The following is a 246446-nucleotide window of genomic DNA, read 5'->3' on the forward strand; positions in this document are numbered from 1 at the left end:
TTTCCCTCGCTGGCTGGTTGTGTCACTGCCTGGCTGGGCTGAGCCTCTGCAGGGACCACAGTCTGCGTCCTTTACTAAGCCTGCAGACTAAATGCTATGGTTGATCGGCTCTGGCCATGGAGGAGTATGGCTGTGTGCCTCTCAGCTGTTACTATGGCAGTGTGTCTCATTTCTGCCAGGCTTGCCCTTCCCATCAGATCAGTGTGCTGCTCTCTCCCATCTGTTATTCCGCACAGCCCTATGCTAAATAGAGGTCTGATGGGAAGTGTGCTTGACTACAATGTGATGCTTCCTCGAGATGACAAAAAACAGCTCAACTTGTTGCTGAATTATATATACTAAAAAAAAAAAAACTGTATGGAAAATATAGTATAGATGGCAGTGACAAAGTACAGGTCAATGCCTTTCATACAGGGCAGATAAATCAAGAGCCTGTGAACAAAAAATAGTGGTCTTCTTTTTCCACTCAGCACCATTTAATGTTCTTACCCTAAAAACTGATAAAATGTGTCAGGGAATTAATAGAGCTGAGAACACCAGGAACCCCAACCTAATCTCAGAGGAATATGTCATCACTGAGATCACTGCTTCCCTCATTTGCTCCTTTAAAAAAATAACACACACACACACACACACACACACACACACACACACACACACACACACACACACACAAGCAAAGCGGCTACTGATTGTAGATAGTCAGATGATCCATTGCTCTGCATATTAAATCTTTGGGCTGCTCACTAACACATGTCTTGTATCTCCGCTGAGGCTGTCAATAAGAGCTACAGGTGCACTTGTGCAAAGCCACAATGGGGAAGCAGTGTGTCAGTATGGCATTGATAATCCATCCAATGCAGACTCATTTGTCAATGCCTCTGGACCTGTGAGGTCGCTTTCAGAGAACCACGCTGTGCAATCAAACAGGATTTGGCTAAACTGAATAACGGCCAACCTATTCTATAGGTGCAGAGATAGGTTTCCAGGGATCCCCGCAGAACACACAGTTAGGTCTGCAATAACATCAGTCAAACACCAATTACAGAAGCGCATAATGCATACCACAAGGGCAATGAGCATCTGTTTCACACAGGCAGCCTGTTTTCACGGACTAAAATGGTCTGTAGTTTAATCCTTACTAAGCATGCACCAACCACTATGTGCTGCATCAAAGGCTTCAAGAAATGCAAATAGGCAGTTGGCTATGAATAAGTTTACATTCTTTCAGACGGAGTAACTAAAAGCTGCTGGCTTCTGTTCTTATTGGCTTGGTGTTAATGTAACCTGGATAATGTTGCTATAAGAATCGTGCTAGTGGGGAGGGGGACCAGCTGACCTCAATACATGTCATTATCATATCACAGTTTGCTGTCAACAGACGCTGTCATATCACTGGCTGTGTGCACCACCAACCCAGTCACACACAAAACTGTGAATCTAGCACCGATGCAACATATATTACACTGCACACACTCCCCGCCGCCACCATCCAGTCACTCAAGTCGTCAGAAAGGATACTCTCAGGATCTAATCCCTTGCTGATTACCTTCTTTAAACTTATAATCTGTGACATTTTAATGTGAACAAATGTCATGTTGGCTACTCTTTATCGCTGATTGATGTAACACAACAGTGATTCAACCCATAGCCAGTTCTTGAAACCTTTTACATTTACTCTTCTAAGCACTCTACATGTCGCAGGTAGCAGGTTTCTTGGCAAAAATGCTCGAGTGCACAGAGGAGCAGGCTAGTTGTCATGAACAGTGACAGCCACCAAGGCCGAACAGACAGAAGAAAGAAATTCAGACTTCATCAACAGAAAATCCAACAAAAACACATCACAGTATTGGCTACACAGTGTCTCTGAGAAGTGCAGAGCAGTAACACCACAGCAATGAGCACTTAGCACCCAATATGATGGGAAAAAGTAAAAAAAAAAAAAAAAAACAGGAGGGAAGCTCATGGATTGCCTCTATAAATTGGACTTTGCTTTACTTTGCTTTTAAAAGCCATAGAAGAATTTGTTAAATGCATTTTTTTTTTTAATTATCAGCTACAACCATAATCTCAAGATATGTAATGTTCCAGCATATGCCTTTTTCCTTTAAACACGTTTCCAAATAAGTCATCACTTTTTTTTGTTTTGTTTTGTTTTGTTTTAATTAGCCATTATCTGATTGCTTTCCCCCCTTAACCGTAATGGATTACAGTGGGCATTTTTTAATCAGACTGCAGTATTGCTGTCACATGTGACTAATTGCTCCCCAGCCCAGTCACTATGTTAGAAACCTTGTAGCATGTACTCTGTTAAAACGCAATAAACAGAGATATACATGGATGGATGTCCATGTCAAAGCAACAATTTATTGAACAGATATCCATTATTTCATTATGTCTGATTTTTTTTTTCCCAAGACATCCAGTATGCAGGTAATGCTGGATGAAATAAATTACTTTCAGTAGACATCCACCTACAAGTTTCTGGCCACCAACCAAGAAAACATATTTAGAGCAAATTGCTTGTCAAGAAGATAAATGCGGCGGCAGAGTATACGAGTACTGTTTCCACGGTTGTTTTTCAGTAACTTTTCTTGTGGCATGTATACACACACACACACACACACACACACACAGAAAGAGAGAGAGAGAGAAAGAGAGAGAGAGAGAGCCAAATATAGGAACAGTGTGATGAGGTTTCTCATAGTGAGCGCCATGCTACCTTTGCCTCTAATCCTTTGTTATTAATTATATCTTAAACAAGCCTGCACAGTTCTTGTGGTGTCAGCACTGAGTATCCATGGCAACAGCCAGTTAGTCCCAGCTTTCAGGGCTACAGACACTCTGTTGCCTGACAAAACCATGCCTCACTCCGAAGATCCTCTATTGACAAGATGAATCACTCAATTGAGGAAAAAGAAAACGGGCCCCGTCTTCTGGCCTGCCAAAGTGAGCGTTAACCTTCAAGAAGTGCTCTCTCCTCCCTCTCCTATCTGGCCTCAGGCAGAGACAGCATAACCGTTGCCGTCACCATAGCAACCGAACTGTTACAGGAGCCTGCTGCACCAGTCATACAAAAGTAAACGTAGCCCAGTCTGAATGCAGAATTTAGAAAAGTCTGAATTCACGCATTACGAAAATTGTAACACCAGTTATTTCCAACATACACATAACCTGCAGCAGGGTGTGCCTTGCACCTTTTCCATGAATACCAGCGCAGCGGCCCTCCCCACTCAGGTTTGCATTCGTTCCTTGCTGTGCTTGGCAATGATATTTGTTCCAGAGTCCTGCACAGGTCATGTTTTGGAAACCTGCATTAGCTCCAGTCCTACACAATGCAATACTATACCTGCTCAGCCAACCCGCTCATGTCCTGCAAACTACCCCAACCCACTGATTCTAGATCATGTGCACTCATAGGTGGCAAATGACGGCTGTCAACGTTATGACAAAAACAGCCCAAAAATACCCGCAGTGCTTCACTGCACAATTATTTTAATAGATGCACCGGTGAGGGTGATCAATCGTCTCTCTGCTCAGTGATGGTGGTTTTGTTGTGTCTTTGAAAAATATAAATAGACAAAGTGAGAAAGAGGAAAAAGAGAGTGAGAGAGAGAGAGAGAGAGAGAGAGAGAGAGAGAGAGAGGGAGAGAGCAAAGATGATTAAAATCAATGAAACTAAATATAAATCAATGAAAGTCATGCAGGCTACAGCTCAATATTATGAGCATAACTGCACCCGTCACCCATCATCTTTTTTTTTAAATCTTGGCCCACACCCAAACTCAGAAATAAAACCAATACCAAAATGTATCCAGCCACCTATCAAGCATCTGTGTTTTACCCAAAAGGAAGGGAAGAGTGGGAGCTCAGTTCTAACAAAAACAATAAAAACAAACTAACTTGGAGGAATGTGAATGTGCTTTGTGTTATAATGATAGGAATATGTTTTTGGCTTGTTTAATACTTGATTTTGATAAAGTTTTCAATTCAATTACTGCTGTTTAACTTTTCATGTTCTGTTCATTCAATTTGATCTAGATTTTAAGGAGGTTGCTCCTTATAACTTTTATTTGTATACTTTGCAATATGTTTACTTGAACATTTATTCTTACTGTTTGCAAAATCTTGATAAAAAGAACTAACTTAAGAGAAAAAAAAAAAAGAAATGTAGAAGCTTTTAACTGTTTCTCTGTTGAATCCCAATCTTCTTAACAACAGCGCCCCCTTGTGACTATTTGTGTTGTGTACATGTAACATGAGAGCCAGTCCGCCTCCTCAGTTTTGCTCCGAACAGAGAGGGAACCAGGAGGTTAAATGGCCAGAAAGGTAAACTGCTGCTGCCCCGTATCAGCTGATTTACTGACACCCAAACATGGAGTCATATTTCGAACAAGTGCATCCAGTCTGGACAATTACAGCTGACCAACCCCATCTAATGGTTCCATTTATAAAGACAAAAATCAATCATCTGCGTGGGTTGACATCTTTTTTATTGATCCAAAACCTGCGGTGCCTGGCACACCCAAAATAAGAAAACAGAGGTGATACAGACGAGATAACTAAAATGCAAAATACCATGTGGTGTGTTGCTAAAAAAAAAAAAAAGTTTATTAGCAACATGTCCTAGTTCTTAAGAACTGATATTCAGCAGTGCATACTTCCACTAGGACAAAACAAAACAACATGTAGCTAAAAATAAGTAAAAAATCAGTAACAGTTTACAGTGCATCTGATGTACAGGTTAAATGAAATATGGTAAACAACAGAGTTGTAACTGTTTCCAGAAAAACGATATAAAGTTTAAGCTACTGTTATTTGCAAGTCTTACCATAACAGCAACAGAGACAACAGCAGCGCTCCCAGTAAGCCATAAGCACTCTCCTTTTATAAAGGTCCCTTTTAAACATACAGTCCATGTGTTAATAGGTGCTCTTTAATGTGGGAAATGACTACAGAGGACAGTCCAAATGTTGGAAAAGTTTAGCTGCAGTGTGTCCACCTTCCACTTGGCAAGTGTTTTTGAAGTGGATGGAATGTAAACGATGTTTCAGCTGATAAACTTCAGTGTGTAGTGATATTTTTAGATTCACCTACCACAGTGACAAGTAGAGCACAAAGTAGTTCCCCACACTGTAACTTCCCACTATACCCTCACCCTGCATGTATAAAAGAATAAAGGAAACAGTGGATACCCAGAGAGAAAAAAAATTAAATGTAAATGAAAAAAAAAAGTTTTTTTTACAGAGAGACTTAGACAGCAATTGGGTTTGAAGTAAAGCTTGCACAATTACAGAAATATTGACTGACAAGATGCCTCCCGGCAAAACATAGGACAAAGCTTTTTGGAAGAGAATACCCAAAATATACTCTTGTATAAAAAGTCTAATGTAATTCAACTTTTGTAATGATAAAGAGGTACATAGATAACATAAGGCACAACCTTCTCTTTCAAACAGAATTAAGTGGAATAATGTCAGCATTTAGTGTAACTCTTATCAAAAATATATAGTTCCCTGCTCAATAGGTACATCCAATCATCATAAAGGCATACACACACACACACACACACACACATGACAACTCGGTAAATGACATGATATGAAGAGTCCATTTCCAAACTGCTATGTCCGTTTAGAGGATCCAGAATGTAATTGCATTATCAGTGTTAACAAAGGACAGAGGAGCTGAGTTACGAGCTATGCTATAAGAAATGCTGTGATTTGTATTAATTTTGTGCTGTCAATCATTTTGCAAAAATGGAATTTGTTACTCTGGAATGAAACTCCTCCTGTACTGGTGACAGGGTAGTGGATATGCAAACGTGTTCGGGGTAGGCGTTCACCTTCAGAGGATCACTTGTCTTTTGCGGGCTGCTCGATCAGTTTCCCCCTGTGGTACTTCTGTCCGATCCCATAGGGCACGTGTGCAGCGATGGTGCCCAGCTCTTTGGCGCCCTCGATGTGGAACATCTGGTCGTCGAAGAAGATGTGTGGTTTTATCTTTTCCAGGAGGGGTCCTTTAGGTGCCCCGGCCAGAAACAGAGCCTCATCAATCTCCAGACCCCAGCTCCTGAGGGTCTTGAGGACACGGGCTCCTGAGCTGGCAGCGCTGCGGGCCGTGACCAGGAAAGTCCGGATGGGACAGTTCATACGCTCGTTCTTGGCATAGAATTTCCTCTGGAGCTTCCCCAGAGCCTCCAGGAAACACTTCAAGGGACCCTGAAAGAGTAATGTCCATTCAAAGCATTAAGTCATTTCCTAAGGGTTCAGAAAAAGAAGAGAAAAAAGAGAAAACAAAATACAACAAAATTCACTATAAAAGAGCTTTCTGATGCTAACAGAGTGAAGCAAAGTGAGCAGTAATGCAGCTGAATATACCATTATACAGACGGTCTGATGAATGGGTGCTTATATAACTAATATATATTGAAGTAGAGCTATTGGATGAGTACATCAGAAATCAGTGATGCAGTGAATCCATTACCAGTGAAATTCCCTCGCCAATAATTTGCTGATTTAAATTACCTTTATCTTCAGCTGCAAGACTATCAACTGAAGAAGCGTATGCACAAACAAAAATGATGCTCAAAATGTGCTAACACAGAAGGTGCCGAAACACCAGCTGATATTTCCCCGAGCTGTCCTCTGGGTGTTCTGGTTTTTCCCCATTCGAGCACCTGGTGCTGCCGCTTTCATTTGTTAGTGCACTACCACCTGAGGACTTGTACAATAATTAAAGTGGCAAAGAAATGTTCGTTTCCTCACGTATTTAAAAGATACATCTTAATTCAGTCATCAAATCTGCAAAGTACAACAATATCTTTGACTATAAATAGCCCTATCATATTATAATCTGCATAACTCTACACTGATTATGTGCTAATGTTGTCGTGATGACTACGGGTGCTTTCGTGAGATATTTACACACAGGCAATTTTTAATGAACAATCACTGGTGATGTGGATAAGATGACCAAGCATTTAGAGGCAAATAACAGGACAGTTAAGGTGTGTTTAGAACAGCTGCAAAGCTTCGCGGATTCATGCGAATACAGCGGCAAAGTTTTTGCTCAAGTTGAAAAATTTGAACTGATACGAATACGCGAGTGACTCAAATTTTGCACCTTACAGAATTTCACATCTACGCCTTTGCATCGACTTTGCATGTAATCGCGGTTTGCCACTTCACGTTTTATCTGAGCACACCTTTAGAGCAGGCTAGTAAGTTCAAAAAATGACACCCCTTTTCTGTAATACAGCCTTTAAAACCAGGAAAAGACAACACTGTAGCCGTATCACAATATTACAACCTAGTATTTTGTCTCCTATCAATAACATCAACATATCATCCAGCCCTGAATCACAGTCTAGAGCTGCAATCCTGTTAAAAATGTCCCTGCCTACATGAACAAATACATTAGGGATCAACTATAAATGTGGTGTAAGTTATCTATTACAGCTTGACTGATATGGGGTTCAAGTGAAGTTGTCAACAGTCAATGTCTTGTGGCAATATTCAATATCTTCACTTCACATTTAACCATTTCCATGCCAAACTGTTGCAAGTGTCCTCCGTTTCCCCCACATTTTTATTTGTGTCAGGGTGGGAAAGCCTCTGAAACAGCATTCAGATAACCATGGGCTCCTAAAGCTCTCATCTGAAACCCAGACTAATAAAATTAATATCTGTTTGTGGCAGGCTGACCCAACACAACATCTTCTTTTTAATAAAAGGTGAATATCAAACCAGCTTACCCATTTAAGTCTTGTATCTGACAACGATTTTGAAAAAATGCAATGAGATAGAGGTCAGTCACTGTATGTGTACATATTTTTTTAAAAAATTGTTGTAGTCAATTACCTGAGCGAGAGGTTTGTTCTCAAACTCCCTCTCATGCTCAAAGAAAGTGTCCAGGCCGTGTTGTTTCACAATGATCTCCGACTCATCAGAGAAGAGGACAGCGTCACCGTCAAACGCCACTCTCAGCTGAGTGTCACTCAACTTGATTTCAGTCTCGGGCATAAACATTGTGGCTGCAGCAATGCCTGAGGGGATGGGAGGCGGGGCAGGTTAACAGGTTTGTCTTTTTCAAATAGCCGGAATTTACTTGTAAAAAGAGCTTGTGTCATTATGTGAGATGCAGACAAAAATTCAAGACACTTATCACAGCTGGAGACATCGTCAACCTTCTATTAGCAACTTTTTAAACTGTCAACTGGCTGGTACAATCATAGTAACTGAAATGATGTTTTCCCTGTTACCTCTCTGTCTTCCACAAACAGGAACATGTGGGGAGAGATATTTTAATGGTTTGTTGGTTGGCAAAACAGAGTGTCAAGCATGTCTCCGGTGATGACAGGCTGTCACCACAATGTTTGGAAAAATGCAGGCCATGTATTTCCTGCAAAGCCTCAAGATGTTGCTGTCATACATTTGCATTTACTCGAATCTTTGGGTTGATCCACGCATCAAGTCTGGTGTTTGTGCAGCAGGGTGAATGGTGGACTTGGACGTGGATATAGGATTTTCACATTTTTGAGGTGTCCCAAATGGATTTCACAAAAAAACAAACAAAAAAACAAACAAAAAAAAAACAAAAAACGTTTTGCTTGTTTTTTAATTATCTCTTTGAATAAGTTTGTACATATTTAGAAGGTAGAAAGCCATCTTCAGTTCTTGCCACAATAACTAATAACCCATAGCATTAATGTAACACTTTTAAATGCTTGTCCCAATGTTTTGATGTCACATATGCACAAAATCAAACAATGGAGAGAAATGCTCTTATGTTTTGGGTTATAATACAGTAAAAAGGCATTTTTATGTTATATTATTTTGAGAGCTGAGTGGCATTTATCATTCTTTACCACATCATGACAAGGTGGGGTGACCTCCCATTTGAAACTGCATAGTCTGCCTTAACAAAAACCGCATCCTCCAAACAAATAATGGACATGTCTGATCGATATCGGTGCGATGAGGTAACAGCGGTGCTATGTACCTTCTTCAATGGCCTCTGTGACTTTCTCGGAGTCCTTGGAGAGGTAAAGGTTGGTCATGTAGGCCTTAAGGTAGCCAATGGGACTTTGCCCTCCAGTCATACAGAATCTCTCGATGGTCAAATCTGTAGGAACAAAGACAAGTTTGAGATGAGTGACACAAGCAATCCCATACTGATTAAAAACTATAACTGCTCTTCTCCATCTCTAGTGTGTAATAAGTAGGTGTTGCATCAGTCTCGACTATACCTATTGTTGAAGGATTGCATGCAGTGAGTAAGCACACAACAAAAATGGAGTTATGTTTGGAAAGGCAGCATACCGTAGTGATTAATGCTGTTTATGAGGCGTACTCCAACTTGGGCATGGTTGTTAGTCATCAAGACGATGTCAAACAACTCCTCACTGTCCGGGTAGAGCTCCCTCAGTCGAGCGTTGACAGTCATTAGTGCCTGCGTGTGAGATCAGATTGCTTTACATTGGGATTATAATGAAACACAGCAGCCAGGATATTGTGTCAGACCGTTGAGCACGAGGTTGCAACACAAGCTCTAGCAGCACGGCACACCTTTTTTGTGAACACATTTCAGACATTCTATTCAAGAAAGGAGAAAAAAGCACTTCAACTGGCAGATAAAGCACTGAGGCAAACATGAGGGTATTGGTCTGTGCTTGTACACATCTGTATTGACGCAATGTGTTGAAGATAGACTACACTATAAACATTAGTACAAAGTAATACTGTGTTTCAAGCAGTAGTCTCAAGATACCCCCAGGTTCATGCTCTCTCTGTCCATGGTCAATATAATAAAAGACGAATACCAGTCTCATACATCAGCATAACAGAGGTATGTTCAATAGCCACTATGCATATGCATACACACAGGTGGAAAGTAACAGTGAACATATGTACTCAAGTACTGCATACTTCAGTGCAGTTTTGAGGTACTGGTACTTCAGTATTTCCGTACTGTCCTCCTCCTCTACATTTTAAAGTGAAAAATTGTACCGTTTGCATTCATCTCATGGCTGCAGTCACTAGTTACTCTGCAGAATGTGCAGTGCCCATTTTTCTGTATCAGTGTGATGAAATCAGCCTTCTCTCATGTGCTTTAATGTTGTACTGTGGTTTCTTTTTTTATTCTTTGTTTGCTGCCTTTTGTTAACATCAGCCTGTTTTTGTGTGCTCTGCTGTCATACTGTTTGTTGTTTGCCTCACCGCCTGCCAGGGACAGCAGAAGGAAGCTGGCTATTTGGTTAACCTCATCAACTCTGTCGGCCCCAAATGCATCCTCTGTGCTCGAGCACTGTTCAAACTAACAGAACTGTGTTTTAAATTCTAGTGAAGATCACAAGGTTTCCAAGGATACCAAACGTGTCCTGCTGAAGTAGACCCAGATCTTTTCTATTTGATGCGATGATGCTGCCATAAAACAACAGCCTCCCCAGTTTCAATATTTAACTGTGATGTAGCTTCAATGAAGCATTGCAACCAACAGATACAGAATATGCATGTGACAATGTCATTCGATATGGAAAAAATAACTCAACTCAACTCAAGGGTAAATGAATAGGAAAATCAGCATTTAAGGAATTAAAATACTTATTACAATCAATCAATTAACACTCTGAAAAGAACCATTCTTCAAAATGACAACTTGTACCTACGCCTTTTACTTGATAAACATTTCACTTTGAACGACTTTTTAATTTTAATGGAGCATTTTCCATTATGATATTGCTGCTTTTACTAAAATAAATGATTTCAGTACTTTTTTTCCCCCACCACCAACTACCAATAAGATGCCAAAGAGTCAATCTTCATTAAAATCTCGATAAATCGCAAATATGTTCCTGTCTGCTAGACCAGACTGCTCTGCCAAATATCTAATGCACACAGGCAGGTTACAAGTTGACAAGTTTTCCCCTGGTGCTGACCTCATTTGGAAACTCTTTACCTGTTTGGGAGATTTTATGGTATGCGTTGCAGACTAACCACGCCCTGCAAAGCCCAGCCAGGCAGAGGCTTGTAGGGTGAATGCTCAGGCATCAGGCCTACCTTGACGAACGGGAAGGCGGCTCCTGGCTTCAGGGGCTCGTTCTCGTGTTCAACCTGATAAGCCACATACTTCTCCATCCCATCTTCCTCATAGATCTTCCTCTCGGCCACCATGTTGAACAAGGTGCGAGAGGACACGGCGATGGTCACAGCGTACCGGGGCTTGGGCTGTGAGAGGAAAAGTGCACAATAATAGTGATAATACCACGAATAATAATAAGAATAAGGAGAGCTGGTGTAGCGTGCGTGGAAAAGTGGCTGAGTTTTGCACCTGTGAGGCTTGTAAAGTTATCAGTTTTCACGAAAATACTTACAGGTCTCGGTTTGTTTGTTTTCAGGTTTTCAAAGAAGGCTTTGGCCGCAGCCCAGTCTTTCTCCTCTCCGTTCTCATCACCTTCGGGCGCTTCGTTCGGCTTCATGTCGCTCATTGTGAGAAAGTCTGGTCCGACACACCTCTGCGGTCCGAGCTGAAGATTGATAATTCAGCAACTCAAGGAAAACTTAGCGGAAATGTGACAGAGGAGATGTGTGTGGGCGTGGTCTCTCGGCTGTGACGTGGAGAGGGCCGAGTGTCTTGATGGAGCTTCTGATGCCTAGTGGGAAATAAATCTGTCTTTTGCTTGTTTATTATAATAAAGCAAACAATCAGAGATATATATTTAAAAAATGGTGTATTCTCGTATCATTACGGACCACAGCGGAAATAGGTTTTTATACTTTACGGTGTCATCCTTTTGCATGTACAAGTGCAACTCCATTTCTTACAAAGTTGCTGAACTGAGCTGGGTAGAGATGCGGTGATGCGGTGATGTTCAGATGGTGAATGTGAGCACTGAGACGAGCCAAGTCAAGTTTCATGTTTTTTAAAATCCATACCTAGCTGTCACTTGCTGAGCCAGTATTTATGGCCAGAGCATGACCGGCACACCAGTTAGGCTGGTCCAAGAATTTTTTATTTTTTTTCCATTTTAAGAAAAACCGGTTTAGTCCCGTTTACCTTCAGCTGTATCCCCATGTGAGATGCTATTAATTACTGTCGGCATCAAAAAAGAAATCATTTTATGATTCCTGCGGCATAACATAAAAGTCTATCGTATATTGAACGTCCTAACCAGTTTTAACATTACTCATGTGCTATAGAAATGTAAGACGTAGAGGTTGCGTTTTGTCTCCCCCTGCAGTCTTCTTTTGGAATAACACCTTTTGGAATCCATACATAGCTATTACCCCCATAACACCAATTCACTTCTTCTGAGACTGCCCCAGTAAGTGGTTTACAGTGCTATATTAATATCCAAGTTCATAACAACAACAACAACAACAACAACAACAACAACAACAACAACAACAAACATCATCATTATCATTATCATGATCATTATATCAATAATATATTACTATTACTAAAATAGAGCATGTTTAATTATTAAAGGTATTCATTGACATTCAGGCGATAATTAATTATTTTCAACCTGATTTCTCTTTCATTTGGGAAGAAACGACAAATAGCCTATTTGTCTTTCCTTTGAGGTCCTTTAAGGTCATCTGGGGGCGTGTGTGTGCGTGCGTGTAGGCTACAGTAAACTGGACGTCTGCCTTATTTTGTTCTTATTTAAAAAAAAAACAAAAAAAAAACTTACTATATTTTCCTTGAATAGCCTATTCCAAATACTTTACCATTTGCACAAAGACCTATAATCTTGCAAGATTCCCACAATACTGCCTGTTATAACATTTAGAATATTTTCTAATAATCTAAAAAAAAAAAAAAAAAAAAAAAAAAATGGATTTTATGGTGAGATGTGTTTTATTTTACGTCACCATCACGCCTGTATTGGTGGAGCTGTTCAGTGAGATTGCTGACGACAAATGAAAACACTGTGATTAAGACGACATGCACACTCAAGGTCAAACAACAAATACATACAGCGCACAGGGTATCGGAGAAGACACACACACACACACACGCACACACACACCTTCCACTGGCACGTGAATGACCTCCCTCTTCCACCAGCCCCCCTCGACTTGGTCTCGTCCGGGACAGAGCATCATGGCGATTGACGGTGAGTACTTGGTCTCAGGTGTTCTGCTGTAACTTCGTACGGGTCGGAATGAAAATGTTTGGTAACAGTAACATCTTATTTAGATCCTTTCGCTTTACGTTGAGCTGTGAATACCGCAGTGTTGAGGAAGCGGGACAGCAGCTTGGTCTGACTCTCAAGTACAGCCGCACTGATGCGGGACTGTTGTGGTCCCTTCACGAGATGCGTGCGTGCTCCACCACGCGAGAGGTGCCGCTGAGGTGGACGAAGGCGGACGGGACGGGCCGGAGGACGCAGCCGATAGACAGTTCCACTCCTCGACTCTCATTGGCTGTGTCCCGCTGATAAAACAGTCGATAAACGCGCACGTTTGACCACTTGACAGTTTATTTTAGACGTGGCTGCGCTAACCAAAACCACACACACCTGGACTGATGTGTCGCTTAGCAACCACTTTGTTTTGCTCGTGTTGGAGAACTATATGGCTTGGCGGAAGAATGAAGTGTGACTATTGGATACATTTATTCTCTCATGTTGAAACGGCAACTCTAATTTTATCTTTACCGCATTAAGCCCACTAACCTACATGCATTTATTATCAGCTTACACGTACCGGGTGTCAGTGAAAGTGATGGGGACGTTTTGTCACGGTGCTGAGCAGCTATAAAGGATGCGGCGAAGGAGCGCGCGCGTTGTCTCGTCGCATTGATCAGACTCCTGTTTGGAGTGTGTCACGTGCGGCCATGCGTGCGCGCTGTTTGTTGTTACGCCGTCATCGGTTCACACCTTCAGCATCAGTCAAGGCGCATCATCAGTGGCAACTAACGCACTCAAAGTCTGATGTTTTCATCATTGTGGAGGAAAATAAAATCTCTCAGAAATCTATTTGCGGTGCACATCTAAATTAAGTCAGATTATTCTGCTAAGCTTGATGACCTCTAATAGGCCTAATTATTGCCCTAACCTGTATATTCTCCGTTTTTATTCCTAGAAATGCACTCAAGGAAGAGTAGGTGGCCTTTTATTGGTTTGTAAAGCAACGCTTGTGCTTGATTAATGCTCTGCTCCAACAAGAAGGTGGAGGCTGTGTGACTTAGAATTATTTTAGTGCTATATGTTTTCCCACTTGCATTCTTTGACTTGAAAAATAAGAAGGAAAAAAAAATACAAAAACAAAAAGATGCTCCACTCCCCACTTCTCATGTTATTGTGAAAGTAGTCTGCCACCTGTATTTTTAGCTGTCAGTGTATTGCCTATTGCAACGTTTTGGCAAAGCCTTTCATCTGCAAGATTTGTCAACAGGCAGTTTCTCTACCATTAAGTGTATTGGCTCACGGAGGGTCTGTCTGCTGTGTGACAGAAGACGGGCTGCCTGAGTGCTTTCTCTGCTCTGACATTGAGTCATTGCTTCCTCCTACTTACAGCATTCAGTGTTTGAGGTGGAATCCGTGGTACAGTGCAAGCAAGCTCAAATTTTATAAGGGGAGAAGTTGTGTGGAAGTGAAGTTCTCTGTATTGTTTTATGTTTGCCAAGCACAAAGACACAATGAAAACGTGCTTGTAACCCAAGTGTGTTTGATTCCATCTCAAATCCGTAAATAAATGGAACAAAACTGTACTCAAAGTGGTTGTCAGATTATGTATTAACATCACATTAGCCCCCCGGTGATCATTATTTTCTAAAAGGTTTTGCATATTTTTAACTGATTATGTAACATCCATGAATTTATCACAGTAACAGGTTTTAGTATATGGTGAAGGACACTGACATTCAGTGCACCATCTGATGGTTATTACATAATCAGTGGCATTAGTGATGGAAAGGGAGGGTGACTTTGTATTCCCTCAGTGCTACTGTACTTTACCCCTATGAGAGTGTATGATGGTTTATGCCACTCTCCTGTCTTTCAAATTGTTACATAACATTATGCTGTCTGAATGGTTATAATTAAACATTTGATTGTCTGTGTGCTCAGTTGGTTACAGCTAATTAGTTTCACGTATACTGACATGGGCATCTGTCATCTCTCCTAACCTGAGGTCAGAGCATATGGTGGCACAGCACAAAGAACAATATTTTAACCTCTGAGCCCTACAATTTCGTTTCTTTCTCCCAGGAGGGGGGCGGAACTGTGGTGTTCATGAGCTCATCTGTGCCAGACGAGGTAAACTCATGATGCATGCGACTGGACCTGTTTGTGCATTTTTATGTTTGCATATGCACGCATGTGTATACAGTATGTGTTATCAGTGCATGATGATCTGGTTGGCTGCATGACTGCTCACTGGGCTGGACTCTTCTGTGTCTGTTTTAATGCAAAAAGATGGCTACTTCCAAACACAGAGCCCAAACACTTCAGCTCTGAGGTTCCTGCTGATGTTTCCACTCACGTTTGGTGTGTAGATAGGCTCTCTATATGGATTTCAGAAAACATAATGTCTGCGTGTCAATTATGCATGGCATATCAAGTTTTCGTACACTTCACCAAAAGGAAGGCAGCTGTGCGGTCATGATTTATTCAGTGTGGAGGTTTTGTTTCTTATCAGGGGTCCATGTGTAAACATTCCCAGATTGTCTACCTCCGTTTTAAATAAGCGTGCCCTAGATACTTGAGTGGAGATCCACAAATTTTGGTCTAGGAATGCAGAAATGCGATGACACACCAAAAGGTTTGTGGATAAATATTAATATTCATTATGGGAAAAATTTGAGAAAGCACTTTCCCCCCATTAAAAGCTATCTCTGTCTCTGTCCCAGTGTGACAGAATCATGTATTAAGAAGCATCAATTTGTTTCAGTTCACTTGTTATGATTTTACAAAATTGTTTAGTGAAAACCAGGTCACATTTTTCTGTTGTCGTTAATTTGCTTGTGTGGCTCAGTAGCTGAGTTTTTGTGTTTATTAGTCAGCTTGCTGCCTTCATTACCTGGAAATAACAGATTGAATCATGGGTTCAGCCTCAGTTCACTTGCTGTTAAAAAAACAGAACTGTTTATTCTGTCATGACACACACACACAAGCACATAGCACAGAGTGAGAGATGGGAGATAGAAAGAGAAAAACAAGGAGGGAGAGAGGGGGTGGAAGGAGAACACTGTTATTTGGAAAAAAAAAAATCATAGACGCTTTCCCTATGAGTGATGGCTATTATGAATCCATAACTTCACTGACATCCCTTTTGCCTCATGTCCAGTAATCCTCAGTGAAATGATAATGGGACAAGGGCTCTGAAAGGCTAGCTACCGCTCCACTGGCCGGTGTACATTGACGAAGGGATCAGGTTATCTTGGGTGTCTGAATTATTCAGACGCCGTTGACATCTAAAGAGCAAGGCCGTGTATGAAGTGTCACACACACTGGGGCACGGGGCCATAAGCCGTTTATTCCGACAGAAGGCTGCTGTGCTTGTGGCATCGCGGGCCATTTTGGCTCAATCAACAGAAATGTCACCAGTGAGAGTTGATAGGTAACCTCGACAAGTGCTGAACTGGGTTAAGTATATAAGGGATTCATTACAAGCTGGATGACTGGATGACAGGAGGGCAACTGTGTTTTCTCTTTCTAGAGAGAACTTGCTATCTGCAGAAGTAGCACACTAATATCCTATGCATACTTGTTTGAGGGATAATAATTGTTTTCTGGCTATTAAGAGGATTTTCATTTAGAGAAGGTAAGCCTTGACTGTCTTGTTACTCTGTTGTCTCATCCTTTGTCGTACCTGCCTTGCCATTCTTGGGAATTATTTCTGCGAGATCAGGTTGATTTTGACAGTATGCAGCAGGCAGCACTTTTTGTCAGGCTTCAGCGGTCTCTGCCTGTTGCCATGGTGAAATCAGCCTGTTCATAAGGATGAGTTCAGTCTATAGTGAGGAGGTCAGAGAAAGTATGCCTCTGTATTTCTGCTGAGTCCATGCTGAATGTGTCAGACTCTCAGGGTCGCACCAGTTTCCACCGTGTTCACCAACCTCACCAGGGTTTAATTTTTTCTGTGGCTAGTTAACTGTTTGCGTCACCTGCCACTTTTGCAGATAACAACTGTCATTTTGAGGTTGCTCTTTCCACTGTTGAGATTTATTTGACCAGTAAAAATACTGGGGGATGAATTTTGGGAAATGCCAGCCTTTGTGGCTGGTGGGTCAAAAAGTTTCCGCTATGACTTTTCATATATGCGCCTCAAGTGCTTACCTTTGAAATTCACATTTACCTCATATGGCAGACCCTTCCCTGCAGTGTGCTTTGTCTCACAAGTTGCCCTTTCCAGTGAGACAGTTGATCTTTAAAAATGGCATTAATGGTTCATTGTCCAGCAAGTTCCCCTTTTTCCTCAGTAATTACGCTATGGTGTGACTGTGTTCTACCCCATTAAATGTAGTCTCTGTGCAGTTCTGCTGGTTTTACCAAGTCTAACATTTCAGTGAGATAAGTTCCTCTGAGGCTCCAATAAAAATAGCACATCAGCAGCGCAGAGCTGTATGGCTACATGAAGTATGGTTGACCTACATACAGTTCTGTAGATTGTATCTGCTGTGTCTTTGAAGTGGAAAAAAAACACACTGACTGTTTTAATGGGCAACAGCCAACTATGTCTTTACCAAGCAACATTTTTAGAGTTTTATGCCAACTATAAAGCAATGCTGCACTAGTTACATCAATGAAGTGCAAATTAAATGGATTGTCCGCCATCTTAAGAGAATAACTTGCAAAATATTTGCATTTTTGGTATGGAATCATGTGTGTTTTTGAAGTGGTAATTTCTAACCTTGGGTTGTATTTTTAAAATTTTTTAAAGTTTTTATTAAAGTTGGATCATGTTGTTTTGAAATTGAAAAGTGATATTTGCCACCATATTCATTATCATTTGTCTGTTTTTGTCTCTCACTCTTTTTCCTCTTTTTTCTTCTCTTTATATATATGTTTGCCTGTCCATCTTCTTCCTTTCCCTATCTCCCCTCTTCCCTCTCTTTCTCTCTCTTCTTCTCCTCAGTCTCTCCTGAGCTGCTAGGCGTCCTGTCCTCCATTGCAGTCTTCATGGCGCTGATGGCTCTGTTTTTTCTTTACCTCAGTAACAAGCTATCAGTGGAGACTCCCAGCAATCTGTCACCTCTCGATGGCTATAAGAAGCACCAGCCAGGTACTAAAAACACTTACCGGTTTATATCAGTGACTGTATTTACAGGCACATTGAAATTATTATTGCTGCCAGTGGAGTTTTGAAATAACTTCACTGGGACACTTGAAATTCTTAAATTCACTCTGCTGTTTTTTTTTTTTTTTTTTTTAATCAGTCACCATTCCCCATGAGAAAAAGTTTATACTGTCAGTATGTTGTTGCATGTCTTGGGTCGTGTTTCAACTCGTGAAAATTGATTCAAACATCATATGTGCAAACAAACCTCTGATTCTATTTTATTTCTGCTGTCTACATCTCTTAGGTACACGATGAGTCCAAAGTGACATAATATTAAGGTGTACATATGACTCATGTTTTGATCTGAGCATCTTCACCAAGTGAAATGTTGAATAGCATTTAAACATGGTCACCATGTAAACCTGCTGTATAATGTTTGAGCTCGTAGATTTACATAGACGGTGTGTGTCATTATTGGCATCGGCTTACACAGTGATGCTGGCACCACACATTCATAACATGCTCATGTCCGTGTCAGTGCCTCTGATGAGGTAATCTAGGAGTCAGGTGGCGACAGGATCTCCGGCTGAGACATGGCCTTCTTCAAGAGCTTCCAGCAGAACCTCCCATCTGTCAACATTTCCTCCATCTTGGACTCAGTCAGCAGTCGTGTGGATGACTTGGCCAGTGCTGTAAGTGATGTCACTTACTCTGTCAGTGACCAGTTGACTGAGCAGGTCACCACTATCATCAACAAGGTCCAGGAGGAGGAGGAGGATAACGAAAACACAAGTGGCCAAGAGGCCAGTCAGGGCTCTGCAGCCCAGGAAGCCAAGGCCAACCTTAAAAGCAAGTGGCAGGATTTAGTGTCTAGAGATCCAGACACCACTAATGCAGATCAGGGTTCGAAAAATAGCCAATCCAATGACACCACGGAGGGGGAACACACCACGAGCCAGCTGGAGTGGGAATGGAGGGATGGATGCTGGCGAGTCAAAAAGACAGAGGCAGAGTTAGCAGAGGAGGAGAGGAGGAAGAATGAAGAAAGAGAATGGGAGGAGAAGAGAGAACAGAAGAGAAAAGAGAGAAGACAGAGGAAGCTGGAAAAAGAAGCCAGTAGCCAGTCTCAGATAAACCAAGAGCAATCCCAAGAAAGCCAGCAGGAGCCCAAAGAGGAGAAAGCTGAGGCTTTAGAGGAAACTTGCTCCTCTCCTAAAGACAACAGCAGGGGACAAAACAAAAAGGCCAGCGACAGTGGAGGGAAATCCGATGCACAGCATAATAGCAATGACCTAAATGAATGTTCTCAATCACCCAGCCCTGAAACAGAAAGCATGCTTTCCAAACAGAAATACAAGAATGCTGAGGGAGAAGAAGAGGATGAGAATGAGGGAAGCCGGGAGGCAGAGGGAGGAGATAAGGAAGACTCTGAGCCTCCCACAACTCCCTCACCAATCAAGAAGAAAAAGTCAGACAAGAAGAAGGGTAAAGGCACAAAAGAAGGTTCGAAGAAATCGGACAAGGCCTCGAATAAAGAGAAAAAGAAGGAGAAAGGCAAGAAAATCAAGAAGAAAAAGAAAGCCAGCAAAGGTTAGAGGATGTGCTGCTTCTCTTTCACTGCCAGTCTCTCTGGAGCTCTTTTCCTTGGCTTGCTCTTCCTCTAACTCCTCTTCATTTCCACTCATTTTTTTTCAAACCATGACTTAAAAACCTTGTTGATGCTCGACCTAGTTTTGAGTCTCTGAAATCATAGCTTTCAGTTTTCAGCTTGTCAAAATTCACCTTGTTGGCGTGTTTCCTGCGAGCTGCTGTGGCTTCTAGTTCCTCTCATTAGTGTCTTTCAACACTGCCAATTTGGTAGTTTCTGAGGTAAATCTAACGTTTGAACCGGAGTGTCCATGTGTCCCGTCCAGAGGGGGGCTCATCAGACAGTGAGGAGGAGAGAGGCACAGAGGCTGTGGCCCAGCAGAAAACAGTGTCTTCATGGGACAACAAATGCAAGCAGTCCGCTGAGCAGGGGGGCTACAGCAGCGAGGCCTCGAGTGAACGGGGTGAGATTATGCACATGTACAGTACTATATTTTTTCTCCCTCTTTATTTTTTCAGCATATCTACTTTATTTGATAGTGATAATAGAGAAAGACAGAAAAGGCAGGGGAGAGAGAGGGGATGACATGCAGCAAAGGACCCGAGCCAGATTTAAGGGGAGTTCCATTCCCTGGATTGCCATTTTGAAAAAGTCATTACCGCAATTGTTGTAATTTTGTCAATCAAGGACTTTAATTGCATATTGTTTACAAAGTACATTTTATCTTAATTTTGTGCTAGCCACCATTCGGCAAGTGTACGTGTACCCATGGTAGGTAACTGTTGCAAGCCTCATTTAACATACCCAATTAGTCACTTCATGTGCTATATGGCATCTCTGATAACAAAATATTGAGCTACACATCCATTAATCCATCTTTCACTGCTTTGAAAACAGCCAACAGCATCCAGAGGATAAAACAAGGCTCTCCCCTCAACGAGCTCCAGCCTCCTCCCTACGAGGACGAGGACAAGGTGGCGCGCGTGTCCTCGCGTTCCCGTTCAGGACGGGGGGTCAGGAGAGGCTCGTCTCCAGAGGGCTGCGATAGCCCTCGCTGCTCCAGTGAGGCCAGTGAGGACCAGGACACAGAGAGCTACCTCAACAAAGGCTATGAGGAGGACGTACCCAGCGACAGCACTGCTGTGCTGGGAACAGAGGTGAGATCAAGGTGTTGTTCTCCTTCTGGCTCATCGCCCTTTCACATCTCAAAAAGTTGCTGCCTTTGTAAAACAGTCCTGGAAACTGCGTTTTATTTTTTGGTTAGAAAGTAAAGTAAGCTTTTTGTTGTCCTTTAGTCCAAAATGACAGCAATATACAGTATATCTGTAGATAGTTCATAAGGTTTTTAATCAATGTCAATGATTCAACAATATCTTCCTAATCCAAGGTGCTGAGATTTCTGGCTTTCAAAACTTCCTTTCCCATTTACTTGCTTGTACATTGGAACAAAAAGTCCCACTGGCTCTTCAAGATCACCACACTCACTTAAACTGAAAAAGCAAAAGAGCAGTATTACAATAACACCATTTTTCATCTTGATATTACCTCTTCACTAGATCCTTCTGCTGGCTCTGTACTCTAATTAGCTAGGTGACTTGTCTCTATTGTCAAAATATGAGACCTAGGTGTTTGTGTCAATCACAGGACACCATAGCTCATGGGGTGTATACTCTTCTGAGTATATTTGGCATAATTTACTGTGATTGACTGTGATTGATTGTTTGGATTATGTTCACTTTGTCTTTATTTCTCAAACTCTGTCCATTTCTCTCCCCTGCAGGATGGCTCTGGTCCTCAGCTCCCTACGGCGTATGAGCCAGAGCCATTAGCTAAATATGGCACGCTAGATGTCGCCTTTGAGTATGACTCCGGTGAGCAGTGGTTGGCCGTCACCGTCACCGCTGCCACAGACATTCCTGCTCTCAAACAGACGGGCAACATCTCATGGCAGGTCCACTTGGTCCTGCTGCCCACCAAGAAGCAACGGGCCAAGACGGGCGTACAGAAGGGTCCATGTCCTGTCTTCACGGAAACATTCAAGTTCTCAAGGGTGGAACAGGAGGCCCTGGGGGATTATGCTGTGCGCTTCCGCCTGTACAGCGTCAGACGGATGAAAAAAGAAAAGATCCTCGGGGAGAAGGTGTTCTACCTGACTAAACTCAACCTGCAGGGCAAGATGGCTCTGCCTGTTACCCTGGAGCCGGGCTCTGAACTCACAGTGAGAACTTGTTTGCACTTTGAAAATGTGTATCTTGGACCATGGAAATGCATTCTTGGAAGTGTTTTGTTGGAATGAATGGCGATGTGATGAATGAATGGTGATATGATGATATAACATAAAAAATGAGGACATATTACTATCTAGTCTTTGATTCTGCTCCCAACCCTTTTAAGTTGCAAATCATCTTTGCCCAAACAAGTTTGTTGATTTCTCACCAAACTTGTCTACTGACAGTAACTCCTGTTGTGAAAAGGAAAGGAGTTCCAAGGCATTTTGGCCATGCACACCAAACTGCACCAAGAACCTCAGAAACTTAAGCAATTTAATGAAGTTCTGCATGCCTGGCCAAAATGCTTACAACTACTTTCTTTTTCATTATATAGCAACTATAAACCAAAGGGCACCTTCAACAAATCCCTTTCCACATGAAAACCCAGTTGAAGGACTCTCCACTCTCTGTTCTTTGATTAACACCTCTTGTTGTCTTGGCAGGGCTGTGGCTCTCTGGTGAGTGTGTCTCGCAGTGCTGGAGCTCTGTCCTACCGCTCTGCTGGAGACTCGTCCATGCCAGAGATCCTCCTGGGTCTCATCTACAACTCCGCTACAGGAAGATTATCTGCAGAGGTCATACAGGGAAGCCACTTCAAAAACACAGCCTCTGATAAACCCACCAGTGAGTACAAAGCTCCCATGTTAACTTGCATCAACTTCTTGTTTTTTTTTTTTTTTTTTCCTGCTTCTTGTTTTTATTGCTAAAATCTTGCCTTTTCCCATTCAGTAAAAAATTCTCTTGTAATGTCTCTACTCCAAAGGGTGGTGACACACAAGGACATTGTTTTGGCAAAGCGGATGGGTGATGCTTCCAGCGGCATACAAAGACAAACGAAGAGCAAATACCAGACAAACAAACAGCAAATGTTTCCTGGCAACTCCACAAACATCATTTTTCCTATGTGCTTAAAGCAATGCAACTGAAGTAATTGCTGAACATCCAGGTTGCCATAAAAATTGCCTTATGTGTCACTGGCTCCAAACTGTTGATTCTGACTTTATTTCATCTCTGGCTTTCTTCTCTCCAACCTTGTCTGTGCCGGGGTGTGTGTCACAGATGGTCTGTTTTGTTGTATTAAACACTTCATAGGGGGACAGCTTTATGTCATGAGAGGTGAGTCAGCTGTCAGTTACTTGTGTTCACCTCTGTCTTAATGCTTGTTTATATAATTACTCATGACATGATGAACAAGGACATGCACAGATGCACGCAGTGATGTAAATCTCTGTCTTAATATGAAGACAGGATTGTGGGAGTTTTGTGAAATATCATCGCTAAAGTGCAACGTTTACTTGCTTTCATCAATTAGATACTACTGAAAAATACAGACATGATTTGTAGAAAATGGTTGTAAACTGCTCTGAATTTTGAGCGTTCAGGTATAGAGGATTGTGTCCACCATAAGTGCATGTTCTGACTCTGCTGCTTGCTGACAATTGCATCATGTGCATGTATGAACTGAAATCTCTCCATGTTATTTTCACAAATGATGCCTGTTCATCACTGCAGTGGTTTCAGATGTTCATTCTCCTCCTGACAGAATACAGTACAAAACGCAAAGTTGCATAACTCAGCTTTGTTGTCGCTCTCAGTGCTGAGATTCATTTTTGAAGACTCTGTGTTTGCTGGTTTAGACTGCTCCACTTGTGTAATAGTTCCAGTCAACACAGAAAACCTTATACAAATACAGATGGTGCAAATGTGCAGATGGGAAAGAAAGAGAGAAAGAAAGAAGCTGAAGTCAATAGGAAATGTGCATCAATGTGATATTAAGGAAAACAAAGCAAAATTCTAGCAATTACTTCAGGATTGTAAGATTATGAGTTACATATTGATGGGGTATTTTAAAGTTTAGTTTAGGTGTAGTCCAAGAATGATTTCCAGATTTTATATTTTTCTGAGTAACCACAGATAATTAGTCAATTCTTGCAATTTTGTGAGTTTTTGCAATTTTTGTAGAATCAGCCTGCATCCATTTACAGCTACAAATGTGTATCTACCTTTATTTGAGTCTTCACCCCAAATTCCTGCAATAGCTGGCTATACCAGTGCTACCCCTCAATTTAAAACCACTCTTTGCACACACACAATCCTCAGAGCAAACTTCTCTAGATTAGGCTGAAAACAACATACACTCCCCTGCAGTACTGACATCGAGCCACTTGATGGCACCCTCTCACAGCTCTACCATCTTTTCTGCCAGACACCTATGTGAAGCTGACCATGCTGGACTCCAAGGGGAAGGAGATGTCCAAGTGTAAGACGGCCGTATGCCGCGGCCAGCCCAACCCCACCTACAAGGAGACCTTTGTGTTCCAGGTGGCGCTGTTCCAGCTGTCTGAGGTTTCCCTGGTGGTGTCTGTCTTCTGCCGCCGGAGCAGCATGAAGCCCAGGGAGAGGCTGGGCTGGGTCTCCCTGGGGCTCAACAGCACTGGCGAGGAGCAGCAGGCCCACTGGACCCAGATGAAAGAGGCGGAGGGACAGCAGGTCTGCCACTGGCACACGCTCACTGACACATAGGAGGAGCAGGAGGAGGAGGAGGAAGAACTGCAGTAAGATGTAAGCTGCAGGAACAGCAGCGGACTGGAATTCCCTGAATCCTCAGAGCGTCGGGGCAGGGAGCATTGTGCACCTGGTTGGATGTGTGTGTGTGTGAGGTGTGTGCGTGCTGCTGCGTAAGGTAGGTGTGAGGACTGACGTGGGTTCCCGGTCCTCACTCCCAGAGACTGCATGAACGCCCTTTAATCTGTCAGCTGGTCACTTTTCTCTGAGGTAGACAGACTGAAAACAAAGAGAGGACGCACGAGGAACAGAACAAACTGTTATTGTGTTTTCTAGTGACTTTTTTTCCCACAACAATATTTGCATGTGACTGTTTACAGAACAATATTAATGAGACGTTCATATTGAAGATAATGAAACATTTCCTCTGTGAATCATGGACCAAAGAGCTCGGTCCAGGACAAGCAGACTCCTCCCCATTTCTTGTGGGCTTTTCTGGACTTAAGCTGCCACCAGCATACCAGACATTTCTCTATCAGTCATAGCCATTGGCAAAGAGGATGCAATGAAAGACTGTTACAAAGGGCCTATAACATGCTGCAAAATGCGAACAAGCTTTGTACAATTTGTTTACATGCATGTGACATTATGCAATATCCATTCATTATTTTTCCCTTACTTTTATGTTTTTGGATAATCAGTCAAGTGGTTTACCAGTCTTATGGATGTCTTTGTGGGGCATGTGCTACACAAATACAAAACCAGTTTTTTATAACTTTCCTGCATAACCCACCACACTATGCATCTGATATCACTTTTAATGAGAGGAATGACCTTCTGTTTTGTGCTCACTGAGTTTCTCGGGATTTTTACAGAATTTGACACAATACTGCATGTCTCTGTTATCAAAGAGCAGCTTATTTTACTGTGTATTACAGATTGAGCCTGTTTCACCACTCAGCCTTCTGACAACTCAGCCATGTTTATTCATGTAGAAACACGGTGCTTCCCGCTGAAGAGGAATATGCAAAAGCATGCACAGTCCAATCAAGCTGGTTGTTTCTCTAAGGCAGTGTCCTTGACAGCTTTGGCTTAAGTTTACCCTGAAGTAAGCTGGACGTTTGCAGAGCAAAAATTTAGAGAAAAAAGGTTGGAAAATAGGATTCCCTCATTTTGAGTAAATGGAAATACCTAAGTAAAAAAACAAACAAACAAACAAACAAAAAAAAAACATAAAAATAAGCTGTCCATAGATGTGAGCAGTGTGCTTCTGTTGTATGCTGTCTGGAACAGCGCCAGGTTCAAACTTAGAGCAGTTGTATGTCCGAAAATCCCTAAACCTTGAAAAAAATAAAAAAAGAAAAAAGAAAAACCCCATCCCTGAAGACTGCACCACCACACCCATGTTTCAGTCACGAGAAAGAAACTCTCTCCCCTCTCCTGGCTGGAGCCGACGGGTGTGGGACGCATTTTTTTCCCTCCCCTTGTCCCAGTGATGTCAGAGCTGACCCCCTCCCTCTGGGTCAGGGGTGCTGCAATCACAACTTACCGTTTCAGAGTTCTGCAGCATGAGATTGTGGGGCCTCATTTCATCAAAGCTTATGAGTTTACTCTAGATTCACCGATTGAAAGATCACTTCAAAGAATGTGATTGAAAACAGATGTCTAATCATCTATGACATGGAAAACAACTGATGGTTAGCTTCTGATTGCTAACAGAAAAAGGGATTAATTATTGCAACTCTTTCATTCCAACAATGGTATGCAATGGGTGGTGCGTCCAATTTATGCGAAACATTTATAAATGTGTTTAATGGTTACTGCAACTGTGGACAGACTACAACTATGCTCAGTGAAGATATGATTCAGGGCTCGATTTCAAGTTGTTATTTTAAGTTTGATGTCAGGCCAATACATGACACAAAGAAGCTGATCAACTTTAATCACAGCATAGGAACATATTTTGGCAACAACCTGAGTAAAATAATCAGGACATGAGTCAGAGAAAATGTTTTACCAACGTTGAGTTTTTATTTCCATTCATCCTGCCTTCAACTGTATCCTTGATGCTCTCATCAGTCATCAGTCAGGTACAGCGCAGACAGCTTTGCAGGGGGCTGCAGCCTCACCCACAGCTGTGGATCAGGCGCAGCCGAGCACACATTGTTTCACAACTCCAAACACCTAGCAGAATGACTGTGGCCTTCCAGGCCCTTCTCGTGCTCCAAGCCACAGAAAACCAGCTGTGCCACAGCTCCTAGAGGGAAAAACCAGGGAGGATATGTATTAGGGGTATTCTAAAATACCGCCTGTGACACCAGCTGACCCAAACCCTGCCCCGAGGACTGGTTTAGAGTCAGTCAGGTAATAATGAGGCCCCTGGAGCTCCAATAAAAGTGCTGAAATGTGAGCAGCGGGGTGGGTAGGGGGTATTGCATGTCAACAGTGTCTGGCTCATCCAAAAAAGGCTAGAATGATTTGTATTTTTTTCACTCTAGTTAAACAAAAAAGGTCCAAGACAGTGTTTTTGCAGCCTTCTATTGCCATTGCAGACCAATGTAATTTAAAAAAAAAAAAAAAAAAAAAAAAAAAAATTGTCCCTTCAAGTAGTCCTTTGAGACAAACGGATATACACTAATGTACAGAGATGGGTGGCAAATTAAAGGAAACCTCTGGATGATCGAGGGATACATGGCAGGTTAAAGGCAGGGCTCTAGGGGCTCTTTAATTGACTTTGGTGAGTTACCATTTTCATTCATCTTTACGGTATGGTTTCTATGCAAATGAGTGTAGCCTCTGCTAGGTGTACAATGCCACCATACACATGGCTTCAGTGATCCCGTGGTTTGATACGAGTATAATAATGCACATTTTTATTCTCCAATTCCATTTCAGTCATCGAACAGTCAATCACATTTAACACCGATAGGTAATTCTGAAATCCATCCAGAATGACATTTTCTACCCCGTAAACTTACCTATTGTGGAGTAACAACTTTACATTAATCAGCGATGTTCAGGACACTTTTACAATGTCTGCCAAGATCCATTAAAGCTGTTTCGGTAGCTTTTGGTGAACACCTACTCTGATGATTTTGATGTTTTGGAGGTGATGGTGGAATATTTCTGAATTTTGAGACTGATCTGATTTAGATCTGGTGATCTGGTGTTGTAACCCTAGAAGAGACCACTCATTTGCATTGTCATAGGAACCACAGATCAATTCAAATGGTTGTGTGTTCAGGTTTGTGTACAGACAATTCACACCAGTTCATTATACAGCCCTCAGGGCCCTTTTTCCCAACATGCCAATGGTCAATCAATCACTTAAGAGTTTTTCCTTTAATTTGTCACCTGTTTGTAAATCATTGGAAGGGGTCAGAGTGCAGGAGCAGCCACCTGGGTTAGGCAGGCATTCGACCTCAAAGATGCTTCACTCGATGTCCACTGGCTGCTGCAGGGCTCGAACCAGTGACATTCTGGTTACAGGATGGTCTCTCTAATAACTAAGGCTATCCTGTAATCTACCTCCCTAAGTGCTGCTCCAAGGTCAGCATGGGGGTTTCACCTCAAGCATGCAGTGGCATGTGCTGGTTTTCCTTTGCATTTCAATGAGATGCACAGAGGGCTCAATCAAGTTAGGGCATCTTTGCTATTGGGAGATAATGAGCCACAACGTCCACTTCATTTTATTGCATGTGTCATTATCTATTTTAAAATTACTCCCCTTGAGGAGAGAGCCTCTGCTGTGGAAATTATTTTTTTTAATAATATATTCAATAAATATACAGAAACCATGGGCTTATGGGAGTTTTTGTTTCATAAAAGCAGCCTCACAGTTAGAACCTCACAGAGAAATAGTCCTAGACTTATCTCTGTCTCTTTAATGTTTTTTTTTTTTTTATTATTTTTTATTTTTAATTAAAAAATGTATCATTTTTAGGTTAATCCTATGGTCAAATTAAGGGAACAGAGTTCAACAAGGTCAAATAAGGGACACTGGAACTATAGTACATGACGATGTGGGTTCCAAAGGAGTGACTCCTGGTAGTACCATGCAGAGTGGGTGCACCAGACTGCATCCTCTCAACAAGCTGTGCACCCAGCTAATTATGCTGTGAATCAGCAGATATCGTACCTATTTGGCAAAGAAAACATTCATCAAGCAATGGTAAAACCAGTATGGCGACGCTGTGAAAGTGACGTTTCTGTTTGTAGTGGGAAAGTTCTACACAGATGTTGGCATGGGTAATATGAACACGGCAGTACATGTCTATGTTTACTCATCTGCCATCACAATGATATCTTGATGTTCACTGGTTGTTACTTTCTGGCCCTGCTCCAAAGCCAGAACTGTTTTTACCTAAAATTTCAACCATAATCCTAATTCTGCACTTTATTGGAGACAATGTGTGTAGTCCTAACCTTGATTTGTATGAAAACTAACTGTTGTTGATTGATTTTGGCAGATGTAGTGTTTCCTGACCTTGTGGCTTTGCCAGAAAGTGAAAACCAATTTTGCTGCACTTTAGTAAAGCACACTGTATCTAGTTATCAGTTGACTGAACAATAAAATCGGTTAAGCATAAGCAACTATTTCAATCTCTGAACGGTAAAGAAACATTACCAAGCAACGTCCAGCATAAAAAACAATTTGTAACACTCATCAAGAATGTAGTGCCTATGAGCTTAACAATGTCAGAATGGTGGCTGGTTTCCATGACTAATTTGAGGCATTATGGTGACCACTGAAGTGAAGTTCTTCATAACTGCTTAACAAAAACACATGACTAGGCCAACCTGTTTTACTCTTGAGTCTAGGTGTCCTGTCTTGTTTTCAGACTAACATGTCTGATCTCCCACAGGCAGAGGTTCTGAAAATGTTCAATCCACATAGAGATTTACACATTAAAACAACACAGTTTAAAAAAAAGAGATTGTTCAATAAAATACTTCTGACCATCAGTGCTTCTCTCATGTTTCATATACAAGATTAATGTACAGTTTGAAATTGTAAAATGGAAAAAAAAGAGTGCAATGGCAAACATATGCCCTTGCCACTTTTGTTCTCCCAATTGAAATATCTGTCAGTCGGGTCAACTGTAGGCCAGGCCTGACACAATTTGACATTAGTCTGTCAGTCATTAAGTAACCTTTCGCTCCATTGTCAAGTAGAGTTTAGCCTGAAGAGTTTCTGTACACCGTGTACAATCAGCCTCTTTCCGCTGCGGGCTGTTAAGTGGTGCAAATGACATCTGTAGTGGTTGATGATTAAGCATGATTGAAGAACATGAAAGAAGGGCTAGTAACATCCACTGAAAAGGCAAATTTTGTTGGCAGCAGTCTCTCTCCGCTTCCACTCCATTGGCATTTCCAGTAAAGTTGTGGTTTTGAGCACCAGCCAACAGCTTTTAAGGGTAATGTGTCCGCTCCTTGGGCAAACGCTCACCCCAAACCTCTAACTCTCCTCATGTGCGTTCATCCAGCGTCCCTCCATCCATCAGTCCTTATCAGCACTAGCAGTCAGAACTCCTGCCATCTGTACATGCTGCCAGTCCTTCCTTCCACTCTGCTTCTGGCTCTTCACTGAGCCACACAGCCCAATACTAGATGAACTTGAAGCACTTGGTCTTGTCATGAGGCAGCCGAGTCTTAAACAACACAGAGTCCACACGGAATTGTGTGTACAACAGCGGCATGTAGCCGTACACCTTGACGAAGAAGTTGATGCACTTGTGGCGCTCGTGGAAGTGCGAGTCATCATGTGAAAGGGCCTGAGGGCAGCCGGGACAGCGGAAAGTCCAACGAGATGTTACCTAAGATGGAGACGGAGAGGGAAAGACTTTTGTGAGTTTGTGAATCTGAGATATTTACTTTGAAAGTTATTTTTCAACACCTTATATGCATGTGGACATTGTTTTCTACAAGCTGACAATTTACTTGTGACAGCTGCTGTTGTCTTTGTGTGTGTGTGTGGGGGGGCTAATTTCAGTACTATTTATTTCACAATAAATCAAACATAATATTCCTGTCTTTGTACAGCCCACTTGTTAACTGTTGAGCAGTTGTTTTCTTATGTATAAAAATGATAGTAGCACACGGCAGTCTGGAGTTAACTGTGCCATTTCATTAATTGAGTCATACTTAAAATTAAACTTTTAAAAAGAGTGCTTTTCTCATAGGCTTTTTATTGATACAATGTATTGTTAAGATACTTTATGAATCCCATTTAACAGTATACATGTAATGATATAAAATGAAAGAAAAGCAATTGTTCCCACACTGCAGGGAAGTTTAAACAGTGATGACACATGTACAGTTTCAGCCTTCTGCCTCTTATTAGAAGTGCCCCACTGGTTAAGACTCAACACTCAAAACTCAAAACTTACCCCATATTCATTATTCACAAGGCTTATTCCTACCAGGGAATTGCTGTCATGCAGCACACTCCATCAAAGCCATCTTTAATTCCCCTCTGAAACACCCCTGAATATTAACATGCCACTAAATCAAAAAGAACTTAAACTGAGGTCTGCAGTGGCATTTCTGTTCCAACAGCTTCCCCAGCTTGATTGCTATAATTATTTGTGTAGACATAAATATGCACTCTCTGTAATAAATGTCCCACCAATAAAAATCCAGGAGGAAAAATTCAGGCATGGCGTCCCGATTCGATCTTGTGTCTTGATTTATAATTTGTATGGAATATTGGACATGTCAGTTTGAGTAATGGCGAGGCTAAGTGGGCAGAAATATAAATACATAAGGCCTAGGGGAGATACAAAGCTTACCAGTGCTGCGGTAAGCACAGCCAGACAGCAAGCTCTGTTAAGAGTTCTACACTGACCTTGATAGGTGGTTTGCGGGTGATGTGGGAGACCAGGAAGTTCATAGCAATGTCCTCACAGTTGATGTACTCGTCCACCATGTCCCTGATAGCCTGGGGCATCACGTAAGAGTACAGGTATGCGTAGTACTGCAGGAATACAAACAGAAACAGGAGTGTGTTATCAACAGGGACAGGGAGGTGAGGGAGGGTGGCACAAATGTGAAGTGTGAGGAAGCAAGCAGAAAGATTCATTTGGTTGGTTAGGGTCATTATGCAACCTGCTGAATAGTTTTTTAACTCCAACACGGGGTTGTACAGGCTTTCAGGGACTTGGGGTGGGGGGTGGTAGGCGCAGTGGGGCTGTGCCAGGGTCTGACCTTGTGAAAGAAGGCGGCTCCTGTCAGGACCATGGAGAGCTCACAGGAGTAGTTGGAATTGTACAGCCAGGACTGGTGGTTGACATCCCAGGCATGAAATCTCCCCGGGAAACCCACAATGCGATCTCTGGCCTCACGCCACACTCTGCGAGACACAGCCAGAAAGAGTAAACAGAATTCCTCATTTTCAGTCAATAACTTAAGACTTATTTAGTAATGGATTCATTTAATGATTGTTTTATAGCTAATCTTTCAACATAATTATTTATGACTTTTTTTATTGAAGCCATTTGTTTTGATTAGAAGTGTGTTAAGACATATGGCACGCTATTTACAGCTTGCACATCCACCTGTTTCAGCTTGTCATCTCCACTAGCTCTATGACAACTATTTCCCTCTAGGGACCAATTAAGTATCTATTCTGCTGTGCTCTGTTCAGTGTATGACAAATGCAGATATCTTGGACCAAAACCTTGGTCTTGGCACACAGGAGATATTCACATTGACACATAGCCAGAATCACAACAGGAAAAGAAAAGAGAAAGAAAGGTAAGCCTCTCAATTTATCAGATGAGATTCTTGGAATTCCTCACCCTTAGTGTGAAGAAACATGGAGTCTTAAAGAGCACTCAAATGTCTCAAGTGAGCTCATATCAAGCCACTGTGAGAGCTAACACTTTCTCAGATGCTACATAATTTTACTCTGGAGTGAATGGAAGTGAGAGAACATTCCTTGGTAATTCCAGGGGAGCAGGAGATAATTTATGACAAATGACCCTGTAAGCACACAGACGATTTCTGCCTGTCCAGACATGCTGCAACAGCAGAAAATCTCAGACGACTCAGAGGGGAGCAGGGCACACAAAAACCTAACAGCGTACCTGATAATTTAATTGGTTTAAGTACGGTCTTCATGTTCAACTTACTAAAGTGTAAGCAGATGACTCATTAATACAAGATTTCTTCAGTAAGTGTCCTTTTTTATTTTCCCTGGGTGATTAAGTGCAGCTTTTGTTTTCACGGACATGATCTTTTCAAGGGTGTTGGATACACTTACATCTAATGGAAGATTATATTTCCCCTTCTGCCAACTGTCTACCTCTCCACACAGTAAACTTTAATAAACTGTCATGGGAATGGCCTAAGAGAAGCAGCAATCATACCCCCAATAAGACTGTGTTTAATTAAACTGTAAATACTTAGGAAAGGAATTTGCCCATCTTATTTTGGCTATTTATTTTGCTGTCTAACTGACAGCAAAATATATATAACAATATATATATAATATAAACTCAAATTATTATAGCAAATATTATACCAATATTAATATTATACCAAATTAAGATTAGTATATATACATATATGACCGGGGATAACAATAAATATTATATTTCAGTGCAGCCCTCAATTTCTGCAATCAAGATGAACTTATGAATCACAACTTGTAAGACCAAGATTTGTTTCTAGGAACCTTTTCCTGTACTAATGAGGCCCTAGAATCCAATGCCGTCACCATCACTGACCTGAACCCAAACATGATCTCATCATGGCGAAGATGGGCATCATCGTCAATGGACAGGATGGCCTCGGTTTCCACGGCGTCCCAGGGTAGGAAGCGGTTGTTAAGGCTGTTCTTTTCTGTGCGCACAACCTGCAGAGGTGATACAAGACATTTCTGACAACAGGAAGATTTCAGAAGTGGAAAATAACTAGGTGAGGCTACTTCAGTTGAAGTACTTGAGTATTTTTAGAACAAACTTTTAAAATAATACACTTCTGATGATGCCCCTTTGAAAGTAATTAAACAGATGTGTATTTTTATTAGTTAACTATTGGTTTATTTTCTTATATTAGGTCATTTTCCAGGCAAGCATTCACTGCACTGTTAAATTTAGCTGAAGTAGCAGCACTAGCAGCAAGTGAACCAGTGCTTTTTAAGTTGTTTATTAGGTCTTTATATGCATTATTAAAGTGGCATAGAGCAATGGTAAATTTATACATGCTTGCAGGTTAATGTGGCTTGAAATTAACAACATATGTAAGTATCAAAAAAGCTTATTAAAACAAACCTCATAAATATTCAGTTCTCGTCTCACAGCTTACCACTAGCCTACCATATTTCTTTTAGAGGCTCAGGGTGTGAATTTGATGCTTAATTTATAAGCAGATGTTTTATATTTCAAGAACATCATAGTTTTTCATGTTCTTTTATTTAAGTTGGTGTAATTTGTCTGGCTGCCTGCAGAGTTGTAAGGAGAACTTCAAAGAGAAAAGAGAGCTGATCCGATCAGCTGAATGCACTGCACTTAAGCAGGCTTCATACTGCCTCTGAGAAGGCAGAAAATAACAGGTTTCTCTATTTGCATGCTAGACAGAGAGAGATGGAGATTAAAACTTGCATTTCTGAAGAAACCAGCGAGCCATTTTTGTGAACATTTATTGGGTTGGAGGATTGAGTCTATTATGATTCTCACGCTTGGTTCTTGGATAGACTTTCTGCAGTAACACTCACCACAATTGGCAGACCAATGTCCGGCCATAGCAGGTCATCTGAGGGAGGCTTGGGGGAGTTCCACACCACCACTACCTTGTTGAGGTATGGCAGCCCATTGAGCCTTTCCAGGGAGTTCATCAGCACCTCCTCCCTCTCATATGTCAGCATGACCACAGTGAACTGCTCCCGGGGTACATTTCCTCCCAGAGCAGCCTGGAACTCTTTCCCCGAACCACCCGTACCTCCACCAATGGGTCTAAAGCCTGTACCTGAGCCAAGGAACTTGGCCTCAGAGGGCAACACAGGGTCCAGAGGAGTGTGGGGAAACAAGTGGAAAGGTCCTGGGGCACGGTTCCACGTTCTGTACGTGTCTGCAGCAGTGTATGTGAAGTTGCGGAGGAAGCGTGGAGAGGCATAGGGAGGCTCTGTCTCAACAGGACCTAAGTCCAGATCACCGTTGTCAGCCAGGTTGGCATCAGTTCCTGCCAACTTCCCAGCTTTGTGAGGAATCTCCTGGGCAGGCTCCTCTCTGATGGGTGCAGCAGGAACCTGGATGCTGGTTCTGATGCTGGCGAGGATTGTGTTAAGAACATTCTCTGAGGTGGAAAAGTAGGTTTCCCACAGAAAGCGGCCCTGCCGTCTCATGGCCAAAAGGTCATTGTCTGATAGGCTACGCAGCAGGAAGTGTAGCTCTGTGATGCGAGCCTTAGGAACTAAAATGGCAGCTTCACTCCAGCGGATATGCTGGTGGTAGGGAAGCCTGGAGTGGTCCCCCAGAACTACTGGGATGGCCCCTACCTCTAGGGCCTCAAACAGCCTCATTCCACAGCCCGCTGAGGCCACTAGCTGTCCATCCCCTGGAGAAATAACCAAGGCAAAAGTAGAAGCTTTGAGGACCTCCAACCTGTCCTCTCTCTCCCCACATAGTGCCCACTCTGTGGCCAAGCTTGGCTGAGGGTTCTTGCAAGTGAATTCTACCAGCACCTGATCCAGGTGGCTGTCCTGCACCGCCTTTAGGGTACCAATAATACGGTCATCATAGTCGGCTGGTGGGTCTCCTTCCATCTCCTCCTCAAATGACTGAGGAGGGCTCTCCTGCAAGCTGCTTCTCAGTGATTCCACCCTCTCCCCCTGGAAGGTGAATAAGTATTTCCTCTTTACAGGAACCTGGGGGGGCACTTCCAGGAAGTTAGGTTCTGAGAGGGCATGAACCAGCGGGGAAACAACTAAGTCAAAGCCCTCACGGTACTGCTGTTCAAGGAAGGTGGACTGGGCCATGGCTGCCCGTCCTGTGCTCACATTGTACAAGAAGTTCTGTGTCAGGGACTTCCTAGAGAGGTGCACCAGTAAATGGTTGTGTCCATCAGACCTCCAGTAAGGAAGGGCCTTCAATTGCTTCTCCAGCTCTGCAGGAGATGGCAGTGGGGAGGAGGGGAACTCCTGCAGCTCTCCTACTAGTACCACATATAGACAGGCAATGCTGGGGTTATCAGTTATGTAAATGTTGCTCTTCACTGATGCTACAAAAGCCTGCTTAACCAGCGGGTCAATATACTCTCCCCAGGAATAGGATCCTGTATCATAGACATACACTGGAAACCCAGAGGTAAGAGGGCAGCGGGCATAGTCGAAGCAGGAACGCAGGCGGCAGGCACGGGCAGACTTGGGTGGGGGCAGGCCCGGGTCATCTTTGTCTGGCAGCAGCCTGACAGGCAGGGACAATTTAGGCTGGTTCTGGGCCATTAGCTCCTTATATGAGTGCTCCGTCTGGCTGATGACATTCTTCAGCTGCAGGAGATCTTGCTTGGCACTGTCTATGCTGCGCTTGCAGGCCTCGATGCGCAGGTTGAGCCGGGCGATCTCTCCATTCAGCTCCTGCCTCTTGGCCTCCAGCTGAAGCAGCTCCTCACTGACTGACTCTCGGATGCGGCACAGGTCCTGCACGTGTTTCGCTTCGCACAGCTCTCCACCAGGCCGTGGACCAAAGATCCGCTTATCTGGACCCCCAGCCTCATCGATGGTAGTGAGGTAGTAGTGGGCGATCAGTGGGAAGAAGACCAAGATGAAGAAGAGCATGAAACTGAGCCAGGTGAGGCGCACACGACGCAGCACCCATGGCTGGCCGCTGGCACCCACCCCGCCACCGTTACGCTGCATCGTTTACTCTCTCAGTCTGTTCCTCGCCAACCCAAGGAACCGTTGCTATGTGGATCAGCAGCAGCCATGGTACGACCTTGTCAGCAAGGTAAAGGGATACTAAATCATCAGAGCTGGTGTCTAGCTTTGTCCTTCAGTAAAGGTCATCTGAGGCGGTTTGTTTCCTCTCAAGGGTCTTTTGGGTGTTAAATAGAGGGTAAGCCTCACCTGTATTCTGAGATTTCATAGTCTAAACAAGCTAAAGCCATTGCTATGGTGATTTTTTGTTATATGCCAGATCTATGTCAGAACACAGTCCCGTATGTGAGGAGGGGTGCCCCTCGATGGGTGATACATGGCGGGCATGGCTGCTCACAGGTCAGTGGGATTGCTTGGCGGGCCAGTGGCGTCTATCTGGAATGTGATCATATTCTGGACACTGATCTGGGACTCTTCCAGAGGTACGGTCTCTTCATTCTCCTCCTCCTTTCAATTTAGGAACCTGGTAGAGAGATTAACAGAAACAATACACAGATAAGAGCGAGTGATTAAATAACCATCCATAGAGAGATTTCAGCATGCCAGATGGATGTTTTACCTAAGGTTACCTTTTATTACATCTTATTTAAGCTGGTGTCCCACAAAAAAAAAAAAAAAAATTCTCCAAGCTTTCCATAGTAAATATCTCACAATCTGTCAGGTACTTCTCAAAACTGATGACTGAGAGTAAGGTTCCTGCTGTAAAAGTCTGTGGCCATGAAATTAAAATGTCTATTCATGAGTCAAAAGTGCATTAAGCACAGCAAACCCATTAGCTACAACCCTCTCTGCAGCCTACATGTTGAGTTATTTTACTTGCATTGATTAGGACAGACCAGTTTGTCATTACAGAAGTATAGGAGGTGAAAGGCTGCAGGCTGCCAAGCGTGAGCTGGCAAGGCATTCAGGAGAAGTTTACATTAGCATATATTATAGTCTGACCCTTCACAATCAACCACTGTAAATGTTTCTTTATAGAGTAAGATTCTGCAGCTTATTCTATTTTTTTACACTGAGGAACCTACATTTTGTGGGTGATTGCCAACTCCAGCAAAAAACTGATCAGTGTACTGCAGAACACATTTTTCCCTATTGCTTTCAATTCTCTCTCTTTCCAAGCCTGCTGAAAAGAGCAAAACAAAAAGGAGAGAAAGTCCTTACTTAAAAACTGCTGACACATGCTAGGCAAGCCAACATGAACATCTCCCACAATCCTCATTAAATGGCCCTCCTCCCACAGCCTGACCTCATCACTGACTCAAATTACTGAGCTTCACTGATAACAGTCCATCTCAAAAAGTGATGTTGGATTATCTCCCCTAGTCCAGATCAACGTAAAGCTCAGGTGTACTGTGTACATACGAGGAAACCAGCTGCTCTTTCCCTGAATACCAGAAATTATTTGCTATGCCTCCTTTGCATTGTGAACTGTTTTTCTTGCAAGACTTGTCTGAGACTTGTCAAAATGCTTATCATATCACCAGCAAGGACTTGTGTTTATTACTGCCTATCAGTGTATAAATAATTTAAAAGATATCTCCTTCTTGAGCCCATCTGCACTGTATATTAACAACGACTAGGTTAGCAAATATTGGGAATGCAAGACAAATGCAACAAAAACTCAGCTGCATTCCCGGTGTGCAGTTTTTGTGAAAATTGGCTTCAGGCTTCACTGACATTTGGAGAGATACAGTCTACAAAGCACAAAACTAAAAACAATTTTGGAAGCTAGCTACTCTCATCAAAGAGGGGCAAACTTCTCAGACACATTCTTAAATCTGGAGCATAATGTAAATTTCATCGCCGATTCTTATTTCCTACCAGCAGACAACACTGACAAATACACAGCCTGTTCTCGGAGCACAAGTTATCACACCCTGAGGATGTCAACTGATAAGCTAAGTGCCAAACAGCCCTTATCAAATACATTACTAAACCCACAACACTGAGGGCCTTAATACAGCAGTGCAGTTCAGAGTGACATAGCTGCAGAGACCAGAGGCAAAGAGCGGTGGAGCTGGTGTTTACCTTGGCAACAGAACAGCTTTCTTGATGAGCCAGAAATTCTGTATCCTAACGTAAGTATTATTCATTGGGCTACTAGTGTATCTAGTCCTCGGCTGTAGTAACACTTTCACTGCTGACTGGTTAGATCATAGCCTTGCAAGATGTCATCTCCAGCACACACGATAGGGAAAAAAGCCATTTTTCACTCATTCTGTGCCAGCACAAACAGGATTCTCCTCCCCTGACTCCATCTGACTGGCACTGCCGATATGAAGAGATTAACAAAAGTCTTGCGGCCATTTAGTGATTTAGTGTCAAAGGGATATGTGGGCAGAGAATACAGCTCAACCCCCCATTAAACAATCTTGCAATATGGCCCTCATGTGAATATGCCTTTCTTCTGAGCACTGAGAAAAAAGGCATTGGCCATAGCATTAGCTTATCAGTCTGCATATGGCAACCCCCACCAATGAAAGTCACATGATGAGTGCATGATCTCATCTTTCTTCAGTGTTACATCCTATCAGGCTGCGTGATACTGACCGCTCTGCCAAAAAAAAGAAACCATATTGCTCTTTTCTGCTGACTACTGCAATTTCTATGACGTGAGATATATTTAGACAAAGCTTTCTCTACAAGTCTTCCTTTTATGGTTTTAAAAAAAGCTGAAGTATATGTAAATGGAGAAGTGAACACTGAATACCTAAGATTTGTTCATTCTCAGCAAACCTGTTTTCTAATTTCTTATCAAGTTGACATTATTAGAGCTGTACTAATTCCTGCCTCATGTCTGATTTTGTTCTTACAGCAGTGAACATATCATTCCTAATGGTATATTTGCGCCATTTCCATTAGGTCATAGAATGTGACGCTGGCAACACATAGGCTATGTCTAGGCGCAGAAATCAATATGCGTCGAACAGCAGTAGTGGTACATTGTCTATATGCCACAGGCCTGAAATAGGTTGCTCTCATAACATGGTCACTACATTTTTCTACACATCATGAGACATCCTCATCATAATCTTTGTCTCTTTAAAATTTATGTATTTTCATCTCAAAATAGTCAGTTTCTAACAGATAATTCTTAAATAGGCTTACATAGGCTCATACAGGCTTGTAAATAAGATTTTTTAAAACTTATTTAACATTATGACTTAACCATGATATCAGTGCAACCTGTGGTTGAGCTCAGCGCACAACTGTGGTGGGGAAAATCCAAACTGTGACAGTCCTAAGAAAAATACTTAATTTAGAGCACCTGAAACACATTTAGCTCTGATTCCCATCCTGAATCATATAAGCCTTGTCAAACAGAGTTGTGTTATCCAACTGCACAGAGTGTGGGGCCAGCTGGCATGCTGATATCCCTACATTTACAACAATAACATCACTTTGCTGAGCTACTCTCCCAATGCCTGATTCAAGCCTGCTGACTGCCTGTTGTAGCACCAATCACAGACAGTGCAGCAACAGGCGGTACATATAGCACTGCATGTACGTGATTGGCTACTGCTGGGCAGTGCTACCCATGAGTTCAGCTGCAGACAATTTTTTCACACTGACAAATGTGTAAACAAGGCGATCCAGTTTAACATTTGCCAACATTTCTTTGGTGTTGGAAAATGACATTTGGTGACTGGTTCCTGCAGTTGCTGATGTGGTATATATGCACAGTAAAAACTCCCAGGGCAACCCACCCTGTGAACCTTGACCCCTACCCTGCTGCTCAGTAGTGTGCCTGAGGTGCTGAGTGACAGAAAGGCAACCATCACAACAGTCAGATTAATTGCTGCAGGGCTGCCAGTGTCCCAAGGATAATGGTAGACAGATGCTGGCAAACACTGCTGCTAGGCCTAATCTGGGGGCCATAAACATACTGATTTCAAGCTCTGGCCGTGTCTGCTTCTGAGAAACAGAGCAACACACACATACACACACACACACAGAGGCAGAAAAACAATCTTGATCTCTCCGACCCGTGGCTGGAGTTCTCTAATCTGCAGAAAGTCTCTTCTTCACTAAACTCTATTTAACCTGGATACTGTCTGTATGGAAGCCCCACAGGAAAGCATTGATCGCACTGAACTCACTTTGCGAGGATCAATGATAATGCCATCATTACCAACCAATATGCTGCAAGGTGGTTTGGTGGTAAGCACCTAAAAGGCTTCGGAGGTGGCCATTTGCACTTGTTTGCTTTGGAGGAAGGCATCAACGAGCATAAAAGAGAAGGCTTTAAAATAAATAAATAATAAAAAGCAGATAGAAGCACTGCATTACACTCACAGAGAGGTGCTGAGATGCCCGTCCTTGTCCTCACCTTAAACTGCATGCATCAACAATTTTATATGAAGCCATGGGTGATGGCATGAGGAAACTTGAGCCCACTCTATTCCGCAAAATGCCTACATATAAAGGACCAAGTATCATATTGTAATTATTTTGACGAATACTGCAATTGCAATATGAGTTGCAGTGTACTTTTTATAGTCTACATTACATTTAGATGTGATGTACTCAGTGGGAATATCTGCCTACTGATGATAACCCTGTATTATGTAGTATTTCATAGCTTGAAAGTTCTATGTCTACTAGGCCCTACTTATTGTTGCTACTGTTCTCACTGACTGCATATTTCAAAAATGAATTCAAAAAATGTGTGTATTACATGTTGCATGATACAAACATTCCCTTACACATACAGAAAAATCTACTTAAATTTGGATATTTTATCTAGCCCTATTTCAGAAGCCAAAATCCTTTTAAACATTTTCTAAATCAGGTCTGTGGTTTTCTCAGGGGAAAGGAGAAGCTGAAGCACAGCCTAGTTGATGACCCAGATAAAAACCTTTTGCTCTACATGGTGAGCAAGCAATGACTTAGTCAGCAGATTACTGGTCATGAACAAAGCAGACAGCGTAAGGCCTAGTCTAGTACTTAATTTGATTTGGAGCTATATAAACTGCCACACAGACTGCATTAATGGGGATTTTAAACACAATAGGCTTGAAGATTGTCTGGCCATACTAATCAGGATCCAGGTCGCCATACATGTTCAAGCCAAGATCAGAGAGCAAAAAGTGTGAAAAGAAAGGCGTATTTGTACCCGTGTCATTAGGGCTGCACGGTATATCGTTTGAGCATCAATAATGTGCACGATGCGAGCAATAGTCACATTGCAGAACGTGCGATGTCAAATAAGGCAAATCAACTCAAAAAGGTCATGCTACAACTTTTTTGCTGCTTGATACAGCCTATTTGTCTTCTCTTAGATTAAGCATGCAATCATCTCTCCACCTGGCTGCTCTGTCCACTTGTTGATGCCAGTGTCAGAGTCACCTACATGAAACCAAAGTCCAGGCTGATTTTTGGAGGGGTGGCAGAGAGCTAAACCAAGTGTGATAGGAGCGGGTTTTTTATTACAAGAAGATAGACTTTTAAAGTACCCAAATGATGAAAATTACAATCTGTACACTCAACTGCATGTTTCTGGTGAAATTTCCTATAGATCACAGAAAAAAAATATTGCATAGTCAGATTTTTCCAACATCTGCAGCCAAAGGTATCACTGTCATCCAACGGTAAGAAGGTCTGGCCTTCACGTCAAGTCAAAAGGACAACGGCAGCGGGTGTCAAGCTTTGAGCCTGACTGTGGCGCTGCTTCTCAGTTCCCACACACTGCAGAACAAGTTCTATAAATGTTTGAACAGCCTATGTACACACTTCCAGGGCTTTTTGAGGCAGTGCTCAGATGCTCACAGAAAGGAGCAGGAAATACAAACAGAGAAGTGACATCCAAATACAAGGAGTTTGCACTTGACTGAAATCAACCAGACTCAAGGGTACCTTCTCATCAACAAACTGGGCAGACGGGGAAAGCCGAGGGGAGCTAGTCTTTTAGTCAAAGCAGGAGATACCGAGCAACGAGGTATCCTGCTACAAAGTTCAGAGTGAGGCAGTTTGGCACTCTTCCGCCTGCCTATGAGGCGTCTGACAGGGCTTTTGACAGATAGTAAGACGGACTGAGGGATTTGAGGGTAGACCGAAAGATCACACAGCTTGTATTTTTAATAAGGCCCAGAGTAGCAAGGCTCCAAGAGGTAGCTACTGAAACGACTTGAAATATTCAGAGGATGGCCCTTTGATTTTTCTTTTAATGTCTCAAAGAAAAAAAAAAAAAAAAAAAAAAAAAACTCCTCACGGTAAGTATGACAGTAAGTTTCTAGACCGCTGCAAGGACTCTCGCTCAGAGCTTCCAGGTATGTTTGCCTAATTACGCAGATAAATAAATCATGTTAATCAAAAATTCTGATGCTGTGCAAAATTTATGGTCGACAATTCAAACAAACTGAAAAAAAAAAAATCCAAAAACCCAAAACAAACCAACAAAAAATTACATTCTTAATTTGTTCATGTTGCAATGATTCAAATATCTTTTAAAACACAAAGACATAAATAAAACCTCATGCATCACAATTTAGATCCCAATTACACTGGAAAAAAAACTCTTCCAGGGTTACCCTACTTCACAATCACAATTACACACATTCACACCCAGGTAGCTACTGAGCAGCTTCACCGCTGTGGCTGAAAATTGAAAAGCCTTGCTCAAGGGAAGACATTTCAATATTGAGGGAAGAAAGAGTTCCATGTTCATCTTCCCCAACTTGGATTTTCTCAACCAATCTAGTGACGTGATCCAAACATCTTGCAGTCATAACAGATGCACACTGCTGATTTGTCTGTCAGCAGCACGCAGCCCTATTCTCATGATGAAAAATGGTGAAAAATGCAGCATGTGAGCAGTGAACATCTTAAGTGCACTGCAGTGACTAGCACAAGCCTCTGGAGGTGGTGCTGTTCAGCAACTGAACCTCTGCTGCATTTCAGAAAACCATCGCGCCTGCTGGGACTCCAAGCTACCTCATACCCCCCCGCCCCATCCAAAGAGAATTCAGTGGCTCAGTGTGCTTGCAGACTACCCTTCCCGTAATTAATTGTGATTTCATGGATGAGTTCGAGGTACGGTATTCCCTGTGGAGGCGATAGGAGGAGAAAAAAAAAAAGATGGAGGCAGCTGCAGGGGAAAGCACAGTCATACGACTCTGTGAAGAGAGCAGCTGTTGCAGCCATGGATCATAGCTCATGTGCAGCCGGCTGACTGAGCCGCCCCAAGGACCCCCTCTCCCTGCTATATTATGGAGGTGACTGTAGGGCTGAGCACAGGCATGGGAAAGAAAAAGCCTACTGATGCTGTAACTATGCTTGTTATCAATATCACAGGGCTTCCATTTAGCAGTGGTGCACCACCACTGCAAAAGAAAAATTTAAGTAAAACTAAAATAAGCATTGTAATTTAGCCTTACTATTAGCCAATATAAAACTAAAATAGGTGTAATCTAAATGTTTATGATCATCATTAGTCATTATCATGCAATCATTATGTTCAAAAACACTTGTAGCACTAGAAACTCTCAACCTGAAATATGACTTTGATCCAAACAGTGACTGGTGGGATAAAACTATAATTAACCCAAAAAGCACCACAGCGGCATAAAAGTACACAGGAAACACTAAATATCAGTTTTCAAGTATCAAAAAGAAGACAATGTATTACTGTAGTTTATAGATGACATCAGTAAGCAAATTAACCATGTGTAGTTCAAGTCTACTGTACTTCAACTTAATATGACCTCCTCATCACGTACAGGAATTGGAACATAGTTGGCAAGGAGGAGTTGGCCATGTGAGGACTTGAAACCTGGACCTCGTACAAATCCATGCAGCTGATTCAACGTATTTGTGGCTCACTCTAATGTGCTTTCATATATGAGCTTAGCGAATACTCCTGAACGAATGTCTTCAATAACGAATAATGAATTATTACTAATTTTTTAAAGTTAGCTATTTTTATAAAAACTGATAGGCGTGTATTATTGAAACTGACTGACATTTCTTTAACAATTCACAATTAATGAAGTCCCTAAATTATTTTGTTTTGGGAACATTTGGGAATTACAAGATATCGAAAATAATATTTTAAGGAAATCAAGAAAAAGTTGCAAAATGTCATTTTAACAGCAGAAGACCAGTGGAGCAAAGATGCAAATAACTTCAGACACTAAAATCAGGAATGCACGACACCGGATTTTAGGCCGATATTCGATATGCTGATATTTTCCAACTCTTCACTGTCTGCCAATGCCAATACCGTTATATGCCCATATTTTTTTTTTGCACATAATTGTAGAGAACATCAAGCCTCTCCTATGGTGGAATTAAGAAGTTATTATGCTGATTATACAGGCTGGCTGATGCTCCCTGAGACAATCATACAAACAGCCACAACCAGGGAAAATCTGACCTATTTCACATTTCGCTGATATTATCATGCATCCCTAATTAAAATTATGAAAGAATTTTGATGCTAGGCCAAACCATTGCAAAAATATAACCTTGGTTATTATAGTGCCAGTTTGAGGTCAACACGTGTCATCTTTTGTGACTGAGTAGTGGGTGGATTTTGCTAACCACCATCCCATTTTTGTTTTTTTTTGGTCTTGCAGTTTTTGCTGCAAGAGCACACTTTGGCAGAGAAAAATAATAAATAAGAAAAATAAAGAAAGAATGAGAATAAAAACAACAGTGGTCCAGCCGCTTTGCTACTTGGACGACTAAAAAGCACACTTTTAAAAGTGGTATCAAATTTCAAGTGCTGCAGCCCGAATGTATCTGCAATGAAAAAAAAAAGCCTTTGAGGTGGATTTTGCTTTCTGCTGTTCCTCATTATTGTCAAATAACACTGCAGTGATGAAATGACGCTGTTATGATCATCAATAGTTTCTGTGTGGTGACAACCCAGCGCAGGAGCAATTAGATGTTTCTCCATGCAGACCACCTCCGATTCAGCATAAAATGTGTGTGTTTATTAACCTATGTATTTGTGTGCATACATAATGAGTGAGAGACACAGACGGAGACAAAGGCAGACAGATGGAGAAAACCCACCCTAAGCAGCTCTGCTGTTTGGAAACAAACATCACACAAGAAAGCTCTATGAGTAATGGGTATTGTTAAGTCCATTTAACTTTACTAAACACCCTTCTGCAGAGGCAGACAGGCAAAGAGAGACACGGCAAAAACAGAGAGAGAGAGAAAAAGGAAAAGGGAGAGCAAATGCGTTCATAATGACAGATGGGCCTGGGTGCCTTCCAACCTCCAAAGCTCCCGCAATATGACAAGCTTACACAGGAGAGTAATTCAAAAAAGGTACATGCCCTTGTGGGATTGCACATGTTCACCTTTTAAAAAGGAGGCAATCCGAGGTAAAATCAAATCTAAAATGTAGGCAAACAAATGTGAGTTGAAATGACTGTTTAATATTTTATTTAGAGATATGGCCCGGCAACCTGACTGGATCTGCTCACCACCATAATGGCAGTGGACAGGCCATATGTTTATAGGGGCCAAGAGGATGATGCACAAAATGCATCATACTGGCAATGCAACTTGTGTTAATCTGTCGCTGAATCTTCTGCCGTGGCACAAGCTGCCATGCAGGAGTGAGGCATTGGAGAGTTTCAATGTGTTGGTGGGTACTGAGAAAGTGACAGCCAATTAGAGTCAGGCCAGACATACACTCACCCATTTTTCAGCACAGCTCAGCTCGCACATTTTTCTAATGAGCTTGAACTGACAAGGGAAAAAACTGCTGAGGGATACTTTGACATTCTGAGTTATAGTTGGCTATTTTTGTCCATCAGAAACTAATCCAGACAGCATTAAATTTATATATACACCTCAGCGTCCCATAAAATGGTTAGCTAGCATTGTTAGTTCATTCCTGCCTAAAACAGAGGTTACCAGCTGGTTGAAAGCCTACAGCTGGTTGTGCCCCGTTTTCACTTAGGACCTATGGATATATTTGGACTGGAGCTGCCAGCTTTATTTTATCTAAATATTCTGTATATTTGAATGTGACCATCTCCAATCCAGAAATATAATGTGATTCAGTGTTTCCTCCAGAAACCTTTTATTCTTCTCAGGATGAAAAAACTCTACCAAGACCATCAGAGACCACTTAAACTCTCCTCTGAAACCCAGACTAATGAAGCTCTTAGTGCTGCCATATTGCTCTGCATCCAAGTGTAGCTGTAGTTACACCATCAGTCAGCTCAAGACCACTGAAACACTAGACGGCAGTGTCAAGTTTCTATTACTTCTGTGCCAATTGATGAATAAAAATAGAGGCAATTGTGTCCTTTGAAATTAAGATTATCTACTAGGGAAGAAAACTGCTGCTGCCCAAACCAATTCTGGGGGATATATCTGGCTTTGAACTTGGTGACATCTGGCAAACTGTGTAGTTTCTGGATGAGGTGTCCAACAAATTAACATATCTGTGAACCTCCTCAGCTTGTCTCTCTTTGGCCCATGTTGTCTTCATTTCAGTGTTGCAACAATGCCTCCACACAAGCACATCTGCTGTTTCTCACTTTGATCAGGAAGTCTGAACTGGCAGAGACAGGCTACATTTGATATATATCTATTTTTTTTTTTCTTTTTTATAGCATCTTGGGTCATGAACTTCCCACGTAGAACATACTGTTTATTAGGGGAATCACTGCACTGAGTGGAAATGGTTAAAGCCCCCATCCTCAAATTAATCAAGATTAGTCCTTAGATTAACTAACTAATTCAAAAAAAAAAAAAAACGGGTAGATTAATCAATTTAAAAAATGTTCATTAGCTGCACTCATTCTTCACCGAGTGTGTAAATCAACCTGAAACACATGGGAGGAAGTACAAAGCAGCCAAGGGGACCAATAATAGTTTGTGGTTTTGTGTTGCCTTATACTCAGTTAACATTTCTGCAGGGCTGCACATAAATGATGGTGGCAGCGTCTGTGAAGTATGGTGGCACCGCAAACACCTATGGTGCAGCTGCCGTAAATTTTCAAAGGGTTTGCAGCTATTTTGAGCAGGATGATGAGGATTCATTACAGCTTTTACAAACTGCTGCCTCTGAAGCTGGTGCACTCCATATTGGTGGCAGCACTAACTGGCTGTTGGCCAGTATTTTTTGATAGCTAAATTCTGGACTGACCTAAGCCCCTTGAGACAAATTTGTAATTTGTGATCCTAAGCTACACAACTAAAATTGACTTGATGTACCACAGTGGATTGCTGGTTATTTGGAAAGTGCACAACACCACCACCAAGAAGAGCACCAAGGCAAACTCCACTCGCTAATTTCACTAGTTTAGTGAGCCTTTCAATCTCCATGTGGCATCTTTGATTTTTGGTAGGGGTGGGTCATAATTTCTGAATTTTCAAATAGTAACAAAATTGTAAAAATCAAATAGCTCATGTATAAATATATATATATATATATATATATATATATATATATATATATATATATATATATAATAGAAATAAAAAAATATAAAAATTACCCCCCCCTCCTTTTTTCTTTTCTTTTCTTTTTTTTTGAAACCAGCCTGGTAGTAACATGACAGCTTGTGTTGTCGTGTGTGTTTGGCTCACTCAGTTTGGCTCACTTCCCTGCGACAGCAGACAAGGGTTGTAATCAAAAAAATAGGTCACCATGAATACTGAATAGCATCTTTGCCTGAAATAGTCATCCCCATCCCTATTTTTTGATATAGCATATTTCAGTTTAACATGACTTACAGATTGTGTTTGTTTTCTTTTGCTGGTAAAACAGATAACAGAGGTGACAAACTTCTACTTTCTTAAACAGAGTTTTTTTGAGGAGATTTCTCAATTGCTGATCTGCCTGCTGAATACCATCGCATGAGTGTGGGCTCTTCTCAGGCATGCACGCTAGTTCCACACTGAAATTACCCTCTGATACTATTTTGGAAGGGTATTGTTGTGGGTTTAGCACCACCCACCATGACAGTAATTGGTTTCCTGGTTATCAAACAATCTCAACTGGGTTTTTTGCAATTACCAGGCTCAAAAATGGGTTCTACCAAACCACTGGTCTTCACTGATATAGCAAAAACAAACTCCAGAGTATGGTGCCTAAGCAAGAGTAATGCTGTCCTATCTGAAAACTAATATATCAATCTTTTCAACGTGGCATGTTAAAATCAAAGTTTGAATGAACCTTTGATCCACAAAATGAGAAAAAAACTTTATGTACACCACTATCCCGTGACAATTTCTGATGTAAAAGTGTCCTTTTGAAATGCTTTTCTGGTGCATCTTTATTCCATGCGGTGCACTAACTGTGTTGTCAAGCAGGGTGTCTTCACAGGGAATTTCTGAGCTTGGATGATTGCAACTGGCATTTGACCCTTTCATTACCAAAAATCAAATTACAGGCTGCCACACGGTACTCATCTAACCATCTGAGTCTGCATAATTAGGTTAGACAGACAAGAAATGTGAAGGCGAGTCAAAGAGGGAATTTAGGGTACAAACATCCACACTGAACACTGTCCATCCTAAGAGATTTGACAAAAAATTTATTAAAAAAAAAAAAAAAAAAAAAAAAAAAAACAGGCCAAATTAACCTAAAAACAACATTCAGTGTAAAACTGGCAGTGGCTGCCATGCACTATGTGCAGCTACTTCTCCAACAAGAGGTGAAAAACCACAGCAAATGACTCAGTCTGGAGAGATGAAAGGATGTTCCACAGTACATGGGGGGAAATCTGAGCCTAAAAAAAGCTCTATGCCATCTATCCAGACAGATTTTTGAAAACCATTATAATAACGAGAAAAAATTACTTCAAAATAAGGCTGTCATACTCTGCACTGTGTGGGAGAACATCTTAAAAAGATGGCTGTTTCAAGATGGTTGACTAGAGGTGAGAAATGACAGCAAATGAGCTGCCACAGATATTAAAAAAAAAAAAGAACTATTCCAGACCATTTCTGTAAAATATTTACATAAGACAGATGGCAAAGGCCTCACTTTAAGAAGAACCTCTTTTAAAGCCCAGCTAACTTGTACATTAAAACCTTTCTAAATGGCCGAGGACAACTACTACCTCAGTATGGGCCATTCCAGATAGTTGCTATATATCTCAGCATGGGAGTCGAGGCCAGTAGGGCTCCAGGGAGATGACACGAGTTCAAACTAAAATGCTCTGCTCTTCCTTTGCAGTTCTGCCTTCTTTGAACAAAATCTCTCACCATAACGGATTTAAAACTTAGCAGTCATCGCCTCTCATTTAGACATGTTCTCAGTCAAAATAAGCCAAGCTATATGACTTCATGGTACACTGGACCGATGCAGTATTGATTACATACGGTATTGCCCTTTCAGCTCAAAGCATATTTCTGCACTCATGTCACCAGGAAGCATTCACCGCACTTTATGGTTAAAGCAATTCTGTTTTTCTCTTACCTGCCACTCTCTCCTGAAATAGAAACGCAACCACATTTTCCCACCCAGGTTGATGCTGTTACGCAGTGCTGTGTGAAAATAAATTCTTCTCATTAATCAAGAGCAAGGGACATTTCAAAAGTCTCCATGTCGCAGTTTTGAAGGGCAGGGACAACCTTAATTAGTCAGCTGGGCTATAATCACGCTGAATCTGGAGCAAAGTGAATCCAACTGTCACAGCTCCACGCGCTTCAACAGCTTAGTGCAACAACAGTTTGTCCGAGGCAGGAAGAAGAATGAAGGCAGAAGAAAAAAAACACCAAGACTCTTTTTGTATTCCAGAGTGGAGGTTTGCTTCAGTGATTGAATACATGTCAAGCCTCCTGCAGCAGAGGCTCTCATGTGTCAAAAGAAATCTCGCGCTCTCTCTCACTGTAGAAATATCCAAGGTGAAGTTGAGTGATGTGCCCCAGGGCAGAGGGTCCACCAGATCCTAGCTGTCTATACGAATGTGTAGAGGAGACGCTAAGTAGCCTGCATGGGGAAGCAGAAAATCAGGGATGTACCAACTGGACCTGCACATCTCCTGATTTTGAACAGATTCTTTAACTCTTAAAGACAATCCAATAATCATCCAGCATCACTGGAAAAATGGTAGATATAATCCTTTTCAAATGAACACAGGAGCTAGTGGAAAGCTTTAATGCAGGGCTTTTCCAATGTTTTCTCATTATGGACCCCCCAGATGCACACACATATTAGGCCCACAGGCACTCATGTAACCTAATTTAGTCCTGGAGATCGCATATGGGAACAAATTTTGTTTTTGTTGATTATGAAATCATACAACTACTTACACCAGGGGTGGTGAACTTGCGGTCCCCTGGGCCACATATCCAGGCCAGGAAGCAATTCGTAAATACAAAAAAAAAAAACAACTAAAAATGCTCGAGACAGCAATTACTTTTTTCTGAGATCATATGAAATAACATAAAATAGAAGACTAACATGTCCTTCCAAGTGGTCCCTTCCAGCTGGATGTCTATCACAGGGAAAACAGACTAGATGTTGAATCAGTCTGAACAGCCCAACTGGTTAACATAGGCACTGCAAAGAAGTTGGCTGTGCATCCGGGTCAAGGTCATCGCCATCGCTCATATGCATCATACCGACTGTCAAGAAAAGAAAAGTGGAGGAGAAACATACTAAACGATCATTTTTTTTATTGAAGTAAAAGACAAGCTGGTGTGCCTATCCTTGCGAGGATGCGCTTGCAGTGGCCAATCTCAAGCACCATTACTGCTCAAAACACGCTAAACTGTTTGTGTTGCAAGGACAAATGTGTTTGGATAAAGTTAACTCTCTTCAGCAGAGTTTTGGTGCCCAACAAGCAGCTTTCACAAGACTGCATGCTGAGAGCGACGATGTTACGCAAGCAAGTGTTGTGGTAAGTGAGCTAACAGCTAAGAAGCTGATTCAGAAGGAGAATTTGTGAAGGACTGCCTTGCTGCTACTCTGGAGTTGCCAGCGCCAGACAAAGTAAAAATGGTCCCAAAGTGACAGTTTGTCTCCAAAAACCGTCAAAAAGCAGATTACTCATATGACACAAGATAGAGATTTGCAAGAAATTTCCAGTTCTTCTCTCTGGCCTGTGATGAAACAACATCCTGAGGATTTTCCCATTCCAAGGAGACGTACGCTGCAGTTTGCATCTCTGTTTGGGAGAACCTACTGCAGTAAGGATGTTTTTTTCCAAAACTGACTTTTGCAAAGACTCAGCTCTGCTCAAGACTGACTGATCCATACCTGGAAAAACAGCTGCAAATAGCATCATCGCTACCATCTGACACCAGATGCCTCACAAACAGAGTTCCAGACATCACATTATGGTTAGTGTGAAGTTTGAACAATAAAAATAATTTAACCATTCACTTCTTATTATCAATATAATAGCAAAAATATTAATAAAATTATTGAGATACATTTTCATTCAGTAATGTTATATGGGCCTCAAAGGATGTTCTAAAAATTGAAATGGCCTCTGATAGGAGAAAGGTTTCCCACTGCTGGTCTACACTCTACATGGAAGATGAGAATGACAACGCTGAAACCTCCTGGTCATTCTCATGCACTCTCAAACTGGGTGCTTTCTTCCTAATTAAACCATGGTGATATTACTATTCCAAATTTTGACAGAAACTCCCAGAATGCCCTAAAAGGACCCGTGCAACTCCCCCAATCCAACACCTGATTTTACCCAACTCCCATGTCCCACCTTAAGTAACATTTTCTCAGCTTACTATGACTTCTAGGAATGTCACAGGCCAAAGACCCCAAAAGATGATTTATTGTGCTCTTTTCCAACCATCCACCCTCGAATAAACTGTAAATAGCGACGCTCTGAGAATAGTCAGCAAATGGAACCACGACCCCAAATATTTGCACGCCTGAATCTCTGAGATCCCTGCCAATTCCCACTCCCAGCGTCAACACCGTCCTGTGCCAGCCGTGCAACATCAACATTTTGGCTAAATCCATAAATAGGACTAGTCCGTGTGCCACGATAATCACACACACACACACACAAAAAGCATAAGACTGGATAAAACTGAAAAAGTGTTTTAAATCCACAAAATATTGTCCACGGTCTCCAAATAAGACCAATTTAAACACATCCTTGTTTGCAGCTGGTAACAGCATCAACATCTTCACTGTCACTTGCATGTCTCCTTTGTAGATGTGAAACTGTCTGTCTTGTCTCTACGGCTTTGAGTTTTCAGCGTGTTACAGGAATAACTGTCACTTCATAAAGCATGCAGCCAGCGCATCCACAATGGTGCCCACAGACTCAAGTCAGTTTAGAACACTCTTACTCTGACACAGATTTTATTTCCATGCGCTTATTGTTAATTAAATTGCAGTTAGTCCAGATTCACTCCAGCATGTCAACAGAATGCCTGAGCACAGACAGCCAATGAGCTAGGGACCGGAAAAGTCGCTGCATTGCACTTAAAGCAACATTAGTTCCACTTCTTTGGCATATTGTGGTTAATAGTTTTTTTTTTTTCTTATTCTTGAATTAGGGTCCATCCGTCTTTTCATCATGCATGGCTGAACCTGGCTTTAACCTGCAAACATCAGGGCAAACAGTTAGTGAGGAACACAGTGAAATAAACACACAGGCCCTCAAAGCCAGTCGTCCTAACAAATAAATCCTCTTGTTATCTCACCACAGCAGTGGCAGCAGCCCTGCTTGCTTGTGGCCTCCTGAGAGCTCTTCCTCTCCCCTGCCAAGCCTGTGCAGGCCGGCATAGACCATAACAGATTGACTCAGCCCCTGACAACAGCTGCCAGTACCCTGCGAGCCTCGTCCTCCAGACACTGATGGATTGTGGGAGAGGAGCCAGGGTGATTAGCCCCTGCCATGGGAGAATTATTGTGGTATACCACCCCAAAAGAAGCTTTCACCTGAGTATTAACATAGCCATTTGCACTACGTTAACTTGTGCCGTTTAGCCTCTTCAACCTTACTAATGAAATGGCATGGCAATAACAACTAGCAGCATGACATGGGGGCATTGTCACGCGATCTTGGGCTAGAAAAAGAAACAAGCAAATATCAGAGGGCGAAAAAGTGACAGCTTCATTGTGAAGAGAGAGAGTGCACTTTTCCTACAGCAAGCCAAGTTCTATTCTGCGATTTCTTTAACAGAATGGGCTGGCAATCAAATATTTACTCCTGCCTTCCAACAAGGGGGTTATTTTTAACTTCTTTGGTCATATATGCTTACCTTGTGCGTGACAGCGACATAACTAAAGTCTGCTGGAGGAGGGCAAACGGGGACTCTATTTGAGGGAAAAGTGATGCTTGGAAAACGAATTAACTGAGAAATCGTGATGCTATGACTAGCAGGCTGCAATCTCCATTTTTTCCCCCTAGTATTCTCCCTCAAACAGCTTTGAGTTCACTCTGCTACATCTGTTCATGTCGGAAATGTTATTCATGCCATCTATCTTTCTCTTGCCTCTTACACACAAAAAATTATCCTTCTGTTACTCAATAGCAGAAAACGAGCCGTCCTAGGTTACTGTGGGCCTAGCTTGGCTCTACTCGCTGTCTCACACAGCAGATGCTGAGCATAGAAGAGCAACATTCAGCCAGTCATGCAAAACCAAAACACTCTCAAGAGGCAGAACCTCAGCTTGGTGATTCCTCCAGGCCAACATCACGAGGTCACTTGATGTCCAAACCTCAGTGTGCAACACCACAGACACATTCATCCTCTAATATTAGTTGAGATTTTAACATGGAAACACACCCATCTTATCAGCCTAAATCTTAAAATGAGGCTGAAATAGAGAAGAGATTCTCATCATCACTAGCTGAGACTCACCCTATTTGCCCCAAATGAAATTCTGGTGTCAGGTATGTACACTTCCTCCACCCACATGAAGAGGTACATTGAAATACGTCTCCTACACAGCAGCTAAAGCCCACCGTCCAGGGAAAGCAGGACTCGCCAATATTACATTTTTTTTTTTTTACCTCTGTCTTCACTCTAAGTACCACTCGGTATAAAGTGATCACAGACCAGCTGGGTTGCTGAATATGAGAGGGCTGTGTGTTTACTGATATCGCATTAAGCCCAGGTCAGACTACAAGACTTGCCAGACATGAGCAGTACAAACTTAACAGCCGGTCTGATTGCTGTCCCGTCGGGAGAGGATTCACACTAGGCAAGAGGGTAAAGATGCTGTGTCACACACACAAATATGAGCTATCACACACACTACCCAGTCTTGCTGACTCATAGGCTGCTGCTTAAAGTTACATGATTAACAATGGCAAATTTGAACACAGAAAGAAAAACTTTAAGTATCAAACTTGACTATATTTAACCTTCAACAACAAAATTTTGAGGTTTACTTTCCAAGTACTCTTCTTTTAAAGAAAAATGCAACGTATCTGGCAACCATGCATAGGGTTTCTTTATTTTCTCCCCTCATCATTGACATCTGTGACAGGCCAAAATATTCTGTACTGATTAAACCTTAGGTTGCTCAAGGGGCCTTTAAACATGTGATCATTTTAAAATATTGCAGCATCAGGCCGGTGTCCAAGTGTTTAATGAGGGCAGAACATTTACAAGCACCTTATCACATAATGAAACACTGATTTCGCCATTATCCTGAATTGCAGTATGGGGCTCATTACTGTGTGTCTACAGGAAAAAAAAAAAAAAAAAAAAAATCATTCCAAGACCTCCAGCAATCACGTTCCTATGAACAAGATCAATATCCTTGTCCACAGTTAAAGACATGTTGTCCCATGGGCGCCATATTAATACATGCTGTGGTCCAGTCTAACCATAAGAGGGGGAAAAACAAATATCACTGACTCATTAAATTAACTAGATGATTAAAGACAGAATCCATAATTCATATAACAATCTTATTTGGGGCAGGCTGGTAATCTCCTTTGTTATGACAGTCAACTTTGCCTTCCAACAGAACTCAAAACACAAGTCTCTGTTGCTCCACTGTTTACAGTCTTTACATTCACACTGTCACAGTGTATATGCTTGTACCTCAGCTCCAGTGATACATTTTGGGGTAGGATGGAGTTCCTCCAAATAAAGTGACTTTACTGGGTAAACAAAATTAGTAGTAGGTGTCATGGGGTGAGAGCCAGCTGATGCCTCTGGTTTTAGTGCTCAGAGGTGATAAACGATGGATTAAAATATGCACCTGTATTGTAAATAGATATGCACTGGTCAAGATGTGAAACAGACCTACGTTTATCAGATGATGTGAAACCTGCATTCTGTCATTTTTGCATGTTAGCTGCCTCTATAAAGTATTTCAAATTTCACCCCCCCAACACCTAGAGGCATCCTCTTCATTGCCTGAGGTGCTGTGCTCCATACTCAGGTTACTTTTTCTGTCACAAGTGTTGTTTGAGAGATAACAGACATCAAATCAAAATGCAAGGAACCAACTGAAACTGATTTGTGTCTGCAAAATTGTCAAGCCAAATGATAAAATGACCCAGTCTAGTTTAAAAAAAAAAAAAAAAAAAAAAAAAAAAAAAATCAGAGAAGAAATTCATAAATGATTCAAAATGCACAGAGGCATGTTCCGATTATGCAATGGTTCAATTCCCTGACTGATGTAAATAAGCAGACAAGGATCATTCTATTCCCTGGCCAACTGCTATTTGGTTCTGGCTCCGGCTCAGAAACCAGAGAGTAGCAACTGATTTATTGGTCACCCTGAAAAATCTTTTATTAACAAAACTGCTTCTGTTCCCACAGATGTGCTAGGCTTGCTCTAAAGGTCGCACTACAGTGTATCACAGATGACAAGTTGTAGGATTTCAGATTTGTGGATGCTTGGAGGAGATCTGGGTTTGCATGACATTTTGAATCACCATCTGGTATTATCTCAACCACTGGTTGATTTCTGCTAAAATTATGATGGACAAGACAGCAAGGGCAAGTTCTCCAAAATGTTTTAAAAACCTTGGTGGTTAATTATAAATTGAGGTAGGCTATTATCACACCAACACAAAAACATTAGAAAGCATGGTAGCAACCAGAGTACAGGGGGGAAAGGTTTACACATCACTGTTGGATCAATAGATAATGATTTTCGTTTTATCACAATGACATTTATAGCCAATGCCAATTTGAAATGCTCTACCCTATCACTGTTATTACCAAATCACACGGGGAAGATGGAGTGTGAGCAGAGGTTGACAACACCAACACATGCCGTTCACTGGGAATACATGGCACACGATTTAAAACACCATCGAAAAATATGAAAAAAAATGAATGCAACCTTGATTAAAACGCACGTGCCTGATTGAAGACTACATTTTTCCCCTCAGAAATAACCAGGGAGTCACTCGTCAATTCGGCATACATCCAATACACCAAACAACACTTCGTTCAACAAAATCTTGACTTTTTGAACTGGCACGTCATGTCTTAGCACAATTTTCTTCCAACAAAATACGGCGTGAGACAGACGGGATGCATTTACAAGTGCCGAGATTTAACTGAACTTAAAGCCACCTTTTTGCATTACACCTATGCCGACTTAAACGGGGGACTCTTATAATATGCATGAGGCCTAAAAATACGGCTTTGTCGGTCATAAGCGCCCGCTGGCATGCAAGGCAATGTTAAAATGACAGTTTTTAAAGTGGAGTTTGGCGTACCGTTCTTCCAACACATCAGAGAACGACATGTACCGGGACAAGGGGGTTGACAAGCGAATGAGGGCCCCGGTTGATGAATTTTGTTTAGGATACAAACATTTCCAAGAGCATTTCCAGCAATCTAGCACCGACTACAGCACGGCTATGTGCCGTCTACATCCAAACCGGCTAAGTTGACGTGTGCCTCTTTCAGACATCAAAGCAAAACAGACTCACGACGTTCAGCAGCTACAGAGAGCAGTAAAACTGCCCCAAAGTCTCTCATCAAACTACACAGCGTTGACATTTGGCACAAGGTAGAATTGCCTCATCGAAAAGACGCATAACGCATGAACGATAACGCATGAAGGAATAGAAGTGAGCGACATGGATAACCTGAGGAGGGAGAAGGGGATTGAGCGGGGGAAGGCACAAGGGGCCATATGTCTCATCTGGCCAATTAGCTAGCCTGCTAGCCAGCAGTGGTCACAACAAGCTGCATTTGCTCTCTCCTAGCACATCTACGCTAGCTTCGGTAGCTACTCACCCAGTATCAAACTCCATGACGTGCCCAAACGCAGCAAAAGACGTCCGCTCGGATTGTCAAATCGTGGGCGTTGTGGAATATTGCATTAATTTTTCGCAACTGCACTGTCCGGGACCAGCCTGCGGTGTTACGCGTTTTCGGTTCCCACTCACAGCACCATTAAAAGCTGCATTGTTGGAGCGACGGCTCAGCAAACAGCACACACCGAGGCATTGTGGGAGACGGTGTTGATTAACTGTGCTATCCCGTGTAAAAGATGGGAAAAGTGCGCCATCTGATGGTGGTGATGGAGATATTGTATAACCTCTGTGTGTGTGTGTGTGTGTGTGTGTGTGTGTGTGTGTGTGTGTGTGTGTGTGTGTGTGTGTGTGTGTGTGTGCGCATATGAGTATGAAATATGTGCAGTAGCCAATAAAATTAAAGGTTGTTGATTATTGAACCTTCCGATATAACAAGCAATGCTGAATAATGGCCTACAACCGAGGCTAATGAGAATATGGATAAAGTCAAATGACAGCGCAGAGGATGTTCAAAATGAGCTGGTATGAACACTAAAATACATAATTACGTAGCTCACAGAAAGTGTCAAGGTGTGGAAACGCTTGTTGTCAAAAGCGCCATACAGAAATAAACATAACTCTATAAATGTTAATGCGTTTAGATGCTGAACAGCGAGTATCTAAAATGTATTCAATTCTGACACACTGCGAGCATCGAAGAACAGGATAATGCATATATATATATATATTACTAATATTAATTCGGTATAATATTTGTTATTTGGTCTGATAATTTGGTATGATGATGTTTAGAAGAAGGGCGGCGGTAGAGAGTCCAGCAAGGAGCAAAATCCACAGACAGAAGAAAATCCAGCAGGCGCGAAGTGATGACGTGTGCACTCAAACATGGAGAGGAAACACATGTCGGCTTATTCCTTGTACCAAACCTTGTCACAAGAATCACCTCCTCCTGCGAAGAAGCCTTCTCTGCAGGTAGACATTATAGGACAAGTGGTAGTTTGTGCCCGTTTCTTCTGTAAAGTGGTAAACATGCGCCTCATGCTGCAAGGAGGAGGGAATTGAAGTTCAGCACTGAAAACAGCACAGCCCTCATAACGAGCTTTGCTACATTAATATTGAAATTATAGCATTACAAACAAAGATGCGCACATATTTCTGCGTCTTCACTGTCACTTGGCTGTGTTTCAGGTGCCAGTAAAGAAGAAGAAGAAGCAAAGGGAGAATGGTGTCGCAGCCACTAAGCCCAGCTCAAAATCCCCTACAAAGGTTGAGAGGAAGAAGAAGCGAAAGCAGCTCATAAAATCTGCACAAAGGGAGGAAAACCTGAAGAGAGATAACGAGGTGAGTTTGCATCGGCTTTCAGGCGTGATGAGAGTGATGGCGAGTTGAATATCAAAGCCAAGAAGTTGTGGTGTCTTTCCACCCATTGCTCTTGGAAGTAATCAGTCATGGATTGAAAAACATAATTAAAGGAAGGTCCATTTAGGCTGGGTTTTCCAAAGCAGGAGGATCCGTGTGTGAATGGAGACGGCGAGGTGCTCGACACTCTGTTGGCAGATCTGGCGAGAGTCAACAACAGCAGGGAGAGAGCGAGCAAGCTGTTCCAGTGGCTCATCCACCCCATCCCTGCCAAAACCTTCTTCAGGTACTGATGTGGCCCTCAGCAGTGTTGACTCATATTTCCCATCAGATCATTCACTTGCTAATACTTGTTTCCCCTTTCCTAAGGGACACATGGGAAAAGAAACCCATTCTTGTCAAACGCCAGAATCCAGATTATTATAAGGGTCTGTTCTCCACAGCAGAGTTTGATCGCATATTGAGACAAGTAAGAATCTCCATACACTAATCTGTATCGAGTCTTTTTATATTTTCTCCAACCTGATTTGTAATTTGTTTTTCTGCAAAATGAGTGTGGTATCATCTGCACAAATATATTACCGCCCCGTATCTAAAATGCATGCTTGTGTTGGCAATGAAAGGATGATGTTCAGTATGGAGTGAACCTGGATGTCACCAGCTACACTAACGGCAAGAGAGAGACGCACAATCCTCCAGGGAGAGCTCTGCCGTTCACTGTGTGGGACTTCTATGAGGTGAGGAAGCACCGACAGGATCACAGGTGCAGAAGGCTGCAGCCACAACCACACTGCATCTAAAAATGCATGTATATATTTAGTAATTTCTAATGGGAGATTGCAGCTATGGTTAGTGGTCCCAAATACATTCCTAATATCCGGGCCTGGTGCAGAAAATTAACTTAGACCTAATTTCTTTGCAGGGATCGTGAGCGTTTCATTTTATCTTAAATTATTCAAGGATCCACTTCATTAAAAAGCAGATAGTTAAATACATGCTTATCAGGAATTAATTTAATATTGACCGTTTCAGTTCTCAATGTGATTTGGATCCAGACACTAGCCCATATTAGCCTGTCGTGACTGACTTCTGACAGATACCAGAACAATGCTTGTTATTGTTGGGCAGTGTGGCAGTCCGTTTATGTTTTGCATATTTGCTAATTGATTTAGTCAGCTCGAAAGCAGAGGATGAGAAGAAGTAGTTTTTAATAATTTTTTAAATATTTTCTGCAGTGGTTGGTGCGTTAACCACATTAGATATCTATGTATCTATCATCTGCTGACTTATTTATTTTGTTTTGTTTTTATTTTTCCCAGTTGTGGGCTTTTCCACCATTCCCTCATGCTCCCTCCCACTTGTGCAGTGTTGAGCCTATACTTTACTGTATGTCACTCTGTATAGATGTAATGAACTTGAATGGTTTGTACCTGTGTTGATGATTATATTGTATAGGGATAGAAGATAGTTAGCTGTGTGTTTCTTTACCCTGGCTGCAACCAAATTTATAATAATAAATACTTCACTTTATTATATTATTACATTATTGACAGTGTCTGTTTATTTGCAGTCTTTCTGATGAAGGCCTCAGACCAAAATCTCATGTTTTTATAAATAGAGCACCATATTTTTTTTATAGAGCCAGTGTCATGTCTAGTTTTTCTCTCAGATAGACAACCACAGACGTGTCCAGTGCTCAGTTTTTCCTTTCTCCTTCCCAGAGCGGCTGCTCCCTCCGCTTGCTGAATCCCCAGGCTTTCTCCTCCACCGTGTGGAGTGTGCTGTCCATCCTGCAGGAGCAGTTCGGCAGTATGGCAGGAGCCAACGTGTGAGTACTGGGGATAAAATCCTCACTGGAGCCCTCTTGATAAAGAATGAAACTTAATTTTTTTTTGCCCCGAATATGTATGAATATGCATTTTCCTTACCCAGCTATCTGACACCGCCTGGGACACAAGGATTTGCTCCACATTACGATGACATTGAGGCATTTGTGGTTCAGCTGGAGGGGAAGAAACACTGGAGAGTGTACAACCCAAGGTGAGCTAAGCCTTTCCAAAGACCAGCACCGAGTTTAACTCACATTCCTCCTGTTACCACATAAGTGGCACAGAAAAACAGAAGACCAATATATCATTCAGCCCTTTTTGAATGATGGAAATAGAAATAATGATTACATTTTGATCTTGTGGATTTTTCCCCCCGGTGATATAGTGGGAAATTTATGGATGTGGAAAATACTCCATCTATATACTCCTAACTGCTTGAATTCAGTGCTTATGTATAATGCCTGAGCTATGATGCACCTTTCAGTGTTTTGTAATAACTTTTAAGCTTCAGTGATTTATATTGTTATTTTCCTTGTTTTTCTTTGATTTCACATTCCTAATAAAGATAAATGTGAATGGGCTTTAATGGAATTAGTAAGGCAATGAGACAGAGAAACACACTCTAAAGAAATATGTTGTTTTCCTAACTTTTTCAGGACAGAAGACGAGGTCTTGCCTGTGTTTTCAAGTCGTGAGTAAAAACAAACAAATTACACCGGCCTACAGTTTGCTCTCAGTGAGAGCCATTAATCTCACTTAGTAAGTCTAGTTGTAAAAACAAGTTGCAAATAATTATTAGTGTTTGCTTTGCATTTGCTTGTTGCACCAGATAGTGTGGTGCTGCGTCAGGGGAATTTGCTCTCACATAAGAGGTCAGTCATTGGAAAGTAATGCAATATTGATTTTCAAATACTATACTATTATTGCATAAACATTTGGCACTCACTCTGTTGAATTCAGGGTGGATAACTCTGCCAATCTGGCACCTGAGCAGGATAATATAAACTAAAATATGAATTAGGGGAGAAGTAATGAGTGTAAGAACATCAAATCCAAAGAAGCACTCAAAGGCAAAGAGGTAGCACAATGCACAGTAGGAGTGAAAATTCAAATAATTGTGGCATGTGATATTATTCTCTCTTTGAAGCCCATAAAAGCATGGAAGCCAGCAGTCTTTTTTTCTCACGGGCTACGTTGCATTTCCCCTCCAGCAAACTTCAGTGAGGCGGACATCGGGAAAGCCATCCTGGATGTGGTGCTAGAGGCCGGGGACCTTCTCTACTTCCCCCGAGGATTCATCCACCAGGGCGACTGCTTCCCAGACGCACACTCCCTTCACATCACCATCTCCTCTTACCAGAAGAACAGCTGGGGAGACTTGCTGCTCAAGGTAAGAGCCTGATTTCCACTGTGCAGAAAGATATGGTTTGGCAACCTGGTGGAAATCAATGAATCTACACACACAGTTAGCAAGTGGTTGCTACAGTTGCTGCTGAACAGACAAAGACAGGGAACTCAAACTTCATCAACAAAAAAGTAAATCAGTGACTGTCATCTGTCAACAAGGGGCTTGTACCATGCAAAATGGTTTGTGCAATTAGCAAGTATGGATTCCTTAGTTTTAAATGTTAGATATTCATTAAGATAGGCTTGGAGTTTTCTTAAAATATCTACAAATACTAGGTAAGTAGGTAGGTAGATACTATATTCATCCCGTAGGAAATTCACATTTTTTCAGCAGTATCCACAGATTACAGATTAAGTAAATAAAAAGAAATAAAAATAAAGAATAAGATCTAAGTACAACAGAATAAGATCTGAGTAGAACAGAATAACCTAAGTACAACCCAGTGTGCAAAAAGCAATGTGCAACAAAAAAAAAAAAAATGGAAATACTAATATGACAGTAGAGCAGTAGTAGGTAGAAGTAGTAATAAGTGCAGGAAGGCAATATGAAAGTATGAATTAAGACACCATAAAGGATAAGAGTAGTGCAATAAACCAATTAAAACAAAAGCAGCAAAACAGTACATCACCTTTTAAGGAGTGTTTCATATATATATATATATATATATATATATATTTATTTTTTCTTTTTTTTTTTTTAGGTGGTGCCAGCAGCATTAGAAGTAGCCATGGAGGAGGATGTGGACTACAGACAAGGCCTGCCTCTGGACTACCTGACATACATGGGTGTACAAAACTCTGACAAGGTAAAATAATCTCTTCACATCACTTTTGTTTCTCTGCACCAGTTACACAGAAATGACAGTAACGGTTGCTGTGCAGGATGACCCGCGCAGGGCAAAATTCCTATCTCGGGTAGAGAACCTGATGAAGAAGCTGACGAGTTACGCGCCAGTAGATGCTGCTGTGGATCAGAAAGCCAGGGACTTCCTTCACGACTGCCTGCCTCCTGTTCTCACACCAGGTAGATCCCAGAGACATCAGTTGACCAACTTCTAGTTCACCCAGTTCAAACTGTAAAACTCAAACAGCAACAGTAGAGCTGACCATTTTTTTAGTTTTTGGACCATGTTGGAAATCCACTTCTCTAAAGTGTGAATTGAGTTTGAACTGACCCCAGCCATGAAATTAATGATTCATCTAATGCTGGTAAAATATCCACACCTTTTTTGGGGTCAGTAGTTCTGACTGTGTAATTTATTTATGCTTCCACAGAGGAACTGGCCAGTAGTGTGCAGGGAGCCCCTGCCAGGTGGGAAAATGGAGAAGTTTTGAATGCAGGTGCACGCATCAGTAGCCAGACCCGAGTCCGACTGCTTCGTGCTGGGTGTGCCAGGTAATACAGCTCTCGATTGCATGTAAGGCTGCTTTTACACCAGGTGGATTATTTGACCTGTGGATCACCTATTGCTTTAGTTTGGTTTGTGTAGGCAGGTGAGAACAAAACCAATCAAACTCCGATGACACCAAACAACCACACTTAGACTCCTGCAAATGCAAGTCATGGTTCTCTTCTCAGTGAACTATGGTTCAGTTTGTGAGAATAAGTTCTTAAACCAGAGATGGTAAAACTACAGTGCAGTGCAGACAAGTTTATCATGATTTGTTTAAGTTACAGGGACTGGAATCATATTTAACAAAATACAAAAATTCACAAAAATTAACAATTCTACTCCAGCTCAGACCAAAAAACCACCAACAAAAAAAAGGACAAATTGGTGATTTTTTTTTTTTTTTTTTTTTTGGACGCCATCCCCTCATTCTCCCATCTTTCTTTTCTGGCAACTTTCCACCCTTATTTGTGCTACCTGCTGTCTGGCTGGACAATGCATCCTTTGACAGCTGGCCCAGCCTCAGCCAGCTTGGAGTGTACTGAGGCCCGGTCACACTGCACTGTCTCTGTAAAACTGCCTCGGACTGTGGCTCTGTGTTTGTGGATGTGCTCTGGACTGGGCCTGGGCAATATGGACAAAATCAAATATTGTGATATCTTTGGATGAATGCCTCGATATTGATATTGTGCCGAAGACCCTTTTTGACATGAAATAGCGGGGTAAACACAGGTGTTGCTAATGATGTTAATTAAGGTTCTGTTTCATTAGGTGGGACAGAGCCAGGGTCCTGGTGTTGTTCATGCTGCCTCGCTGGAAAGGCTCTGCTGCACTAACATGGAACAGAAGCTTAATTAATATCATTAGCTGCACCTCTGTTTGCCTGCTATTTCATGTCAAAACAACTGCTGTGAAAAAGGTTTATTTTAGGGATGACTGTTTGTGCTTTCATAACATTTACACACAAAATTTTTGATGAACAATCACTATTAAGGAGGATATGATGACCAAGGAGGTAGAGACAAATAACAGAACTGCTAGGACAGTCAGAAAATTGCATCGCTTTACTGTAATGCCTTTTAAAACTAGGAAAAGACTATATTTATGCATTATTACAATATGCAAAATCCCAGATGACATGATTTCTGAGCCCTATGTATCTGCTGACTGACACAATCTGCTCCGCATTTAATGAAAATACCTGTACATATATCTTTATATATTTTTACTCACATTATACTAGTGATGTGAACAGCCAACAAAGCTCATTTGCACACGCTGCATTCATGCTGTTCACTGGAATGTAAATTTGTAGATCTGTAAACTGCAGGCATCTGGTAACCTGTGTATCTGTCATCAGTCACCCAGCAAGATGCCTTTCAAGCCAACGGGAACTCTGTATTAACATGGCAAAGATTCATCTTTGATCTTCACTACATTCTATTTGTTATATATTATCCATAACGTGCTCCTTTCTGCTTCAGCACGCCATCTAAAATTAAAGCTGACGGTGTTTTAAAATTTAAAGTGACCACGTTTAGCTGAAGAGTTGATATGAGCTTCCTCTCGGTGTTGTCAGGTTATGCAGTGATGGAGAGATGGTTCATCTGTACTATACCACAGACAACTCCAGAGTTTACCACAAAGAGGAGCTCAAGAGTTTTGAAATAAAAACAGAGGTAAGGATTAGGAGAGCCATGTGAACTGTTATTTTTTGCTTGCTGTCCTAAGGATGATGGTCACCTAACAACTTTTGTTCTTTCAGCACACAGATGCCATTGAGTCTCTGATCCATTCATATCCCAAGTTTGTCACAGTGGGAAGTTTGCCATGCGATTCAGCAGAGGATAGGGTATGTTTTTAAAATATAAACTGCACTAGAGCAAGATGCCTTAATTTACTGTTGAGTCTCGGAGAAAATCCTGAATGCTCACTTCCTAATTCCAGTGACATAACTTGCTTTCATCTTTTTTCTATTGTCCAAGCCATGTTTCTACATAGGTGCTCTAAATAGCACAAGGGATAATCATATCAGATCCCATGTGCTGGTAAATTTAATGGTTGAATTGTTCCTCATAGATATCTCTCTCTTTTTTCCAGATTGGCTTGGCTGAGCTGCTTTTCGAGAGGGGGATTATCCACACTGCAGAGCCTCTGTAGTGGTTAGACACATATTTCATAGTTCTGGTGACCATGCGACTGGATTCAAATTGCCTTTATACCGAGCGAGCTGCAAAATACCAAAATGTTTCTAGTTTCAAATGGTTTTCAGAAGCTCTGCTGGACTAGTGATGCTGAACAACTCATGCATTTCTTCTGTGTTCGGCAACAAATAAACCAATTTTTTTTTTCCAATAACTTTGATTAGGTTATTTGTTATGCAAACAAAAACACCAGATCACTGGGCGATTCTTTTGGTGAGAAAGGGACATGTTTATTACTGGTTGATACAACTCAAAAACAGAAGTAACGGAGTCTTCTTAAATACACCCCTGCAGTCATTCACACAACAGATGAATCTTGACAACGCTATGCCTTCCAGGGCTGGTTAGTCTACTTCCAGGTCACCTCCTCGCCAGGCTTCAGTTCTCTGCAGAAAACAGAGGTTAAGTGGGGTTAGGAAACTGCTGGATACAGTGTTTAGACTAAAGCTGGTGTTTGGATTTTCTTAAAATCAAGCATGGTCAGAACTAACTAGTTAAATAATAAGAACGAATGCTGCATCATGATAGAATAAATAGCAAATTCTATTCACACTTCAGATTCAATCTCGCCTCAGACACATTAAGGTTAAACGCAAACATGGTATTGTAACAGTTGTCTTCATTCTCCTCTGTGAAATAGGTGTCATTTAGTAAAACTGTGTTTGGTTGGGTTATACGGAAGTGTAATGACTATATGCTTTGCAAAAAAAAAAAAAAAAAAAAAAAATCGTAAGTGCTCGACTTGCAACACTATGTACTGTCTGATTAATAATGATTGGCTGACCTGTGAAGCTTCTACAATAATGCCATAATTAATGCATACGGTAAATGGCTATGATTTCATGATTTCAAATGGCAATGACTGAATTTCTTTGCAAAAAACAAAACACCTTATCAGTGATGTTCACTTACTCTAGGTGGTAATGTGTAGGTAGACTATTTCCTCTTATCCTTACCTGCCGTATAACGCGCTTTTGTTTCTGAAAGCTGTCAGCTTCTGGTCCTGTTGTTTGTCAAGGTACCATCCTATCACAAAGCCAATGGGCACCAGTATGTTCACCCAGTGATCACGCGCAAACGTTGCAAAGTTGACCATGGTTCCTAGAGAGGGAAGCACATAATACATTAATCTCTGTTGTATAAATACTGGACAGTGAATATGATCCCTGCCAATAACTAACACATTGGATATTTCTGAAATAATGTGTTGATAATGTCACAGTCAAGTTTTCTTTTTTTCCCAGAGTGATGAGAATATTATGTAAATGTTTGCTAAACATAGCTGACATAAAAATTGGATTGAGTGTTTTCCACAGTAGAAAAGTTTTTGGTGCTCTTGCAGAAGTTTAATTATTTAGTCCTGTATAATCACTAACCAAGGGACTTAATTCTGCACCATCCTCCAGGTTTTAAACACAAATCTAGGCTACTGCTCATAAAATATGCAATAAACTCTGGTCACTTGATTACCCCATCCTGCAACTGATCTTTAACATCAAGGAGCACGAAGGAAATAAGTCATTGTGCTATGCTTCAATTTTCCATATGACCTTAATATTTTTATTTTTTTTTATTTATTTTTTTTTTTAAAAACTACATTAAGTTGACTTTCTGGGTTAAGAGACTGTTTTTGAGTGGGACTGCAATACAAATACAAATAACACATGGCAATACATAACTATGAAGCTTCTATATTCATGGCAGACAAACCTAATATGAGGTCAAATGTACGGCCAACACCTGCCACTACAGATGATACTCTGGTTTCTAGCTTTAGGGTAGACTCTAAGCACATTTAGCTGATATGCAGTTACTTAAGTAAATAAATGAGCGTTAATCTTGAGTCGAGAGCAGGTTGTCATTGCGAATGAACCTGGCCAAGCTGAGATATTTGGGTTTCAGACATAAATTCATCTTTCCAACTGTTGAGTTACTGTGAACTGACGTCTAATGAGCACGCCACTGGCTCCAGGATACATGTTAATGCGTGAAAAGCCCACTTCGTAACCAAAACTGTAGCCGTATACCGCGCAGATTCGCCAAATAATGCAAAATGTGAAGTTAGCTGTAGACCAACGTAACATTAGCAGCACATAGCATCCGGCAGTTACTAGCTATGCTAACTGCCAGGAGTCAACGAGAATTATCAGGATTTTGTGCACATAATTACAGAGTAAACACTGATATCGGTAAATCTGTGGCAGCCGTAAAGATATCATATGCAAAAAATACACAAACATTACGTAGGTATCACTTTAGGACACGTAAAATATTACCTTCGCTTTGCACCTAGCCGTGGCCTTCAGTTCCTCATTTACCATGTAGAGGACATTGGACTCTACCAACTGAGCAAAAGCGGCCGCTGTCACTTTAATAATAATCACACAAACTTTGTCGTTTTAGCGGCCGTTCTGATGTGTTACTACATAAAACGTAATCTAAATTTTATTTCACTCGAATTTTCTTACTTATATGAGAGATACCGAACTAAGCAGTTGCTGATTTGAATGAGTACAGTTTGTATCTCCACCGCCATATTTGGTACGTTCCGCTGACCTTTCACACCTGATGCAGCGGCAAACATGTCTGGTTGTAGAGAGTGTATTCACAAACGCTGGTGAAAATGTCGTAGTATTGGAATTACAGAGTATCCACCTTATTGTGTTTCTATTTCAATAGGCACAAACTTATACTATCTCACAGTTAATGGTACGTTGTCTATGTTTCTTGTAGGCTAAAGCCACTTAGCTGAATCCACATTGCTAACATGCTAAATAACGCAAGACAATGGTAACTGCTATACAAGCTAGCTTTGGCTAGTAAGCTAACTCTAAATCAAATATCGGTTGATTTGCCTTTTCTCCAAAATTATCAAGCATGTTACCGTTACATGATATCGTTGGGCCACACTATTGTTTGTCTTTAGTTGTTTAGGTTTTGGTGAAATTAAGCTAATTCCAGTGCAACCACATTTATGCAGCTGAAAGTTGTTTTCGTCGATCATATAGTTCAACTTGACTTATGATTAAATTTGTAACCTGCAGCGTGACACCTGGACAGAATGACGTCCATTATCAAGCTGACAGCCGTGTCGGGGGTTCAGGAGGAGTCGGCTCTCTGCTACCTGCTGCAGGTGGATGAATTCCGCTTCCTGCTGGACTGTGGCTGGGATGAGAACTTCTCCATGGACATCATCGATGCTATGAAACGGTATCTACCATGCCCATCATCTGCTGAGATATCCAGTGCTGGCCGAGGACTCTGTTAATTGAAGCAGCAAGTGTGTAATGTCCCTTTTCCCCCTGCAGATATGTTCATCAAGTTGATGCCGTGCTTCTCTCCCACCCCGATCCCATTCATTTGGGAGCCCTGCCATATGCTGTTGGGAAACTGGGTCTAAACTGCACCATCTATGCCACGATACCTGTCTACAAAATGGGTCAGATGTTCATGTATGATCTATACCAGGTGAGAAGTGGCAGTGGGAAATGTTATGCATCCAAGTCATTTTTAATAAGGTTTGAATACATGATTTCAGTTGCTTTTTCAACTGTTGTCTCCTTTCCTCGTAGTCTCGAAACAACAGTGAGGACTTCACCCTGTTCACACTTGATGACGTGGACTGCGCATTTGACAAAATCCAGCAGCTGAAATACTCCCAGATTGTCAATTTGAAGGGTTAGTGAGTGACAGACCACAATGAGTCAAGAGTCAGCATTATTATGTATCACATTACAGATAATTAAACTGATTTTTCTCTTTTTCCCTGATAGGAAAAGGGCACGGTCTTTCCATCACGCCGCTTCCAGCTGGTCACATGATTGGAGGAACTATTTGGAAAATTGTGAAGGATGGGGAGGAGGAAATTGTTTACGCTGTGGACTTTAACCACAAAAGAGAGATGTGAGTAGAGAGAAAATACATGTGAAACGGAATTTTAATGTTTTTAATTCAGCCAGATTTGTTCTCTTTTGTCCTATAGTTAACGGTGTTTTTTTGGTTTCTTCGTTTTTGTGCTGCAGCCACCTGAATGGCTGCACGTTGGAAAGTGTTGGTCGTCCCTCTCTTCTTATTACAGACTCATTCAATGCTGCATACAAACAGCCTCGTCGCAAACAAAGGGATGAGCAGCTCCTTAGTAAGTAATCTCCACAGGATTATATAGTAATACCACTTCAGGAGCGTCATCACTTAAACAAAATGTTCTTACTTAAAGCACCACATGTGCAAGTAGAGATTTTATTGTAGTGGTGTATTATGAGTTATCTCAGTCCTCTGAGACAATGTTTATCTTGTTTGATATTGTGTGAAAATTTTCAGGACATGATATGGTGTTGTGGGTTTTTGCATCATAAACTGTTTGCACATTTGTTGTACAAAGACTTAAATTTTTTCCTCTTGTGTCTCCTTTCGTATTCCTCTCAGTCCCTCCCTACTTCAATAAAATTACCAAATTTTCAACATTATGTGAAGTACATCAATGATTATTATTTTTTACTCACAGCTAATGTAATGGAGACTCTCCGTGGGGATGGGAATGTCCTTATTGCTGTGGATACAGCTGGGCGGGTGTTGGAGCTGGCTCAGCTCCTGGACCAGATTTGGAGGACAAAGGATGCTGGGCTGGGAGTTTACTCACTAGCCCTGCTCAACAATGTCAGCTACAATGTGGTGGAGTTCTCCAAATCCCAGGTATGGACCACACCACAGATTTTGTTCTGCAGCTGAAAATTTTATGCTTTGTTTATTCACCACGAGAATTGTTCAGATTTTAAAATCAAAATCTGTAGTACAATAAATGTACAAAAAAGTACAATAAATGTACAGGAAGACATGAACAGTATCTGCAGTTCATAGTTGCCTCTTTTCACTGTTCATCATAATTTAATGTCTTAGTATATATACCAGTGTGGCATTATTGTTAATCGTCTCTTGCCTTGCAGGTAGAGTGGATGAGTGACAAGCTCATGAGGTGCTTTGAGGACAAAAGAAACAACCCCTTCCAGTTCCGCCACCTGTCTCTGTGCCACAGCTTGGCAGACCTGGCTCGGGTGCCCAGCCCCAAGGTGGTGCTGTGCAGCCAGCCAGACCTTGAGTCTGGTTTTTCCCGAGAACTCTTTATCCAGTGGTGCCAGGACTCCAAAAACTCTGTCATCCTGACTTACCGCACCACACCTGGAACCCTGGCCCGCTACCTCATTGACAACCCTGGGGAGAAGATGCTGGATCTTGAGGTGAGACCAGAGGGAGAGCAGTCACGATGCTGGTTTTCAGTGGCAGAGGGTTTGGATTTATTTTTATCTCCCTGTGCAGTATTTGCCCTGTGGGAAGCTCCTGTCGCACGCAGTCAGCCCTAGCTGAGGAAACATCACAATATGTCACTCTAGGATTTACACTATTTCCATCTTTCATTCTTTGCATTGTGACAGGTGAGGAAACGAGTGAAACTCGAAGGCAAGGAGTTGGAGGAGTATCTTGAAAAAGAGAAAATGAAGAAAGAAGCAGCTAAAAAGCTTGAACAAGAAAAAGAGTAAGTCCCAGTATATATACAATATACTAAATGCCTGTTAGCATTACAAGGCAATTCATTCTTAGAAAACAGCAGAACCAGCCATTTATGTAAAAATCAATATGTCTAAGATTACAGCAGGCTAACCAAAATGCAAAACACATCTACATTTGGTTGACTGCCGGTTTAAAACTATGCAGGTTGGACAGGAATCAGTGAGTGGGAGATTAATGATTACCCTGCTCGTGTGTTATCTCATGTTTTTCTGCCATTAAACTACATCACTGTTTAGATGAGATTCCACTAGATGGCAGTGACTCTTAATTTCTATTCCACGACTGAGCTGAAATTTGTTGAATAAAATGAAACAAAAGTGTACATGATTTATATTTATTTATCTTACTTAAATCGATGCACTTGTGCATAGAGTGGATGTGGACTCCAGTGACGAGAGTGACATGGAGAATGACCTCGATCAGCCAGCCATGGTGAAAACCAAGCACCATGACCTGATGATGAAGAGCGAGGGGAGCCGTAAGGGCAGTTTCTTCAAACAGGCCAAGAAGTCTTACCCAATGTTCCCTACACATGAGGAAAGGATCAAGTGGGATGAATATGGGGAAATCATCAGGTACTGCAATATTGCTACTTTACTCAACAGGTAGATAGGTGTAGATGGATAGACAACTTATACCCATATTAATTTACTGCCATTAACAACCATTATTTTGTATTGATAGGCCAGAGGAGTTTCTGGTTCCTGAACTACAAGCCACAGAGGAAGAGAAAAGCAAGCTGGAAGCTGGGCTAGCCAACGGCGATGAGCCCATGGACCAGGACCTCTCTGTGGTCCCCACTAAATGCACATGCAGCATAGAAAGTATAGAAATCAGGTTAGTGGTCCTTTGAAGCTGGCTGCCTCAGAGAAATTGCTGCTGATGTAAAGAGACCTGCTATTCATGAGTCATATTCATATTCCCGAAAAGAACGGAGTGTGAAACAAAGTGTTGTTGAAAAAGAATATGGCCGCTCAGCCAACCTTGTCTAGAGAGATTAAAGGTAAATGTAATATTAAGCCCAAAGTTTTGAAATAGCCTAATCATTTTTCTGTCCCTATGTCTTATCAGCAGCATTAAAAGTCATTACCCTTTCTTCATTCCCATGCAGAGCCAGGGTTACATACATAGACTACGAGGGTCGCTCTGATGGCGACTCCATAAAGAAGATCATTAATCAGATGAAGCCCAGACAGCTGGTCATCGTTCACGGCCCACCAGAGGCCAGCCTGGACCTGGCTGAGTCCTGCAAAGCTTTCACAAAGGACATCAAGGTCTACACCCCCAAGCTACAGGAGACTGTAGACGCCACCAGCGAGACACACATCTACCAGGTCAGCCATCCAGCAACGGCACAGCTGGTTCTTTGTTCATTTTATTTTTTAATTAGATTGAAATCAGTAGGCTGATATATAAATTTTATATATTCCTCTTCCTGTAAGATGAACTTTCCCCATAGGGATATTAATGCCCTGTTTCACCACAAGGTTAGGTGTGAAATTACCACCTGTCCAGAGCCAAATGCAGGTAAAATGTGTTTTTGCGAGATAAATCAATAAGGGGCACCCTTCAAAGTGCTTGGTAACTTTTTCAAATCCTGACAGTTTGAAAGCCTCAGTTAAACATAGTCTTTAGACTTGGCCTAGTTTCATACTTTGTCCCTGCATTCCATAAAACACTCTGACTGTGAGCCAATCAAATCAAAGCAGAGCAGTGGCTCTGGTTGACTTCTTCCCATGGTTGCTCTGCACAAATTGGCAGTGCCTAAACTGTCTCTCCCCTGCCTGGATTCATAACTGCCTGCTATTAGTCAAACCTAAATACTATTCTTATGTGTAAAAGTGTAGAATTATTCTCATCTGCAAAAATGTCTCATTATTTTCATGTGATGAACAATTACCTGAAACACCTTATACTGCACTACAAGCAGGTTGGGTGACTGCATCTATGAAAAGCACATTAAAATTTTGACTGACAAAAATTATTATTTCAAGGAAATATGTTTTAGGTTAATTTCAGACAGTGCAGCAAAGCTGATTCCCTTTGCCTGCAATAGATTGCTGCACTTCAGTTAACAGTTGCTGTCCTTTCCATCCTATCTTGCCATCTTGTGTCACAGGTGCGGTTGAAGGACTCCCTTGTGAGCTCCCTGCAGTTCTGTAAGGCCAAAGACACGGAGCTGGCATGGATAGACGGCGTGCTGGACATGCGGGTGGTGAAAGTGGACACGGGTGTGCTGCTGGAGGAGGGCATGAAGGAGGACGCAGAGGAGGGTGAGCTGGCCATGGACGTGGCTCCTGATCCAAGCACGGAGCACAGCGCCACGGCGGCGGCGGCACAGCATGCCATGAAGAACCTGTTTGGAGAGGATGAGAGGGAGCTGTCTGAAGAGAGCGACATCATTCCCACCCTGGAGCCGCTGCCCCCGCAGGAGGTGAGTGGAAATAAATAACAGATTTCATACAGCTTGCTTTTGACAGTGACATTCAATTCTCTCTGAATAAGAGGATTGTGGGAATTGTGTCAAAATGAAACATTTAAAACCTCCTTTACACTTGGTATTATGTGTAATGGGTGATCGGCTAGTGCTGATTGCATAAAAATATAGGTGTAGCACCCAAGATGCATTGAATACGGACTGTGATCCAATCACCAACCACCTCAGGAGGTAGTCAGGGACGCATTGTGATTAGGGTTGGGCAATTAATCGAGTTTTATTTTTGATACAATTTTTGCTTCCAGCATTTATGAAAACAAGACAATCAAGATATAACGATTATTGTGCCGCATTCCGTTTTGCAGTGATACTCTTGTTTTGTTTTTTGTGTCATAAATCCAACGTACCCCTTTCCTTTGCAGTGGTGTGCTTTCGCTTCTCACTAAAAGCCCAAACTCACTCTCAGCCAGGCTGTGATGTGTTTATATTTAGAGTTCAAGGAAGTCCATTGTTAAAGACGATTGCTTTTCAAAGTTCAATTAATGCCTGTTTCAAAATTCATTGAGTAATCATGTTAGATAATCATGATATCAGTGTTGATTAAATTAACTGTGATCATAATTTTTGCCATAATTGAGCAGCCCTAATTGTGAAAATGTAAATGCACATGCAGTGATGTTGAACAGTTTGCAATGTACTGAGTTCCCGGGACCCACCGGTGGCCACAGTTCAGCTGCTTTCTCCAGAGTGAGATTTGTCTTTTATTTGAGCGACTCAATTAATTTTGGTCCATTCACCAAAATTATTTGGTGACTAGTTTGTTCAATGGTCCTGCATGAGAGCTACGTTTCTTCTGAGCACCAAGTCACTCAGTGAGTGAGTAACCGAACTGTAACCGGAGGCGGTGCTCTTTAGTTCATTGGTAGGTGTGGCCTCGCCGCCTGGGTCCACTCTGTTTTGAATTGGCCTCCTTCACAGAATCATCCAATCTCATTCAGTGAAGCAGAGATAAGGCGCTACTTTCGCATTAGCAGGGTAAAAATACGGTGTGTTCCCCAGACGCATCAATGGTGAGTTTACTGCGTCCTTTTGGATTTGAATGCATCAGAGACACAGGACGCGTACTGTTCAACATCACTGCACATATCTCCAATCCACATTCAAGGTTTCCCATTAATGTGGTTAACTGTGGTAGGATGCTACATTTTAATTTACACCGCCACTGAGAAAACAATGTATCCCCTCTACTGTCACCATCAAATGAAGCAGAAATGCCAAAAAATAATCTTACGAATTTCTCCAAACTGGCAGGTGTTAATCATGTTTATAGACAGTAACTAAACACTTTCATATTTACAGGAGATGTTTAAAACTACCCAATGTTCAGATAGACATTAATTCACAAGACCTTGACCAGAGGATGTGTAGATGCAGTGTAGTGTGATTGAATCTCAATCGGATCTCAATGTGGACACTGGGGATGCATATTAATACCAGATGTAAATGTAATCCATCTCAAAAAGGGTGTCTAAATGTGAACAGTTGGTGCTGAAGTCAAGTTAAATCTTGACAATAAGAATAATGCAGCCATTCCTTTCCTTTTATTGATCAGATACTCAATAACGAAAATGCATTAATTTGTGGAAAAGTATTTTCTTAGGTGCTGTAAAGTGTGACAGAGATGAGTAGTGTCTCTTATGGGAATGAAATGTCTCACCCATGACTGACTGACTGACTCGAAAAAAATGTGGGAAGACAGCTGGAGAGGGTACTTTGTGTTAATTCAAGTTTGAGAGGGAGAGATGAGATTGGAAAATTACCACCAACCAGCAGCCAAATTTGTTCCAGTTTGGCTAAGGCTGGGAAGTTGATCTCTTCTGTCAGTCAAGTTGGCAACTAACATCATTTCAAGAGTCTTTACTGTCATGCAAATTACTTTGGCCGGTGAAATTGTCCAAGTAGCAGGCGATTTGTAGGACCCACCAGCTGCTGCAGCCAGTGGACCAAAACATTATTTTCCCATGCTGAGAAAGATCCATTGTTTTCAGTAGAGAGGTGAATTGGCCCCAGGTGAACTGCAGACAAGAGAGTTTATCCCAGGACAGTTGACCTTTGGATTCACAGGTCGTGCTGATGCGAGAATGACAACAGCTTGAATCAGAATAGACAATAAGCGGGAAGAGCCTTTGACCTTATTGACAGAGCAGGGCGGAGAGAGTGGGCGAAAGCAGAGATTCCTGAAGTCAGTTCATCTATAACATTGCGCCGTGAGAAAAGCTGTGGTACTCACTACAGTTTTTCATAATTTCACATTTCAGTCACGACAAGGTTACTCACCTACAACAATACAAGGACAGTGTGACAGTACATTAGTTTGCAATACAGTGTGACATTACAGGAAGGGGTCAAAGTGAAACGGATTGGTCCACAGGGTGCACAGGAGTCTTTTGAAAAACTGTGTCTTACCGTCGCTCTCTCCCACGACGCTTCCAGATTCCAGGCCATCAGTCGGTGTTCATCAATGAGCCTCGCCTGTCTGACTTCAAGCAGGTCCTGCTGAGAGAGGGCATCCAGGCCGAGTTTGTGGGAGGAGTGCTGGTATGCAACAACATGGTGGCCGTCCGCAGGGTGAGTGTCCTTCCCCCTGGCACTGTGAGCCTGCTATCCATCAGCTCTCCACAACACCAGTCACCACCAGCCCTCAACAGAGGAACTGAGAAATGACCAGCCCAGAAGGCACTGGCTTGTTTTTGCGCCAGAACGATGCAATCAAAATGTTCAGCCACTGGTCTTATTCCAGTATCCATTCATATTTATCATTCAGTGGTCATTCATTCATTTTCCAAGTTGTGTATTGTAATTAGGGTTGCGGGGTGTTGGAGTCTATCCCAGTATTCACTGGGAAGAAGGCGGGGAAACACTTCAGACAGGTTGCCAGTCCATCGGAGGGCAGACACACTAACAGACACATTGACACCTAAGGGCACCTGACTTACATGTCTTTGGACTGTGGGAGGAAACTGGAGCTCATGCAAACTTTCCAGTAGTTAATTCTGATTAACTTGCGATATGGCCGTTTAGTATACAGAAATAAACATACAGCTGTGGAGATATAAAGACGTCTATAGATGCAGCTCCTGTATAAAAAACATAATAAAACATCTTTTTTTGCCTTTGGCTCATCACCAGCATTAGTTCACACCAGTGGGGAAACAAAACAATACATACTCTCACATATCTGTGTTGTGCCATACTTCATTGTCTCCCATTCTATTCTTAAAGGTATCAAAAACAACTTTCACAATTTTCTCAAGAGGTGTAATTCATCTTTGCAACAAAGAGGCAGGGAATGAATACATCAAAAATGAGTAATTGTTGCCTTAAGTTCTTCTTTGCCAACTCTCAGCTGTCATAAAAAGTAGCATTGCTTAGTTGAAAATCATCCACCTGCTAATATTGGTGATACAAAGCACTGTGTCACACATTACCCCCTGCATTTTCATAATGATGGATTGTTCCTCTTGAGCAAGGAGTGTGTTTGTGCAAGTGCTTTGTAATACCAGTAGAAATACCTTGGGATGGAGTCTGGGTCAGGCAGGAGCCAAAGACTGGATAATGTGCATGTGTCTGAATGTTGCTAGTGCTTTTCTGCATTTGTGAACAGATGGCAGGAGACTAAAAGCAAAATTAGACCATTGTCGTGATTCAAGTTTAGGAGTATTGTTTTCAATGCAACACATTTAAAGTCTTCCAATTTATTTGGCTTGTAGGTGTTTTTAGTATGATCAGTAGTAGGAATATGATCAATAGGCAACTGCCAACAATGTTGGAGTCAGTCTAACCTAACAAGATAAGCTAAATGCTGGAGATTTCTTAGGATTTGATAAAACAAATATCTCAGGTAATTAGTTTCTGTTTTGCTTTGATTAACTGAAAAAAAAAACATGAAATGTGGTTGGTAGCCGAGGAGTAGCAGAAAGACGGAAAAAAGTACAGACGGTTTATTAAAAAAATGGCCTCTGAATACATTTCACTACAAAAACAAAGAATTAGTAGCACGAGCTTAACAGCAAAAGTCAACAACGAGGAAGCCAGTATAACAACAAAATGCACAACTGACTATTTCTTAAAATAGATGCAGCACAGAAAATGAAATCAAAGAGATGTGAAACTGATACAGACACAGGAGTCTGTGTGTATGCATGTGTTTATGCACGCTGTGTCACTCTGGGAAAACTTAAAGCCGTTTGCTACATCAGAAACAAGTTCTGTAAGCATCTATAGAAACGGATGGGGGAACAAATGCATGATAGAGGTCAAGAACATACGGTATACAAGCCCAGTACATCTGTCTGCGAAGGTGATGCCGTGTTGTGCAAGGTGTTAATGAGAGTTACCTGAGGACCCTGGTCACATGTGCATTTCTGTCCTCTCTCTGTGCAGACGGAGGCTGGGCGCATCGGCTTGGAAGGCTGCCTGTGCGACGACTACTATAAGATCCGGGAGCTGCTGTATCAGCAGTACGCCGTGGTATAGCAGCAGCAGCAGCAGCAGCAGCAGGACACACCACAGCATAGAAGGCACCACGGCAATACAGAGACAATGCTTTATGAGGACTTCACCCAGAGGAGAAGAGCGTACTCTGCTCAGGCTACCTCTGCCCCTTGGGCGGTTCCATCTGTTTCAGTTCAAATATTATTGTACATTTTTCCATCTGTTAGTTTTTTTTTTTCTGTTAACTGATTTTTTATTGTTAGTTTACCTCCCTTAAATGCAAGACAGATGCTTTCCCCTGACTGACTTTTCTATGTGAACAGACTTTGCAACCCTCAGGGTCTCGTCCTTCATCTCCTCACTGTCTAGTGTCATCCTTGTACATGGGACAGACAGAAGGATGGGTTTGTTTCCCCCCATTCTGTAATTAAAATGGTCTTTTCAGATATGCCATTACTGTGAAAGGTTTGTTTTGTGTGTTCTCTCACGTGGTTGGCTGAAAACAGGAGTAATGTTGTGCATGTGCTGTTCATAGTAGTGTCGTGCTAGTTATACTGCCCACTAGATCAACTAGTTAGTGCAATAACACCAGATGGAGACATTTTTCAGCTGTATGTGCCATCATCTGAATGCCCATATCAAATCCGTCCATGCAGCAGGGCCATCTGTAACAGGGAGCTGGGATGAAATTGTCCTTGGATTGATAACCGGGATTGAATATAATTCAGCCTGCCTTGTAAATAGTGAGCCAGGATTAACGTTCGCTTTATATTTCAGGTAACTGTCTCTTACAGCAAAAACTGTTTAGGTCCCTGGCTGTTTTGAGAGGGTAAAAAATAATATGGTTCAGCGATTTCTTTTCTTATCTATTCTGGACACATGGATTTTTGGCATCACCACTGCAGCGCCCCCAGTGAGGTATAACCAGTGTATCAGGAGCTTGGGTGATAAGAGGGAGTGTGAATGGCGTGAGGATGGGACGGAGATTGAGGGTGTCATCGCCGGAGTGATGTGTCCGCTGCAGCAGTGGTGGCACAATGACTCGGTTGATTACGTTTCCAGTGTTGTGTGAATCCCCAGGGTAGATCCTCCACATAGGCAGCTGTGGAATGCCACTTTCATGGCTATACCCAAAACAAACCTCCCCTCCCTTTCATCACCCCCAACTCTCCAGCCTCACACACGCTGAGTGTGACATCATAGGACATGGTGGAGACTCCTCCCTCACCAATAGCCTTTTAGGCAATCAGAGAGTGGGATATACACAATTACAGCAGAGAGAGTAAGCTGGGAAGTGTGTGTGTGGGTGTGAGTGCGTGTGTGAGATGATCATGCACATGGCACGAGGAGTGAGGCTTGAGCACGGATGGCTAGCTGACGTGCAGGCCCATTTTTATACAGTTGCGTAACATACAGTTTTGCACTTTAGAAACATTAAAATTTAAATGCTCTTTTTTAATCCGTGGCTCACACAGACAAAAAGGAACTTTCATGTCAGGCCTGCACGAATGATGCCTTTTATTTATTTATTTAGTTCTCAGTGCACTTCAGTAACCTGTGATAGAAAGACAGAGGTTGAGTGAGAGAGAGCTGGGGTGGAGATGAGGAGGAGGAGGAGGAGGAGAGTGGCTCTTCTGTGCCACAGAGCATGCCAGCCCTGCCCAGTCACTGCTTTTCATTTTGATAATTGACCGGGAATGCCAGAAATGTCCATCAGCTAATCCTCTTAGCTTTCATAATGCTGACTCTGTCACAGAAGCCCCTGTTTTAATGTAACGAGCAGCTAAGCCTGCAGCATGGGGCAGAGTCGCCCTGGGCCACTGAGGGTGCGCTGCCCCCTGGAGGCCAGCGAGAGATCTGCTCTCAGCTCAACAAGTGTCCTGACAATCTGTCGGGCCTCGTCAAATGTTAAATCCATAAACTGGCCCCACAGTTTCTACCCGCATGGTTTTCACACAGCACTCACTGGCAAGGGCTGACAACAGCTGCATTGCGCAGGAGCATCTTGGTCATGTATATCCATTCATTTCAGTGGAGTGGAGGATGAATGAATTTAATCCCTTTTGAATTCCTGGCCACCTCACTAAGCAGACCACTTAATGCCAATGCCATCAATATAATAATTTGAAAGGGGACAGATTTCTGTGAAATATTAGAATATTCAAATGTAGCATAAGGCACAGAAATCCTATCATATCCAGCTCTCGAACAGGAATTTTAGCCTGTCATTCTGCCAAAATGGACATCTCCCTGAAATGTCTCGAGCTTTTTTTTTTTAACTATTGCTTTATTTGTTTGAGCTGTCAAGATCGAGGCAAATGCAGTACAACATAATGCAACTCTTTAATGTCACTAATTGCATCGCTTGAGACGGTTCAAATTTTGTGGATAATCTTTTACCCCAATTTTGATTATACTACTTTTTTCCCATTCTACATGGATGCAAATATTACCTTCTATACTGTCCTGTCTCAACTGCCTTAAGCAGTACAAATGGATGTAATCGTAAGATTGTATTTTTTAACATCTTGCAAACTCCTAACATTTAAATTAACTGGGGAAAAAGTAGTGATTCGGTAGACTAATTTTGTGGAATGACAACTGAAAAATCCAGTTGTGTGAAATTGCCCTCCAAGTTATCTTGAGAAGCTATGAGTAATTTTTCATGGTGGTGTGTAAAAACAGAGATGAGTCTTCCTCTTCTCCGTTTTCACACTCTTTTCTCCCCTCTCACTCACTCGCCTCCCCCTCCCTGTTCACTCCCCCTGGGCTCTTGCTCAGTTTTTTTCCCTCCACCTCTTCCTGATTCCGCCCTCTTTGGGTAATCCCCTTGTGCCAGCATCTTCCTGCAGTAATGGTCCTGCCCAAAGGGAACCAGTCATGCCCACCCACACTTAAGATACACATAGAAAGGGCTGGGTTGAGCCAGAAGCCTGAATTACACCATTAACTGGGGTGATCCTCTTATGCAACCTGCTCTTCACACCCATCCACAAAGCAGGAATACTCACGAGCACAAATCCACAAAGGCACTTGCTGCCAGATTATCCACGGTCCACAATACTGCAGCTGCCATGTTGCCTTTGTGATAAAACAATGCTTTTTGTTCGGTGCATTCATGGCTTGGGCTGAGCTTGGCTGGCTCCCCGAACGAGACATGTGGATGACTTGTGATCATGTGTATGTGACTGGATATCCAGGAGAGATCACACAAGATGGTCATGCTTAGCTTGAATACAAACGGCTCATTCTCCTCCAGTCAGAGCGAGACAAACCTGAGCAGTTGTTCTTCTTCTGCCCAACGCAGTGGTAGCAGTGGGACAGGAAACACGTTCTTGGACGAGGGCATTATTAGCCCTTAGCAAAGTGCATGCAGGGTGGTGTGTGGTTCCAGCCAGTCAGCAGAATGGAACCTGGCTGGCCTGCTCTTTCTGCTCAGCACATCAGAGGGAAACAGGCTCATATGATGTGACATGGCTGACACCACCTTGAGAGCTGCGAGGAGACCCTGTTGATGATAAATTCAAGCTTTAGTGACATGATGAGGATTAGTTTTCTGTGTTTACCCCTCCAGAAGTCTCTCAGACACTCGGGACAAGCTCACTGTTAACAACAGGAGGCCACACACGCAAGCTGAATCATCATCTGTGAATGATGGCGATGTGAAAATGAGCAAAGAACAGTGTGAGGAGCATGACTCAGCACCACAACCATTTGTCTTTGTGCAGCTCCATTAAGAGGCCCACACTCCTAGAAGTGGCCTGCACCCTGGGGTCAGATTGTTTTTTTTTCCCAATTGATTCTGTTAGCTTTAATTAATTTGGTGCACAATATAAGTGAGGTTTGCCGCCTCAGGAAAATTCAGATAGTGTCAGCTAAGTCACCAATCAGAGAATAGAATACTAAACTTTCTGGCACTGGTATTCTTCTGTCTCATGCTGTTGGCCAGATAAAACAAATACAGCAATCATGTGCAAATACCATTTAAGATCTTATATCCTTGTAAATCTCAGCCAGTACATTGCTGAGAGAAACTGGCCAGACTAGACAGTAAATGGAATGCAATCCAATTGGAGCTTGGTTTTTTACTGTCCCTCTCTTACTGTCTAAAGGCAGAAATATTCAAAGTAAATGTTTTAGGATACTGTTATGGGCAACCAATGCCTCACCATTTTTTTTGTTAACAGAAAGGAAAAGCCACCATGAACATATTGTAAGAGTCAGACAGACACAGCAGAGAACATAATGAAATCTATTGTACAGAGACAGAGAACATAATTAAAGAAATAAATGAGAGCAGAGAGAATAAAGGTGGGTTAAATAAAGGGGTTCTTTATTTTTATGTATGTATATATGCATATCTATCTATCTGTAATGTCAAATACTAAGGTGTATTCAAGAGTCTATATACTACCAAAATGTCTCAACAAATTGTAAAGTTCCACATTTAAGATGTTTGCCATACAGTCAAATGTTGTTTATTAGATAGATAGAGTATAAAAGTAATAACTTCTGTTTCCTTCCAAATAATTCCTTCCAAACTACCTCCCCACAACACTCTTTGCCAACCTCTCTGAAAAGCATTGCCTAGAAACAACATGCAGTATGTAGGTGTTGAGGATGATGAAATCACACTGCAGGAAAATCTACCGGCTCATTGATTTCACTGCATACCAGCCCCCCTGCAGGGTGAACCACACTTCAGTGGAACTCATCCTCATTTGTCCTTTCTGTTTCAAAGTACTGGTGGCCGCATTATATTTTTGGGCCCAGTCTCTGCAGCTCTGATACTATCTTCCCACAATGAATGGGCTGTGGAGTTCTGCTGGCATAACCTCTGTGATCTGTCTCAGTGGTACTCTACTGCACTCTGCAAGGAGAAAAGGTTGCTCTCTGCCTGCCTGCCTGCCTGCCCTTCTTTTCTACTCGGTGGACAAAAGAGTGATATAAAGCAAATTTGGTCCCTATTTTGGTCAATTTGTAACAGGTGATTCAGTCATTCCATGTGGCACCTTTAGAATTCCAAGCAGCAGCCTGCTTCCATTGTTGCATCACAATGGCAAACACTGGTGGGCCTTCAGTAGGTTGCTGCTGCCAAACTCAAGTCATATCATTTTGAGCTAATCAGACATGAAGATGCAGTAGTTTTTGGCAAACTGAAAAAAAAAAAAAAAAACATAAGAGAGGATGACAATGGCTTTTTCAATTCAGCGTTGAGACACAGTGACAGCGTGGCAAGTGGATTGACCTCTGTGCTGAGCAGAGTTAAGCAATTGTCCAGTGGGCCTAACAGAACTGGTAATGACAAGAGTCCAGAAAGTGCAGGAAATCCCTCTCTTGCTGAGACAAAACTGTCTTTGTGGGACATGTCTACTGGAAGTGGGCAGGGTGCTGCAAGTGGTGGCAATGTCTTCAGGTCAGTTGCTGCAGGTTTGGGACTTGTGAACCACAGAAAGCTGAAGTACAGGAACTCTTTGTTCTACGGCTCAACTGTTGAAAAGTTTCTGAAATCAGCCCAGATTGTCTCTCCGACACTTGTCAGCTTCCAGTACACAGGAAACTCCATTGCACATGTTGTGCAGAGATGCACTCCTGCTGTTGTGCAGATTGAAACCTTCACCATGAAAGGCTTTACAAAAATCATCCCTGTGGGCAGTGGCTCTGGCTTCATAATCAGCAGCAATCGCATCATTGTGACTGCTGCTCATGTTTTGAAAAAAATATTCCATGTGAGGCTGGCAAGTGGAGAGGTGTGTCGTGGTACTGTGCTCCATATTGATGAAGAGGCAGACATTGCCATCATCAGAATCAAAGCAAAGCATCCACTGCCTTTCCTGCCCCTGAAGGGACTCTCTGAAGTTCTTCAAGGACATGTCGTGCTTGCCATGGGTAGCCCATTTGTGCTGCAGAACTGGATGGCATTTGGCATTGTCAGTGCAGTGAGGAGGAGCTGTGCAGCTCACCAGATGGAAATGAATGAGATGAGCTACGTCCAGCATCATGTTACCCTTGAATATGGATATTCTGGTGGACCTCTGCTTAATTTGGAAGGGGAAGTCATTGGCATGCACGTTTCACAAGGAGGTGAGGGCATCGCCATTTCTGTTGACAAGTTGAGACAATTCTTATGAAATTCTCTGAAAGAAGTGAAAAAAACACTGCTCCGTCTTCTTACACTTGGTGACTTGAATGCTACATGCTGACTTCTCTGATGTGACATATGGAATTGGCGTGAAGGGCTTGGCTCCCAGTCGCGTCGTCATTGTGCCAAGTAACATTGTGGTGGCAGTCAGTCATGCCAAATTTTGGCACCTCTCACAACACCAGTCACATGATCTACATAACCATGCTGATGTTCAGAGAACACAGATGCATTCAGTTGCCTGTGAAAATGGACCAGACTACAACAATCACATGGACAACTTATTTTGAAGCCCCAAAATGCAACTAGTTTCCTGCTCAGGACCGGATCATCATGGGTTGCTCCTATTGATTTTGAGTAGACTCATGATGGTCTACAGTTTTTGCTACAACCTGCCACCAGCCCCTCCATACCAAGAAGCCAAAATCCAAGACATCTGCATGTCAGCCACCATTATCACCTGCCATAGACGTGCACTGAGGTCCATTGCTGTCTCACCGATTCTGATTAAGTGTCAGGAAGGTGAAGTTAGAGCTTTTAGAAACAGACATTCAGTGCATGCAATCTGCAGGAAAGAATTATTGCACCACTCCCATGAGGAAAGGGCTGGATGTAAGAGATCCAGCACAACAAAGTGTCACAATGGACTCAAGTCATCACAGCACAAAGTCACTTCCACCATCCCAATGTCTACCTGTAGGTGAGCATTGACAGTCTGCTAAAGATGTACCAGTGGAGACAAAATATCGAAATATCAGTATATTTTTAATACACTTGTACCAAGTATTGATATTTGATTTCTCAACTCAATTTGCATAAATGCACATTTGAGTTCTCATATTTGTTCACTGCTTGTTGCAGTCACTGTGAAGAGTAAAACTCTGAAAAACAGGACTGATTCCTACTAACTGGAAAATGATTTTGTCTTTTCCAGGGTATATTTTCTTCTTCAGTTACAGATACTGTGATGTAGCATAGCTGATTAGCTTCCAATATATCCCATTTCGTAGAATCACTTGTGTTTGTTTTTTACCTTACCATTCTGTTTTTTTTTTTTTTTTTTTTTTTTTTTCCTTTTTTCCTTTTTTCTAGCAAGGGACTTCAGAGGAATACTACTGTAGCTGTGATGGAATCTACTTCACTTCAACTCACTTTCCATTCAGGAAATTATTTTCATGGTGAATAAGATTGGAATGTTTGAAACACATAAAAAAGAAAGAATTAAATTATTTATTTATATGTAATGTTCATTAAAAAATGCCCAGGTCTCCTCCAGCCTTCACTGAGCCCCCAACACTAAGACCTGCATCCAATTTCATGCAGTCCTGAAGATTTGCTCAAATGAATAAAATCATTGCATATAGTCAAATGGGGTGTCTTGGGCCTGAGGGATGATGGTGATATTTTGATAGGTAAAAAATGCTGAGGTTGGCACAAAGGAAGTAAGGAAACTGTGCTTTCAGAGGAGAGATGAGGCCTGGCAGACTAATTTGAATGTGTGAGTGGATTTCATTACCAGAATTTTTGTAACATAAGTAAGTGACAGTTTGGGCAATAATTAACCTAAATGTAGCATGAATTCTATTTTAGGTTATCAAATCAAAGGAATCGATGAGATATTTCTTGTAGTAAAAGCACATTACCACTATCCGCAAATTAACAGCAACAATTCATCAAAAATTTAAGATGGTGTATTTTGCCTCCCTATTAAACCTGTAATCACTGAAATTACAAAATTGAGGCCTGACTAGACTCAGCCAGCAAAAAATGAATAAACAGTAATTTATCAAGAAGGTCTTGGCTGCAATCTTGAGAATAGAGTGGAATTACACCTCACCCTAACCTTATGGTGCATTTGTATGCTGGGTTTTCCATGGTAAATGTGAATATGAAATGATAAATATGAGTGGTAGAGTAAATTTCATCATACCCATGTTTACAAGTTGTGTGGTGTATCGCTTTGACACATGGAAAATACGTCAATGTGACATATTAATGGGAAGCCATATAACTTTCTGGATCAATATGTGTAAATTATTGTAACAATCACTGGTCAGATCAATAAGCAAGCAACAGTGATCTAAAAAATATGCTCCTGTTTCCTGGCATTCATTGTTTAGATCTTTCAGTGAACAATGTCACCGGTCCAACTTCTTGACATCACAGCAGACAGGATAACCACCTGAACACAAATACCTGATGAATGTGAATTGGTCACATGACATTTTTGCCAACTTTACAACTTGATAAAGACCACCTGAACGCAACATTTAACCCTAACCTTAACCAGAGATGGTCTAAATAATCCTCTCTCTTGAACTCACCCTCTGCAATTTTGGTTATTGCATCTTTAAAGTTTGTCAGAGAGCAACTACAGAATGAAATCCTTATCATATGTTAAAGATTCTGTAGGTAACTATTTTTCTGGTGTTCTTGGCTGCTCCTGGGGCAATTTTTCCATTTGTTAAAATCTATTCTGTGTTAGTCAAATAACCAATCACCTCAAGGATGCGTTGCTACCTCAGTGTTAGTCACATCTTGTGCGCATGCGCATGTACACTTGCTTCTCCTCCCTAAACAAACTTAGTTTAGATTATAGAATGGCAGAAAAGGCTGGCGAAATTTCTGTTTTACATTAAATTTTCCACAAAATTTTACCCACTCACCCAAGTTACCTACTTCAGCTTTACCTGTATGTTGGAGAGAGAGCTAAAAATAAAGCCAAATCACCAGAAATTATCCTTGGCTGATCAATATACTGTTTTCTCAAGAGGCCTTTTAATGTAGAGTTCATACAAGTAGCATTACCCAGCAGTACGCGTTGTAATCCTTTGTACTGATGGATGCAGTGTAGTTGACTGAGCTCTGCTGTGTTGCAAGCAGCTGATAGTGTATGGCTGAGTGTGTTTCCTTGTCCTGGCAATGAAGACAGCAGTAGAAGAGATGATTGCTGCCTCCAGAATTCACAGATTAGACTCTCTGTTGCTCCTCTCTGCCCTGTTTACTCTTCACACCCGAGCAGGTATACAAATAAACCTGCGGTGCTGCTACAGAAGGCCCAGTGCTGATGATGAATATTTTATTTTTTCCTGCAGCTGACTGAGGAGCTTTCGCAAGGAGTAAAATCAGCAAGTCTCCAGAGATGTTTCCTATGTGTATGTGCACCAAGCTGAAGTGTGCTGTTAGTGGCAGCCGCTGGGTAAAGTGGGCTTGACAATGGTAAGACACTGAATTATTGGCAGGTTGAAATAATAAAGGGCAGTTGTGCAATAAACACTGAACTTGAGATAACTCTCCATCCCCGTCCGCTGGCTTCAAACAATTAGTGAAATATTAGTTGAAATGCCAGCAGTGCATTAATGTGAGGTGTCAGACTTCTTTCTTTAGCTCAGTGTCACCCAGTCATCCCTCCCCACCAAACATGAACACACAAACCTCAGCAGAATCAGCTGCTCTTATGCATGTGATGTGCAGACTCATTGCAGCTATTGCAATTGTGCAACAATTCAAAAGGGCATCCTGTATTCCAGCCAACCGTTTCCTCCTCTTGAATCACATAAACAGAGAGCCACACAAACTTCAACCTCAAATTTTTGATTTTATCAACAAAATGTCTTTGTATATTATCTCTGCTAGGCAGCAGCCCAGAGGTGGTAGGCAGTTTGAGGGGGAATGCCAACCCTCCTCACCCCCCGTTAGCAAAATGACAAAAAAGCCCCTTGTTAACCATGCTGCCTATAGTATTCCTCTAATATTCTTTTATTATTTTCATGATCATTCAGTAGCATCTGTGCTGCTGAAAATACATCCAAGCCTAAGTCAGCTCTATGACAAAATATTTTAGGGGAGACATGACTACAGACAGTTTTACTAGAGATGTTTGCGGTGGAGCAGGTAATGTGACCGAGGAAATTATTATTAATGATGAATTCTAATGATGAATTATTTTGAGAAACATGAGAAAACCCTGCCTGCCTGCACTGCATAAAATTAGGTGTATTTACTCATTACTTTGATACAGAAAACTTAAGGAAAAAAGGAAGATGACTGGATAAACTGGAATTGTAGAATTAGAAATGTCACAGTTGTGGCTAAGTTGTCCTGCAACAATGTCATTTGGGAGGTGTTGGTGGTGTGGGAGCAGGGCGTTGCTCCCATTGGGCCACCCTCACCTCCTGATAAAAGATAATATATCACCTACTGCCTGGAGGAGATCATGCACTTGGTAGTATGTTTCTGTCCCTGTGTGTATCTATCTGCCCACAGCTAATCTTACATACCACTGGGCCTATCTGCCTAATATTTTTTGTGCACAGTTATGACTTCATGTTCAAGGACCTCTCCTGGTTGCGGTGATTCAAAACATTTGAAAAAACTGTTTTATACCACAATTCAGTGCTAACTCCTCAGCTATTTTTTCACCTTAGCCAGAGCTCTGGAGAAGGGGAAATATGCAGGCAGTGCCTCTGTATTTTCTCTTCTCCATGTAGGCAGAAAAAAAAGGTATTGCTCCTGTCCAGATTTACATGCCTAGGTAAGACAACGCGCCTGGCAGAGATCTGCATTCTACTTAGCTCAAGCTTTTATTCTATTTTTTTTTTTCTGAAATGTATTTGTTTGTGACAGGTGGCAACACCATGAAACAAACTGTTTCATCTACAAGTCAACTACTTAAAAATAATAATAATAATAATAATAATAATAATAATAATAATAAACAGGTCCATTTTACTGCAGTGATTGTGTAATGGTGAGGTACAATGATGCTTTTTGGTGATTTTATGACTTAACAGAGAACGTGGCTACATCCTACAGCAGTCATTTTGTTACATTCACTTCTGATTTCAGGTTTACCAACACATAATCTCTTTGTAAGGTAGTTACATGTTCTAAATGTGCACATTTAATTACAATATGGTGATCAAGTCGCTATCTGCTGACAAAGACGTGCATGCAATCCTCCTACAGCCTCAAATTACACAGACAGAGCATGGTTAACTGTCACATGCTGTCAGTTCCTGTTTCAAAGGCTCAGACAGTACATTTCAAAAAAGTTTTAAAGGTCTTGAAAACAGTATGTAAATCAGTCCATGGTTCTGCCATACCATACTTAAACACAATGAATTACACCCAGTGAACAAAGTCACGAGTTACACCAGAAATAATGGAGATGAGGCTGGATATAGAGCCACTGAGTCAAGCAGCAATTGTTGGTTGACACAGTTCATTGTTAACAACTTTGACATTAAGTCATCAGTGATGTGCAGTGCAATGACGTGACACATGCTTGGCATTTATGTCAAAGGACAGAGTTACATAGACTGACTGTTCTTTTTGACATCTGCCCCTATTAAAACACTCCAATGAGAGAAATCTCTTACTCTCTGTCTCTCCCCCAGCTAAACACCACATTTCACACACAGTGCTGTCTTTGCTGCAGATTGGTGGCCATGCACTGGGTCCTGCAGAAGGCAAAGGAGGCCATGTGTGTATGTTTGACTGAGCCAGGGAGTGTAAAGCAGTGGCTAAATCTCTGTAAGCAGCCCCTGGCACTGGTCCCCGATTGCCTGCCTGTTGTGTGGGCAGAGGCCTGGGGGGACTAATCCCTTGGCACAGGCATGGGTCACACATGTTGATGTGTGCATGAGCGTGTGCATGTGTACACAGCGAAGACCCAAGCCGCTGGATAAAGACACAACCTGGCCACACACTCAGAAAGCCCCCAGTAATAACCTTTGACACCTTCCATGTTTGACTAGTGGCCTTTGCAAAACATCTCAGTAGCTTCTTGAAGTTTGACAGGAAGTGTTTTTGGAGGGCTGCCCCGCCCTGTATCAACACGGACTGTGCCGATCTTATATAACTGCAGGTCTGCAGGAGATTGTGGCCTAAACACGCTGACCTCACGACCACCAACATGCTGCTCGTTTTTTGCTTAAGTGGGCAGCCATGGTGGTGTAGCTGACAAGCTGTTTTAGCCTTGTCAAACTGCTTCGGCACAAGGTTGCCACAGCTCACCGTTCGGTTATCTTGGCAACTAAGGTGACCAGAAACAGTGTCGAAGGAATAAAGCAGCTTCTACGGCTCACAAATCCACTGCCACACTCGTGCGTGTGCTGCTGGTAATTGTGAGTCACACTGGTTGCGAAAAAGTTTTCATAAGTGGGAACAATGTTGGCTTTTAATTGCATGGGGCAAGCTATTAAAAGTTCAACAATGGGAACTCAGTTCATTATTACACGGGCAGTCTATAAATACAGCTGGTTAATAAGGGTGGCTGCTGCACACTGCAGTGGAGATGTGTGTTCAGGACCCATAGATGGAGTAAGCAGCAAAACTGCAGGGCCTTTTTTCACCTATATGCCTGCAAAATTCCAGATATCACTGATCAGTGAGCATTTCAAGGAGAAAGGAGTTATCCTTGATGTTGATTAAGGGGAAACAGTACAGGAATTTATGTGGAAATTGGATAAAAAAAGGACACAATTTATGAATGGCACTGTAGTATTCAAGTAAACTGTCCCATATGTAACATGTTTCATCTTTGATACCATTTGCAAAGGGTGTATTTTGGATGTGTACAGACACACACACACACACACACACACACACACAGCATATATCCAAGAGTAACATTCTACGTATCAATTCCATTCCATACAATTTACATTTTGAAGCACAAGGGCAACGACAACAGATGATGACAGATGTCCAATGACATGTGACCTTGCCAGTCACAAGCCTACCCAGGATGCTACCCAGTCTTCACTTGAAGCTGAACTGCTGACAGATCTGCAGCACTGCACAACCATTTAACATCACTCACGGATGTAGTGGAGGAGAAATCAACTTTAATTTGGTGTGCCCACTGTTTTGTCAGTGGGATGGTTTAACAAGCAATTTTAGGCTTATGTAAACTTTAATTCATATGACACTTAGGAGTACCAAGGGTGTCACACTGCTGAAAGTTATATGAGGATGGGGTTATAATTTGGAGGTTATAATTTACCCACCTTTAAAATTACCACTGTAACACTAAGGCTGCGGTTCCCATTTAATTGTCATTATTATGTACAGGAGGTGCGTTTATGTAAAGCAATTTTCTCAAAAGCAGAAGCATGGAGCGATGCTTAAGCCATTATAATCTTGGGGGGAAAACCTTTGGGTTGAGAGAAAATATTTCATGGTTGTGAATTTGGGAAACAGCGGGTATTGATGCCCCTGAGCTGGAAGATCTATCACCTCAATTATTCAGCACCATATCAAAATGATCATAGCAGGTGACTTGTAGGCCAGTTATTAAAGGGGCTGTGCTCAGGACCCAGAAAGATATTGGATTTGGTTTCATAACACCAGCAGTGGGTGTATTGGGTGTTTTCGTTGGGCTTGCTTTGAGTAGCATGATAGGGCTTGCCACGGCGCACCAACCCAGCCTATATTTGGTCTCAATGGCGACGTGTAAATAATGTGAAAGATTGCCAGGCTCCAGGGATCGATCAACTGCTGTCTGGTGAGATTTTCAAGGTGGACCTTCCAGAGAGGGGCAGAGGGGGCGAGAGGGAAAGAGAGGCATGATCTTTTCCCTGCAAATCCATGCTGTTTGCACATGACATCCTCGGGAAAAGTTGAGCCCAGTCATGTGCTTTATTCCAGGGTATGTGAGGGGTATGTGTAAGCAGAGTAGAGCGGCAGCTGGAAGCGGGGAGTTGATGGTCCTCTCTCATCAGCACAGCTTTTCTGCACTGAGGAATTCATGTGGAGGGGGAGGCGCCCGACCGAGGCGAGAGGCATGACTTTGCTGCCCGAATTCAACAATTAACCTTGATGAACACAGATTGGTTTCACCTAATAGGCTTGGAGCGTGCGACCCGGTTCAGCTGAACGATTCCGCGTTTACGACTCGTAAACTGACGCATTTTATGCCTCATACAAAAACTAGAATATAGGAGGCGTGCTGCATGTAGGCTTTTTTTTTTTTTCCTCGGGACAAACCTGGATTCATTTCCCCCGCATGTTGCCATGGGAGCCCGTCAGTTGACATTCAGCCGGAAGAATCCGAGATTGGGCAAATTGCTGAATTGATTTGGGGAACATATATCGGAATTTGACCGCCTTGTCATTGCCTGGTCCATCAGTCCCAGCAGCTGAGCGGCATCGTCTCGGCGGCGGAGACAAATAAAAAAAAAACTGTCCGCTTCACTACTCTCCATCTGCGCCCTGGACGGCTTGAAATGAGGACCGCGTCCCGGCTCTGTTTCGTTTGAAGAGGCGGCGGCAGGGCAGTTTCTCCGGTCTCAAGGACGCCAAAAAGTGTCCGCCGGGCCAAGCTGCGAAGCATGGAACGGGACGGCAACATGAGCTCGTCCAAAAAGACAATCATCGCGAAGATCTTTAAAGTTCGGAAGAGGAGGGAGATGCTTTTTGTACAAGTGTGCTTTATCTGCAGTATCCTCTCCGTGGCATGGGGCATGTCGGCGCTGCTGACCAAGACAGGTGAGTCGGGGAACCAAACAGGGGGGAGAAACTGCTGAGAAGCGCCGGGGCATGGAGGACAGAGGATGGAGCGCAACGGCGCAGAAATCTGCAGTGTAATCGTGCACCCTCCAAACCTCATTCATTCATTGTAATTAAGGAATCGCCTCCCATCGGTCAGAAAAAGTAACCGATATAATGTCAAGGGCATGGGATCACAAGGTTTGAGCCGTATATTTTTCTAATTAATCTGCATTATGTGGAATATGGGGACATTTGAGTAGAGTAGGTGCGCGTCATTAGATGCCTCTGATTAATGCTTTTCTGCCCATTTAGAGGAAAGTCTGTAGTTTGCATTAAAATGCAGCAAATACAGCGTTTGTCTTGGCTTTCAGGCCCATCACACCCGGGACAAAAAATCAGCTGCACCTGTTATTGTCAGGCGGTGATATAGGTCACAGGATAATTATTTTTTTCCTCAGCACGTTGGAGTATGCGTCTGTTTGTCCGTATGCCGCAGTGTGCGCGCTGTGGCAGGCGGCACGTTTTTAATTTAAGAGCCACACACACGCACACCTCAACCTCAGCAGGCACACCAGGAGCCGACCCTAGAAAGGCATTTTTGTTTAGCACCCATTTGGTTCGAGCCTAGTCGTTTTTCTCCATACCGATTACGCAGATGCCACGGCCATTCATTTGGGGGGTGGTGGTAGTGTGTGGGGGGGGGATTAAACACGAGGAAGCCTGTGCACGCGAGCTGATGCATTATTCACAGCTGCTGTCCGAGGTGTACACTGTGCAAACCCCTCGGATTCAGATGACTGATCATGCATGGTGTGCTGCGTGTGTGACAAGCCCCATGCATCTACGCGCGCGCGCGCGCGCACAACACACGCACACACACACACACACACACACACACACACACACACACACACACACACACACACACACACGCACATCAAAACAACATGCACTCCCATCCACATGTGTCAAAACTCTTACCTCAGGCCGTGCAAACACTTTCACACGCAGAGCATCCCACTGGCCTCACACTGTTATGTAATCTAACGACCAAGACAATTAACCTTGGCATTTTGCTACTGAGGAATGATATCTGACAGGCCGCTGGGATCAGAGGTTATCCAGCCAAAATACAGCCCCAGGACAGCACCTTGTTTGTAGGCTGGGTTCAATTAGCTTGGAGGCGCATGAGACAGTGTTAATTTCCGGTGTGACTATTGCAAACATTTTTGGCTCTGCCGCAACACAGATTTTAACTGCTTTATTGCAACCTAGAATTTCTCTGTATATGGCGACAAAAAAGCGCTCAATCTGTTTCGTCCTCTAAGCGCTTTTAACCCTGACCCTCAACCCCAAGCCCTGTTGTGGGATCTGTCCATCTGCATACACTTAGGTTCCATGGCCAAAATCAGTTGTAAATTCACCACACTATGTATGTGTCCAATGGATATATTGGGAGTTTTATTAATTACATTAAAAACAACAAGAGGCTTAAAAGATTATTCTGAAATGATATCATACAGGCAAGTGCAAATCTCTTATCTCCAAAGGCAGGCTCTGGGAGCCAAAGTAAGCCCCCCGGTCACTAATGGCTCGCTTTTTCATTTAATTAAGTTTGCCTGACCCGCACGGTGATGGTTGCCATGTAGGGCTATTTGACAGAGGGCGTGCCTTGTACATTTCAGCCATGATCGACTGTTTGACCAGCAGAGATGGCAGCGATGTCAAGGTGAGGCAGATGAGAAGTGTTTGATGAGAGAGAAATGGAATCCCCTCTGGACCCACTGCTCACCATAATCAGATCTGTCTTGCTGAATAGCCATGACGCTCTCAACCCTCAGCTATCACAATACAGGAACACAGATTCTTCATCTCACAGCAAGACCTGTGTCCCCTCTTTGCCACCCGTTTGATTGATCAAATACTGCTGGGAGTGGTGCTGCGCTGAATGGGCCAGATGGATAGCATTTGATGTGCTACTCGTGGGTTACATCTCCATAAAGAGGGGTGGAGCATGGCCTTTTATTATGTGTGGTGACTGGGGTGCACGTGTGCGTGAGTGATGGAGATACACGCAGGGACTAGAACAGGTGTTTGTGGAAGCAGGGCAGGGCCCTGCTATGACAGGCATGTGCAGCAGACTGATGGTGATGATGGGATGGGAGGCGGCAGGCTGTGCTGGGGATGTTTTTGGCAGCGGGAGAGCAGAGTGGAGGTGTACTCACATAAGAGAGCACGTTGATGACACGGGAGGTAAAGGGGAGATTGATTGTTGTCCTTGGTCCATCTCCCTCCTGAGCTGATTGGTCAGAGCTGGAGGACGACATTACCCTCTCTGGCTCCCTCAGCTCCTCAGTACAATCGGCTGGAAGTAGCTGCCTGTTTTTTCCTCCCACCTAATTTCTTTGTTACTGCTCCAAGGCACCAAAACAGGTTTAGTATCTGTTGCAATCTCTGTAACCTACCATGTTCTGCACTGCCGGTCTTAGAATTGCAGCTTGGCCTTACACCATGTGCATACCAAACAGTGTAGCACACCTTGAAAGATGTGCCTGTCCAAAAAGCCACTAGAAGGCACGTGGACAGTGTACAGTTCCCCTAACCTTGAACAATTTTCCAACATGTTTTTACAGTCAAGGCTGATGTGGACAAAATAAAATTTCACAATATCTTTGAATAGCTTTTTTTGTTATTGTCACAGTATTGTAGGAATGACAATTGGTGCAGTCATTAGATATTTATACACCAGAGATTTTTGATAAACCCATTAATTGAGTTGATCATAAAATCATTAATGTGGATATGATGACCAAGCGATACCAGTAAATAATAGGACAGCTAAAACAGCCTTAATCAATTCAGAAAATTGCATCCTTTATGGTAATGCAGCCTTTAAATATTTAAAACCATGAGAAAAGAGTTGTGCCATATCACAATATCCCAAATCCCAGATGAAATCCAGTCTCATAGTAGTATTGATATAATATCAATTGTAGTGTCTGACCCTATAATCAAGGAGATCATTTTATTTTTAAGCTCAATTAATTTCTTGAGCTTGTAAACATACCCATAAGGAGTGGAATCAAAACTCTGTCCTGGTTAGCTAAGGCTATAAAACAATAACTTAGTTGGTCCTGTGGTATAGTGGTGACCACCATAAACAAATCAGTTATTTCTTGGCTCAGTGCCTGTCTGTCTACCAAACTGCCTGTCTGTCTGCGAAACACCAAAACCCGCTCATCCGTTAGTGAGATCTCCTGCTGAGAGACAGACAAATTAAATTAACTGGGGTGAAAACATAACCGCCTTGGCTGAAGTAATTAACTATCACTGACAAAAATTATGCAGAACTTAATGAACTGATTTTTAATATTTTTATGTTTATTGTTGGTTGCTAAATTAGGCAACATGTCTGTTTATAATCAAGACCTTAAATTCCCTCACTACACCAGACTGCTGTTGGCCAGGAGGAAGAACAAGACGACAACTGTCAAAGTGAGTCATAACTTTGGGAGCGAAACAGGCGTGGCGTGAGCCAGCAGCATCTTGCCCGCCACACACTGCATGAATGCACCCCGTATTTTCCCCGGAATTGAGGGGATTGAATCTTCCTCCTTTGCTTTTTCTTTTAGGTGCTACAAGGGGAAAGCACAGGTATATGTGCATATGGAGCACAGTGGCTCTTCCCTAACTGCATTTCTATGCACTGCTCTAAATAATCGGCAAGAAAGCAGATGTCAGATTTGCTTAAAGTGATTCCACACCTTCAGTCTGTCTGAAAACTTAAACTGATATCACTCAAGTTTAAAATAAAATAAAATAAAATAAAATAATACATCTATCGTACCATTTTTTTTCTGACATGTACACATTATACACTGCAGTCAGTTGTGGACCAGCTGAGGCCAGTCAGTATGAGCTGACTTGGTATGGATGTGAGAACTTGACTTCTATGCCCTGTATCTTTTTTATTTTTCAAATAACTGATCCCTTTTGTGGTACCCATTTTTTTGGTACAGTTCACAGCATCCCCATGCTGGGGGATGGTATTGGCATTCAGAGCCCAGCTCTGACATCCGATTAAGTAGTGTGTTTATTTTGAGCGATGCCAGGATGAAAAAGGAGTGAAGGGGAAGACCTGAGGCACAAGAGGAGTGAAACAGAGCCTGGTTAGTGAGGAGGAACAGGTTGGAGTGATGGCTGGGGTGTTTAGTCATGGGATTTGAGAGCAGTGGGAAGCTGCTGCGGTCTGCCTGTGTGGAATCTGTTTGTCCAGTGCCTGCTGATCACCAGGCTGTTTCACTATGCTGGATTTAAGATGCTTTAATGCTCAAATGTATACATTTGGACACAGAATATACCAGAATTTTTTTTTTTTTTTTTTTTAGAATGAGGCAGAGTCACTGTACATGAAAAATGAACAATTCTGTGCAATTTTGAATACAGTATTTTAAAATCATGTTTATGTTTCACATACTGCATGCTATAATGTACATCTTGGTTAGGCTAGTATTTTTAAGTTTGATTGTACTAAACAGCGTTTAGACAAATGACTCCCAGACCCAAGTTTGCTCTCTTAAAATGGTGGATCGGGATAAGTGTGTTACATTATGAAAACTGTGGTCAATGTTGAAGGTCACAAACATGTTTTCTTTTTGGTCTAATGAGCCTCTATGGAAATTGTTTCATTACACATTCAAGCACAAAAGATATTCTCAGATTCAAACAACCAAATTGTCCACAGATATGTTAAAAATGTATTCTTTGGGGTTTTCGCTTTTCTCCCGGATTTCTTGCAGTAGCTCTGAGTTGCAAGAGTCTTTTCTGTACTTAACCATCACTGCCTCTAAAAGTCAATGGTGGAAGTTAAATAGGCCTGCTGAGACTCTAATCATCTTGCTCATGAGCAGAATCGGGGATACGTGAATAAACAATGAAGACTTGCAGTTCTAGGATCTCTGCGAAATAAAATCTCCTTCAGAGGCTTAGCCAATGTAGAATTTGAAAACAAAAGCCAGACAATTTGTAAGTAAGCTATTGATGACCTGGTAGAGATGAATCAAACTCACAGACTCTTAATTCCTCTACACAATTCTTTTAGAAATTTACCTTCCAGTGATTTCTAAGTCAGTTTTCTCTGCATGCAGCAGGACACTAAGTATAGGATACAATAAGCATTGTAAACACCATTATATGTTTTTGAACAGTTTAAAACACTGCCCTACTTGTCAGTGACATTTTACATAATAGATTTGGGACAGCATTTTTTTTAATATCCTTATTACTGAGGCTTAAGAGCAGTTTAATGAAAAATGAAACTTCTCTGCCCCTCACCCCCACCTAACATAATGGCACAACAGAGCAATTTGATGTTATTTATTGCTGTTGCTGGATGAAAATGGCATGTCTCCATGAACGGAACTTTTAAGGGATTAAGGAAAGCAACCTTATTATTTGGATTAAAGACCATGCTTTTTCAAAATTATATTATGGGTTTTGAACAGGTTTCACAGACCTTTTGGGTGATGAAACGTACTCGGCACATAAACGACCGTGTCAATTTTGATCGCTATTTAAAAAATGAAAAATAGCGAAGTTGGGCGTCATGGGGTTTCCATGATTTCAAAGAGTTTCAGAAATGCTCCTGGAATGCGTTCAGTGTTGTCACCCTTCCAACATGTGACATGCTTTAATGTTTTGCTTAAAACTTGGCTTGTCATTGAATTGTACGGATGACGTTTGATGTGACGAGCAAAGCTGTGTGTTTTCTGTTGCAGGTCATGGGATGGTAGTGGAGGGCCAGCCGGACCATGAATTCTGGGGAAGGAAGCTCATGGCCACAACGCCAGACAACGAAACTGAGGGGAAGAACTGCACAGAGCCAGGTATGCTGGTCGAGACCAGGGCAAATGAAGTGCAATTCAATAAATAAACTTAGTAAATTGTGCATTTGTCTTTCAGAATCTGAAATAATTCCCTCCTCAGAATGAATATAGGTCTACATCCACCTGTCAATATTCAATAAATCAGCGCATAGAAATGGACTAATTAATGCATTAAAGTTTGCGGACCATTGTAGGCTTCTGCAGGTGAAATCCCTTATTAAATCATCTGTAGTGCTGGGAAGAAAATAAACCAAACATCGATGAAAATGCCTGGTTTTGATATTTTTTTTTGCCAGGCAGGGAAACATCAAGGTGACACCCACAAGTGGCAGAGTCCAGCCGACCTGTTTCGCTCCACATCCTGATATTGACCTTATGTTGCTCTTAATCAATTTAGATCACTTGCACTGTAACAGACACTGAAAGGACTTATTTTAAAGCACCCTTAATATACTTCAGGGAAGCAGCCAAAGAAATAATTAGTTAAATTGAGTTATATGTTGACAAATCCATTGACATCACTGACATCCACATTAGACAGCAAGACATTAGTTCCTATTTTGCATGAATAAATAAATAAAGAAAAGATCAAATTATGGCAGCTATTTAAGTTCATTTGGATCAGATATTGAAGGGAGGAAAACGGAAAATTACACATACATATTTTGTAGATGTTACTGAATTGTGTTGGATTTTTTTATTTATTTATTTTTTTACTGGTTTAGTATTTAAGTCAAGCTTTGCGTCATGGTACCTTGGAGGTTCAATAACCCAAATAACAAATTTACTTATTATGTAAGTGTCACTTGCGGATAGCCAAAATAAAACATAAGAATATTCAGCTTTCCAACAGAAAAGCAGCACTGCATTACATGAAAGTATTAGAATACTGGGAAATATTGATCTTGAGAATTGTGCTGTATGTCTTGAAATTGGTTGAACAAGCTAGGAGAGTGTTTAAGGATGTCAGTGAAATGGAAGTTGTATTTTTAGATTTCCCCCACTGCCGTGAGTGCTTTAGTGCAGCATCATGATGTACACCAGCTTTATGTTTTTCTGCACCGCTCAGTGGGAACATCATCGCACTGACACGGCTACTGTTAGGGGTTTGACTGCCATTTTGGCCCGCCATTGTCCTGTAAATGCCATATTAGCTAACTGCACAGCACATTAGGACAGCTTGCTCTTTCCATTATAAAGCCTCACGAGTTTCAACCTATTAAATTAGCTCCAGGCATAAAGCGTTGAAGGAAGATGGGAGAGACAGGTTTTAAGCCCTGAGATGAGTGACGTGAATTTTGCAAAATGGAGTGCAACTTAATATTAGGAAGATAGTCGTAATATTTAGTACGTTATTTGAACAGCACACAGAGGGTGACACCGGGGGACAGACAATTTGGCAGGTAATTTGAGGCGTTATTTTTAGCTCTTTTTTTGTAGCACCACAGTTGCACTATTGAAGACTAACGGTCTGTTTCTTCATTACTGGTCACAGCAGGTGGAATCCTGTAGGGTTTAGTGAAATCACTGATGCTATAGCCTATTGTGTGTGTGTGTATGTGTGTGTGACATTTATTAAACACTCGAAATAAAAATAAAAAATTTCACCCCACACTCCCTTCATCTAAATGCCATATTTCCTACATTCAAATTAAAATGTGATTAGGATATGTATTTTGCTGCCCTTTGTACACTTCATGACTTTGAACCGCTCAGTATTTTGACCACTTTAAATGCTAACTTTTCTCCGAGTCACATTGGGGTCCTCTTGAAACGAGTGCCAGTTGACAAGATTATGTGCTGGAAGTCTTACTTCTAATCTCAGGGATTACCTTTTTTTCCCTTTCAAATGTCTTCCTCACTAGAGGCACCAAACTGCACTGCGTGGTGCTCATTTTATCCTGCGCTGTAGTCTCTCCCCCCTGCCATCCCACTGCTGTTCTGCCTTCACAGAGTTAACTGATGATGTCCGTTGGATTCTTGCATCCTGGCCTCATAATTGGCCCCGCTGTAGACTCACCAGTTCGTAGGCGTTACTGGTTGTTCACACTGTAAGCAATTTGGTAGATGGATCTCTACGTGGGCCAACTGTTAGCAGTGTGAGAAGCTCTGATTGCATCTATGTAGCAGCCCAGTGCAGAAAGTTTCCGATGTCATCAGTCATGTGTTTTTTTTTGCGGTTTTGGTGTTTCCAAGGAGAGTTCAGCTGAGGGAAACTGCACTTGTTTGTAGATTTCACTTCCCATTAGGGGTGGGACAATAAATCGATAATGCAATAATATTGCAATACTTTCTCTTGTGATACATTATCAGTACGCTTGTGTCAAGTATTGTTATTTGAGTCTTCAATTTCATTTGCACAGATTTGAATTCCTATGAGGTGTATTTGCTCCCTGCCTTTAGGTATTTGAACTGGAACTGTTCTGCCACTGAAAAGCACGACTGATTTCTGCTTATTTAAAAATTATTTTGCCTTTTCCAGGGTATTGTTTTCTTTTTCGGTTACAGATATCATGATGTATCATAGCTGGTTATCTTTCAATTAATCGCTATCGCAGAAACTCGTGTAGTCCATCATTAACGTGGGTAAAACATTGATAGTAATGGACTGCCAGTTAACCCAGTGATTCCTACCCCCATCCAAAAAGCTTCCTCAGTTCTGAACTGGAGAAGAAGTGAAACATCTTCCAAATCTAAAGTCCAGTTGCCCTTGATTCAACTCTCCTTGGATAACCATGACTTGGAAGACTGAGAATCTTGAGATGCTTTCTCTCGTTACGCTACATGCCACGAGTTAACATAGTATATAAACAGAGAAAGCTCAGAATCACTTCAGAGTTTACCAGCAGCCCCAACAATGGATGCAATCCCTCACCAAGCATCACTTTTAAGATGTTTATTCCTGTAGTTTTCCAGAGAATTCAGAGGCTTTGGACGCCTGTAATCAACTTATTGTTCATTTTGTCCTTGTAAGGCGGAACTATTGTTTGGGCGATGAAATCCCATCAGCGGTGAAACAAGGAAGCACCAAAATCTGACTCATAGTTATGAAAAGGAATTTTTCTCCGCCAATAAGCTTGTTAACTGCGCACATGACAGCTGAGGTTCCCAGGTAGCTCAGCGCTAAAGGAAAAGATTGGGCTTACGGTGACTTGATGAGCACGTAGCTCATAGCACAGAAGCTCAGAACATATAGTACCTGTGAATATATACATATTTGAAATGATGAACAGCGGAATTACATACTTAAAGGATTTGGGGCTTAATCTTTTGGGAGAGGTTCAGACTACTTGCAACGCCACACTTAGAAATAAAATAAAGAGTGCATGTTTTCCTCATGGATTCGCACATTTATTGTGATTGGCCCCGTTCTCTGTGTATCCAGAGATGTCTGTCCAGCAATCCCCAGCATTGGCACTGGCCTGGACCCCCTGGGAAGAGCAGGGCCCATGGAGGGGACAAGACTAGATGGATGAGAATTATTATCAGAGGCTTTTCGTTTTATGCTGAGTTTGTACCACATCTAAAGCTCCGCTTAATTAGGCTGCTGTTTGTTGGATGCATAGATTATCCTCAGCCAGCTTTGGTTTCTCCTTTTTCCTCATTATTTCTGCACAGTGAAGGAGCCTTTTTCTGGGTTCATGAGGTGCTAATATTGTTTTGCTTGTCCTGAGACTTGCGCTGCCAAGATGGCCATTCATCATAACTACATATTTTATTGGTCATTCAGCAATAACTCCTGCAAAACACAATATGCTGTCCAAACCCTCATTTGCCTTAAGGGTTCATTATACTACACAGCTGTAATCAGTGAAGGAGTAAATCATACTGCAAGATGCTGATAGCACCACTAGTTGTCTTTCGCCGTCACGTGCAGAGCTTGAGCCATTCTAGCCCTGCTCTTAACTAATTAAAATATGTGCTAAGAGATATGTTTCCCCTGCAGCCGTCCCACAATGAATGTACAAATGCACTTGCTGTCTTTTCTCCAAAATTCGACAAGTCCCACAATAACTGCAACAAAAGGAATGATGGTTTGATTTCAAAACCCTTTTTTTTTCTGAGCTGCTCCTGAGGAATGTGATCTGACTTTACACAGAAGGCTTGCGGTTTACTTGGGGACACAGAATATTAAACGATACTCACTCTTCTGTATTCCTTCTTATTCCTCCTGTTTTTTTTTTCTTTCTCTCTCCTGTGCCAACTCAGAAGCATACAAAATTGGGGTTCAAGCAGAATGGTGTGGTTAATGTCCTGTAAGAGGAATAATTTGCCTCTAACAAGAACCCTGCTAATATCGTATATTGAAAACTCCCACTTGAGCGGCGTAATTGCCATTCTTAACCTTCACTAGAACTGGGCAGCACAGCAAAGTAGAGCAGAACAACAAAGCAAAGGTTTTAGTACTGTGTAGTAATCTGTGAGGATTTGATTATAGTGGTTTTAGATATGGCATCTCACTAATCTGCTCATGGGAAGGGGGTGCACATGTTTGCGTGTTGTTTGGTGTGGTGAGTCGTGTGGGCAAGACATGACTGTGAGTCACTCCGGCCCAAAGCTGTAATGTCATCGTCCTACAGGTGCTGAAAACACAGTGTTGGGTTGCTAATGTTTGTGTTGGAGTGAGAGGGCGGCAAGTAAGTAAGATAACACATCAGCAGGACTTGAGGTGCAGATAAAGAGGGGGGCGTTGGGGGTGCAGGAAAGTTGGTGGCGAGATGAGGGGGAAGCAGCCGGCCCACAGTGGAATGCAGGTTTGTCAACTCCAGGGAAACACCAGAAGGAGGCTTTTTAAAAGGGAATTACACAAGCAGGGATTACGCTGCTGAGCATAATGGAAACTGACCTTGCTTTTGCTTTCGCGCTTGCATGCCAGCGCCAGAACAATACAGTAGAGAAAGGGAGTGAAAGCCCGAGCACCTGCACTCTGAGAGCAGATCAGCATGCCTGACCCCCTTCATGTATTTGTTCATTTACATTCTGTCCTGCCTTTTTGTGACTTATGAATTTTCGTTCTGCCCAGCTGTTTGCGCACATGTATCAGAATTGGGGCTAAAAAACAAGCTGAACTACATTTTTTTAAAGGCATATAATCACACCGGTGACGACTTGCCTACAGTATGGAAAGTGTTTATTTCCTGCCTTTGTTGTTGCAAACCTCTGTCTTACCCAAGGGGAGTTGTTTTTACCTATTGCTCCTTTACACAGCTGAATGCATACATTTCACAGCGGTGTCCCCTTTAGGTTATTGAACCAGGAGTCTTCTGGTCCAGCAAGTTTACCTCTTTCAGCAGCCTAACTAGCTCCGCTCCACCTCTACACGCTCACACGAGTCTCACGGGACACTCATACTGAAAGTATGAGTGTAAGGTATGCATGTCCGTTCATGCACATGTAATTGTGTGCATTAACGCGCTCGCATCACCATGTGAGTGTGCTTATATGCATGGTGTTAAGAGTATGTGACAATATACTTAGGGCTAATGGTGTTTGCATTGTGTGGGGTTAACCGAGTCATGTGACTGTAGATGGAGGTCATTTGAAATAGCTTAGTGGGGGGTGGTCAGGCGACAGCATCACAACCTAACACAACAATCCTCGTTTAAGAGGACGCCAAAGTTGTGTGCTGATTTTTGTCCTGTCATCCCCGTGTTTACATGAAGGGCCGGCAGCAACAGGCCAGTCATGCTGCTCACTGATATCTACTGGAGCAAGCTAATTATCTAATGGGCTAATGACCTGGAGGAATCACTCCTCAGTCTCTTGACTAATGTACTGAAGTGACAATTGTATCCTGTTAATGACCTGGCTGGTCTCTGGGTCTCACTGTGTGGGCTGTGACAGAAATTGGCACCAGGCAATATGCCAAAACAAAAAGAGCATATCACAGGATTATGGCATTTGTGTTTTCTACAGTTATGCGAGAATCGATACAGCTGAGTATCGCAATGTTTTTTTTTTGTTTTGTTTTTTTTTATTACCATATTGATTCTCCAGCCCCCAATGTATTTGTCCTGTTTATACACTTCATTTTTAAATGATGTTATGTTGTCTATACTTTATGTGTCTACCAAGGTGTCTGTATTTTAAAGGACCATACCAGTGATTTTGCATGTTTGGCCTGTTGACTACAGTTTACCCACATTTTACATTGCAACAAACCATGTTGCAAATCATGAAGGGCTAACAAATCATTCATCGTTGCCATTCATAAACCGCGGAACTGATAATTCACTGTGTAAAGCAAACTTTTCCCTGGAGGCCGATTTTCTGGCAGAGACACCGTTTCACTCAGTCATCAAAACACAACAGTGCTTTGCTTTTAGGAAAACTAATGTGTACAGCATCATTACGGTGATGCAGAACTGGTGTGAAGAAAGTCTGAAGTGTAAAAGTTCATTTTCATATCATGGTGGAATGAATGGAAACCAGTGGCTGGGTAAAAGGTAGGAAAATTATACTGGAGTTCTGAAATACAACTGCTTGCTTTGGGACAAGATGAAACATGAAGTGTATATACGTTTTCTAGACATGCAAAATCACTGGTATGATTGTTTTTAAGCTCTTTTAATACATTCATCAATTATGTAGACTTGCAGTGTATTATGATACAAATCATAACGCATTTACCACAATTTGTATTGTATTGTAAGGCCTTTGCCAATACGTAGTGCTAGTGTTTTTCCCAATCAAAATGACCAATCAAAATGACCTATCATGTTTCATCTGTCTCAAATCTATCCATCATTGACTGCTGCAGATATTGATAGGCTCCAAACCAGTGTATCTTTCTGGGCATTTTGCTCAGGCCCGAACAGAAGGAGTGTTGCGTTAAGTCGGGCCTGCTGTGTCCTGCCACTCTCTTTGGGACAACAGACGGCACCCTATACTGAGCCCCATTATGTAACACCAGGGCATACATCTGAAAGATTAACAGATTATGGAATAATAATTGCACATATTTACAGAACAGCCAGGATGCTCTGGTTTTAATACACTGACAAATTAAGGGTATCTGAGAGGCTTTTTGCGATGAGACTTTGAACATGCAACGGCGTTAAGTGGCCTCTGTAGAGCCAGTGTGGGTGAGATGTGTTGAAAGAGCCGAACTCCCAATTAAGTGAAATTTCAATGCTGCTGTCCGTGTGTCTGTGTGTGCCGGTGCCTCGCCAAACCGCAGCCGCTGGGCCTTGTCTCAGACACATGTAAGCAAAGCAGGTTTCAAGAGAAAAGAGTCTTACTGACCACAAGTTAGGCGCTGACAGGCTGCAAAGCATTAATGCGGATTGCAGGGCAGAGCCGGTTCTAATAAAATTCTCCCAACACATTTTGCGAGGATTCTGTGACGTAGTGCTTACTCCTGGATCTGATAAAATGGGTGCAGGGAGGGACAGATGAACAAAAGTGTTGCCGCTAATTTCTTGTATAAGCAGTGCAGTCAGGTGTCCAAACAGAGAAGCCAGGATTTATTTATAGATTTGTAGCTTAGCTTCTGGAGAGGACTGTTTTTTTTTTTTTTTTGTTTGTTTGTTTGTTTGTTTGTTTTTGCCTCCTGCCTGCAATTGCAGTCCAAGACACCCCTCCCTTCCATCCATCCCTCTACCTCCCTCCCTCCAAAAAAGAAAGCAGTCCCATGCAACAAGAACAGCAGGATAAATAAAAGTTTTCACAATCCAGAGAGGCTGTGCTCGGCGGAATATGTTTACTCTCAAAGCAGATTGTGCGACACTGCTCATCTTAAGCTTATATAAACCTGAAGATATAGAAGATTCCTTGCCGCCTTGTGAATCGGTCCATGGCATTTTGGTCCCGCTGATGTAAAGCTACCTGACACAGAAGATGGCTTAAATCTGACACATCTTTTTTTTTTTTTTTTCAAATGTCTGATTATGGACCAATGTTCTCAAGATGGCACAATTTTGAATCCCTACAGCAGTTTGTCCCATGACTGTCATGAATGGTAATAATGTGTGACTACCCTAATTAATTTCTTCCCTTTTGTCTGAAACTGAGCGTCACCTTGACCCATTTGAGCTGTGTATTTGTGATATTTTTGGTACCCTTTCTGTATCTATCGACCTTTGCTGGCGTTCCTGCTTGTTCCTGTCCGAGCTGACCTCTGCAGCGAGGAGACACAGGCAAACCTTGCAGATTGTGTCTAGTTGACTGTTAACAGGGTCAGGAGGCGACCCCTGCATGCCAGAAGCACCTTGGTGATCACCTATTTTTAACACACTCGCAGCCAGACCTGATTGTATACAAAGGCAAAGGGCTGAACAAGTAATGGCAGGACCTAGAAAGTGTAGATGAATAAGCAGGGGAGGGAACAGCAGGCAATCCATAGAAATATATATATATTTCGTGATCCTGAAATATTTTTTTTCATCAAAAGCTTTCAAAAAAGTGTCTGTAGCTGTAGTAATGTAAGGACATGGGGCTCTGCTTTCAGTGACTGAGGTCTCCGTATGTCTTTAGCCTTCAGTATTGGCATCACTTTTTTTCCCCTGTCACCTCTGAGGGCGTAGTTGACAAAGCCCATAATTGATTATGCCTTTGGTTGAGGCAGCCGGCTGGCTGACAGCGTTTCCTTCAGCACATAAACCTGTCAGAAATGAAATGAGCTAAAGCTTTATAGGTGTAGGCTGTTTAAACTTGATGTTGCTATAGCACTCCAATGTCAGCCAGGCATTATACATTTTCTCATTATAAATTAAGGTCATAATCTGCCTGATTGGTATACACAGCTCATTATTTCATCAACTAATCTAATAATCTGTTTTTATATTTCATGCGTCACCGAGGCACAGGACAGCAGTGTCACACGTAGGACACCAAAACCTTTCTACGGCAAGGTCATAGATTAATTTGTGTCCCACAGCTACAAATAGCATCCTCATTTTTTGTGTCATGGCTCTTTCTTGAATAGTTGCACGGATTATTTTGGTATCTGGAGACACGGAGTAATACAGAGACACAACAAATGCGCCAGATATCCACATATGTGATGTAATTGAGTGAAATCCAGGAGGCATGCAGGTGATTAAGTGGGCTTGGACTACATCCTGTGAAATAAGTATTGTAAATTGCCTTTGCCTGTGCAGTGTTCCAAGTGGCACGCTGATTCACTCATGCATACATGCCGTCGAATGCCATAAGAACAGAGCACGCTGAGGTTGGGACAGGTGCAGTGACGAGTCTCAGGTGAACACTGTTCCAATTCATGGGTCCATATGTGCCGAGGCTCCAAATTTTGCTTTATTTTGTGTTGTAAACAGCGTTGTTCTGTCAGCTAAGACTGTTGAATTTTGCTCTCTCGTGATTTCTGTGGCTGTTTTTTTTTTTTCTTACATTGCAGTGCATAAGTAGGGCAACAGCAAAACAGTGCCTACTCTCCATTGATTTGAATAATTTTTCCCAGCTTGATGGTTTCTCCTGCACGAATGATCAGATTCCCTGTAGTTTATGAAGCTGCAGCTTGTGTGAGGGATGTGCCAATAACCTTGTAAGCACGGTACAAGGCGAGGCAGGATGTGACCTGGCCCCGTGGGTCCAGCAGGCGCAGGTCAGACGCAGGCCATTGCTCCAGACGCTGGGTCCCATCAGGGAGACGGCCAGCTTCTGTCTCCAGCCAGGTGCTCTGTGGTGTGGCTGTGGTCCCAGAGATCTGAAGCCGTATGGTGGTACCATGATCACACTGTGCTCCAGCTGGGGCTCTGGATGATGGATGATGAATCCTCAGCATGGGAGATTTTTCTGCCTGCTTGCTTTAATTCTGTATGACTTCAGGCTCTTAATATAGCCCCAAGTTTTTACATCAGATTTTGAGGAAATGTTGATGGGTGACTTGTTTTGTGTGTGTGTGTGTGTGTGTGTGTGTGTGTGTGTGTTTATCTCTCAACTTGGCCATGAATAGGTATGAAGTCACTGGTCACCGGGTGGTGTGACTGTGACACACTGCAGCCTGAAGATGATTTACCCTAGGGATTTTTTTTTTTTTTTTTTTTTGCAAACAGCAGACATGTGAGCAACTGTTTGCCATTTCAAAATCCTTGAATACGGCGGTCTCAAGCTTTTTTGGATGATGATCTCATACCACAGTCTTTTTAGATTTGCTTTGGCCGTGTCCCCACTAGTAAACTAGTTTTGAATTGTCATTGTGGCTCCACTGCCCTTTTTAGGTATACAAGGAGTTTTATCAGAAAGTCCAGTGGGAAAAGGCATGGCCTGCCGCATAGGTCATGGACTGGATTTAAAGCCAAAACATTGCGAGTTCAAAGTGTATGCCTTAGCCTGCTGAGCCAACAGAGCACCGCAGGCCTGTTCTTTTGGGACTGACACCCATCACAAAGTCATACAATACTGTCAGGGTGGGACGGGGACATGTACCTCGCTGTCATGCTGCTGATGTGTCGTGACTGCGACATTTTCTCTCTCCTCAGCAATACACGAGTTCCCCGATGACCTTTTCTCCAACCATGAGAGAAAGAGTGGGGCCATTCTGCTGCACATCATGGCGGTAAGAGAGCATTTCTTTATTTTGCTTAGAGCTTACTCATGTGTCTCCCATCACCCCTGTGCAGGTAGATTCAGATCAATGCAAATAGCCTAAGTGGTGATCCAGCTTGTGGCGGGGATGTAATGGCAGTTTTTGCGCAGTGAGATTTTCAAACCTTAAAGATGCCACAAGAGACATTTTCCTCAAGCGAGTGTACATCCATGTTATTGAGATGAGCATGGACACACTCTCCCATGAATGTCAACTCTGGTTCGGTTGTACAAGAAGAAAAGTCTTGGCAGTTGGACTTCATAAATCCTAGAATATATCATCACTTAATGAGATCTTGTGTCATCTCAGTGCCAGCTAATGGGGTACTAAGTAAATGCTTAAAAATAAAACCCATCACTTCAGCAAATGGTACAATTCCATCAGGTCAGGGATTAGGACTGACAAATGTCTCTCTTTGATATTTATTTATTTGGGCCGAGCTGTTTTCATCACAATAGAAACCATTACTCCCTCCACTCGGGCATGTTCAGCTCCACCGATTTCTGTGAAAGACTTGAGCCACCTGTGGATTTCCTGGGAAAACTCCATCAAAAGCAGATATTGTTGTTCACACAGGCGCTCTTGTGAATGCTGTCTCTACGCTGGGTTTAATTGGCTTTGAATTTTTTCACAAATCCAGCAGAACTTGTGTCTTTTCGCCAGTTTGAAGTGATAAGTGAGTTTGTTCAGGGGTGGAGCTCCGGGGAACACCTTGTCTTCACTACATGGTCGTTGCATTTGCAACTATAAGGCCAAAAGCAGGGGAGTGACCTCTTTTCCCATCTCAGTGAGTACATTTGCATGCACATGAATATTCTTATTTATCCAGGACACTTGAATATGAAGAGTCGCCGTGTGTAAATGCCATAACCTTTTTAAGTAGCTGGAACAGGCTCATATCTCAATTGTTCTACACCAGATGAGAGCCGGGATACTTTGGCATTAGCCGGGATAAATAGCGTGTAAACACCTTATCCTAATCACCACTGGGTTTCCACCCAAGCTTTTATTTTTTTTTGTCAAATTTAAATTTGTCAGATTGTCAAAGAATGCACACAGGTATTCATGACTCCTGTCTCGAATATGACCTTAACAGATACAATACTGAACACAACACTCCGCTGACCTTTCCTGGCCTGCCGCTCCACACTGAAATGACTTATTATTGTGATGTGGCTGCAATACTGAGAGCAGGATTTTGTGTCCCGGCCTGAATCGTACCACAGTCCTGCACTGCCCCCTGTGGACAGCATAGAGAAGAGCACTGCTTCCCGAGTTGCCAGGCCATGATGTCACACCTGATCTATAATTTATAGATCTCGCGTCAGCTACTGAAATAGGCTCCTTCTCCTCCTCACCCCCCACACCCTCCCTCCACCAGCCTTCCTCATCTCACAGCCGTGGCAGTGTGTAGAGCCCCTAGATTTTTCACAGTGTACAGAACATGGCTTGTCACTGAATTGACGTTTGGAATTGAATGCAAGTCGAATTTTAATTGGGTGCTGTGCTTTCAGGTTTCCCCTTCACCTGTCCTTTAGCCAGAGAATATCCTTGCCCTGCCAGGTTTCTATTAACTCAGCTAATTTTTGCTGATTAGGAATCTATGAATTTGGGCATGCACTTGCACACATTATCTCTCTCTCTCTCTCTCTCTCTCTCTCTCTCTCTCGTCTCTTTCTTGATATGCACACACCAAAGTTAATCGTCCTCCTCTCCTGTCTCTAGGCACTCTACATGTTTCTGGCCCTTGCCATAATATGCGATGACTACTTTGTGACATCGCTGGAGAAGATCTGTGAGGTACCAACGCGACCTTGTCTCTCCACTTTCACGGTTATTGTCTCTCCGCCCTGGTTTGTCTGCCTTAACCAATCAGCTCTTCTTGATTTCTCCAGAAACTAGACCTGAGCGAAGATGTTGCTGGAGCCACCTTCATGGCAGCTGGCAGTTCCGCACCAGAGCTTTTTGCTTCCGTCATTGGTAGACACACACACACACAAACACACACGCACACACACAAGCAGGCATTCCCAGATGGCTGGTGTCAGGACTGTTTCTGATTGGGCCCCCTCTTTGTGTGCAGGTGTCTTCATCACCCACGGTGATGTGGGGGTGGGGACCATCGTCGGCTCAGCGGTCTTCAACATCCTCTGCATCATTGGCGTCTGTGGAATCTTTGCTGGACAGGTGTGTGTGTGTGTGTGTGTGTGTGTGTGTGTGTGTGTGTGTAAAAGAGAGAGAGAAACTTTAAGTGCTGTGGCTGCATTCTGTTTGTTCATGGACGGTAGAACAACACATGTGTGGCAGAAGTTTTTTGCTTAAGGGAAAAAAAGCCATCTGCTCCAGTTAGTTTTTCTCAGGACTGGTTTTAGTGGAAATGGAGAAGTAAACTCAGGAGGCATGAACACATCTCACCGCTGTGGTTCCTCTTTAGGCTCCGACTGTCATGTCAGATGTATGCATTAAGTGCTCTCAATAATGTATATGCCCCACATGTTGCTGTATAGAGACATAAATGCAGGTAAAAACAAGACATCTCAACAAAGTGTCCCTCCTCCTGCTGTAGGTGGTGGTGCTGACCTGGTGGTCTGTTTTCAGGGACTCATTCTACTACATCATGTCTGTGGTGGCTCTGATTGCAGTAAGTTGGACACGTAATAGATTCAGTATGTGCATTTCACAGATGCACTCAAGAGTTGCTTTCTTCTTTTCAGTGTAAGACAAATATATTTCTTTTATTTTTCAGTTCATCTATGATGAGAAGATAGTGTGGTGAGTCTAGTACATTTCTTGGAAGTGTATCTTTCCTTCATTTATTCATTCCATTTCTGAAGAAGTGGTGCAGGTGGAACATTTGGATTTTAAAGTTACAGAATTGGAAAAAATTAAAGAATTATACTTACTGTGCACACAATATGTTGGGAATTTCTTAATCATCTGTCTTAATATTGAGTTTGGGGAGCTACAGATTGATTCAAATGACATTTTTCACATTATGTCCCGAGTAGTGGTTGTAGTGGGCAGTAAGAAGACCCAGAGACAATCAAATAAAATTTTCATTTGAACTTAGATGCTGACAAACACCGGTCATGGATTTTGTTCTTTGTCAGTGAATGTGTAGGAGTGTGTGGTTTTGTTGTGGTTTTAGCTCTCATCTTGTATCTTCCTGTGCTTCAGGTGGGAGAGTTTGGTGCTGGTGGTCATGTATGCGGGATACATCATCATCATGAAGTGAGTTCGATACTTTTCCAAAAATTTTTCTGGTTTTCCCTACATTTATGTAACCAAGCTAAATGACCAAGATCACATTTGTACTCATAACACTACCAAGGGTGTTTCAAACATAGTTGTGGATGCCGCTGAACATTTCTGTCACTTCCCCTTCATATGTAATATTACAAGTGATTACAGAGGTAAAGGTAATCTTGAAAAAGGTTAATTTTGAGACAGCAATGTAATTACTGTAAACGAATGAGATAAATTAAAAGATTGGCATCATCTATCTGCCATTTAATTCATTTATTTACTTTATGTGCCACTTGATTGTATTAAGCAGGTAATCTGCTGGATCGCTATGTAGCACAAAACAGGAAGAGGGCGCTGGTCTTCCAGTGCAAGATGGCCGAGTTTCTGATGATGGCAGATGGCCGATATGTGGCCATAAAAACAACAACAACAACAAAAAAACCCACTTCAACATGTTTATCCTCTTCAGTACAGCCAAAGAGATTTTTATTTATTTATTTTTTGTAGTAGGAAAGCAAAGTCCTCGTGACAGTTTATGGGAAACGTGGTTAAAGAACGGAAGCACTAACAGAGTATCAAAACTGATTTGACGCTGGTGTAATATTTAAAATAGCTAGCATGTCAAAGGTGATCATTTTGGTAAGGTGATCATTTTTTATAGTTTTGTTTTTGCAGGTATTTAAATTAAAATCCTTTCACCGATACAGTACAACAAAACAGCAATTTTGTCTGTTTTAATCACTAAAGCGTCTTAGCTTTTTTTTTTTTTTTTTTTTTTTTAAACTTTAGAAAGATTAATACATTCATTGCCAAGTGACCATGGTGTCCTCAGCTCACATTTGACCTGACAACTTTGTTGCATGTCGTCATCTTCCTTCTCTGCCTTTCCTCGCTGCATCTATCAAATTTTAGACCGAAAAAAGGCCCCACAAATTTGAAAAACAGTAGAGAAGCTAGTGTGAGCAAGCTGTTGGCATAAAATACTGAGCCCATTCAATATGCTAGTGCACTGTCTGTATAGATAAAGTAGAAACTGCAGGATGCCAACCACATCTGCCTGTGCTGCTGTCTGTGTTGTGGTTCAGCGGGGTCGCCCAGCTGGTAATCTGTGTTATACTCAGCAGCAGCCTGCTCTCTCCCTGCCATAAGAGTTTAATCTTTCTCCCTCTGCAGTGGCTAAGAGCATAGGCTTAACCGGATCACTCCTCTCCTGTCTCATTTTGAGAGAAGAAGTGCTTACTGTAGGCTATTCTGTCATATGTCTCCCTCTCCCAAAATATCCACTGACCATTTTGGCCTGTTCCAGTCAAAATGGAGAGGAGGAGGTTTTATATAGGTCCTATCAGCTGTGTGAGGTGACATTGCACAACCCGACAGTGATGATTTTCTCGCCTAGGAGCACATACACTCTGCATTTTTAAAGGTTAAGAGCATGGGAGAGAAACGTAGGCGCATACATGTAAGATGTGAAAATGATTGCTCATGCTGATGCCGTGTTTATAAGCAGCATCGGTTAATGCGAGGGGTGAACCATGTAAATTGGAAGGGCTCACAGGGCATCGTTAATGGCCCAAGTTGTTGATATAAGCCCTGAGATTGGTTCTTGGAATTATTAAATGAAGGAAGTCATTTTCTCCATCACCCCAACTGCATATATTCACCAGCAATGAATGCAGTTTTACCCACTGGCTCCCAGCATCCTGTCCTTTTTCCCATCTGGACCCTGGGGTGAATTACGAGCATCCCAGATTAAGTGGTTATGTTCCCTGTATCTCCCAGATTCAACTCCAGCATGCAAAATTTCTTCACTGGGAAGGAGAAGAAGAATGTGGCCAATGGTAATGCGGCAGCCAGCAGTGAGATGGAGGATGGTAATACTAGTTACTACTATGTTTGGGATGACGACCCGTCATCGCCTTTACTCTCTGAAGGTAAGGTTAACCAGACAGGCTTGATACCCAGCTATGTTGACGTGAGATCAGAGTTGCTGGGTGGTGGAAAATGGAAATGGCTTTGGATGATTGACTTTGGCTCTTTTGAAGATCATAGTTGTTTCCTCCTATTAGCGGGTTAGGAAAGATCTTTGGCTTTAACCCTTTCTCTTTCTGCTTAACAGACTTGATGTGATTAAAATTATTAGAATGGGGATTCCACTGGAGACATACAAATTTCTAAAATGTAACTTTTTTTTTTTTGATGTCCAAAAATCAATACAGAGGATTTTTAACAGACAGTTGTATTTAACAGCACCTTTATATTTTTAGGAGTTAAAGATGTTTATTAATTCATTAATCTTAGAGCTTAATCCCTCTTTAAATTGATAGGCAACAGGAGCCTATGCCAACATACACTGGTCAGAAGGCAATTAAATACGATCTTGTTTAATAAGCACACAGGAAAATTTGAGATTTTCCTTAATCCTCTTTTGGAAATGCAATTTGATGCCATACAATTCTGTTATCATGGATGCTGACATTTCAAAACTCATTAAAACAAATCTGGAAAAAAAAAATCTACCATTGCAGAATATGTCTCTTTTGGGTGGAATTTCCCTTTAAGCCCTTTCTAGCTTTTGACCTATCAGAATCTTCTTGTGAGTGAGATTTAACCCTTCTCTGTGACTGACCGTCACATCTTCCCACTTTGACTGCATTAATGTTTCATGTGCCTGTCTGTTTAGCCTTACTAAACCCACTCTTGCTTACTGTCAACAGTGTTCTGCTGTGTGTCGATGCTCTCTGCATTGCAGACTATTTATCTTCAGCTGGTCTCTGGGGCGTAGACCCACTCACTCCTGGAGTGGTAATGAATTTCACAAGAGGAAATGTTTGTGCTGGCTCTGTTTACAAAGTTAATTTATGTGCATTCTTGCATGTATAATAAGTCAAATTAAGGCTGAGTTAAACTAATAAGAACTTTTTTTATTCCACACAGCATTTTGCAGCTAATTGTAAGGATATAGCAACTGAAAAGTTTTGAGAAAACAACAAACAGTTGGAGATGTCTTAATGTCAGGGTTTGCCATGAACTCTCTAAAGCGAACTGACCATGTGTGTAATGTGTGTCAGCCTGCTGGATTATGACACCTTCAGATTGTCACTTCAAAGATGCTACGGGTTCACAACTTCAAATCATGGATTTTGAAATCAAGCGTCTTGGCTGCTCATAAATATTCACAACTGTAAGGCATACTTTAAAGCTGCACCAGGCAACTCTGAATGTTGGCAGCTTCAAATGACACTGTTTGAAACCTTCAATACCATCATGTAATATGATGTACGTAAACTGCATAAAGCACGATCATGTTTACCAACCCAGCCGGTCTGCGAAGCTTTATACCAAACATACCAAAGGGATGAGACAGGAAAAAGATCTCATGTTGTTGAATCCTGTTGGTACTTCACTTTGTAAGTTCCTGTGGGCGATGAAATGTCCATAACTGACACCATAACGAGGTTTGGGCAAATAGAGTTGAAATTACAGCGTGAGATGGGATGCACTTTTTTGTTGCAGCCCCATTTTGTGATTCAGGCTGACAAAAAAATCTTGCCTGGTGCAGCTTTAATGTAGAGACCACATGATCGGGGCTCATTAATATTCCTTAGCAATTTTACATAAATGGAGTTGGACCCTCAATACTGTAGCACTTACAAACTAGAACATGACACTACAGATCTCAACACTACCTTTGATGCCTATTCTCCATCTTCCTGATGAACTCTCTTTGGTCTTGGTTAAACACTTAATGCTGGCCCCACGTTGCACTGTGTGATGTGCTGGGGAAACATAAAGTATAAATAATAGACTTTATCTGTGCATCACTTTTCAAAGCAAAGCAACAAAGCGCCTCAGTCAGTAAGGGTCTGCACCAAGTAAACACATTAAAAATGATGACTAGAATGGCAAATTGAGTTGTCTCAAAGTAAGGATACATCTCTGTTCTTATGTGTGATGATTTGTTACACTGACATCCTGTGTCCACACACCCCATTGAGATTAGCTTTCACCTTTGAACATTTCCCTCCACCCCCTCAGTCAAGCCTAGCAAGGCTTACAGCCGAGGTTCAGTGGTGATGGTCGATGAGATCATGAACGCCAGCCCTCCCAAGTTCCGGTTTCCAGAGGCCGGCCTCCGCGTCATGGTCACCAGCCATTTTGGACCCAAGACTCGTCTCCGCATGGCTAGTCGCCTTATAATCACAGAGGTACAGAAGGGAGTTGTTGCTCCAAGTAGTAGAGTTGATTGCTGTTTCTGTAAAGTGCTATCCTATTTTTTCAAACGGCCATTGAAGTTTCCTTATCTCCCTTGCACAGTTTATATAGTTTTTCCTCTGACTTCACCCGCATTTTTCATTTTTATCTGCAAATGCATAAGATATAGCAGTCTGCTGTTGTGCTCTGTGGCTTAGTTTCTCTTTTCTGAAAGCGCCAGAAGTTGGTCCAAGCTGCCAACGGTGTGGAGACACAAGTGATTGACGGGAAGGTCGACATCGAGAATGGAAATGTGCCAGAGGATAAACCCAGCGAACAGGAGGAAAACATCACCATCTCACCCTTTCATATTCCAAGTATGCAATTGCATGGGTGTAATTTTGGCATAGATGCGTAGCCTGTTTATTTTCTGGTGAGGAAATAGGGATGTTGTCAGCAGAACAGATAGCATTATAAATACATAGAGGCAGTAAAGAGACATTTAGGATTGTGGAAATTTGATTAGTTCACATTTTGACATAATCTGACATTTTGAAATTATCTAATTCACATTTTGACATCTTTAACATTTTAATGATATTTAAAAAACATTTTTTTATATTCCTCTATATGCACTTGTTTTATAAGACCTTGAGTGCTTCATTAGTTGAAAGGAGTTTTTAGCTGGTAGGCTCTGCTTGATCTGCTTCAAAATCTCCTTCCACTTCAATAGCATTGATGTCGTTCATCAAATTAGTCAGTGACTTCATACACTGACTAATGATCATTCCCTTTGACAGCTCTGAACATAGCTGCCCTTTTATCCATCAACGGCTGTTGATGTGGAAAAAAAAAAAATTGAGTCTGATTTGCTATGAACAAACCAATCTATCCAAGTGGGTGGAAGTGTTGTGTGGCATTAGGCCAAAGGACATCTGAAGAAAAAGATGGTGAGGAGTGGAGGGCAAACCTTCCTTGATTTATTTCACCAGCCATCTAATTTTTAAGATGATACAGATATTTGGATAGACATAAAGATACATTATAGTGAAAACTGTCAGACCAGTGTAATTATGTAGATATGATCTTAAAATGTGCTACAAATGGCATTTTAAAATTTAATGAAAAGGTAGCACATCCCAAGCTGTCAAGTCAAGGAGGACAAAACACTCACATTTCACCTGCGTGTTGGCTCATATTACATTGGAAAAGGTTTGTGTGTTTCGATATAGAGCATGAAAAAATGAAATGAATGCAATGAAATGGAACACTAACTTCCTTGATTTTTTTTTTATGGCAAATCAGTTAAGCAGAGAAACAGTGTTTTATTTGATGGGATAAGTACAAATGTGTGATTGTTTAAACATTTGCTATGTTTGCTTTACTGTTTGAAAATGTTTTATTTACACCCGCCAGGGCAGCATGAGGCCACCATTATGTTCTGTTTTTCAGGAAGCACAAGTAATCGGAGTTCATTTCCTGGTGTTTTTAATTTTGTGGCATTGGTGTAATTACCATCAGCAAACAAGACTATCACAGAAGATCGGCAGCCTCCACCGACACGCTGCATTTCAAATGTTTTGGCATCAGATTTGCCTGAAAAAGGAGGGCACAGGTCTTCCAGTATGAATGGAGCCAAAGCTTTTCACAGGTCTTCTTGATCGCAGATGATAGGAGCGAACGACCGATGGAAAAATTATTTCTGACATTTTTCTCTTTTGTGTAATAAAAATGAGAAAATACACAGATCACAAGTAATTTTCAGAGACAGCACAGTACATCAGTCCAGCTAGTGTGAGAGAGGAGTCACATATAGCCACATATATGGTAATGCCCATCTCATAAAAAGTGAATTTAGAGGCCATTCACCTTACCTCTACTACATACTCCTACACTTCTGACTAAGAGTGTACACCAGCTTGAATTATGTTTTCTTGGGTATCTGCAGCTCTGAGCTTTGGCACAAAAACGAAGCAGCTGATCCTTTCTGTTGTGTTCGTCTGCTGCAGCGGGCATCGGCAACAAGTTTAAGTGGCTGATCTCCTGGCCTCTGCTCCTGATACTGTACTTCACCATCCCCAACTGCGGCAAGCCTCGCTGGGAGAAATACTTCATGCTCTCGTTCATCCTGTCCACCGTCTGGATCGCTGTCTTCTCTTACCTGATGGTCTGGATGGTGAGTGTGTTTTCAGCATGCCGAATATGTGTGCACCTGCTTCGGGGAACAATATGTGTGCCAAATTTAAAAGTGCACCATAAAGATTTATAAAAAGGCATTAAGCGTTGCTCTGAGGTGTATGCGTATTTGCCAAAAAGTGAGCCAAACATTAAATTGAGAGGTTGAAGTGACACTCGTATTGAAAGCAAACTGTTTGTGCCATGGTTAGCGAGCAGTTCAGATGTAGTGGAAGCTCTGATGGCTCTCTGTATACTTTCAGGTGACTATAATCGGCTATACTCTTGGCATCCCTGATGTCATCATGGGCATCACTTTCTTGGCAGCCGGCACCAGCGTTCCAGACTGCATTGCCAGTCTCATCGTCGCTCGACAAGGTATACCTTTTTACTTCTGTTGTTTGTTTTGTGAAATGTGAGGTTATATTACATTTTAAGGATCCAGGTGGGGAAATTGTCAGGGGAGTCGTTGCAGGATATAGATTAGAATCTCACCAAGTACTGAGGACAATTATCACAATAATCGACCAAACGAACAAAGATGCAGTGTGTTCCTTGATAGTTTTATAGGTTGTGTGGCCAGAAAGCCTTAAATCCTGGGGAAAAACAACACCATCACCCAAAATATCCCCTTAAATCCCACTCGTGCTTCATGTTACACACCTTTTTAGATAACCATCACTTGTCTCTGTTCCAGGGCTGGGTGACATGGCAGTGTCCAACACTATTGGCAGTAATGTGTTTGATATTCTCGTGGGACTGGGGGTTCCCTGGGCTCTACAGACCATGTGTGTCAGCTATGGATCAGAGGTGGGAGAGTGTTACAGCTCATAACCTTGTTATTCCTGTATGACCATGCTTTTTTTGTGCATGTAATACTGAGGTACATCCTCATCTCTGATGGGAAATCAGATTCAAAAAGGCACAGATCAATTTCTGACCTCATTATCTCGTCTGTTATAGGTAATGATTAACAGTCGGGGGCTGGTGTACTCAGTTGTGCTGCTGCTGGGCTCTGTGGCTCTCACGGTAAGCCATTTCCAATGATACTTATTTAAGCAAAGTTGGTACAATGATAATGCACCGGGATGTTGACCACTATCCCAGATGTAGGGTTCTCATCTCAGGTCTGTGGCCGGTACAATACGTTTATCAATACACCACCAACAATACATTAAAGATACACAATCTGCAACTACTGATACAGTACGATTCAACCCCCAATCGCGATGCAGTGCGATTTAACAATTTGATTCAACACAAGGCGAGTCCTGCCAGGCAGCAGATGTGCTCAACACTCTTTCAGCAGCGGCTATGCTAACTCACCACTTTTAGGGCTATTAGCCCGAGATGAATCCGAACACGAGGCGGGGGGAGTCCGGGGCCTTGGCAGACGCTTCCACGTTCACACCATGTCGCCACATCAAGTGTGTAATAAAGTTGGTTGTGCTGCTTGTGAACAGCAGCAAGCCACATTTTGCAAATTGCATTTGATTTGTCAAGTTGTCCATCTCTCTTGTAAAAGCCATAGTGTTTCCGAGCGTGTTTCCAAACTTTCTCTTTGTAGTTTGCTGGTGTGTGTATTTGATGGGTCATGCTCTTGAATATAGAGCATCTAATGATTAAATGGATTGGATTATATTGATGTAAAGACGCAAAAACAGATGCATCTCAATTTCATCCCAAAATTGTATTTATTCATAGCTGCTCTACCGATGCCCACGCATGTCTGTGTATCAATATGAATGGTTAATCTTCCCATCCCTAACTTACAGTAATAATTAATTACATATTCATATTCTATTACATTTGCTGTTAAAAACTCTTGGTGTCTGGCACATATCTCCTGGTGCAGGGGACTGATGTGTTTTTAAGTTTATGGTTTCTTTGTAATAAACAGCTGGCATGAGCAGTGATAGTTAACATGAATAAGCAGCTGCTTCAGAACTTAATTTTGACTGTAATTGTGGCTGGAGATCATCATACATCTCCTCTTGAAAAGGAATGTTTTCAGGAAAGCTTTAATCGGAGGCAGGGTGTGTACTGAAGCAGGCCTTAAGCATTTCACTCCTTCTTGACCAAGCTGATGTGTTGCCATTCTGTATGCGTGCAGGTGTTGGGGATCCACCTGAACAAGTGGAAGCTCGATGTGAAGCTGGGCGTGTACGTCCTGGTCCTGTACGCCGTCTTCCTCTGCTTCTCCATCATGATCGAGTACAACGTCTTCACTTTCGTCAATCTGCCCATGTGCATGGAGGATTAGAGCACAGCAGCATGCCTCGGAAACCAAAACGTCAACTTTCCACTAAAGCAACCCCACCCACCCTCTGCCCAACCCTTTTTCAGTGATACTGGACCTCACTCTGTCTGCATACTTGTCTCCCTTAACTGAGTTTCCTAATTGAAACTCTTTTCACCTCCCTTAGTCTTTCTCCCTTATGCCCCTTTTTGTCCCTAATGTTAAAGCATTTTCCTAAGAGGCATTGTGCTCTAAGAGTGGACTCCACTCCATGTCTCTTGTCACACAGCAGCGGACCTTAGTGTCCATATTTGGGCTTGACCCATTCCCACAGTCCAGTCTTTACTCCCTCTGTGATCCTGCTACCTTTCCCCACCTAGCATGGCTTTAGATGTAGGGCACCTCTGGAAACATCAGGGCCCCTGTTGACTGTTAGTGTCTGTTTTCTCTATTTGCCATTGTAGATTTCCACACACCATCCCAGAGCCTCTTCCACAAACTAAACGGAAATCTGTGTAGAAAAAAATTAAAACTGGACTTGAAGTATTTCATACCACAAGTCCTGATCTGAACCAGAGAAGTCTCCATGAAGTCATTCCTAAAAGATTACTGACTTAACCCTGCACCCAAAGAGAAAAGTACACCCCCACTTCCCTTTCTCCTGTCCTTCCGTCCCCTGGAGGAGGACCTTGTCCTTGGCAGCTTCCCCCCTCCACCTTGGACCTGACCCCCACCTCCACCCTGGCATGGCCTTTGGCATCAGGGACCAGGTACTGTTAGTGCACCGCTACAATCACTCTCTGCAACTCGTTTCCACCCTCATCTGCTCGGTCATATCTGCTCTTTGTTTTCTTCTCTTCTCACTTAAAGAATGACATTTTTGTCAGGAAGCTTTGTGTCAAAATGTGTCACAGTCCAAATCGAAGCCGACTGTGAGGGTGTTATGTATATGCAGCACTGCACAATGTAAACTTGTAAACACATTTTTTTGGGTTGTTTTTTGTATTTATTTATTTTTTCAGAACCAAGTTTGGACTAGTACAAAATAACGGACGAGAGCTTGTTGCAATCATAGGACATTGCCTGTTTTTCACTGAAACAAAAATTGCACATGGAAATGCTTTTTTTTTTTTTTTTTTTGCTTTGTGCTGTAAGGAGATTTGGCCCCTCACAGGGGTAACTGGCTGTGGGTGGCAACTCCATAACCTGTTGTGCTCAAGCTCAGAATTCTTTTCATTCAGAGACTGATTGTTTCACTTTTACCCCTCCAAATGCACAATGCAAGAGAAGACCTGCTCGCTCCAGGTCTTGGGGACGCATCTGATTTTTGTCATCATCATCGAGGTGACGTATGTTCACAACTTGAGACAGCAGCACGGAGGCAGTTGTAAGAAAAAAAAATGCAAAGGAGCAGGACAATTCCCAACATTGACCATCTGCTGTAACGTCCTCTGACCAGTAGGGGGCAGCATACCCCACCCTCCTCCCATCCCCCACCCTACACCTGATGTGTGCATGGCAGGGGTGTCAACCACAGCCGTCGGTTATCAGGGAAACTCAGAGCTCGACAACTCCAGGAGGTGGCGATGGCGACATTCTCTTGATTTGAATTACATGTAGATATTGCACTTTAACAGCCGTCCTCTCATTCTGAATCAACTAGTGCTTCCTTCTGTGAGTGTGTATTTTCAGTATATACATGTCTGAATGACTGACAGTGTGTGTGTGCGTGATAGAACTGTGAGTGTGTGTGTGTGTGTGTGTGTGTGTGTATGTGTGCTCAGTGCAGGCCCATGCTAGGTTTGTCACATTTGGGCCCTCAACTCTTTTGAAAAGACCGGAACTTCCCAATGACACCATGAGCACACCCGCCTCTATCTGCAGTGCATGCTGGGACTTTAAACGCAGCTCCTCCACGGCACAGCAAAGGCTGAGGGCTTTGGGCATCTCTGTGGAGAAGAAAAAAACAAAACAAAACAAAACAAACAAACAAAAAAAAAAAGCCCAAACCCACTTTTACAAAGTCGGCAGCTACAAGCTACACTGCAACCCAGACGTTTTGACATCATGCAAAAATGCCTGTGAGGAGTCCAAAAACTGAGGTGCAGAGACTAAAACCTTAACCGAGGGGGAGGGGAGGGCGGGGGTGAGGGATGTTAAATGTTGGAAATATGTCTATTCCTCTGCCACTGCTGGCAGCAGGTTCTTGTATATGCAATCTCAATGTAAAGAATTCTATATGACAAGAGGAGCCCCCTGCAAGGTTGCCATAACATTCGGGGATCCCGTGGAAATGTGATGTCGGTTCGTCTAGTATTTGTTGATGTGCGAGCTCACAGGTGTGTGTGCGCGTGTGTGTGCATGCGACAGCCAAGGAACTGAGCCAGAGGGCGGAGGTTTCTGGAACAGGGACTGCAGCTGTGCAGGAAGTCTGACCCTCCTCACCCGAAACAGTTTTACCCCACCCATCCCTTCTCTCTCTCCCCTCTTGCACAAGGGCATTAACTCTCCACCAACTCAAGCTTAAGGAGCAGAGGGGCAGAAGTCAAGCAGGGGCCGCACAGATTTTTTTGTTTCTTCCTCTGCTGTCCTCTGGATTTTTGTCACTAAAGGAGCCCGAGTCAGTTCCTCCAGGGGAAACAGCTTGTGGACATCTCTCTACTTGAGGGACTTGCATGAGAGCAGACTTCAAAAAACCCCAAAAAGCGGGGCCCTTCGGCTCCGACTCCTGTCATGGTTTGAGATGCTGCGTTTCCTGGAAGGAGGTGACCACACAGAACCCACCACACACACCTGCTGACCCCATGCCAGCGCTCATGCTAGCGCTTGTTGCACCACGGCCCCTCCCACGCCTCCCTATAGATGTGTCCTTTATTGGACCCTTTTTTTCCTTCTTAGAACTGTGAAAGTATATTCTCTACTAGTGCCATTCTCAGCATTGGTTGTTTGCATATCTGCTGTGGTTTCAACCTTGTCAGCAGGTCGTCTGTACATACTTAATTTTTATTTATGTATTTATTTTGAGCTATAATTATACATAATGTTTTTTTTTGTTTGTTTTGTTTTTGGTCGGGAGTGGATGTAAGCCTGTAAGGTACCTAAGTTGATTCAGAATGTGCAGTGTTCAAGGTTTTTTTTTTTGTTTTTTTTTGTGCAGTTATTTGTGAATGCAGGTGAGGGGGAGGGAGGGAGGTGGGGCTTGGCTTGGGACCAGTGTTTGCCTGTGTGGTCATGTCCCGGTTGCCAGATTTGAGTGGTAACAGCACAGCAGGGTAACACTGCTCCCTGTAATTTGTCCTCCAACTCATTTAACACACAGTGTGCGACCTCACTGGTTCTCTTACGTCTTTATTGTCAAATCATATTTTTTTTTTAGGTGGGTGGGGGGTGGCGAATTCAGATGCCATAAATGTGGTAGTTTTGCATAAATCCAGATTGTATGGAAGTCCTGTGTACAAAACGAGCGCACACTAGAACACACACGTTAGATGGCAACTGAACATGGAGAGGAACGGTATATATTTTCTCTTGAATGAATGCGACCTGATGCACTGTGAGCTCAATGTGATGTGGGAGTTGTTTGTCAAGAATAATAAATGATAAAAAATATAATTATAATTAATGTAAAGTTAGTTACTATGAAACATTACTGAGGACATCTGTATAACTTATATGAATGTATTGTCTTGCTATACTGGACATATCCAACCGATGCATTTTACTGTAAAGCAATAATGTGGAAAAAAAAAAAATAAAATGGCAAAATAATTCCTGTACATTTGTCTCAGAAGTTCTTGGACCGTTTAATGTGAAATACATAAATTAAATGAAGCCATTTGTACATGTATCTGGTGCTTGTTCTGTGTTTTTTGCTTTTCACTGCATGCACTGAAGGTCACACCCTCATCTTGAAGGAAATTGATTCCTCCTCATTTCCCACTTGGATGGATGTTTGACTGTAATGCTTTAAATATGAGTTTCTTAATGTATATACAACTTCTCAATGCAGCTGCTGTGTTATCCCAATAGCATCCTGCACTGAAAGTGGGTCATTATTCTCAAATTCATTTTAATTCATTACACTGAGCTGTAATTAATGCACAATGACAACTCCAAAGGGCAAATTCAGACTAGCTGACTAATATTTTTTTCTTAATAAATCTGAGGCCAAATGAAAAAGTTCAACTTTTATAGTTGGAGATGTAAGATTTAAGATCTGCAATAAATCATCTTTGTTGGTGACACCACCCTTAAGGTAAAGTTTAATGAGTTTTATGTAGCCCTTGTGCCTTCACTGCTGGAAGAATAGAGGAGTCAAAACACTTCAGTAAGAGTTCCTCTCGCCACCCAAATGTTGGACTGCATCCATTCTTAGGTTTTGGCACCGATGTCGCTCATTGAAACTGCCAGCCATGCTTTCCTTCAATCTAAATTTCCCTGAGTTTTAATTAAAGATTCAGCATCCTATAGTGACATCACTGGAGGGCAAATTCAAACTCCCTCACCGTGCACTCTGCAATCACATAATATCATGTAACAATACACTTTATTTTGAGATATGTGTAAGATTATGCCAAATCAATTACCTCTACTGTTTCACTGCAGCATGCATGAGAATATGCAGATGGACAAGTTCTAGTTATTATTTGAACATTGCTGCAATAGCATTTTTTTCTCCTTGAGTGAGTGATGAATCATGAGGTATTGGTCTTTACTTTAACCTTGTTTAGTCCAATAATAAACATTGCTAATTTAGTACATAGTCACACAGGGCAGCTGTGGACAAATTGTTAAATAGAAGCCTGGCAGCATGTGATGAGGTGCAGGTGATGGAGAATTTTGAGTCTGATGGCATTCTATGTGGCACAGCACCATTCCACCATTATCACCAGTAGGGGGCACTACAGCAACAGGATTTTTCTCCCAGTGTTAAAGCTCAGCATGAAAAGAAAATGGAGCTGCTTTGCCCGTGTGAATAAAGCATCAGGTTGGCATTCCATGATATAAAGGTTCAAATGTTGTGACAAGCACAAATGTGTTTCTTGATGCATTTCCTCCATCAAGGTTGACAACAACATCAAAGCATGACTGTGATAAACACTCCACTTCCCTATCTTGTTTCCGGGGAAAAAAAAAAAAAAAAAGCACTAGTATTTTTTAATGATAGATGTCCATCTCCCTGCTCCGCCACATAGGCAGCCATCTGGTTAGACCAGCATGGCTCATGCTAGTGGTGCTTTTCCCTAATGAGCCAGCCTCTTGGCTACCATGCTGCAGTTAACAAGCTTCTCTGTCAGCCGTGATCTTGTGCACTGATGAGTTCCCTCTCTGCCCCCTAACAAGCCCTCCGTTTGTCCAGCTCTCACTCATGAACACCGGCTTAGCCCCCCCCACCCACCTTCACCATTTATTTTGTCACATTTGCAGCAAAGGCCTACGCGTTCTGGCCTTAACATACAGTACGGTAATCCTGCTATGAAAAGTTGTTTATCTGTTCACCCACCACCCCCACAATAACAGTTTGAGGACATTTTGTTCCTTGTTTGTTCCTTGCTGGTATTTTTGACACCACCCCACTGTTTGGGTAAATTGCTCTGCTGCAGTGATGGATGGTATAAGCAAACTGGGTTGCCGCTGTTGCAGTCCCTCTCGAGGCCATCCTGTTCAGCATGCACAGCGTGTGTGGTGGGTTGCCCCGTGTCCATAACTACACATTTGCTTTGGCCTTCACTGTAACATACTGACATGATATGGTGACTCCTTTCCATATATTTTTTCAAAAATACACTTTTTAAAGTAGTGTGGAGGGTATTCAGACCAAAGCCATTTGAATATCTAAACAATGACATCAGATAAAGAAATTTCAAAGGGCATTTTGTGATTTATATTCTAGGCACTGGATCCTTTTTAATATGGAATAAATGCTGATGTGTGAAGGCCGTCAAATATCTTACAGCTGCAGAGGAGCACCTGGGGACTTGGGGAATAATCTTTTTGCTGGTGCCTGATAAAGTGTTTCTTTTCATTGGTTTTCTACTGTGAAAACGAAAATGTAGCATTGTCATCCTGGGACTCAGCTTGAACCTGTGTCTCAACTCTCCTCCTGTTCAGCAGCCAGAATACTAAGGATCCTCTGTCTGGGTCCATCCAAGGTCACTAAGCTAAGTGTGCACAACTCTTAAATACCTATTGTACTCCATCATTACCGTTTGACCTTTCCCTGGTATTTAAATTGTCTGAAAACTTCATGCCTAGACAATATGAAAATAAACTAATTAATGATAAAATCAGTTACATCATCAGTACTGTAACCTGGGGTCGCTGGATCTTTAAACATGAGGCACCCTCATCTACGCTGCCCAGAGGATATTGAAAGACCCATTTAAGATAACATTGAAATAAGCAATTAACATGAAGAACAGTCAGTCATTTCATAAGACTTTCTACCAAATTTGAGTTCATGTATCTCTCCCGACATGCACCAAAGGCTTGCTGTGGTTCAGCGATTCAGCCATTCTGTGCCAGTGGTGCATCGTGTGTGAAGTGAACACAAATGACTTTTTGTCTAGGTGTGTAGGATTATCAACTAGTTGGCCCTGGCGCAGCTAGAAATGTGTAAATGTAGATTGATAGGAGTTTCCTGGTTATTCAATAAACACAGACCAGTATGAAGGTCAGGGAAAAATCAGTTAATGGTGAGTGATGAATGGAGCGTTTAAATCAAGGTTAGACTTGGGATGTCTGGCATGCAATAAGATCAAGGAGTGCTGTGTACTTTTCCTAAGATAGGCCAGGCAAATCCATCATCTGAGATTTACCTTTTCTGTATCTCTGATTGCTGCAATATGTGTGTGTGTGTGTATGTGTGTCTATCTATATCTATATCTATATATATATATATATATGTATATGTATATCTATCTATATGTATATCTCTCTCTGTCTCTCTCTCTCTCTCTCTCTCTCTCTCTCTCTCTCTCTCTCTCTCTCTCTCTCTCTCTCTCTCTCTCTCTCTCTCTCTCTCTCTCTCTATATATATATATATATATATCTGTTGCAGTACTAATAATATACAGTTTGGATTTTGCCAATTGGTGTCCATGAAGGAAGAAAAATTAGTAAATTAATATTGTTAGGTCACCATAAAAATGTGGCAGAAAAAAGGACATCTAACCAGGCCGAAAAACATATAAATTATATAACCAGGAAGCTTATGCAAAATTGTGATATTTATGCAAGATATGTACAGTGCATCGTGAAAAAAAACCCCAACATGAACGCTGTAATACGTGCATGCATGTATATGCTATAACCTGAGTTCCCATAGTTTTTCATTGCAATTTAGTGTGGTGCATTTGAGTAAATAAATAAATATATTGTTGAAAATAGTCTTGAATGTGTGAATTAATATTTTTACACAAAGGCTATGTGAATATAATCTTTGTGTGCAGGCTAGACTGGGGCACCACTAATTGCTGTGGAGGAGCAGTGAATATGCAAATATTTGACTGAGTGCTGCAGAAATGCCATCATCTAAAACACACTCTGTCTAACTAACTTTTACCATCTTTACACAGGACTGAAGGTCATTCTTTGTCGATCAAGCCTCCAGTGGACAATAAATGCATTGCAGTTTTATGATGGAGGCACAGAGAGCTATTTCCATATAGATTACTGTGCGCAGTGGGTAGTGCAGTCCAGGGGTTGTGTAGCCAGCTAAGTGATTAGGGTGTGTGCATGGAGACATGTATTAACAAGTTTGAAGCGGAGAGCAACCGGTGGAGGAAACAAATGCAAAAAAAAAAATCCTACACATCAGCAAATCTGAAACTGGGCAACATTCAAGAGAAGCCAAAACACTGGTTTGACCACCTTCGTCCAATTGGCACTGAATTAATTTTGTTGAAATTGGATGTTCCAGATAGCCATAGATGCAGAATAAATCACAGATGGAGAGACAAGTGCTTTCACTGACTTATTACATATGGCGAGAGCACAATTAAATTCCTGATGCAGTGGCCTGGTGATTTATGAATGCATCTCTCAGTGAGAGGGTCTCGCAAAGGTGATCTGTTGCAGAGGCCGCCACAGGTAATTTATTCTATTCCCAAGTTTGCCATTTACTTTTTCCCCTTTAACCACTTGCGCTGACAAGATTTATTCAAACAATAGTAGCATTATGCTGTAGGCCTAGCAATGAGCTCTGATCCACACCACACCAGAGTTTCACCTCAGCTGTGCACTCTCATACATGAAATTATTCTAAATAGGACCGAGTGGTGGTTCTGGCACTTATCCATGAAGCAAACATTTCTAATTAAAATTTGGGCATGATTCTTGATTCCTCTTCTTTGGAAAAAAAAAACATTTAGCTGAGCCTACTCTTTAAACAGTATAAAAGAGCTGCATTAATGTGAGTTCCAACCAAGACCATGAGCTGCCAACTTGGACTCCAGATTCTCAGGTCATTTTGATTCCACACAATAAAACATCTTTGGGTCTGTTGGAGTTAAAGGAGAATACCAGTGTCATTTGAGGTTAAAGCCTATTTTGATTCTGACCACATTTACATGTGCCCCCATCATTTTGTACTGTATACCATTTGTAATTAGTATTTTTAACCATTCACCTGCTTTTCATCATTTTAAAAATACACTTTAAGGTATCAAACTGCTTGAGCTTAACAGCTGTCCAGCCAACAAAGATGCCATAAATAAGAGGATATGGATGTGACAATAATGTTTGTAAGGCAATTTGCTTCTGAGGGATTATTTCCTGGCGGAGACTTCCATTTCGTCCTGTGGGCGTCAGATGATTGACAGGAAGCACAGCGTAACTTAATGCAAGCACTGATATGAAAACACTCGACTCAGGCACAATAAAGTAACGATAAAACAGACACTATGACATAACCAAATCATGGCTTTGTTTATGCTGTGATGGATGGATCTGGCTTGGGTAGCTGTCGAGTCTGTGGAATTTGCTTTATTTTATTCTGAATAAGAGTGAATTGCAGCAAATGCCTATTTCTGATGGTTGGAAAACAAGGCAGCAGCAGGCAGCAGCAGGAAGAATGCAAAAGAAAAAGGGGAACCCAGACTATTGCCTCACCCAAACCGAAAAAAAATTACTAGTGTGATGACAAACCACAGCAGAGACATATTGTATGGTTCTACACTATATTGTATTATCGAACCTGTGAAGATGATTGCCCATGCCATTTTGCACTAGTCATTTTCAATTGTAGGAAAACCCATAGAGTTAGAAGTGTGTCAAAGTTACGTAATACATTTTATATTGTATTGTCCTTATTAGATAGCCTGTAGTGAAAAGTGACTGGAAAGATGGGCAGTAGACTTGAACCAGACAGCTGGAGTGAATATGTTCGTGGAGAGGGATACCCCAGAAGTGTTTAATACTTTAACAATGCGCACAATCAATATTTCTTATAGAGAGATTCAAGAAGAAAACACTGGCAGTTTGTAACCGATAAGCCCAAAACTATGTCCTGCTAACACAGTCAAAAGACTGATTGTTTGACAGGCTTGCAGCAATAATATTTCAGGTGTGGGGGGTAAAAAGCAGAATTTACTCTCATATTTCTGTCTATTTAGTTTCTCGCAGTGCCATCATTTCCTGAACAAAGTTTTATGAAATAACCCTTCTGTGTATTTTGCATATTTTGCAGAAAAAAGTATTTCTAGTTAGTGAATAGCTGCAATAATGCAGTTTGGGTCTCCATACAATTTGCCAGCGATGCATAATTTTACCTGATAATAAATAAATACATAAATAAGCAAAGCGAAGGATTGTTGCATTGGCTCTTTTTGCTTGGATAAGGATCTGTTGCAATATAGGGAGCAAGCAGAGTTGTAACCACATCTCTCTCTCCCTGTTGCTATGTACTTTCCCCTGCAGTTAATGCCAATTAAAGAAGCACTTTAAGTGGGTTTACAGCTTACTGTGTGCAATATTTTGACATTTCTACAAAGTTAAAATATCATGTGGTATCATGAGCTGATGTTGGGCCCTAGGCGCCTGCACTGGAAAACCAGTGCCACTGCAGCCAGTCTGTTGCTATTCCAACCTATTTTCTCTGTGTTTACAAAGTCCCTGAGGCCCCACCCATCTCTACAACATCTCGCCCATAGTTCAGAATTCAGGGCCAAACTTGTGACTCCAGCGCAAAACTCTCTGCTGAAACCCAGATTCTGTTAGTTACGAAACCAAAAAAAGCCTCGTTCTCTGTCTCAAAAGTTCTCAGACAAAACAGCAAAGAGAAACTTAAGGCCTCGATTTGGATTCCAGGGAAGTTTTCTTGAGTAAATTAGGACCTTGTCATCTCAACATACATTATAGCGTTGTTTGAACATATGATGTTATTCAGTTATGTTCTGTGTAATGTTGTGTTACATGCATTTGATATGTACTAGATATGTACTGGGTGTTTTATGTACTCATAATATTAGCAGACACAGCTTATTCCAGCTGTTTATATAAGTGGGTGTGACAAAAATAATTAAGGTCCCAGTCTGCAGAGACTCATTGTTAGCCGGATCAGTGAAGTTAGCTGAGAAGGTGCTACAGACATTTAGGTCGTTCAGCTTTTTGTGGCAGAGAGCAGTAAACTCACTAGAAATACAAAGCAAAATTAATTTCCATAGCTCTAAAAGCCAATGTGCAGTCAATCTTGCTCGTTATGTTGCTTAGTATAGGCTGCTACCGGGTCACGTGACACAACCGCTTTAACCAGTGTGAGCTACTGCAGTTGGCAAGTGGAGCAGATAATGCTGCATTTATGTCAAACCAGATTTTCTGCAAATACAATGGGCTGGGTGGGAAATCCAATTCTTGCCAACTTCCTACATGTATTTACCATAAAGTGTTGAGTTTTTACAGGCTCTGTTATATCCCACCTAACATTACTATTTCAAGAACTGTTTCAACACAACCAGTAAACATAACAGCACATCCACTGGTGTTGCCCCCCACCCACCCACGAGGTATTAAAAATCAAAATCATCACTTATATCTACACTAATCCAATCAACCGTAACAAAAAGTGAGAAATAGCTGCTTTCATTTATTTATGCTTGATTTTAAATTAATAAACACAAATTATTTTGGATGTCGGCACTCAGATATGTAAAACACCTAAATCATGCTTTCATCCTGAAGCTGTAAAATCCCATTTACATTTCTTCCAATATGACCTGAATGCAGCAGATGACTAGCAGCAAGCAAAACAGGAAGCGTGTGAGCAATGCTAAAAAAACTAGCATATTAAAACCGTTGTGATAATTATTCAACCATGCTTATTTAAAGGCATGTAGCATCAGTGTGTGTGTTACTGTGACACGTTTTGAGGCATGTTTCTTGGGTTTAACAGTTGAAGTTCACTTCATATTGGACACCGCTCTTTGCAAAGTGAAGCAACACACAGTGGAAACTCTACAGTGAAATAAGTAACAAACTTTTGAGCACAATCACACAATCTATCACAGTTTACAACAGAAGCGGTGTTTGTTCTGATCCCGGCAGGCCAGTCGGTAAGCAATCTGATTTAAAGGTTGATGTGATTCAAATAGGAGCTCTAATGCAAAGCACCATCTTACTCACAAAACACCATCTGTATTTTTAATGTGAGGCATTCTAAAGATAAGTCAGGGTGATTTATTACAAAAAGACTTGATTTGCACATTAAATGTCCTCCATTATACTTGTGCATTCACTGAAAGCAACAGGAACCTTCACTCATTTTATAATCGCCGCAATCTCTTTGTTGCCTCGTCGCTGACAGTTGTGGTTAATGGAGTCGGGGCGTTCAAGGTACCTGAGTATGGCTCTGCGTGCTGAGACTAGCAGTTAACCTTTAATGTTTCTGACCAGAGAGAAGCATCTTTTTCCCATGTGGTTGACCTCTCTATCTCCCACCATAATGCTGGTGTCGGTTAATAAATGTCTCCATGGAAACCTGAAGGCAGTTCATCGGCTGTAGAAGTTATGTTTGATGAATGATATGGGGTCAGTGCAGACAAGATCGGTGTTAACAGAACAAAGAACGAAAGGGATGGTGATAATGAGAGCCAGGGAACGAAGAAGAGCCATTTGCGAAGGGTTCATGCATTTTTAGCACATTTTAGAGATCAAGTAATTGCTAGCTTTCACAAAAAGTGGTTGCCTGAGGGGTAGAAAATTAAAGTTGGAGTCTGGACGGAGGCTGCTCAGACTAAATATTTATGCGCTCTGTGGCTCTTTCCATGCAAAACAGAGCAGTGTTGGGATGAAGTTTTCTTTGCTTTCAAGTACAACACACACTCAGAGGACCAAATACGTCTCAAAATCATTTTACTGAACATAAAAGCTGATTTTCTTCCAACAGCAACAATATGGAAACAAGACTGCTCTCATTATTTTTTACTTATACTTTTATTAAAACTTCACTACATAATAATAATAATAATAATAATAATAATAATAATAATGAACTGAATAACATCAGAACAATTAGAAACTATTTTGTTTTCGAATGTTTTCATCTTTATTTTTTTGTCAATTTTTCAGTGAGGCGATCTCTGGACTCTGATCTCTGCATTCTCTGACTTCAAGGCTTAAACTAGTTGTAGAGGAATGTACAGTACAGTAAATTAAAAAAAGGATCTTTCCCACATCTTGTTTTTTTTTTTTCCCTTTCTGACATCAGTACACGTTTTGTCTCGTTTGCAATTTATCACACACATCTGCCATTCACATCTGTTCAGAAACAATTAGACTTAACAACCACCTCTTTTGCTGCACACACGCACACACGCGCGCGCACACACACACACACACACACTCACACACACAGTAAAACCCACGCTTGGATGCCTGGAGTGGTATAGTGCTGATCTCTGGTGCTTTTATCAGACATTTGGTCGTAAAGCGTCACACCAACCGAGGCAGCAGATTCCAGATAGCTCCTTTCTCAGCAGAACCATACACAGGCTGAAATGCATTCTTCTGCTACAACCCTTTCTCTAGCACTGCACAGATAGCCCCTCTTGACTGACCCTTATCACACTCTCCTCCTCCTCTCTACCTGAAGTGCTTCACACTGACTGGTGTGTCCTTTGGTGATGGACTTCAAAGGAAATGCCACACATGCACTGTCAAAATGTGACCTTTTAAAAAATACAAGATATTCAAGGGACGAACCAGTTGTCCATTTTACATGACAAAATGTCACCCCGCTGCAGAGTATGGAGATTGTCTCTTAATAAAGTTGGAACATTTAAAACATTTTAAACATTTAAAAACACAATAGCACGATAAAAACCTTTTTTTTTTCCCCTTTTTGATGTCCATTCCCTGCTGTCAGAATCGAGGGTAGGTTTATGATCTGACAGGCAGGCGAGGCAGAAAATCCCTTTTATAGTTTCACAGCAGTTCAGGTGGGCTTGACAAGAGTAGAATATCATCCTGTCATGCAGCTGATTTCTCTATTTACCACCACTCCTGAAGCCTTTGCAGAAGCAGTCTGGAGAGAGAGAGTCTAAGGTTCACTTTGTTATCACCATTTCTGGTGCTGGAGAGTCCACTGCTGGCAGTCATGTGTCGATGACGTCCTGCGCTGGCGAGGGTTCGTGCGGCAAACTGGTGGCGTTGGGCAGTGGCTGCGTGTGGCTGACGGAGTTCTGCTGCAGCTCCAGCGCCATGGCGTTCTGCGGGTGGGGGAACTCCTTCACTTGTCTCCGGTACTCCAGGAATGTGGAGGCCTTGGTGGCGATGGCCACCACATTCTTGCCCACAAAGATGGTGGAAACGCGGCTGTCCTGGAACAGCACCATGTTGACGCCGCGAATGAGGATGGTGACCACATTGATGGTGACCAGGCTCAGCACCGGGTACAACATCATCTTCTGGGGCGACACGTGCTCTCCCTGCATGCTGATTTCACTGAGCGATACACAGGGTAGGATGAGCAGCAGGATGTAGCAGTAGAAGAACATAAGACCCTCAGCCCAGATCGGCAGGCCTGTCCGCTGCGGCTCCCACAGGTTAGCCTGGATATCCAGCAGGTCCAACAAGTCCAGAGCCACCCAGAACAGACGGCCACGCATGTCCTCCTTCTTCCGGAATGTTCTCACATACTCCATACTATCCAGGGCCACCAGGACCAAGTATAAACCCGGCACACACACCGATAAGAGTAATGTCAAAGCTTTACGGGCCACTGTCTCCAGACTTTTTCTGTCAGCCTTGCAATTCTGGAAGACAAAATAGAGCTTGATCTCCAGGACAAAGATGTACAGAAACCAGAGGATCATGGCGTATCCTCGTCGGGCCGTGCGCACCTCTGCGCCGACCCACACTGCCACGTAGCGCAGCACGATGAGGAAACACACATCCCCTACCAGCACTATGATACATACACCGATCTTCCTGGGGCCCTGGTTCTGCTCCACCAGGTAGGCGTCCATGAAGGCCATGCTGGTCATGATGACAATGGTGGTCAGGCACACATGGCGTTTGTCCGGGGGCGGCAACACCATGGCGAGGGCGCCTGCTGGCTCTCACTTTCAGTCCACGGCTTTCAAAAGTGAGAAAAATAGCTCAGAACTGGATCACACACTTGTGCCCAGCACTGACTTTCAAGGCGGAGTGGCAAAAGTCTTTTAAGGTGCTCCAACACCTCTTGTAAGTGAAGGAGCAAATGTCTAACTACAGTGTGTTTAATATTTCTCTAATAATATAATATATATATATATATGAATGCCGTCCTTTACTGAAATGAGTCGCTATTACAGTCCATTAAGATGGACACGATGCAAGGTAAAAACAGAGCAGTGTGTGGGGAGATGTGGGCTGTTGTTTGCTCTCAGATCAGGGAAAAAGAAGCACATCACCTCATTACTCAGCGCACTTCCATTGATCCAGTTCGCCATTGAGCAGCAACTTCACCGAGGGCTCTACAGCTGACACACCATGACTGATAGAACGGTAATCCACATACAGTCAAATGGAGGCTAGTCAGAGAGCAGGCTTGGTCTAATGGACACGTGGTGATGACAGGATAGTGGGATACTCTAATGCAATGTATTTATGAATGTTTATGAAGATGTTTGTATTTATATAAGCAGTGATGCAGCTTGTGTCTGTGTTTGTGTACTAGAGTCCTGCATGCACGAGGAATCCCTCTTCGGATACTCCTGTAGACAGTGGTGCAGTGTGTGTGGCTCCTTGCAATCCTGCAGAGTGTGTGAATGGAAATAGAGGAGAGAGAGAGGAGTCTGCAGTGGCCAGAGGCCCCAGCCGCCATAAATCACAGAGACAGCGGGGTCAACGGCCCATGAGGCCTTGTGTCCGACGTTGGCTTCCCCGGGGAGAGGCTCTCACACTGGCCTGAAGATCCATCCTCTCCCCCCTCCTGCCACGTGCCAGCCACTGCACAGCCTAGGGGAGAGAGAAATAAAGAGGAGAGGGGGAGGGAGGCAAAGAAGGAGAAAGAGACCTGTCAGCACTACTGGGCTATATAACAGTTTTCATTGCCAATGGCCCTCCACCTATGAGGAGCCAACTAATGTGTCAGCATGGCTCAAATGTAGCCCGCTCACTGTTTCACTATTGATGGGATGGAACATATTGCACATGTTAAGACAGTTTCAGGATGTCATTACCTCACTATTGTATGTAATGAGTAGTGTCACAAGACATATGGCCACTGGGTTTAATATGCACTGATGGAAATGTTATTATTCAGTAGAATTTGGACCATAACACCCAGTAGTTTAATTTTGAAAGTGAAATTAATAGAGGCTTTGTAACAGGAACAGAAACCAATTTTAAAGTCTCATATAGTAGCTAACTGCTTTTCTCTCTCTCTTTTTTTCTGCATTATTCTCCTCTACATTTTCTTCTTGGGCAATCATAAATGGGAAAAACGATGGCAGAGAATCCATTTCCCGGACATACTGTCAGGCAGGGGGAGAAGTCCTGTGCAGTAGCCAGATTGAAACAAAGAAATCATGATTGTAATATGCAATAGGATATGTACTGTTAGACACAATTGAAAAAAAAAAATGCAAGTGCGGAAAAATCTTCAAGGAATCACAAAACACATTTAAACCACCATGGGTCTTCATGCTGTTAACAACATCTAAAATCAGACTGACACATCCATTTATAAAGTGAGGGTTTAAAACAGTGTACACATTATTAGTTTCCCGCAAAACATCAAATCGAAGTACAATTTTCTATTTTTGTTGAGCAATGTTTCAAGGTGTTTTGGTTTTGACATGTTTAGTATTCTGGCTCGTGTGTGTGTGTTGATGCGTGCGACAGGAGGGGTCAGGGGGGCTCTCATCAACAGTCTGCTAGGACATTTACAGCACTTTATAAAAAAAATATAATGGATGCCTGGTGCTTAACTTTGCCAGCAGGAGCCCACCTTGTGCACTGGCCTCATCCATAAATAACACAGCATGTTTAAATATTTGCATGGAGAGGAAACAGTGCTGAACAAAAAAAGTGAAATGCGTTAATTGAGCAGAAACGTCTCCTTCAGTTCAAGTTCAGTGAGCTTCATGTTCAGCAGAAACGAGAGTTTATCTGTCGTTCTGTTCTCTTCATTTCTCTCGGCCCTCCTGTCATTGGGGTCCTTCAGGCAGAACGCAAATAAATCACATTAGTGTTTCTGTCAACTCAGTTTCGTTCCAAATCAAGATATGAATGCATCACTCACTGCACACTGGCAGTACTTCTTTGCAAAGTTGTTTGGTTGAGGCATAAGTTCCCATCAAACTTCTATTTAGCCCTCTAAAAATAATTCACTCCCACCACCCCTGCAAAAACCTGCAATACAAATATTTCGAATGGGTGTGCAGACAGAAACTAATTGAGTCTGATCTAAGACTGAACAAAACAAAGACCATATTAAAGCTTAAAAATGCCATTCATCATCATTACGTCCTGTTGGTTTAGTCACTACACCACAAACCCCTCTACCGAAAAAGTGTATATATATATATATATATATATATATATATATATATATATATATATTTTTTTTTTTTTTTTTTTTTTTTTTTTTTTTTTTTTTCTGCATTAAACATTTGGTTGGTACTGACGTAAAACAATTGCAAAGCCTAGCCTGGCTAGCACCAGGCATCCAATGCTGGTTGGATATCACCAACTTGAAACTAGTGAATCATGATCATCATTGTAGCTAATGGTGTAGCAGATTGAGGGGCAATGTGCCTTCATTTGATTGGCAGGCAAGGAGTGCTGTGAATTCAAACATGAGAAACAATCAGAACCAAAATTTGTTCCAAATTTGAGTGAATTCTGCCAAATGTGTACAGCCTGCCCAGACTAAGCAGTGACAGCTCCTTGCTGTCCCATACAGTCAGCGTCAGCCAGCTTTTACAAAGCCCTGAAAGTGACATTGACTATTTTCATCACAAAGACATACTCCAGAAGTGGACTCCAGATTGTTCCACTGCTGCCTCTTTATGTTTATTTCATTACACTGACGACAGCTCCTTGCTCTTATTTTGACTGACTGCACTCTTATTACAAGAATTGTACGTATGTGATAACTGAACATGACTGTGTCAAGTTACTGGAGCAAAATGGACACCTGTGCTCTCTGAATGGGTTTGAAAGGTTATGAAAAGATTCTTTTCAACAAGAAAATCCTGCACTTGGAAATACATGTAACATACACCTATCCTATCAATGACATATTCAAAAAAAAAAAAAAAAAAAAAAAAAAAAAAACTACTCAGACCTTCAAGAGCTCCTTGCATGAATTTCAGTGAATTCATTGTGCTCTGTCATTGCAGCTGACATATCCTTGTGCATGGATGAAAGAAAAGAGTCAGGTTACTTTGAATGACATCTTAACTCAAAGCCTGTCATAGGGAACCCAATTTTAGAAGTGTGCCATCAGTATGAGCCTCATTTGTAATCCTAGCAAGGATTTGAATGTTTAAAACCCATTATGTAGAACAGGGCCTAAGTAAGAGATTAAATTCATAAGATGGTGATTAATTGACTGATTAGTAGAATGCTGTGGATCATTAACATGCTATAAGGAAGAGTGCTCCCACATATACATAACATCATCATTTAAATGCCATTAATTATCAGAAAGACTCTTCAGATTGTTTCCCTAATGAACGGATTACAGCCGGCGTGATAATATGAGAGTGCTAAATTGGATGGTTTGAACCTCCTAGGAGTTATGACTTCAGCTGTGAAACATAGATCCTGAGATGTCATCAGGATGATGTTGCACTACATGGGCACTCTGCGAAATAGGAAGCTGATGAACTTTGACAGTAATAGATGATTATTAATCTTTTCTGTCACATAGTGTAGAAAAGTGCCTTTGTCTGTAAGAAATGATGACAGAAGTGCATCGCTCTGTTTTGCATATTACTTCGGTTAAACATTTATAATGTATAACTCAGGGCTCCGGATTAGCGTCGGGTGTCACCGCAGAATTAGAAAAAAGGAGGAAAGAAATGTCGCTTGATATGTGATTTGACAGCTGTGGAGACTATCATTTCACATCTTTGCTTAATTTTTTTTCTCTCCTGTTCGCGCTGGAATCCCCCCGTGTATCGGCTTAAGTTTCAGTTTTCTTTCAAAAAACGGAATTACAGCTTTACAGTGGTATTAATTATGGCGTCCTAGATGTAGACAACACAAAGAGCCAAGAACTGGAAAGGCAGTACAACAATTCTTCGCAGAGGGAGGCTATTATTGTGTCTGTGGTCTAGGCCATTATCTCTCTAAACAGCCAGACCTTCCTTGTCAGGCAGTTGTATCTACAGTTAGTCAGCCTGACTGGCCTCAGGCTTCTCCATGTATCACAACAAGGACAAAGGCTAAGGCAGCAAGTAGCATTAATGCTATAATTTGTTGTTTTGCCAACTGTCATAAAATACCACAGAGGAAGGCCATTATGGACCGAAAAACAAGAGGGCAGTTGATGAAATTGGAAAAACAGCATTTTGCGGAGCTTTCTGCCTCCTTTTAACATGTGGCAGGGAAAAAAAAATCTATGAATCGAAAGCTTATGGGTTGTTGAAACAGGTCCGGTTGCCAGGTGTAGCCTTTGAAGCTGCACAAAAACAGCCTTCATTCTCTTTCAAGCATTTACTTAACTTAATTACCTGTGTTGTTGCAAGACTGATGTTTGTCTTGTTTGACACAGGCTCAGAGCTTAAGCAAAGCCTTTGGAGCTCTGAGGAGCTTTTAATTTAACAGACTGAGGTATTTTGACACTTCATACAGCAAAAAGAGCTGTGAGGTAGCACTTGTTTACAGCAGCAGCATCCATTTGAACCCGAAACTGTGGATGGTACGCTCTGTTACCTATGGGCTTCAAAGAGGACTGAGATGTTTATGCTTTTGGGGAGACGCATTGTTACACTTTAAATGCATCACATTACCTTCCCCAGTTCCTCTTCCTCCTCTCTTCCTTTCTCCCTTTTCCTGCCTTGACACCCCAAGGATGATCAAATGTTTACGTCAATGTCAGCATCACTGCAGTGGGGCTGCTCTGGTCTCCAGAGCGGTCCGTTTTGTCCGATATTTATGTCAGGTTGTCTTCATTAGGGCCAGAATGAGACCCATATGTTGTCTTGGCTGCATGCCATCTCCATCATCTCAGCAGGTGTTCTCTGCTGTCCTTTGTGTTACAGTCAGCGCTCAGCTAGTTTTAGGAGAGGTGGCAGATTGCTTGGACTTTGCCTGGAACACAAAGTACAGCTCCCTGGCATGTATGACTAGTTGTGCACGTGCGTTCACACCCGCATTTGCATGCATTATGTGCGAATGCATACACACAGTACACACACATGTATTGCATGCAAACATTTGTATGTGCACACAGCATGCTCACATGTACAAGTACAAATGAACATGCACACTGTCAGCTTTCCTTCCTTGCAAGGTTTCTGACAGGATTGCAATCGGTGGGTCACGTCTTTATCCCATCAATCACAGCTTGATAACGTGCTACAACCACATGCTGATTGCCTACATCCCGTGCTGACTCTAACACAGCGAGGTATTATATCCTCAAATCCCTGAATTCATGTTAAAACATGTCTCATGTTCCCCACTGGGACCAATAACCGTCCTGACTGTATTCAAAGATGACTGCTTGATTGCGCCTATGGCAGTGACATATGTTTGACATCTTAGGAGCCCTTTTTATATCAGTACATTTCCTTGGTGTATTAAAAACCCAAAGACTTGGGGCTTAGCCTTGTCTGAAAGGCATAATAATTCACATTGTAAATTAATCTAATGGCTTGGGCTGGCGTGTTGAGATTCTAGACTCCCTATTTTGCATTTTGTTGTCATTATTTTTGGCAGGTTTAGTCCTCTTCAGCTCGTTCTCCCTACCTCATGCAATTCAGAGGATCACACCTCAATTACACAAAACACAATGCACTGTGTTTGGATGTTACTTGGTGCTCTTACATTTCCATTGTCCTGTTGTGGTGTTATCCCTGCATAATTTGCTTGTAATTGCTTATGAGGTTGCACCGAGTTAGAATACTGAGGAGGATCTGAGACTAAGGAGGGGACTGTGTAGCACTGGCTAAGCTCATTTTATCTTCCATTATGGTTGATTAAGGCTGATCCTCACTCTACTTTGCCCTGTCACATTGTGTGCGTGATGAGCACCAAGAGTTCATTTCAGCACACAACTGTAACTAACCCAATCTGTATTCAGGCTGTCTGTGCTTTTAAAGAGCTGTGGGAGTTGATCAAACACAGTGGAAATCAAATACACTACACATGACAAAGAACTGGTAGCTGCTGTGCAGGAGAGGCTCCCATTATAGGCATTGTATAGGGTTAGATGTTGAAAGCTGCTCAAATGCGCTTTCCTCCAACTTGGCCCTCAGCAGCAGAGACAGGGGGCTTTTCAACATGACAGACACGTCTTTTTCTCCCCTGCCAACTCTCAAACGGCCATAATGTGCGCAACGTCAATCAAAGTGCATTCTTTATTCACAAAGCTGGGGAAAAGAATCAAAGGCGCCATGCCACAGTGAGTCATCATCAAAGTGAAGAGCGGCCCTCTGACATCCCACCCAGCAGTTAGTCACTCTGACACATGGGGTGAAGATGACTAGTTGCCCGACCTATACACATGAGATTAGGGTTCTCTGCATGGGGAATACAACATCGAAATAATGTTTGAAAAGAATGCTGATGAAGTGGCCATAATTGTGAGGGGGAAAAAAGTCCAAAATGAATCCTTCTCTTTAAATATGTTTAAGTTGGAATTTGGAGGAAACTTTTAAGTATGTCACAATACCAGAGTATATTCAGTCTTTGCAGAAGTAGATCTATTGATAATCAAATGCTGATGCCAAGGTCTACCCATTGAGAATAACCAGTGTATTCAATAGGAGATGGCATCACACAAGGCTATTTTTATTCCACACAAAGAGAATGAGGAGATAATGCTTATACTGATTCCAAGCAGAGGGAGCAGAAAAGGGCGTTTCAGTAAGCTGCTCCCTCTGCTTGTAATCAGTTGCAAAATGATCCGAATCTGCGGGAGCTGGTCTCTCTAGATACATTTAAAGTAATCCGTAATGATTTGGAGGCAGGCACATGCGGCTGATGTTTCGACAAACTCATATTGCCTCTCCATGATCCATGATGCTGATTACTTGTGATGGCTGATGGATATTTTTGATATTTTATGATTCTGTAATTTCTGTCCTATTTTTTACTGTAACTTGTTAAATGTTCGTCTAAGTCTGCAACCCTGTTAGTTGTGCTGCTGCCTGTCGTGGCCAGGACAAAACAGAAAAATAGATTTTTAACCTTTACTGGTTAAATAAAGGTTAAAAATATAGCAAATTGTGATTACCAGAAGCTTAGTAGAAAACTGGCTTTTTCACTCAGGTGGGGGAAAAAAGAGCATTCCTGTTGTGGAGAGCATGGGTGGAATATGAGCAGAATTCAAAAGTCCTATGCAATCCTATGCAACTAAGGCCCCTTTGGCCATGGATTATGAGAAAACAAAACAAAATGAGTTCACTCTGCTCACAGGGTATCTGTGCCTTTAAAAAACCCTCTCCATTTAAGAATTTTTACATTTTATTCTTGGGGTCTGAGTATATTCCAGTGGAATTGCATGCAAATAAGTGCTGATCTATAATGGTGCTGTCAGTTTTGACACTCAAAAAATACAATTCCCCCAAAAGAAATAATCCTTTGCACTCTCCCAGTCAAATTACCAATTTTCCCAGTTTGTTGTCAGTGAAACAGGTTGACACTTTGCACCTAATGACACTGCACGTTTAAAGCTCAGTTGCTTTACAAATATTGCTCCTAAACCAGAGGAATAACAATTACGGATTCTTGAATGACTGAGTCGAGTTCCTCTTAAAACTCTCACGTTGAAAAAACACCCACATTTAAGCACATAAGCACCCTCCAGACTGATAATTGATTGTTGGACCTTTAAATGATTGCTGGATGCCTCTTTAATTTTTTAAATTGAGGACCACAAAAGAGCATGAAGTGTAGCAGTGATTACCAGTACTCCCCCCAACACACACACACATGCCCTCCCCCACCCACCCACCCACACACACACACACACACACACAAATATCTGTAGCATCGTTTTCAGCTGTACCATGGTAACACGCTATTACACACTCCTCTAGCTTTTAATTCTCCTGTGCGCCGATGCACAAGTTTAACAAGCATATTGATTTGCCCTTGCCATACCAGCGCTCATATTCATTTCTCTAATGATAATTTGGGCCTGTGATCACCCAGGGACAGAAGTGATTTTTATCCAATGGTTTTACAGGGGAAATCCATTTAATCTTTGTGTCAATAGCCTCCCCTTCCCCCTCTGAAACTTGTTCGTTTGCCATGCCTTGCAATTCCCCCGTCTCTTTTGAGACTGTCGCCATTTCTAATCTGGCCACCCTAAGGGAGGTGGCATCCATACCTCATTCTAGTCACGCTGCTTTTCTGCTTGCTTCCCATTCCACTTGAGGGTAAAATGACTTCCCAAAGACATCAAAACCTCCCAGGTCCTTTTTTCTATTTGCTGTTGCTGTATTTCAATAATGGTGCACATGGATGAATACTCAGCAATTAAGATCTGCTTTTGAAAATCCTCAGGGTTATGATTTGTCACAAGGTTTGTTTAACCACATGATTCTGATTTGTTTTCTATACCAGTGAAACACACAACTCATTCTGCTGTTCCCAATTACATGCAAAAGACAGATGTGCACTGGCAGGTAAAAGAGGAGACCAGTCACCTTCATGCAGTGTCCACAGAGTAAAAGTAGAGGCAGAGGAGGGCAAGGAGATGAAGAGCAAAAAGGGACTGACGCAGAGAGGAAGGGAGGCTGTTCCATGTGATTGAATGAAAGGCAAGAGCGATCCGATACAGGGAGGATTTGAAGTGCTGCTAATGAGCTGGGTGTTAAAACGGATAGCTTTGCAGAGGAAACAGAATTAAGTATTACCAGCCAGGGATTTATGAGGAGTGTGAAAAACAGGCAGAACCGTTGCAAAAACTGCAATGTTTCAACAAATCATTTAATCTCAAATTCAGTCTTAAAAACTTATTTTCCATGAAACGAGTGGGAAAAAAAATGTCAATGGGATGAAAAATGCTCGCTCGTTTGGGATGATACGTTTTTAAGGCTGAATACAAGATCAAATGACTTGTTAAGATGGAGATGTTTTGCAGTGAACAAGCCGGGGTCTCATAGCCTCTGCATGCGTTTACTATTACATCTGTGATGTGAAACAGGCTATTTGACAAAAGATTGCAAACCTTTAAATGTCTCTCAAGCGCAGGGTGTTTGCTCAAGGCGACACCTGCTCTGTATGATAATGAAGGAGGAAACAATATTTCACTCAGGATTAGACGGGTGTTTGCTTTGCAACTTGCTCAGAACTGTCAACTTCAATTGCAACTGCTCCCACTCATGTGGTGGCCACCAGAGTTATTATAGCTTTGTGTTTTTTATTAGTTTGTTTTTTAAATTTATTTTGTTTTTAATTTTTGCTCGCAATTAGTTTAGTTTCTGTTACGTTGCTTTTTTTCAGTTTAGTTTTTATTGTTTAAAAATGTTTTAGTTTAGTATAGTTTCTTCTAATTTGAGTATTTTATTATTATTGTTATTACTATCATATGGGAGTATTTTTCAGGGGCAAGATGTAAGAAGTTCTGAATAGGTATTACAATCCAAACCCAACATGTCCCAATGAACATCAGCACCAACACCTCCTCATGCTTGGTGTGTTGACAAATTTCACCACATTCACAAAGACTGAAACTAACTACATTTTCTGTATATATTTATTTTATTTCCGTTCGTTTTGTCAAGTCTATTTTTTATTTTTATTTCAGCTTACTAAGATGTTTTTTTCACACCAAGTTCTAGTTTTTAGTTTAGTTTTAGTAAACTATAATAAATTTGGTGCGCACGACCCTGAAAGTTTTACAGCTTCACAGAAGGAGTCATCCACTTCATGTTTACTCATTCGAACAGCACTGGAGAATAGAACGCTTAAAGAAGAGAAATAAACAGCTGGATGTGACACATATTCTGAAAGAGACTAATCAATCTCTTTCAGTCCTGACACAAGTGGAAAAATCGGTTACAAACAACTCTGAGGCCCGGAATATGTTGTGATTAGTCAGTTAAAAACATTTTCCTCAGACACAATATATTCCATTAACCCTGAACATCTCCAGCCTCTAAACAATATATACATAGTTTATATATTTCTTATATATTTCTCTTCTTGACAAGCACAACATGTAGGAGCCAGTAGAGCTGACTGCATTGAATTTGCAGGGGGAATCATTAAAGGTGGAAAAATCAGTATTGCAGATTTTTTTGATTGACTGGACTAATCAGTTAGTCAATGACCACATATGTATGCACACAAGAAATTACTAATTAAGGCAACAGTATGCCCATGTTACTGGAATTAGAGATCAGTAAGAGCATGGAAATATGATTAAGTTACATGTGTAGTTGGTGACACGTTATATCAACATCGCCTAGCTCAACTATAGCAACAACTGCAAATTAGCACAATATACCTGGAAATATATGGTGAACCTTTATGATAATACTGAAACACATTCATCTTAAAACAGTAATAACAACCTGAATTCAGAAAACACAGCTGGCAGGCATAAACATTGCCTCATACTGTCCATGATAACTCACTGTTACTCGTTCATATTGAACAATACACAGACTATAGCAATATTGTGATTCATAATGCAAGCCATCCTGGCATTGATGTTGCAAGATTGTGATCCATAGTGGTAACTATTGAGCCAGATAGTGATCCATTACCCCAAAACATCATGCAGCCAGGATCGGTAGCTTCAGGTATTTCCAGTTTTGCAGGGAATAGTTTTTTTTTCCTCTAAAAAAACCAAAAAAAAAACATTATGCTGCATTTGAGTTGAGCTGGAGGTGGGAAATCGGGGGTAGGAATGATGCCATTTATGACTCACAAATTCGAGCTAGACCAAGTCAGAAAAACATGGATGCCACCAAAATGCCACGCTTACTCTGTCTGAGCACTGAAAAATTAAAAATATGATACAGTGATACAGATTTACACAACTACTGTTGCTACATCTTTATTATCCCAAAGCATGTCTTGCAAAAAATGTACTTTAAACATGGCTAAAAAGTATAAAAGTACGTGTTTTCTTACTAAGCACAATGTAAGCTGCTATGTTGATGTGACAGGTTTTTTTTTTTTTTTTTCAAGTGGGACATTGGGAATGTTCACTGAATGCAGCGTAAGTCACAGATGTCATCTTTATTATTAGGTAGCGATAACATAGTGGCTTAACTGTTGCATTGCTGCATATGTTATGTGCTTTAAATAGAGCAATAGAAATCCTTGGACTAGTTTCCCACAAAAGCCTTTCTAGAAGTAATGGCTGTCAGTGAGATCAAACATTGATTTCTGCTGAAACCAAACAACAGAGTCTGTTGGTCTAAGATCTGGGCCTCCATCTTCTTATTGGTTAGAAAGATCTAAAGCCAAGCATAAAAAATGACATGAACATCAGGCCGTGTGATGTAAACAGGCCCGCAGACGCTCCCCAGCAGACAGTGCTCCGCCCCTAATATGTACTCATAAACTTAATTTATGTTGTGCCTTTCAAATCATCGCACAGCGCCTTACAAACAATAAACCAATAATAAATAGTGCCAGTAAGTTAAGCAATTCAAATTTGAGGCATGAATTAAATCTGAATTTAATATGTGACTGTGCATAACAATAAAACAATTCAATACAAAGAGAAGGCAATTAGCTGAAACAAATTTAATAAATGCCTGATGGAATCAGAAATGTTTCGAGTAGAGATTTGTAAGATGGCAGGGATTTGCAATCCTGGGGCTGCAGAAGGCAAAGACCTGGTCACATTTTGTCTCATGATTTCAGGATGGCCTCAGGGTCTCAGGCTCCGGCTGATAAGGGGTTAAATGCTCTCAGATGCAGCATGGGGGAAAAAAGGGTTTTACTGTGAGCTGAAACCCGATGCGATCAGTCACGTGCGGTCAGGTGATCAAGATGACAGCAGCTTCCGCAACAACATAACGCATGCTGATGTACACCTCCCCAACCTCCCCAACACCCCCATGCCTCCAAAACCTTCCTACACACACACACACACAAACAAAGACACACACACACACAACACACCACATTCACTTCCTTCTGGCCTCCACCTCTGGCTTCACAGACAACAAAGTAGATAAAAGAAGAATTAGAAAACAGCAATTTGGTGTCCTTTCAGTGCTCGGTCCTCCCAAATGTAATTCTGCCTGTGGGCTGTGCCTTCGTCTTTATTAACAGATTAAAAGCCAAAAAGTAATTGAGAATTAGCAATTCATCAAAAAGTTATTGGCGGTTTGGTCTCGCCAAAGTGGGTCTAAAATCATTCAAGCCGTGGGCTCCCATTTTAGCAGTCTTATTTTGTTAGCTCAAAGAGGGAGTCAGTGGAGATACACTGTCGCTTGCTAGTTCTTTTTGAGGTTTGTAATGTCCTTTGACAGAAGCGGGGCCCTATTTAACTGCCTCCTACATTGACACGCAATTTAGTTTTTGCTAATTATAGGGTGCAGCGGTCATAAATTATTCCCTGCTCCTTAGCTCTCCCTCACCCCCTCTCTCCCCACTCTCCCTTGTTCACACACACACAGACAGAAACACACACACACACACGCGCACACGCTCGGCATACAAACAAAATTACCCATCCGCTGATTTTCACACTGAGGCTGAATGTCACGTACAATGAGCTGCCGCACACAGACTCGGGATGGGGGCTGAGAGGCAGAGAGAGAGGGAGATAGAGAGAGGGAAAAGAAAAGAGAGTGTGGAAAAGCCAGCAGTTCATCTCTCCCCTGCTGCTAAAAAGGCCATTCATAAATACTGAGCCTCCACAGTGCTGCACACACAAACTCACATTCTATCAGACTCCTGTGCCTCTGTGTGTCACAAGAAACACTTTAAATTATCACGACACCAAACTTGAGCTGGAAATGTAAAATGGACCTTCACAAGAATAGAAGGCAGAACAAAAGTAGCCCGCTGACAAGGGAGAGTGCTAAAGCCTCCCAATTAGAAGAGAGAAGCTCACGGCTCTGCGATGGCATGTTCTGTTTGGAGGCAATGGGGGAATTTTTTCAGAGTGTCTAAGGTGACATCAACTGAGATTAGCCAAAGTAAAGCTGGTGGTAAAGCTGCTATTAATTGGGCTTTTGCTGTGCATATGCTATGTGTGTCACCATGCCACCGAGGTAACTGGGCCTTGACAGATATACACAGAGGCTAAATGAATGAGGAAAAAAACCCAACAAAATAATAGGGTGCACACATATACACAGCTTAGGTAGATTCCTATCCAAACTGTCTGTTTTTTTTAGATAATCACATCTAAATACATATATTTTCAGTTTTTTGTAGATTGCTGTGATGTTGATGTTGATGCATTAATGGAATTCACTAAGTTTTGGGTGCATTTCTGTGTAAATAAGCTGACCTGCTCAGTGATGATAACATAAATCCAAAAATCATCCATCTGTCCATATTAGACTGTTGACTCTTGAGCATTCACCATGGTGTGTGGTTGTATGCAAATAGCATTGTCTCAAAAGTGAGCCAGAGTGAACTCGTGAGTGAACTGCCAAGCTTAGCTGCATATCATTTAAGACTTCTGAAATAAAAATATATATGTTCATAAAAAAATAAAAAAAAATACTGCCCTGTTGATTAATATGTGGTTGCACACCTGAAGCAGTTAAAAAATAAATTTGGCAATATCCGCTTTATTGAGTTTCTCATTTTTTTCTTAAATGTATGAAGCTACAGACCAAATACTGAAATCTGCAATCGACTTTTTTGGGGGCAAAAAGCTCAGTCTTTTCACCTTGTAAAATGCTGGTAGCCTATTATCTTGCTAAAGTATCAGTGTGGAGAATTGGAGCCAATATTGTACCAGGGACACATGGATGATTCTGGTGTCTATGTTCTCATTAGTTACCAGTCAGAGCAAAATTGAACTTGTTAGAGTGCTGGGATGTACAGTTACCTGGGTGTGATGTGAGTCCACACAGTGGTGAAATATCCTCATTAGTTGCTCTGTGCTCCCCTGGGCTGTTAATCCACAGTACTGAATTTGTACCTCTCCATTCACTTCCATAGTCCATAAACAGATTCCAAAATAACACTTTTAGCAAATAAGAAAACGCAAACCAAGCAGATTATACCAATATAAAAAATAGCAAGTCCCAGGTACCCATTGTTTGAGGAAAATTAAACGACTCTTTTCTTGTTATTTTCTTATATGAACACTAAAGTGGATCCTGCAGGTGTCATCTGCAGCAAACTTCTGCATAGCAGCCTTGTGCCAAGAAGAAACAACCTTATAGTGCCTTCACACATGATTATGATAATCATTTGGTACTCATTTATGTGGTAAAAGTGCCATTTTGGGAGCTGTTTTGCTGCACTATGGAAGTGCATGGACAGACACAAAAACAGTATTCTGGATTATCAGCCTGATAATCAACAGGAACTAATGATGACATTTCACCACATGTTGGACTCATGTTGGACTCATGCCCAGGTAACGATACAACTCATAATCACAATCACAATCAGAAATATTTCATTGATCCCTGAGGGGAAATTGTGTCAGTTGCAGTTACTCAAATTCTCAAGGGAAGAATATTTATATGCATAAGTGAAATGATAAGAAATAGAAAAAGAAGTAAGAAATATAAAAATCAGTATGTGCATTATAATTTAGAATATGTGCATCATGTAGAGTAATGATCAACACCAATGTTCAGTTTTGGTTTAAAAACTTGATGTATTCCTTCAAGAAATCTTGACTAATGCAAACACCCATAAAAAGAGACTGGTGGCATTGCTGGTGAGTTAGCTGTTCCCTTGCAAGCTCCCAGATGGCCTATGTAGTCCTGTGTTGGTGTTTGTGAGTTGTGCCAGACTTTACCTCTCCTGGGCTATGATGACTCTTACTGAGTCAGGGTGTGTTTGAACAGATCAGGAGCAGAAACTGAACTGTGTAAGCGGTAAAATGCCAAAGAGAAAAAACTGCAAACCCATCCCGGGCAAAAGGAGTCGATACACATGAGTGGCAGGCACGTACACGTATGTGGTGGCACATGTACACACACACGCACGCACGCGCGAACACACACACACACACACACACACACACACACACACACACACAGGCATACTCTCCCTTTCTTTCTGTCTGTCTGTCCCTTTTTTCCTCTCTCTAACTCTGGTCATAAATGTTGAGTATCCACGAGGGGGAAATGCTCCAGTTCTCCCATTTCTTTCCTTGAGTGAGCTCACAGATTCCTGCCTCTCTCTCCCTCTCTGCCTCTACATCTTTGGTGTCCTGATTTCTTCCTTATTTCACAGAGTCTGTTTGACCTACGCTAAGGGGGGTTGCCTCTGCCCTCTTCACCCCTCGCAGAGCAAAGATAACGTTCTGTTCCCTCTTCCTATTATGCTGAGCATTCACAGCGCATACCTTGCTCAAGGTCATTTATTCAAGGCTAAGCTCACATTGTCCGTGTTTACACAGCGGGAAGGAAGTAGAAGCGCTTTGAATTGGAATTGAAACTAGGCAACATGCTACGTTTCTAAGACTGACAGACAGCAGCTATGCTTGGAGGCTGGGGAATGAACCAACATGGCATGTTTAACAGAGCATGCTAAAACCAAATTCCTTAGTTGCTGAGGCAACCAGTCTCCTGGCAGAAGCTGGGGTGTGATATTGAAGAGCACGGCTATAATGAAGACCTGGCTCCCCAGAGAGAAAACACTCGTGGCCAGTTTCACAGACATGGATTACGCCTGGTCCTAGACTAATTTGCCTTTTCAACGGATGTCTCTGTTGAGAAATCTCTTTAGTCTGAGACTGTGCAGAGCTGGCCCCCTGTGTGCCACTCCGGAAGTCTGTGTGTTTCCGCAGTTAAACCATTTGGCCTTTTTGTGCCTTTCCCAAAAGCCTCAGGACCGGCATGATTCGGAGCTTGAATCTGCTCCATCCCCGCTCGCACCCCTCTTCCCCTGGCGTGGATGCTAGATTTAAGACTTGAGGAGATAACACAAGTTATACGGCTCTCGCTTATTCATCATGTTGAATATCCCTTAGCCTTCTGCTGCCTCAGTGTAGATTATTCAAATGACAGCTCCCTCATATTTGGAATTAGGCTGTAGACATATCAGCTCATAAATTGATCCGACAACGCACTCTAGTCGCGCCGATCTCACATGATGTATGCTCTTGTGTGTCATAATGCTCTATTACTCCATTTTGAACATGCTAGTGGGTGCTGCTTGTGTCAGCCGCCCAGATTAGAGTCATAAAACTTGTACAGGGACTATGTGACATTTTGCCCAGGCAGTAAAAAATCTCTGCAGCCTGATCAGACTGTACTTGCACACTGTGAATGTAAAACTTGCACCAAGAGCACTGAGTCAAGTAGGTATTTTCATGGGCTTGCCCATGTTAATGACAGGTTAAATATGTGTGCATACCATGTATGTGTCTGTCTATGTGTGTGTGTGTGTGTGTGTGTGTGTGTGTGTGTGTATTCATATTTGTATATGTATTTATTCAATTTTTTTAAAGGAACAGTTCACCCAAAATACAAAAGACATCTTTTCCCACTATATCTCTAATGCAATCTATCAATCCTGATGGTTTGTGTAATTTGGAGACATCTCCAGTCTGCCACAATCTTCTCTGTCTCTCACATACCAATACAAGGGGGCTGTATGGTTACAGTCAACTGTCAAAAATGTCCATCTCAAACTCTATCTATGTACCCCCAAGGAGTGTGAATTTAGGGTTGATAGCTCCAGCTTGGAGGCATACTTAGGCAGGGAATACTTAGGCCCCGAGGCCTATGTCGGGTTATGTTGGGCATCTCATTGCATTTGCAAAGATCTGTTGCTGTTGAGTTTGTAAAATTTTGACAGTTTGAGCTCTACAAACGAATACCCATCCCGCCATATTGTATTGTGGTGAAGAGAGACAAGGTATATTGTTGAAAAATGGAAATCTCGCCAAACCACAAAGAAGCTGTCTGGATAGTTTCCACGAGGGGAAAATGGGAAAATATCGTTTTTTCTGTATTCTGGGTGAACCGTTCTTTTAACCTATATTTCCTGTGGATTTGTGTGTGTATCTGTTTGTGTGGGTGTGCACCACTTATTTTCTGCAATATAACATGAACAGACATGAGTCATCAGGTTTGTACTCATGTATTTGTACATTTCAGTGCTCTGCATGTGTGTATACAGCCATGACTGTGGACAAATGTGCAGGCTCTGTATATACAGTCTATGCACGGATGTGTGTGTGTGTGTGTGTGTGTGTGTGTGTGTAGCTGTATGTGTGTGTTTGTCTCTCTGTCTGCAACTGTGTATGCACTATACATGAGCATGACTGTGTATATATACTGTTACACTGTGCAAGTCTGAATGTGTGAATATGTGCATGGCCGTATGAATATTAATTTATACCCCTGTGTGGTATGTGTGTGTGTGTATTGGTGTGGCAGCATCAGTATCTTCCCAATCCATCAGGGAAGGGGAAGGGGGAGGTAAAAGGGAAGAGAAGGGACAATGAATGACATTGACAGGCGGCGTGCTTCACAACGTCTCCCTCTCCCAGGGACACTGAGCTGATCGCTGATAGCAGATGTGTGTCTAATTGCGGAGGGGTTGGACGCCCTGGATACGTCTCTGTCTCCTCTGCCTCTGCCTGCCAGGAAACTAAGCCCCCTCCAGAGCCCCCAATCACTGCTTCTAATTAGAGGCCTTATCTCTGTCAATCACCATGCCTTTCGCTCTCCTCTGCGGCCTGCCACACGGCTAGCAGGCTGGCCAGGCCTGGCCAGAGTGGCATGTTGGTCACAGAGGACAGGGGAGGAGACGGCGAGAGAGAACAGTGAGAGCTGGGTGTTGAAAATGTGCAGAGGAATGCTAGTGAGCGCTGACAGAGGGAATGGGAGATTTGAAAAGGGAGAGATCAAAGAGGGTGTGCGTGTGTATGACTGTCTGTATGCACACTCGTGCATGAATGCGTGCGTTAAGCTGTGCTTGTAGAGGTGGTACATACAGCAGCGGTAGAGTGGTAAAAAAATAACAAAGACAGATATAAAGATTTCTTTTAATCCTTGTTCCTTCAAGGTAAGTCGACTCAGTATGCGGGCTCTATTTCAGCAGCATTCTGCTTCACATTCATGCAGCTCGTTCACACTGGGAGCTGCCGATGCAACAACAGTCTTCTACTGCTGGCCGCTGAGCAGCTCCATTGCTGCAGTTGGGGGTTAAGTGCCTTGCTTAAGGGCAACTCCGCAATAGCTGTTGTTGAGGGAGCGGAAAGCACTACTGATTCACTTTCCATCTCCACATTTTCCCAGCCCAAGGCAGCCAGATTTTTTTGGAGCAAATACAGGGACATTTGTGGTTCAGCTGTTTTTTTTTTTTTTTTTCTTAGGTAGCTGAGAAAAAACACTGGCCCTGACCAGATAGCACCGGCAACTCTGAAAGAGGTATGGCAATGCAGTTTTTATTGAAGTGATCCAGAAATTTTAATCTCAAATGTATCCCTGCAGGAGAAGTATTTGCCAAGTATATACAGTTTTTCAGCAAACTCCTATGTCATCTGTCACTTCTACTGCGGTCTGTATCCATGCATGTGATTCATAAATTACAGATACTCCGCATGATAGATCTATTCTGAAATGTAATCAGAATGATATGCCCTGACAGCAATATATCTAAGCCAAGAGGAAATGCATACATGCCATCCAGATCCTTCATTAAAGCATGACAGTTCCACTTCACTTACCCCACTAGTTTGAAATCCACAATCCACCAGGCAAAAAGAGCAGCAGTGGAGAGGGAGGCAGAAGAGTGGCTGTTAAGGCAATCTGATTACTTTTGATGGTTGCACAACCTAAGAACATATATGTATTGCCTAGTATTGTCTTCTATTTAAGACTTAGATAGACAGATACCTCAAAAATTATGTTTTATTATTCATGATCCCTTTAAAATCACCAACACGCTAAAGGAGCTGTGAACCGAGCGGAGTGCAGGTTTCGGCTGGCTGTATTTCCCCTTGTTTTTCCTCATGCAGTATTTGACTTTTAACGATCACCATATTGCTCAACACGGGATCATGGTCATCTCCTGGATCAACAAGCAATACTATAAGGTTATGCTATGGCCATTGCTTCTAAATGTATCATCTTTGTTTCTCAGAAACTGAATGAATTTCATGCCCATCCAAGTGTTGGAAATGCTGAGTCACCTAACACTGAATATGGGAAAATGAGTATGGGATTTTCACTTTTGGAACCCTGGCTGCCCAATATAATCTCACCCACATATTGCAGCAACTCTACACTAACCCCATCTGGACTATGCTGGTTCTATCCATGCATGCTCCTAATCAAGGTCATGACGGTACTGGAGGCTAGCCCACCATGCACTGGGAAACACTCTGGACAGGTTTATCACAGAGCTAACTCTCAGACAAACACAGCAACACAGATATCTAAACCTAGTGGCAATTTAAAGTGTCCATTTCACCTGACCTGCATGTCGTTAGCTTGTGTGAGGAAATTGCAGCCCCCACACACAGTCATGGGGAGAACATATTAACTCCACACAGAGGACCGGGGCTGGCTGGGGTCCGAACTCAGGACAATGCTTATGCTGATTCCAGACAGAACAAAATTCTCTGTTCTTGAGGTAGAAATGACTAACCACCACACCTCCCCTGCTAACTTAAATGCTGTCTTGCCTGGTTATGTGAACCCAGCTGTTTTGGGGGTTCAACCAATATTTTGCTGGTCACAAGCCTGCTTCTCCAACCAGTAAGCTACTGCCACATCCCAGTCAACAGGAAGAAATGTTGGCATTTTACATTTCTGCAAAACACGGATATGTTGAAATGTCATGTTTTCAAGTTTCATGATGTAGTAATTAAGTGAGCTAAAAACACTGCATTAGGAGGTGGTTGGGTTGGCAGATGGCACAGTCAACAGGACTCTGTCCTGTAGACCGGGGGTTCTGAGTCCTCTGTAATGTAAAAGTCATGTTCATTTTTAGCATTAATATTAACATTAATTAACATTCACTAACTAATATTAGTGGATGTTAGATGATGTTTCGCAATGCCAACCATGGTGTCTTCCTAAACTTAACAAAATAGTTTTGGTAGCTAAATGCTGACATGCAACATATTTTTTTAAATTTCTGAACACTGACATTTCAACATTTGTTGGTTTGCAGAAACATAAAATGGCAACATTTATTCTGGCAGGTTGGTTAATTGCTGCTGCCAGCCTCAAATATAAAATGGTAATAGTGGCACAGGACAGATTTAAAGATAGTATCATATTGATGAACATGGGCAATTGAGGCACTGCAAATGATGCAAATGATGCAATGATGCAATCACTGTCTGTGTATGCCTGTTAGCATGACAAATTAGTCAAACCTCACTGTGACACAGTCTACTGACAGCAGTTTGTAAAAAGCCGACATGGCAAACATCATGACAGGTTGAGAGAAATACAAAATAGATATTGGACTCAGATCTACATTTTGCTTTCTTGTGTCCAAACCACAGTGGTAGTGTTGACTTTGTTCCATACTTGTGTTCATTTCATTCAGGTTGTCCAATTACAATTGAAGACATGGCGTGTAAACAAAAGTCACGTGGACTAACAAGCAGCTCATTTATTTATATTTTTAGTGCATTATTCATAGCTTTGGTAACCTGTCATCTTGTTAGTTTAGAGGTTTAGAGCAACCAAAGGCTATCCGATTCTTGTCCTTGTAACTTTAACTCATCACAATGGACGGTCAGCTCTCTTTGCTTTAATTTACCTTCTCTGATCTTCGTTCTAGTTAAGAACACATAAAGAAACACCTGAATACAAGCATCAGACTGCAGCATGCCCTCAGTTCATTTTATTATGCTAAGCTTTCCAAGCATGACTAACTGCTGGCTATCAGATGTCAACATCCACCTCCTTATAAACATAATACCTTGCAAACTGCACCGCAGTTTGCTGTGAAGAGCACAGAGACTTGCAGTGTTAAGTGCGTATGCAAATGAACATGGAGTAAAATGAGATAATAGTTAGATAATAGCATTGCGAGGGCATATGAACAGGAAAGGGCGGGTGGAGGAGGTGAGAAGTTGAGGTTAAGTAGAAGAGATTGAAACAAAAGGACAGGCGTGTGGGGATGAAGCTTGTGCGGAATAGAAAGGGACCTTAGACCAAGGGTGAAGAGGGCGGGAACATGTGGGGAGACAGAAAGGGAGCAAGAAAGAGATGGAGAAAGAAAGAGATGCAGAATGAAAGAGGGAGGGATTCTCTCCCTCTCCCTCCAACCCTCTCACTGTCTCCCCCACATGCCAGTGCTGTCTGGGCACCTCTTCAAAATCAATTTAAGAAATTACCATTCAGCCAGAGTTCCATCATTAGGATTTTATAATTTCATCTTCCTCCTCCAGTGCTTTTATCCCAGAGCCCCTCAGTTCATCTCTGCAGCACAGCCCTGGTGAATAATTAACCGTGGCCGTGAGCAGAGAGACGATGAGCGACACAACCATTCTATCGTTCACACACGCGGGCACACCTTCAGCAGTGGTGTGCCTCCGAATCTCTCTCTCTTTCTCTCCCTCTCTCTCACTCTCACTCTCTCTGTGTTTTTACTTAAAATCTGACATACTCCTTTTTGCTTGCACGCACTAACATGCTGTCGCTTGGAGACACAAACAGAAGTTGTTCTCAGGCACAGGCTCAGAAAACAGAGGCAGCTAACACATGCACGGACACCCAAGCATGCCCACGCACACGTGTGTGCATGCACACATACACACACGAAGGAGACACAAAAACACAGACATGCACTCACACACAAACATCCTATCATTCACACACATTCTGTCTCCTCCACCATTGCTGTATTCCCTCTTGGCGTTTAAGCTGAGAAAACAGTTGGGGTGGGTGCGATGGGAGCAGAGGGTAGTAAAAGCAGTGCCTCGTCCTCCATGGCTGTTGATCTCTACGTGACACAGCAAGTTGACAAGCCTGTCTGGTCAGTGGGAGGAGAGGGAGCCATGCTGAGCCCTTTCTCTATCCTGCAGTGTGGAGCCTCCATGAGAAAGCAGCTGGGAAGGTCAGGGGGTCGGCGGTGGGCGAGCGGGTGGGTGAGTGGCTCCTTAGTGCGGGCTTTAGCCAGGGCTTAGCCTTAAGACCAGATGTGGGCGAACGTATTTCCAGGCAATCAATAGGAAGTCTCCATCAGATCTTCCAGCCGCTGCAGTTTGGCCATTTTCAGACCTCAGAGGCCAACTGAATCTCTGTGAAGCGTAATAGTGAGGGCATTTATTCCACCACCATTTGGCTAATGGGACTGTGGTGAATAATATCTGTAACTCCCAGATGCTATTATCCTTGCAATTTTTGCTGGTATGGGTTAGGGGTGTAATCTAAAAGTACAGCATGTCTCGGAGAGGTGTGTTCATGTTTGCCATACAATGTCTAAGAAAAGAATGTCTGAATTGGACATTCTTGCAGTGGCATGCACTCAGGAGCTAGGAGATATTCATTTTATACTTAACATGCTTTTGAGTGAATAAAAAAAAAAGTGAGAGTGAGTTTTAATTTATTCTACTTCTTTAAGTCGCCATTTATGCATAATGAATTCTGTTGTTTTTGTCCTTGTTGTGTTTTGTTGTCATTTAGCTTATACTATCCAGTTTACTAATGTCTCTGATTGTCATAATTTGATTTTTGTCTCTCTTTGCTTTGCAAGGGTTTGTTTTTATTAGCACTTTTGTTTTATATATATGTGTGTGTGTGTGTGTGTGTGTGTGTGTGTGTGTGTATCTCACATGTACAAATTTGTAATGGTTTCTCTTTTCTTTCTCTTACTTCAAACTAAACTGAAGTAAGTTATATATGACATTTCATCAGTGTGATCTGCTGCGATGCTTGCAGTTGGAAATACTAAATGTTTTCTGAGCAATCTACATGTTGTTTTCGTCTATACAATGATGGAAAAATTCAAAGAGACAGCTCTGGCTGGAACCATGGCTTTGGAAAAGCCTACCAAGGACAACTGATTGGTTACTGTGTCTGTTTGGAATCAAACCCTTGCAGAGGAGGGAGTGTGTGCCAGCAGAATAACGTTCCAAAGGATGTAATCTGGGAACGAATCAGTCAGGAGCTCCTGGCAGATGTGCATCCAAATCCAAACTCTCTCAGTTGTGATAGTGAGCTAGCAGAAACCAAAAGTAATAAAAAGTTGAAGGGCACAGAATTTAACTATCCACTTGGCTTGGTTTCTGTGAGTTGGCTTACTAATGGGCAGCACTTGAAAGGAAAGAACAAACTTGCAGACAGAGCGGAGAAAATATGTTTGCCTGGAAATATATTTGTCTGGAGTTTTAGCTTGCTATTCTGGTTGGCATGAAAAGAGGATAAGCTTGGGTGATGGTGGTGGTGTGTATGTGTGTGTGAGTATTTGAGGTCGATGGGTGGCAGTTTAAATTAATCTCTGAATACTCTGCTCTCGTGTACATCATGTATACTTAATCAACGCTAGTAACAGTAACATCAGGCCTGTAGGCTACTGTGAGACAAGTGCAAAAACTGTCACATATATTCATTTTGATAACTGTGAACTGGTTGGAATTTACAGATTGAAAGTGGCACGCAATCGTTCTTAATAATGCACATTCCCCAAAGTGTTGACTAATTGGAACCATTAAAATCCTGACACCGGTGGTTAATTTGTTTCCTTGTGTATTTATAGCGATAATTTGTCCCTTCGGAAAGCTCTGATGAAACATGAGGTGATTACGCTGGTAAGTGAGTTTGATGCAGTTGGAGCGAGTTGAGTGAGGCACTGGCCAACATCTCACAATTCCCGTGTCCCCCGTGTCATCGGTTGCCGACAGCCCCGTCACATGGAAATACAAGACTGGGGTCGCTGTCGTCCTGACGAATGAGACCTTTTGAACACGCCGGGACATAAATGGGAGAATAGTCAGCTTGACCTTTTTGTGAAATCCACGAGGAGAGCACGCTGAAATATCTTAATTAGAATGAGATGGAGTTGCTAAGAACACACATTGATCAGCTGCTAACCACAGCTGTGGAGACAGGACTGGAGGGAGGGAGGATAACGTAATGCAGGGCTGTTGTTGGACAAACACTATGAATCATGTAAGTTATTTCTGCAGTGACGAATAGAATGGTTATCTTTTCCCCCGATTGCAAAATGGTTTTGAATACTGATGCGGAGGCTTGCAGGACTGGAGGGTAAGACATTTCACTTTATTCATGAAAAGTATGTTAAAAAAAAATATCAACTGAAGCATGGTGCAGCAATATTTTTTTGGTGCAGAACACATGCACACATATTATCCATACATTTTTAGCATGCTTTTAATTTCTTGGTTGGTTGGAGATACTTTTCAAGGCCCAAAGATTATTTTTTTAATTCCAGCAGCATACATTTTGGAAAAATCCCTCCTCTGTCTGTACTCTATTGGTGTGTTTTATTACTCCTGCATTTTATCACTGTGCAAATAAACAGACGACTGTGTGGCCCCGGTGGGAGATGTTAGTATCATGTTCTGCCCATTGATCTACAGTATACAGAACCACAGGATGTTTCAGTGCAGTTGAGAGCACAGAGATCTCACTTGTAACTCCTCACCAGTATTGACAGAAACCTTGTGAGAGTCACTGGGTTCAGTGAAGCAAGGCACTAATCAACCTCTGATTCACCTACTTGACTCCCACTGACCTGCTTTGGTGTAAACAGAGGGCCGAGACAGCACTTGTTGGACCAATACCGTATGCTGTCTTTCCGCTGATATGATGCAACGTGGTCCCTCTGTTTACAAACTTTTCTTTGGATTTCCATCAACTTGCATCATTATGGCAGAGAGACGGGAATGGGAATGGGAATATTTCATTACTGTTACACTTCAGTTATTGGCAAGAGGCTGATACCATATTATCTGGCCTGGCAGTGTTCAGAACAAAAGGCTACTGGAGAACCCAGATGCTGCTAGTTTCATCAGACAAGTACAGAGAGTCTGGAGGTTCCAGAAAAAAAAATTCATTACTACAAAGTTTCAGTGATTGCCAACAGACGGACAGGGAGTGTAGTTGATATTGATCTGCTGAGGCTAAGAATAATGTTCAAAGGCATCAGGCTTCAGGGAGGAGACTGGTCTGGTCTCATTAAGTGTAAATATTTTCAAGACAGAAATAGACTGAAATGAGAGAAATCTAGGGAATGAAAGATGAGGGAGAGATAGAAAGCAAAAGAGAGGGAAGGGAAAAAAGACACACAGAAAAAGAGAACAAATCCTTTTATTTTTATTTTTTTCATTCCTCAAGCCATCTCTTTTGCTCTGCAGCCAACTCAGGATAGATGAACGCATTTGCTGGATGATGAAGCTTTTCAACCATGGTGGCTGCTGTCCCTCTCCCTGGCTCTGACATGAAACTATGGGCAGCAGCTCCGGGCCAACTCTGCCAACACTGTGTGGACAAGGATGAAGCACCCACAACCTCTTAAGCTTTGGTTCCAGCAACAACACCCACATAAATGGCCTATATGGGCTTTTAATAAGTGTTTGAACCAACAGCCACTTGCATCTGCTTTTGTTTGATGTGTTTCAAGGACATACTGTAGTAGTGTCAGTTGGACACACTGAGATTCCACCTGACGAAATGCATTGCATGGATGATAATAGCATTTGACTTCGATTGAGGGCTTTGTGACGGCTAAGGCGTGAATTGTTTCATCTTTGTTTATCGATGTTTTTCCCATGGTTCTCAGCTAATTGCAGAGCAGAGCGGCTCGCAGAATGCCTATTAGTGCCGTGCTGAGTTGAGAGACAGGCCATGGAAAAAATCGCTCATCTCTGAACAAGAAAAATCCACAGGCCCTCGCACATATTTGCATGCACACACTCTTGCCTTGATGCACACACACACATGCACGACGGGCACACACATGCATGCATTTGATCACACGTAGACGCACAAAGACAACAGGCCAAGATAAGGTGCATTTGCCTTCTGCATTTGCGCCCACACACAGAAAACCAAGTGGTACACGTGAGAGTACATCACCGGCGGGTGTGTGTGTGTGTGTGTGTGTGTGTGCGTGTGTGTGTGTGTCTGTGTGTCCTTGCATTATCTTATGCCTTTTGGGTGGTAGTGTCTATGTGTTACTAAGGAAGACAGAGAGGAGAAAAGAGAGAGAAAAGGAAGTGAGGAGAAAGAGACTAGGTAGCTTGGCATGGAGAGAGAGGGGGGAGAGGGAGGGAAGGGGGTAGGTCCAGTAGAGGGAGAGAAAGGCAACAAGGGATGGCAGGGGAGGAAGGGGAGAGGGGCCCTGCATCTCCAGAGTCCCGTCCACAGCCCAGGGGCAGTGACACAGCAGCAGCTGCTTCTGCCTCTCCGAGCCACGTCCACAGTCATATGAGGCAAGGTTTCTCCCCCCAGCAACAACTACCAGCAGCCACTGTGGACTAATCAGTTCACCAGCCCTGGCTGCAGTCCTACTGCGTGGCCTGGCCTGGGTCCCCCCACCTCCAAGTACACTGGACCCAGTCACGCTTGATCTGTATTGATGCCACTATACGCAATTGTTACCGTGCTTGCTGGGCTGAAACGCACAACACACAGGCAATAATGCTCTACAGACGGGTCAGTTGGCCCCATACAACAGGGTTAATTCCCAGCCACTGTGGCCACCACACCCCGCACCTCACAAAGCCACTGAATTTGTGGAGGACTGGCAAAGGCCGACAAGTGACAAACGAGAGGGGCACAGAGAGGGCTGCACAAGAGAGTGTGAGACATAGCCTGTTGGCTCAGTGTTCTGTGTGTGTGTGTGTGTGTGTGTTTGTGTGTTTGTGTGTATTGGTGCTGTAATTAAATCATGAGGGCCTCTGTTTTGGAGTAGTGCACATGGAGCCCACACTAGCCTGGGTGCTGACACTGTGGGCCTGACTTAATTACAACCAAACATACACTGTAATTATAAACAACCACACCTGCACAGCACTGCCAGCGCCAGTGTCTCAATCTGCCACAAGCTGACAAAGACTGTCCAAACAATGTTTGCTATTGGAGCTTTTTCAGCCGTGCTTGGAGGACAGTCCAATGACATTCAATCATTATCGACTGTATGCGTACAGCGTGGACTGTTCTGTGGCTTGATATCACCTTCACTCCTTTGTTTTATCCTTTAGCGGATAGATAAACAGTGCAGCAGCATACTGTCAACACAACATGCTATTATAGTTATTCTCAAAATATGCTTGTGTCTTCTAGCTGATTTGACATCTGTCAGAGTTAATGATACGAGTTCAAACAGAACTCAAGCACACATGAATACATGCAGTCTGTCATTCAACCTAGCACATGTAGGCAATTTGACTGGCATGTGCAAACACACATACACAGGCAGATCCTAATGTAGACTAAATTACTTAGCTGTGTCTCAAATCATTGTGAGATTATTTCATTTTGTCTTGCACATTTGCCAAGTGCATTTATAATTAAACATAATGTAAATGTAATGTAAAGCTTGAATCTTCACAACAAGGTGGTGCTACATTATAAAGTGCATATCCATATGTAGACTTGACATTATATTGAGATTCTTGGGCAGGTATGCAATGCCTACACAGAGACCCTTTTCAATCCCAGACATGCGTCAAATTTCAAATGTGTCAGTTTACATACAGAGCTGCTATTTTCATTTAACTATAAAATGTACTCAGCATGGTGACATACAGTAGTGGCAGTAGATGCCCAAGCTTGCTCCTCAACCCAAGGACTGTAGTCTGCACCCAGCTGTCACTGGAAGGGTGCTGACCACCCACTCCCACATGCTCAAAATACACACACACACACACACACACACACACACACACACACACATTTGCATGTGTGCACAAACCCGCAAATTCTCACAGTCAAAAATGTAAAAAGGCACAGCAAGCATAACACACACATATACACACACACACTCTCTCTCTCTCTCTCACACACACACACACACACACACACACACACACACCATCTGGACAGGTGCACCCACCACACTTCGAGTAATGATACGAGAGGATGGAAATGAGGAGAGAACACATGCACAGACAGGGGCATCACATGTGGTACAGTTTGTTTTCTGCCTAACAGCATTAGATACCAGAGCAGAAAGCACTCCTGTGACATACCCATTACGCATGGAAGCATTTATTCACACATACTGTATGCAATCACAGCCATACGGGCATACACACATAGTGACATCCTAATTTAGTTGCTTGTTAGGCTGACGGTCTATGTAACTCTCTGTCTCTGTTTAAGCTGCTATACTGTTGAACTGTGCTGTAAGCTGCTTTTGGTAACACCATCCACTAAATGCCCAAAATGTAAAAATATAAATGAACACACACACACACAGATTTTCCCCATGTTCTCGACTCCCAACAAGAGGAACAACAAGAGGTCTGTGATGAAAATGGGTTCACGTTCCTACTTAAAAACATTATAAAGCAAACAGTCACTGTGGGATTATATGGCATATTAATGTTTATGACCACTTACAGCCTCTTGCGCCTCCAGCTATGTTGCTTTGCCCTTATCACAACTGTATGTGCATTTGGCAGGGCTCTGCATTCTGGCGCTGCACTTGGCTCGACTGGCACCAGTGCACCTCATAGCACATATAGGCAGCTGCAGAGCAACAATAAAGTGCATGAATTAGATATGAGGTTGATATAGAGGTGTAACAGATCTGTTTGCTGAAGCTTCGCCTCACACATTCACATGCTTTTATCTTATTCTCCAAAAACTGAACTGAGCAAATACAGATAGATAGATAGATAGATAGATAGATAGATAGATAGATAGATAGACAGATAGATAGATAGGTGTGGTTCAGTGTTAAGAGACTGAATTGCAGACATCAAGGCATGGGTCAGGAAGAGACAAGGCTCCTCTCTGCGGGCCACTCCACTTGAGCTGATTGATTTCCCATCAGTTCTGTATCCCTGATAACTGCATGCCTGGAGGGCTGCAATGGCTCCAATATTTCACCGCGACATACCCTCACAGCTACGCTCTGTTTAAAGTCTGTTTTTCAGTGTGTGGGAATATGTGTGTGTATGCATGTGGTGTGGGTAGGTCTCTGAGTGGTGGTCTGTGTACGTGTGTGTGTGTGTGTGTGTGTGTGTGTGTGTGTGTGTGTGTGTGTGTGTGTGTGTGTGTGTGTGTGTTGTAGGTAGCCCTCTGGGTGAATGTGTGTATGTATGTGCTTGTGTGTCTGTATGTGTGTGTCTGTAATCTTGTGAAACACCGCTACCAGCCAGCTACATGGTGGCATTTCTGATAATGACATGCCAAACACTGCTGCATGTATACAAGACTGGGAGGAGATTTGCATTTTGCTCCTAATAGAACTCGTTCTTTTCTTTTTTCTTTTTCTTTTTTTTTTTTGCCAACAATCCCCCTGTGAAGCAAATTAGCTCGGCTAGTGACGAAGCCCGACTCAAGCCAGATAAGAAGAGATGTTTTTCCACCATGCAGATGACACTGAATTTTCTGCAGTTATCTTGACTCCTACTGATACTCACTGAAACTCAAAGGTGATTGGTCGGAGCCCACCCTGGCAGATTTGTTTTCTCCTCTTGCAACACTCCCAGATCTGAGGCAGTTTGATTCATAAATGCCCTGTGTAGCTAGCGCATCACTGCTTTATGAGATGCTGAGCAGATTGCCAAATTGCCCTCCAACCGAGAAAGTGTCCTTTGGGTGGCAATGATTTTTTAAGCTGAATCTAATCATGCATCGCTGCTTTTATTGTTAAAGTGTGATAGCTGGTTGAAATGTGGCACCAGATACAGATAAACTTCTTATCTTTCATTTGGACCGTTTTGCTTCCTCGTTGTGGCCCAGAATAACAGCAGTTACTGGAGCTCACTTTGTAACCATTATCTACTCACCTTTCTAATTTGTATGTATTCTTGCCAAAGCCATTATGCTTTTACTGTGTTAAATATCACTAAATCTCAGTGTTCTCTTACTTTGTCTTACTAATACTGGAAAAAAGTGTAGCTAACTTGAGAAACACCAATGTATTTTATCTGTGTGAAAGCCAACAAGCAACTGCACAGAATTAGCATTTCCTTGTGTTTGCAAATCTTACGACACTGTTTTCTTTTTTTTTTTTTTACAGAGAGTCAGGGAGAGAAATGTCATGGAGGGAATTTTTTTAAGTTTTGATATTTCAGCTCTACAATTTAAAACAGCTGTTGATTGCCAGTGACTTAGCATTTCTCCTTTTAATCAAGATAACGATACAAAGTAACACCAAAGGTGTGTAATCTCCCGAACCATTTCAGTCTTTTAAAACCAAGATATTGCTCCAACATTTGAAAACCCTAGTTATCTAAAGTTTCAAAGCAGTGCAGTTTTATTTATTTCATTTATTTTTTTAACCACTACCAAAGTTGTATATATCACAGTATTGGTTCTGCCCTTGTGTGTGTGTGTGTGTGTGTGTGTGGTGGGGTGATTAGAGAGAGGCAGGCAAAATGGTGTCAGTATATTTTTTTTTTCAAATGCCTCGCTTACATTTGCATAGATCATACAGTAATCCATAATACATAATACATGGCTCGTTAACAAGGTTGGAATTTTTGATCCATAATTAAAGAGTATATTTTCAAAGAGTTTCTAGTGTTAAAGTGTGACAGCTGCAGGCTGTTTTCCCCTCTGCCGCTTCCAGGCCACGTTATTGTACATTACGGTAGCTATTGATTCACTGTGCAATTTGGCTATTGATTGGAGTGGACGCCATTATGTCAGTGAGATTATAGACCTCCGAAGCACAGTGGCTCTGAAGTGGAAAACCAGTGGCTGAGAACCGATGAGATGAGCTGAGCTGACTGCTTACTGCATCAGATGCAACAGCATCTGTGATTCAGCTAATGACACAGAGTGAAGCACAGCATAGCACAGAACCACATTGCTTAGCTTAGCATGGCACAGCCAAACACAGAAAAGAACAGCCAAGCAAAGAGCAGCAAAGAAAAAGCACTCTCATTTCATCTCTTCCATACTTTCTTTGTGCCAAAGGAAGCTATAGAAATACACAGGGGAGTGAATAAGCACATTCACTATTCCAGACACACAGTCTCTTTATTGGTGCGGCTCATTGCGGCCTAATATTCTCTGTGACTGCCATTGCTGCCCAGATTGTCTTCGGTTGATCATTCAAATTGACCACAATTCACTGTGGTGGAGTGAGGCGAGGGGGAGGGGTTTTGGGAGTTGAGGCTGATTGGGAAGGGAGGGAGGCGGTGGGGTTGGATGGGAGGGCGTTCACAGCCTTTACTCTGCCGTTCAGACGGGCCCGTTGTGTATTTATAGCAATATTGAATTTAATTGCATTTCTAGCAGGGCCTGAATTTTAAGAGACTCATAAATGGGATCCCAGGCATGCAAGAACATGATCCACAGTGCAATGAGCATGCAAAGTGCACACTCATGAGAACCTACTCATCCTGCAATCTACGTAATTGCAAAAATCTAAGTGAGGACCCATCAACCTGCCCAATGTCCCGAGTGCCAGTAAGTGCTCATAACTACTCACCTTAAGGTTGTATACTACACCATGCTTTTCAGTGGGACACTCCAAGAGAATGTGCCATTGAAGTGATAACCTGAACAAGGCAAGTGGCCATGCTTTTGGTGGCAGAGATGTCTGGAGATAAATACGCTGGATTCATTGTCTCATGTGCCCTCCAACCCATGGGCATTTCATTTCCAAGTAGACAAAGGCAGTTTAGAGAGAGGTAACAAGCAATTGTGTAGTCTGCCCTCTATTGAGCCACTATTCAAATTCAAATTCATGGCCTGTTTATTGGATAATAAATTGAGCATGAAAGATTAATTTGTGTTTAGTTCATCCCCATGATAAAAAGGACCCCTTCTATACAGTAGCGCCCGGTGCTTAATAACCCTGAGGCAAACCTCGCACATCAATACATGGTTTTGTTCTTCAAGGACACTGGAGTGGAGCCCCATGGCAAGACCTGAGCTATGATTCACACGTCTTGCTCTTCATCCCAATAAATTCTTGTCACTCATAGTCTGAAACCAACATATCAGACACACAGGCTGAGCTGAGACCACACATTCAGTGCAATCAAAATGCTTATGAACATCATTAAAATCAAGACTAAAAAAAAAAAAAAAAAAACTTCTCTTACATTATTGTGGGATTACACATTTGGATTTGGTCCATAAGTCAGGGATGTGTGTGCATATGTGTGTGTGACTGTGTTTGTGTGTGTGTGTGTGTGTGTGTGTGTGAAGGGTTCGAAGAGACACTTATAATGTCACAGACACAAAAGCAAGGGGGGGTCACCTCAATCAAAGCAGGCCTGACATGTGCAATTTTCCTCCCTTACATCATGAGATTGAGTTTCTGCATGCAAACGAGCAGCAGCAGCCAGTTCAAGTGATGCATGGAGTGGACTGATACAAGAAAAGGGGAGGCATGGCCTATTAATTGAAGCCACCCATTTTGTAACCAAAATGTTCAATCCCTGCAATGGCCAGGGTGTATAAGGGTTCAGAAAATCCTCAGATCAACTTAGCAGCCACAGCTTCCATAGTGCCTTGCATCTACTGAATTGATGATCACTGACAGGGCTGTATGATAAAATATTAGATTGGATTGTCACTGTGTAGGTTATTCCACTTTGGTCACCAAACGTAAACAGCTTAGAGATAAGATTGGTCAGATGTGACTTTTTTTTTTTTTTTTTTTTTTTTACATGGCTCCCAAACCATTACAATGATTAAACCGGCAACATACATCAACATTGGAGTTACTTGGGCTAAGAGGGGCAGCCATGGCCTAAAGGTTAGAGAAGCAAGCTTGTGACTGGAAGCTTGCAGGACAGCAGGAAAATGTGAAAGGGTGAAGTGAACGAAGAGTGCTCTTCCCTCCCTCAATACCCACAGCTGATGGCGGTCTTGAGCAAGAAACTTAAACCCCCAACCAATTGCTGAAATGGAGCTGCTTAGTGGCCACCAGTGAAGACTGTGGTTATACTGGGCAGCACCCTGGTGTAAATGTGCACCACCACAGGTAAATAAAGGTAAAAATAAAATAAAATAAAAACAAGAGAGAGAGAGAGAGAGAGAGAGAGAGACAAAGAGACAGTGTCCAGCTGAAGTGTCCTTGAGCAAGACACTGAACCCTGGGTCCAATCATTGCAAGTCACTCTGGACAACAGCATCAGTTATATGCCCCTCAAGTAACAGTGTTAATGTAGGTTAAACTGGACAAACGCCTTTCTCGCGCTCATTCCGATATCGGTGGGGTGAGAGAGCACCACCCGCCCGGGTCGTCTGGGTTATGTTTTTTTAGGGACTCCAATAGCTGCTGGTTATGTGCCGCGGGGGCTAGGTCTTGGTGCTGGTTGTGGATGGGAGGGAGGAGAGGAGAGAAGAGGAGGGGAGTGGGTTTAAAAAAAAAAAAAATACGCCTCGCGCCAAACACTGGCTGATTTTCCGCGCAGACCGGAGGCACGAGCCGCTGCTGAGTGGACACGCGCTGAGTCTTCAGAATAAACAGCTGCCTTAAATAAAACTGACGAGGGTGAACGGAAGCTGGTAGTGCATCCGCTCGTTTAGGCATAATAATACCAACAACAGCAAATATAATAATAGACATTACTTCAAGATTAACATCACCTCATATTAATGGACTATTAGTGAGGCAAAGCTGCCCAAATACCCACATTTTGCGCCGAGAAAAGCTAGAAACAAACTACACAAGTGACAACACGGGTAAAAAAAAAAAAAAAAAAATCCGTAATGATAAACTTGTAGGGCCAAGAAACGGGGGTTAGCTACTGCAGCGCTCGTATATAACGACACGAAGACAAATCACCTCACTGACCCAGACTATTCCCAATAATTGTTGTAATGAGTGAAACCTTGGCGATATTTAGCTTGGATGTCTCCCCCCCTCCACCCCTTCCGTTATTTCTCTTTCCGAGGCAGCGTTAGAGACAAGTCCCAGCCTATTCAACATATTGTGGAACAGTAAATTTTTTTGTATGCTCTATCCTCTCAACGTAAAGCACCAAGACATAACTAACCAGCCTCAGCGGAGCCGCCTTGCTATTGAAGTGTGTTGGCTTACCTCCAGCGGGCGGCTAGTCGCTGTCCAGGGTGCTGAATTTCATTGCAGGCTCCGGACAGGCTTTGTAAATCCGCTGTGAGGCACCGAGACGCCGGTCCGACAACTGCTGCCACCGTTAAGTTGCGTTTAAGAAAATCCCAATCCCAGTCGTAGATCCAGCACAATACAGAAAGAGGGACAAAGAGGGAAAAATAAATTCAAAATTGTCAAGGAAAAAAAAAAGGGGAAAAAAAAAAAAAAAAAAACATCCGACCAACCTCAAAGTGGTATATGTGGCTACATGGGGATGCTTTGGCCGGGGTAAACTGCTGGGGTTTCTTCGCTACTGCTTCTTTCCCCGGATAGGCTAAACCACCACTACCACCACCACCACCACCTCTCTCTCTCTCTCTCTCTCTCTCGCTCTCTCGCTCTCTCTCGCTCTCTCTCTCTCCACGCCCCCGACCCCCCCAACCCAATCAATTTCAGTTCAATTCAAATATGCTCCACTGACATGCCGGGAAACATATATTGACAGAGGGCTACATAGAAACTAAGAAAGGGCTATAGCAATAGTTAAAGGCAAATCAGCCCCTATCAGCATTATCGGTAGTGATATGACAAAAAACATTGAGCTACAACTCTAAATCAACTCGAATTCAATTCAGCTGTACCGTTCAATTAATCATAATGTCTTTCCTGTGTAGATATGTAGGATGAACAGTGGGGGGAATATTTTCTCTCTCTCTCTCTCTCTCTCTCTCTCTCTCTCTCTCTCTCTCACACACACACACACACACACACACACACACACACACACACTCTCTCTCTCTCTCTCTCTCTCTCTCTCACTCTCGCTAGGGAGCTGAATTGAATTTATGGTCAATTTACTTATGTAGCAGGAACAGCCGTCTGTTTAGCGCACCTCCTGCCCCGTCTTCCGTGTTTTTCTATCCCCTCTTTCCCTCCAAGGATTTTTTTCTTTTTTTTTTTTCAGAGCAACAGTTTCCCCCGGAATATTCTGTGACAAATCATGGTCAGCAACACTCGTGCGGGGAGGGGGAGGGGGATTTCCTGCTGTGAATAAGAACTACAATAATCTAATAATGTAGAATACTTTAGAAGGAAGCTACGCAGATACCACAGCAAAACAAGTCCTGACCAATATTGTAGCCAAGTGATATCGTAGGATTCAAAACACCATAAAGTCGGATCAGATATGAGCCCATGGCTGAGCGCATGCGGTACCACACACTGAGTCAGTGCTGGAGTGTCATTACAGTGATTCTATAGGAAATCAAAACACCATAAAACAAGGTCACAGAACAGGCCTGCAACCACAACTAATAATTGCAAGTCACTACAGAAATATCTGCGTATCATGTACTGATAGCCTACCGCAATGAGATAAAGAAAGGTCATTAAATGCACTATTTCGTAGGGTAAGTCACGATGGGGATATTATAGCAATATTATCTACCATTTGAGATTTTTTTTTCAAATGCCATAATGTAAGACATGGTCACGAGATACACGCAGATGAGGATAGGGTCATTAAACTTAACACTGTTAAAAGGTTGTGTCTCCTCACACCATAAGTAGTGGCAACATAGCCGCCACCAACAAATGGGATCCAAATCTATATAGCATTAATGGGGATAATGTGACAGGATGTTTAAAAATTTCATTATGGTGTTTTGAAACATATATTATGATGTGGTTTGAAAGACAATATGAAAGCTGTTATCCATTGTGGTATTTCTAGTGTTTGCCTAAATTATGTATGTGTGTGTGCGCACACACACACACACACACACACACACACACACACACATATATATATATATATATATATATCACATACAAGACCCTCTCTCCATCTCAAGTTGGGACTTGTGACAGTGGCTTCCTTCTATTGATGTGTGAGTATTGAGCCACCAGCTGCTTCTAAGCCAGTGTGGAAGTAGGTCTTCTACTGGCCCACAGTTCCCACATACACTTCATATAGTCTAGCCCAAGTAAGTAAGTCTAGCCCAAGAAAGTCAAGTAAGTAAGAAAGTAAAGCTTTATTTATATAGCATTTTTAAAACATATAGTTGCATATGCAATTATAGTTACATAGTTAAGTGCCTCACACTCGCAGAAAGATAAAGCCAATGCATAAAAAAAAACATTAAAAAAGATTTATGTATATGTATACATGCATATTCAGACACACACACACACACACACACACATTTGTATATACATACATACTTACACACTTATATTTCCAATCTTAAGTTGAGATCTATGGAAAGGCATGCATTAAAACATAAGTCTTAAGAAGCTGCTTGTAATACTACAGGGAGTCAGAAAGAGGAATATGTTGTGGAAGATTATTCCAAAGGGTGGGGGCTATAACTGAGAAGGCTTGGTCACCTTTTGTTCTGTATTTCGAGTGAGGGATGGATAAAAGGCCAAGATTTGAGGATCAGAGTGGTTGAGAAGTGGTGTGAGGAATAAGGAGGTCAGTGATACAATTAGAGGCAAGATCATGTAGTGCTTTATATGTAATCAATAGAATCCTATGGTTCATCCTGAATTTTATGAGGACCCAATGGAGGGAAGCAAGAGCAGGGGTAGGACCTACGGCTCGTTCTGGTTAATAATCCCGCTGCGGTATTCTGAACCAACTGTACGTGATTTAAAGCGGCTTGACTGAGGCAGGTATAGAGGGACTTACAACAGTCTAGACGTGAGAAAATGAAAAGCGTGAATAAGAAGTTTGAGGTCACTTGAAGGCAAGATATTTCTGATTTTTGCAATGTTTCTTGGTTGAAGAAAACAGGACAGGAAGGTGAATTTCGTAACATAGAAGTCAAAAGACATATACTGGTAAAAGATGACACCAGGATTCTTAGTAGTAGATTTAATATAGGTCTACATAACAGCAGACTCCTCAACTAGGGGCTGTTGTTATAGAAGTATCCCATCAACTCAATTTTCTCAGCCCTTGTCTATGAATGTTCCCCACCACTTATGTCACTCATGTCTGAGGTAGCTGGCTTTGCATAGCATTAGATATTTAATTTAAGCCACAGACTCTTACTCTAGACTCGCCCCAGGTCTCCTGTGGGAAAGCCTGCGACCTTTTTTCAGTCACACATTTGCCGGGTCTAAGGTTTGCAGAATCGTAAACACTCAAGTAATCATACAGCCTCACCCTTACACATCTTGGTCAAGCCATTAGACTTGTGACGGCAAGGTCATACTGTATGGTTTATATGTTCTGCATGGTTCATGGGACTGTAAGTGATAACAGCTCTCTGCTCACAGATAGAGGAGTGGTTATGACCCCTGCCTCTGGAGTTACATGTGCCATTACTGACCTGGGGTCAAATCTTAACTGGATCTTTTCACCTTGTTCTGACTCTATCTCAGCTGTCCTATTGCATCTGTAAATGATGGGAAAATAGACACCCCTCTTGAAAAGGTCTCTTGAAACTATTTACTTTGGATAAAAACAATAGCTAACTGACCATTTAATTTCACTTAAAACTATTTCCTAAGATTTTAGCTGTAGTTTTAGCCATTACTGCAACATTTTTCATCATACAGGTTACACTTATTTGAATACAAAAACAGGAAAGGCACTTTTGAGTTTTTAAACATCAACATTCCACTTTTGGAAATAATACAACTTTGTGTGCCCACAGTATGATGGTGTACAACAACACTTACAAATAACTCAGTGCTCAATGCTTTCGTTTTGACTTGGTGTGTCTAAGGAGAGAAATACTGTGTGTGTTGGAATGCCTCCAAAAACCAAAGTCAGTGTTTTAGCTTGAACACCCTCTAAACACTTCTTGAAGTGTCAGAGGGGCCTCAGTGCACCTCATGTGTTGTCTCAAAGTCACATGAAGGGTGTTTTGAAACACTTTGTTCTAACAGTGTGTGATTACCCAACCCAGCAGACTCACTATTGTTTAGGCCTACTACAGTGAGCAGTCACTATGTAAATATTATAGCCTACTATACATGCTAGAAGTAGGATATAGGTTCATTATGGTGCCTTATGATTCACTGTGGGATTGTTATGGTAATAAAATAGGAAAAACAACAGGGCCTAAGATAACTGCAAGCTGACTATTAAAACAGTGCAGACAGACTACAGCTAAGTCCCTGAAAGAGTATCATAGGAATGTTGTAGTGATTTTTTGTTAAGGATTTGGCTGTCCCCTTCCCTGTAGAGGAGACTGCGCTGTCTCATTAGCTTTCAAAACCACATCCATCTGAAGTGACTGCGTACTTCAAATCAAGAAGGCACAAAAAAAAAAAAAACTCTCATGCACTCGCTCGTCATCTTAAAGTTATTCAGAACCCACACATACCGGCATCACATTAAAAGTAATTTTCCCTGATTAGGGCTTTCATAAGCCAATCAGTGCCGATTAGACTCGGTGTTAAAGAAAGATGTGAGGTGACTGGCTGAGTGAGCTTTGATGGTGAGATCAGAAGGTTATTTCTCGATCTGAGTCAAAGTGAATACGGGATGAGAGGTGTGAAATATTGAGGATCCCCCCCTTCATCACTTCACATCACCAGCCCCAGCTTCAGTGTTATGTAACGATTTTACTCAGGTTTTGGGGTGTGGGCAGGATTATCCACCGGCTGCCAAGGCAAAGTTGACGGTGTCATGATTTGGTTTCATCATTTAAGGGCAAGATGACTTTCCTGTACCCTACAGGTCTACTCGCATTCAACCAAAGTCCATCGGAATTTAAAGTCCGTGAAAAAAATCATTTCATACAACGAATGTATGTTCTTTATCAACAAGAATGTATTCAATAAAAGTTGTATTGTTGTAGAAGATTAACTTTAAACATCAGTCCATATAATAGGTGATTTTCACACAACTCCCATAACTCTTCTCTTATATGTAACTTAAATTACTCTTCATTAAAGGTGTTACCACTAGAATTTAAAACGTGACCTTGACTTGATATCCTTAGTGGGACACGTTTTCCATAATTGTCACATTTTTTTATAATTGGATGTTTATAATTTATCTGTTATATCTGTGATTCGTGCCACCCCCCCACCCCACCCCCCACCCCCAACCATCTGTATCCAGTGTGCTTTAGCCACTCTTGTATTGAGGCTGTTTGCTCACAATAGGTGCTCACAGTCCTAGAAAGTAATACTGAATGTATAGCGCTTAGGCCACTTCACCTGGTACAACAAGGTTACCCAAGGCAAAAACACTTGAGTTGTACAGGGCAAAGTGCCCTCAGCACTACATATTAAAAATATTTTTTGCCGGCAAATATTGTAGTTACAGCTATAGTGAGCTAATAAAGCAGTTTTTCCAAACAGATGTTCATTTTTAGCAACACATTTTTATCAAACAGGCCAGTTTGCTGTGAGAAACTGCTAACAAACCACAGAGCAGCAACACTGAGTGGATCTCTTTTTCTTTACAATGCACAGGCGAATGTGGTTATCCTTGTTATTCCAGGAACTCCAGCTTCAGCAACCGTTGATTCTGCAAAGCTAGCTGCTTTGGACAGCATCTGTGCTGTCCACTGTACAGTGTATTTTCTTTGCTTACAACCAAGAAGATTCTTCATGCTGTTGTGGGTGAAACCCCTCTGTGCCAGGAGTCACTTCAATTTTGGAAACGTTTCCTGGGGAGAGAATAAAAGCATAGAAAGAAATACATGCTATACCAAAAATATATTCATTTTCATCACAGTGGTGTAGAAAAAAATATTTTTTAAACCACCATTTTACTATCGTATTAGCATTAATTTGATAAATGATATGTCAAGTAAATATTTTCCACGGGCAGAGCCAAAATGGGTGTTTTAAGTTTTATTAAATTGTTCCATTGTTTTGGTTGTTTGCAGCCCATGCCAAGAGGGGATAACAAGACAGTTATGCACCTAATTCTGTGTTTAAATGTGGAAGGGCCATTGTTCTTACGCAAGCTAAGCTAAAGCCGATGCCAGAAAAAAAAAAAAAAAAAAAAAAAGACAACACCAGAGTTCCGCAAGAAATAACATTAATCACACAGAAAGAGCCACTGACCTCTACTCTGTTACAATACAAGTTCGTGTTGGGAGCACAAACCATGTCACCTGCCTTCCATGAACCTCCATGCTAATTGGCTGGGCAATTAACTGCCAAACTTTTGCACAATTGTTGCCAAGTTATCACTTCATTCATGTAATTGCTTTATATATGGCTGAAATATTATGTTCTGTCACAGTCACATCCGCACAAAACAAATATTGTACATTACAGCACATCAGAAACTGGCCTATGGTAACATACAGGCCTCCATCTACAACAAGCAAGTGGAGGTAAACTGTAAATTGTAATGTTAAATGTTCAGATTTGTCCATTATAGTACTTCAGTTAATATTACCCAGACTACTATCCATGCAGCCACAGTATTTACTGGTTGTATTCACCTGGTTGTTATCTAGTTTAATTACTATCCTTGCTAACTAGCTGGATACCTGGCAGCAAAACAAGCATACCTGTAGTAATGTTACAATATTGATTCTATAAAAAGGTCCAACATGTTTTGTGTTGTGTTGGCGTTGCATTGGAATGATCATTACCATCCTAATAACAACAAGCAAGCTACTTTAGATTTTTACTGTGGTACTTTGCCTCTGTCAATACCTCTGCTTGAGTATATTTTTGGTGCTCTTCCTAGCAGTTCAATTCCCACTGTCAGCAAGCTTGCCAACTAGTCTATACTGTACATAAAGTCTAGGGCAGAAGACTACAACCTTTCATATACAGGTTGACTGCATTCTCTGAAAGAAATCATAAAAATATCTTAAATTAAATGACCTCAACTCATACAATATTGGTATCATGGAAGATTAGCCAGGAGTGAGACAAGTGAACACAATAATTTCCTCTATGTGCATTATAAATTATACGCCCATTAATTTAAAATGCTTGAGAAGATAATTTCTTTTAACACATTGCTGCTTTTTATAAGTCTTCATAAAATCAGTTGCAAATGCACTTCTCTTACAGCAGTCCTGGTGTATTCAATAACACTGAACATTGACACATTAAGCCCCTTTGCTTCTGCACCTTCTGAACCTTTAGGGACCTTGGTGGTGAGAAGCAACCAAAACGTACAGTATGGTTTCCTGTGTCTGCTTCCATTGCACTTTGCCATTGCAATGCTGAGGATGTCAATAGAAAAGCAATATATCGCAGACAACACAGCAAAATGGAGGATGTAGAAGCCATCATCATTTGGCAATAATTTTAATTGCTTTTACAGTTGGCTTAACTTTTTTGGCTCCCATTTTGCCCCCTTCTGTTTTCTGTGCACAAGAAAACTATTTTTTTTTTTTATTTTGAAGACATGAAGTTATATAAACAAGAAGTTTAAAATTGATGTTTACGGAGACTTTCTTCATGATATATCTGCGTTCTCCCTCTTTCCACTCCGCTTCAGTTTGTGTTTTCAATGCACCGCCGCTGAGGTTGAATTTGTTTGCACCGAGATCGCCTGAAATGTTACGATTAGTATTCTCCTACTGCAGCAAATGCGCATTTTTAACGCCTCATGCGCACTCTGCAACAGCTGCGAGCGACCCTCCAGTGACCAGCGACACTGAAGCCATGGTCTCTCCTGGCCTGGCCTAAATATACTCAGGCTCAGAACTTGGGTTGTGCCCTCGGGACCTTAACAGAAACTGGTGTAAATGAGGTTAGTGTGTCAGTCACTGTGTTGCATGGCCAGCAGCTAGCTCCACAGTTCCAGCCTCTACCCAACGACATCTGCCACTGACCCTTGTTTTGCCAAAAGACCAATTGCTGTTTGTGGCGGCCAGATTAGTCTGTGGTGACATAATGATTTTGTCCCACATAAGGGTGATTTGACATGCTCTGCTTGCCTGTCTGTTGCTTCCAGGCTCTGTTCCTCAAATCCGGCACTCTGCCTTTCCCTCATTACTGTCAAACACATCAGGAGATGGCTTCTCCATTTGGTGCGCCCCTGTGCACGGTAATGTGCGCGTGTGCAGATACCAGCACATCCACCCAGTGCCTTTTGTCATTAATGTGTGTTGTATTGTCTGCGTTAATGCACAATTTTCTTGGGAGTGTGCTATTTGTTCTCATCTGCATGATTTCTACTTGCTATCCATTATTCATGTTTTCTCCACACAAACTCGCTTGCTATTTATCACTTACAGGTTTTTTCTCCACTTTTTTATTTTCCTTTTTTCCCCCCAGCTTGCTTTCTCTGTTTACTCTGAGCTGTGCTTTGATGCCCTGGGCCTGTGCTGGCCCAGCCCTGCTATCTGGACCACCTCCTAGGTTTGTCTGTAGGTGAGTTGGGAATAGTTTACAATTTTCCTCATACCACATTTTAGATACTTTAAATTCAATTCAATACCACTTTTAAATTTTTTTATACATTTCCATATTAATAGAAAGCAAATTCCACTGCAAAGTAAATTACTGTGTGTTTAACATTTGCACAAGTACATTTTCCAGCAAAATCAGACCAGTCCGCTTATTTCTTTGATGAAAATGCTCAAAACCTCTATGATCTCATTTTAATAATATAACCTTTTGAAGTCCTGTTATACCTTTTGGTTCATTAAAATCAATATTTATACCAAACATCAGTATGATATGTTTTGTATACAGAGCCCTAGTGATTTGGGGTAGCTAATAAGATAAGATGAAACTTTAATGATCCCTTTGGGGAAATTCAGCACAGCAGTGAAATATGTAGCAATGTAGTGATGCAGGAGTGTGGTGTAAGTAAAGAGAGGGAGGCTGCAGCACCATGTTCCCTGCTTCACACAGACACATATTCCACATCTCACGTAATGATGTAAGAATAGAAACCGGAGAATACTGTATAGGTTTGTATCATATATAGGCATATAGTGACATATGAGTGTGTGCGTGCGTCATTTTGTTTATATGTTTACCTCTACATCATTCCCTTCTGGATGCCCATTATTTTGTTACTTTTTTGTGAGTCTGTTTCATTTTTTTTTTTTATATCCTCTATCAAAGGAGTGTGACAGAGAGAGAGAGAGACAAAGTGAGGCTGTGTGTTTGAAAGAGAGAAGGAGAGCAAATCCCTCCAGGTAAAGGTGGCTGTGTACTCTGAAAGAGGCGAAGGCTGCTGAAAAAAGCCGCCCCTCCACACACACACACACACACACACTTCGTTTTTTTGACTCCCTTCTCCCTCTTTTCCTCCTCCGTATACACCTCCCACACCCCCCGCCACCACCTCCTCGCTCCTCCCCTCGGCCTTGTGCAGCTCCTCGCAGTTCGCTTTCATCTGCGCTGCACTATAAACAGACCTTCTTACCATTTCAAAGATGATACTACCTGTAATGTCTCCTCTCATGCCTCCTGTCTGCGACAGCGCCGGGCCAGGCAGCCTTGGGAGGGGACATGGGCGGCAACGCACCGCCCATACAGCAGGACAGGACCAGAAAGCACAGGTGGTGGGATTTGGTCAAGAGTAAAGAGTGTGTGTGAGCATGTGTTAGTTAGAGAGAGAGAAAACAAGGGAAAAAAAGAGGGACAGGCAAAAGGGAAGGGAGGCATATGTGGGGTGTGAGGGATTATATACTGCATACAGTGGGGTAACAGCAGGGTGGATTTGGGCATGCAGAGAGGCTGACACATGTTTTGTTAGCCTGTTTTATTCAATGAATGTGTAAGCACTGCACTGTAGGTGTGTGGGGGAGGATTTCAGTAAAATACGAGAGGAAGTGGCGGCATGTTATGTGCGTGTTAATGCATTTGTGTTTGTATTTATTAGGCAGGCATTTGGCATCTGGAAGCCTGCTAGGTCTTTGAAGCATATTGTGTGCGTCTCCTGTGCGTGTTTTTGTTCGTGTGTGTGTGTGTGTGTGGGTATATGGTGATGTATGAGTGGATGTGTTGAGGTGCATTAAAAGGCTGCCTGGCACTCTCTGCAGAGAGACAGAGGGCCTGTTCCAAGATAAAACTAGGCTTAGATCAGCATGTTAGGCTTTTTTTGGCAGAATTATCCCCACCCAAAAAAAAAAAAAAAAAAAAAAAAAAAAAATCCATACTGAGTGTCTATCTGATGGAGCTGAATATGAGAAGTAACATTGTTTATTAGAGTCAAGGGACAAATATCCAGCTCGTGTGGCATATGTGGGTTTATGAATATGAATCCTTTGCTATAAAAGTAACTTTGGCTGGGAGTAAATTTGACGGCTTACCACCTTTAATCCTTATTCATATTTATGGTCTGTTGTTTTATGTTTTCCATTTATTTCTTATATACATGTTTTGGCAAGATAAGCATTTCTTGTAGCATGCCAATATAGGAAATGAAATTGAATTGCGGGGATGAATTGAATGGACGTGTAGAATGACAGTGAGAGAGAGAGGGAAAGCGAGAGAAGGAGGGTGAGGGAGTGAGATTAGAGCAAGTGAATACGGGAGAAAGAGAGGGATTAGTAGAGGTAGAAGTAAGAGCGAGAGAGGATTGCTTTGCCAGGCGAGCAGTGAGGTGAGCCGAGGCTTTCGCAGATTATGACTGACTGGCCACAGGGTCAATCAGGGGGACTCATTGTTAGGAGCAGGGAGGTATTTCGCTTCCCGTAGCTCCATCACCATAGTGACCCATCATCGGTTTCTGCCTCATTACCCGGCCATCCTGGGATCAGCATGTTCTGAAACAGTGGGGGAAAGGAGTGAGGGGAGCTGCTGATTGAAAGGATGTTGAGAGGATGATGGAAGAGTGAGGTGCCAGGAGTGTGGAGATGGGCAAAGAGCAGGGTCAATGAAAAAAGTTGTGGGCTTCGTCTAATGTCACGTACAGACACACCTTCCAGTTCAAACTAAAGTCTGGGAAAGGTCTTGCCATAAAGTATGGGATAGCTAGACCTTGCTGGACCAAAGGCAGCATCGATTGGTTCTGAGTTTGTACAAATTTTTGGTTTCTCTTCTAGGAAACTAGAGCAAGTTTCCATTTATTAGGACAGCCACAATGCCAATTTTTCAGTATAATCTTAGCTCATATTCAGTGTTTTTTCTTAAAACAATCCCACTTGTGTCCAATGCTTATCAACTTGTCTCAAGAATTTTCTTGAATGATGTGTTTCCTTGATACTAGTGAGCTGAACCACCTTATTCTGCCTTGATTCAATATATTTGCTTTTTCGTTTCGCTTTCCTCAAACAAATGAAACTACACTGAAACAAGTCAAATGTCTTAACAAACTGGTAGATTTTCCCCCCACTTTTGTATAGGTCTTACTAAATATATGACTAAATGACCCAATAAAAAGATTTTTTATCAGTTACTGAGAAAGTTATTTAGCTACTGTTGCAATTTGCTGTTAAACAATAAGCAATGCCAATGTCATTACCGCTTTCTAAAAAGCATTTAAATTTCTCCAATTTCTCATCATTTCATCCAGAAGTGTGGCTACATTAGATTAAGCTCTGCCTAATCAAAAACTCACTCACTGCAAGGTTGCCTGGTGTGGGCATCTTTCAGACACACATTTAAGTATTCAGATAGTCAGTGAAAGCGTGATTCAACAGCATTTTTGTTATTTTTTTCTAGAAACTAAATTTATGTTATGACAGGCTAATTAATTTGCGTGGAGGACTTGGCGCTGCTCTCATGGGATTCATTTACTTCAAAGCCTCGCATCATCCCAAAATGCAGTCTGGACTCCACCAGGGGTGCAGCCATTCAAGGCCAAGCTGAGAAGAAAGAGGAGAAGTGAGGAGGCCTCATATGACTGTCCCTTTCTCTACAGCCCATGATGAGTATGCTGATGAAACCATGTGTAAGAAGAGTCTATCCTACGGAAACCTCTAAGTTCTCTCACCTTTGTTAATACTAATGAGCTCTCCTGCAAGGCTTTCTTCCCATTTAGATTGATACTTTTTCTGTAGAGTGATGCTGTTGGATAGCAGGTTGCCCTGCAGGTAGAGAGGCTGACTAATAACCCCAGCTGGGTATTACATCTACGGTGTCCATCATCACTGAATGGAGCTGTGTGTGTGTAACTAGCAGTGACACAAAACTAAACACACAGCAAGTTAGCCATATTGCACCATTTCAGCCTCTTTTCCCAAAACAGTCAGTTGAATGGAGCCATATTTACACAGCTCCAAAGAAGAAGCACAAAATGGTCATCACATTTTTCCAAACAGCTTGTGCAGCATAATTCAAACATTTTGGACAGAAGAGTCTGTTAGCTGCTGAAAGGCGTATACACCCACCACATTGTCAGATGGGAAAATATAGGTGATAATGATATTGGACATTTGTATCCACAGCACAATCATTTGGCTGCAAAATATTACAACACCAGCTTATGCTGTCTGTTTGGCGATCAGTGGTGTTTTCATTTGTGGGTGAAGCTTTCCTTTAAAGTCATTCTTTCTCAGGTAGCGGGGTTGCTCTCGTTTGCGTCATAGTGTTACTTCCCAAATCTCCTTTGAAGTCAGAGTCAAGTGAGATTTTTATGATCATTATTCTTGTCAAAAGTTCGTTAATAAGACTTGCATTACAGCATAGGCTTACAGACTAAATATTATTGGTGGGGGATTAAGTTTAAATAAAGTTAAGTTGCTTGCGAGTATTGAAAGCTAGCTTTATGATCTTGAGAATTAATTAATTAAAAATCTCAAATTAAAAGAAGATAATTTCGGGAACCGATTAGCTAAAATACAAACTGAATAAATGTACATTTCAGTGGAATCTTCCTGTAAATCCCTAGATACATTTGAATGTTTTTTAATTTTTTAATTTATATATTTATTTTTAACACTCAGAGCCCTGAAGCTTGCCAGGGAGTTTTCATTTTAAATGCAAAGTCAATTCATGTCTAGACAAATGACTAAAGTCACTTAATTATAAATTATGTTTGATCTTCATTGATGTAGGCAGATGAACATCAACATTTATTAAATGGGTTGAGTATAACACAAAGTTATGCAAACACTTAATATATGAAATTTGCTGATGTTTGTGTCCGAGTCCCGCTTTACATGCTGCAGCTTGTTTCTGCAGCAGAGCCTTGTTTATCCAGACATATTGGAAATGTGAGCCATTTAAGGGAATGAAATGATTAGGAATTCTTGATGTGAGCTCATTTGAGGCATGAAACATGCATACATTTTGAAGTGCTGCATTCGGTCTAATTTGTGGTTTAAAATTCCTTTAGTTGGATTTATTAACCCCAGCAACTAATCAGCACAGAATCGCTGAGGCATGTTTTTGTTCATTATGCTTATTGAGTAACAATGGATCAGATAAACAAAGGTTCAGACAAATGTATGTTAAGAATAGCAAAGTTCTGCTGCATATATTAGTGTGTGTCAGTATGTATGTGTGCTTGTTATGTGTGTGTACTACGTGTGTGTGTGTGTGTGTGTGTGTGTGTGCTAAGGGGTTTCCATTATTTCTGCCTCTAAAGGGGGCAATAAGGTTAAAAGGTGGGAGCGGATGGAGTGCTGCTTGAACAGAAATGATGGATAGCAGCACAGGAGCAGGAGAGGTGGAGGGTGAGATAATTAGAAGACGATAAGGACAGGAGCAAAGATGGGAGTGGTAGATAAACGAAGAGGAGATGAAGGACAGAGGAGGAAGAGAAGATAACAGCAATGGAAGATATGGAACGTGAACACCGGTATAGATATGAAGTGGAGGAGCTAGGTGGGTCTGGGATTCCTCGTTCAACTCATGTCAGCACTATTACATACCTTCCTCTGCTCGTGTTCAGTACCCAGCTGTTCTATATATTCCAGACAAACTGCTGCTTTTCTGATGCTGGAAATGTGAAACGCAGCAAATGTAAAAATGTCTGTCAGCTGGCTCTCAGCTGTATGTTTATAGGCAACACGTACAGTGCATTGCTGTCTTGCTGTTTTTGCATTGGATCTGTGGGCCCAAGTCTGTCAGTTTTGAATGAAAAATGAAAATTTCTTAATTTAATTTTATTACCATACCAATGAGCTAAGAACTCGATTTTGTCCACATGTGTATTTCTTATGTGGTGTGGGATTAATCAATGCTAGCCAGAATCTTTGCTATGAAGTTAAGCAACCAGACACAAAGATAAGAAATGGCCCCCGCTTCCTGGTGCCATTAGCCTCTGTTCCAGTTAAGATAACAGGCGGTAAACATCGTATTTTTCATCAGTCCTTCAGAGACATGATAGTTGGCTGCTCTTCTGCTTTGCAAATAAATTTTGAACGTCTCATAATTTTTTATCCAAGGTGCAACATTAATGTTTAAGCATTTAAGAGTTACATTGTCTGTATTTTTTATTTACTTATCTATTTATTTTTGATGTAATAAGTGACAACCGAAAAAGGTTTTTAACATTGTTATTGTGAAATATCCACTTGCCTGCTTAAAAACCACACCATTCATGACTAAAGTTGGCTAGACATCTGTAGACTAGAAATGATCTTTTCTGCTAAAGAAGCAGCTTAGGCCAAATATTTTGTGTGACCATCTTGGCCCATACTGGATTTACAGGGAATGGTGTTCATTAAGACTCGCTAAAAGCAAGAAATTTCAGTAAACAATGACTGATTTTCTCTTTCATAAATGACCATGTTTGTCTTAAAGCATTACAAAACATATACAGGATCATGAAGATCATTTTCTTAGATCTGGCACAAAAATGCTGAAGTTCCAGTTTCATTCCGGCTCCCTGTAGGTTGAATTACCATCATGTAATATCAGTGAGAGATAGAGGGTAACACAGAGATGACATTTATTCATAAAAATGTCACAGATCATTGCTTTAATCTCATACAATGACTGATAGCACCGCATTAAAACATAGCACATTACTTTTTAAAGGGTAGTAGATAACTCCAGTCAATGGCTGACAAAATCATAAGATCCTCCATATTTTAGAAATATTTAATGATAAACTCCAGACTGCCCCCTTCCCTGCCTTGCTTCCAACAAGGACATATAGCATTTTGGAGATGACAAAATGAAAAAGAATACGCCGAAAACAACAACAACAAAAAACAAGAGGAGTTGACCTGTTCGAGCTGGAGCAGAAGAGGAGGCCAGAAACAGCGGGGTGGCAGCCAGCGCTGGTGCGTTAGCCTTCTGGCGTTGCAATGATAGATTTACACAACATTCAATCGCTGACCTTTCAGTCTTGCCAGAGCAGCAGAGGACGCCCACATCTCTCTCTGTCTCTCTTTCTCTCTCTGTCTCCCTCCCCGAGTCCCGCTTCTCTTTCAGAACCCATAAGCAGTACAGAGATTCGCTGTTTTTTTTTTTTTTCCCCCAATCGGCCTCCTGCACCTCTTTGTGTTCATTAAAGGTGAGTTTGATCTGATTTAACCGCTGAGCTCCACTGGAAGGAGAACAGAGGATGAGGATGTATGTGAGGGTTACTGCTGCCAGTTCTTTGGAGATTGTCTACCTTGAGATAGGAGGCCCGGCTGAAATCCACTCATTCTCCAGCCTGCTCGCGAAAACCGCCTCAGAATCCATGGCTGCCTGTAATCACTGTAGCTTTTCCGGGAGGTATCGAAAACCAAATAAGAGCTTATTTCCCCCTGCCAGCAGTATTTCCACTCCTTTTTTTCTATACACTTTTTTCCATCTTCTATTTCTCTGCTTGCCTCTCTGTCTGCGCTTCTCACAAAAACCACAATCTTATTATTTATCGCTCTCCCTATCTCTCTCCCTCTCTCGTCTGCCTATTCGTCCTCTTATTTCTCCTCACCTTCCAATGCCTCTCCCTTACTTAAAAGCATGGATGGGTGGAAACTCTCCTCCCAGTAACAGTGACCCAATTACTCTAAGTTGTCCCTCCTTGGTAGGATGTTGCAGTGTGTCTCCCCAGGGACTCAGCCTGCAGAACACAGACAATCCATCACTCTCCTCTGCCACCTCCCTCTCGCCACATTTATTATATCCCGACACACACACAAATACACACTGACATGCACTCAAACATGCACATGCTCTCACAAGCGTGCACATGCACACAAATTACACTTATGCATGCTGTGCAAACATGCATGAACAAAGTCCTCTCACAAAACATATGCACAAACCAAGTAAACACAAGCACATGCATATACAAACAGACATATGCTTGGACTTTATTTACACACAGATGTGCACACACACACACACACACACACACACACACACACACACACACATACACACACACACACACACACACACACACACTGTTACTGTTACATAATTATGGTGGGTGTCTGACACATGTTGACAATTATTTCCTTTGCTCTGGCACCTCATCACACCTCCACTCTTTGTTTGTATAATCCTGTCTGGGTTTTTCACAATCCTGTCATTAGAATTTGATGAAGGGGGCTGGCACCATGAGGGGAGTGTGCAGCTATTAATTTGCAGAAATCACCCTCTGTTGCTAAAATAATGCAGGCGGCGCGTGTTGGAAATAGGTGTTGGCAGGCAGGTCTTGGAAGGATTGCATATAACAGGATTCCATTAATCTGATGACATGAAAACCAGTAACTGTAATCTGTTACTTCATACTGTGAAAACAGTACATCACAGATATTCTTGGAAATAAACTTCAAAATAAATAAATTTCAATATTACCACTTGCATCACTTAACCATGTTTGACCATATGCAATAACAATAGCAGTGAAAATGAAATAATGGCTCATAATGGCTGCAGAGTGATAATGGTATTTATATATAGTGTGTAAATTAGATTTTTTTTTACTTCATATGCAATTTATTTCAGAGAAAATAACGCAAAGGCAACTGAAAGTAATCCAATTACATTACTAATCTTGTCTTATTTGCATGACTGATTAGGCTAACAATTTGATGCGTGTAAATATAATTGACAACACTTTGAAAGTAAGTGACTGTTACAAGAGTGACTGTTTGAGTTTGAACAGAGAAGAAATTTAAATACCACCGTCTTAAAAATCTATTAATAATTTCCCAGTGTATATACCGGATAAATCATCATTGCTAAGAAGCTCAGGCAGGCCTCAGCCCGCTCTTTGATCAGCAGAATTGCGTTTTACAATGTGTGCAGAGGACGAGACACAGAGCCGAGTACAATATGAACACAGAGGACATGACAGTATGGGGATGTTAGCCTTTCTCAGCAACTACAGCTACTCTGTCAAATCAGCATAGGAGGGGAGAGTAAATGGGGCGCGTTGGGGAAACATGATTATCGCCCAGCAAGAAACTAGACCAGTCAATAAACACTAATAGATTAATGGAGACAACGGGGGCTGGAGTTCCATCCCTAAGTCTAGGCATTAGTCTAATGATCAGAAATGCTGAACTAGGCTCAAGTTGGGTTTAGCCGCTGAAGTACTTGCTGGACCTTTAATGGATCCAAAATGAGTTTGCTCTCATTATCTTTCCGTCTGTCCCCCCACCCCACTCTGTTTCTCTTTATTTCTTTCCCTGTGTGTCATCTTCTCTCCCTCTGGTTCCTGTTGCTCCCTCTTCTGCTCCTCGTGGTTCACAGGCGCCATGATGACTGACAGCTGCCGGGCAGGTAGGCAGAGAGGTTATCAGCCAATCTGCCAATCACAGCCTGCCTAAAGTAGAGGCACCGAGAACCTTGCAGGAATTGAGCCTAAGAGTTGGGAGGAAAGACGCATTGAGGTTTAATGATAGTTTTTTAACCTGGATTTAACCAGGAAAGTTGACTAATCCCATATCCCAACTGCTCAAACACACTGCAAGCAATTTATGTGATGTGATACACTGCTAGTTTAATTTGCTGCAGGAATTTTGGGGGAATCTGGGTGTAAATAGGTGTAAATATGTTGAATCAAGGCAGAATAGGAGAGATTAGCCCAGTGATATCAAGGAGATGACACTTGATTCAAGAAAATTCTTCAAGCAAGTTCACTAACATTGGAAACAAGTTGGATTATTTTATCCCACCAGCAGATTTTTTTTTTTTCACTTGCTTTAAAAATAACACAATTTTGACACTCAATATGAGATGAAATGGACTTGTTAGAAAGATTTTTTTTGCAGTGTACCCTATTCTGACCAACTGTGGGAGGCTTGAGAGGCTCTGCTTGCTTTTATGTAGCGGTCTGGTGCGGCTAAAAGAATATGAACAGGCGGATTGTTTATTTCACACCACTGTACCATTGATAATGCCATATTGTTGTGAGACACTCATAGTTGGCTCGCTATTAAATAAAAAAAAAAAAAAAAAAAAAAAGATAACTCAACAAAATGAGTTACAGCTGAACAGCAACACTGAAAGCGACAGTCCTTCAGACATTATATTTGATGCCTTTGGTCCTGTAGACCTTCAGATAGAAGTTGCAAAAAAAAACTGGAAAGCTTTAAATGGATGTAGTCAACTTCATCAATTCATTTTACACTCATAAAATGGGGCTATTGTTCATAAAGCAAAATGACATTGGTGAAGAATAAGGAAGAGCTGAAGCTTTTCTCCGCTTGTTGGCTGTCCACACATTGGCGGATTTTCCATGCTCACTCAGCTGGATAAAAAATGAGTGCATTTCTCTCACAGTGCAGAAGCATAGTTAGTTAATTGTGCAGTTTGACTAAAAAACGTGCACAGCAGACAGAGCGAGGGGTTCACACACACTGACACACTCTAGCCAGGCGTACCGCAGTCCACAAATTGGGAAAAAACTTGCACTTCACAAGACAGCCCCTTTGACTTTCAGACTACCATCAATAAATGAACATCTGATTAATGTCTTCTTCACTTGTCATACTGAAGTCTTGAGGCTCCTTCCAATAATTAACCAAGTAAACAGTCGCTGGGGTAAAAATAAATCATTAATTGGAATCAAAGTTCCTGCTCTGCATGTTTAACCCTGCAGCGGGAGATCACCAGACGAAATTACTTTGTTTTGGGAAACTGCAGGCAAAAAAGAAGCTCAGACTTTCTGCTTTCGAGGACATCAAATATCCCTCTGAGGGTACTTCTCTTCTTGAGTTAGCTGTCCTATTTCAACTATTTTTACTTGATCAACAGAATTTCTCTGAAAGAATAATGAGGTAATCTTTAAACCTTGATATCAATCACGCCGTTATGCACCCTCATTAATGGAAAATAATCTTTTTCACATTTCTGAGATCATAATATTAGCCCATTTTGCTGTTCTGCTTGCAGACATTACAAAAATAAACTAGGCATTTGTGATTGCATTCAAAATTGGCATTAAGCTGTAAAAGGCTGTGTATTCTTCTATGAGCTCAATCAGTCAGACTGCGGGTGAAACAATGTCCTCAGTGCAAAGAAATTAAGACATATAAAGAAAGTAATATAGCAGAATTTATGACATTCTTATGGCTATTACATGCCACTAGCATTGTTCCCAATTACTGCCAGAGCCACCAATGCTAAAAATATATGCACCCATTGAACTGCAGGGCGCTTTCGATAAAGGCGCCCACCATGTGGCCGGAGTTTGACGGTGGATCTGACATTAATCCCCAGGACGGCTTTTCAAAGGACTGAGTTTGTTGGTGTTCTGAAACACCACATTGCATTTCAAAACATTTTCTGTAGTGGATCCTCAAGGCACAAATTATGTCTTTCAGAAGCCCCGAAGACTGTTTCAGTGCCCGCTGTGTTGTCTGTAAACACTCTCAACATGGCAGTGTCGACAAACGTTGGTTGGTGGTACCACAAATTGTGTTCCAAAACACTTTTCTCCACCAGCACTCTGTACTTTTCTCTTCTCCCCCACTGTCCTCTGTAAGCCAGGGTCTAATTTGTAAAAGAAGAAAGACCTCTCTTGGCAGACTGCACCCTTCTTTTAGAAAGGGAAGAAATTGAAGAGATTATGTGAGCTGGGTTAATTTGATGTTGTGAGGAAGGGCTATGTGTAATATGGTTTATGTTCCCTCAGAGTATTTGTATTGTGTAGTATGTTTGTGTGTGTGGGTGCCTTCATTGAAGGAATGTGTGAGCATAATTTTCTGTTTGTGTGGGTCTCTGTTTTCATGCCTGTATGTGTATGTACACTGCCTCAGTCATCACAGGAGTGGGTGTGAAAGGCTTGTATCTGTCCATTTGTGTGTGCCTATCTGTCTCAACGTGTGCATGCCAGTGTGACTTTCTCTCTCTCTCTCTGTCTGTGAGTGTGTGTGTGTGTGTGTGTGTGTGTGTGTGACTGTGAGTGTGTATCTTTGTGCGTGTGCGTCTCTGTGCTCCCGGTGTATTGGAGCTCAGCAAGACAAAGAACCCATTGAATCATTGCGTGAGTTGCTCTCTGCTAGACTCCCATTACAAGCGATAGCTCCTATTTTCAGAGCTCCCTCACTCTCATTATGGACTCACACTGCAGACAGGATATGGCTGACATTTAGCCATTATGCTCTGCCACCGTCCTAGCCTGTCCTAGCTCTTTTGCGCTAATCGACTATGTTAACGAGCGGGTTAAAGACCATGGTAAACAGCATTAATGACTGGCCTGTGAATACAGTGAAGGAAGGGAGGCTTTGCCATAAATGGAGCGGGTGCAGGACAGCTCAGAGAGCCGGGAAGCGGGCTTAACAACGAAACCAAAGGCTTTGTGAGTCCCTGAGGATATTGAAAAGGAGCTGGGCTGGCCATGATCTCTAGAGGTCTTAAAGGGGCACTGCACCCTCCCGGAGCCTCAAAGTCTGTGGCAAGGCAATTAACACTGAAGCTCTTGATGACCTCAGCATATACGGCAGGGGAGCAGAAAGCAGTGTGACATTTGTGTCTGAGACACGCGGCTGCCCCTCTATGCTAGTGAACATGATAATTTCTCTTGTCAGGATGTGATTATCTGCTCCGGGCTTGCTCATGTCTTTTTTCCCCTAATTATGATGCTCTGGAGAAAGATGGCAGAACGTGAAGCCATGCTGCAAGAGCTGCTGGTACTTTCCTACAAACTTGAGGCGGGTATGATGGAGGTCTTCTCTTGGTGCATGTCATGATGTGATGTCTTTAAGACATTTCTACCATGATGTTTCGCTGTAGATGGATGCAGGTGGATGTACTGAAATGGGCACGAAAAAACTGTCCATTAGTACAAGATGAAATAAGTAGTAGAAAACATGTGAGCGAAGCCCATCAGACTGAGCTGATGGGCTGATGCCCAGTTGCCATGGCAACCCCTTTGACATGCAGCTGCCATACCTGCTGCCAATACTGGAGCCTTACTCTCCACCATTCACTTTGTGTCTACATGTGTATGAGTGTGTGTGTGTGTGTGTGTGTGCATCTTCAAGACAGTGAGTATTTAGTGTACCTTAAGTGCTGGCTGGAATTATGTCTGAAAGCTGAAATTTGGCAGTAAAAGCGGTTCTAAAAGTTTTAACATACATCTTTCGGGTTATTTTTTGAATCATTACCTTGGTTGAAAATAAGGGGGGCCCTTGTGTGCACAAGTCTGTGTCTATGTGTGTGTATGTGTTCTCCAATGATAAAGGCAGACCTTCAGGGGAGATTTCTCAACATAATACATCCCCCCTCTTATTATACAATCCCCTTGTGAGGTGGCGTTGTGTGCTGAAGAGCAGCTACTTGATAGAAAAAAGAGTCTGTCAGTTCTGTGTTGTGTAGAATGACCAGCAGGTATTGCCTGAAGCTGGGGGACAGCTGTACAGCCTTACAAATCATGACAAAACACCTGCGGCTCTGTGCACACACTCACACTCACACACACACACACACACACACACACACACACACACACACACACACACACACACACATAATGCAGAGGATGAAGTTGTGTTAGGTGTGTGTACATAGGGTATAAAAAATGAAAAAAAAAAAAACACTGGCAGCCATGTACTTCTCCTTTGGGTTGTGCAAGACTGCTGTGTTTGTACTGTGAGTGTTATTTTGGCCTCATGTGATATCAAAGAAACAAGCGCATACATACACACAAGCATATGCACAAATACACACACACATACACACACACCACAGGGGAGCACAGGTGCACATGTGCTGATCGTGATGTGCACTCTTGAGCATTAAAAAAAAAGAAGACACTACAGTAAGATTCATAAATACATTGATGAATTAATAATGGCGCTGTCATAAGAAACTCTCCACCCACGCCTCTGTTTCCAGGCAAAACTCTCCTCATATGACACCTCCTTGTCACTCATTCTCTTCTCAGAGGTGTGGATCAAGAAAGAGGAGTCGCACCTTCATCTCTCCTTAAATACCATTAGGCCAACCAAGCCATTTCAGTCAAATTACTCGTGATTCCTGTCAATACAGTCCTTTAGACAATAGGTGTATTTTAAGTTTGTTGGCACAATGAAAATTTTGATTTCTTAGGAAGCCACTGATAGTTACCCTAATTTAGAAGTGTGTTTAAGAAGAAATGAAAGACACTCTCTTTTGCAGTTGCTGTATGCACAGTATGACACCCTCTGATACCCTCTGGGAAGACAGCAAGCGATGAATAACAGTGGGGAAATGTAAAATAGTTTTGCAAAGTAGCTTTTTATTTCATAGAAGTTATGACTCATTGATGTATGATTTTTTTTTATATGTGCCTATGTGCAGGAGCTTCTGATCTCCCCAATTTACTCCCTTTTTGAAAACTGTTGGTACGAGACGAGACAAGCGAGCGGGGAAGACGGAAGGAAGGGTTGATAAATACAGTCATTTTATAATTTGAATGCAATGATTTTGAATGTCAGTGGGATTTTACCAGCAAAAACTCCAGCGTGTAAAACAAATAGACCACCGTTTTCAACGTCAAACAGCCACTTTCACACGTATAATTACTTTCAGGACTAAAGGCCAGGCCAGTGTGCCAGTTGTTTTCAAAAGTCATACACTCAAAAGTCAAGTCACGTATGCTAAAAGCTTCAAGTGATGCATCGCACCACCTTGATGCATCTGCTCCAAACTTGGCTTGAGTTTGCAACATTAAGGAAATACCAAAATAGCTGTGTTCAGTTAATTTCACCTCAGAAAAAAAAGGTGACTGTTCATGTTGCTGCTGACACTTGATTCTCTCGCCTGCAGCGCAGCATGGAGGCATCGAATTAAGAGTGGAAAATGACACCTGAATTATCACTTTCAATTAATTACCCAAAGCCTTGAGAGCAAACATACACATGCACTCACACACAGTTCTGTGCACGCTCAGTTTTTAAGGTTGAATCAGCAGATGCTCTTATCCACATAATAATAAATACTGTCCATCAACAAACTGTGGAACTCTTGAAAAGCCAGGAAATGCTCCTCTGTAATGGAGGATTGTTGAGTTGATTATGAGTATGTGTTTATTGTTTATGATTTTTTTGGTGAAGAATTCATAAATGGATTTCTCAATCAGTCACTGTTTAACGTCAATTAACTATTATTCATTTCCAGTTGGTATTATTGTTTCTCAGAATTAGCTTTGGCAACAGCTACTAAAGTATTTCATACCAATGATGCTCATTTAATTTGAATTTGATAAAGGAACAAAGACTGACAGAGAGACTGAGATAGACACAGAGAGTGAGACAGAAAGAGAGATATCCGATATTGCGCTCTAACTCTGACAGACTTGAGTCTTTCACATCTCCAGCGCCTTTGAAAAGTCATGATTGGAATACTGAATATGAATACGCGCCCTCAGTGCGTGCGTGTGTTTGTGAATGTACTTCAAAACCTGAGGCCTGACACTTTCAGCAGCCCATGTTTTTGCTGCTGTTGAGGCGATATGGTAACAGAGATAGAGGGGTTTGTTGCAGTTCATTGCATAATGTCAATAGACAATTAGGCATTTACTGGATTCTACCCGCAAGCTAATTAGAACTACGTAATTAGTGGGGGGAGAGTCTTAAGTGTTCCCGAATGAAACGCCAGATAGCCACTTCTGGAGTGCTGTGCTGTGCTGCGGCCTGACACTCCAATCACGGCCCCAGAGACACTCAGGCGAGGACTAGAGGTGCTTGACAAGGCTCAGCATGGCGTTAAGTCAGGATAAGTGGTGTTCAGTAGTGACGAGAGCAAGGTGTCTTGCCGCACTTTGTCTTAAATCGTCGGCGCCGCTTCTGTCTGGCTTGCACTCAAGATTGGAATTAATTCCAAGGAAAGCAAGGCTGAATCTTGGCGTTTCAAGCCTGATGCTCATCTTGGTGTTCAGTTAGGTAACATCTTCAATTAGTGTTTCACCAGAAAACACTTTGTCAGTGTAGGTAGACATCTTTCGAAAATGACTCATATCAGCTTTTCAGGCAATATCTACACTAAGGCCAAGATTTACTAAAACTGCTAAGGTGTGTGAAAGTTTTTACATACATTAAAGGCTTTAGTAATCAGGACCTGAGTCAGGTAATTTTAAAAAATGCCTCTTTTTTCTCTCCCTTCTGTCCACACGAGTACCGCATATTAAACGACCAAAAATGGGTATTTTTGAATGCGTCCTCCAGAAATGCTTTCAGTATTTGGTCTAGCTTTGAGGTGTGGATGGGAAAAGCAAAGTATTTCTATCACATTTACATATGATTGGCAGGTGATCACATCTAGGTGCCAACATCAAAAACTCATTAGTTCCTTTTTAAATGTGGTTCAACTTCATTATCTCTTCAGACAAATGAGTCTGCCTTGATATTATCTCATTTTTGTCATGATTTTGATATCCTGCTGGTGCTTCATGCATTCAGTTAAGTAATCAAATGGTTACTGAAGGGGCTGGCTTTCTCAACTAAATGACAGAAATGTCACATGCACAGTAGATTATGGGCGAGAAGCATAGCTCAGCCCAACACAGTAGATGTCATAGCCATTGTGCTGTGTTGAGTTTTCAGTGTGGATGGGGAAAACACAAATAGGTTATTTTTGTGGACATATCCTTAGCAAAAGCTGACTAAGTAACACCTGATAAGCTATTTAAATATTCTTGTCATGCCGGTTGCCTTGACCACCCCACTCATCTTGCAGCACATCTTCCTCCTCCCACTTTCTCCCCCTCTTGCATCCCTTGGGTTTGTCTCAAAATGCCTCCTCTTTTCGCTCTGATGGACTTCCAGCTGTGATGCAAGAGTTTCCAAGACTGGCACATCTCTTTTCATCACTCCCCTCTCTCTCCGTTACATCTCTGCATCTATCCAACCTCTCTCTTGTGATGTGCTTGAATCACCAATTCAGTCACATCCCTCTCATGGTTACCCCCCATCTGTGTTCACATTTCTGTTTTCCTTGCTTTTTGTCCACTTTATTTATTACCCTCTCCAATTCACCACCTTTTTGGTTGGTCTCTGTCTCTTTGTCTTTCTTTTGCACTCTGCCTCCACTCTTGATCTCTTCTCTAAGACTTTCTCCTGCTTTGTTTCATGCCATCCACAAGTGTATGGAATCCCTCCAGCCAAAGATCTATACAGCCAGTGGCTTGGATTCAGTGCATCCGCTCTGAGCAGAAATGGGTTAGCGTTTGGACTCTGGCTTCAAGCGCAAATCTGTCCGCTCCTGATAGAAGCCTCAGCCTCACTTGTTATCGCCAGGCACTTCATAAGTGATTCCCAGTTGGACTCTCTCTCCTGAACTGGGCCCCAGAAATCAGATTGTGAATGACTGTAATACTGCAGTGTCCCTTCTAGCAGTGTGTCGAAACCAGGCTCCCTCCTGCTGCGGGACAGTAACCTGCCAATAAACCCCTTCAGTGTTTGAAGAGAGACCACTCGCCACCGCGCCTGCCTTCACCCCAACTCCTCATTAGTCACCTACAGACATATCAGTGAACCTCTGTTCTCCCCTGTCGGCCAATCAAAGCCACTCGGTGCTGCTGTAACTGGTGGTGAATCTAGTTCAGCTCTATGTCACACAGACTACATACAATATATGCGTCCAAGTGCAAAATCTGATGTACCAAGTTAGAATAAGAGAGTGGAAACAGATTATTTTTTCTCTTTTTCTCTCTGACATCATCCCAAAAATGTCACAAACACCATGTACAAGGTGCTTGTTGTGGTTATGCGGCCAGTGGTTGGTACACTAGAAGTCTGACAAATGCATTTCATTGTTTTTGTCTTTGGAGAACATGAAATATGACTGTTACCTGACACCTAAGAAAAATAACAACTCGCCTGCTCCTGTAGCTTGCAAAGTCAGTATTTCAAAGACTATTTCTCCAGTGGATATTTTTTCCTCTCATGAAAGTTCGGGAAGCTTATTCATTTGCTTCAAACCAGCTGATGGAAATGCATCTATTCATATTTATTTATTTTGCCACAATTCAGAACATTTGTATAAAATTGGACAGAAAATCAGCTTGTGTCTTTGATTCTGTCTCTCCTTTCCCTGTCTCTCTCCGTGTCTCATGATACTTACTCATGCCTGCATGCAAAGTGATGTCTGGAATTAGAATGAACTCACTATTAGTTATTATTTGAGTCATGTTGCAGCATCTCAGATGACAAAATCTGTTGTATTTTACGATCTTGGAGCATTTGAATTCAGGTTACTGCTTTTATCTCCAAATGAAGTTACACTGCTGTATTTTGTGATGAACCTGTTTGTTCAAGGATATTGTGCTTTTATATGTGTATGTATATATACACACTTATACATCTACACTCAGTGGCCTCTTTATTAGGTACACCTATACAGTCTAATACAATCCAATACAACTGTTCTGCCATAAAGTTTGCTTTTATGATGCTTATAATGCTCAGGTCTTCTTTTTGTCACAGTAATAGAGGTGTTCATTCAATTCTATGTTTGGCATTGAGCTCATAGTTAGTGCTGCTGATGTACTGGACTGCATTTTATTGAGTGGTGTTTCCACTATTCTGCCCCCCTCATGTATAAAAATAGGGTGGACAAAAAACTAGAAACACCTCTCGATATAATGTAGTCCAGTACAAGACCTCTGCAAACTACAACCTCAATAAAGAAACTTGAAATTTACACAATTCTCCACAATGTCAACAAAAACTGAACATTCTAAACTTTCTTAAAAAGGTAGAATTACAACAATATGAACAGTCTGCTGAGCATAGAAGAGATCATCCTTCAATTGGAATGCCAGCGTTATTTCCCCTTGAAGAGTCAATATCATTTATCACTATCAAAAAAATGTACTTTTATTTCTACATATAACATTACGTGTGTGTGTGTGTGTGTGTGTGTGTGTGTGTGTGTGTGTGTGTGTAAAAATGATGGAAACACCATCTGAGAAAAATTATTTTGAAGTAGCTACATCAAAACAAAAAAAGCAGCTACATAAGTGAGTCATTAGATTGAATGCCAGCTCAACTTAAAAATAGTGTGTGTCAGCTTTAAAAAAAGAGGTCCAAAGTAAAAAGTAATAACTCTGAGAAGTGTGAGTCAGTGTGCAGATGGAGGTCAGATGTAAACAAAATGGATAATAGAACCAAAAAAAAGGGGGGGGAACAGAAAATGTGCACTAGAATGTGGCATATGTACGGATATATTTCAGGTTTCAACAAGGCTGCTGCTGGCAGCACACAGCCGACACGATAATGATGATGTCTGCAGTGACGGCCGTGATGTGACAGGTAACAGCAGAGTGCTATAGGCATTGTCTTAATGTGACGTTTAGGATTTGTTAAAGGATAGGTTTGCTTATGTATAAATAGCCTCTAACTTCTTTTCAAAGTGCAGGAAGCCAGTTTTTAAATGGCTACATGGCCTCCTAAATGTATAAGACATTCGATGCGCGTTTATTTTGCAGTCAGTGGGCAGGATTTGACTGTCAGCAGGCCAGTTAATTGAAGATGACAAAGCAGCGCCTGTCATGAGGCTGAGGTGGCGGAGCCCAAGTGCAGACACAGGGCAGGCAGGTATGGTGAAACAGGTTTTATCAGGGAAACAGGGTCGTGAGGAGGGTGGCTGACGTGGCTGACGTGGCAAGACTGGCTGCTGTGGCTGAAGGCTTCGTGGCAGGGTATATAATGATCCAGCAGCGGCTGGCGGCTGGTGCAGGGCCTATGTAGCAGAGAGGTGATGCATGATGACCGGCAGGTGTGCTGATTCATGATGACTGGCAGGTTTGCAGGGAGGCAGAGGGAATCACTGTGGAGGCAGGGAAACACTAGGAAAACACAAGGCCAGACAGGGATCGTGACAGTAGCAGCAGCCAGTTTGAGCCCAATATTTCTGACTCCTGAGCAGACAGCTAGAAATGCAGCCAGTATTACAGTTGGAATACGACAATTGCAATTGCAATATGACAACTGCAAATGAATTCTGTTTAGAAAAACCTAATTTGCTTGTTGTTATTGGTATTTGTTCTTTTTTTTTTCTTTTTCTTTGTTTTTTTTAAGTCACTGAGCTGAGTTTATTGGTAGGCCAGTTTATTTATGGAGCTGTGCCAGGACCAGGAGAATCCCCCTGGACAGGCTAGGCAGAGCTGTGCCCAGAATTATTATAAGTTCCACACACACAGCACGCAAACTGCTAAAAGACTAGACATTTCAATTGCTCTACCACTATTTAACATCACGACCAGTGACCCACTCTGATTTTTATCATTTTAGAAGATGAAATGCACAGGGGAAAATAGAACACAGTTTGTAAAATAACGAAAAAGTAACCAAACGCATGGGAACAGCCTCCATTTATCATTATTGATCCTCTGATACGAGTGGTAGTAACTACTGATGCCCCTTCCCTCTGTGCACGAAAACACATAACTGGTGTAAACTGGAGCACAAAAACAAATGCCCCAAGCAATGGGAAATAGTCTGTTCTGATGAGTCATCTTTCAGCCTTTTTTTTTCCTACAGCTGGACAGGATTAGATTTGGAAAAGTCAAAAGATGCTTTCCAGAATGTCTGTTACTCATGGTATTCAACAGCATGGTGGTGGATCTGTAATGCTTAGGGCAGCCATTAGGTCCGATGATTGCTTTGCATGGTCATGTAGCCACTGACAGCCAAGGAAGATGAAGCGATTTTACAGAAGCAGGTGCACCTTAAGATGCAGTCACTTTCCCTCTAAAATGTTCCCATATTCCAAGATGGTGTATTCCTACAGGAGGATGAAGTCAAACTATTTTCATGGTCTGTTCAATCAGATCATCTCAGAAAAGCTTGAGGCAGTGACATTAACAAGGTGATAGTGGAGATTTGGGAAAAAGCTCTTGTGTTAATACTAGGATCCACTCCAAGTTAGAGTTATGCATCAGCTGCATTACTCCAACTAAACTACACAAGATCTATCCTTCAGCCTCTATCTATACCAAAGGGTTGCCATTCACACATTGTTTTTGTTTTGCCACAGCTTTACCAAATATCGAGGTGACATCTTTCAATGGTTTCCAGGCGTGTACAGGAGAGAATTTCCCCTTTATAATTTATTGGCCTTTTTTGGTTACCCTGAATTGCACAGCCGCAAGCTTGGATGCTTGGTATAGCGGTGGACAAGAGAGTGATTCTTAAAGAGAGGAAGCTCCCATCTTCCACCTGTTATGACTCATGATTTCATCCCTGCATCTGGAGTCCGTCACATTTGAATGGACTCTGTAACAGTCTGTACAGAAATGCAGTATATGTACACATACTACATTTCCATATATTGGCTAAATGACCACATTAAATACCATTATCAGGCATATTAGAAATTGGCCCATTTTATACATGGGCATTTGTGTCTAAACTATATAACAAACACATGAACCATCCCCACTGCTTTTCATATCTGCACATACTGTGCATAAATGTGTTCAGCATATATGGGCTACACATATATCACTATATCCAGAGGAGGTATGTTTGATTCATATATGACTATATATGTGACATATATGACAGTCTTTGGTATTGGGCCATATATGTTCATATATTAAAATTTCCTATGTCAGTAAGATCTGGGGTCCCTTATTCTATGTGGACTGCATACAATTGATGACTCCTAACTATGTTATTTTTTCCTACTTATGTTATAGGCACTTTTTTTTTTTTTTTTTTGTCAATCAGTATCCATTTGGCTGGCTTTGGGTCGAAGGATGTGTGTCTTATTTATTTACATATTGATGTAATTTGTTATTCCTTCAAGAATGCCACTTTATATTTGACAACTTATTTTTTGTTTGACATTGCAAAACCATAAGAAATTGAATGATCACAGTCCAGTAAACAGTTAATCTCTAAACATCTCAACTGAACTGTGAGTGGACTTACACCTCCTTCATCCTTTAGTGGAACAGAGATTTTCCTTCTCGAAGAAATGTCCGATATCCAGCTACTCACATTTCAAAACCTGAAGGCAAGAGCCCAGGAAACGGGATAAATGAAGCTGCTATGGAGGCAAAGAGTGGCCGTACTACTTATTAGGTGATTGATTGTCCTATATGGCTGGGAGTTTCAGTTATTTTGCCCACCCTGTCTGCATACACACTTACATATACATTCCCATCTTCCTGTCTCCGCTGTCTGACTGTCTCTCAATCTCCCTCTGTGATGGGGTGTCAAGCAGACAGGGAGGTAGCTGCTGATGTAGCATGACAGAGTGGGGTTGCTGCACCTTTTTTTTTTTTTTTTTTTTGTGGAGCTGTCAGTCAGTGGCTGGGGGTTGGAGGAGGTTGGGGGAGGGATGGGGGGGGGGGGGGGGGGGGGGGGGGGGGGGGTAAAAACAACGAGACAGGAGTGTGTCACACAGGATTGAGCTGTCACACATATTGAGCAAAAGGCTCGCATCACCATCGGGCCCCGCACATCACACAGGAGGTCACACACACACTGGGGTGCAGTTTCGCATCGGAACTTATGAACCCATCAGCGGATACAGGAAAACACTGCAATTGTGGAGAAGCATTAAAATGAGAGGACGCTCTAAGTGCCTACATTTGCTTGATTCAGTGTCGCAGTGTTTGTAGAGGGGAAATAGTTTTTAATAATATAGCAGTTAGAGATCTTAATGTGCTTGTGTTGGAGCTTGCGCATCTATTTCTGTTGTATGTGCAGCAGCCTGTAACATAAGGTCATATCAATACAAGAAGACACACTCATTTGCTGCGATTCATCTTTAAATGCGTACATTCCAACAATCCTCATTATCTACAACAGTTTTTGGTGCCATATTTCTCAATATATCAATTGAAGCATTCTACACAATACTTCCTCTCCATTCCTGCGGCCAGAAAAGCAAATGGAAAAAGAGCATTCATGTTTAAGGCTCCTTTAACTTACCTTCAAACATACAATCTTTGATATCATTTCATGTGTATAAAAATGGTGTCTTCTTCGTATTAGATAAACTGCATATGTTTTAGATGATAATATCGCTATATTCACATTTGCCATCTAATGGTTGTGTTCATCAGTTTGTTCATCTTTCTGTTGTCTGTGTGTTGACGCTTGTTTTGTTTTTGTCTTATCTTTTACGTTAATATCTTTGTTTTTGTTTTTGTTTTTTTCTTGAGTTTGGCTTGTATTGTCCCCCACGAAAATGAGATGATTCATAAACATATCATCATTGTCAAAAGAAGCAGAACTGTGATTGAGTGAAGGGCATTTTTCGGTGCTCTTCATCCTGTTTGCATGCCTTTGTGCTGTAAGTGGAGTGAAAATGCAGTTATTCAAATGCCTAATTGATGAGTATTTTTGTACGTGTGTGTACATGTGTGACCTTCTATAAGAGTGAGGGTGTATACAGTTGAGTAGTGCCTTCTGCTTACCCACTTGTGAGTCCTTGCCTGATGTGCTGTATGTGAGCTTACCGTGTGTTTGGCTAACATGGGTTGTCTGCTGTGACACTGATAAATGGTGGTGCTCTTTGAGTAGCGGCTCACAGAGACTCAATCCCTCCTGGCTGTCTGTGCTCATTGCTCCCTTCTATTATTTATCTGTGAAAAAGAGAGGTGGAGGGCCGGTCTGTGTCTGTCAGAAGACAATCCATCTGCAGTAAGCTCCAGTCCTGTCACTTGGCCACAACTTCCACTCCCTCTCTTATTTCCTCGCGTTTTGAACAGCGACTTTTCACCATCATACAAAGCTTTGCCGCACCCAATTATTTTCACATACAAAGGGCTTGTGGTACACAGTTATTGCACCATTGCTTGGGAATTGGTTGACTGCTGTAGCGGTTTCAGATCCTCTGATAATCACGAGGAAAGTCGCTACGGCGGCTGTATTTACTTACTCGCCTACACCGTCATCTACTACTGTAGTTTACTATGCCAGTGTGTTTCAGATGGTGCAATAATCTACAGTCCTTGGCAAGCTAATTGAAACGGGTAAGAAAGCAACACTAAGCTGGGAACATGAATAAGGCTGTTGCGTCTAACTTCAAAGACAGTTTTACATCACCACTATTTTAATTAACTGGGTCAAGGACCACATCCACTCCATTGTGCCAGTTTAAAAGAGCCTGTTATGCATAAACAACAATCAGTTCTGCCCGCTAGTCCTCCATGTTATCTGATCTGCAGTCACCCTGTTTCAGAGGAAAGGCAAAGGGGGGAGAAAAAAAAAAATCAATTTTCTGATGGTTTCAGACATTTTGTGTGGCCAGCTGCGGGTAGTGAATGAGGAGACAAATGATGCTGCAGCCATCTTTGTATGAGGGGGGAAATGCTTCAATCGTTATTCGGGATGACTGTGTGGGGCTTTTAGAGGCATAAGTGGCTCCTTTTAAAAAGCCAGATGTTGCTTTTCTGACTGTAGATTTCCATCCAGAGGGACAGAGGACACAGAAATATGGAGAGGAAGAAATGGGGTGTCAGATAGATAGATAGATAGATAGATAGATAGATGGATGGATGGATGGATGGATGGATGAAGGAAGCAGGAAAGGGAGAGAAAATGGAGAGCTTTAAAAGGACAGCAATTGCCCACTTCTCTGGCAGCTCTTCTCCTCTGCTCTGCCTTCCATTGGCTCCGGCTCTGGGCATCCATTCCCAGAATTTGGGTCCAGACTGCCAACCTGCTTTTTGTTCTGCGTCTGCCCCCTTCACACTCAATCATGCCTGCAGCTAGAGGATTTATTCTGGACAAGAGTTCAGCTGTCCGCCCTTTTATGACTGCTATGATTAATGATAATGTAAGAGACATAATTAGCCTTTTAAGCACTCACTCTGAAAGCATGTATTTGCTTGTCAGTGCATGAACACACATGAGCTCGCAATAATTAGGTGTCCGCTACTGTAATAATGTGGACCACCTTTCCTTATGTTGCTGTTATGGCGCGTGCCTTCCTGCTATTGGCCTGCAGCTGTGGCAGTCAGACTAATGGCGCTTGCTTCTCTTTGCCAAATGATGTCATTCATGGCTTCTCAAGCATTTCGCTGTTGTCGGGTAGAAACCATGCATCTGCAAAAAATATTTTTGGGATATAGAATGCATATGTTTTCATTCATGCATCTGTATCTCTCCCGTCCCATGATTAGGAAACAGACAACAGACAACAGACAGCAAATGTGGAACAACAGAAGTTTATTGTGCTACTCCTGCAAAAAAAAAAAAAAAAAAAAAAAAATGCTGGGTTAATTCTGGTGTCATGGTTGGTGCATGGGATGCCAGCGCATAATTATTTTACAAACACTTTACCACCATTGTTCATGCCTGACAAAATCCCAGGCTGCTCCCATTCTTTTCAGTCTGTCTCTGCCAGTGGGTAAAACACTGATTATTTTAATTTTGGTGTTTTTATTTTTGTTAACAGAATTAAAAGTTTGCATGGTCATTTGTGCATCAGTACCTCCGGGCCTCGGGAACCCTGTTAAAAAAAATGCCAGGTTAAAATTTTGGGACTATGTGAGCATAAAAAAAAAGCAAGTGTTCTTTTCTCCCCTTGTGAATAATGCACTTTTTGCAGAGATGTGTTTGGGTTTTTTTTTTTTCTTTTTTTTTTGTGTCCAACAATATTACTATGCAGCATGAAGGCCGGCTGGCTATTGATATGAGCTATGGAGCAGGTACAGTGGCTGGGTTAATGAGGGTCAGAGCCACTGCTGGCCGCCAGGAAGCTGGAAACAGGGAGGATCCAGTGCAAATTAACACAGCTAATTGTGGCTCTAATGCAACATAGCCTAGGGCTGCCCTCTCCTTGTAGCAGGCATGTCCAACTCCAGCGGCCCTGGCTTCCAGACCATCTCATGAGGTCTGGATCAGCATTAAGATTAACACATCACTTCCTTATTGGTCTGTGGGCTACTCTCATACAGTATGCGGATGGCATACGTTAAAGGAAATATCCACACTTATGCTGATACTCTTATGCTGTCCGATATGAATTTGTGATATGGATTAGTATTTTACCTTTTTGAATTTTCCTGCTCAGTTAAATTTGTCTTTCTCAATGTTTCCCAGAATACCTTTCAATTACTCCCAAGGAACGGGTGTGAACCTGCTGCTTTTAATCAAAGGTTAACCTGCTGATATACGGTGCAAGTATAGGTTGTGTCCAAAACACCAAAAACTGCTGGAACCTCTAAAAAAATAATGACAATAACAACAGATTTTTTGGTAACACTTAATTTTAGTGGGCCATAAATTTCATGGTAAGTAGATGATAATTTTCAAGTAATGAATCAGAAACTGTCTTGAAATGACCCTCGAATTTTATCAACACTTACTCGAAAACTTCTTTAAAACCTGAACTTTTATGCTCACTGTGTCACCAAACTCATTTTAGATGAATATTTCAAATGCATTAACTCATAAAAATGAAAACCAGGGACTGCCACTGGTCATGGAATTTCTGGAACAGCATTAAATCTTTAGTCTGCCTTTACATGTGCAACTTCAGTTCTGTGCAGCTTAGCTGCATCAGAACTCTACAGCAAAACCATCAGATAAAAATCATAAATTCGGTTTGCAACATCATTTGGAGTGTTCAGAATGGGTTTTGTGATGCAGTAATAGTAAATGTTTCAGCTTTTTAATGAATTTTGAAGTAAATGTTGATGTAATTTGGGGGTAATTTGTGACCCACTAAAAAGTGTTACCGATTGTTTCTCTGTATAATTGCTGAATAATGGAGCAAAACAGTGAGTCTAGAAGATGCAAACAACAAACACATAAAAAGAAATTGTTTGGGCAAATCAGAGTCACTCAGCTGCCAGAATTTGCACAGTATGTTTCTCAAAGCTTTTGTGTGATGTAGAGCATTCATTAAAAAGTGGTATGCTCGTAGTTGCTTGTATTCATGTATAACACTGGAGTTGGAGAAAGAAGATGAAAGTGTGCGGTGGTAACCACAAAAAAGACATCATATCATATCATATCATATCATGTTGGCATTTATCAGGGGAGTGCATGGAGAGAGGCAGCAAAGAAAATCTAACAGTCCATGTATGCTGTCGTGACAGCATGTAGCAAACACACACTATTCTTACCCCAGTCATGTGCTTTCCCTTGGTACATGACTGATCCCCAATTAGGTGAGGCAGTTTCCTCTTGTCTGGATGACTTAAACCTCTCTGCAGTATCCATATGCAGTGACATGACAATCACTCAATCCCGTACCGTTGGGCATTTCCACCAACTTATTTATCAAAAGTCATTACCCACGTTGAAAAGTGTGGAGATTCTCATCATGTCCTGGGCTGCGACAGCTTGTGTTTGAGGTATTTGACGCTATAATCAGCGGATCGTCCCCACAGGAGCCCTGTAAACGGCATACATCTCTGTGAGGATGAGAAGCACATGATAGCAAGCCACAACAGAGGAGCAGAGTCGCTAAAAGGGAAATGAAATCAAATGCAGCAGCTCTTACTTACCATATCAAATGACTTGCTTGTGTTCGTGCGCAAAACTCCGGGTAAATAGAGACAAACAGCTGTTCATTTACTGAGCAAATTAATTCACCCGTGCTCTCTGAAGTTCTTTCTTCCTCTGTCATCATTTTTAATTTCAGCCATTTGCTTGTTTTTTTCACCCCTGTGTGATGGCCTAAGTATTTGACAGACACCGTCCTTGGTCCGGTTTTCCACACAAACACAAACACAAACACACAAACACACACACACACACACAGATAGATGTGCACTGATACACATGCACCCTTGACTCCACTCCAAAGTAATTTACAACTGGGATGGGAGCCATCTCTGAAATAGCCTCTCAGTTTGTTTGGAAGAGAAACAGCACACATTGCTGGAGCCAGAGGCTGCTTGTCTGTCAACGGTGAGCTAAACAAAGCAAATAATCTCTATTAATCATTTACATCTTATTCCAATGAATGATTTATACAACCAGTCAAAAAAAAAACATGCAGAGACATGAAGGTGCGGTCTCATCGAGGGACCATAACTACAGTAGCGTGCTCTTGGGAACACAGACTCTTATCCGTCTAGTTGAGAGTATCGCTGTTAGCTACTCGGAAGGTGCATTTACAGGATGTCCCTTCATGAAAACACTTTCCCAGTGGCTAAAATCTTGCAGAAGCATTTCCATCCTGCCAGCTTTCCATCTTTCTTTCTTCCTCAGGAATCAGAAATGAAAAGCCTATTCTATCTACAAGGGGGGGATTAGGAGGAAAGTCTAATACAGCCATGTAGCCTGTTCTGGCATTCTGACTCATGTCTGTGTGTACGTGAAAAGACGAGACATATCAGAAATGTCCCTGTTGCTCTAAGTAGCAGTGCCTAGTAGAGCTCTACTGTACATTAAATGACAATTTGTCAGTCTGTACCGAGTCTTTGTTGCAGGGGTGCCTTCAGAGATCTCGCGCTGTTCCTAAAATTGTCTGGACGGACTCTCGACTGTTGTACACCACCTCATCTCTCCACTGAGGCTCTCCGAAACCCTTGTAGTCCCCGACACAGTGACTGTACCCCACCACAGAGCATCTTGGGTGACAGAATCAGGACAGCTCCGGCGTCAGCAGCATCAAAGACGCAGCATGAATGAGATGGATTAATAAGTAAAGAAAAGTGTGACAGGAAAAAAAAAAGGAAAAGGTGCCCCAATCACACAAAGGGGATAAAGTCACCCAGGGCCTCTGAGGAGAAGAAGATTTCAAACCTGTTTGTTTTTTCTCGCCGTCTCACCCGCTCAGAGACTTCCTATGCATCAACGCCTACAATTCCTGGAGCAGCAGGAGCGGAGGAGGAGGGAAGATGGACTGCCACTGTTGTGCCTGCCATATAGAAGGTGAAGAGCAAAGGGAGGCATACGCTTACACCCGCATTCACCCAGCACGCTGCTGTTCATTATTCCGCCTATCTGTCAGCTCCCACTGCTGAATCATCATGGCGGCACAGGAGGGGTGCACCCAAGCGGCCTGATGTTTTACAGTAATTTTTGATGTTTGAGAACATGAATGGCTCATTGATTGTAAGAAGGAATTGGAACGACAACAGACAACGCTTTGGATGAGAGGGGACTTCAAATGAATAAGAATGAAGCTTTGTATTTGGGAACAATAGGCCTCCCCACGACACTGTGGATTCGTACTTTTCTTATGTTTTGCCCCTTGTCTTCTACCACTCTTTCTCTCTCTCTCTCTCCGTCTCCCTTCTCCTCCTGTAATTTCCCCTATCCATATGTCTCCTGGCACCCTGCTAGTGCCTGTTCAATGTTATGCTGTGCGGCACCGTATCTGTCATAACGGCGTAGAAGCTCTTATCTCGACATTTGAGGCAACATTTTGCAGCTGAGGCCCTACTCCTAGTATCAGAGTAGAAAACAGCCTCTAGCTCCCACACTCCATTTCCCCTGCAGTCAATCATGGTGAAGTTCAACTCTATTAAAAAAAGAGCACAGGCTGATGATAAGGGATAATACAGGTTTTTTTGGGGGAGGGGATCAAATATGTCCTACTCATAGCAGGAGGTTTATCAGATGCTTGGAAGTTTATGAGGCGTCACTGTTTATCAGCCGCTATCTGGTGTTTAAGTATAATCTTTATGACACCGAAAACAGCTGTGAAATTTACAGAGTGGCGGTAAGGTCACCCCGCTGATGGGCTGTAGCTAACTGCTGTCGGAGTCGGCCACCTCCCCCTGTCTCACTGGGCAAAACCAATCGAGGCCAGCCACTCGTGTCACAACAGGGCATTACCTGCTGCGATTTATTACTGAAGACGCGGCGAAAGAGGCACAAGCACATACACAAACAGTCTCCACCATGTTGGAAGAGTGGGGAAACCTGAACTGTCACGGGACGGTAGTACTTCATCAAGTCTGCGCCAACATACCCAAACACACAGCCACACTTAAATTGCAGTGATACTGTAGGGCTCAGCCTAGGAGAGAGGGGAAGGGTTGTGAGTAATGAAGCCGGCTCTGCTGTCCTCCTAATCCCCGCTGACAGGTCCTGACTCCAAGAGTATGATTAATGTGAGCTGTGGCTGCAGCCGGACGCATTTAATGTCATCTGCAATATCACCCTGCTTCGACAAATGAGGGCCCAAATGTCATAAATTCCTGTGGCAAGTTGTCCATATCCATTAGCAACAATTTATTACTGAGGTGAGAATTTTGTTGTTATTTTCTTATGCGGCGCCTGTGAATCCATCAGTCAGTCAGGCCGGGAGCCCCGGGGTGCCAGGGAAAGTCAAGGAGTGATAGGCTATGTCTAGCCCCTATGAATCACTCCTCATTTCCTCGTGCATTTGCTCATTAACCAGGTGGCTGCTTGAATTTTGCGTTTCATGAGAGTGGTGGTGTTTTTCACCTGAGGAGGCAGCAGGGAAGCAGCTCGAGCATATGGGCAATGAGCACTTATACTGAAGTTACCAATTTTGAGGCGGCATGCTGTTAACCTGTGTTTATAAGAACCCCCCGAGTAAAGCGAATCTTTACAAATGCGATTGGTTAGGAACGAGCGAGGATGAGTGAAATGTCATTGGCCAAGGCTGCAGTGGACTCAAGGAAGCAGCTTTGCAAACAGCTGTACCAGTTGTAGGAATGATAAAATTCATATGGTTGCATTCACTGAAATGAAAGAACTTTAACTAACTCAAACTCATTCCATCATACCATACATCTGTCTGGAAATTTGTGCCAAAACCATTTTCTCGTATTTTTGTGTGAAAATGTCACCATTTGTACTTCATGGAAAACAGTAATATATCACTGATTTTTGAACAACTGCACCTCTTCACCCCTCCTGTCAAATCAAAACTGCCTTCCTGTCTCTCACTCATATCTCAGTGCTTTGCTCTTTTGAGTGATCTTTCTCTGCATTACGCCTTGCCCCAGATATCCTATTTCAACAGAAAATGCACCACATTAAGGGAGCTGAAGGCTTTCAAATGTGGTGTTCTCTTGTATTTTACAGAGGCCAAGGAACTGTGGCAGTCTCGTGGTCCCTAATTTTATGCACTATTACTGGGCTGCCAACTTCTTTACTGGTTAAAAACCCCAGAGACCAACTGGTATAGCCTAGAGGCGCAATCATGCCATTCATCCTCCCCTACGTCTACACTGGTTTATTTCTTATTCCCACACACACAAACACACACACACACACAAACACACACACTCCTCAAATCCTTTGGTGCTGTTTACTTTCAAGATATGGATACAGTTCTTCATTTTCCTCAGCACCGAGTTTGGGGCCTAAAAGCAATAACCACTTATTTACTCCTTCCATTTTGCTCTTGACCTTTACTCTCTGGGGTAGATTGGTTATCAGTTGTTTCAAAGACCTCCGTGAGGGTGATTTTTTTTCTAGCTTTGACTCTTTATGTCTTAAATTTAGTCTTCCACATTCAAATTTTTTCCATTATCTTCAGGTCAGTCACTTCATACGCACAAAGTTTGATTCCATTCCCAGGCCCCCTCAAGAATCATTATGGGAGAGACTTTTTAAGCTATCTCCTACTCAGACGGGCCTTATATCTGAAATTTATAAACACACCATGTCTTTGAACAGTGAACAGCTTCCAAATCAAAGTCCAGATGGGCGGGGGAACTGGGAATGGAACTGGCAGAGGATTCGATCCAGCTAAAGGTGATACACAGAGCCCGCCTTAGGAAGTCTAAACTGCATAAAATTATCCTGATTCGTGACCCAATTTCCCCTTTCAGGATCAATAAAGTATTTCTGATTCTGATTCTGAGCCCAAATGTGATCGCTGCAGCAGTTTACAGGCAGACCTCTCACATATATTCTGGGCTTGCCAAAAGCTTATAACAAATTACTCTTTGATTTTCAATGTATTCTCGACATTATTGAATAATCATTTACAGCCTTGCCTATTACTGGCCAGCTTCGGGGTGCCAGTGGAGCCCCTCCCTTGCTATTCCAATGAGGTCGACATGATCACTTTCTCAGCACTTCTAGGCGAGGAATACTCCAAACCTGGAAATCGACCCCAGCCCCAAATTCTCTGCCTGGCTAAAAGATATAATGTCGATTTTGCATCTAAAAAAGTTTAGAGAGTGTAGCAAGTGCTTTCTAAAAAAAAAAAGTGGCAACCCTTTGTCTACTTTTTTAATGGCTTTTCTGTTCTTCCTCCTGACTGATTATCTGTGTTTCTACATGACATCATCGGCCTGTAGCAGGCGCCTGATCAATGTACTCCTCAACCCCGTAGCCAGATATAAACAAGTTGAAGCAGTTTTTTTTAAATCATTATTTTACTTTATTTTTCCCCCACTTTCTTTTTCCTGGTGTTTCATTATTTATTTTTCTTTCGCAGTAATGTGTTGTTGCTGTTGTCGTTGCCGTGCTGGGGTTGGGCGGGGTAGAGGGGTGGGCGGGGAAGAGAAAATATGAGAAATGGCGACCTGTAAACCCGGCATTGTGTTCACTGTTTGCTTATGCTTTTCACCGATAAACACAATTCTAAAAAAAAAAAAAAAAAAAAAAAAGTTGTTTTCTTGTGACAGGACAAGTTGAGGGGACAATTCAATCCAAGCCATGGGAGTAAGCATGTGAATTTAAATTAGAGAAGGAAGCTTTCCCATCTTATTTACCTGTGCCTGATGTTGGCACTGGCCTTAATCTCCTCTTTTTCTTTTCCCATACACACGCTTTAATCCCACCTTAATTATGTTGCACTCATTATCAAATTGCCCACCTTGATGTGTTTTGCAGGGTGTGTGCTTTTTTCAGTTCTTGTTCTTGACATTTAGCGGTTGATTCAACAGGGCTCTGAAGCCGGAATAAACAAAACTGGGTGGCACAAATTACAGCTGAATCACTGTTGATGTTTCACAGCATTACCCTCGCTCTACACCAGCCGCCGCACCCAATGTGAACGTCACTTCCCCCACCTCGTTCCCCCTCCTCCACCCTGTCCCACCCCAACTGAGGCTTAAATATTTTCTCATTTACTTCACGTTCCACGCTAACACACATCTTAATCTGAAGAGACGGTTCCATTTCAGCTGCCTCCCGATAACCTTCCCATTCACATATTGTGAGTGAACAGAAGCACCCAGAAATAGAAATGAAAGAAAGTGATTTCAGGAGCTGATTCACAGATTTAGTGGGTACAAGTTGAGAGGAGTAGAAGAGGGGAGGGAAATAAATAGAAGTCGGGATGAGAAGAAAAGAAGGAATGAGGATACGTGTGGAGAGAAAAATAGCTACAGTACTGTGTTTGGCTGTATGGTGTATTAGCTTCTTTGGGTTGGCACTATTAGCACAGCTACCTATTGTTGGCTCTGCCTGCTTGGGGAAAATGAGGGAAGCAGCCTTTCAACATGCAGTCAGGCGAACAGCTTGTTTTGCTGATTTCCCAGCATGCTATGTCATGACAAATGGACTAGTTAAATACTCCACTCCCTCCATATCATCCTGTTTAAAAAGCAATCAGTCTGCTTCCTTGTTTTAACGGACAAACCCCAAGAGAGCATCCGGAATTTGAGAGACAAATGAGGTTGAAATCGGAAATGAAATAGCCTACAGGAAAGTAATAAGTGGATCCCGCTCTCCTCATGAGCTTCTATGCTGTTGACAAATTAAAGTTAGATAGGCCCGTGCCATATGATGATATATAGTGGGATGAGAGAAAAATGTCTATCCATAGAGATTTTTGTCTATGGTGTTTAATGCTATTGCTGCACAAAACACTTGACTGCAGTATTTTATGTCACTGACTCAGAGTTCCTAGCTGTCTTAAATGCAACATTGCCACACGTGGGCTCGAATAACAAACAAATATGGAGGAGCATGAGACAGAGCAAAACTTCCTGCAACACTTCAATCCAAGACAAAATGAAGGACTTGTGCCTTAAAAGGGGGTACTTTTGTCTTTTGAATAGAAATTTGACACTGACCAGAAAACGGTATTTTGCAAAGTATGGTGCAGGCTCTAAAACAACAAACCTCTTTTACCTTTTACAGGAGAACCATGAGAGGTGGGACAGGGACAGCACACACACACAGGGACACCACAAGATGCGAGCAACATGGAAGGCAAGTGCTGCACGCAAAAGCTAACCTCAGTTCTGTTCAATGTCACTTTCAACTAAAAAGGAGAGGAGAGAAAGTGCCCTTCATTTGTATTTTGTTCACATAATTATCACACAGTAGCCATGTGGTTATTTTGTATGGGCAGTTTTTTCATCAAATTTACCAAAAACATGTTGTATTGTAATATCTATCTCTCTATCTCTCTATCTCTCTATATCTACATAGTAGTAGTAGTAGTAGTAGTTCTTTATTCCGAGTAAGCAAAACAAATAAACAAATAAAAAGAAAAGAAAAGTAATCACACAATAATGGACAAACATAACATAAATAAGCATAAAATTGAAACAACAGATAATAATTTAATTTTACCTATCCGGAAGGGAGTGGGAAGAAGTAAAACTTATCTAGTCCCACCCCTCATCCATAAGTCAATTACATATTAATACATATTAGGCTTCCTTATCCACCTGAAGCATACCTTAATTCATTATTTGGACTAGTTCTGCTATTGTATCCTTATTACCAATCATATTTATCTTTATATGCAAACAACTTGTTATAAACCATGGCCAGAAATTATATCAATTATTTACTGTCACAATAATCTAATCATAATAATCCTAATATTTTTCATCCTTATCATGGAGTTATACATAATCAGTTATTTATACACATATTTACACATTCATACATATATATACATATGCATACACATATACATACATATACACACATACATACATATACATATACATACACACACCCACACACACACACACACACACACATATATATATATATATATATATATATATACATACATACATACATACATACATACACACATACATACATATATATCTATATATATACATATACATACACACATACATACATACATACATACATACACATATACACATGCATACACACATATACACACATATATACACCTACACATACATATAGACACGTACATATGTACATATAGACATATATACACCGGTATCCACATACACAAACACACAAAAAAAAAAATAATAATAATAATAAATAAATAAATAAATAAATAAATAAATAAAGAGAAGGTGAAATAACCAATTAATATATAAATCAATGAAAAAAAACAAGGAAGTTATTTTTTTAAGGAAAATAAAACTAATAACAGTAAAAATAAATAATTAAATACACAATAAACCTGTAGTCACATCAAACACCATCATTCATGTATCTATTGTAAATCATCTCTTTATACTTCCTTTTAAATTGATTGATATTTGGACATTCTTTCAAATCCACACTCAAACTGTTCCATAGTTTTACTCCACAAACAACACATAGATAGATAGATAGAGAGATAAAGAGATAGATATCATTGTCAAGATATGAGGTGATCCATATCATGATCGAGGCTTTTATACAGATCTCACAGCCCTACTTTTAGATTTGACACCAAGCGCTGATTGACTCTGTAAAAACATCGGGGATAAAAACACAACGCAGCTAATAAAGATCGGCCTTGATTTAAATGTCACCGCACCATGCGCTTTTAGTTGCCATGGAAACATTTCATCTAGACTTTGTTGATGGCTGGTTGATTGTCACTGGCAGTCTCATGTAGGCTCACAGAGGCTCAGTTTCAATATAGGAAGTTATATTTCCAAATGCTGTTTGTCCCCTGTTAAGAGTTATACTCAGCAGGGTTTATGGTCCATGGAGCTGCACAATATTTCTCCAGGAGTGAAAAAAGAAAGAAATAATAATAACAGCCACTCACCTTTTCACTGCCAGTACAGTGACAGCGGCAGCTACATGTGTGTTTTTTGTCCCCAGGCTGGTAGAAATGTCAGCACCACACACCAGTGGCCACCGGTAGAGGTGGCAGGGGAGAGAGGGACAGAATGCTGATGAGAAAGCGAGGAAGATGGCAGGGTCTGGGTCTTGCACGCAGGCAAGCAAAGACTTTTCCCACCGCACGTGCATGGCCCCAAGGCACGCGTGTGAACATATGCCTGCGTCTGACAGCACACACACAGCCTGTATGTGCCTGAAAGACATACGGCATCATAACAAATCTGCATGAAAGCACATATGTATGCGCACACCAGCATCAGTCTGACCTCTGAAGGTTTGCTGAGGTCCAGCTGTCACCGAGTTGTTACAGAGAGCAGCAGGAGCAGACAGAGCTGCTTAGGGAACTGGCCTTTTGGCTGCACCTCTGACCTTTTGTGGATCACCTCTTCAACACAGCTACATCTCAGGGGAATGCTCAGACAGTGGAGGCTTCGAATCACTGTCCCGGCTTCTCGTTAGCAAGCTCAAACTATGCACCGTGCTGTCGATGTGGTACACAGACTGCGCGGCTCGTTGTGAAGTTGATAGATCCGATACAAAGGCTCCTCCATAGCATCCCAGAACAGTTCAATAGATGCACCATCTCTAGCTCAATTACATCTCCAGGGAAGCCTTAGACAGAATAAATGCTACCTAATACTCATATAGCCAGTGTTTTAAAAGTAATACTGACAATTTCATCTCCCAAATGTTATTTTATATGAATATAAGCTTTAAGAGAGCTGGTAAGTCAAGTAATGTTACCTAATGAGTGAGAATAGGCTCTCATTTGGGACCAAAACTCACTTTTTCCCCAGTACAACCTTGTCATTAGTAGACTCATACTGAGGAGGTAGATAGACTATAAAGACTAAAGACTAAATTTTCCAATAGCTCCTTTAATGTGCAAAAAAAGAACATGGCTCTTAATGTCAGCGGCACCTCCCTCCTGCCTCACAGCCTTATTTTCAGTTCAACTCCCCCTTCAGGGAAATCATAAACAGCCCACACTTTCACACTTTAAGAAAATTTGTTAATTGCAAAATGTTATATGTCCGCTTCAAGGGGCACAGCCTTGACATTCACACTCCCACTGTGCGCAATTTATCCTAATCATGATTTCATTTCTCAATTTTTGGAAGGAAGTAAGAGAGCTGGTGAAATCAATAATATCCACTTTGGTGAGATTTTGCTCCACTCCGACCATTACTTTTTAAGAGTTTTTTTTTTCTTTTTTTTTTTTTTAAATTTCAGATTCTAACTTCACTTTCTCAAGGTTTTCATAACCTTTTGTTATCACCTCAGTCCACAAGGTGAACGGATTGCTGCCTTTTTTTTCCAATGACGTCACTACACGCTGGACCTTCCTCATACTGTGTTCATTCTACCCCTCCCTCTTCCTCCCTTCCTTCCTCTCATGCTCATTGCTCAGGGTATCGGTGCCTTGTTGAGCTGTCTGTGTCGCTCTCGCCTGTCTCTCTCCTGCCTCACTCCATCTCCTTTGCCGGTAATGCATGCTGAGACCTATTGATTTTTATCCCTGCTGCTTCTGGCCGGGCGTCTGGCTGCCTACTTGATTGTAGAATATCAAACACTTGTGCTGTAAGTGGCGCAGAGGTTTGTCAGACAAGTGACTGATGATCAATTACATGACCTATCGGATTTTAATTTCACAATTTTAATTCAAGAGGCAGAGCCGATGTTTCCCTCAGCAGCATCCAATGTCCTGCCACACTTTGGGGCTTTTCTCTGTTGTTCTGTATTCGTGCCTCACTTAGGGACTTCAAGGACTCACTCCCTCCTAAATGTGAGGACAGTTTGGAAATAACAGACCGTTTGTCCCTCAAGCACCTCATAAAAAGCCCTTAATGGTGTTTTCTCCCCATTAATCCAAAAGTAGTTTTAAATCACCACAAATTGACACCCTTGAGCAGAAGGGTCCTAGTTGCTCCAAAGAAAACGATGCCTCTCCTCTCTGCTCCTCGCCGTATGTGGTAATGAGGGCAAATTGAGGAAAATGTGTTTTTAATTAAAAACAATAAAGCAGCCATATTTCATGCGTGAAATACACTCGGAGATTAAGCAAAGATGCAATCGAGAACGGGGCGATTCGAGAAAGCTGCAGATAGAGCGTGAAGAGAAGAGAGCGGCATACCCAGACATTAATCAGACTGTTGAAGGGTGCCCAGACGATAATCAGAAATGGCACATATCATGCCAGTGTGTTGTATCTAATTACTCGACTTTCTCTGACTCCTGGCCCCTGAGAGGCAAAGTGGATGAGAGCAGCATGAGCCCGGATGCCCCGCTGCCCGACGCCTCCGGGCTCTGTATTTGAACAGTATGATTTTTCTGGTATGCTCCAGCTCAGTGATCATTACTCTGAATGAGAACAGATAGCACGGCCCCACCAGGAACTATCGACAAGGGTTATTTTTACTATGCGGCTTGACGTTAGGGATAATGATGAAAGCAGATGTATCTCTCTGCTGGGATCTTAGTGTTGCAGCCTGGCCGGTGCTCACAGTGCTGTGCATGTTCGCTCACTCGCTGCAACATTAATTAATTGTGTAAAACAATATAACATGCATGTGGATGTGTGGCCAAAGGCATAAAACATGCCAACGTGTTTTTTGGTACACTGATTATAGAAAAGTGAAAAGTTCAGAATATAGCCTACAGTAAGGATAAGTTTATTTTTGTACACAGGTGGGGACGAATGTAATAAAATGCCAAATGAAATAAAAACTTTAAAATTCAAACTTATTGAAAACATGGCTTCCAAATAAAATGAAAATTGAATTAATTTGTTTTGAACATGCTGTCTATTACTGTAAAGTTGGTTGTTATTTTCAGAAGTTTTACTTCTCATAATTTGACATGTATTTATAACCTCACTTCAAAAATACAGCCAGTTTGTCGTATTTTAAACACATTTTACTGTAGAGTTTAATATTATGTAATAATGTTTTTTCTTTCAGACACCACCACCAGCAGAGTTGGACAGGGGTTATATAACATTGCAAACGATTGTGGAAAGCTTGGTTATGAGCCATGAAAGAGTAAATAAACTCTTCATGGTGACTGGCCGAAAGGGAGCATGGCAGTCGTTTAATAAGTTTATTCATAAGGATAAACCCCTTGAAATGAACTATCTGGCTTTCAAGGGGGTCCTAACATGCAATACGAGCCAAATTCAAAGACTACATGCAAAATAAAGTCTTTAAAGTAATAGAGAAGACAAAATAAATTTAACAGACACAGTACATCTGAGACAGTCAACACACAAATATCAAAAAGAGGAGTTCATTAGTGAACACAACCACTGGATGGCCACTGAGATAGTCCAGTCATTTTATGAAAAAAACTAGGACAAATTGCAAGAGAAGCAAACTCATCTGATTTTGTATCCTCAGTTTGTCCTGAGTGAGGGAAAAAAAGTCCCAAGAAATCCCATTGGTGGAAAGTTTTGAAAATCACCTATATATGACCACATATTACCAAAAAACACTGTTTTTAACACACAGGGGAAAGGTGCTCAAAATTTTACTTTCAGATATCACTATAAAAATCCACAAGATGATTACACACACAAAGACAAGAAAAAAAGTCAATTACCAGTTCTTTGAATTATTCTGTTTTCACATGCATATCACACATTATCTGATTTGATATGCGCTAATAAGGAATATGAGGACTAAATGCCAGAACAGATATTTAAACAGTGAATTAAAAGGTTACTATATATATAGTAACCTTTTAATTCACTGTTATATAGTAACCTTTTAATTCAAGGTTACTATATATATATAGTAACCTTTTAATTTACTGTTTAAATGTCTCTTCTGGCATTTATTCCTTATATTCCTTATTAGCACATATCAAATCAGATAATGTGTGATATGCATGTGAAAACAATAATTCAAAGAACTTGTAATAGACTTTTTTTCTTGTTTTTATGTGTGTAATCATCTTGTGAATTTTTATAGTGATATCTGAAAGTAAAATTTTGAACCCCTTTCCCTGTGTGTTAAAAACAGTGTTTTTTGGTAATATGTGGTCATATAGAGGTGATTTTCAAAACTTTCCACCAATGGGATTTCTTGGGACTTTTTTTCCCTCACTCAGGACAAACTGAGGATACAAAATCAGATGAGTTTGCTTCTCTTGCAATTTGTCCTAGGTTGACCCCAATTTTGGCCTAAAATTACTGGACTAAGAAGCCATGAACAAATGTTAGCCCAGCAAAAATATAACATAGAATAAACACTGAATTGTCTGTTATGTATTGGTTTAGCACCATCTAAAGCATGTACAGTTAATCTGTGGTGGGTGTGGCCTATCACAAAATAGTGCATAACTCCAGCACCATGAAACTTTGTGGAAATTTTAGTCATGGGGCAGAGCTGATTCGTTTTTTGCACAGATGGGACAAAGGGTTGCGTGGCAGCGGGCATGGCCTCTCATAAAAGGGCATGTCACTTCCAAACAGATTCGCACAACACGGTGAAATTCACTGAAAAGGTTGGTCATGAAGTACTGCGTGAATCCTTTTGCCTACACCATCTGACACTGCTAATATCAATAATACAATGACATGTTGTCCACCATTAAAGATGGTGTATCATATTACATGCTAAAAGGTTGCCAGAAATATTCCCTAAATTAACCACACACATAGAACTCTTTAATGCTTGAATTCAGTTGAAAGCATAAGAAATAAGAATTGGCAAAAGTTAAATTTGGTCAAATATGTGATGTGGAAATGGCATATGTTAAGAACTGCATAGCATATTTTTTTTTTGTTTTGTTTTGTTTTGTTTTGTTTTGTTTTGTTTTTTGTGTTCCTAATAGTTTGAGTGCTGTACAGAAATGCGTACTTGATTTTAATTTATCGAATAACCTCACTCACTGACAAAAGCTCAGTGACCTCTGATCTCACCCAGCAATGACATCGATAGTTTCCGTTTGTATATTTTCCACCCATTGGACACGCGCAAGATCGAAGGCATAAAAAAAACACTCTCCCTCTCTCTGCTGTCTCTTTATCTTTCATGAGGACACAAGCACACCCCTACACACACCCCCACACACACGTCCAGCTCTCGTTATCCCAATACACTGTAACAGCTCTACGAGCAAGTGAGTGAAACAGTGTGTGTGTTTGTGTGTGTGTGTGTGTGTGTCTTTTCAGGCCAGCGTTTCTTGCTCAGGCAGTTGGCCACAGCAATTCTGCAGGAGTGAACAGTGACCTTTGACTCCATTACAGCTGATTGGATTGGTTCTCCCCCCAGGCTGGCTGGCTGCCTGGATCTACGCCCTGCAGTGACACGGTCAGGGCCACACACTGCCTTTAACTCTCTCGACTAACTCCCTCCCCTCCCTTCCCTCCATCTATCCCACCCCTGCCATCGTCCCTCGTTTCCTCCATTCATCCATGTCTACCCCTGTCCTTCCCTTTCACACAGCGATCGCCCCGCCGTCCATCCCTCTCTCCGTATCAATCTGCCTGCATGTCTCTCACACGTCTATCCTTCCCACCCACTGCGTCTCTTCTTTTTGCTCCCTTTCTCAATCTAGCCATCTTTCTTTTCCTCTCTCTTCCCTCATTATTATCATCCTCTGTCGGCCGCCCCTTTTTTATCTTTCTCTCTCTCTCCTCGTTATGCCTCTCTCTCCCTGTCTTTTCCACTCCTCTCTTTCTCATTCCTTTCTTCTCTTTCTCTCCCTCGCTCCCTCTCTCTCACTGTTCCAGCTCATAGCCTGGGGCTTTGCTTCCTGGTTCAGGTAAATCCATCACCAAAGCTCTGTCCATGTATTCCCACACATGAAAACAAACACAACCTTGTTGCTCCCATCAGGTGAGAAGTAACAACGCATATCTCCAAAAGGGCAGCTTTTCAGGTTAGCGAACATGTATTTTGGAAATCCATGAGGGGTTTCAGAGGATCATAGAGGTGTTGAGGTGTCCTAGAATGCGATCATTTATTTTGGAAAACACACAATGGATTTTGTAGGCTTGCTAGCTCATTGAGCAAGACAGTGAACCCTTCATGTTTCACTTATTACAGCCATGTTCACACTATTCTGTTTTTTCACTCTGCTACTGAATTTTTCACATTAAAGACAGCAGCAAGCGGATGCAAGTTGAATGGAAAGCGCCTGCTTTGGAAAAAGTTTTGTGTCTGGCTTCTTTTTAAGCAGCTTTAAGCTTTCGAAAGTTGGAGAAGGTTTTTCGAGGACCACTTTTTATGAGGCGACCAGTCGCAACACAGGAGGAGGGATTTTATGGCAGCTGTTAAGTTCCTCGGCACCATCAACAAAGTCATCACAATCTGCCTTACCTTGCTATCACCAACAAAATGTAAAGAACAAACTAGTGGTACATGCATTTACATATATGCTTCATTTACAGAATATTAAGTGTCAGTTTTATGAAATAAGCTCCATCACCTCACAACCAGTAGCTAAAACAAGGATCTGATATTGCTCTGAAAACAAATTCGACATTGCGCAATCTGCATTTTATATTAATCAACACGACATACTGTTGATGCAGTGCTTTTCCACTTAAAAAAGCAGAAGAGTGTGAATACTAAGTTGCTCTGAATGGGAGAGTCAGCTAAATGTCGAAAAATGTATTCATCAAATGTTCACCACCTATAGTGCAGCATGTACTCATTTGGCTTTGTGTAAGGGATGGATGCATTTCACTTTAAACTGAATTAATTCAGCATGTGGATTTTTTTTTTTTTTTTTTTTTTTTTTTTTTCAAAAATGTAAAATTAGAAAACAGAATCCTTCAGCCTTAAAGGTTCTTGTATCCAATCTCCAAAAAAAAGTCATTGGGAATGTTCTGTCATTATTATACAGACTGCGGTTTAAATGAAGTGAACTGAGGCTGAATTGAACATAACCTTGGTGCACACTCAAACAAATACACACACACACACACACACAGCAACATAAGCCCAGGACACACTATATCTTATCTTATTAAATCAGATTAATGCAGCCCTGCCATGACCAATTGTGGACTTTCAGTATGATAATTGTGGTCCCAGCGTGTTTGAAAACGTGACTGTAAGATTATCTCTGCAAATGTTCATCAATATTTTAGTATATAGTATGTTCATACTACTGCATATCACATACAGTGTGTGTATGTGTATGTGCACTGTGTGTGTGTGTGTGTGTGTGTGTGTGTGTGTTCATAAGGACTGCATATGTGTGTGAAGGGTGCCATGACAAGTAGCCAGACTGTGAAGAGGAAATAGAGCTTGCTGCTTTCTTACATGTCCAGAAATTGTATTTCTGATGTATTATTCAATTTTGAATTCAAGTAAAGCGTTTCAAATGTGTGTGGGTGCCTGCACAATGTGTGTGTATATGCATATTTTGCAATCTATTATTCAACAGTGAATTCAAATAAGGCTCCTCGACATGTGTGTATATGCACACACTTGTGTGTGTCTCTGTATGAGGGTGTGCATGTGTGTGTGTGTGGGTATTTGAGCATGCATGCAAACTGCCCCAGAGTCAGCCTTGAGTTCATCAGTTGTGGCACCGTTAATGAACCAGAAACTTCTCTGCTTTTACTGAAATTAAAAAAGCGGCATGATTTACATTATAATGAAAGCGTTCGTTGGTCTTTGTCACAGCTCCAACTGGACAGAAAACAAATATCAATTAGCTCCTATAATCCTTTGATGGATTTCAAATTCCAAAGCAGTCAGGATTGAAGGGGGGTGGCTTCTCTACAATGGCCCGCCAAACCTTTTGCTGAGAGGATAATAACAACATTAATGAAGCATTAACGCGCAAATGAATGCATTAACTGATAGTCGCCTGGGAAGGATAGTTTTTATTTGTTGGAAGATAACATTGTAGAGATGCGCTTGTGTTCCCTTGAACACAACAGCTGGTGAATAGCAAAAGGCACTGAAGGCGAATGGACTCACCTGAGAAAAACAACGAGGTCTTTAGAGTGAGTGCAAGTTTGCCATAGAAATCTCCCACAATCCTCCTCACAATCAAATTTGAATTAGTCTTTAAACTGCCTGAGTTATCTGTCTAGAGGTACGCCACCAGTGTTTGTTGAGTTTGTTTAACTCAGATTAGCACCCTCAATGCCCTTCAGAGCATCGTAATAATGTGTGTGTGTGTGTGTGTGTGTGTGTGTGTGTCTGTGTGTGTGTGTGGTGTATACCTACACATTTCTCTATGTGAGCTTGCTTGTGTTTTTATGTACGTGTGTGCTCGCTGTTCACCGCAGTGTGTGGTGAGGTTATCTCCAGTTCCTTTGTCATTGACAAAAGCCTAAAAGATGACTGTGCATCTGACTGGGCTTTGATCAGTTTCTCTCTATCTTTCCCTATTCTACTCCCCCCTTCCTCTTTCTTTTTTCTCTTCCTCTGCATGCCTCCCTTTTTCCTTCCCACCCACCTAAACCACATCTCCCTTTCTGTCCCTATCTCTGTAATTCTCACCCCGTGTTACCTTTTTACCTCCACTTTCTTCCTCTCTTCTTTCTCAACTCATTTTCCCATGGCGCATGAACGAGAGAGGCATCCGTCTAGAAAGGAAAAACGCAAGGCGTCATGTCTCCACGCGAATTCTCACACACCTTGTAATTGCTGTCAGTGAGCCCTCCGACAACTCAGCTAATTGCCTGCCGTCCAATTTATAGTGAGACCGGGGAGGAGATGGAGATCTGGAAGGGAGGAAAAAAGAGGGGAGATGACAAAAGGAGTGAGGAGGGTAGGGTGGTTGGGTGAGGTGAGGGGCACAGAGACATAAACAACATTGTTGCTAAGCGCCGAGCTTAGAGCTATTGGGAAGAGAAAAAAGTTGGAATGTTACTGAGTCCAAAGTCTGTTTGCACCATAGGGGAAAATGCGTGGGTATGGATTTTTATGGCATGCAACACAGTTATTGAATTTTCCCCCACATATAAAGAGCACAATCTCAGACTGGACCTGCAATTAGTGCAGCATTCATTAATATGGTTGACTTGAGAGGAATGAGGGTGCTGAGTTAATGATTCTAGGTGGGAGGATTGTATGGGAGCCACCATTGTTCGCACAGACTTTCTGCCACAGCGTAATTGGTATAAGTGCTGTCATTACCGCTCCACTGAGCTATATAATGCCGTTTTATGCGAGAGTGTGTTCATGGCCCTTTTTTGTTTCTGCAACACTTCGTGACAATGCTGTGTAGGAACTTCAGCGCAAGTAGACAAGAGGATAGTGAAACTCTGTGCTTGCGTTTGACCACATTTAGAAACACATCACATCCTGAGTGAGTTTGGGCTGAGCCTTGTATTGCATCTGCAGGTAATTCCTCTGTCAAGGCTTACAGTTCTGTGGGTGAGAAAAGGGAAGATAGAGACAGAGAGAGACCTTTGTACTGCTGCCGTAGTGTTTCGGGCCAGCAACAAGAAAAGAACACAATCACACAGTAACAGTAACTAACGGTTGAACCTGCAGACCAAGGCACCTTGGGGGATGTGGCTCCAAAGATACACAATGAGAGGCAGGGCAACATAAGGAAAAGGAGAAAACCAAGGTTGCAGGGTATTCGTCAACAATTCACTCAGTAGATTACTATTCAGACCATGTATTTTCAGATCTCTGCTGAGCCAAATCTAAACACCTTTGTATTTTTGTTCTGTTTTTTTTTTTTTTCTTTGCCTGTCAAAGCCAGGTTGACTTTTATATATATAGGGTTTTCTCTGCTGTCAGCAGACTGCTAAGTGGCAAGGACTGATAATTTTGCAAAGGTAACAGGCACAAAGACAAGTTAGAGGCAACACCAGTGAATAAGCAGACTTCAAAACTGCAAAACTTCAATAATCCATGTGCATCTCTGTAATGTATCAAATCCTGTAGTTGATAATTAGTAATTAAGGTGCACTACACAAATCTGTTAAGGGTCGAGACCCATGCAGTTGAGTCTGCATGATTCTGCATGGCTTGATTTGCTGATAGTGGCATTGTCCCTTTGTTGTTGTTGTTGTTGTTGTTGTTTTGTCAGTTGTTTTTAAATAGTCCAAACTTGAATCCTCAATTTTGCATGATGCAGCTCTAACTCTCAGACACTGTATCTATGTGTGCACACGCTAACACACACATGCAAATTTACAAAGCATGAACAGTCAAAAGAATACATACACTTAAGACGCATACCCATATGTCCACAGCGATTGCAATAATGCACAAATACACATTCAAACATACACAAATAGGTGATACATATACATAAAACCACACATATATGGACATATACTTGCATGTACAAACATACACTGTAAATATGCATGCATGAAATGAAAGGCAAACATTGCTTAGACACGTGTGTATATTCCCTATGCACACATTTGAGGATTTATAGTTTGGAGACACATGAACAAATATATTCTCTTTCATAACAAACATTACACACACACACACAAATACACACTTGCCGTGAACCTTTCTGATCATGCAAGTTCATCATCAGAGTGAGGCTAAGGCAGAGGAGAGAGGGGAAAAAACCAAACAAAAAAACAACCAGAACCAGGCCAAAATATTGTTCCTGAAGATGAAGTGACCAATCCTCGCAGTCCACAAAATGAGTTTTCCCCAGAGGCATCAGCTTTGTCTTTGATGAATATTTATGAGTGCATCAGATGACAAATGTTTACTCCAGTGACAGGGCAAAGGGTGAGGTGTGGTAGCTGCTGAGGCAGGGCGGGACTGCATCGGATGCTGGGGATGGAAGTCGGTTGATTTTCCCAGGGGAGCGTGACGGAGATGGACAGAGATGAAGAGGTCTGTGCTGCAGGGACGGGGGACACACAGTATCAGCCGAAGATACACTGCCCAGGGGTCAGGGGTCATGGCTATATGATTTTAACATGGACAAGCATGACTGTGGGTGAGTGGGCAGAGAGCTGGGGGAGCTGTTTCTCCCCAAGGTTACATCACTTCCCTTCCAGTGAAAAAGTAAACCAGGGAAGAAGGGAGAAAAGCGACTCCTCTGAAACTGGAGCTTAATTTGGAAAATGGTCCTTTTTTCACCTTTTCATTCTTAGTTATATATTAATAATTTTAAATCTGAGGCGTTGTTTGATAGCATTCAGAATATGCACTGGCACAAGGTTGAATTGTGACTGACCAATCAAAGCCGTAATAATGGATCATCATCATCAAATGAAAGTCATAGAAACATATTTTTGAACATATAAATTGTACAAAATTAATTAAGACTGCTACATAAAGATTTTAATTGAATTTCTGTGCGTCTTTTCCAGAATAATGAACTCTTTTAACCTAACTTGACTAAGAATTAAATCATTAAATGGATGAAGGCTAACTTCCCTTATAGTGTTTCCCTTGGATTTTCCTTTCAGTGGCTGCACGGTCTAGGAAAGCAAATTTTCAGCAGCAGAAATACTGAATGACCATAGACCTGCTAAAGGAATAAAATGGGTGGCAGAGTGCTTCATTCACTCTGTCTGCAGCCACACATCGCTATTTGTCATTCTGATCATGATGTTGCCCATGGCAAAAAAGAGGAAAAAAATACAGTAGATGATTTGGCCTGTAGGTAATACAGACTCAGTAGTCTAATAGACCTGTGATGCATGATTTTATGCCTTAACTTTTAGAGGGCAGCCCTACTTAAGTCATCGTACAATTTATAGCAAATGCTATCAGTCTGATTGAAGTTATATCTTCAAAGCAGTGTCAGACAAAAAATTTTATGTAAAAATGCATCTGTTACATCATCTTAAATCACCAAGTAAGGCAGCAGCAAAGAAAAGTTTCCAGTCCTCACTGATTGACACCCTGGAGATTCAACCTGTTTGCCCAAGTGAATTTCTGATGCTGGTACAATTGTTGCTGGGAAATCTTCTCTGCACATGAAATGACAAATCAAGACTTCAGAACAAAATGCAAACTGTTTCCTGAACAGCAGTGAGAGACTAGTCTGTCAAGAGAAAGATGGACTCAACAATGACAGTTGAACTTGCGGCCAAGAGTTTTTCACCATCAGCAGTAGCAGCAACAAAGAAAAAGAAACTTACTTCAAAGGAGTGTGCAGTTCACAGAGGATATACTGGGTATTCTGTGTAAATCCTCACAACAGTTACCTCTTGCTCTTGGAGATAACATTTTCACTTTAAGTTGACTTTGCTTTATACTGGACAGGCAGCCCTTGCAAGCAAGCCAAAGTTATAATGGATGTTAATGGGGTCAAACTTCATTCAGCTCCAAAAGTCCTTAAACAAATTCCACTATTCACCTAAAGCTATTACAGATTTGCTCCAATGCTTACACACAATAACTGGGCCTATTAACTAAACACCCCAAACCATAACTCCATGAGACAGACCCATTACCCAAGATCATAAACATTATTCCCCTGTTTTCACACATGATCCAGATTTGTTTTAACTTTTAATGAAAAACTCCACGTACAAATTCATTCATTTATCGCATTTAGAAAACACTGGCAGTCAATATCATCAACTCAAGTCATCACAACGGGAACCCAGTTATCACTCAGTTCTCCGGCTGGAAACACTACAAGTCAAAACTGTTCACACACCAATCAGAATCTCAGGATGGATCCGCTGGTTTTCCTCAGTGGTCTGCAGAGAGCATGAATATCAACTAGACCAGAGGGAGCCAGCACAACCAGAGGGGCTATGCTATGATGTCTGCTTTCCAATGGGTTCACCAACAACCCAACAAGTATATACTGTAGTGGTATATTCTCAATTCCTAAAGCCCATAGGAGTTTTTTCAGCATGGTGGTGAAGGTTTTATGACCAAAACCCTCACCTCTCCCAGGCCATGGAGGAGTATTGTTTAGGTTTTACAGCTGACCCTTGCCAGGGGTGGAAAGGGCAGGGTGTTATCTCCCTCTGCCTGAGATGTTGTGAGAATCTCTGGCTTGACCTGGCCCAGAGACAGGATGCTACAGTTTTTTTTTTTTTTTCCAATTGCTAAAACACAATTTTGCAAACTAGGCTGGTTTTATCAAAATGCTTGACACAACTCACAAAACCACACACCCAAACAAAATACCTCATATATCCTGCAAAATGAAGCACTGCAACCAAAACTACATGTAGCATTATCAAAAGCAAACTTCATTCATATTACCAGATTTTTGTCTAACCAACTACACACTGTCGGGCATAATGAAAGGCACTCTCATCTGTAGTACACTTTGCCATAATACTAAAATAGTTCAGATTGTAGAAAATTCTTCAGATTGTTCACATGCACAGAAATATTTGCAGATACACACACATCCTATTGAAACATTTATTTATTTATTTATTTATTTCACCAAACAAGTCAGTGCAACATATGCACAGCAGATATATTTACATTGGAGTGAACAAAAATATGCTCACAAAAAAACAGTAAACTGAAAAAAGAAAATTGCAGAAAAAATGTGCAGAAAAAATATAGAAAAAAAAGAGGCAAGAAAAATAATTAGGCATCATCTTGCCGCACAGCTGGGTCTGGCCACAACACCGCGTCCACATCACAGGCAATATCTTCAAGGCATAAGCGCCATTATTCACTGCAGTATCAGATTTTTGCAGCATTGTCTTGAACTGGTTTCACCAGCGTGTAATGGCTATTCTGTAGTGCGTGTGTTTGTTTGTATTTGATGGCTGGTGTGTGATGTCTGAAAGTAAAGTTTGGTTCAGATGGAGGATTACATGGTGTTGAGTGTAGAGTTTGATTTTGACATGGGTGTTTAAAGTTTGTGAAGGTGAGTGTGGAGTTTTGCCTTTGTGTTTAGACTTTTGGGAAATGGAGCATAATTTAAAGAAATGTGTCTTAGCAATCAAGAAAAACTGCAAGATGTTAACACCATTGTACAGTACTGTCTCCACGCTCTCTCTGCTGTTATTGGATTTAGGAACTCTAACAGGATTTCTTCTTGCAGCTCATAGTACAAGTACAGCATTAATAGAATCAAAATATAAAGATGCATGCTGTTGAATTGCATTGTATCATATTGTGACAGGGCTGAATTGTATTTTACTGATACATTGTCTACTTACAAAGTATCTAAGATGCACCATATCATTGAACATGTATCGAGATGTGTATCAAATCAGTGTCAAAGGGTGAGAAGCACACCCGCACTATACAGCACAAAGGAACATAGGTAGCACACAGCAGCTTTCTCTGGGTAGCAGCTCTTAGGCTCAGTTCAGACGCCATGCCAGGACTGCACCAAACTCAGAAACATGTGGCAGTGTTTACCTCTTCCAAAATCAGCCCGAAATGGTTTCAGCACAGTTATGCATGCATCATCATGTTGTGCTGATGGCACTGATGGCACAATTTTATTAAAAAATAGCTATCCATTACCTCCGAAAAATCATTACTGTTGTCAGAACGAATTCTGCAGTTTGTATTTTTCTCTAAAGTCACTGATGTGTGTGTAAAATATTTGGATCTGCATCTACATAAAACCTGTGTAAAACCTGATTAGTTCTACTAGTACAAGGCCAATTCATTCGGCACACACTGAATTGTATTACTGCAGGATCCTGATGCCATAATAGTACACTCATCACGATGTGGGCATTCACAATATAAAACAAAGTTCACTGTTTGAAATGAATGAGTTCATCTGATGTGATTTCAGCTGTGCTTTGCCGCACCAAATTGTAATTAGGTTGGATGTGACCTAAATGAACTGAGCTTCAGAGTTCCAAAATGGACAAGAAATGACAACACAATTTCTCCAAACAGCTCATACAACATGGTCCAAGTCTTACAAAGCCAAATGATCATGTTCTGAGTGGCATAGACCTTTATTTTCTGTAAGCTACATCATTATGTAGCGCACATGTTTACTAAAGCCTTTGATTGCAAAACACTTCATCCTAATCTGCACTGAAGCCTCATGCATCCACATTCTGCTGGACATGAACTTGCAAAAGTTAACTTGTAACATGCAAACTCACAACAAGCTCCCCTATATTTCTGTGTTTACACCACCATTAAGCTACACATAGCCCAGCGACACATAAACTGAAAGAGTTTGTTCTGTTACCAAGTTGATGTAGCTTAATTCCTTAGCGGACATATCTTGAAAATGGCCAAAGTGTGTGTTTTTCCTGGATGCTTCAACTCAGTTTGTGTTTTAGAAGATAACTTGCAAGTTTTGTCAAGCAGAGCGTGAACGAACAAGGCCTGGGTGCACATTAGCGTGCCCAAGAAGATAATGACAAAATGTTTTGGCTGAACTCTTCTGTTTCGGGGGAGCAAGAGATCAGGCAAGGCACAGATGAAGAGAAGGGAGTGATAGAGAGAAAAGAAGAGGGTGGAGGAGAGAGGAAACAGAGGATGGATCGATGCAGGAGGTAAAGTTTGAACTGCAAAAGAGCGCAAGGATTATGCTGGATCAAAGAACTGTGTGCTAAGTAAGACAAAGAACTAGACCATTGGGAAAAAAGACAGAGAATTAGTAAGACCTCCAAAATCTCAACACTGGGGGAGGGAAATTTGAACAATTTATCCAAAAGAACATCTATTTAAATCACAGCAGAGGGACAGGATTGTAAAAAATACATTTATATTGCTAAAGCCAGTGTTTTGGCAGAGGAAACAGGTGGAGAGTTACTACACAGGTCTGAATGCAGATAGTACCAGCTGCACGCCGGGATTGCAATTCCTTATCCCCAAAATCCACAGGAGAGAAAGGGAGAGAGCTTTAATGGATGGAGGATAAATATAGTAATGGCACAGGAAAAAGAGACCGGTCCACACTGCCAATGTCAGCTCTTATTTTCATGGAAGGAAAACCAAAACCCTAATAGTGTAGCTGCCAACACTGCCTTATTTCCCTGGAGTCCACCTTAGTTCCACAATCAACTTTCAAAGGATTTTTATTTTTATTTTTTTATTTTTATTTTTATTTATTTATTTATTTATTTATTTATTGTTAAATGTGGCACTGCACTGTTTATCTATCTGTATATCTACCTATGGCTTGTTTCCCTCTCTCTCATTCCCTGTCACCTCCTCTCACTTTTTTGTGGGTGATTAATTAAATATGGAGGTACAATATAATATAATGTGAAACTATTAATTAAGAGGAAACTTTTTTTTTTTATTCTTTCTCCGTCTGTAATTAAATCTGCTGCTGAGTCTTGGCTAGATTTCCCTTGGCAAAGAGCTACGTGACCTCCATAGGGCCAGCCTGGATAAATAAAGGTTAAGTAGATGAATAAAAACTAACAAGATTAAAGGCTCCCATTGGAAAATCTGCTTTATTCTTACAACTCTTTGCCGGTGATGTAAAACATAAAAGAGCCTGTCTCATATATATATATTTTTTTCCTGTTTCATCAAGAGACAGTCAAGCTGTCAAGGCCATACGCAGAAGCACAGCTAACAAAGAAGTATGATCTTATGCCGACGGCTGGATGAGATGGATCTGGGGTCAGAGTGATATTGTTAAAGCAGTGACTTCTGGGTTTGATTACCATCGGCTTGACTGACTGGAGGGTCTATTGACTCTGAATGTGAATGGGCTATCTCAGATATTTATGACCGTTCCCCTCTCATGCATTCCTGATGCTCTAGGAAAGGCCAGAGACAGATTGAGACTATCTAGTGAATTGTTTAAGCTTAGTGTGTGTATGTGTGTGTGTGTGTTCACATTCGAAAAAGTGTTTGGGGGTTGTGTCTATGTGTGGGGTAGGATATGTTTGTGCATGCAGCTGTATGAGCAGACATGTGTGTGTCCACCATATTCCCATCACTATAAGCTGGGAAGAGACCCAGCTTGCACTCGAATCCTTTTTACCAGTCACACAGACTCTATTTTGCTGCCATTCACAACTCATTGTCATCTTGCATGGCGTTGAAAATGACTTTGGAAAACAGAGGAGGGAAATATGAGCATCTTTTATTTTGTCAGTGTCACTTGTGCAGCGCGGCGACAGGGACGAATGTGCGTGTGCGTGTGTGTGTGTGTGTGTGTGTGTGTGTGGTAGGGGGAATGAGGGGGAGTCGGGCCTTGAATTCAAGCAAGCAAGAGACCGGACCCAGCCGAGCAGCAGGCTGGCAGGCAGGCGAAAATAAACAGTGGGCCTGAAGAATCAATTCAGCGTGCCTGTCAGAAGACTGTCAAACTCCCCTCCATGATGGACAGTCTGGATGTTCACAGTCTATTTGCCGCCGGGCCGAGGAGCGGTGAGTAAGTGAACCGTGCCGGGCCGAGCAGAGACAATATGAAGAGGGAGTGCAGAGCAATATCTGCTGTTGCCATGCTAGATCAGCATAAACGTCAAGGCCACTCCGGCGTGCCCTTAGGGGTCTTCTGAGGAGAGCTACAATGTGTGTGTGTGTGTGTGTGTGTGTGTGTGTGAGAGAGAGAGAGAGAGAGAGAGAGAGATGAAGGCCTCTATGCACCAATGTGTGACTGCATATGTAAACTGTTGACATAAATCACTCTTGAAATCTTAATTAGCAGAACCCATCCACCTATCTCATATTTTTATGTTTAAAAGGAGAATATAGTTATCTACATGAGCAGCCAAGATTAATTCATTGGAAATCTCAGATAGTGACACCCTACTAAGTGATTAACAGCCCACTTATGCTCTATAAATTATGCAGAACAACCCAAAAAAGACAAACAGTGTCCTCTGTAATTATTCTTAATCATCATCCATGTGGTAGCCATGCCGCATCACACAACAATAACACATTTCTCAAACTGGGTCTGCCGTTTCATAATGGAGTTCATCCAAGTGCTTGTGGCAGACAGAGAATATAATTTCTCATATGCGATATCTCAGTTTTACCGCTTGTGCTCAACTTGTGAAAAACAGCAAGGGTCGGAGTGAATCACTCATATAACCAGATTACTGCTCACCCGGTTCAAGTCCTAACCATTGACGTGAGTCACTAGATTACTCAAGTTTATTATCGCCATGGGATTTCCCTCTGTTTTTGTTTACCTTGCCTCAATAAAAAGCAGAGGATAAAATTAAATGGCCAATTTATTCCAGTGCACAGGCTGTAATTTGAATGCTGTTTTAATGTTTTCTACCACCATTATTAGCAATTAATGCGAGATGTGAAAAATAATGTTTGTGTCTGTTTGTGTTTATAACACTGCAATTAAAAGACATTTTCCTCCTCAGACATTTTTAGTGTTTAAAGTGATTACCTATTTTTTTTTTTTTTTGTCAAAAATGACTTTAACAGTCCGATTACTATAATAACATGTAATCTGCCTGCAGTAAAGTGCAGTGGTATGATTGTCTAGTGATTTTATTTTTGTGTACAGTGATTCATAATGTTGAGTAGGACAGGGCTAAGGCTAGAAAAGGTGCACTATGTAACCTCGCTAAGGGTGGATCAGAGTGAGGACCTGGCAAAAACGTGAAATAAGTGTGAAATTTAATCACTGAGACTACATGGTTATTATTGTTTTCAGCAATGTGGAGTGTTTATCCTGAACTAACCAAAGATCCGGAATAAGCTGTTTGTTGTTGTTTGATGTGCAGTGTCTGAGACATTGCTGCTTGGAGCTTGGGGAGTTTTTGCCCAGTTGGTGGCGCTGCATTGGACCACTCAGCTTAATTTTGTAAATAATGGGTGTCAATGTAAAAATGCATCATTCCCTAAATGTCCATCAAATCTGACTCAGCAGTGTCCTGAGATATTGAGCATGAAGCTCAAAGCCCTTTTGGTCTGGTGGGGGCGCTGTGGTGGACTAATCAGAATCAGACCATACTCCCTTGTCTGATTTTTGACTAAACAAGACAATTATCTGTGTATTCCACATTGTTTGTTTATTTACTTGTTTCTGAGTGTTTTTGAGTGTAAATGGTACTCACTTTAGTTGACCCTCAGTTTTGCGTGGTGCATTAAGTCCATGGGAAAAACAGTCTGCTTTTAGGAAAAAAGTCACAACGGCTGGGTTCAGTCGTCGTCTTATCCTATATGGACCTGTCTGACCTGTTTGTACCACAGTGACTATCTACGTGCGGGAACGTTCATGCTCCATTGCTCAGGTCTGAGCAGTCGGCTTGCCTTGGGGTGTCTGGGTCCTGCAGCACAGGACAGTAAATCCTCCTGACTCGTGATGGCTATTGATTAGGTATTCACATCCTGCCTCTTGCCCAGGAGAAAACAGCTCTGGCCTCGGCTCTCTCCTTCCCTCATCATCCCCCTCTCCCTATTCGCCGTTCCTCTCCCACCAGGCAGGCTCCTGCAGAGTTATGACAGCATATATTATGCAGGATACAGACAGAGCTTCCCGCTGATTTCTCAGTATCTCTTCAGCTCAACAAACATCTCTCCTCCCGCTCTATTTGTCTGGCATTTGTCTCTCTCTCTCTCTCTCTCTCTTTCTCTCTCTCTCTTTCTCTCGCTCCCCGTCTATGTCTCTCTCTGTCTTGCCTCTCTGTCTCTTTCACTTCCTCTTCCCTGTCAATTCTCTCTTTGTCACTCAGTCTCATTCCTTCTCTCTCTTTCTCTAACCTGTCACTCTCGCCCAGTCTCTCTGGGACATAGCAGAGCACTGGGGCTTTAATTACCACCCACTGAGGGAGTGTGGAAGCGTGTTCTCGTTGTGTGTCATCCCTAATCATGTTAATGTATGCAGATGAACTGGCGAATATGAATCAAGCGTTTTCCCCTGTTGGAAGGTCTAAACTTAGCTGACCAGGCATTCACCTCAACTGTGCCATTACATCAGTCTTTAAGTGCTGATGAAGCAATTCCACAGCGTAAACAAACAATAGACAAGCCTCAGTGGAGTCCCAGAGTAGCTGTTGTGATATTGTAACACACACACACACATACACACACACACACAAACATAGACGTAAACTTCAAACAGTGACCCACAGGTCAAGTTGATTACTGCATCTCTAATGAAAGACACCCACTGACTTTGTGCACATTCTCAAAGTGTGAAACATTACGATTGGTTTTGAAACTTGAAGCATAGCTGTAAAGGTGATATAGGACACAAAAGGGATGGTCAAGCTATTTATAGCTCAGTTCTGAGTAATGCTCACAGAGTAAACAGCACAGAAGCACAACTTCCAATCAAAATGGGAATACATCATTTTTATTTGCCCAGTATATCTCCATGTTTGTGGTTTGCTGCATGTATTTACAGCTTTTACCCTCCTTCTATTCCCCCACCTCGCCCTGCTCCCCGCTATATTTCACCACAGTGCTTTCAAAAGTGAGAGTGTCATATAGTTTCCAGGTGAAACTGGACACTCTTTTTTTATGGCTGAAGTGGATTAGTCTGAGTGTGTGTGTGTGTGTTGTGTATGAGTGTGTGTTTCTGTGACAGAGACACAGAGAAAACTGTGTATCTGGGGTTCAGTGTGTAAAGATGGGGTTTGTGTGTGTGTGTGTGTGTGTGTGTGTGTGAATGAGAGAGGGGAAAGAAAAAGGTGTGCACACATTATTTTGTATGACAGTGCATGTGTGTTTGTGTGTGTGTGTGTGTGTGCATGTGCGGGTTTGAGCATCTGTGCATGGTCTTGAGCATGTGTGTGCAGATGTGAGTGAGTGAGTGTGTATCTCTGCAATGTGTGCATTTTTGCACGTGTGTATAAGTGTGTGAGAGAAAGAGAGAATGAAAAGTGTGCTTTCAGGACTTTGTAGGCGAGGGCAGGATTGTGTGTGTGGTTGTGTGTGGTTGTGTGTACGTGCCTGCGTGAGAGCGAGAGAGTGGGATTATGTGCGTGTGGGTGCAAGTGTGTGTGTATCTGTGTGTGTGTGCATGAAAGAGGAGAAAGAGAGCAAGATAGAGAGGAAAAGGTGTGAATTCTCGGATTTGTGTGGGTGTGTGTCTGCATAACTTAGTGTGCAAGAGACAAACGGAGGAAGATATGTTTTCAGGAATTTGTGTGTATGCGCATGCATGTAGGCTTGTGTGTGCATATGTGTATGTGTATGTGTGCATGTGTGTGTGTGCGTGCGTGCATGTGTTGTAAAAAATAATCCATACCCTGCGCGTCCCCGAGCTGGAGGGCTGCCCAGGAGCCTCAGCTAACCCTCTCCTAGGTGATTTAGGAAGCTATCGATTTCATAGCCCTGCTTTGTTTTTCCGCTTCCTCATAAATAGCAGATCAAACTCAGTATCGGCCCAGTTTGTTTTGTTCTCTTTCTCCTGTAGGCTGTTTACTCTGACATTTCCAGCACTATCCTTGTTACATGCCACTGGAAAATCGCTTTATGTTTCACACCTCTCTTCTGACCAGATCATCAGAGGCAGCACTAGTGATGGCTATGAGAGCAATGATAAAGATGAAGTAGACAAAAAGCTTGATGATGATCATGGGATGGGTGACGGGTGAAAAGTTGCATGATCACGATGATGATGATGCATGTTGATGGGACCATGATGGGTTGATTGAACAAGTTGTTTTTTTAAATGTTATAAAGGGTGTATTTAAAATTTTACTTGTCCTATTCATACCTCTTTTATGATGCAGGCCATCTTGTTTCTTGTATCTTCTTCATGACCCTGAACTCCCCCTGAAAATAAAACAGGATTTTGATTTAGTGATGAAGATGGTGAGGTTGATGATGATACTACTACTACTAGATGATACAACTACTACTAGTACGACTACTACTGCTACTGTTAACAACAACAACAGCAGCAGCAGCAACAACAACAACAACAACAATAATAATAATAACAGAGGGCTGTACAACAACATAACACATACAATTCCAAAAGGAAACTAAATCTGATACCAAAATAAATATGACATAAATAATGATGATGATGATTAAGGTGAAGATGATAGACTGCTGTTACTGAAGTTTATTATTAATGACATACCAGAAGCCTATAATGATGAGAATGATGAAGATGATGACGCTTATTATGAATATAACATAAGCCCATAATGATGAAGTTGATGATGATGATGTTGTTTATGATAATGCTGCTGCTGCTGCTGCTGCTGATGGTGATGATGATGATGAGGAGGAGGAGGAGGGTGGTGGTGGTGGTGGTGGTGGTGGTGGTGAGGTGTATGATAATGATGATAACTAACATGAGGATGATGATGCTATTGTCAGTAAGTAAATGTATGTGATGTACTGTAGTGGTGATGACGATGAAAATGATGAAGTATAAACATGCCAACACGGGTGATGACTAAATCAGGCTAGCAGTGATTAACTAAAGGCCATTTTGTGTTTGAATAATCCCTGCAAGTAAGCAGCAGCTCGTTTCCAAGTCGGGGCAACAGCATTAAAAGACAGCTCACTCATGACGAAATAAACAATATTGTGAGCTGAAAAGCAACCATAGCAACCATTTATCTCAGAGTAATGCCAGTGATGCCGTAAGGGTCCAAATTAGTTACAAAGCTCAGATTCATACTTGCATTTAGCTAATTTCCCACTGAATTATCATTCCAATTTATCTTACAAATGGCATTCCAATTTGTCTCACTTTTTAGGGGATTCATTGGGGTTTTGCAGCAGGCCCTATTCGTTGCGGATATGCATCTCAGAGAACACAGATGCTGTGTTGTTTGGCTTCGCTAAGAGGCTGAACCCCCCACAGATGTGCTCATTTCCCTAGGCAAGGGGAAATGACATATCTCTGCAGAATTTGGACATATTCTCCACTAATGATATAGGAATACGATGCTAAGCAAGTCTGCTGGGAAAAGATACTGTCTCATTTGGCGAAGATATTTGTTTACATGTATGCAGCTCTATAATTTGAACTGTGTCCTTATGTCACTCTCAAGTCCCAGTGTTAATTAGCCCAGAATCTGAGGAAAACACCCCATGCTGTGTGCTCCATACCATAAGGTTTCAAGGGTTTTAATGAATGCGAACATGGAACTGAATCAAATTGAGAGAATAACTGTGTCTAATGCGCCTCCTCTGCCATTGATTGTGGTTTGTCCAAATGTCCGATGTAATTATTTTGTTGGAGCACCACAGAGAGCTGTGGTGACCACAACCTTGCCCTGGGACACACTGCCAGCAGAATAATAACAAAGAGGAAAATTGAGGCGAGTCTCTCTGGTCTCAGCTCTTTTATTCGACTTGAGTCAGACAGTAGGGTGTGTTTACATCATTTTGTGTACACCTAAATTAAATTAAAGTAGATTGTAGTAGGCCTGCATTGCTCTGAGGATTCTGTTTCTGTTTGAAAGAAGGAAGGTGAGAATTTAAAATGGTTGAAACTAGTGTGTTCGTGTTGGCAGTGTTGGTTGCCTGTATTGGAGGGTTTAAGAAGAAGCAAGACCAAACTGAACCACTGGAGTGAGCCCTGGGGATAAGTTCAAGGATTAAGGGAAAAGGAGAGAAGGGGGGAGGAAAGAAAGAGGTATAGAGAGTGAGAGTCCAAAGGCAAAGAGGGAGAGAAAGAGAGAGAGGGAGAGAGAGAGGTGAGCGAGAAATGAAGATGAAGCGAGGCAGAAAGAAAAAAAGGGAAACTGTCTAGAAAGTGTTGAGACAGAGGATGAATGTTTGAGGCGATAGCTTTTAAAAACTCCAATAAAGCCAGCTGGCTCGCAGCCGCATTGGAAATTGGAAAAAGGGGGCTTTGACTGGCGAGTCCGGGGGGCTAGTGGAGCGAGGCTGGGCCCAGAGGAGGCCTGGCGGGGTCAGCCTCTCCTTTGTGTGTGAGAGCTCATTTACAATGGTTAAAGGCAGGGGAACTGGCCGTCACTGGGCCAAGAAGAACCCTATCTTTCATCTGCTGCCTTCAACAGGACTACAGTCCATCACATGTTTATAATAAAACAGTGGATATTCACAATACAGAATTATTCATTGCTTCCCTCCACACAATTTCTGGTGTGCCTTTTTCATTTTGACTGGCAAGACAAACGAGGGTCTGAGCATGTGATGTATCCAGCGCAAAGCTTTGCTTTAAAACAGTAAAGCCATAGAAGAGATGTGCCTCCGGGGCAAAGATATGACTCGCAACCAGCTCCTCTGATAGCAAACACGCATCGCGGCGTGCCCTTCTCAGCTGTCTGGCAGGGCTGCTGTAATGACTGGAGGATCCTGCTGGTGCCGGCCTTGCCTGCACCTCAAAGCTTCCATAATAAAGATGGGAAACACATCTGGCTGTGAGGTTTTGTCTTCCACCCTCCAAGGGGAAGATGTAGCCTCTGGGCCATAGACGTGACACGTATCTACCATTAAATGATTTTGCGATGATTTGAATTCGCTCCCCTAGGATGAAAAAGTGATTTTTTTTTTTTCTGGCATAAACACTCCATTGTCAAGGCCCGAAGCATTTCCTCAGGGTATGATCAATGTTTGAATATATTCAGCAGCAAAGTGGCAAAATGTCTATCCTACATAACCCACTTTTTCTTATATCTGTGAAATGTGGAAAAGTTGGCAAGTTAAACCAGGGAGTTCTGTCTTTACTAAAATATTTCTCGCACAGTCCTGTCGTCTCAGCTTGGCAACAGTGCCCTCTCACCACGATGAACAAATACGGGACAGGAACTGCCATCACCGACACCAAGGACTGCATGTGAAGTAAAAAGGTGCCACGAAACTGCAATCATCCACAGGGAGGGTGTGAGTCAGTGGATTTGGTAGGAATTAAGAGCCCGTGCAGCTGAGAGATGGGGCTCACCTCCTCATTACCCATAAATCCCAAATGCTCTCATTATTAAGTGAATTCATCTTGTCAGAGGCCAGGACGTGGCTCAATTTGGACTCCGGATTGCCATCCAGCTTTATTGAATGGTCTGTCTCCTCAGTTGGAGGGAGGAGACGCCCTTGCCAAACGAGGCTGGTGCAATGACGCCTGCCATCGACATCTTTACAGCTTCATCCTCCACCGACTTTGCATACGCTTACACCGCACACTCTCACTTACTGCTGAGTCACGGTGATTGGGTACTGGGGATTTGTTTTGTCATGGGGGAAAGGGTGTGTGTGTGTGTGTGTGTGTGTATGTGTGTGCGTAGGTGTGTGTGCCTGCCTACGACCAACTATTGTTTGAGCTCTTTGTATTTGCTCATTTTGTATTTTGGTTGCAATCACGCTGAAAAGACAGTTGGCCAAGATGCTTTGATAACCATTTTCATTTTTATTCTTCCAAATGAAATAAATGTTCGCACACACACACACATCCACACACCTCTGTATTTTTGTGTTGGCACATTGTTGTGGGTGGCTTGTCATTATTCTGCCCAGCTTCCTTTTTAACATAGCTATCAGTGGGAAAGAAGCCCTGTCTCCAATCCTGCTGGTAAGCAGACTGAAGCCAGCGTGGCCACTGTTGCATCCATGCCTGTCACTCTGGGTGTGTTATCATTAGCGGAAGGCAGATAGCAGGGAGTAACTAAACACGTGGCCATTCGGCCGACAATTTGGCAGCTGTCCTCTCTCTCTCTCTCTCTCCCTCCCTCGCCTTAGCTCTGCCACACTCTCTTTCCAAATATAGAGCATTTTGCAGCTTTTGAAAAAAGAAAAAAAAAAAATCCACACCCACCAGGTTCTGTGTTCCTCACCATGTGCGCACACAATTACACACCCCTATACAGCCCACACAAGCATGCAGGTAAATGCAGATACCCAGCCTTCTCACACACCACACACACACACACACACACACACACGACACACACAAAGTAAACGGTATCTCTCCAACCGTTCACTGCCGCTGCACCTCCCATTTACAGCAAGAGATCTCCTAGATAACCCACTATCTCACAAATTAGAATAGTCACTCAGCCAGCTCCTCTTCAGCATATTCTTTTAACGGCTGTGGATTTGTGACAGTCTCAACCACCAGAATTCAATTTAAACCTCCACTTGACATGCCAAGTATGAGATGGTGCTTAAGCACAATCTTTCTCGAAGAAGTGACAAGGTTTTTTTCCCCACTTCCCGACACTGAGTACCTGATGTTGGTAATGTCCTCATGTACGGAGCTTGACCTTGCGTGCATGTTTTACAATGCAGTCAAACGGGTGGCATTTTCAGCCAGCCTGTATGCTACTGATGAGTTTCATAGTTGCACAGCTTCATTCCCTCATTAAGTCTAAATGTCAGGTACTCCTGCAGATGGAAAAGCAGGAGTCATTTAACCTAGCTATCACCAATAAACATAGATGCTGTCATTAACCATTCAGAGATACAGGTAGAATAGTGTAGGAACAGGTGTCAGCCTCACTGCCTTAAAATTGCTTGCAATCATTTAGTCTAGTATTGAGCGCTAAAATGAAGGGAAAAATCGGCTGCCAGAGGGATTAAATGACTTTACTTGCTTCCAATGCAGTTTCATCTGTTTTGAGAGTTTTCTCTAAAACAAGTGACAATATCTTAAAATAAGATGGATAACTTGAGATCAAGATAATGCCACTGGATTCAAGAAAATATCTGAAACAGCTTGCAATGGAAACTAGTGAAATTATCTCTTCCCACTTTTTTTTTTTTTTTTTTTTTTTTTTTTTGTCCTTGCCTTAAGGAAAAGGAAAAAAAAAAAACGATTTTGGGACACAATACCAAACAAAATTGCCTGTGATTTGTACAGCGCTATCATTATGCTGTTTCCCTTGATGCCTGAAAACAAAACAAGAAAATAACTGTTGTTATGTGAATGTGTATTTAAAGTCCTATTGTCCACAGTTTACTAATGTTGTGCACGTCCCGTTGAGTTCATCCTGTTGTCCCTTGCCATATGTGTCGATGGCATGTGTTGAAAATATGCCATCAAGACAAATTCCTGTACGCACAAAATGATTTCATGGACTCTCCATTGACACATCCTGTAATTCTGATTTATGACACTCTGGCAGTGTAATATGGATGATCATTATAATTGATAATGGTGAGGGTGATGATGAGCACTGAGAGCGGACAAAGATATTGGCATGGTACAGTAAGAGACCGGTGGTGACTGCAGTGAGCTGTACTGAGGCTCAGCTCCCGGCACTGTGAGGGAGCATTAATGACTGGAAGCATGAGAAGCACAACAGTGCCTCTATTACCCATTGTGTTTATCTATATTTGACCAACAGCACAGCGTCACTCTCCTTCCCGGAATCAGTATCATTTTAATCACCAGCCACATTTACATATCCCTGGAACCAGCCTCAGTAAGCTGGTGTACACTGCACAAATACAGCAAAGTAAATTATAAACACATTAAGCAGTGCAATGTACATAGGGAAACAAGAGATTTCACCCAATATACATAATTCAACACAAAGTCTATATGACAACCAAGATACAGAATATGCATGGATGCCATGTCATAGTTTGAATGGAGTAACGCTGAACAGACATAATGTTATACCGCCATCTAGTGTTTAAGACAGAAATGATGAGTTCAATGTACCACTGAATGTTGGCTTTCCTGTGCGTTGTTCTCATCTCTTACATAGTTCGATGTACTTAAAGCTATAGTACAGAGTTTTATATAAATAAATATTCATTACATTCTATCTAATGCCAGACAATTTCACATAATAATGATGAGCCTATCACCCACCAAAAAGAAAAAAAAATCCCTGCATTTTGCATTATCACACACATTATAAAGCTGGTGTCTGTAGCAACATTCCCACGCTGGTGTCACATTTGACATCAACATACGTCACAATTTCTGCTGGAATTGTATAATTAGAATTACAACATGGCTAATTATCTTGTCTGAAAATTCAATGACTCTGTCAGAGTTTTCTCTTCCTGTTTTTCTTTGCATATGAGGATTGAAAGACATTCTCTGTTGCACAACCCAGTAATGTATTTGTCAAACATTTAATTTACTGCTACAAGAAGGAAACACATCATACAGACCTGCAGAGGTTGAAACTACAAGTTTAATAAGTCAGTAAACTGTCTGCTTTAGTTTTTCTATACCCTGATCTGTCATATCATGGTTGTTTTATAGCTCTGATGAGAATTAATCCAAGGAAAAATGCAAATGGCAACAACTGTGACAGGACCCAACATGATTTTTATGGTCATGGCTGGTGGTACGCAGGCTCCTTCAAGTGGGATATCTGAAGAAAGCCATTTGCTCAAAAACGCCAGGAAATTTTAAGACAATTTTCCATGCAAGATGCATGCAAGACATTTTTACTGAAAATTAGTCCTGGTGATGGCTTTCACCCTTCTAAAGAAACAATCTTCACTTCAAATTACAGCAAAAGACAATCCTCCCATTGGGAAGATTTGTTTTTCCCCCTGACCTTTTAATAATGCACATGCAAATCATTCAAGGTCAAGAGAAGAGTTACTTGCCAACATGACTGTTAAACTCCACAGTAACCTTTGCATAGCAAGTTAGCAAGTTAGAAAGTCACAAAGTCAACAGTGCTGTTTAAGACTCAGCATTGTTTCCTGGAGAATAAAATATACATCAAAACAAAACAAACAAACAAACAAACAAAAAAATCCAAGTGAAGTAGGTGTTCTTTAAACTAGTCTTTAAATGCCAAGTAGATCTTTTCTGGCAAACAAAAATAAGCTCTTTGACCAACTATTTTGTGACAAAGGCGCCAAAAGCAGCAGAGAAGTGCAATGCTTAGGAATACATTCTTTTTGCTGACAGCAAGGACACAAACACAAATCTGTACACTCACTGTTACTGAGATAAATCTAAACTTCTGCCATGCACTACCATGCCGATCTTCTTATTCAACAACAAAAACAATAGTGCACTGTCAGTGGTGGAAAGAGCACTACAAATTGGTACTCAAGTAGAAGGACTGTTACTTTGCTAATAGAAATAATAGTACTGCTGTAAAAATATGCTGAAATAAAAGTAAACAGTAGCTCATTTCAAATGTACTCGGAGTAAGTTACTGAGTTACTTTTTCAGAACAGTGACTGTGTTAAGTGTGATCTTTTCCATGGAGTTATAAAAGGAGAGTACAATGTTCAATATATATTCCTTTAAAGGTGCATTGCACAAATTGATTGTAGTTAGGATCATCTACATGGTTCTCATCGTCAGGTTAACTTGCTGATATTTTTCCCCTTTTTCCCCACACTTAGCCTAAATGGCCTTCACTCCATTGACCTTCGGCAAATATTTATTGTTCTCCTTTCACTGGAAATTTGACTGAAATGATAAAAAGTACAACCAGCAAAACAGAACCATATTCCTCTTCTCATCTTTGCTGCATGACCGTTCATTGTGAAAGAGTCCAAAATGTAGTACAATTTTATTCCTAAGTCACAAAAGAATATTAAATTTTCTGTCAAGTTTGGTTTCTGTGGGATTTATGGCTTCTGGGCTACAGGCACTTTTAGCGGAGAAACAAAAGGAGGAAAAAGATTCCTATAACAAATACAGTGAAAGCACTTTTCTGCATACCCAAGGACTGTCTGCCTGGCATGAGAAATAGTTTGTATAGCAGGATGGGTGCAGCTAAAGTGAGACATCAGCCAAAAGATGTGCCTTGATTGTAACATTGAGAACCAGAATTTTGATTTGATGTCTTTCTTTTACTTTATTGCCACAATAATTGCCACAATAATTGCTACCTGACAATCTCTCCTACTGGTGAGATCTCTCCTACTGGTGAGACATCATAGTTGGATCATCATAATCATCATTCAACGAGATTTGGGGGGAGATCAAATTAAGTAGCCTGACAAACAACTGAATTCAGAAAACTTGAGGTTTTATGTAATTATGAATTCTCTCTCCTTTATATTGTATTTTGTTACATTTGGTGAGGCTCATTAAAATTCATGACAAAGATTGTTTATTTCTTGAAAACTGCTTTCAGTAGAAGGACGTCAAGAAGGTGTGTAGAGGTGTATGAAGGTGCATATAGTGAAGATAATAATCATTTTCTCCCTAAAAAGGCACATAAATACAGTAAGAGGGCTTGCACATTTAACAAAGACAGAACTGCTGTGAAGGAATATTCTGTTAAAATAGTGCACAGGCATACTTGCCAAAAAGTGTCCTACTTTTGCTGAGCTCTCCTTGGGCTCCCTCCAGACTGCTTATATGCTCCATTTCAGCTTATATTTCAGGTGAAGAGTGTTCAGAAATTCTCTTTTACAAACTCTGCCTCAGCCTCTCAATCTGAAAAGGTCAGCTAAGATAAAAAAAAAAAAAAAAGGGCAGGTGCGATCGACCTGCCTCTATCCCTGTGTGCAGAACACTGATGATGATATCACTGATGAAGGAACTGATGAAATTCTATTGTGTGTGTGTGTGTGTGTGTGTGTGTGTGTGTGTGTGCTTGTGTGCTTGTGTGGGTGTGTCTGTGTACATTTTTCCAATCGCAGTGAACGTTTGAACGGTAAACATGAGTCACTCTCCTGGGTTTAAGATAAGGCTGGCTGAGAGGAGGTGAAGAGGAAACAAAACTGAAAGGTTTTTAAAATCTGTCCTTGGAACTGATATCTACAGAATCCACGCCTGCCTCAGCTTGCTGTGATATTTCCCAGCATAGAGACAATGTATTTTGGCCTTTTGAACACTAGATGGCACTACTGTGTCACCAAAAGAATGCAAAACGCTTGCTCCCTAAATTTAAGGCAAGTGCTGTTATTGTGATTCCACTCTTAGCCACAGGAGTGAGTCGATTTTTGAGAGGCACACTGGATCTTTTGGGAGGTAGATGGGGGGAAAAACAATAAATTATGAGGCTTTTAGTATGTGAGTATGATTTAGAGGCTAATTTCTAAAACTGAGACCAGAAAAGAGCACACAGGAGCATCCCCATATTTTCTAAGGAGTGGCACAGTAAATAACATGTTCAAGTGCAGCAATTACTACCTGAAAGCCTGGTTAGTCTTTCAGGGCACTGCCCCTCCCCCGCTTCTCACTCTCTCAGTATTTCTGGGAATAGTGAATGTTTTGTTTTCTGCTGCAGCAGCTGTCTTGAAAAAAAAGGGGGGGAGGGGGGCGGGGGGTATAACCTATTACTGTATGATAAGATTGGTGTTTAATGGGTGTTTATTGTATGAACATTAAAGAGTAGCTGCTGCATTGATTTACTATTCATTATGTTATGATAAAGGGGTGCTGACATGAAAAAGCGTATGCAAAGTATCTACTGGTTGAATTCCTTTCTACTTAATAGACATTTATGCTGTATGTGCAGATCCCAGATTTGTAAAGTTGACTTGCTCACACAAGGGACATAATGAAGGTAATCTGAAGCATGACTGAGAAGTACTGAATAGGCAGGTCTCCACAGCAAGACTGCTGAGCACAGTTATGTCCAACCTTCATAGCAGCAGTTTATAGCTGTGTTACAGATGACTTTAACTAGAAACCCCAACCAGTCAGGTGCAGTATTCACCAACCTATGTGGATAAGCTTTTCATCTGCATTATCTAATTTGTACAGTGCATTAATAATCTGTGTCTTAAAGGGGTGACATGTGCAAAGACATAAAATGTTTGGAGTAAATACTATTAGACGCTATTAGGACCATTATTCAATAAGTAGTGGATTACTCACTTCAACATTAATGTAAAAACCTATGTCAGAACTAGTACTAATGACTCCAGACAAGAATACCAATGAATAGTCTTTAATGAAAAAAGTAACAACTGAACTTCACTAAGATAAGAAAAGTAGCAGCAACAGAAAATCACTCTGGCGAGGAAAAGTACAAACGAAGACAAGACAAAGTATCAAAGAAACATAAAACTAAACGATGGCAAAACAAAGCAAAGTATCAAAGAATACAAAATCTGACTTGACTTGACTTGACTTGACTTGACTTGACTTGACAGGTGGAAACAATCAGGGAGTGGCAGACAATCAGACCAGTGGGAAACACACAAGGGGAAGGGCAAGTGACCTGGCACAAGAGGAGAGTGGGATTTCAAAATAAAACATGAAGTCACGAGACAAGACACAAGAACAAAACTTAACAAAACAAACCATAATTTCTAAGACATGACAACCTATGACTCCCTGGGAACAATAGTTTGTTCCTCTACTTGTTGCATGTTTTTCAGATCAGATGACTCAGTTGCCTCTCCTATGAATGAAAAGGGAAACCAAACAGTTTTGAGGTTTAATGCTCTAGTCATATGACATCACATGGCCAAATGTATGTGACTATTGCACATTACTTTGAACAAGGGAAGTTCTGATGTTTGAGATGTTTTTGGTAACTCTAACATTATTGTCAATATTGTTATTATTTTTAGAAAGTGCTGTCCTATTTGCTACTGCTACGACAACACCTACAACTAATAGTGGCCTATTAGTAGTAGGACTCATAGTTGCATAC

At 41.8% G+C, this 246446-nt stretch overlaps 8 protein-coding genes across 11 annotated transcripts; 4 read left to right on the plus strand and 4 right to left on the minus strand.

Moving 5' to 3' along the window:
* Positions 1 to 4475: 4475 nt before the first annotated feature.
* LOC115356506 (cytosolic 5'-nucleotidase 1A-like) lies at positions 4476 to 11488 on the minus strand. The gene is made up of 6 exons (XM_030047702.1): positions 11375 to 11488; positions 11061 to 11228; positions 9324 to 9453; positions 9004 to 9126; positions 7863 to 8047; positions 4476 to 6221 (listed from the first exon to the last, which is right to left on the minus strand). The coding sequence occupies exons 1-6, from the start codon at positions 11486 to 11488 to the stop codon at positions 5856 to 5858; spliced, it is 1086 nt and encodes a 361-aa protein (XP_029903562.1). The 3' UTR covers positions 4476 to 5855.
* A 7341-nt stretch (positions 11489 to 18829) lies between these two features.
* Positions 18830 to 24748, plus strand: LOC115356505 (synaptotagmin-14-like). Its single transcript, XM_030047701.1, has 7 exons — positions 18830 to 19826; positions 20150 to 20278; positions 20722 to 20981; positions 21605 to 22042; positions 22538 to 22718; positions 23154 to 23210; positions 24301 to 24748. The coding sequence occupies exons 1-7, from the start codon at positions 18830 to 18832 to the stop codon at positions 24615 to 24617; spliced, it is 2379 nt and encodes a 792-aa protein (XP_029903561.1). The 3' UTR covers positions 24618 to 24748.
* Positions 24749 to 26606: 1858 nt separating this feature from the next.
* Positions 26607 to 57820, minus strand: extl3 (exostosin-like glycosyltransferase 3). The gene is made up of 6 exons (XM_030046903.1): positions 57601 to 57820; positions 34318 to 36937; positions 33329 to 33456; positions 31806 to 31950; positions 31447 to 31575; positions 26607 to 30415 (listed from the first exon to the last, which is right to left on the minus strand). Exons 2-6 carry the CDS (start codon positions 36454 to 36456, stop codon positions 30206 to 30208), a joined length of 2751 nt encoding a protein of 916 aa, XP_029902763.1. The 5' UTR covers positions 36457 to 36937; positions 57601 to 57820; the 3' UTR covers positions 26607 to 30205.
* Positions 57821 to 58438: 618 nt separating this feature from the next.
* On the plus strand, positions 58439 to 65965 carry riox1 (ribosomal oxygenase 1). 2 transcript variants are annotated; one of them, XM_030047046.1, is made up of 15 exons: positions 58439 to 58592; positions 58809 to 58961; positions 59123 to 59265; positions 59349 to 59448; positions 59603 to 59716; positions 60701 to 60807; positions 60912 to 61019; positions 61465 to 61499; positions 62020 to 62198; positions 62917 to 63021; positions 63098 to 63239; positions 63491 to 63611; positions 65186 to 65285; positions 65372 to 65458; positions 65707 to 65965. In XM_030047046.1, the coding sequence occupies exons 1-15, from the start codon at positions 58506 to 58508 to the stop codon at positions 65764 to 65766; spliced, it is 1641 nt and encodes a 546-aa protein (XP_029902906.1). In that variant the 5' UTR covers positions 58439 to 58505; the 3' UTR covers positions 65767 to 65965. The 2 variants fall into 2 exon arrangements, with proteins under 2 accessions (XP_029902906.1, XP_029902907.1); XM_030047047.1 differs by having other exon boundaries at positions 59126 to 59265.
* A 50-nt stretch (positions 65966 to 66015) lies between these two features.
* Positions 66016 to 68897, minus strand: ndufb1 (NADH:ubiquinone oxidoreductase subunit B1). Of its 2 annotated transcripts, none has more exons than XM_030047048.1 (3): positions 68849 to 68897; positions 66767 to 66911; positions 66016 to 66196 (listed from the first exon to the last, which is right to left on the minus strand). In XM_030047048.1, the coding sequence occupies exons 1-3, from the start codon at positions 68880 to 68882 to the stop codon at positions 66160 to 66162; spliced, it is 216 nt and encodes a 71-aa protein (XP_029902908.1). In that variant the 5' UTR covers positions 68883 to 68897; the 3' UTR covers positions 66016 to 66159. The 2 variants fall into 2 exon arrangements, with proteins under 2 accessions (XP_029902908.1, XP_029902909.1); XM_030047049.1 differs by lacking the exon at positions 68849 to 68897 and adding an exon at positions 68087 to 68338.
* cpsf2 (cleavage and polyadenylation specific factor 2) lies at positions 68361 to 78770 on the plus strand. The gene is made up of 15 exons (XM_030047045.1): positions 68361 to 68519; positions 68855 to 69020; positions 69119 to 69278; positions 69383 to 69488; positions 69584 to 69713; positions 69833 to 69948; positions 70315 to 70502; positions 70754 to 71044; positions 71240 to 71340; positions 71747 to 71950; positions 72060 to 72212; positions 72487 to 72709; positions 73495 to 73809; positions 76306 to 76440; positions 78256 to 78770. The coding sequence occupies exons 2-15, from the start codon at positions 68872 to 68874 to the stop codon at positions 78346 to 78348; spliced, it is 2364 nt and encodes a 787-aa protein (XP_029902905.1). The 5' UTR covers positions 68361 to 68519; positions 68855 to 68871; the 3' UTR covers positions 78349 to 78770.
* Positions 78771 to 92203: 13433 nt separating this feature from the next.
* Positions 92204 to 125023, plus strand: slc24a4b (solute carrier family 24 member 4b). Of its 2 annotated transcripts, none has more exons than XM_030047088.1 (17): positions 92204 to 92941; positions 98722 to 98829; positions 109269 to 109345; positions 111101 to 111175; positions 111271 to 111355; positions 111459 to 111562; positions 111942 to 112016; positions 112122 to 112147; positions 112553 to 112606; positions 114401 to 114492; positions 116657 to 116826; positions 117054 to 117189; positions 118822 to 118988; positions 119251 to 119365; positions 119685 to 119797; positions 119951 to 120016; positions 121101 to 125023. In XM_030047088.1, exons 1-17 carry the CDS (start codon positions 92785 to 92787, stop codon positions 121248 to 121250), a joined length of 1770 nt encoding a protein of 589 aa, XP_029902948.1. In that variant the 5' UTR covers positions 92204 to 92784; the 3' UTR covers positions 121251 to 125023. The 2 variants fall into 2 exon arrangements, with proteins under 2 accessions (XP_029902948.1, XP_029902947.1); XM_030047087.1 differs by having other exon boundaries at positions 92217 to 92941; positions 117048 to 117189.
* Positions 125024 to 134716: 9693 nt separating this feature from the next.
* tmem121ab (transmembrane protein 121Ab) lies at positions 134717 to 135760 on the minus strand. The gene has a single exon (XM_030047355.1). It carries the CDS (start codon positions 135758 to 135760, stop codon positions 134816 to 134818), a length of 945 nt encoding a protein of 314 aa, XP_029903215.1. The 3' UTR covers positions 134717 to 134815.
* Between the last annotated feature and the right edge of the window lie 110686 nt (positions 135761 to 246446).

This window comes from Myripristis murdjan, chromosome 24 (genome assembly GCF_902150065.1).
Source record: "Myripristis murdjan chromosome 24, fMyrMur1.1, whole genome shotgun sequence".
NCBI lineage: Eukaryota > Metazoa > Chordata > Actinopteri > Holocentriformes > Holocentridae > Myripristis > Myripristis murdjan.

Bases quoted from the DNA above. Each gene is read 5' to 3' on its own strand.
- extl3 (XM_030046903.1), bottom strand. From the start codon at position 36,456: ATGCAGCGTAACGGTGGCGGGGTGGGTGCCAGCGGCCAGCCATGGGTG. The intron at 33,457-34,317 runs GTGAGTGTTACT...TCACCTCTGCAG, and splicing joins ACATTGGTCTGCCAATTGTG to GTTGTGCGCACAGAAAAGAA. The intron at 30,416-31,446 runs GTCAGTGTAGAA...TCTCCATCTTAG, and splicing joins CCCGCAAACCACCTATCAAG to GTAACATCTCGTTGGACTTT.
- cpsf2 (XM_030047045.1), top strand. From the start codon at position 68,872: ATGACGTCCATTATCAAGCTGACAGCCGTGTCGGGGGTTCAGGAGGAG. The intron at 71,341-71,746 runs GTAAGTCCCAGT...ACTTGTGCATAG, and splicing joins AAGCTTGAACAAGAAAAAGA to AGTGGATGTGGACTCCAGTG. The intron at 72,710-73,494 runs GTCAGCCATCCA...CTTGTGTCACAG, and splicing joins GCGAGACACACATCTACCAG to GTGCGGTTGAAGGACTCCCT.
- tmem121ab (XM_030047355.1), bottom strand. From the start codon at position 135,760: ATGGTGTTGCCGCCCCCGGACAAACGCCATGTGTGCCTGACCACCATT.
- LOC115356505 (XM_030047701.1), top strand. From the start codon at position 18,830: ATGGCCTTCTTCAAGAGCTTCCAGCAGAACCTCCCATCTGTCAACATT. The intron at 20,279-20,721 runs GTGAACGGGGTG...CTTTGAAAACAG, and splicing joins CTACAGCAGCGAGGCCTCGA to CCAACAGCATCCAGAGGATA. The intron at 22,043-22,537 runs GTGAGAACTTGT...TTGTCTTGGCAG, and splicing joins AGCCGGGCTCTGAACTCACA to GGCTGTGGCTCTCTGGTGAG.
- LOC115356506 (XM_030047702.1), bottom strand. From the start codon at position 11,488: ATGAGCGACATGAAGCCGAACGAAGCGCCCGAAGGTGATGAGAACGGA. The intron at 9,127-9,323 runs GTATGCTGCCTT...TTGTTCCTACAG, and splicing joins AAACAGCATTAATCACTACG to ATTTGACCATCGAGAGATTC. The intron at 8,048-9,003 runs GTACATAGCACC...CCATCCCCTCAG, and splicing joins CACAGAGGCCATTGAAGAAG to GCATTGCTGCAGCCACAATG.
- riox1 (XM_030047046.1), top strand. From the start codon at position 58,506: ATGGAGAGGAAACACATGTCGGCTTATTCCTTGTACCAAACCTTGTCA. The intron at 59,449-59,602 runs GTAAGAATCTCC...TGGCAATGAAAG, and splicing joins TTGATCGCATATTGAGACAA to GATGATGTTCAGTATGGAGT. The intron at 61,500-62,019 runs GTGAGTAAAAAC...TTTCCCCTCCAG, and splicing joins CTTGCCTGTGTTTTCAAGTC to CAAACTTCAGTGAGGCGGAC.
- ndufb1 (XM_030047048.1), bottom strand. From the start codon at position 68,882: ATGGACGTCATTCTGTCCAGGTGTCACGCTGCAG. The intron at 66,912-68,848 runs GTTACAAATTTA...TTCCCTCTCTAG, and splicing joins GTCCAGGTGTCACGCTGCAG to GAACCATGGTCAACTTTGCA. The intron at 66,197-66,766 runs GTAAGGATAAGA...TGTTTTCTGCAG, and splicing joins AAAAGCGCGTTATACGGCAG to AGAACTGAAGCCTGGCGAGG.
- slc24a4b (XM_030047087.1), top strand. From the start codon at position 92,785: ATGGAACGGGACGGCAACATGAGCTCGTCCAAAAAGACAATCATCGCG. The intron at 109,346-111,100 runs GTAAGAGAGCAT...TCCTGTCTCTAG, and splicing joins TTCTGCTGCACATCATGGCG to GCACTCTACATGTTTCTGGC. The intron at 116,827-117,047 runs GTACAGAAGGGA...CTTTTCTGAAAG, and splicing joins GTCGCCTTATAATCACAGAG to CGCCAGAAGTTGGTCCAAGC.